Below are 243,793 nucleotides of genomic sequence, written 5' to 3'. Positions count from 1 at the left end.
AGCCTCATCCCCCTGAGTGTGAACATCCTGGAAATTGGCCGTTTTGGGATCATCCAAAATAAAGTAGTATTTAAAATACACATTGCTTCACAATGGAGATTTTGTGTGGAAGCATATCAGTGAATAACATAATTTCAGTCTGTTTTTCACACCAGGGTTATTATAGTTAACTAAAAGTTAATGCTAAAAAGCTAAAATTTCGATGCGTTTTTCACGTACAGACAACAACATTGTCAAAACAATCCCCGTTCATCCGCGAACTTTGTTTACTTTGCAAAGAAACGCTTATAGACTGAACACGTAACACGCATGCGCATGACGTCACCTTTTCACGTATTCAAGTTTTTGTAGTTGTAGTCTAGTTCTTGTTTTGTCTAGGCGTGTCCATGATGTGCACATAACATAACGGGAAGAAATTACACAAATGCAGTCTTACACATTTTTTCAAAAACTTGCACTTTTCAAAAGTTTGCATTTTCAGGCCCCAAAACGCTGTTTTCATGCAAATGAACGACCAAAACGCAAAAAAAGTTTTCCGTTTTTAGTTGAAAATGGTGTCGTGTAAAACGGCCCCTAAAACTGTAAAAAAAAAAAAAAAAAATTACTTTTTTACATTTAGTATAACTTGATGTAGGCTACTAATATAACTAAAACTAAAATTGAAATAAAAATGAATAAAAACTGTTTAGACATATTTAAGAACTAATAATAATGACAAAAATGCACAACAAAATTACTAAAACTTTAAAAATAAAACAGAACATATAAAATTAAAAATGAATTCAAAGTATTAATAAAAACGATAATATGATACTAAAATAATTCAGTTTCAGAGTTATGGCTTCAGATCATTTGGAATATAGTGGATCGACATACAACACTATCAGATATTATCCTTAAATTGTGATTTTATCCTTATGATTTGAAATATAGTGGATCAAAATACAAACTATCAAATAAGCTTATAGTGTAATATCATCCTTATGACCTGGAATAGTGAATCAACTTACAAAATATTATCCTCATATTGTAATATTATCCCTAGGACTTGGAATATAGTGGTTTGACATACAAAAAGATCAAATATTATCCTTATATTGTAATATTATCCTTATGATTTGGAATATGGAGACTTGACATAAAAAATTATCAGATATTTTCCTTTTATTGTATTACTATCCTTATGATTTTGGAACATTTGATAAAAAAATATGGACAACTTTGACATATTCATCTCTGAATAGTAACAGAATACTGCCTAAATCGTTGAATCATTGAAACAAGCATTTCCTGTAAAGCTGCTTTGAAACTATATGTATTGTGAAAAGCGCTATACAAATGAACTGAATTGAATTGAATATAGTGCACAAGTCATATAAACTACTTTTATGGTGCTTTATTTGCTCTTTTTGAAACTCAGCAATATAAAAAGCAGCTGGGACATTATGCTTAACATAAAACGTTTTCGTTTTTGGCTGATCTATTCCTTGAAAACCCATTCCTAATACTCTCAGCAGCATCAAATGTAATCTCTCAGCCCCAATGTAATCTGGTTTGCCACCAACTGCGAGATCTGTGCCACTCCTGTTCTCTCCGAGAGACCTCCACACCTCTGACCTTATCAGCAATGAGGGCAACTGGCAAGCACGGCTTCCCAGCACCTCGATGCTTGATAGCAGGTCAATCAGAGGCAATGCATGGTCTCATGCAAAGGTCCTCTGGGCCTCTGGGAATGTAGTCCACCCATTTAGGACCTCATATCAGCGTGATAATCGGCCCCACTCATTTTCTTTCATTATGAGGGAGCATGTGCTTTCAAAGCTGGGCACTGGGAGATGAAAAGGAGTTGATGGCCATCTTTTTTTCAATCCTTCTCTTGTGCATTTTAGGTCTTTATAATGTCTCTTCGATCAGAACAGGATCCCATTGAAGCTCGGAAGATGTGCAGTACATGTCCTAAGCGTTTGCCAAATCTCCAGAGTAAAGGAGCTTCCCTTTTAAGAACCTCAAAACAATGAGCCAACACCCACCGGTTTAGGGATGCCACACGACGCCAGCTCCCAGAAGTGTAGACCAGCATCTGTTCCCGTCTTTGTCCTTCTCTCAGCCTAGTAAACAAACAATAGTTGCAGAGACAATGGGGTGTTAGTCTGGAGCCAGTAGCGTAGTGCTGACATATAATAAAAACACGCTAGTAAGAGCAAGCAACATGCAAACACGCACGCAAGGCGCTCAGGTTATTGTCTGAGACAGCTTTGCTGGGCGTGAACAGATGCTTCAGGAAGAGCGGACAGATGTCAGGCAAACTCCTGCGATATCTGGACAGACGGCCTAAAATTACACGTGCAGACTTGCTGATTCCATAAAGACAGTGGGTATGTCAGATGTCATAAAAGGGATGATATTGATTATTTAATTATGTTGGATTGACAACATCCCTAACTTGAAATCAAATTTTCTAAATGTAATTCATCCTCGGCTTGTCAAGCTGTTCTACCTTAGTGTATTATATAATTTCCAATTGACTGAACTTACAGGTTTCTTATAGACAATCATTTCCTAAAAATCCCATAGGTTTCTATGGGAAACCGTATAGTTCAGAAATGTAGGCTTTATTATTTTATCTGATCAACATTTTTAAATATTAAACAAACTAAAGTCCAAAATATTAAATAAATGTACAAATCTATCCATCAGCTCCTAAAAGTCATTTCTTCAATACTCAATGAGAGCAGCTTTGACATTCTTCAAATTTTCTCCTTGACATGAGGGTGAGTAAATGATGGCAAAAAGTAAACTACCCTTTTAAACAATGCACTGATGACATTAACAGTATCCTAAAGATTCAAACATATGCACAGTACTCCATTTGTTTGATGTTAATTTTTTTTTGCATCTAAAATATAAAGAATATGAAGAATACACTTTGTAACTGAAAATAGACAAGGCGGCTATATATAGATTCCTAGTACGTGCCATTTGTGTATTAGAGGAAGGAAGGTGTCCTCTCTTTTGCAACAGTGTACTACTGACGTCCAGCAGACAGTCAAGGACAAATATCTGGCTTGAAGCTGGGAGCACAAAAGTTCACTGTAAACTTTAACTTGCACTATGATAGAAATAGTTTTACTGTAAAAAGAATATTTTATTTTATGCTTTGTTTTGCCATTTATTGACTGACAGCTCTTCTGTCCTCATGTTGAAAGAATAAGTTACTTTTTGGGGGAGTAACGCAATATTGTAATGCATTACTTTTAAAAGTAACTTTCCCCAACACTGTTACAGCTTTTTGTTGATTGCACGTCATCCAAACAGCATTTGTAAGAATAGTAAAGTTTAAAGGGATGGGTCACCCAAAAATGGGGGGGGGGGGGGTTAATAAAGGCCTTCTGAAGTGAACTTACACAAAGTGAAGTTCGTGTAAGAAAAATATCCATATTTAACACTTTATCGACTAAAATAACTAGCTTCTGGCAGACGGCCATACAACGTAATGACGGCAATTGACGTCTCTCATGGTTCAAACAAACAGCCAACCGTGTTCGTCATTTCATTGTGTGTCAAGTTCAAGGGTTACTCTTTTGGCGCAAGTCGATGCGTATGGCCGTCTGCTGGAAGCTAGTTATTTTAGTCGATAAAGTATTAAATATGGATATTTTTCTTACACAAACACACCGCTTCACTTCAGAAGGCCTTTATTAACCCCCAGAGCTGTGTGGAGCACTTTAATCATGAATAGATGCACTTTGATGGACTTCCAAAGACATACAGCCATTCACTCCCATTATCAAGCTTGGAAGAGCCAGGACATTTTTTTATATAACTCCGACTGTATTCATCTGAAAGAATGTCATATACACCTAGGATGGCTTCAGGGTGAGTAAATCATGGGCTAATTTTCTTTAAGTTTTTAGAATAAAGCTTTTGTTCCTCTGACGTCAGTGTCACTGCAGCTGCTCCTGCAATACTGTATGAGCATTAGTGTGTACTGTGTAGTCAAAACAAAGGTGGGCTGTCCACACAGAGCATATGATTTAATGTAAAGACTCATCTTATCACTCAGGTGAAGATAATCATTCAGACAATAGCAGGAAGCCGACAGCATTTCAGCACCAGTAAATAAATAGGCCAAATGATTGCTGCAGAAGTGTAAATACAGAGCTAACAATAAGACGTGGCAGACTGGTTGTGATGTTGCTAATAATAGTTCAGCGCCTTTATTATTAATGGTTTGCTGGCAGAAATTGAATTGTGTTCAATTCAATTCACTGTGTTTTTCTCACAGTTTTCCACTGTGTGGTTTTCCTCACAGTTTTCCACTGTGTGGAAAAAATACCCGTTTTTTATCTTTCTACTATAAACAGTGTGATTTTGTTGGTTTTATTGGCAAACAGAATTTGTTTTTTCTGGCTTTCTCTTTTGGTCACTTGCATACATGACGAACATGAGGTCATCCAAAAAACTAAGGGTAATCTCACTACATTACTTTAATAATATAACAATAGATTTTTGTAAATAACCAATTTTAACTATTCATTTGTAATGCAATACATTTTTTAAATAAATCTCCCATCGAATCAAAATATACCTACACAGCAAAAATTGGAGTGTTAAAATTTAGGTGTTAAACATTTCCGAGTTGATTTCAACACCCTAAGAGTAATTTTAACTCATTTAGAGTAAAATGGTGTTCGGAGTTGGAGTTATTTGCCAGAGTTGATCATCGGTGTTAAACCAACTCCTTAGAGGTGTAATGACACTCCGCCCAGTGGCGCCGCCGCATGCGCATTTCACTTCTTCGTTCGTTGGAGAAAGCGTCGTCGTCAATGTCCTCGTGTAGGTTTGAACGGTAAGCCAAATTAAATTAAACTACTTAAACATTTATGATTGATGCTATGAATACAACCGCAACATGTGCAATTTTGCATATAGTACGCAGCTCTATACAGAACATGCGGACAAGTTCATATTTTAATCAAAACGAGGACATGAATTTTAGGCCTACCTCGTGGGTCACGATTTGCGTTAGCCTAACGCTGCCATTTACTAAAAGGAGGGAACGAATTATTCATCTCTCTCTATCTCTCTCTATTTATATAACGTTATATGTAAGAAAATTAACACGATATATTCATTTATGGTCATGCATAACGTATGTAAATCGCGGTCATGTCGTACTAAACTAATACGTTCCCTCGTTTTGATTTAAGTAACAAGGGATCAAATTATTACAAGCCAAAATGTAATTAAGTGACTTGTGCGCATCCTCACATCGAGCTATTGATGTTTAAATGATATGTCATGCAGCCGTACAGTGTTCTTCCTTTACACTGATGTACATTGTCAAACGCATTGCAGTTATAATAAAAATGCTGGTCCAGGTCAAGTACAGCGAACAGCAGAAGTATGTGAAGCTGGATTGTATTGAAGGACGGTTTGACTTCATGCTATTTCATCTAAAAGGTATGTTTTATTTTACTTGATTAAAATATGGTAGTCTATATTTTATACAAATGTTGTATACAGATTTCTTTACATGTGAAGTACATTCAGTTTTATCTTCTCATCTTTTTCAGTCATCGAGAGATTTTGCTTGCCTCCAGATGCAAAAGTTATATACAAGGATGCAACGGGGACAGAAGTCGATGCTGAAATTTTCAGTGACCTCGTTGGACAAGGCAATGTGGTGCTGACTGTTTTCTCAAATGATGGTAAGTTTATTGAATTTGAAAGGAAGGTATCATCAAGCACTCATAATAAATAAATAAATATATGATAAATGAGCTATTTCATGTTTCTGATCCTTGTGCTGGTCATCAAAATATTTTAATATTTTCTAATTCTTCAGAATTTTCAGACTACTCTTCCATATCTGAGACATCTGAATCAAGCAGCTCAAGTGCATCAACTGTAATCTTAGATGAGGTCCCTAACAAAAGACAAAGAAATGAGTATACATCTGCACTGTCTGCTAAACAGGTTAGCACAAAGCTTAGTAATTAGTGGCAGAATTTTCATTTCTGTGTGAACTATCCCTCTTAACACTTTCTCCCCTATGAGTTTCTAAAAAATTGTGAATCACCATTCTCTTGTTTTTTATTAGTTGGTTGAAGATGTGCTAAAATTCAAGTCTGGTGGTGAGGCAGTACTGCAGGAGTATCTAGAAACAGAAACTCTTACAGATGCCACAAGAAGACACATGATTAATATTCTGGTGTCTCACATGATTGATACACACGGGTATTTGTTTTAGCATATTTTTCTTTTTTTGACAATGACTGCATTGTCATTGTGTAAATTACGATAACTAATTTGATACTTTCTCTTAGACAACTCCCTACTAAATCAGTCAGAGAACAGTATGCCCATGGCATCGTGATGCTGTTCCCTTCCCTCAGAGATCCATATTCTAAGAAAGGCTACGTAAGTCATTGTTATTGTTTGCATGGCACTTTAATTCATACTTGTAATATTATTACACAGGCTGTTTCTATGACATTAAAATGTAAATGTTTGATATTTTAGTCTGTACATGATAAAGGATTAAAAAGTCTATTTCAGGAACACTTCTATGATGCTGCAAGCAACACAGGATACATCGCCTGGCGTATGAAAACAGTCCACAGGAAGATTCGTCGAGGATCTGTGCTACCAGACAGCCCTCTTGATGTTTCTCCAGGAGGCCCTAAATGCCAAAGGGTTACTAATTTTGAAGATCAACTTGATGGGGATGCTTGCAAAGAGGCCATGTCTTTGCTCAACCATGCCACAGACAAGTCACAAATTTTCCAGAAGATGAGACAGACCTTTCAGCATCGCCAGAAGCTTGTTAAAGATCCAGGCTCTAGTGTTGATATTCTCTCCACCTTCCCAAGATTCCTGGATACAAAGGGGCTGGTAAGTTTGGTAACAGGCTGGTAACATGTTTTCAGTGGCATGCAATTTGAGAGTATTGTTTATAGTTTAATGTCTTCTTTCTTAAAGGTGGATCAGGACTTCACTCTCCTATTTGATGCCGAGATATCCACCAGGCTGCTTCAGAAGTGGGACACGTTCTTCAGGCCAAATGTCATAAAAGAAGCCAAGCGTCTATCATCGACAGCAGAGTTGAGTCAGTTGTTGCTGTCAGCAGAAGGTGATCTTGACGAGGCAAGAGGTAAGTTGTATTTGATTTAATTGTTTTGGAGCATTTGCTAAATTTGCATTTATAGTTAAAAATATGAGCAACATCACAACCTATAAGACGGGTGTTTTCCAGATTAATTTTTTTTAATCTGGAAAACAAATTTCAGGCTAAACATGAACAAAACAGATGAATGTTTAATATGCTCTCTGTTCTTAATCAAACTTAAAGTATTACATTATAAGTTTTCAGTTAATTAATTCATGTTAATCTTTGTCTTCAGTCTATGACCAGGAAATGGCATCCCTTCTGTTACTGATACATCTTCTTCCACCACCACCAGGAGGACTGAAGTCTCCAAAAATCAGTGCATGTGATGCTGTTGAAAGACTTGTAATCTTTCATAAGGTAGTGGCATTTTAAAGTGTTGTTGGTTGTTCAAAACATTAATGAGATTAAAAATCAAGTCTTGTAGGCATTCACATATTTCTGAGTCAACGTTTGAGCAATTATTTTATAATGTTGTTTTCTCTGTGATTGCACATTATGTTTGTCTAATGTTCTGTGTTCATTCTAACCCTAGTCATGCTGCAGTTTGGAGGAGCACCTCAGAAACAACCAGCATCAGCACCCGTACCTCCTTGCCGTTGGACGTCAGAGAAGCAAGATTGACAGCTTCTACATCACCTTGGATAAGCATCTCATCCCATGCCAGGCAAACCGCTCCCTTGGGGCTTTTGATGAACTTTTCAAGGCACATTTCGTGTTCAATTTGTCCTATGATAGTGCACTTGTGAGCTTTTACACTTTCCTGCAGACAACAGTGTATAACATTGATGTAGGGAAAATGAAGGAGTCACCCAGAGTCAAAGACTTGAGAGCCAGACTGCTTAACCAGACAGTAACCTTATCTTAAAGTCTGATTATTGTTGAGAGAATGCTGATCTGTTTTATTTGTCAGACACAGCACCACAGCAGTCAACAGTTGATTTCACATTTAAGAGGTGAACATAGTTACTATCCTGGATCTAAGTTCAAATTGATTTGTTCGCAGCAAGGTTGTAGGCATCAGTTCCAAACATATGCAGGTTTTCGTAAGCACCTTAATAATGTTCATAGCAATGTTCAGAGAATTGCTCAAACTTCAACTGTTGGATGTTCGAGTGAGCCAGTTGCAAGTTCTTCACGAGTAGATGCTTTAGAGAACCAAATAAATCCCCAGCATGAATCTCCTTGTTCCAGTGTTTCCTCTGAGAACAATGATTCTGAGTTTACTAAAGATTCAACTAAAGAAATGTGTGAATCCATTGTGGCAAAATTACAAGGAAGTGGAATTTCAAACAGTTTAGTGACCTCAATTGTAGGAGATTTAGAGGAACTTACAGATGCACTTCACACACAAGCAAAGCTTAACATGCTTTCTGCTTTACCTACAAGTGACCCTTACAAATCTGTGATAAACGAATCTTTTGAAAAATTAGAAAATCCATTCACAAATCTGAATACCGAATGGAAACGAAATGAGTACTTTAAAGAAAAATGGGGAGTGGTTGAACCAGTTGAGATAACACTTGGACTGAGATATGATAGCAGACTGAATCAGAAATCTGGTACTTATGACCAAGTACCAGTTAAAGATACTTTCATTTATGTGCCAATTTTAGAAAGTTTGAAATTCATGTGCAGAAATCCAGACATTTGTGATCTCCTAAGGAAAGACTGTAGATTAGAGACTGACACTTTTAAAGATTTTAGCGATGGTAGTTATTTTAAAACTCACCCTTTGTTTACAACCAAGAAACATGCATTACAAATCCAAATATACTATGACGATTTTGAAACTGCCAATCCCCTTGGCTCCAAACGTGTAATTCACAAAATTGGCTGTCTTTATTTTATTGTAAGAAACTTGCCCCCCAAATTTAACTCCGTTCTAATGAACATTCATTTGTTATCACTTTTTCACACACAGGATATAAGTAAGTACGGTTTTAATGTTATTCTAGAACCGTTGATAAATGATATAAAGATACTGGAAAGCCAAGGATTAAGTCTTCCATTTTCAGATGAGCAGATTTATGGCACCGTTGCACAGATCACTGGCGATAATCTAGGAATGCACTCAATTCTTGGTTTTAATGAGTCATTTAGTAGCCGTCATTTCTGTCGCCTTTGTTTAATTGAAAAGCAGGATACTCAAACAGTATACAGTGAGGATGATCCTAAGGTGGTCCTTCGTGGAAAAGAAATCTTTGAAATGCATTGCCAGTCTCTCCAGGAAAACCCACAATTGAGGTCACTGTATGGTTTGAAAAAAAATTCTACACTTAATACACTGAAGTATTTTCATGTTTGCAATAACTACTCATTCGATATAATGCATGATCTTCTAGAGGGTGTGGCTCAGTACGAAACTAAATTGCTTTTAGGATATCTCACACAAAACTTTATCTCTGAAGAGGACTTGCTTTCGAGGATTTATTCTTTTGATTACGGATTTTTAGAACGTAAAAACCGCCCCACAAAGGTTATTTTGGATAGTGCTGGTAATGGTGTTGGTTTAAATTCCATTCAGACATTATGTCTTGTGAAAAACCTGCCTCTTTTGTTTGGTGACATTGTTCCTCCAGGTCACAAACACTGGAGTTTGTTGTTATTGTTACTCCAAATAATGAACATTGTGTTTTCACCTTGTCTCACTTTAGGCATGACAGTTTATTTGAAGCACTTGATTGCTGACCACCACAAACTATTTAAGTACTTGTACCCACATAAAAATTTAATACCCAAGCATCATTTTATGATACATTACCCCTCTTCAATAAGGAAAATTGGCCCTTTATTATATATGTGGTCTATGAGGTTTGAGGCCAAACACAAGATGTTCAAAGATTTTTTTAAAAATTTCAAAAACATAACAAAATCGTTGGCTAAAAAGCATCAAATGGCCATTGCTTATCATTGGGAATCCTTGACCCTCAAACATAATGAGTTTGGTCCAATTAAATCATTTTCCCTACGAGATGAGAATGTGGTCAGCAATCATATCCTTGAAATGATCTTGTCAAAAGATGTCTTCTCAACCAGTTGGGTTAAAGTTGATGGTGTCGAATATAGAGCTGGACTTGTTGTTTGCAGTGCAATGGAAGATGAAATGCCAGTCTTTTGTCAAATAAGTGATGTACTTTTGGTTGACAACCTCATTTATCTATTGGTAAACAAACTATTTACAGAGAATTTTGATGAGCATCTTCATGCATTCAGAGTACTACGAAGTGAGGAAAGGTGTGTTATAAAAATGTCAGAGATTACATTTTGTAAGCCATTTGATATTCAAAACTCATACAGTGTTGCAGATGAACATTTGTATATCATACCTTCTTTTGTAATGTTTTAAATCGACTTAAAATTGCACTGCAAAAGAGAATTAAAAATAAACAAGTTGATGGAAATTATTTTGTCTGCTTGAGTTTATTTAACTATGTTTTGTAGATATTTTTTAACACTACAGATTGAAACTAACTAATAATTAATAAAACATGTAACTCTGAACAGTGTTGTTTTTCTGTATCCATTTGAGTGTTATTTTAACACTTTATAGAGTCAAAGAAGGAACTCTGGTATAGTGTTAAATGTTTAACTATTGTAAAAGTGTTAATTTAACTCTGGAAAGTGTGGAGCTATATAAACTCTCAAAAAGTGTTGAAATCAACTCTGTGAGAGTTAATTCAACACTGGACTTTTTGCTGTGTACCAGTTGAGGGCAAAATATATTCAAACTGTGTCTTTTCACACACCCTATGTTCCCAAACATTTATTTTGGTAAGTTAATTAGGGAATCTAAATTCTAAATCAGAAATCATCTTTAAACAATAGTTAGAGGCATATTTAATTTACTGTATTAGAAATGGGTCAAAAATTGACTGGCATGTTGTCATATTTAGGAGTTATATACAGTATATATGGATGGATGATGAGATAGATGGATGGATGACAAGTGTATGTAAACCTTTGACCCACTGATAGTCTATAAATAACAGCTGAAATAAAGTTTCTTAGCTAACTATGAAACGTTTGACCTCAGGGAGTACACGTATAACATCATGAAATGTGCTGAGTTGTGAAATGCCATGTCACTTAGCTATGAGAGGATGTTTCCTCAACTTTATAAACATGACCTTCACAGCTGTCTTTTACATAAGAGACTGCTGTCACTGAGTGGACTGGCTATTGATCACGAGGTCTGTGTTGGTCTTCGATAGTCTGTGATGTTTTTGCCCTTCCCAGGAGTCAATCTGAATTCACTGCATGATTATGCAACCTTCTAATAAACCAAATGCAATACATCTGCATCATTACTGATAGCGCAGAGCAGTGCCCACTTATCCCTAAATTGTCCGAGACATAGACATTTTGCATTGTCAGTCGAAGTGAATATGTGCACAAAGCACCAACTTATTGTGCCTCTGCAGTTAAAAGTCTGGAGCTAAAATGGCTTACAAATGCTGGCAAATACCTGTGACCTGGTGAGTCCTCTGTGCTGGTACTGTGGACTCGCATAAGCATTTATTTAAAGGACGAGCATAATGGAAAAAACAAGGGCCAATTACATACCCACAATGCAATGTATTGGTTTCTTCAAAAGGCCACCCACAAGTCCAGGGAGAAAGATCTCGGAATAGCAAAGAAAAATAAACTTAAATGGCTTGATCAGGAAATACAGCATGACACATGCTGACCCAGATAACAACACTCAAACAACAACCCTGAAATAACACTTCAGTTTAAAGTGCTTCAAAGCTGCTCAGTGCTTTGTTGTAAAATTTATAACTGCGGCATTTTTTTGTTATCATTATTATTATTTACAAAAATAAAAAAGACCTAAAAGTTTGTGTAGGTTTGTTAAGCCTAAAAAATCATTGTTTTGGTTTAACTTTAACCCTTTGATGCACGCACGAATAAAACAATTTCACTAGTAGACAAATATAAATTGTACTTAGCCTACCTATAAAATTATAAATAAAAATTAAAAAAAGCTAAGTTTTAATTAGTGATAATAATAAAAAGAAGACAAAGAAGAAGAATTTTAGAATTCGACTTGCACCACAAGGGTAACCCGTGGCGCATGTATGGTTTAAACAAATAGGTCTATGCAACAAACTGAAGCTCCTCTTTTATTATACGAAATCCTCTGACATTTCTCTTCAAAATTGCTAATTCGCGACCAGGGTTTTGTTTAGCTCATTCCTCTGAGCTTCCACGTTCGTCATATTACGTTGTGCGTCGGGTCAGGGGTTAGTCTTCCACCCTAAATCGATGCGTACGGCCATCAGGCGGAAGCTTTATAGTTTATAAAGTTTTAAATATGGGTATTTTCCTTACACAAATGCATGGATTTTATTAACCTCCTGGAGTAAAAGTGGAGCACTTTTATCATGGATGGATGCACTTTTTTTGGCTTCAAATTTTCTCCAGCCATTCACTGCCATTATAAAGCTTAAAGAGCCAGGACATTTTTTGGTAACACTTTAAAATAATGGTCCGTCATTAATAAGTAACTATGCAGGAAGTAATGCAGGACTAATGAGTAGTTCTACATTAACACTTCAGCTACTACTATTAACTAATATGGAAACAAACTAATCAGTAAGTAATATCGAATTTAGGACTAAGATAGTTCCTTATTAGGTAATCAATAATTACCTAATGATATTGGCATCATTAAGAACTAATAGGCAATTATGACAAATTATAAAGAATTGCTAATTAATTACTAATCACAACAATAACGTGTCTGAGACGTTAGCAATTGTCTTTTTTTTACTCTCAACTTGGTTATAAAATACATCACTAATTACTCAAGGGTTACCTAGTCACTATGCAGGCACTACTAGTGATCTGGACCATTATTTTAAAGTGAAAAACATATTTTTTACTTTAAAATAATGGTCCAGATCACTAGTAGTTCCTGCAGAGTAACTAGGTAACACTTGAGTAATTAGTGATGCATTTTATGACTACATTCAGAGTAAAAATTATGACTGATTACATCTCAGACACACTATATAATATTCTTAATAATTAGTCAGTTCGTTAATAGTTATTAATGAGGCTTATCTCATTAAGTAATTATTGATTACATAATAATGAACTATCTCCTAAATTTGATATTACTTACTGATTAGTTTCCAAGCGTGTTTCCATATTAGTTAATAGTAGTAGCTGAAGTGTTAATGTAGTGCTACTCATTAGTCCTGCATTACTTCCTGCATTAATGACGGACCATTATTCTAAAGTGTTACCCTTTTTTTTATATAACTCTGATTGAATTCGTCTGAAAGAAGAATGTCATGACTTGAGGGTGAGTAAATCATGAGCTAATTTTTCTTTTTGGGTGAACTATCCCTTTAAAGACATACATCATTCTTATGAAAATACCTGAGATAGCTTGATGAACACAGATAAATTATTGCTATCATCTGTTTGTCTTCATGTTTCATCAGTCAAAACGTCTCTATTTGCATGTTATTATATCCATATATGAGGCATTTCCTGAAATGTCATAAGTTTAATACTTCTATGAATCTCACTTGTGGACCTTGTGCGCGGGGGATGAATCCGTACTGGGCTTCCAGTATGAATGAAACAGATATGACATGAGAGTGTTTAGCGCTGCATATCGCTATCATCTCCCCATTTTGGGTAAAAAGAAAAATAATACTAAAGTAGTTTTTAAAGGCACAATATGTAACTTTTTTTGCTTTAAAAATAGCAAAAATCACTATATCTATGTTATATATTTTTTTTAGTTGTGTACTTACATTATCCTGACTGTTTCCAACAACTTTCAAACCAGGAGAAATTTGTAATTTAATTCGAGAAACGTCCCGTTTCTTTATTTCCATTTTGTCGCCGTCAATGGCGTCATATCCGCGTTGTCCCTGGTTTCCGCTCGTACTGGCATAACAACCAGAGCTATGAACCAGAGCCCTCTGATAGTAACCAAAGCGACTGACGCGGACAACTGTGTAGTTCGCAATGTCTATTTGCACGCTGTTGTTGTTTCGTTCAAACATTATGGACCATGGCAAGCAGACTTTGGATAAAAAAGGAGAACTAAAACGAGAATCAATATCAGCGCGGTGTTTTCGAGATGCCGAGAGCTCCCATAGACAGTATATAAACGAGAGCTCCACGTCCGAGACTTCGACCGCTCCTACATGTACTTTATTAAACAGGTGAGCACATTTACATAAAACTAATCAATGTTATATAGTTCAACAATGATAAAATGTTAGAATATGATCTGTATGTTATTCTAATGTTGATCTAGCTTACTGCTAGTCTCATACAGACAAACTAACACATACATTTCAACACATTCAAATGCAGTTTAGTGTGATAGTGTAATAATGTTAGACCAAGTGAAACAGCGCTGCGTTACCTCACAAGTTTAATTTGTCTAATAAACTGATCTGTGAGTAGTAATTCTGCGTGTAGTTCGGTAGAATGAAATGTCCATATTCCTTTTATATCCGCGGGACTCGCGTCGCGTGTGGAGCTGATAACAGTCTCTTAGCAATCCCGAACTGCTTTATATCACAGTCACGATAAAAACATTGATGTATTCAGTCATCCATAAACATTATTAGATCGGTTGGCTTGACGTTGACGACAAGATCCATAGTTCTTAGCAAATGTTGCGTCATCAATCTACGCCTTTGTTATTGTAAATAGGTTAGCGACCCCTAGTGAAAAAAAAATTCCATACTGTCCGTTTAAGCAAACTACTTATTTACTCTTACTTGAGTCATATTATTTTTCAGTACTTCTACTTGTATTCAAGTAAATTATTACTTAAGTAGCAAAACCTTTACTTAAGTACAATTTACTCTTTCCACCACTGAATATATTTCTGGTCACTATATAATTTCCATTCTTACATTTGTGTTATTTGACAGTTCTGATGACTTCACTCTTAATCTAAAATGTGGGAAATAGCAATAAATACATTATAATGGGTAAGAAAAAACAGGACTGGATGTAAATGTTCTAAAGGAGACTGTTTCAAGTAAATAATCAGCCATGGATGAGAACAGAATGACAGAATCAAAGGAAATAAATTCCTTTGCAAGACTTAAAGATTTAAAGAGCACTGCTTATGTCAGACAGCCCTGCCTTTCTTTATCTCTCTACATCCCTGGAGTGTCGACACTAGTCCAAATAAAAGCTGACCCTTTGTTCTTGAGAGAGTCGAGAGAGTCGCTGTCATCCACGCCCATGGACACCCACCATGCCATGTAGGGCTTTCCAGGGACAATCTGAGAGGAGACACTTTGATATCCGTCTGTTCCAGTGTCCATCCTGTCCTAATGATGTCAGCTGATCGTTTATCTGTGTTCGATGCACATGCGCACTGCAGCGGCCGTCAATACGCCAGCTGTCTAGCGCAGACAATACGTGAGGATATATGGTTCCTCTGCCCAATCAGGAAGCAACAATGTCACTGTGATTGCCTATATGCCTGAAAAATGCCCTCGACACGCCTGGACGATGCCTACGCTCACACGTGTGTCCCGCCCAAAGTGCCTCAATTACAGGAAATCACAGGAAGTTCATTAGCGTTATCGGTAAAGAGGGAGTCTGCAGCGGACCCCAGCGCAGTCACGTACGGCACCGGCCCTGGGGTGAAATGCCCTCAGAGGAGAAGAACACTAGTCTATACACTAGTACATACACTAGTCAGCACGTAGGCCTACACAACAACGCAAGTGCAAACTGAGCGCATTCACATTATGTCAATGCCAGTTTACGTGCGGCGAATCTGACAACCAATCACAGTACGTCATAAGCTTCATTTGAATATTCTGGAACTGAATTAAATGAATGTGTTTGTTTACAATGAGTCCTTTTCTTTGAAAGTGAAACTATTCTGGCACAAAGCAGCTCAATCTCTGGAGGTGGTGATTGAAGAATAAAGCAATAAGCCAGGTTGCAATAAAATGATAACTGGTAAACACGGCCTTGAGTGGATAATTGCTTTATTAGTTGTCAGTTGCGCTGAAAAATAGCCTCCATTTTCTTTCTGTTTAATTTCACTGCTGTCCAAGAGAAACACTGTTAACAGATATCTTGTTTGTATTTTTTTTCTGTCCTACGGGTAAATGCAGATATTTAAAGGATTAGTTCATTTCAAAATGAAAATTCTGTCATCATTTACTCACCCTCAAGTTGTTTCAAACCTGTATGGATTTTTGCAAGGGCGTAGATTTGGTTTGAACATTGGGGGGGTTGAAGTTTGGGTATGCCTCCTTTTCATGTGATCATGGTATAAATATTGGGGGGGTTGTAATGCATAGATTTAAATATTGGGGGGGGGGGGGGGGGGGGTGTTATCTCCCCCCCACAAATTACGCCCCTGGATTTCTGTTGGAACACAAAAGAATATATTTTTATATATTAACAGTTGATGTACCCCATGACTTTTGAATGGTAGTGTATAATGTTACAAAAGCTTTCTATTTCAGATAAATGCTGTTCTATTGAACTTTCGTTTCATCAAATAGTTTTTTTGACTGTTTTCAGCATTTTCAACATTGTCACCGCCATCAACGACCCCTTCATTGACCTGCAGTACATGGTGAGATTCGCTGAAGCACAAATGATCGGCATTGTGTAAAGCATCAGCCAAGTTAAACAAACACATAAACCTGCATGTAGTGTTTTTAGAGTGAGATTTTAGATGCTTTCAAACATGCAGCTTTTGCTGTGAATTTAATGGGATTTTTCAGCATCTACCATGAAATTGGACTTTTTTAAAGAATATTCCTGACCTTAAGCACAATTTATTGGTGCACAACATTACTTTAAAACAAAAAGTAACATAAAAATATCATGAATATATAAAAATTCTAATATATTGATAAAATAATGTCTGCCTCTGAAAGATAAATTCGATCAAAATAAGTGATAGTAAAGACATTTATAATGTTGCCAAAGATTTCTATTTCAAATAAATGCTGTTCTTTTTAACTGTGTTAATCAAAGAATCATGAATATTATATATATATATATATATATATATATATATATATATATATATATATATATATATATATATATATGAAGAGTTCAGATGCAAAAGCCTTTAAATGGCATCTGAAATTTTCTTCTAGAATGATTTTTTTTCATTCATTTTTATCAAGTTCGTATATTTCACTTAAATGGCAATTAATAGGTAATTTTAAATGAAGTGAAATTAGTGAACTTAAATATACAAGCTTGATAAAAATTATCATTCTAGAAGAAAATTTCAGATGCCACTTAAAGGCTTTTGCATCTTAACTCTTCATATATATATATATATATATCCACAAATATTAAGCAGCACAACTGTTTTCAACATTGATAATAATAACAATAATAATAGGGCTGTCAATCGATTAAAATTTTTAATCAATTAATCACATGATTGTCGTGAGTTAACTCGTGATTAATCGCATTTAATCGCACATTTTTTTATTTGTTCTAAATATACCTTAAATTAATACTTTTCAAGTTTGTAATACTCTAATCAACGTGGGCATGGATAAATATAGATGCTTTATGCAAATGTATGTTTATTATTGAAACCATAGTCAATATAGAGCATGAAGACGAGACATGTTTTAAAGGTCATAGATGTTTTTTCAAAGAACTTGTTCATGTCTATTAGACACATGTAGAAAGAACAAAGAAATACCATGTTCCCATTACTTCTCTTTCTTTGCACTGAGCAATTTACTAACAAAAAAAATGTTTAGATTTTTGCATGACAGGGCAGCTCTTCTGAAAATGCTAAATGTACATTTATTATTTATTATTACATTATAGTTTGTCTCTCTCTGTGCCCATTTTGATGAAGCTAAATTCTCAATAAAACTGTTTTCATTGGTATATTTTACTGTTTCTATTGTCAAACAACGCAATGAATTTGAAATGGTGACTGAAACGCGACCCAATAAACATAACCAGCTCTCCCTTCCAAGACGTTAAACTGCACAAAAATTCTGATAATCGAGCCGTCGTCTGGTGAAATCAAATACACATAAGCTAAAGACAATATCCGTGTATATTTGTAAAATTAGAGAAGCAACATAATATCTGTTTAACTGAATTAAAGCGCTGCTCCTCCGCGCGAGACGCAGAGAGAGAGAGAGAGAGAGGCGCGCGCGCGCGCGTGCTGAGAGAGCCGGTAGATTCTCAGAAACTAAATAAGGTTTGGGCGCTTTGTTGAAGGAAAAAAAAATCGCTAAAGGGGTCTGCAATGTCGCTAAGTTGCCAACACGGTGTATCTCCATTTCTCCAACTAGGGTTGGGCCACGGGTCAAACAGAAAATATGCGCTGCGTTAATCGCCCGTTAAAAAAATTAGTGCCGTTAATATGATTTTTCGTTAACGCGTGATTAACGCGCTAACTTTGACAGCCCTAAATAATAATAAATGTTTCTTTAGCAGCAAATCATCATACTAGAATGATTTCTGAAGGATCATGTGGCACTGAAGACTGGAGTAATGATGCTGAAAATTCAGCTTTGCATACACATAAATTGTATTTTTTCCCCCCACATTACTGTTTTTGCTGTATTTTGGCTCAAATAACTGCAGCCTTGGTGAGCAGAAGATACTTCTTTTAAAAACTTTAAAAATCTTACCAATTTAAAACTTTTTAATGGTAGTGTATATATATACTTTTTGATTGTGAATAATTATATTAAAGTATATGGAAAATGTATTATGCTTGGTGCAAATCCAACAGGAAATAGATCCAAGTGATATTTCACTGTAAAAAAAAAACAAAAACAAAAAACACAGTCCTTCTCAAAGATAAATCTCATTATTTTGCAGCAATACATGAATTAAATGTAAATGCATCTAACTAAATAACTAACTTTCATGCTGTGCTGCCTGATGGGGAATGAAACCTTAAACTCGAATAAACAACATAGAAACCAAGTCAAGTAAACCATCACACATTGCAACTATGACTGTTTATTTTGATGTGCACTGGGATGACATTACAAGAGATTCGCTCATTTCTCATCCCATGGGAATCTGATGTTACTTCCTTTCATTTCCTCCTGAATTACAGCTGTGAATTTGGCATCAAGTTCAGGGCTGAAGTGATTCTTCCAGTCTCCAGCGATACCTTTAAATAAACAGAATGGTTTCAGTCAAAAACATAAATGGGATGAACCAACTGAGCATGTATGTTTATTATTAATGGAGCCCAGTGCTAAAAAGCATTTAAGTTATCTAAGTGCTAAATAATTTAGATTAATTAAGGTTCATAATTATACGTTAGAACTAAAGAAATTATCTTAAAGATATACAAAAATTAGAATTTAGAAGTAAGCTCAAGAAAAACATTTATTGTAGTTCATCTCCATTCTATTCATTTTGGGTAAGTGAAAAGGATTATGGGAGTTGTAGTTTGTTATACAATTGTTTGTTTCAAGTATGTGTTTAAATTTATTCTCAGGGTTTTTGTTTAAAGAATTTCATTGGTAAAGTGAAATGTATAATGTAAAATGTAATATTTTGATGTTTGGTGGTAAAACAACCGCGGGAAGAGAGAGACTGAATAGCTGAGCAGAAGTTGCGTCGAGGACTCGCTCCGTGCTTTAGTGATTAAACTGTAAAATAGAACGTGACAAACGTTGTATATTTGCCAGCTGGACTTTGTTTAAGTTTTGTGCACACAATCGGACTGATTTGTGAACTTGGAAACCGAAGACTTTGTAGTTATTGACGTTTTGCCAAAGCTAACATTTCGCCGCCGAGAGGATGCCTGTCGAGTGAGTGATTTCCAGTCCATGGACATCGCGTGTGAGAGACTGCCTATCTGTGACGGTGTGGTAATCGACGGAAGAACTGTCATTCGGGATTAAGGTATCTTTAATTGTTTTGTTTTTCTTGCTCCAAAGGGAGTGAAAGGGTCATTTTGTTTATTGGCCACGCCGAACAAAAGCGACGCTCCAGGCCTGCAACGGTTAACTGTTATGTTTTAGCTCCTTTGCCGGCTAGGACGAGTATGAAGCTGCAGACTCGGAGCCTGCATCTACAGTCCCGCACCCAGAGTCCCGCATTCTCAGACCCCTCGTTTTTCGAGACAGCGCCTCCTATCAATCGGATAAACATTTGAAGAACTTAAGCAGAAACGTAAGTATCGTCAATTTTATTTAGCGAATCATACTCATTCGATTTCTTTTTTAATCAAACTACTTTATAGATCGATACACCAACATATGAATAGTCCATTTAATATTTGTAAAGATAGTTTGTAACAAAATTTGAGCCGTTAATGTATGTTTTTTCACCTTTTTTCCCCGAAAATATTTTGATAGCTAACGTTAGCCTTTAACCTTGGACTTTTTGTAGACAAGCCATTGTAAAAATTGTATTAAAATTAGTTGACATTAAAGTAGACCAATTAAATACATTAAGTGTGTTAATATCAAAGAATGTCATCATTAATTATTTAATCAGATTTACCCTTTGACCTTTTTTTAATTACCGGACCTTTTCTCCTAAAACTATAAATTGAATTAATTAATGCCGGAGTAATTATTTTACTTTATATAATTTATGTAGACTACTTAAATTAGTTCTTATAAAACGTAAGTATTAAAATTAATCAATATTAATTTAACTGTGATATGAAGTTGTTGCCAGCCATTTACAACTCATACAATTGCCTATCAAATTTACTATGCCTTCACTATGTATTAACCAGTCTATGGTATTAACATGTGAGCTAGAATGTGTCATTTGGCCTTTTGTTTGGGTTCCTTCTTTTAATTTGTATTGACTGAAATGTTTTATATATTAATTTATTTATTTTAATGGACAGGCCATCATTCATGGCCTATGTGAGATGCAGGCATTATCCTGGCAGGAGGCTGAGGAGGTGTTCCTCCGTGGCCCTATCACCCTAGGTATGCTTGTAATTTGCATTTGCAAAAAAAAAAAATATATATATTTATTTTTACACAATATTTTTGACAATGGCATTCATCTTTAATTTTAGTGAAGTCGAGGAATTTGACAGAGCGATTGCAAAAAGAATGAAAAAAGAAGAAACATTCGTCTACCAGAAAGTAATTATTTTACCTTATGCATTTACATTACATTTTACATTTATTCATTTAGCAGACGCTTTTATCCAAAGCGACTTATAAATGAGGAGGTTTTTTTTATGCAATTGAAGATGAAAAGTAAAGTCACTAACACAATTCTTTCTTCCTTTTTTCTTTGCTTTGTCCTGTTTACAGCAAGATGATGTTTAGGTGTTCGTTAAATAAAGTACAGAATTGTTTATTATTGGTGTTTTGTCTATTCTTATTTGAGTTTTGCTTTGCATTCAAAATATCAAAAAACAGGTTTTGTAATGTTAGCATGGTATAATGTTAATTAGACCATTTGAACTGAAAGAAAAATTGGAATTTGAATTAAAAAAAACATTGTAGCAATATTATATCACAATATTTTTCAGAAGATAGTTCAATCTGTAATTGTATCCCTTCCATCAGTAATTTTCTTTCAATTACACCCACGCTCCAAAAATAACTACTGGGTAATTTGTTAGTCAGAGAACACAATGAGTTTTTCTGGCACATGCATTAAGCAGGGAACGCAAATATTTACGTTCTTTAAATAAAACGAGACCGTAATATTGCATCCTATTGTTTTCAATGGCATTTGGATAAGGATGTTATACGATCTTCGAAAGAGTAGGAGGCGCTGTCTCGAAAAACGAGGGGTCTGAGAATGCGGGACTCTGGGTGCGGGACTGTAGATGCAGGCTCCGAGTCTGCAGCTTCATAATGTTGGCTAGGACTGGGGTGGGTGAATCACGTGTGAGTGTGTGTGTGTGTGTGCGCGCGTGGGCCCGCGTGTGTGTTTCATGCTGATGCGTTATGTACTGTATTTTAACCTACTGTTGAATGTTAGATAAAGTGAGGCTAATGTAGCCTACAAGTTTCTAAGCTCTTACATTTTGAGGCTATTGAGGTACGTGTAACCTTTTGATTTCTTTTACATTTTGAGGTTAATTCAAACTTGAGGTTTGAGGTGATTTAATTTTATTCAATAAGCTAAGTAAGTATTTGTTGAATACTTTTCTTCATTGATACATTTTGTATTTTTTTTTTTTTTTTTGTTTATAGTGAGAATTCATTCTTTTGGTGAATTTAATATTTTATTTATTCAGTAAACCCTATTTTTATTTAACATTTTAATAACTGAGTCCTGAGTATTCATTTAGTGTAAGATATCGTTGAGTAATAGATTGAATAGGTAAATGATATTTCATGTGAAAATGGTTTAAGTCAGTTACACAAAAGTACGTACACAGGGTTGTGGTTTAAAAGTTTATTAGTTATTCAAAGCACATGTAAAGTTAGCCTATACAAACCGACATTTAAACAGGAGGTCAGCAAGAATTCCATATATTATATACAGTTAACTAGGATTAATTTAAGAACCCAGGAACGCCCTTTAGTACCAGGAGATAGGCCTAGGGGGCGCTACACAAAATGGAGGCACCGCTGGGATCCTTTTTGCTGTAATTTCCTTCCTGTTAACGTTGATGATGCTCCAGAAAGCGCTAAGTTGAATTTACATTGATGTCTTTGATCTGGAGTGTGAAGAAAAAAAAATGGAGTTAGGAAACAGTTCTGCTTTGCAACAAGAGCTGCTGGATTGGTGTAATGATGCTTGGTTCAGCCCGATCATGCATTGCTGTTGTTGGATGTTCCAGCTGATGCTGGCATAGCCTTTATTGAGAGCACAATTGAAGCTGTGAAAATATTTGGCAGAGTACGTGTTCGTTCTTCAAAAGAAGGTCCGTCTAAAACAAGTTTGCTGGTGCTGTGTGAATGTCGCGAAAAGATTGATTCTTCTCGTGTCCCTGCTGAAGTATTACCTAAGGATGGTGATCCTCCATGGAAGATTGTGGTTGTCAGAGACAAAGAGCCTGACCCTGATGATTTTTCAGCCAAACTCAGAAAACTTCTACAAGATGAAGGCAAATCTATGACTGATGTTCAAGCTTTGTTTTCCCCTCTTCCTACTAGTTCTCCTGAAGCAGTAATTCGTGCAGTTGGTGAGCTCTTGGAAAAGACAACAAAGCGTTCTGGTGATTCCACTGCTTACAAGGGACTGCGTGTTTTCTCAGGTGTGGTGCCTACCCCGGCGGGAGAAGAAACCATGGAGAATTGGATAGAGCAAGCTAAGTTGATGATAGCAGAAAGTGTTTGCGCTGAAAAAGAGAAGCGTAAGCGCATTGTGGAAAGCTTAAAGGGTCCTGCCCTTGAGATTATCAAGGCAGTTAGATTGTCTAATGGTGATGCTAGTGCATCTGAGTACCTTGTTGCGCTTGAAAGTGCGTTTGGGACTTCAGAGTCCGGTGAAGATTTGTATTTTGCGTTCAGACTTCTTCGCCAGAACTCCGGTGAAGCACTGTCTGAGTTTCTCCGTCGAATGGAAGTCATTGACCAAAGTAGTTCAGAGAGGTGGACTACAACCTGCACAAGTTGACCGGGTGAGAATTGAGCAACTTCTTCGTGGCGCTGTAGAGTCCGACTTGATGTTGCTGAAGTTACGGCTGAGAGAGAGAAAAGAGTCCCCGCCTACTTTCTTGAAACTACTGAACGAGAATCGGGAGGAGGAGGAAAATGAAGCCGCCCGGTGTAAGCTTGATGCAACGGTGAAACCTGTGATCCCTAAAGCGTCGCCACCACCAAAACCCACTGAGATTCAAGCATTGAAAGCTGAGGTCAAGGAGCTGCGTGCCAAGCTGGAAGAGTCATGCAAGGCCCCGGCATCACCTGAAGCCCCAGAACAGAAAGCAAAGAAGACTTCTGAGAGTGCTGAAGCACGAATAGACCCTGAAGTACAGAGCTTGAAGACTCAAGTCCAGCAACTGCAAAAACAGCTGACTGTAATGAAAGTAGAGAGCAGTGCAACCCCAAGAAGAACGACATTTCAGCGGCAAGCTGTGAGCTCTTATGAGAGAAACAGGCCCTCAGTCAGCCGTGATGATTTCTTTTGTTACCGATGTGGTGGCGATGGGCACATTGCCAGCCAGTGCCAAGAGTCAGAAACCCCCCCGGAAGTGATCAGAAAGCTACTCCGTGCACTAAAGAGAGCCAAGGGTGGGAAGAGTGAGCCGATTCCACATCCGACTGTGAGCAGAGATGCCCACTGCAAGAAGAGCCATGTTCGCAAACCTGCTCAAAGCAACCTTCCTAGTGGTTTGGTAGGTCCTGCCTCCACTATTTGCGTTAAGATCAATGGCCATTCATGTAATGCCTTATTGGACAGTGGATCTCAAGTCACAATAATATTCGACAAGTGGCAAAAGAAATACTTGCCCAATGTTCCCATCCACCCCATCACTGGTCTTTCGATATGGGGTTTGAGCTCCTCCAGCTACCCATATCAAGGCTACATAGTAGTAGATGTGGAGTTTCCAGCCACACTTACAGGAGTGAGTGAGTCTATCTCCGTGTTAGCATTAGTTTGTCCCGAGCCAAGTGGCCCAGACCATATTCCTGTCATCATTGGGACGAATGCCAACTTATTCCATCGTTTAGCTGCTCTGTGCAAAGATGCTGACATTCCAGACTCACAGGCTCGCGCTTTCAGAATTTTGCCACAGACAAAACAAGTGAAACTCTCCCATAGCCAAGAGATGGATGTGGAAGAGCCGAAGGGGGAAGTAAAATGGATGGGTCCCGGTCCTCTATCTGTTCCTGCCAGAGGTGAACGATATGTCGTCTGCAAAGTTGGATGCAAGGAACCCTTAGAAAAAGACATTGTCATGGTTGAAACACCTCTTTCTGTGACACTACCTGCTGGAGTGCTCATTCAGCCGGTGGTGCTAACGTCATCTGAACTAAATGTCAACAGTTTCGAAGTACTGCTGAGAAATGAGACATTGAGAGAAGTCACTATGTTGCCTGGAACCGTTCTTGCTCATGTGTATCCCACTGACACAGTTATGATGGCCCAGAGACCTAAATCTACATCCAAGGTTCTTGATGAGACGTTGTTTGATTTTGGTGAATCTCCGATTCCAGAGGTCTGGAGAAAAAGGCTGCGTCAGAAGCTGTCTAAAAGAGGTAATGCATTCTCTCTTGATGAGTGGGATGTGGGTCTCGCCAAGGGTGTGGAGCACCACATAAGACTCAGTGACCCCAGACCATTTAGAGAAAGATCCAGACGCATAGCCCCAGCGGATATAGATGACATACGCCGCCACCTGAAAGACCTGCTGGCAGCAGGCATCATCAAAGAATCCAGAAGTCCATATGCGTCGCCAATAGTAATTGTCCGAAAGAAGAACGGAAGTGTTCGCATGTGCATTGATTATCGCACATTGAACAACAGAACAATCCCTGACCAGTACACCACTCCGCGGATTGACGATGCCTTGGATTGCCTGTCCGGCAGTCGTTGGTTTTCTGTGCTAGACCTCCGGAGTGGGTACTATCAGATACCCATGTCTGAAGAAGACAGGGAAAAAACAGCCTTCATATGTCCCCTAGGGTTCTACGAATTTCAACGGATGCCCCAAGGCATAACTGGAGCCCCGGCAACCTTTCAACGGTTGATGGAGAGAGCTGTGGGTGACATGCATCTGCTTCAGGTGATTGTCTATTTAGATGACATCATAGTATTCGGACGAACCTTAGAGGAGCATGAAGAACGACTACTGAAAGTGCTTGACAGACTTGAAGAGTGTGGTCTGAAGATATCACTTGACAAGTGCCAGTTTTGTCAGCCACAAGTAAGGTATGTTGGACACATAGTTTCTGCACTAGGAATAGCCACCGATCCTGAGAAAGTGAGTGCTGTCAAGAACTGGAAGTTGCCTACAGATCTGAGATCTTTAAGATCGTTTCTCGGATTCTGCGGATATTACCGACGGTTTGTTAAGAACTACTCAGCCATAGTTCGACCACTCACTGAGCTCACAAAGGGCTACCCTCCTAAGAACAGGCACAAGGCTGCCCAAGAGAAGAAGCATTATTTCAAAGAGGGAGAGCCTTTTGGGGAGCGCTGGGACGAAGAGTGCACCAAGGCATTTCATAACATCATTCACTGCCTCACTCATGCCCCAGTGTTAGCATTTGCTGACGCCACAAAACCATATGTACTCCATGTAGATGCAAGTCTGAATGGTTTAGGCGCCGTCCTTAATCAAGAATATTCTGATGGTCTGAGGCCTGTTGCTTTTGCAAGCCGCAAACTCAGTGCCCCTGAGCAGCGCTATCCCATTCATCAATTGGAATTTCTCGCATTGAAATGGGCGATCGTGGACAAGTTTCATGATTATCTTTATGGGGCTAAGTTCACAGTGAGAACAGATAATAACCCACTCACATACGTCCTAACAACGGCCAAGCTCAATGCAACTGGACATAGGTGGTTGTCAGCTCTTGCCACCTACGATTTCAAAGTCCAATACAGACCAGGTCGACACAACATTGATGCTGATCTGCTTTCCCGTCAGTTACCATCCACTGAAGTGTCACCTGACTGGGATGAGATATCTTCCCCTGGGGTTAAAGCCATCTGCCAAATAACCACTCCATACCTGAAAACTGAGTCAAACAGACTTATAGATCAATTAGGAGCCAATTCCAAGAGTGTTCCTAGCGTCTATGCCTGTCCGACACAGTTGGAGATAAGCGACTTGGAACAATTGAGCCACCATGAGTTGAGAAGAGCTCAAGAACAAGATTCAATCATAGGTGCAGTAAAGAAAGCAGTCGAGACTGGCCAGCTTCAGTCTATGGCCAAGAATCAAGATCCAAGCATAGTGCTCCTGCAAAGACAAAGTCCCAAGCTGATTGTGAAGAATCACCTTCTCTTCAGAGTGGTGAACAAACAGTCTGGAGACAAAAGAAAACAGTTAGTCTTACCTGAGAAATACCGTCGGATGGTCCTGCGCTCCCTACACGATGACACTGGACACCTTGGAGTTGAACGGACGACTGAACTTCTGAAGGAACGATTTTACTGGCCGAGAATGACCACTGAAATTGAGAGTTACGTCAAGAACTGTGGGAGATGCATCGCAAGGAAGTCAATTCCACAACGAGCTGCTCCATTGAGTCAAATCACAAGTACAGGTCCACTTGACCTAGTTTGTATAGACTTCTTGTCTATTGAGCCAGACTCCCGAGGGATCGCAAATGTGTTGGTCGTAACAGATCATTTCACCCGCTACGCCCAAGCTTTCCCGTGCAAAGATCAAAAAGCTATGACTGTTGCCAAGACCCTGTTTGAGAAATTCTTTGTGCATTATGGATTACCTTCACGAATCCATTCCGATCAGGGACGAGACTTCGAAAGTCGCCTTATCAAAGACCTTTGTGTGATGTTGGGCATCTGTAAGTCTCGAACCTCACCTTACCATCCGCAAGGTGATGCACAACCAGAAAGGTTTAACAGGACGCTACTGTCAATGCTAGGAACTTTGGATCCTGCTAAAAGGTCACAATGGAGTCAGAGCATCAGTCAACTAGTCCACGCGTACAACTGTACGAAGAATGAGGCTACTGGCTATTCGCCATACTTACTCATGTTTGGAAGAGAAGCCCGCTTGCCCATTGACGTATGCTTTAACACTTCTACTGATGGGAAGGATGCAGTGAAGTACCAGCAGTATGTGGAGAGCATGAAAAAAGAACTGCAGAATGCGTACAAGCTTGCATCCGACGCTTCACAAAAGAACCATGATAGAAACAAGAAAAACTTTGACAGAAGAGTGAGACATCATACTCTGGAGCAAGGAGACAGAGTGTTGATAAAGAATCTGGGATTGACAGGAAAACACAAGTTACAGGATAAGTGGAATTCATTGCCATACATTGTTGTGAAGAAATTGACAGACTTACCTGTTTACAGATTGAAACCTGAAAGAGGAATGGGAGGTATACGGACACTTCATAGAGACCACCTGTTACCCATAGGAGAGTCTGTGAGGTTGCCGACCCCCAAAGAGAGCAAACAGACTGCTCATCGCCCTGTGACCAGAACCCAAACAGATCAGAAGCGGGTAAGAAAGGAAACAAGGAAGGAGGAAGTTAGAGAAATGAATGCTGAAGATGGATTTGAAGAGTCCTCATCTGATGAGGAACATGATGTGTCATATTTCCCTCTGAGAGATGATGTGAGCGAACTGTTCAGACCAATACCTTCTGTTGTTCCTGAGAGAGAAATCTTACCTGAGAGTACCCCAGTGTCTGATGACTTGGAGCAAAGCCATGCTCAAGAAGTTGGAGAAGCTGGAGAAACCCTTGTGGATGATAAAGCAGGAAGTAGTCTACAATCACAACCAGACCTTGTGGACGCCTCAGAGTCTGAAGGGGGAGAACATCCTGCTGAGTGTGAAGTGGTTGGAGATGAAGTGCCTGTGGAAGAACTTACCTGTGAAAAATGTCCCAAAAGACAGGTAAAACCTGTGACACGCTTTACGTATGATGAGCCTGGGAAGCCAGTCTATAAGCCCCTTACTGTGGTTCATATAAGTCAAGAGCCTGAGAAGAGGAAGTGCAAAACACTTTGGTGTCATCCCATGGCCCAATGTTTTAGATGCTCTCTTGCTAATCCTTGCCCTGAAAGAAGAGAATTTATTAATGTCTAAATGATAGCGCATGAGGACATGCTAGCCTTCAGAAGGGGGAGGGTGTAGCCCAGTGCTAAAAAGCATTTAAGTTATCTAAGTGCTAAATAATTTAGATTATTTATCATAATTATACGTTAGAACTAAAGAAATTATCTTAAAGATATACAAAAATTAGAATTTAGAAGTAAGCTCAAGAAAAACATTTATTGTAGTTCATCTCCATTCTATTCATTTTGGGTAAGGGAAAAGGATTATGGGAGTTGTAGTTTGTTATACAATTGTTTGTTTCAAGTATGTGTTTAAATTTATTCTCAGGGGTTTTTTTTAAAGAATTTCATTGGTAAAGTGAAATGTATAATGTAAAATGTAATATTTTGATGTTTGGTGCAAAAAAAATAAAAATAATTTATTATATGACTTTTGTATGCATGGAATGACATGTGAGGTGAAAGGTCGACAACCGCGGGAAGAGAAAGACTGAATAGCTGAGCAGAAGTTGCGTCGAGGACTCGCTCCGTGCTTTAGTGATTAAACTGTAAAATAGAACGTGACAAACGTTGTATATTTGCCAGCTGGACTTTGTTTAAGTTTTGTGCACACAATCGGACTGATTTGTGAACTTGGAAACCGAAGACTTTGTAGTTATTGACGTTTTGCCAAAGCTAACATTTCGCCGCCGAGAGGATGCCTGTCGAGTGAGTGATTTCCAGTCCATGGACATCGCGTGTGAGAGACTGCCTATCTGTGACGGTGTGGTAATCGACGGAAGAACTGTCATTCGGGATTAAGGTATCTTTAATTGTTTTGTTTTTCTTGCTCCAAAGGGAGTGAAGGGGTCATTTTGTTTATTGGCCACGCCGAACACAAGCGACACTCCAGGCCTGCAACGGTTAACTGTTATGTTTTAGCTCCTTTGCCGGCTAGGACTGGGGTGGGTGAATCACGTGTGAGTGTGTGTGTGCGCGCGCGTGGGCCCGCGTGTGTGTTTCATGCTGATGCGTTATGTACTGTATTTTAGCCTACTGTTGAATGTTAGATAAAGTGAGGCTAATGTAGCCTACAAGTTTCTAAGCTTTTACTACATTTTGAGGCTATTGAGGTACGTGTAACCTTTTGATTTATTTTACATTTTGAGGTTAATTCAAACTTGAGGTTTGAGGTGATTTAATTTTATTCAATAAGCTAAGTAAGTATTTGTTGAATACTTTTCTTCATTGATACATTTTGTATTTTATTTTTTTTGTTTATAGTGAGAATTCATTCTTTTGGTGAATTTAATATTTTATTTATTCAGTAAACCCTATTTTTATTTAACATTTTAATAACTGAGTCCTGAGTATTCATTTAGTGTAAGATATCGTTGAGTAATAGATTGAATAGGTAAATGATATTTCATGTGAAAATGGTTTAAGTCAGTTACACAAAAGTACGTACACAGGGTTGTGGTTTAAAAGTTTATTAGTTATTCAAAGCACATGTAAAGTTAGCCTATACAAACCGACATTTAAACAGGAGGTCAGCAAGAATTCCATATATTATATACAGTTAACTAGGATTAATTTAAGAACCCAGGAACGCCCTTTAGTACCAGGAGATAGGCCTAGGGGGCGCTACATTAAAACTGTACATCTTTTAAAAGCTTTCAGTGTTTTAAAATGTGTCAGTACTGTTTAAATGCTTGTACCTTTTCTGAGGAAGTTTGACTTCTTCTGGTCCAAAACGACATCTGGCACCAGAGAGTAGTTTGACATGTTGTTTGTTTTCATATTTTTGAAAGTGCCGTTATTGACCACACGATCCAGAGCTTCTGCGCTGAGCTCCCGACCGAGGAAGTTTAAAATCCGCTCCACAATTTCACAGAGGTCCTTTAATTACAAAAAGAAAGAACTGCAAGTCACTCATTCTCTCTGATACCTGAAGGAGTATTACTTTCCCTTCACTTTACCTGAAGCATTTCTTCATAGGTGATGTACAGAATTCTGTCCCCAAGCTCAGGGTTTCGCCAACTTTTCACATGGTCAGTCCACTTCCCGAAAAGAACTGTGCAAGCAATTGCAAATGAATTATTGCAATATTTATGACACACTCCATTCATTCATAAGCGGCAACATCAATATATCAAAACACACCAATGTACAAGAACTAGTCAATAATAATCAGGATAGAACTGTTTTCAACATTGAAATAATCAGAAATGTTTCTTGAGCAGCAAATCAGCATTTTAGAATGATTATTTCTGAAGGATCATGTGACACTGAAGACTGGACTAATGATGCTAAAAAAATTCAGCTTTGCATCACAGGAATAAATTACATTTTAAAATAGATTAAAATAGAAAACAGTCATTTAAAAATAGTAAAATTATTTCACAATATTACTGTTTTTACTGTGTTTTTAATCAAATAAATGCAGCATTGGTGAGCGACTTCTTCATAAGAGACTGCTTTTTTTATTTTATTTTTAACGAGTTCAAACTTTTGAATGTTAGTGTATATTTGAATCCCTCACCTTTTCCTGACAGGAATTTGTCTGTGAATTCTTCAAATGTTCCAGGGTCTTCAAGGAAAGTTGCCATTTTATGAAAGTGAAAAGATGAGACTAGAACATCTTTAGGATTCCGAGCAACGTAGATTACCTGAAGAGGAAAGAAAGATATCACGATTAGAGACATGCAACCTGACTGACTGGCCGGACATGTTTCTGGATATGAAATCACCCAAAACACACACTGTGCTTTTGTGCTTATGTAAGGATATTGCCACTGATTCCTTATGATGCCATAATGTACTGAGAATTATATAGTGAAACCAATGCAGACAAGGTCATTTTGCGTCATAACACACGCAACTGCTGTCAAGGATAACACTAATAAAACACTCTGTGATAATAGATTTGATAATAGGTTTAACTGTTGTGTTATTCATTTCAAATCACAATTATGGGGATTGTTTAGGTTTATAAACTCAGCTTAGGGGTTGACTCTTAGGTCTAATCATAATTTTTAGTTTACACTATATGTGACAACAATGCACATTATAGCACAGAAATAATATATGATGTTTATAAACACTATTGTGGTGAGCAGTGTAGTGATTATCTTTGATGAATGCTAAATATCACATCCATGCATGCACAGATATTACCTTTTATTTTCATCTCAAAATTCACGAATGGTCACAAAAACAAACAAAAAGACTAGTATCATCAGAAAGCAACAACAAAAAAAACAGACTCTATAAAAAAAAAAAAATCTATAGAGTGACTTAGATGTGGCTGTCCTGCTGTTTTCTATACCTTGGCCTTGGAGTTGAAAAAGGAGGGAGGCATCAAATGACAAGGCATGTGGGAGACGATGGCTCGCGGTGAAGGGAATTTATCGAGGACCAGTGGAGCTCGGTTTTCCTCCAGCCATGGAACCCTCTCCCAGTTGGGGATGGTTTGCACTGAGGTCAGGTCTCCTCCATTCAGGAGTGGGGGAAGAATTTCCTGCATCCATGTTGTACCTGAAAAAAACAGGCAGGGGTTAATGAGGATGCACTGATCGCCTTCATGCATGTTTCATTTATACTTGCATTTGATTTAGGAAACACACATCATCATGCATTACGCTGAATTTCTCAAAATACACTGCTCAAAAAAATTAAAGGAACACTTTGAAAACACATCAGATCTCAATGGGGAAAAATATCATGCTGGATATCTATACTAATATGAACTGGGTAATGTGTTATGAACAAAAGGATGCCACATCGTTTGATGGAAATGAAAATAATCAACCTACAGATGATTGAATTCAAAGACACCCCGGAAATCTAAGTGGAAAAAATGATGCAGCAGGCTTGTCAATTTTGCTGAAATTTTATTGCAGCAACTCAAAATGGTTCTCAGTAGTTTGTATGGCCCCCACGTGCTTGTATGCATGCCTGACAACGTCGGGACATGCTCCTACTGAGACGACGGATGGTGTCCTGGGGTATTTCCTCCCAGATCTGGACCAGCGCATCACTGAGCTCCTGGACAGTCTGAGGTGCAACCAGGTGATGTCAGATGGACCGAAACACAATGTCCCAGAGGTGTTCTATTGGATGTAGGTCAGGTGAGCGTGGTGGCCCTTCAATGGTATCATTCCTTCATCCTCCAGGAACTGCCTGCATGCTCTCGCCACATGAGGCCGGGCATTGTTGTGCACCAGGAGGAACCCAGGACCCACTGCACCAGCATAGGGTCTGACAATGGATCCAAGGATTTCATCCCAATACCTAATGGCAGTCAGGGTGCCATTGTCTAGCCTGCAGAGGTCTGTGCGTCCCTCCATGGATATGCCTCCCCAGACCCTCACTGACCCACCACCAAACCGGTCATGCTGAACGATGTTACAGGCAGCATAACATTCTCCACGGCTTCTCCAGACCCTTTCCTGTCTGTCACGTGCTCAGGGTGAACCTGCTCTCATTTGTGAAAACCACAGGGCACCAGTGGCGGACCTGCCAATTCTGGTGTTCAATGGGAAATGCCAATCGAGCTCCCTGGTGCTGGGCAGTGAGCACAGGGCCCACTAGAAGACGTCGGGCCCTCAGGCCACCCTCATGAAGTCTGTTTCTGATTGTTTGGTCAGAGACATTCACACCAGTGGCCTGCTGGTGGTCATTTTGTAGGGTTCTGGCAGTGCTCATCATGTTTCTCCTCGCACAAAGGAGCAGATACCGGTCCTGCTGATGGGTTAAGGACCTTCTACCGCCCTGTCCAGCTCTCCTAGAGTAGCTGTCTGTCTTCCTGGAATCTCCTCCATGCTCTTGAGACTGTGCTGGGAGACACAGTAAACCTTCTGGCAATGGCACGTATTGATGAGCCATCCTGAAGGAGCTGGGCTGCCTGCGCAACCTCTGTAGGGTCCAGGTATCGCCTCATGCTACCAGTAGTGACACTGACCCTAGCCAAATGCAAAACTGGTGAAAAACAGTCTGAAAAGATGAGTAGGGAAAAAATGTCAGTGGCCTCCACCTGTAAAACCATTCCTGTTTTGGGGGTTGTCTCACTGTTGCCCATCTAGTGCACCTGCTGTTAATTTCATTAACACTAAAGCAGCTGAAACTGATTACCAACCCCCTCTGTTACTTAACTGACCAGATCAATATCCCAGGAGTTTAACTGACTTGATGCTATTCTCTGATTAAAAAGTGTTCCCTTTATTTTTTTGAGCAGTGTATATCTCCATAACATTTGCACAAGAGATTGCATTAGCCTGATGTTCAGTATTTAAATCTGAATGCTTATAATAGAGTTAGTGGAGTGATTTGCAGTCTGAGGAGGATCAGAATGCAGACACTGTCATCCAAAGCAAATTACATTGCATTCAATGGGAATATTAATTTATGGCCATTTTACCCACATATTGCATAAAGTAAAATGGTGTATCAATTAATTCCGTTATTTCTTTCATAACATAGTTGAGAATCATCTTTATACAAATTCTGGTTAAAAAAAATCCTGAAACCCCAAAATTTATTGGTGATTGAAAAAAAAATCCCATTGTTTTTGCCTATACATATAATTTCATGCCATTTTATTTTTTAAACAACTTAGTCCTGGCGTCCACTACAGAGGACATAGCATAACGTATGAATAAAATATTATTTTTCAAAAATGTTTTTTTTTTACCATTTGTTTCTTGTGCTCTAAACAATGTGATGACATGGAAAAAAACTACATTCAAAAAACTTTTTTTTTCTGGGTCTCAGGAGGCTATGCATTAAACTGCATATAAACTTAGATCATATAAGCTCTTTTTATTGGGAATGATTATATGAAGGTATATTGAAACAAAACCAGCAGGAAACAGATGTTGGGACACTGATAAACTCAAGTGATAAAAACAGTCCTTCTCAAAGATAGCAAGCTTCAAAAGAAAGCTTTTCTAACATTATACATTTATAAAATTATACATTTAAGTCTTTACTGTCACTTTTGATCAATTTAATGCATCCTTTCTGAATAATTAAAACAATTCTTACTGACCCCAAACTTTTGAATGGTAGTGTATAATGTTACAAAAGCTTTCTATTTCAGATAAATGCTGTTCTATTGAACTTTCGTTTCATCAAATAGTTTTCTTGACTGTTTTAAGCATTTTCAACATTGTCACCGCCATCAACGACCCCTTCATTGACCTGCAGTACATGGTGAGATTCGCTGAAGCACAAATAATCGGCATTGTGTAAAGCATCAGCCAAGTTAAACAAACATATAAACCTGCATGTAGTGTTTTTAGAGTGAGATTTTAGATGCTTTCAAACATGCAGCTTTTGCTGTGAATTTAATGGGATTTTTCAGCATCTACCATGAAATTGGACTTTTTTAAAGAATATTCCTGACCTTAAGCACAATTTATTGGTGCACAACATTACTTTAAAACAAAAAGTAACATAAAAATATCATGAATATATAAAAATTCTAATATATTGATAAAATAATGTCTGCCTCTGAAAGATAAATTAAATTCGATCAAAAGTGATAGTAAAGACATTTATAATGTTGCCAAAGATTTCTATTTCAAATAAATGCTGTTCTTTTTAACTGTGTTAATCAAAGAATCATGAATATTATATTATATATATATATAAAAAATAAAATAAAACTTGCCTTGCCTTGCCTATATATATATATATATATATATGAAGAGTTCAGATGCAAAAGCCTTTAAGTGGCATCTGAAATTTTCTTCTAGAATGATTTTTTTCATTCATTTTTATCAAGCTCGTATATTTCACTTAAATGGCAATTAATAGGTAATTTTAAATGAAGTGAAATTAGTGAACTTAAATATACAAGCTTGATAAAAATTATCATTCTAGAAGAAAATAAGAGTAATGATTAGGAGTAATGATGCTGAAAATTCAGCTTTGCATACACATAAATTGTATTTTTTTCCCCCACATTACTATTTTTGCTGTATTTTGGCTCAAATAACTGCAGCCTTGGTGAGCAGAAGATACTTCTTTTAAAAACTTTAAAAATCTTACCAATTTAAAACTTTTTAATGGTAGTGTATATATATACTTTTTGATTGTGAATAATTATATTAAAGTATATGGAAAATGTATTATGCTTGGTGCAAAACCAACAGGAAATAGATCCAAGTGATATTTCACTGTAAAAAAAAAAAAAAAAAAAACTGTCCTTCTCAAAGATAAATCTCATTATTTTGCAGCAATACATGAATTAAATGTAAATGCATCTAACTACATTTCACTGCGTTAGTGCTTGCAACTTCACCCAGTGACACAAAGCAATGCAAACAGACGTCAGGATGTTGCATCCTCGCCGCCGTTATGTTGTAAAAACCAACACTGGTTTAACTGTCATAGACTTTAACATCTTATCATCTTAAGCAATCCCAGCAGATCTTCAGGACACCAGAGGACGTTGCAGCAATAACTCTTTCACGCTGTGCTGCCTGATGGGGAATGAAACCTTAAACTCGAATAAACAACATAGAAACCAAGTCAAGTAAACCATCACACATTGCAACTATGACTCTTTATTTTGATGTGCACTGGGATGACATTACAAGAGATTCGCTCATTTCTCATCCCATGGGAATCTGATGTTACTTCCTTTCATTTCCTCCTGAATTACAGCTGTGAATTTGGCATCAAGTTCAGGGCTGAAGTGATTCTTCCAGTCTCCAGCGATACCTTTAAATAAACAGAATGGTTTCAGTCAAAAACATAAATGGGATGAACCAACTGAGCATGTATGTTTATTATTAAAACTGTACATCTTTTAAAAGCTTTCAGTGTTTTAAAATGTGTCAGTACTGTTTAAATGCTTGTACCTTTTCTGAGGAAGTTTGACTTCTTCTGGTCCAAAACGACATCTGGCACCAGAGAGTAGTTTGACATGTTGTTTGTTTTCATATTTTTGAAAGTGCCGTTATTGACCACACGATCCAGAGCTTCTACGCTGAGCTCCCGACCGAGGAAGTTTAAAATCCGCTCCACGATTTCACGGAGGTCCTTTAATTACAAAAAGAAAGAACTGCAAGTCACTCATTCTCTCTGATACCTGAAGGAGTATTACTTTCCCTTCACTTTACCTGAAGCATTTCTTCATAGGTGATGTACAGAATTCTGTCCCCAAGCTCAGGGTTTCGCCAACTTTTCACATGGTCAGTCCACTTCCCGAAAAGAACTGTGCAAGCAATTGCAAATCAATTATTGCAATATTTATGACACACTCCATTCATTCATAAGCGGCAACATCAATATATCAAAACACACCAATGTACAAGAACTAGTCAATAATAATCAGGATAGAACTGTTTTCAACATTGAAATAATCAGAAATGTTTCTTGAGCAGCAAATCAGCATTTTAGAATGATTATTTCTGAAGGATCATGTGACACTGAAGACTGGACTAATGATGCTAAAAAAATTCAGCTTTGCATCACAGGAATAAATTACATTTTAAAATAGATTAAAATAGAAAACAGTCATTTAAAAATAGTAAAATTATTTCACAATATTACTGTTTTTACTGTGTTTTTAATCAAATAAATGCAGCATTGGTGAGCGACTTCTTCATAAGAGACTGCTTTTTTTTTAAAATTTTTAACGAGTTCAAACTTTTGAATGTTAGTGTATATTTGAATACCTCACCTTTTCCTGACAGGAATTTGTCTGTGAATTTTTCAAATGTTCCAGGGTCTTCAAGGAAAGTTGCCATTTTATGAAAGTGAAAAGATGAGACTAGAACATCTTTAGGATTCCGAGCAACGTAGATTACCTGAAGAGGAAAGAAAGATATCACGATTAGAGACATGCAACCTGACTGACTGGCCGGACATGTTTCTGGATATGAAATCACCCAAAACACACACTGTGCTTTTGTGCTTATGTAAGGATATTGCCACTGATTCCTTATGATGCCATAATGTACTGAGAATTATACAGTGAAACCAATGCAGACAAGGTCATTTTGCGTCATAACACACGCAATTGCTGTCAAGGATAACAATAATAAAACACTCTGTGATAATAGATTTGATAATAGGTTTAACTGTTGTGTTATTCATTTCAAATCACAATTATGGGGATTGTTTAGGTTTATAAGCTCAGCTCTTGACTCTTAGGTCTGATCATAATTTTTAGTTTACACTATATGTGACAACAATGCACATTATAGCACAGAAATAATATATGATGTTTATAAACACTATTGTGGTGAGCAGTGTAGTGATTATCTTTGATGAATGCTAAATATCACATCCATGCATGCACAGATATTACCTTTTATTTTCATCTCAAAATTCACGAATGGTCACAAAAACAAACAAAAAGACTAGTATCATCAGAAAGCAACAACAAAAAAAACAGACTCTATAAAAAAAAAAAATCTATAGAGTGACTTAGATGTGGCTGTCCTGCTGTTTTCTATACCTTGGCCTTGGAGTTGAAAAAGGAGGGAGGCATCAAATGACAAGGCATGTGGGAGACGATGGCTCGCGGTGAAGGGAATTTATCGAGGACCAGTGGAGCTCGGTTTTCCTCCAGCCATGGAACCCTCTCCCAGTTGGGGATGGTTTGCACTGAGGTCAGGTCTCCTCCATTCAGGAGTGGGGGAAGAATTTCCTGCATCCATGTTGTACCTGAAAAAAACAGGCAGGGGTTAATGAGGATGCACTGATCGCCTTCATGCATGTTTCATTTATACTTGCATTTGATTTAGGAAACACACATCATCATGCATTACGCTGAATTTCTCAAAATACACTGCTCAAAAAAATTAAAGGAACACTTTGAAAACACATCAGATCTCAATGGGGAAAAATATCATGCTGGATATCTATACTAATATGAACTGGGTAATGTGTTATGAACAAAAGGATGCCACATCGTTTGATGGAAATGAAAATAATCAACCTACAGAGGATTGAATTCAAAGACACCCCGGAAATCTAAGTGAAAAAATGATGCAGCAGGCTTGTCAATTTTGCTGAAATTTTATTGCAGCAACTCAAAATGGTTCTCAGTAGTTTGTATGGCCCCCACGTGCTTGTATGCATGCCTGACAACGTCGGGACATGCTCCTACTGAGACGACGGATGGTGTCCTGGGGTATTTCCTCCCAGATCTGGACCAGCGCATCACTGAGCTCCTGGACAGTCTGAGGTGCAACCAGGTGATGTCAGATGGACCGAAACACAATGTCCCAGAGGTGTTCTATTGGATGTAGGTCAGGTGAGCGTGGTGGCCCTTCAATGGTATCATTCCTTCATCCTCCAGGAACTGCCTGCATGCTCTCGCCACATGAGGCCGGGCATTGTTGTGCACCAGGAGGAACCCAGGACCCACTGCACCAGCATAGGGTCTGACAATGGATCCAAGGATTTCATCCCAATACCTAATGGCAGTCAGGGTGCCATTGTCTAGCCTGCAGAGGTCTGTGCGTCCCTCCATGGATATGCCTCCCCAGACCCTCACTGACCCACCACCAAACCGGTCATGCTGAACGATGTTACAGGCAGCATAACATTCTCCACGGCTTCTCCAGACCCTTTCCTGTCTGTCACGTGCTCAGGGTGAACCTGCTCTCATTTGTGAAAACCACAGGGCACCAGTGGCGGACCTGCCAATTCTGGTGTTCAATGGGAAATGCCAATCGAGCTCCCTGGTGCTGGGCAGTGAGCACAGGGCCCACTAGAAGACGTCGGGCCCTCAGGCCACCCTCATGAAGTCTGTTTCTGATTGTTTGGTCAGAGACATTCACACCAGTGGCCTGCTGGTGGTCATTTTGTAGGGTTCTGGCAGTGCTCATCATGTTTCTCCTCGCACAAAGGAGCAGATACCGGTCCTGCTGATGGGTTAAGGACCTTCTACCGCCCTGTCCAGCTCTCCTAGAGTAGCTGTCTGTCTTCCTGGAATCTCCTCCATGCTCTTGAGACTGTGCTGGGAGACACAGTAAACCTTCTGGCAATGGCACGTATTGATGAGCCATCCTGAAGGAGCTGGGCTGCCTGCGCAACCTCTGTAGGGTCCAGGTATCGCCTCATGCTACCAGTAGTGACACTGACCCTAGCCAAATGCAAAACTGGTGAAAAACAGTCTGAAAAGATGAGTAGGGAAAAAATGTCAGTGGCCTCCACCTGTAAAACCATTCCTGTTTTGGGGGTTGTCTCACTGTTGCCCATCTAGTGCACCTGCTGTTAATTTCATTAACACTAAAGCAGCTGAAACTGATTACCAACCCCCTCTGTTACTTAACTGACCAGATCAATATCCCAGGAGTTTAACTGACTTGATGCTATTCTCTGATTAAAAAGTGTTCCCTTTATTTTTTTGAGCAGTGTATATCTCCATAACATTTGCACAAGAGATTGCATTAGCCTGATGTTCAGTATTTAAATCTGAATGCTTATAATAGAGTTAGTGGAGTGATTTGCAGTCTGAGGAGGATCAGAATGCAGACACTGTCATCCAAAGCAAATTACATTGCATTCAATGGGAATATTAATTTATGGCCATTTTACCCACATATTGCATAAAGTAAAATGGTGTATCAATTAATTCCTGAAACCCCAAAATTTATTGGTGATTGAAAAAAAAATCCCATTGTTTTTGCCTATACATATAATTTCATGCCATTTTATTTTTTAAACAACTTAGTCCTGGCGTCCACTACAGAGGACATAGCATAACGTATGAATAAAATATTATTTTTCAAAAATGTTTTTTTTTACCATTTGTTTCTTGTGCTCTAAACAATGTGATGACATGGAAAAAAACTACATTCAAAAAACTTTTTTTTTCTGGGTCTCAGGAGGCTATGCATTAAACTGCATATAAACGTAGATCATATAAGCTCTTTTTATTGGGAATGATTATATGAAGGTATATTGAAACAAAACCAGCAGGAAACAGATGTTGGGACACTGATAAACTCAAGTGATAAAAACAGTCCTTCTCAAAGATAGCAAGCTTCAAAAGAAAGCTTTTCTAACATTATACATTTATAAAATTATACATTTAAGTCTTTACTGTCACTTTTGATCAATTTAATGCATCCTTTCTGAATAATTAAAACAATTCTTACTGACCCCAAACTTTTGAATGGTAGTGTATAATGTTACAAAAGCTTTCTATTTCAGATAAATGCTGTTCTATTGAACTTTCGTTTCATCAAATAGTTTTCTTGACTGTTTTCAGCATTTTCAACATTGTCACCGCCATCAACGACCCCTTCATTGACCTGCAGTACATGGTGAGATTCGCTGAAGCACAAATAATCGGCATTGTGTAAAGCATCAGCCAAGTTAAACAAACATATAAACCTGCATGTAGTGTTTTTAGAGTGAGATTTTAGATGCTTTCAAACATGCAGCTTTTGCTGTGAATTTAATGGGATTTTTCAGCATCTACCATGAAATTGGACTTTTTTAAAGAATATTCCTGACCTTAAGCACAATTTATTGGTGCACAACATTACTTTAAAACAAAAAGTAACATAAAAATATCATGAATATATAAAAATTCTAATATATTGATAAAATAATGTCTGCCTCTGAAAGATAAATTAAATTCGATCAAAAGTGATAGTAAAGACATTTATAATGTTGCCAAAGATTTCTATTTCAAATAAATGCTGTTCTTTTTAACTGTGTTAATCAAAGAATCATGAATATTATATTATATATATATATATATATATATATATATATATATATATATATATATATATATATATATATATATATATATATATAAAAAATAAAATAAAACTTGCCTTGCCTTGCCTATATATATATATATATATATATATGAAGAGTTCAGATGCAAAAGCCTTTAAGTGGCATCTGAAATTTTCTTCTAGAATGATTTTTTTCATTCATTTTTATCAAGCTCGTATATTTCACTTAAATGGCAATTAATAGGTAATTTTAAATGAAGTGAAATTAGTGAACTTAAATATACAAGCTTGATAAAAATTATCATTCTAGAAGAAAATAAGAGTAATGATTAGGAGTAATGATGCTGAAAATTCAGCTTTGCATACACATAAATTGTACTTTTTCCCCCCACATTACTGTTTTTGCTGTATTTTGGCTCAAATAACTGCAGCCTTGGTGAGCAGAAGATACTTCTTTTAAAAACTTTAAAAATCTTACCAATTTAAAACTTTTTAATGGTAGTGTATATATATACTTTTTGATTGTGAATAATTATATTAAAGTATATGGAAAATGTATTATGCTTGGTGCAAAACCAACAGGAAATAGATCCAAGTGATATTTCACTGTAAAAAAAAAAAAAAAAAAAAAACTGTCCTTCTCAAAGATAAATCTCATTATTTTGCAGCAATACATGAATTAAATGTAAATGCATCTAACTACATTTCACTGCGTTAGTGCTTGCAACTTCACCCAGTGACACAAAGCAATGCAAACAGACGTCAGGATGTTGCATCCTCGCCGCCGTTATGTTGTAAAAACCAACACTGGTTTAACTGTCATAGACTTTAACATCTTATCATCTTAAGCAATCCCAGCAGATCTTCAGGACACCAGAGGACGTTGCAGCAATAACTCTTTCACGCTGTGCTGCCTGATGGGGAATGAAACCTTAAACTCGAATAAACAACATAGAAACCAAGTCAAGTAAACCATCACACATTGCAACTATGACTGTTTATTTTGATGTGCACTGGGATGACATTACAAGAGATTCGCTCATTTCTCATCCCATGGGAATCTGATGTTACTTCCTTTCATTTCCTCCTGAATTACAGCTGTGAATTTGGCATCAAGTTCAGGGCTGAAGTGATTCTTCCAGTCTCCAGCGATACCTTTAAATAAACAGAATGGTTTCAGTCAAAAACATAAATGGGATGAACCAACTGAGCATGTATGTTTATTATTAAAACTGTACATCTTTTAAAAGTTTTCAGTGTTTTAAAATGTGTCAGTACTGTTTAAATGCTTGTACCTTTTCTGAGGAAGTTTGACTTCTTCTGGTCCAAAACGACATCTGGCACCAGAGAGTAGTTTGACATGTTGTTTGTTTTCATATTTTTGAAAGTGCCGTTATTGACCACACGATCCAGAGCTTCTACGCTGAGCTCCCGACCGAGGAAGTTTAAAATCCGCTCCACGATTTCACGGAGGTCCTTTAATTACAAAAAGAAAGAACTGCAAGTCACTCATTCTCTCTGATACCTGAAGGAGTATTACTTTCCCTTCACTTTACCTGAAGCATTTCTTCATAGGTGATGTACAGAATTCTGTCCCCAAGCTCAGGGTTTCGCCAACTTTTCACATGGTCAGTCCACTTCCCGAAAAGAACTGTGCAAGCAATTGCAAATCAATTATTGCAATATTTATGACACACTCCATTCATAAGCGGCAACATCAATATATCAAAACACACCAATGTACAAGAACTAGTCAATAATAATCAGGATAGAACTGTTTTCAACATTGAAATAATCAGAAATGTTTCTTGAGCAGCAAATCAGCATTTTAGAATGATTATTTCTGAAGGATCATGTGACACTGAAGACTGGACTAATGATGCTAAAAAAATTCAGCTTTGCATCACAGGAATAAATTACATTTTAAAATAGATTAAAATAGAAAACAGTCATTTAAAAATAGTACAATTATTTCACAATATTACTGTTTTTACTGTGTTTTTAATCAAATAAATGCAGCATTGGTGAGCGACTTCTTCATAAGAAACTGCTTTTTTTTATTTTTTTATTAACGAGTTCAAACTTTTGAATGTTAGTGTATATTTGAATCCCTCACCTTTTCCTGACAGGAATTTGTCTGTGAATTCTTCAAATGTTCCAGGGTCTTCAAGGAAAGTTGCCATTTTATGAAAGTGAAAAGATGAGACTAGAACATCTTTAGGATTCCGAGCAACGTAGATTACCTGAAGAGGAAAGAAAGATATCACGATTAGAGACATGCAACCTGACTGACTGGCCGGACATGTTTCTGGATATGAAATCACCCAAAACACACACTGTGCTTTTGTGCTTATGTAAGGATATTGCCACTGATTCCTTATGATGCCATAATGTACTGAGAATTATACAGTGAAACCAATGCAGACAAGGTCATTTTGCGTCATAACACACGCAATTGCTGTCAAGGATAACACTAATAAAACACTCTGTGATAATAGATTTGATAATAGGTTTAACTGTTGTGTTATTCATTTCAATTCACAATTATGGGGATTGTTTAGGTTTATAAGCTCAGCTCTTGACTCTTAGGTCTGATCATAATTTTTAGTTTACACTATATGTGACAACAATGCACATTATAGCACAGAAATAATATATGATGTTTATAAACACTATTGTGGTGAGCAGTGTAGTGATTATCTTTGATGAATGCTAAATATCACATCCATGCATGCACAGATATTACCTTTTATTTTCATCTCAAAATTCACGAATGGTCACAAAAACAAACAAAAAGACTAGTATCATCAGAAAGCAACAAAAAAAAAACAGACTATAAAAAAAAAAAATCTATAGAGTGACTTAGATGTGGCTGTCCTGCTGTTTTCTATACCTTGGCCTTGGAGTTGAAAAAGGAGGGAGGCATCAAATGACAAGGCATGTGGGAGACGATGGCTCGCGGTGAAGGGAATTTATCGAGGACCAGTGGAGCTCGGTTTTCCTCCAGCCATGGAACCCTCTCCCAGTTGGGGATGGTTTGCACTGAGGTCAGGTCTCCTCCATTCAGGAGTGGGGGAAGAATTTCCTGCATCCATGTTGTACCTGAAAAAAACAGGCAGGGGTTAATGAGGATGCACTGATCGCCTTCATGCATGTTTCATTTATACTTGCATTTGATTTAGGAAACACACATCATCATGCATTACGCTGAATTTCTCAAAATATATCTCCATAACATTTGCACAAGAGATTGCATTAGCCTGATGTTCAGTATTTAAATCTGAATGCTTATAATAGAGTTAGTGGAGTGATTTGCAGTCTGAGGAGGATCAGAATGCAGACAGTCATCCAAAGCAAATTACATTGCATTCAATGGAAACATTTTATCAGTTCACAAGGAATCGAACTCATGATTGCTCTTTGTGGTTTCTGCATCGTTTAACTGCTGCACAATTTTAAGATGTTGATTTGTTTAGCAAACTGTGCAAGTAGATTAAGACGTGTTGCTGAATGCATAAGACGAGAAATAAACATTATGCATTGAAAACAGAGTTGAACTTACCAGATTTTGGATAGGTTACAGCAAAGATATCGTCATCTTTAACTTGAAAATTCTGGAGGTAGTTGAGACTCTCATCTGTGTGAGCAATCGTAGGCAGCATGAGACCATGGTAAAGCCGATACAAATCGCTGTCCGCCATCCTCTGCTGACCGGACTTTGCAAAACAAGGATGTTTTGTTCACCGTGTTCTCTGTGAATTCAAATTCACTTGTGCTTGGAAGGGAGGAGAGAGAGTGAACAAGAGAGAGAGAGAGAGAGAAAGAGAGTGAGAGTGTGAGAGAGAGAGTTAGAGAGAGAGAGAGAGAGAGAGTGTGAGATTGACGGTGAGAGCATTCATTAACTCAACAGGGAGCTGTAGATTTGCTGCTGACATTCACAGGAGCGTTTGGGGGAAAGGTTACTTGGGTCCAAGTACACATACAAAGGAGGATTTTACGTGCACAATACTGAAAGGAAAAAAGATAGCTGCAAAGTCTTTTATAAGGACAGAAAGAACAAGCAAACAAACAAAATTGTTAGATATACTTTATGATTCCTATGCATAGGTATTTGTGTGATAGGCTACTTCAGGGAAATACATTGCATTTTTAAAAAATATTATAAAACACCATGAGATTTTTTTATTATTTATTTTTTTTTTTAAATGGAGAAAGTATAAAACATTAGAAGAGAGTAAGAAAGAACATTTGAGAAATAAAGTTCAAAAGAAAAAATGAAAGAGTCCAAAAGAGTTCAAAAGGAAGACGGAAAACATTTGAAAGAAAACATAGTAGCATATGTAACTAATCGTCAAAGGACAAATCAAAAGAATCAAAGAATGTTTCAAAGAGTTTGAAGGACGAAAACTTTAAAAGACAGTTTGAAAAAAGTTCAATAAAAACATTGTTTGAAAGAAAGATCATAAGAAGATTTAGAAGTAAGCTGAAAACCTGCCCTGCTAGATGAACGCATGTGAGACTAGAGAGAGTTTGATTGTTTATCAGCAGCATTGAGTCATCAGTCTGATCAAGAGCCTCTACTGTACAGGTAATGTAATACATGTGAGACAGTGTCCCGTAATCCAAGAGTGAAACTCCAGCGGGTTTCGCTCTTTATTCAATTCTTTTCACAAATCGACCTCAGGTGTGCATATGGAGAATAAAAACACTGCTCCTTGATTTTAAACCGAAGAACTGGTTTGTTGGTACGTGATTGTTATTGTTGCGGGTAGACTAACTTGCTAGAAAGTCGATAAGAAGGCTCCGCCCACCTCTGGGGGACAACAAGTTCAAGTTACCAAAGTACACTTTCTATGAGGACAAAATGAAGAGAATGCACAGGTTTAAATCCACTTGATTGCATGCATCCACTATAGTCTTTTTTTTAAAGGATTTTTTAATCAATTAGGAGGCAGTTCTGGAGATTGAAAAATACAAAAACTTAAAATCTGAAAATAGCCAAATCTATTGGATATTTCACTTCATTTCCCCAATAGAACTGAATGTGTAATTATGGTAAATAAGTGTAGCAAACTAGTATATAAAATCCTGACTGTATCTATAATGTGTTACAACCTAAAACCAGCATGCACGTGTCCAAAATGCACCTTATACTGGTCAAGAAGTCAGTTCTATCTATAGCTATGAACATCATCAGTAGTGTTTTTCAGCAGAGATAAATCAAAAACTGTGTACTAAGCCACTCCCTGTTCATTATGATTTGGATTTTTTTCTTTTCTTATGATTCATCAAAACCCATAGTTAAACCCGAGGAAATGTTGATATTGACGAAGATTAATAAATGCTGTAGAAGTATTGTTCATTGTAGTTATTTAAAGTTAACAAATCATACTTCATTGTCAAATGTACCAATTAACATTTTTGTAGTCAATGCTTTAACATATTTAGTTCTTACATATACATACACTCACCTAAAGGATTATTAGGAACACCATACTAATACTGTGTTTGACCCCCTTTCGCCTTCAGAACTGCCTTAATTCTACGTGGCATTGATTCAACAAGGTGCTGAAAGCATTCTTTAGAAATGTTGGCCCATATTGATAGGATAGCATCTTGCAGTTGATGGAGATTTGTGGGATGCACATCCAGGGCACGAAGCTCCCGTTCCACCACATCCCAAAGATGCTCTATTGGGTTGAGATCTGGTGACTGTGGGGGCCATTTTAGTACAGTGAACTCATTGTCATGTTCAAGAAACCAATTTGAAATGATTCGAGCTTTGTGACATGGTGCATTATCCTGCTGGAAGTAGCCATCAGAGGATGGGTACATGGTGGTCATAAAGGGATGGACATGGTCAGAAACAAAGCTCAGGTAGGCCGTGGCATTTAAACGACTCAGAATCAGACCAGGCAACATTTTTCCAGTCTTCAACTGTCCAATTTTGGTGAGCTCGTGCAAATTGTAGCCTCTTTTTCCTATTTGTAGTGGAGATGAGTGGTACCCGGTGGGGTCTTCTGCTGTTGTAGCCCATCCGCCTCAAGGTTGTGCGTGTTGTGGCTTCACAAATGCTTTGCTGCATACTTCGGTTGTAACGAGTGGTTATTTCAGTCAAAGTTGCTCTTCTATCAGCTTGAATGAGTCGGCCCATTCTCCTCTGACCTCTAGCATCAACTAGGCATTTTCGCCCACAGGACTGCCGCATACTGGATGTTTTTCCATTTTCACACCATTCTTTGTAAACCCTAGAAATGGTTGTGCATGAAAATCCCAGTAACTGAGCAGATTGTGAAATACTCAGACTGGCCCGTCTGGCACCAACAACCATGCCACGCTCAAAATTGCTTAAATCACCTTTCTTTCCCATTCTGACATTCAGTTTGGAGTTCAGGAGATTGTCTTGATCAGAACCACACCCCTAAATGCATTGAAGCAACTGCCATGTGATTGGTTGATTAGATAATTGCATTAATGAGAAATTGAGCAGGTGTTCCTAATAATCCTTTAGGTGAGTGTATATACGTATACATATAGATACATATTTAGTTCTTTATCAATGCTGGGTTTGGTTTGCTCAGAGAATATTTCATACTTGATATTTTATGATAAATAAATTCAATCATACAAAAACTGCAAAGGTTTTTTGTCCCACCTGGTCTTTATTTATAAATTAGTTTGTGATTAAGAAGGTAAGTTTCACCATAACAGGTTTCTTGCCCAAAATCGTCCAAGCATTCCTTCGTATTGAAAGCATATGTTTATTTGGTTAATTGAGTTATGTAAAAACATGTTCACTAATAAAAGTTATACTATCACAGTCTCTTTGAGGCAGATACAAAAGTTCAATGTAGGAATGTGGAGTTGCTCTTTAAATACTTGAAATGCCCTGTGTGTGTAGTGGCACTGTACAGTACACAAAGCGATCAGTTGCTGTGAACGAGTGTGACGAACAGGAAGAGTGAACAGAGGGAGATGGCACCGGTGAGCAAGGCCTTCACGAGGAGAGCCGTCCAGCTGCCCAGGAGGAAGACGTGTACGAACAGCCTGGAGGAGAGACACAAACGTGGAGTAAAGCCTCACAACAGAGTATAACAAGAATTTTTTTAAGTGTCCCTATGATGCCATTTTAAAAGTTGCTCATGTTGTTTTGGAGGTTTCCTACAATACGTTTACATGCATCTGAGGTTAAAAACACTTTAATTTTCTTTAAAATATACATTGCAAATCACCTCTTTTCTCACAGTGTCTGAAACGGTTCAATGAAGGATTCGGTCTCTCTAAACCCCTCCTTTAGGAGAGCCTACTCTGCTCTGATTGGTCAGATGGTCCAGTCTGTTGTGAATGGTCTAGCGTTTACAGCCCATGTCAGAAATGAAACACCCATTACCATGTCTGAATTTCTGCTCTGGAGTCTTCCTCGGCACTTGATACACAGTGATACAAACAGTAACAACGGTGTCGGTTTTACCATATCAATTTGAGCCCAAGTCTTCACTTTTTTTGAAGCGCATGTAAAGTGGATTTGCTTTCTCAGCACAGAAAACAACGTCTTCTCAACGTTTCGACAACATGAACCAAACTCTTCCAGTCTCAGCTACAACTACAGTGTTTGAGGGTGGGTCAAAGTCAGAGCCGGACAGTAACGGAGTACATTTACTTGAGTACAGTACTTAAGTACAATTTTGAGGGATCTGTACTTTACTCGAGTATCATTTTTGGGGAGTACTCATGACTTTACTCAAGTACATTTGAGAGGCAAATATTGTACTCTTTACTCCACTGCATTTCTATCCATAACCGCGAGTACCCGTTACTACTTCTAAAAAAAAAAAAAAATCTTGGAAACCCTCAATTTGTTTTTTCCCTCTCAAACGTGATTGGATTGTGCCACTGATTGTGCCAGCCTATCAGCAATCACCTTCAGCTTTCCGCCAAAGTCAACTCCATGGTCAAATTTAGATAAGAGACGAAACCATGGACGAATCAATGGATGAAGACGCAGCAGGTCCATCCCGGGAATGTGCCAACCCGTGGCCCCACCTCGCCAGACTATTTCAATTTTCTGAACAAGTTAATGATAGTTTTCGCTTCAAGTGTTTGCTGTGTTTAACAACGTAAGCACTGTGGCAGTAGTAATGCAATATTTAGAAAATGTACTCTTGTACTCTTGATACTCAAGTACTTTTAAAAACAAGTACTTCAATACTTTTACTTAAGTAGACGTCTGACTGTAGTACTTTTACTTGTACTTGAGTAAAATTTAGCAAGGGGTATCTGTACTTTTACTAATGAAGCTGTGTACTCTGTCCGCCTCTGGTCAAAGTAGACGTTGTTCGCGAGTAGCCAATGAAGACCATAGGCTGGCATTATGCAAATTTGTTACAAACCTACGTAGGTTTGTGCAGGAAGTGAGACTGAAGTTACTGACGACTCGTTTCAGGCAATTCAGAATCGGTTCTTTCTTTTGGGAGACAATAACTCATTATCAGGCACTTTGATCTTTGATATTTTTCAGACATTTTACATTCACAAACAGCTATATTACACACTACATGTAATATAAACGAAAAATTTATTTTCCAAAAAGGTAATATGAAAATACCGGTACTACACTAATACTGTATCCCAAAATGCAGATCACTCTACTTGACATTTTTAATGTCATAAACATAACCACTTTTATATTTTCAAACAAAACTGAAAATGTGAAATAACTGCATGATGCTCACATGCAAAATGAGAAAGTCATATTACAATAATACAGCATACTATTGTTATGCTGTGTAATGTGTTCTGTTTCAGACACTATTTTTAGAAAATAGTAGGCAGTGTACATGGCATACTGTGCAGTAGCTAGTATTTAATTCCAAACAGCCAGTAACTAAAGCAAATTAAATAAAAAATATATGGCAACAGTGCCATCTGGAGGAAGAACAAACAAGTGCAACAGCACTGTTGTCTTAAGCAACAGCAGAAACTCTATAATATAAAATAAGCACCTTTTAAGATAAATTAACATTAAATACAAACACAAAATAAAAAACTATTATTAAATAATATCAACTTGACTCAGCTTTGGTCTTTGTAGATTAATGTAGGTTTTAAATAGGGATTTGCGAGACTGGCTGATTATTTCTTTTGGCGCATTTAATGTTTTGCTCTATAAATTTACAAAAGCTACGTTTAAATTACAGTCATGTTAATGTTACATTTTAAAATTAATATATTATTTTGAAATGTTTATATCTGGAGCGGAAAACAAAATCATTTCATTTTTCCTCAGATTTTGCATGTGTTCATTTGTGCAAATCCATAATTTTAAAAATAGACTTACTTGAGAAATGCTGTCCAACAGTGAAAATTACCGAGAATCACTTTATATGCTATGACCAAAAATGGATATTATAACTGATATTGTGAATCTGTATTGTTTGGAACTATTCATTATGAAATTAAGCATTGTAAAATTCTAATGTACAGTAGATAGAATGAACAACTATTTAGCACTTTTATAATCTGCCAAAGTAAAGCAGCACACTGATTAAATTTGGAAAAATAAGCACTAATATTATCCACTTAAAATATTTATCTAAACCCGGTTTACTAGAAACTTGCCACATTAAAAATACTCAGTACAAACTAAGAAGTACTGATGAAATGCTGATGTATGACAGCTCTGTTATAATACCTTAGTTTAAAAACTGTGGCAAAAATAAATGTATGACTGCGATACTCACTCCATTAGAAATCCCTTATAAACACACAATCCCAGCAGGACGGTGACAGGGAGACGGAAGCTTTTGGGAAGGTCGTATCGAGTGAACATCCATACTACTGCCGCCATGGCAATATAATGTACCTGATATGATTAAAACAAATAAGTTCAGGGATAGGATAAAGTAACATGAGCGAGTAAAACTGACAAGAAACTGTCCCACTGACAAAAATAAAATCACATTTAATGTTACAATATTACAGAACAATAAGAAGAGAATCTGTTACAATAAAAAAAAAAAAGTGCGATGCAGACTTTGTGATGCAAGCAAACAAAAACAAAGTAAGCACATATCTTACCAGACTGATGTTTGAATCAAAGCTCATCTGGATGTATTTCCAGTCAAACTCGATGCCACGAGCTCCCACCCATAACGGTATACATCTGTTTAGAACAGCCAGACAAAAGCAGTTTTTTACAGTACTGATCATTTCTATAACCTGGGATTACAAGCTCATGTATTATAACTAAACAAAAATGCACAACTAAAGCATATACATTAATTTCTATTGGTTTGTGCAGGTGAAAAATTGTCAAGATCTCTGTCAGGATGATCAGAATACCTTGACATGATGAGCTCCGCCGTGGCCCAGCCCATAGCTGCCACCATGATCTTATACTCGCCCTTCCCAGCATTCTTAGACATAACCAGATGAAGACCTAGAAGATCGGCCATGTCCACTGTGGCCTTCATGAACTCCTGGGGTTAACAGCACAAAATGAATGGAGTTAAATGAGTCTTATGACTATATGATAAACATGGATTATTTGTACTGTCAGCAGGGCTGAAACAACAACACATGAACAAATTGCGAAAGCAAAGCCTTAAAGCAGAGGTCTTCAACACTGCTCCTGGAGAACCACTGTCCTGCAAGGTTTATTTCCAACCTGCTTCATAACACCTACATGTGATTTTCAAGCGATCCTGAAAAGCTTGATTTGCTTGATTTTTGATCAGGGTTGGACCTAAACTTTGCACGACAGTGGGTCCTTAGGAGAAGGGTTGAAGACCTCTGCCTTACAGGGATAGTTCACCCAAAAATGAACATTTTCTCATTTACTCAACCTCAATAGCTATGTTTCCATCCAACGTTGCAAATTTAACCTATGCACAAAATTGGCATATTGCACAAAACATTTGCGAATAAAGCACCTTTTCCATCTAGTGAGTCGAAGAGAACAAAATCCTCACTTCCTGATAAACTGGCGATACGTTGATGCAGTAGCAGAAGCCACTGTATATAATAATGTTTGTATATATTACTCATCCGAGTGCACAGACGAGACGCAATAAACACGGTCATGTTATCCTGCTTTCTCAGGTGGATACCTGCTGTTTGGTAACGCAGTCATATAAGACAGTTACTTTGCTCAGGCATTTCAGAATGACCAAATCAACATTTCAGACACCGTGCAAGAGATCGTTCTGCTGGTTGTTCCAGTTATATATGTATTTTTTGATACACATCAAAGAATGTGTTTCTATCGTAGATTACGTGCATGTTTTCTTTAACGGATAAAAAATGTATCCGACTCAAATGAGTGCATAAATGTGCATTTTGAAAATTTAAACGCATCTTGGTGTTTCCATCCAGCATTTTTTTATGCGATTTCCCAAAATGTGCATAAAAATAGGTGGATGGAAACATAGCTATTGTCATTCCCGATGCATATGGCTTTCTTTCTTCAGATAAACACAAACAAACATTTTTAGGAAAATAATCAATCTCTACGTATCCATATACCTAATGCCATTGAATGGCTGCCACTCGGAAGACACTTAAAAAAAAAACACACACACAGCGATTGTGACGGTAATCCATACGACCCCAGTGGATGAATCAAATGCTTGTGAATTGAAACAATAGGTGTGAGAAAAATACTATTATTTTTTAACAATAAATCATTGCTTCCGATGTACTCATACGAGCGGCACAAGGGTCGGTCCTCTGTGCTTCTGCGTAACTTCTCGCTCGTACTTCACGTGTCACAAAATCCCTCTCCTGAACACTCGTATGACAGTAGACCTGAAGCAATGATTTTTAGTTAAAGTTAAAAATATGAGTTATTTTCTTGCACACACCTATCGTTTCGCAACATTGATTTACCACACTTTTTTTTACGAACTATCTCTATAATTTTGGATATTTCGATTCAAAGCCCTGTTTATACTAATAATTGTCTGTAGAAAAATGCATAATGAAAATCTTCAAAATGAATGGTGGGAAATTCAGCTCAGAGACAGCTTACCCCAACAAAATCATACACGCCAGCTCCTCCCTCCCAGGTGGGGAAAAATGTGGCAAGAAACATCATCTGAAAGCGATATCACAGATTTACAGATGACATTCTCTTTTACGAAACATCTTTGAGAGGACCAATAGACTCAGTCACCTTGCACAGCTGCACGAAGAGGTATGTAGCACCTGCTTGGACACATCTCCAAAATGCATTATACTCCGATCTTCAAAAACAAAAAACAAAAACAAAGTGTGAAGATTAGAACAGTGATCACAGCTAGAAAGATATTTTTTTGGTCTTTGTAGCATCCATCATCAACAGCTGAAAACAGTTGGATGATTGTACAGTAAGAAGAATCACAATGTTACATTTGCAAACATGTGGAAGGAACAAGGAATTCTCATATTGAACCTATTGAACACATTAGTTTGGCATATGGCACATGACATAAGAAGATTACACTGTACACTTACTTCAGCATATAAAACAAACATCACGTCTTAAATAATACATACTGTAGCACCAATATTGAGGCGATAATTTCTATACAGTTCCATCAACATATATAAATTTTACTCCACAAACGAAAAAAAAAAAAAAAAACCTTTTAAATACTTACAATCCACTGCATTTGTAAGTAATGAAATATGGAAAATAGGCCAAGGAAAAACAGTTTCCGAAATGAAAGAGCGTCATGGTAGAGATTTTCCTCCTCAGATCCTGTTAATATAGAAAAAAAGCCATCAGATTTATTCCAAATCAGGACTAAATAACGTAAACGTTTATGAAATGTTTTAATAAGGCGAATATTCCTGGTGTGACAAGTTTATAATTGTATCTACACAAATTACAGTATATATAAAGTTATAGATATATTACATCGATTTATATGTTGATATTAAATGGTGTATTAAAACGTCAACATATTAAAGCTCCACATCTAACGTTACTATGTATCGTCATCAGACAGCGTGCTCATATCGTGAGAAAATACTCGAAATATAATTACTGTAAAACTTTTTATGAAACTATTTGTTTCTAGAACTGATTTAATACTTCTGCCATTAATCAGTTTAAATATTATTAGATTTTCTTACCAACAAAATCGCGTTTTTAGAATGACAGGCGCAGGTCAAATAATCCTCCTGTGCATCACTGTTAAATGTCCGAGCGGATGCGCTCTCTGTCTTACTGTAGTTCCGCTGCTCATTCTACAGCAAATTAAACAAAATAGCAACTAGCGTGACACAGAACTATTAAAATGGCCAGGTTTCATTCAGTATCCACGTGGGACCCAGGAATAAACCTTTGTCCACTGTAGTAGACATTATATTTCAGTGAATTTCTCTGACACCATACATGTCACAGTTTAAATTCTGGATATCATGTAGCACACTCAGGGCTTTCAAGAAATACCAAATGTTTTGGAGGTTTCACCAAAACAAAAGACTCGTAAAGGTTTTGAAGCTTTATGAAGCAGTGTTTCGAAATCGCCCATCACTACAATGAACACGAACAGTGTTCATTCAGACGTACACATTTCCTATGCGTTCAGATCGTGAAACAATCTCGTTCACATGAAGAGAAAAAGGACGGGATATAATCACGAATAAATGTTAACATGACTGAACACCATAAACGATTAAATAACTAAAATTCACAATTTATTTAGGCTATTGTTGTTGTCTTGATTCTCCCAAATCAGCTTTTTTATATTTGTGGAGGAGTAAAAGGGAACGCCTATTTAATTTTATATTTTAGGCTTTATTCGATATCCCATGTTGTTTAGTTACATTTGTAGTCTACAGAGATTCATCTCTCTGAGACGTCATGCACTGGAGGACGATTTCACAGAAAACAGTTATGGCGTTTTTATTTTTAAAATATTTAAAATATTTAAAATAAATTGCGTAAAAAAGTGTTTCATGCTTTATATAATATGTATCAGTTTTTTTAAGGCTCATATAGTATGATATAGTGAGAATATGGGACTCATAATTGAGGGACACCTTTCATTTAGAACTCCAAACTGAGTACAAATATGCAATTTGGCGCAGTTGCTATATGGCAAAACAATAAGAAGAAATTCAGATAGCTTGTAATGTAAATCAATGAGATATAGTATAACAGACAACTTAACATGCACTGTATATCATTTGTATACAGGGCTTGACATTAGGCTAGTGAGCAAAAAAGTTAATGACAAGCCCTGTATACAAGTGATATATATATATATACACAGTGCATTTTAAGTAAGTCGTCTGTTACAGTATACTGTCTATATCTCAATGATTTACATTACAAATCTCCCCAATAATGTCTAATTAAGTTGATATTTAAATGTTTTATGATAAAAGCTCTGCAGTTTTGATTGTGGAAGGCAAAGCATATAATTCAATAAAATACAATGATTGAGAGATGAACAAATTAATCAAAAGCATGCTGTATCATTTTTGACTTGATTTTAATATATAAATGGATAATTGGATATATAAATGGATAATTAAGTACTGCTAATTTGCTTCAGTCCAGTAAGTGTTCATCTTGCCATATTACTAACAATATAAAAGTTATTGTTACATTTAATTAATAGTAAGATTTCACAGCAAAATAACACGTACCACATCCTCCAGGGTGACGTTTTTAGAATTATACAAAAAGGACTTTTACTTACTAAAAAGTATGAACTATCAATCAGATGTAGAAGATTGTGTGCAACAGGTTTTCAATATGTTGATAAATTAGAGGCCTTAGAAATTCATGCATTAATTATGATACAGTAAACTATTACCATGATGGAAAATAAGTACAGCGTATAAGAGACAAAATGACTGGAACACATTTGTTTTTTCAAACAGTTTAATTAGTTTCTTTTTAAACTGCATTACAGTAGCCTCATGTAACATTTTTATCAGTTATTCTCTTTACACCAACACAACGTGATTACACCCAAAATGGCAACAACTACAGCAATGCCTGTGGAGCGACACTGACACAAATACTGTCAAAAGAAACTAACACGCACACACAGACGTCTACAGAGACAAAAGCCTCTCGTAGGTGGGAACAGGAATGCTAAGGCGTGTCAACTATGGCTTCAGCTATGAATCGAATGTGTTGAGAAGAAGGAATGGTAGGGCCTTTCTGCTGTCGCAAAACTTGGTGAGTTACTCTTTGGAGTGCATGTACACTAACAGGTCAGCAACACGGTGGCTGTAGCCATATTCATTGTCATACCTGTGAGAAAGAAAGACAAAAGAATATTAGAGCACTGCTTTTTCTGCTGACTGGAATATAACATAGCTATACCCAAGTTATAACTTCATAGAAACAGCAATCTTAAAAAAATCTCATTATGTTTCTGCCATTTGACAATAAGTTTACCTCAGTATTTTTAATACTGTGTTTTCTCTGAAACAACTTAAAATAATAATAATAAAAATAATAATGATAATTTAGACCTAGCAGTCATTTTAGTGAAATACATAGAACATGTTTAATGCAAAAAATTTAATACAGCAAAATAGTCAAGGTCTTTCACAGATTGAATAAAATGAATGAATAAAAAGTAATTATTTTTTTATTTAATGTATCAGTAAAAACACTGTAAAAGTATTATTCAATATATAGCTTATGCCCAACCCTAGCTACATCTATTTTAAGCTATATTGTTTTTGAGCTTACCAGGAGATAAGTTTGACAAAGTTGTCATTGAGGGAGATGCCGGCACCAGCATCAAAGATTGAAGAGTGAGTGTCACCAATGAAGTCGGCAGAAACAACCTAAAAGAAAACAAAAATGAATGAACAAAACACCCATTTCTGTCCATTATATGTGAAAATATGCATGCAAGTTGTGGTATTCTAAAATATTTTTTCTGTTAACACTTACTGAATCCTCTGTGTATCCCAGAATTCCCTTCATTGGTCCATGAGCGGCCTTCTTGACAGACTCCTTGATGGCAGCGTAGCTGGCGGGCCTTGTGAGGCGGCAGGTGAGGTCAACAACGGACACATCGGCGACTGGCACACGGAACGCCATACCGGTCAGTTTGCTACAAAATAAAGAGAGAAGGTAAACTTCTCCAATCGATATCAAACTCAATCAATTGATCTTTCTTGTACTACTGACCCGTTAAGCTCAGGAATGACTTTGCCCACAGCCTTGGCAGCGCCAGTAGAAGCAGGGATGATGTTCTGGTGGGCACCACGTCCATCACGCCAGGCCTTGGCAGAGGGCCCATCCACAGTCTTCTGTGTGGCGGTGTAGGCATGGACTGTGGTCTGTGAAGAGGTAAAGAAAAGAAACAATGAAAAAGACGCATACACTACTGTTCAAAAGTTTGGGGTCATTTTTCTTTGAAAGAAGTCTCTTATGCTCACCAAGGCTTCATTTATTTGATCAAAAACACAGTAAAAACAGTAATATTGTAAAATAATATTTCAATTTAAAATAAATGTTTTTCTATTCTAATATATTTTAAAATGTAAATTATTCCTGTGACGGCATGGAAGTAAAGAGTAAATACACTAACGCTGAACAATTAAGCAAAATAAAATCCTGATATGTCCTAGTGCGATTATTAAACCACAAATGGCTAAGTTTTAAGTACATTTAAAGTGAATAGGTCAAAATAAGTCAAAATGTGAATTTTACACATTATGTTGTCCGTAAGCACTGATGTCATGCTTTTTAGCCTTTATTTCTAAGCAGCAGCAAAGTGTCATAATAGAAATCAATGTCATAATATATGCAAAATGAGTTTTTGACAATTTTTCATGCAGCCCATTTTTATATATATTTTAAAATCACCATGAACTCAAAAGGGACAGTTCTTGTCTTTTTTGGAATATTGCAGTATTTATTATAAATGTTTTGTCCATGCACATTTTTATTTGATTGTTTTCATATCCCCTCATAATCTTTAATCAGAATAAACTCCCCTCCCTCTTGCAGCAACATCTCTTCTCAGGGACAACCTGTCACTCACATGAGATCAACCAATAGCAAACCACAACCATCCAATGATCCATCCATTCCAGATGGACAAAATCAAGATCAAATTCAAAATGCCGTTTCACTCGATTATAGAAGTCACAAAAGGGAAGAAAAGACTATCACAACTTCTGTTTCTTGTCAACTCAAATAAGGACTCGCGTCACGCCAGGCATCAACTTACCATGAGGGCCTCCTCAATACCAAAGTTGTCATTAATAACTTTAGCCAGGGGAGCCAAGCAGTTAGTGGTGCAGGATGCATTGCTGTGATGTTTTCAACAAAAAAAAAACACACTTGTTACTTTTGTTATTTGCTAATGTTGCACCAAAATAGAAATGAGGTCATTAACTTAAACATGCATGCATTAAATAACTAATTTACATGCATAGTACTTAGTTTGCTCACCTGACAATGGTCATACTGGAGGGGTCATACTTGTCTTGGTTGACTCCCATCACAAACATGGGAGCATCAGGTGATGGGGCGGACACAACCACGCGTTTGGCGCCGCCCTGGATGTGAAGCTATGGGGAACGAATTTTAGAATATATCAGTATTATAACATTTGATGCTATATATTATCATTCCAGATCTTGCAGAAAGGCAGACTTACTGAGGCCTTCTCAATGCTGAGGAAGACTCCGGTAGACTCAACTACATACAGGGCACCAGCATCACCCCATGGGATCTCAGCAGGCTTCATGCTAAGTGCAAATAAGACAGAGAATTAGCACAACACTAAAGGATATGTTTGAAATAGCATACTATCATGCTCCTTGTACTATTTTTTTTGTATGCCTAAAATAAGCACGAGTTACGAGTTGCCGAAACAGTACTATATCCCACAATGCACTACTTCCAGTGTGATGAATACCATATTAACTGCAAATTTTGTTTAAAATTGGATTATAAATGCAAAATAATTGCAATGAATTAAACATGCAATGTTTGAAACTTTTATTGGTGCATTACTCCATACTGTTAATAATATTGTTTTAATAGTATCCAGTATGCAGTATATACTGTGGGCAGGATGATGTACATTGCCTAAGTTTCCTAATATGACAGTATTTACTCTGAACTTCAACATATTTGCTGTCTATGTGTCAAGGTTGTAGTTATATCCTTACATTCCTGAAGGGCGACTATGATATATAAGACTAATAAAACTTACCACTGGAACACAGAGATGGAGTGACCATCAACGATCAGTTTTCCATCCTCATGGTGCACTTCTCCCTTGTAACGGCCGTGAGTGGAGTCATACTTGAACATGTAGACCTGTAGGGAAAGATTTATTAATTTTCTTGACTTTTGAAGTCGTTGAAGATATTATAGTCGTATAATATATTATGATTCATTTCATTCAAATTTATTTTTGAGCTAAGCATAACCTAAAATGTATATTCACTTAAGAAAATTAGTAATATTTACATATTTTTGCTAATACACTCTAGTGTTTAATACACTCTAGTGTTTTCAGCATCATTACTCCAGTCTTCAGTGTCACATGATCCTTCAGAAATCATTCTTATGCGATGATTTGCTGTTCAAGAAACATTTCTTATTATTATTATCAATGTTGAAAACAGTTGCTGTTTAATATTTATGGAAACCATGATTTTTTTTTTTTTCAGGATTCTTTGATGAACAGAAAGTTGAAAAGAACAGCATTTATTTTAAATATAAATCTTTTGCAACATTATAAATGTCTCTACTGTCACTTTTGATCAATTTAATGCATCCTTGCTGAATAAAAGTATGAAATTCTTTAAAGATAATCTTACTGACCCCAAACATTTGAACGGTGTACATTGTAATCTGAAGTATTTCCATGTTTAACCGGATATACAACAGGAAAAATGCATTTTGGGAATTCATTTTGTCTACTGGGAATTGACTGGATCATGAAAATGGGTAGAAAAATAAGAGGGGTTTGTGACATCTTCCAAAAGTCATTTCAGAGGTAGAAATTATTTGATCAGTTATGATATTTTTATACATTACATATTTTTTCTTTGAAGTGTTGTGCACCAATAAAATGTGCACAATAAGACCAGGTATATTCTTCAAAAAATTGACACAAGTCCAATTTCATGGTAGCTTTAAGAATAGATGCTGAAAAATCCCATTAAATTCACAGCAAAAGCTGCATGTTTGAAAGCATCTAAAATCTCACTCTAAAAACACTACATGCAGGTTTATATGTTTGTTTAACTTGGCTGATGCTTTACACAATGCCGATCATTTGTGCTTCAGGGAATCTCACCATGTACTGCAGGTCAATGAAGGGGTCGTTGATGGCGGTGACTTTAATTCCCTTCTGCAGACAGGCCCTGAGGACCAGACGGCCAATGCGGCCAAATCTACACAAACAGAGAGCAGAGTTAGTTAAGATGTTTCATAATCATACAGTCTTGTATCTGTTATTTTCACAGATTCTTCTGCATCTGTCTGTCCGCAGGAAACATGATGGAACATTCCACTGAAGGACTGTGCAATTCATTAGAAGAAGCAAGGGAATATCTACATGGCTCTATTTAAATATATCAGCATATGAAAGGTAAGAGGAATAATTCATGTTTGTCAGTTGCCAGCATGACTATACAGCAGATGTGTGTGTGTGTGTGCTTGATGAGTGGATGGAGACTTTAAGCTCATCCTGGGTAATCCTGTCCTAGTAATCATTCTGAATCAGGCCATTTGCTCTCTCGCTATCTCTCTCTCTCTGTCTATTTGCATTTTTACAATCTCTATTTATGAAATTATTAGCTCTGTTCCAAAACCTAGTGATCTTCCTCGCTGTCTCCGGCCTTAAAGCAGTGTCCCAAGTGAAGTGCCAATGAGGTTCGTAAAAGTTGTGAAAGTAGTTTTTTCATACAACAGAAAAATTCCCAATAGTATGACTTTTATGAATACTTTATTGTATTAAGAAAATTCCAAGTATTTTTATTATAATGCAATAAAAATTTAGCATTTATTGCTTAATATTTTGTCATGTTAAATGTCATATGTTAAAGCCTTCAAATGTCACGACAGATCAGATCAGTGAACTTACCCATTGATTCCAACGCAAAGCTCAGACATTATTGCAAGAGTGTGGATTGTGGTCTTGAACCTGAAATGAGAGAAGACAAAAACAAAGGAGGCTTTTAGAACAACAGCATCAACTTTGCACTTATCTGTCAGGCTGTTTTGGTACTGAATTTTCATTCGTTTTGAATAGTCTCATCTTGTGATTTGTGCCCATCAACTTCCACAGCTAAAGAGAAAATAATCAAATAAGATGGAGTACATTTAATTTGTAAATACAGTATTTTAATAAAATAATAACTTGAACTAATTTAACTATTTCATGATTTACAGCATTACTCTGATATTGATTTACTTGGAATTTTTATTTTATTTCCTTAATATAAGATTTGAATCATATATTGTAGAACTTTGTACCTTATGACTAAAATATGCATATTAGTGCCTTAAAAGTAGTAGGGGTAAAAAAGGTACAAAGATGACCTTTTTAGGGTACTGTCCCCGTGACAAACTGTTTGCATATTGTATCTTCATTTTAGGAGTGTACCGCCCACCCTTACAAGCAGCTTAGTGGTCTGTCTAAACACGCTTGTGGGATTCGAGAACTTTCTCTGAGCCAGTGTGGTGTTCTGGATGGTGGGTGGAGGCTTGAACTGTTCTCAAGTTTGTATTGTTTTCGGGTCCATTGGCATTCTGTCTGGGAAATTTCCAAACCTCGTGCTCACTGGACCTGCATACTTTATTAGCCTGCTGGAGCAGAAGGTCCATTGTGTTTTGACATGTCTTTTATTCTCCTTTTTCCATGCAGAACAAGGGGTGGCAAGTCATGCACTCTACAATTTGTCCTTAAAGGATAACTGTCACCAAAATGCAACCTAGGGTCTTTTTGTTAATCTACCCGAGGCAAACTTTTGTTTAAAAGCATAATTAGAATGGAATGGAACTGCCGGCATTTTGACAGTCAAAAATAGTCGATCTCCGAATGCAACGTAACAGGGAGGAGAGTAAAGATGGAAAGCTCCTAAAGCTTAGTTCCATATAAATTCACAGATAATTTGTTGTTTTGTCGTTAGTGAAAATCAATATTGACCTTGTATTTGAAAAAGGATCCTCATATAAGAAGCAATACTAAAATTCAGAGTCAGTTCATTCACATTCAGAGATCGACTATTTTTGACTGTCAAATAGACACAGCTACAGTGAGTTGTTCAAAATCTTTCTTTTTAGTAAACTCTGTGTACACAAACAATGTTCTCAATGCTCGAGTTCATGTGTAGAGCCCCTGGTGATACTTCGAGCACAGTTTCATGTTGTGTCAAGCCTTCTTAGTGTTTTAAAAAAATAGTGATTTGTGATGCTATCATAGAAGTGCCCCATGCACTCCCATTCAAAAGGCAATTTGACCGAAAACGAAAATACGGTCAAACTTAAAATTGGTGTTTCCATTCTAATTATGCTTTTAAACGAAAGTTTGCCTCGGGTAGATTAACAAAAAGACCCTAGGTTGCATTTTGGTGACAGTTATCTTTTAAACTTCCTCATATGCACACAGGAAGTTCAGAAATCTGCTGAAATATTGGCAGTGCGGTGGAAGGGGGAAGGTACATGCATTGCCAAACAATCTTCACTGTGGGTTTCAAAATGCAGCAAGTTGTCACATGCCTGGCATCCTTTGCAGTTTTCTCTATTATTAGAGTGAAAAGCATGACATGGTGTGTGAGGACGTATCTTATGTAATCTGAGCCTGACAATTGGACCAGAATCAAATATTTTTACATCATGCCATATATGGATAATGACTGTTAAGCAAAAAGGGATGAGGAGGAGTTAAACGCAACAGGGAATGGATATATTTGCATTTCATGTGACTCACTCATTTAAAATACAATGAAAAAGAAAAAAAGTTAACACATTTAAATGCAGATAAAAATATAAGTGACTTTCAGTTTATTTAGTTGTGCCTTTTCACACAAACTGGAAATCTAAATCTGTAACATCTTTACTTTAGAAATGTTTAGAATAAGTTGATTTCTGCCGTCACTGTTTTTACCGCTAGACGTAAAGTAACACCCTAATGACTTACTTTATTGCTGTATTTTAAACACTATATGCCTGTTTACAAAATAACTCCAGAGAAATGCATTTGGCATTACACTTTGTTTGACATTTTAAGATTCATGTCTACTGTATACGAGTACTCACGACAAAATATAGCTCTCTAAAAGCGCATAGATGTGGATAGTTGATGTAAAATGTCTGATCTGTTGGGTTTTAGTGAGCTATGGTTTGTTTTGAGTCCACATGTTTATACTTTCATCAAGACAAGTGGTGCACAACCATGCACACTGTCATTAATGAGACAAATTAACAGGTTTTCCATAGACACCATTGATTTGACCTCATCTACCCTTCTGATTTCTGTCTCTGTGCACTATTGAAATGGACACAAATGACCTTCACGGTCTGCTTGAAAAGACAGTCTGGGATATGGTTCACATGAACTCTGTTATGGTTTGCAATGGATATAAAATCAATCCTTCCTAAATTGTATGAATGCGGAAGAATAATACAAATGCTGTTCCGTGCATGTAAAGTTTCATTGCTAAATCCAAAGGGACAAATGTCCATGAGATTATGAGCTTGAGATGGACACTACAGCAGCAGCTTTTATAGAGAAGAACTGCATGGAAAAGTCATTCACTATCGAGCACGCAGCAATTAATTTCCCAACGGCAATGGCATTTTCCATGAAAACTGAAAAATCCCCCTCAGGCTCAGAATACAGCAACCAATCAAAGTGACACCTTGATCGATCAACCCAAAGTGAACATCTGGCCAACTGCCCGAAACCATCTCACTCAGATGGATCAAACTCAGTTCAGTTAGTGTAAAACACCCTTTGAATTAGGAATCAGTTGCTTTTTGATTTGTCCTTGTTTGTGTAATGCTGGCTGTACAAGATGAGCACTGACCCTAAACTCAAATGTGAGCTAATGCACCACAACCAACGCCCCACATCGCCAGACTGGATGAAATCAGGTCATTTATCTCAAACAACTCAAGGGCACTGTGAAATGAGACAAGGGCTGATGTCTATCTAGAAATAGGGTGACTTATTTTGATGCCAATGTCCTTGTAAATGTCAGTCTTAAAGGCTTGCATAAAATTCTGTTTAAAATATATATATATATATATATACAATTATTATTCAAACTATTTTAGTATTTATTTAATTTTTCAGTGTATTATAGTCACATCTAGATTAGGTCTCTACCTACAGCAGTAAAAATAGGAAAAGTACTAGCTATAATACAATGGCAATGTTACATATTCAGGAAATGTGCTGATGTTAGTGATGATGAAAGAAGGAAGCTCAGTCAGTCTATCATTTCATGCATAAAGACAGAGCGTCCTTGCATCTGGCTGTGCGAAACTGAAGACATCCCTGTAATCTCCTAATCTGCCCATGTGTGTGTGAACCATGCACTGCACCTGACCGGCCTGAGTAATCCTAATCCAAGTCCCCTATTCAATGCGGTTAAGGACTCCCAGAATGCACTGCACTAAAAACGACAGACCGACTAGCAGATTCAGCCTCAAGTTAAAATGGTGCATTTAGTATGCAAGTGCTGCTGGTGCAGAAATTCTTTATTTTTTTGCAAATACTTTTTGACAAAGTGGCCTTTGCTTAGTTTAGAAATGAATCTTTTAGACCCAAGCATCAAGCAAATAAATCATCAATAAATTAATCAAAGTCAAATGATCTGATGAAATTCCAGAGACTGATCACATGACGTTGACAAGGTCATTCAGTGCCTGAAAACAATGTCCATGTCGGCATCTTTGGTTTCCCTTCCTCTTCTCTGACTTCTTTTCTTTGGATTTTTGATTTTAGTGATTGATTTTGGTGATTGGTTGTGTGATTAATTTGATTCACAGCAAATTGTGTCACTATGCATTTTTGTCAATAGATGAGTATAACCCTCTTTTGTCTTCTTAGAAAACTTGAATGACAAAAAGAACAGTGGAACAGTCAATGATGGAAACTGGTTTCCTGCCAAAAGCCTGCTGTCTCCAATTAGACCTGGATCAAATGACACACCCACCTCTGAACTGACCCTAAATTCAATTCCCCCACTGTTCTGTTTAGAGTCTCTCAGTCTTACCAACGCTGTCACGTGCATATCAAGTGTAACATGATGCTAAACATTAAATGCGAATTTTCTAATTATTATTCATTCTGGCTCCATAATGTGATTGGATAAATACCCTATGCAAACACCTGTGATCACACATCATCACCAGACTGCAACAGTCAAGTAAATATCCCATTAATTTTCAACATAGAAAAATGTATAAATCTATTAGACAGACCTTCTATAAGTTCGAGATATAAGTTGGCATGAAATGGAAATCTCTTTTATAAATGGATGTTATTGATCTAACGGTGCATTTGCACAGAGCGTCTGCGTTAACGTTTCTTATTTACTTTGAATGGGCGACGTCGTGAGTTAGAGAAACTGAATTGTGGGTTCAGTAGCGTCGCATCACCAGCGTTGCTTGCAGCAGAATCGCCAATACAGGCGTCAGCCAATTAGAACGCCTATGCAAATACCTTAGTGCAGACGCTAGCCAATTGCGTTCATGCAACACCGGAAAAGTAATGTCATTGGCTGTTGTCACTATGACAGTTGCGTCAGCACCACGCCCTCCATCAAGTGTCGACGCCCCCGTGTAAATGACCTTTATTGGGAATGATTTATCATGTTTAAATTTAAATAAAAATAATAATAATTTTAATCAAAATGTCACAACTCGATCTTTCGGTGAAACAAACTTTCTGGTAATGTATGCTGGACTTCTCAAATCATTTAGTCCACTTAAACCCCACCCCTTTCTTGCAATCGACTGCAAACCCGCCCTACATTTTTTTCTCTTTCGATAATTTCTTTCACTGTCACAATATGGAGGAAAAGATCTGTCCCTACTTCTGTAACATTACGACTTTAAGCAAAGGCATTAGCTTTTGTAGAAGCCGTAAATCAGTTAAAACATTTTTGTTTAAAAATGTGTTTAATTGCTGAATTCATGGTGTAGAACTAAAGTACCCATAATGCTCTTGCCTACCATAAAAGGCCTACAATAAACTGTTATTTGACTGAATAATTGTTTATAGTCATTACTGTGATTATATTACAATATTAAATGTATCGTTTATTCATTTTGCTCTATTTGACAGGATTTCTCAATCTCCGGATGCAGTATGAAGCATGTTTTGACTAACCACACTGCCACACCATCTCTTTTAGAAACAAGAGGACAGCATTTCCTCTGACCAAAAACACCCTGAGTGACAGAACAAGGACACGGGGACGAGTGTAACCAGGACAGTCTTTCTAGGACACACATACAGTCATTTAAGTGGAAAATTCTAATGCTGTGTGGCACATAATGAAACAGGAACTTCAAAATGTCACTTCAGAAAAAATAGCAAGCAACTAATGACAAAAGAAAAGGGTTTTGGACCCTCGTTTTTATTATTAAAATGACCCATATTAAGATATTGCGTAGAGCAGTACTGAATTCCTGGTGGTGTACCTATAAGGCATCCTGAGGAAGTGCTGTGTCATTCCAGACAGACAATAGCAGCAGAGGAAAACATGTTTTCAGAGAACAGATAAGTACTTTAACTAGTCTAGTACATAAATGTCTAACATTAGGGCCATTATTTGTGTGCCAATTGTCACATTTGGCTTTAGTAGCAATTGGTATGATGTAAGAAAATTAAATTACCCCACACTGCAACCCACTGTTCCCCTTCTTGGCTCTGTTTTAGGACATGTTTGAGAAGGGAATGGTATTTTTACAGTAAACTCCAAAAGTGCTAATTAGAGCCTGTAAAACCCTCGAGGAAAAAAACAACCAATGCACAGTCTGCATGACTGTACTGTAGCGCATTCTTGTAATATTAAACATTTTCTAAAACTATTTTAGACTATTCATTGTATGACAATGCACAAATCAAGATTTTATTGTTAAATCATTGCTCTTTGTACATTTGTCTGACCTGTGCGCCATCTGGACAATTTTGATGAGGCAGACACAAGTGTCAAACCAGTGAACATCAATGCCACTTGTGATGTCATGATGAATAAATCAGCGCAATGGGCCATCAAATGCCCAGTTAAATTTATATAGGCTTCTTTTTCACATCATAGTATGAACACCCAAATTTGCCTGGTAAATTGCCAGCTGAAGGCCCTTCTTGTTGCCAATGGCAACTGCAGAGTCAGACTGCAGAAGGTCAATAAGGAGGGATGGAGACTCCGTCTGCATGTCACTGTCACTTCCTTGCATACACATAATATATTTAATCCTACAGTCTTTAAATTGCATGAGCATTATGAGTAACATAATTTATGATAAATTATCACAGCATAATAGTGAATAAAATGCATAACTTACTGAAACACATCTTAAACCAGTCTAAACCTAGTCAGATGGGTCTATTGGTTGGTTTAACAGCTGGGAAATCATCTTAAACCAGCTAAAACTAGCAAACCACCGTAGGCTGGTTTAATGTGCTTTATTCATCAGAGCATGTGCAGGAAATGACTATAAAAGCCAATAGTGAAGTTCAGTTTTACTCATGATAGGTTTTCCGATCTGAGTCATGTTCGCCACTGCAGCATCGAAACACGACTCCAGTCACGTACATGAGGGAGACAATCTCCCATGATTCTCACCGTGCCAACTGTGTCCTGTGCAAATTTACATTAAAATACTGCTAAAAGCCCTGGCATATTTATATTCTCGTATAAAGCATTCACAACGCCACTGTTATGAGAAAGACATGTTGATTAATCGCAAGGCGTTATATCATATTTGACCTTGACGGCTCATGTAACCTTCATGATGCGAGTGATGTCCTTTGGGTCGGACATCATTTCTGTTTATCTGCTTTTATATGCATTAGAGCGCAAACAGTTACTTCTATGTTAAGAAAAAAGGGGGAGTGAGTTTCCATCTTCATTCATTATTTGTCAAAATCAGTATGTTGAATAAATATAACTAACTCTTGACTCAAATAAGACGTCCAAAAATGCGCTTGAACGACACAGTCGCGTTTCGAGAAGAAAAAAACGAGTTAAATTATTTCCTCCCCCTATTTCGCAGCATCTTTAGCAGATGGTACATTCTGGAACGATATGACGCAATGAGACCATCGCGAGCGCAAGGCACGTCATTCTTAAACATTTATTTGCTACAAAAGATCCGAAAACTTATTATGAATTAAATTTATTTTTTATATTTTGTAATACAATTCTGGAATATGTGCATAATGTGGGATGAAATGTATGAATGCACCACGCCTAAGGCCTCCCTATATTCGTGCATCACGCAGAAACTGAAGGATTATGTAACCGCTTTCCCAAACGCAGTAAACAATATCCTGAAAATCTAAACGTCATCTTGAAAAAGTTTAATAAGTTTAAGACATTTCACAATCAAATAATTCGACTTAATAATGGTGTAGACCTATGAGGAAGAACTCACCTCCTTCAGTGATGCTGCTGCGGCTTCTGCTCAGTTTCCGCGTAATGCCGCACCATTTTATACCAGACACGTGCCACCGGGGGTGGTTGCCATGGCAACCTGACGTCACGTCGTGTTCGTATAATAATTTTAAAGAAGATGCTATGGAAATGCTAATGGGAAACTGGGTAAGACGATACTATACAAGGACATAGAGCGGATACTTATAGCATGCCTGAAACATGCGCAATTCGGATATGTATAAATCTGATAGACTTCCAAAATGCGAAATAAAACGGTAAAAAATGCATACGCTCCATGCAGAATTGTATTATCTGACCATCACACGATGTTACTTTAATTGACGTTTTCCCCTCTAAAAGCTGAATTCTGAAAGCTTAATAAAAGGAAGGACAACGCGTCATGATACAGATGCAGTATTAAAGACCATAGGCTACATTATGCTCAGTAATAATAATAACAACTTGTGTAATAACTTGTTGATTCATACTTCCAAAGCATTGCTAAATTAAATGTACGTTTATGTTTGGTTAAATCATTTTTATATCTTTTGAAATGACTGGCCAACAGCAATTTGGCCAACCAAGGTTTTTTTAAATGTGCTATAGAAATAAATGTGAACTTGATCTTTTAGATACTAAGGATAGATAGATAGATAGATAGATAGATAGATAGATAGATAGATAGATAGATAGATAGATAGATAGATACTGTGGAAATTCTGTAAAATTCTGTTTCACTCTGCTTACAGTCGTGACCAGGAAAAAAATCACATACTTTTACTAAGCTGACAAAAAAATGACATGCCGTTTGTTTTCATTTAATTAACTATCAAAAAATTAAAAAACGTCCTCACATGGCATGCATTTGGGATTAATTTGTTCAACATAATCCTCATTGCCTCCTATTGGAAATCAGAAATGAGCGTTCATGAATAACGCCAGGATGAGGAAAGTGTGGAATTCCGCACGCACGCCACGCAGTAACACGTGACCTTGACAATGGTGGCGAGCGGATGCAGATACGTGAGAGTCGGCGCGTGCAGCAGAGAGAGGGACGGTGGGCGGGGTGTCCATACAACTGAAAAATATCAAATTAAACATACAAACTAAACAAAAATTGGTGCTCCATATTTGCTTATTTACGCGTTTGGTCTTTTTATGGTTGAAAGAGAACGCAATTTGCGTTATTTTTCAAATTAGAACGAACGTCATGGCGACCTCGTGTGGTGAACATGTGAACTTGTTACAAAAGGAAATATAGTTGGATTGATTATTACAGGTTTTAATCACTTAGTAGTGATGATGACTATGTTGTTTTAATCGGAAAAATCGCGCACTTCACTAATCCATGGTGGATGAGTTGAGTGCACTATCAGCATGGAGTGAACTGGACTTGGTGAAACTACAAAAACAGAAGTTTAGAATATGGTGAAGTAATGTTGATTAAAATGGTGTTTTGTATTAAAACATGGCACATTTGGGATATGTTTTGTTAGTGTTGTGTGTATCATCAAGGCTGAGCTTGTCAATAATTCCAATAAATCAGCATGAGCTTTATTCTAATCAATAGATTAAGTTAACATGTAAACAAACGCTTATATTTAATGGTCATGGTAACGTAGTATTTGAAGTTAATGATAGCCCCTCACAAACCAGGACCACACGGTGCACAAGCTGCATTTCTACAAATGATTAAATTAACCAATTCAACTTTAGTCACAGATACACTGTCTCTAACATAAAAGTTAATATCCAATTTACAGAGCAACAATTATTTATTAATCTGATTAGTATACGAACTTACCGAGCCAAATACCGCCGCCATTACTGAAGATTCGCCTAATATTACTGAATATTTGTGTCCATTGCAGAGTCACACCTCCATTTTAATCATCCTCGTCATCCTCCAGATCCTCTGTCTCTTCCAGGGCCTCCGTCTCCTCCAGGGCTGCTTGCAAAGCCTGCTCTTCCTCCACACTGGGGTACTGGGCCTCAGTGATTTCGGGTCCGCTGGGGTGTTCGCTGTGTGACGGTGGAAGCATTATTGGGGTGTAGGCCTCTCCGATATAGTTCAACCCCCAACCAATGTATATGTTTCCAAACTTCTTGCCACTTTCAGAAGCATAAGCATAAGCTCCAGGCCAGAGGTTGGAGCGCAGCACAGCGATGGAAAACTGAGGAATGAGGTTAGAGGAGATCATGTAGCTCCAAGGTGGGGTGATTTCTTAAGTATGTTGTATGCATGTCTTGATGGGTCATATTTTGCAGTGTTAACAATGCACTTAAGATTGCACCCCTGTGCCCTTTATGCTTTTTTAGAGCAATTCAGGAGAAAATGGGTCTGGGGAAGGTAACTGCCATACAGGCAAAAAAAATAAAAAATTGGTAGCCTACAGCTTAAAAAAATAAATAAAATAAATAATAATAATAATAATAATAATAATATATATATATATATATATATATATAAAATATATAAGAAAATAAATACACACGTCTTAGCTGAAATGTAGTGCTGTTGTTGTTAACAAGCCATGGTTCATTTGCTCTGCCCTTAGGATTGCAAATGTCCTGGGACAGGTGAGGGTGTGAGTGGGAAACCCACTACTGAAACTTGGCCCTGGTTTATCCTCATGGATGAGGTGTTGGGACAGAGGCATTGCACCAACCCCCCTGTCGTCATTGCCTTAATCCCTGAGGACACACCAGGGCAGAGTTCAGCAGTGGGTGCCCACGGTGAGGAGCCAGGGGCAGCAGCACCAGCAGGAGCAGCACCAGCACCACCAGCACGAAGGTGGTGAAACAGAGGATGAGTTTTTGGACTTGATCAGAGAAGACATGCAACTAGAGAGGGAGGCAGAGGGGAGGAGAGCACAGGAAAGAAGGGAGAGGATGGACAGACTGTTTTCTCTTCTTGAGAGAATGATTGAAAAATATATATTTTGTTTAACTTTTTTCACTTTTACTTTTTAAAAGGAAAGAAATTACCCTTGTGAAAAAAAATGCACTTTAGTGTACTTTTATAAAGTGTACTTATTATACAAATAATATACTTTAAATGTATACACTTAAGTGTAACTCAAATGCAATGTTTTCACCGGTCTGAATGCACATTAAGTATAATTGATTTGAAATATATCACATATTAATTTGAAATAAAATGCAATAAGTTGTCATTAAGAGTGATTTTTTGGTACAACTTAAGTGGGACTTTAATACAACTTTATATTTACTTTCATAATTGCTTCTAGTGTCTTTAAAATTGATTTAAAGTGCACTTCTCAATGCACTGACAAGCAATTAATGTGAACTAAAATGTACTTTAATGTCAGTTAACAATACACTTAAATGTGAATTAAGTGTAATGTTTTCGACAAACGTATTGCATGTAATTGATTTCAAATGTATCAGATTAAGTTCAAATTAAATGCAATTAGTTGAAATTAAGAGTTCTTTTTTGGAACAACTTAAGTGGGACTTTAATACATTTTTATTTGAACTTTGAAATATGATAAGAGTGTACTTCCAAATATACTGACAAGCAATTAATGTGGACTAAAATATACTTTAATGTAATATACATGTACAGTATTATATAATTAAATACATTTGTAATTAAACAAATAATAAAGTTGCAATTTATTTCAAATTTGAATACAAAATCTTAACCTAGTTACAATCAACACAAATTCAATTTAAAACCCTCAACGTACATTTACTGACAAAATCTCTAAAATAAATACATAAAAACCTTTCTGTTGATGCACAACGCCCCCCCCCCCCCCCCCCCCCCCCCCCCCCCAAAGAAACACTATACATAAACAGTTACAACACCTTAAAGGGATAGTTCACTTTAAAATGAAAATTCTGTCATCATACTCGCCCTCAAGTTGTTTCAAACCTGTATGAATTTATTTCTTCTGCCGTACACAAAAGATTATATTTCGAAGAATGTCTGTAACCAACCAGTTAACTGGTCCCATTAACTTCCATAGTAGGAAAAAAAAAAAAACTAAGGAAGTCAATGGGACCAGTTAACTGTTTGGTTATAGACATTTTTTTAAATATCTTCCTTTGTGTTCATCAGAAGAAATAAATTCATACAGGTTTGAAACAACTTTTGAGGGCGAGTATGATGACAGAATTTTCATTTTAAAGTGAACTATCCCTTTAACTCATTTATAAAGAGTCTGGAGGACAATGATGCTTATTATGCACAATCATTTTCTCCCTCATACAAAGGTACCTAAACCTATCCATCACAGAAAACATTTAGCATTTTTACATTTTCAGAAAACATCATTCTGTATGGATTTATAAGATTGTTTCCATGTAATTTACTGGTATTACTATACTTTTGAGGTAATTTGGTCCCCATAACCTAGGGCAGGGATAGGCAACTCCGGTTCTGGAGGGCCACTGTCCTGCAGAGTTTAGCTCCAACCCTAATTAAACACACCTGAACAAGGCAATCAATGTTTTCAGGATTACTAGATAGATACAGGCAGGTGAGTTTTTATCAGGGCTGAAGCTAAACTCTGCAGGACAGTGGCCCTCCAGGACTGAAGTTGCCTATCCCTGACCTAGGGATTACCAGTACACACATAATTTTAGAAGCAAACACACAGTACCTCAAACACACAACCCATGAATTAATACAAACAAAATGTGAAGAAAAGTATCATTCCATGTACAACACTAAGATTCAAACGGGTAATGCTTTACAAAAAGGTATTATTAGTTAACTACTTCAGTTAACATGAACTAAGAATGAATAATACTTTAAGCATTTATTAGTCTTAGTTAATGTTAATTTCAACATTTAATAATGCATTATTATATTCAAAAGTTGTGTATTAAAATTAGTTAATTCACTGTGAACTCACATGAACAATGACTATAAATTGTATTAACTAACTTAAACTATATTTTAATTAACTAATATTAACAAAGATTAATAAATACTGTAAAAAAAAATTGTTAGATCATGTTGGCTAATACATAAACTAATATTAACATAGCACACTTTACATAGCACCAACATTAAACAGGACAAAATGCTTACTCCAGCATTATAGTGAATATAAGTTTGTCTAAAAACAAAACAAAAACTGAAGAAATCCAAAGGCACAAAAACAAGAAAACCAAAATCATGTCACCAATTTTTTTGAAGTTGTTGGAAAGTGCTGTTTATGCCAATGTCCCAGAGGCTCTCCAGAGTAAATGTGAATGGAAATGTTCCAAAGAGGCAGAAAAAATACCTTGAGGAAAAAGGAAAAAAAACAGAAGGAAAACATTTGTTTATAAAACAGATCCAGTCCATTATTATATTTGGCTCAAATGAATGAAATTGATAGATATACAGTTGTGCTTTAAAGTTTATATACACCTTGCAGTATCTGCAAAATGTTAATAATTTTAGCAATAAGAGGGATCATAAAAATGTATGTTCTCTTTTTATTTAGTACTACCCTGATGAAGCAGTTTACATTGTTCTGGACATTGTTTATTTTTGTAATGACAGTCATAATTTCTACATGAAACAAATTCTTCTATACCTTTTTTTTTTTTTTTTTAAATAAAATTGGTAAATGAAAATCATTTGTTCTATAGGCTACATTAAAGTATTTTTTCAACTATTTACAACATACGTTAAACATAACAAAATCAACATAAACATTTAAATTTACAGTACATAAAATTAGAAAAAAAAAAGACTTTTATTGAGCTGAGCAGGGAGACCCTGGTGGAGCTGCTGGACCTGGACCGGGATGGGCTGGTGGGACATCATCTGGGATGGTCTACAGAGTGTTTAAGTGCATATTTCCACTATCCACTAATGCCGCTTTTCCACTGCATGGTTCGGTTCGGCTCGGCGCGGAACGGTTTGGCTCGCTTCGCTTTTCCACTGCGTGGTACGACTCGGCTCGGTACGGCACGGTTCGGTTCGCTTTAGCTCGGTTGCTTTTCCACTGCAGTTAGTACCGCTTCAAAGTGGGTGGGACTGATCGTTATAGTTACCGTCTCTACTGCCATTACATCATCATATTAAATGCGATTTTTTCATTCCGTGTTTCCCCATCCACTCCTCGAGAGGAACGACTGCACCTCGTCCACTGACCACGGTTCAGCCATTTCTTTTTTGAAGTTTATGCTCTTTTTTTTTTTAAAGCAAATACTTTTAAAACAGGTGCTATAGCGTTGGCTGTTGTCTACTGGCTATTTAAATCTAGCGGGTTGTGTCTCGTGTCGTAAATACAATGACGCTGGTAGTGATGATTCTGTCTGACCAATCAGTGATCTGCAGTGTTTTCACGTCACATTTTAGTATCGGTACGGTACGCTTGGAACCTCAACAGAGGTGGTACCATTTAAAGGAGAACTCCGGTCAATTTTAACATTGAGCTAATTTTTTTGTAAATTTGGAGTGCTGTCAATACAGAGAACAACGACAAAAATCGGTGTTGTCTACACCATGTTATCCTCTTTTTAAAATTCGCACCCTGTTGACCTCAATGGGGCATGTTTTAAACCTGCTTTTAGCCTCTTAACATCCTTGATGTGTCATTACAAGTGCCCAGCCAATGTGAGTGATTCCTTCAGAGTGAAAACGGGTGAATCTGACTGCAGTAGATGTGAAAGATATTAATAAAAATGATGTTATTTCAGTCAGCGCACATACCTGTATTTACATCCTGTTTTCGGTCGAAGTCCATAGTAATCGATTGTCGAGTTCACGCGCATAGGTTTAGTTACCTATGATCACGTGCGTGAACTCGACAATTTTAAAGTGCGAATTTTAAAAAGAGGATAACATGGTGTAGGCAACACCGATTTTTGTCGTTGTTCTCTGTACTGACAGCACTCCAAATTTACAAAAAAATTAGCTCAATGTTAAAATTGACCGGAGTTCTCCTTTAAAGCGAGCCGTACCGAACCGAGCCGTACTGTACCATGCAGTGGAAATGCGCCATAAGTGAGCTGTACCGAACCGAGCCGTACCGTACCATGCAGTGGAAAAGCGCCATTAGTTGTCTACCAACAGGTTTGCAGGGCTGATTCAATCGATGGCTTTCTGAAAAAAAGTACTTTTAATAACCACTAATACTGCATTGGGGAAAAACTACTAAAACCTTAGTTAAGCAAAATTATCTTGCATACTAATGTACTTGTATCAAGAGTAAAACTAAAGGTATGTATTCTGCAAGGGGAAAAACTCCTTGTCAGGGTTTTTATGATGGTTTTGTATTTATATTAGGCTACTACTGCATTGCTGCGTATGTTGCATTTTACTTCTGTATATTTTGTTACATTGAAACTATATACTTTTGTGTAGTTTAATGTAAAAACGTATTGTGATGTGAGGGGAAAAAAGTACTTAAGTAGGTTACTTCACATTTGTACGTGAATACTTAACGAAGTATGCAGTTCTGAAAATTAAAGTAACAAAATGTAGGCCTATTGTCACAATATTAACAAATTGTTGCTAACTACAGCTGCGTCCCATATCAAAGGGCGCATCTGAAGCGCTCGGACCGGTCTAGCCTACGGAGGATTGTTCTTGTCGCCTGGCAACTGTGACAGCTGCCGATGACGAGCGCGAGAAATACTGGACTTTTTTTATATTCAATTGGGTTTTATATTCAAACAGGGCTAAACCGAAAATACATGACCTGGCAGCGCCGGGGCTGAAACATCATCACCATGTCCTCCAGTAAAATATAAAACATAAAAATGACAATAGCCAATTCTGGCTCCATAGCTGTTTACTCAACTATATCAAATGAATTATCAGGATGGCAGCGGCTGTCCTCTCGCACCGTTGCTTGGCGCCAGGAGAGGTGATCGGGAACACCTGGTTGCACAATTAGGAAATCCTACGAAGGCTACATGGTGCGACCTTCGAGATCTGCGTCCTTCTAAGGATGCAGCCTTCACATTGGGACACAGCTAGTTGGGTGCCGTCCTCAGGGAAGGAGGACAGCAGCACATCCAGCTCCTCTACAAAGTTTCCCAGCTGACCTGGGGGGCAATAAATGACTACAATATGGATTTTATTGGGAGTTGTAAGTGTAATAGCATGATATTCAAACGAGTTGTTATTGCATAGAGAAGAGAGCACTGAGTATTTCCAATTGTTAGAAACGAGAAGCCCTGTACCCCCACCCCTCCCAGACTGGCGAGGGGAGTGAGAGAAAGAGAAACTGTTAGAGAGGGCAGCGGGGGTTGCTGAGTCTTCTGGACGAATCCAGGTCTCAGTCAAGCCCAAGATACTAAGAGTAGAATGAGATGCAAAGGCTGGAATAAAGTCAGCTTTATTGACTGCTGACTGACAATTCCATAGACCCATAGAAAGAGAGAGAGGTGTGTGTGAGGATGAGAGAATGGGACGCAGATTAGCAGTATTGCGCTGCCTTCTGCACGTGATGAAAGAGCGTTGTCGAGAGACAACAGGAATGTATTGAAAGCACATGTTGAGTAAGGCAAATTAGATAAAAGTGTGAAAGGAAAGGGAGAAGAAGATAATTAAGTGTCTTACTGGTGTCCTTGCTCGGTGGAGTCGCACAGGTAGAGTCGATGTTCTTTACCTGAGTCGGTCTTCACACGAGGAGGCTGAACACGAGAGCTGAACACTTCCGCTGACGCTTCCGCGACAGCGCACAAACTACATAGATATAATGCTTTCACTGCTAAGTGAGGACAGCTGTCTCGGTCCAGCAATTAGCACAGCAAAAGCAAATAATTCGCAAATGGGAGGAATCGAAACTACTGTTGGACTTAAGTGTAATAAAATTCAAACTGCAATTCTTTCCAGACGCGGCTGTTATTTAAAGTGCAAACGCGTATACATAAAATACAGATTTATGTGAAGATAGAGACACCAGCCACCATAGTCACATGTTTGCCCGGGAGCCAGAGCGCCTGACATCAAAGCAAATTTAAAAGTGCTGGCTAATGCTAATCGTAAATTCTCTAAGATCATTATTCACGTCGGCACTAATGATGTTCGACTCCGCCAGTCGGAGATCACCAAAATTAACATTAAAGAGGTGTGTTAACTCGCGTCACCAAGGTCAGATAAATCCCATCACATAGAGCCTCTTTCACCTAGATATCATCATATAGAGACTGTGTCTGTTCCCCGCATTTGGAAATCCAAAAAAACGTCCAAACCCATCTAAGGTTAAAAATTTAATTGATGTTCAACAAATAAAAAACAGTTATAATACAGATGAACAAATGCTAAAGCTTGGATTGCTGAATATTCAATCTCTTACTCCAAAAACACTCATTGTTAATGATATGATTACAGATTATAACCTAGATGTGCTGTGTTTGACAGAAACCTGGCTAAAACCAAACGATTACATTACTTTAAATGAGTCCACCCCGCAAGATTACTGTTATAAACATGAACCTCGTCTGAAACGCAAAGGAGGAGGTGTTGCTGTAATTTATAGTAATATTTTCAAAACCACTAAGCAATCAAGTTTTAAATATACTTCTTTTGAAGTGTTGGTGCCTAATGTAAAAATATATAGTGTAAACGATAAATCACGTTTGAGATTTGTGCTGGCTACTGAATACAGGCCACCAGGGCATCATAAAGATTTTATCAAAGAATTTGCGGACTTTCTATCAGAATCAATATTGACTGCAGAAAAAGTACTAATTGTTGGTGATTTTAATATACACATAGATAATGAAAAAGATGTATTCGGATTGGCATTTAAAGACATTCTGAACTCTACTGGAGTTAGACAACACGTGTCAGGACCTACTCATTGTCGTAATCATACTCTAGATCTAATATTATTATCACATGGAATAGATGTTGATGCCGTTGAAATTCTGCAGCAGAGCGATGACATCTCAGATCATTATCTAGTCTCATGTAGCCAAGGCTGCAAAGCTGACGCCGTGTTATAAATATGTTAGACCTATCACTTCTGCCACTAAAGATTGCTTTATTAATAATCTTCCTAATCAGTTTCATCATCTCAGCATCCCAGATAGCTTTGAAAAACTTGATATTGCGACAGAAACTTTTAACTCTCTCTTTTCCAGCACTTTAGACACAGTTGCTGTGTTGCGCTTAAAGAAGATTAAAGAAAATAGTCCAACGCCATGGTACAATGAGCACACTCAGGCCCTTAAGAGAGCAGCCAGAAAAATGGAGCGCAACTGGAAGAAAACAAAACTAGAGGTATTTCAGATTTTATGGAAAGAGAGCTCAATTGCATACGGAGAGGCCTTAAAAGCTGCGGCTTATTTTTCAACCCTATCCACCTTTTTCTGCTCTAAACAATGCGCGCTGCCATAACGACGACTCCGGTTGCCTACTTCCGGTTCGTAGTGCTTGACCTGTACTAGCAGCGAGAGAATGAGTTCAAGCTCCTCATGTGCTGTTGTTGGTTGTTTTAACAATTCAAAGAAGATTTCAAACTTTTTAGAAACTGAGTGTTTCGAGCATAAGATAAGAAGGAGATAATGCCCATGTCCGTTTCCGTATCAGATACATTCAATAAAGTAAACGTTTGGTTAACGTTAAAACTGAAGCATAAGAAAAAAAGTCGGAAAACTTTGCCCATTAATTAGATGTGCAAGGCAAGCAGGCAAGTTTTCGGGTTGTTATGGACAAGTAAAAATTACATTATTGTATATTATATGAAATACAATTATAATAAAATTCTAAGTTATGACTACTGTATACTGTACTGTTTTTATTTTTAAAACGATGTGATGTGAAAAGTAAACATTTCGGCTCGTTTGACTCAGCTCACTGAAAAGAGCCGGTTCTTTTGACTCACGGCTCTTTAAAAAATAAATTCTTATCTCCTTCTTATTATGCTCGAAACACTCAGTTTCTAAAAAGTTTGAAATCTTCTTTGAATTGTTAAAACAACCAACAACAGCACACGAGGAGCTTGAACTCATTTTCTCGCTGCTAGTACAGGTCAAGCGCTACGAACCGGAAGTAGGCAACCGGAGTCGTCGTCATGGCAGCGCGCATTGTTTAGACTGAGCAGAATAAGGTGGATTAGAAGAAAATAAACATAATCCTAGGTATTTATTTGAAACAGTGGCTAAACTAATGAAAAAGAAAGCTTCGAGCCCAGAAGTTTCCAAGCAGCACAGCAGTAATGACTTTATGAACTTCTTCACTTATAAGATTGATAATATCAGGGAGAAAATTATAACTATGCAACCATCTACTACAGTATCGCATCAGGCAGTGCATTGTAGTCTCCCTGAGGAAAAATTTGATTCATTCATTGCTATTGGAGAGGAAGAATTTACTAAACTCGTTAAATCATCTTAATCGACAACATGTATGTTAGACCCTATACCGACTAAGCTACTGAAAGAGATGCTCCCAGAGGTCATAGATCCTCTTCGTTCTTACTATCATAAATTCGTCTTTGTCTCTAGGATACGTACCAAAAACCTTTAAGCTGGCTATGGTTAAACCGCTTGTTAAAAAAACCCAACTTGATCCTACAGAACTAGTCAATTACTGTGTTCCTTTCTTGAAAAAAATTATATCTGCGAGGATTTTCAGTCAGGATTTAGACAGTACCATAGTACCAAGACAGCTCTCATTAGAGTCACAAATGATTTGCTCTTATCATCCGATCGTGGCTGTATCTCTCTATTAGTGTTACTCGATCTTAGTGCTGCATTTGACACTATCGACCACAACATTCTTTTAAATAGACTCGAAAATTATGTTGGCATTAGTGGAATTGCACTAGCATGGTTTAAATCATACTTATCTGACCGTCATCAGTTTGTAGCAGTAAATGAAGAGATGTCTCATCGATCACAAGTTCAGTATGGCGTAGCACAAGGCTCAGTACTAGGACCGTTGCTGTTCACTCTGTACATGTTACCCTTGGGCGATATCATTAGGAAACATGGAATTAGCTTTCACTGTTATGCTGACGATACTCAGCTGTATATTTCTTCAAAACCTAACGAAACTTACCAATTCACAAAATTAACAGAATGCATAGCTGATATAAAAAACTGGATGACTAGTAATTTCCTACTTCTAAATTCTGAAAAAACAGAGATTCTAATTATTGGACAAAAAACGTCCTCACGTAATAACCTAGAATACTGTCTAAAACTTGATGGCTGCTCTGTTAAGTCTTCGTCGTCGGTTAGGAACCTGGGTGTGCTCTTTGATACCAATCTTTCATTTGAAAGTCACATGTCTAGTATCTGTAAAACCGCATTTTTCCATCTTAAAAATATATCTTAATTACGCCATATGCTCTCAATGACAAATGCGGAACAATTAGTTCATGCGTTCATGACCTCAAGGCTAGATTATTGTAATGCTCTACTGGGTGGTTGCCCTGCACGCTTAATAAACAAACTACAGCTAGTCCAAAACGCAGCAGCTCGAGTTCTTACCAGAACCAGAAGTATGACCATATTAGCCCGGTTCTGTCAACACTGCACTGGCTCCCTATTAAACATCGCATAAATTTTAAAATATTGCTGATTACTTACAAAGCACTAAATGGTTTAGCTCCGCAGTACTTGAGCGAGCTCTTAACGCATTATAGTCCTTCACGTCTATTGCGATCTCAAAATTCCAGCCAGTTAATAATACCTAGAATATCAAAATCAACTGCTGGCGGTAGATCCTTCGCCTATTTAGCACCAAAACTTTGGAACAGTCTTCCTAACATTGTCCGGGAAGCAGACACACTCTTTCAGTTCAAAGCTAGATTAAAGACACATCTCTTTGACCTAGCATTCACATAATACATTATAGACTTCTTTTTTTCAATCTTAGGGTGCATAGATTAGGTCAGCCGGAACCGGGAACACTTCCCATAAATCCTGATGTACTCGTTACGTCATAAGTAGAATGGCATCTACGCGAATTTTACTGTCTTTGTTTATCCCTAGGTTTTCCCGCAGCCTGCTGGATCCAGGCCGTATCCAGATCTGACGAAGGACCTTCGCCTGGACCCGATGACAACGCAGTGCTGAAGTGCCAACTAGTCTCTCCCTATGGAGCATCCCTTTACCACTCTACAGATAAAGCGTTGTCAGGAAAATTCGTTTCGCGTACTTGCCCCGAAGTGATAAAATTAAATTAAATTCTGTATCAAAATTTATAAGGAAAGACCAGTGCTTTGTTTAGGCTTGGTTTGTAGGGAATTACAAACCTGCGCACATATATTCAAACGCACATAACTATAGAACCAATTCTTAATGCGCATGTGAACGCCATCAGCGTTTCTCCCAGGTTCGCGTTTAAAGTCTGTGTAGAGAGAATGGTGTTGTCTTAGCGGCCCTTAATTTAATAACAAATGATCGTTGCGACGGAAGCGAATCAAATCAAAACTAACTTTAGCTGGAAAATAACTTTTTAAAGAACCGCTATAAAGCCAAAACAATCTCTGTTACCTTAAATTATACGTTTATCTCTGTAAAGCTGCTTTGAAAAAAATCTACATTGTTAAAAGCGCTATATAAATGAAGATGACTTGACTTACCTTGACTTAAATGGTACACTGAAACAACAGCAGAACTGGATGTTTAAGAAAGACCACCAGCGGGCTCTGACGGTCTCACAGACTGACCGCTTGTCTTGGCTCTGGCCTCGGTCTAACCTGGTTTATAACCCTTAATTCACAGTTTCTGTCTCGGTCCAGCAATTAGCACAGCAAAAGCAAATAATTCGCAAATGGGAGGAATCGAAACTACTGTTGGACTTAAGTGTAATAAAATTCAAACTGCAATTCTTTCCAGACGTGCCTGTTATTTAAAGTGCGAACGCGTATGCATAAAATACAGATTTATGTGAAGATAGAGACACCAGCCACCATAGTCACATGTTTGCCGGGAGCCAGAGCGCCTGACATCAAAGACATTCTGAACTCTACTGGAGTTAGACAACACGTGTCAGGACCTACTCATTGTCGTAATCATACTCTAGATCTAATATTATTATCACATGGAATAGATGTTGATGCCGTTGAAATTCTGCAGCAGAGCGATGACATCTCAGATCATTATCTAGTCTCAAGTAAATTACATTTAGCCAAGGCTGCAAAGAGAGAGCAGCCAGAAAAATGGAGCGCGACTGGAAGAAAACAAAACTAGAGGTATTTCGCATTTCATGGAAAGAGAGCTCAATTGCATACAGAGAGGCCTTAAAAGCTGCTAGATCTGCTTATTTTTCAACCCTATTAGAAGAAAATAAACATAATCCTAGGTATTTATTTGAAACAAGGGCTAAACTAACGAAAAAGAACGCTTCAAGCCCAGAAGTTAAGCAACACAGCAGTAATGACTTTATGAACTTCTTCACTTATAAGATTGATAATATCAGGGACAAAATTATAACTATGCAACCGTCTACTACAGTATCGCATCAGGCAGTGCATTGTAGTCTCCCTGAGGAAAAATTCGATTCATTCATTGCTATAGGAGAGAAAGAATTTTGCAAACTCGTTAATTCGTCTAAATCGACAACATGTATGTTAGACCCTATACCGACTAAGCTACTGAAAGAGATGCTCCCAGAGGTCATAGATCCTCTTCTCAATATCATTAATTCGTCTTTATCTCTAGGATACGTACCAAAAACCTTTAAGCTGGCTATGGTTAAACCGCTTGTTAAAAAAACCCAACTTGATCCTACAGAACTAGTCAATTACAGGCCGATCTCGAATCTGCCTTTTTTGTCAAAGGTATTAGAAAAAACAGTATCCTCACAACTATGTTCCTTTCTTGAAAGAAATGATATCTGCGAGGATTTTCAGTCAGGATTTAGACCGTACCATAGTACTGAGACAGCGCTCAGAGTCACAAATGATTTGCTCTTATCATCCGATCGTGGCTGTATCTCTCTATTGGTGCTACGGATCTCAAAATTCCGGCCAGTTAATAATACCTAGAACATCAAAATCAACTGCTGGCGGTAGATCCTTTTCCTATTTAGCACCAAAACTTTGGAACAGTCTTCCTAACATTGTCCGGGAAGCAGACACACTCTGTCAGTTCAAAGCTAGATTAAAGACACATCTCTTTGACCTAGCATTCACATAATACATTATAGACTTCTATTTTTCAATCTTAGGCTGCATAGATTAGGTCAGCCGGAACCGGGAACACTTCCCATAAATCCTGATGTACTCGTTACGTCATAAGTAGAATGGCATCTACGCTAATCTACGCATACACTGCTCAAAAAAATAAAGGGAACACTTAAACAACACAATGTAACTCCAAGTCAATCACACTTCTGTGAAATCAAACTGTCCACTTAGGAAGCAACACTGATTGGCAATCAATTTCACATGCTGTTGTGCAAATGGAATAGACAACAGGTGGAAATTATAGGCAATTAGCAAGACACCCCCAATAAAGTAGTGGTTCTGCAGGTGGTGACCACAGACCACTTTTCAGTTCCTATGCTTCCTGGCTGATGTCTTGGTCACTTTTGAATGCTGGCGGTGCTTTCACTCTAGTGGTAGCATGAGACGGAGTCTACAACCCACACAAGTGGCTCAGGTAGTGCAGCTCAGCCAGGATGGCACATCAATGCGAGCTGTGGCAAGAAGGTTTGCTGTGTCTGTCAGCGTAGTGTCCAGAGCATGGAGGCGCTACCAGGAGACAGGCCAGTACATCAGGAGATGTGGAGGAGGCCGTAGGAGGGCAACAACCCAGCAGCAGGACCGCTACCTCCGCCTTTGTGCAAGGAGGAGCAGGAGGAGCACTGCCAGAGCCCTGCAAAATGACCTCCAGCAGGCCACAAATGTGCATGTGTCTGCTCAAACGGTCAGAAACAGACTCCATGAGGGTGGTATGAGGGCCCGACGTCCACAGGTGGGGGTTGTGCTTACAGCCCAACACTGTGCAGGACATTTGGCATTTGCCAGAGAACACCAAGATTGGCAAATTCGCCACTGGCGCCCTGTGCTCTTCACAGATGAAAGCAGGTTCACACTGAGCACATGTGACAGACGTGACAGAGTCTGGAGACGCCGTGGAGAACGTTCTGCTGCCTGCAACATCTGTGAAGAGCACAGGGCGCCAGTGGCGAATTTGCCAATCTTGGTGTTCTCTGGCAAATGCCAAATAGGGGTGTGACGGTTAGTATATAACCGTGAGACCGACGGTTATAGTTGAACACCAACATCAGAACTCTATAACCGCCAAAACCGTGTTATTAAAATATTTTTTACAAACATTTATCGTAGAGAATGTTTAAATACTAATTAAAAAGTGTTATTAAGGGTCTATGTCGTTTCCAACTGTATTTGATTCTTTGCCAAGTACCCCCTGACCGACCGCCAATCATTTGAGATAGAAATAAAAGCTATGACTATGATATAGTGATGTGCCATCATTATGAGGTTTATTAAACAAATGAAAAACATTTGCAATAATAAACATTAGCAATAAACATTTGCAATAATAAACAACGTATCATTACCGATAACTGATCGTGCAGTTTAATTACCCCTTGACTGGACCCAAACATGTTTGATAAAAGAAACATATACAGTGTGTATATAGCCTATATGATGTGTATTACATTTTAGCTAAAAAACAATTGTAATAAAAGATAGGATCATAAGATGCGCAATATATCGGGAGAAGTGAAGTGAAGTGAATGAAGTTTTGTTTTGTAAATCGTCAGACATGATTTTTACCACTTCATTAAGTTTTGCTTGTAGAAAGCCTTTCTTTAAAGCGAATTTCGTTTTGTACAAATTGTATCTTAATTAGGGATGCTCATTTCGATTAATTTTCCCGACCGATAACCGTCACTCGTTAATCGATTATTAACCGTTAACTGATAAAATTATAATATTGAATTGGCATTAAATACAAATAAAATTGACGCGTATCTGTGACCCTTTAAAAAAAATACAATTTTTTTTTTTTAATCAAAGGGTTTATTTTAACGTGCAAAGTGCAAACAGCAGCATTAACAGATCAACAACAGAACCTGGATTCAGTTCAAATTCACGCACCTGCAGCATTTCTGACAGTGAGAGAAAAACAGAATAAAATAATACAAATAAAAAACAAAATAGGCCTACACTAAATATATTTTTTAAACTTAATTAACAAATTACGATGACAAAACCCCCCCCCCCCACTGAATCCGTTTGAACGAAGCTTTCAAAAACCGGCAATTTTTTTCCGTTAGACTAAGATTTTTCGTTAAATAAAAATAGCAGCCCTACCTCAACACCTTGTCTAATTTTTATTTTAAAAAAGCAACATATCAGCGTGATGTGGGGTCAGTCTGGAGCGCAGCCTGTTGACAGTTAGACCCGCGGCAGAAAACACCCTCTCCGATGGGACAGATAATTTACAGGTAACTTCGTCACCCTTTCTGTTAAAATGATCCCACACAGTGCTTCTTTTCGCTCGCTTCATTTTGCTTGCCTTGCCTTGCTCGGAAAAAAATGTCTGCAGGCACGTGTCACGCGTGTGGTTGCACGTCGACGCGCTCCGTGAGTTAATAAATTTAAGCTATATAGTATTTTATTTTTAAACCATGCAGCAAAAAAAAATAAAAGCTTAAAAAAAACGTTTTAAACCGTTTAACTGATAGTATTAATCGGTCAAAATTTTTACTTTCGGTTAACGGTTAAACGGTCAATATGAGCATCCCTAATCTTAATTTTATTCATTTTAATTTTATTGCATGTATTTAATAAATAAAAAGCAGACAATATAATAACCGTGACATGGAGGCGCCGGTGCGCCACGTTCACTCACGGTAACCGTCACACCCCTATTTGGCATTTGCCAGAGAACACCAAGATTGGAAAATTCGCCACTGGCGCCCTGTGCTCTTCACAGATGTTGCAGGCAGCAGAACGTTCTCCACGGCGTCTCCAGACTCTGTCACGTCTGTCACATGTGCTCAGTGTGAACCTGCTTTCATCTGTGAAGAGCACAGGGCGCCAGTGGCGAATTTGCCAATCTTGGTGTTCTCTGGCAAATGCCAAATGTCCTGCACGGTGTTGGGCTGTAAGCACAACCCCCACCTGTGGACGTCGGGCCCTCAAACCACCCTCATGGAGTCTGTTTCTGACCGTTTGAGCAGACACATGCACATTTGTGGCCTGCTGGAGGTCATTCTGCAGGGCTCTGGCAGTGCTCCTCCTGCTCCTCCTTGCACAAAGGCGGAGGTAGCGGTCCTGCTGCTGGGTTGTTGCCCTCCTACGGCCTCCTCCACGTCTCCTGATGTACTGGCCTGTCTCCTGGTAGCGCCTCCATGCTCTGGACACTACGCTGACAGACACAGCAAACCTTCTTGCCACAGCTCGCATTGATGTGCCATCCTGGCTGAGCTGCACTACCTGAGCCACTTGTGTGGGTTGTAGACTCCGTCTCATGCTACCACTAGAGTGAAAGCACTGCCAGCATTCAAAAGTGACCAAGACATCAGCCAGGAAGCATAGGAACTGAGAAGTGGTCTGTGGTCACCACCTGCAGAACCACTCCTTTATTGGGGGTGTCTTGCTAATTGCCTATAATTTCCACCTGTTGTCTATTCCATTTGCACAACAGCATGTGAAATTGATTGCCAATCAGTGTTGCTTCCTAAGTGGACAGTTTGATTTCACAGAAGTGTGATTGACTTGGAGTTACATTGTGTTGTTTAAGTGTTCCCTTTATTTTTTTGAGCAGTGTATATTCAAACGCACATAACTACAGAACCAATTCTTAATGCGCATGTGAACGCCATCAGGGTTTCTCCCAGGTTCGTGTTTAGAGTCTGTGTAGAGAGAATGGTGTCGTCTTAGCGGCCCCTAATTTAATAACAAATGATCGTTGCGACGGAAGCGAATCAAATCAAAACTAACTTTAGCTGGAAAATAACTTTTTAAAGAACCGCTATAAAGCCAAAACAATCTCTGTTACCTTAAAGGAACACTCCACCGTTTTTTCATATTAAACTATGTTATTCCCATAATAACAATAACATCTCAGTGTGTGCACTCAATCGCTCTGGCGCGCGGCGACACTTTGATAGCACTTAGCTTAGCCTAGTTCATTCATTAGGTATCAATTTGATACCTAATGAATGAACTAGGCTAAGCTAAGTGCTATCAAAGTGTCGCCGCGCGCCAGAGCGATTGAGTGCACGCACTGAGACGAGAGAGGTATGTATCAAATCGTCTTAGTTAAGGGAATAACATAGTTTAATATGAAAAAACGGTGGAGTATTCCTTTAAATTATACGTTTATCTCTGTAAAGCTGCTTTGAAACAATCTACATTGTTAAAAGCGCTATATATATATATGAAGATGACTTGCCTTGACTTGAAGATAAAAATTCAAAATTATTACAGAATCGAAAATAGCCTTACCTTGACTTAAATGGTACACTGAAACAACAGCAGAACTGGATATTTAAGAAAGCCCACCAGCGCGCTCTGACCGTCTCACAGACTGACCGCTTGTCCTGCTTTTGAGAATTTGTATAAAAAATAAATAAAAACAGTATGCCTTTTGCCTGCTTTGATCAAGACAGGATATAATACATTTGAACATTATGTTCCTTATGTGAAAACATACCAGTGGCCTGGGTTGGTTTTGCAACTGGAAATCTGGGTTTCCTTCCTGGCACGTATGTTTGTCCGTCCCCAGCAATCTGTGAAACTACAAAAAACAGAAGTTTAGAATATGGTGAAGTAATGTTAATTAAAATGGTGTTTTGTATTAAAACATGGCACATTTGGGATATGTTTTGTTAGTGTTGTGTGTATCATCAAGGCTGAGCTTGTCAATAATTCCAATAAATCAGCATGAGCTTTATTCTAATCAATAGATTAAGTTAACATGTAAACAAACGCTTATATTTAATGGTAATGGTAACGTAGTATTTGAAGTTAATGATAGCCCCTCACAAACCAGGACCACACGGTGCACAAGCTGCATTTCTACAAATGATTAAATTAACCAATTCAACTTAAGTAGTCACAGATACACGGTCTCTAACATAAAAGTTAAAATCCAACTTACAGAGCAACAATTATTTATTAATCTGATTAGTATACGAACTTACCGAGCCAAATACCGCCGCCATTACTGAAGATTCGCCGAATATTACTGAATATTTGTGTCCATTGCAGAGTCACACCTCCATTTTAATCATCCTCATCATCCTCCAGATCCTCTGTCTCTTCCAGGGCCTCCGTCTCCTCCAGGGCTGCTTGCAAAGCCTGCTCTTCCTCCACACTGGGGTCCTGGGCCTCAGTGATTTCGGGTCCGCTGCGGTGTTCGCTGTGTGACGGTGGAAGCATTATTGGGGTGTAGGCCTCTCCGATATAGTTCAACCCCCAACCAATGTATATGTTTCCAAACTTCTTGCCACTTTCAGAAGCATAAGCATAAGCTCCAGGCCAGAGGTTGGAGCGCAGCACAGCGATGGAAAACTGAGGAATGAGGTTAGAGGAGATCATGGAGCTCCAAGATGGGGTGTCATGAATCTTTGCATCCTCAGACAGAGGCGTCAGAAGAGGAGGCCCAATCTCAGACTCCAGCTCATCAGGTTCTTCCTCCTCCTCGGCATCTTCGTCAACGTCATCCACTGACTTCGGAGTTATGTTTACCCACACACATCGGCCCTGTGTAAGTATGTGCTGTACATGATGGGCCCATAGGTTCAGAGACTCAGCCATCTCGTGTATATGATTTCCCTCAAAGTTAGGATTCTCCTCAAAGGTGTCTCGCAGTCCTTCATCATCTCCTTCATCATCTCCTTCATCCTCCCCAAACTGGTAGAATCCCACAGGGCTGACGTGCGTGGCGGCTGAGATCCGTGCGATCTGGGCACGCAGGTAGTTGGCCTCATTGCCAGGAAAGAGAGGGAAACTTACAACAGGAGCATCAAGCCTGCCTGAGAAGAGCCTGCGGATCTGCCGCGCTGCTGTGATCTGAGCGGGGGTGACCACCGGCAGTCTGACCCACGGCATGCCGGGCTCTTGACACACAAAATAAGTGAATTTATTGACGCCAGTGTGATTTTCTTCCTTTGGCACTGGCGGAGGTGGCATGTAAGTTGATTTAGGGAGTGGATCAGCAGCTTCTACAAGCTCTGCTTCATCCTTGTCCTTCTGTGACTCTTTCTCCTCATTTGATGGTTCTGTGCTCTCCTGCTCCTCCTCCCCTTCACCTTCTCTGAATTCCCCCTCAGCCACCAGGTAGTTGCTCTGTGTGCCGAGGATCTTGCCCCAGAATCGACAGCGCTGGAGACACTGTGTGTCCACCAGTTGTTTCAAAGCCAGAAAGATTCTCTGCATCTCCTCTTTCCCCAGACCCACACCAGCTTGCTCAAAGAAGAACGCCAGTTCTGCAACATTCGGTAGAGGAGAATCCACCAGCTCTTCCTCGGGATCACCGTCCCTGCCTGCTGCACGTTTGAAGAGTGTCTTCTGCTGCTCAGCCAGCAACTGAGCTGAGGATGAGGATGGATTGTCACGCAAGGTGTCCTGTTTCACCTGAAGGATACTTCCTTTCAGCTCGCGACTTATGTCCTCGATCACATCGACTGCATTCTCTGGACGCTCATCCATAACTTTGGTTAACAGTCGTACAAGATTGTCATAGAGATTGAGGTTTGTTTTAGTGCTGTTCTTCATCACGAAAGCCTTAAAACGAGCTGCCGCCTCTAGTCGCTCGTTGTTCAACGCTTTGTCGGTCATCTCCATTTTAGTAAAACTTAACTTTATAACTTTAACTGTAAAACTTTAGTAAACACTGGCGCCGACTGTAAAACTTTAGTAAAAACTGTTGCCGACTAATTAAAAACAAACGGGGTATATATATATATATTTTCCAATCCGTATTTCACAGATATTCACTTTAGGCAATTCTCCTCTCACACAAACTGCAGCGAATGACAAGCAAACAAGACTGCATCTTTTGAAGGCCGATTACGTCACCGCCAAATGCGTCATCGCCGATTGCGTCATCCAACGAAGGCCCGTATTCGAAGGCCGGTTGCGTCATCGCGGCGCGACGAAGGCTAAAAGCAACACCAAATGCACCCTTCTTTCCCATGTTCTTTCCCCGTGAAAGGAAGGATACAAAACGGATCCTTAGTGGCTTATTCTACCCCATAAGTCATTGTGCGCCGGTGACGACTGCATCGTCAATAATTTATTAATTTTTTTTTTGAGGCAAACCGTGTGCTAATATTGTAATATTGCACTAGTCTATCTCACTTGTGTATTATAAGAAATATCACTCAGCCTATAAAGCCCACAACAATAAGAAAAGCATTAGATAAGGCAATGGGGTTTCACTTTTGTGTTTTTGTAGTGCTGTCATGCAAGCTATGTGGTTTTAACCAAATTTGAGTATCCAGAAATATGATTTCTTAAGTATGTTGAATGCATGTCTTGATGGGTCATATTTTGCAGTGTTAACAATGTACTTAAGATTGCACCCCTGTGCCCTTTATGCTTTTTTAGAGCAATTCAGGAGAAAATGGGTCTGGGGAAGGTAACTGCCATACAGGCAAAAAAAAAAAAAAAAAAAAAATTGGTAGCCTACAGCTTAAAATATATATATATATATATATATATATATATATATATAAAGTAAAATATATAAGAAAATAAATACACACGTCTTAGCTGAAATGTAGTGCTGTTGTTGTTAACAAGCCATGGTTCATTTGCTCTGCCCTTAGGATTGCAAATGTCCTGGGACAGGTGAGGGTGTGAGTGGGAAACCCACTACTGAAACTTGGCCCTGGTTTACCGAACGCTTCAGTATCAGTATCGATCTCACTGCTCAAGATAAGAGGCTGCAGGGAACACTTATGACTAACCTACTACACGAGTGTTCAATCATGTGAGTAGATTGACTGTCTACCATAATAGTTGTGAGCCATGATACACTGTCAGTGTCATGCAACGGTGTGTGTGTTTGTATCAGAGTGGAGATCGGGTCGCTGTTAGGGGATATTGGGTCGTCTCCGGTCCATATCTGTCCTTCGGCATAGAGACCGAGAACAAAGACCTCCTGAAGAAACAGAACAACCAACATGTAAAGGTGACAGGAACTTAATACCCCCTAATACCCCCCAAAATTAAGTTACAAACAAAAACCTGATGAAAAATAAAATCATTATATTGCATTACTTCTTTTCTCTTTCCAAGACCACATGTATGACTTATCTTAGCAGCTTGTCATTGCATGATATACTGTATATTATATTGCAATAACATTTCCATCATGATTTACCTTTCTCTGGCCATCTTTCTCTCTCAGACTGCTCAGGATATTTCAGAAGTGAACGTCCTGGCGTTGTTTGAATGTCTTGCCACTAGAGAGAGCTCTTTACTGAATGAAGATGTACCAAACCCGTCAAGTTCCTGCTGTCAATCCACAGACAGTCTCACAACAGAAGAGAAGATACAGAATGATCCACCTTCCTCTCAAACTCACACAGAACCTGAACAACAGACACAAGTGCTTGGTAATATCCTATTATGTCAAAACAATGTACATCTATTGCCAGTGAAGTGCTGTAAACAAATCAAACAGTGCTGCTTTTAATAGTTTTGAGAGAGTTTTCCACACATTTACTTTGGGTTCTTGTGTTTTTGCAGATTTGCTGAACCTGAATGGAGTGAAAGTGTCATTTCTGTCTCCAGATTCACTCAACAAACTTCCCCTCAAAAACAAATACAGTAACTTGTTCAACAGCATCTTCTGTTCAGCCAGGTGAAGCCTGTTCATACGCAGCTCACAGAAACAGTACTTGAGTTTGTGTGTGAGTGACCAGCATAAACTGTCTGATGATAACACAAACTTTGTCTGTTTTCTCAGTATGGTTCATCAGCTCGATCAGCTCTGAGAGAGATCGCAGCACCTGATGCTGCTCTGGTGATAGAGTTAGCGAAGTGAGTCCATCACACACACACACACACACACACACACACACACACACACACACACACACACACACACACACACACACACACACACACACACACACACACACACACACACACACACACACACAAATCAAACTTACATTCATGCTCATGCTAATGTTTTAATGCATAGCTTGCAAGCAAAACTCCTGAATGCTCATTATCACTGTTTTTCTTGTTCAGCTTCTTGTTGGACCTTTCAAAAGAGCAAGTGTCAGGTTTTGCTGACAGAGTGAAGGAGATTGCTGAAGAATCAGGATTCACTGCAACACACGACCAGAGCAGCGACATATATGCAGAATTCACACGGAAAAAAGACTGAAGGACTCGCACAGTTTCAGATACACACTCTACAAACATACACTGCACTACATCAGTCATATTCATTTGATGTAAAAAAAAAAGAAAAAAAAAGACAGATTAGAAATTGAAATTTGTCTTAATTGGAGATTTAATTAACCAAGACTTCATAACTTGAACAAACATTTAAATATGGATATGAAAATGTATAAAATTATATAGTTTCTAGCTGCTTGAATGTACATGAACTAATGATTTTAAGCATTATAAAAATGTATTCATGTTTGGTAACTTTTAAATGAATGTTATTATGAAGTGTTGCCAAAATCAGCTTTGAAACTAATAAATAACCACGTCATTTAACGTTCCTACTCATCACAGGAGACTTTGTCTTAGCTTGAGAGCAAAACACAGACTTAATCATGTCATTCTTAAAGGAACACTCCACCGTTTTTTTCATATTAAACTATGTTATTCCCTTAACTAAGACGAGTTGATGCATACCTCTCTCGTCTCAAGCTGGGAAAACAAACGATTGTTGCTGTTAACAGAAGGAAGGTAAGTACATTCATTTATTTTGGCAGATAATTGATACGTATTTTAAGATATAATTGGATCATATGTTGAAGTAGCTATAACCACATTGCTCTTCAGAATGGGACATGGCATCAGAAATTAAAATGTTTAAAATACATTTATTGTTTTGAAAAAAAGTTATATATAACACTGGACCTCGTTCAGAAATATAATAGGTGCATATTTGTTTCAGTAGTACAAAAATTGGGTATGTAAAAAAATATATTTATATTTAACGTCACAATTTCATTATCATTAAAACTAGCAAACGGCAGCGTTTATGTATGTATCTAGGCCTATTATTATTATTTACAAAAGACATATACGGATTTCGTGTACACTTATCTGTTGTTTTTTTGTTTTTATCATATCTAAAGCATTGTCTGTTCTGCCAGTAGGGGGCAGTATCATGCCTAATATATTTTCATGCATTTGTACAAGTTAGGCTATTTTTTCTAAATTTACTGTAAATATAATAATAATTTATGTATAGTAATTATGTTAAGAATCATATTATGTTAAGTTTTATAATAATAATAATGTTTTAAAAAGCTTGATATTCACAGACAGTTTCATATTAGCGTGTTTTCTAGGCTTACAGTGAATTTTCTGTCAGTGTCTCAGGTGTGCAGAAATGTTAAAAACAGCTGAAGCTAATATATGTCAGAAACTGCAAGGCAAGTCAAAACAAACATCTATAAAACTCTAATGCTTCGGCTGAGTCTCACTGAACATAAAACACTATTATGACATGTCTGACAGGTATATTTTTTCTTTATTAATTGTTCTTTTCTCTCTCTCTCTTCTTCAGAGTTGTCGCTTGTTTTCCAGTCTGACATTGCATATTTTAATCCTGGAGATGATGTCGTTCTGTCATGTCATCTTGAGTCAGCCATCAGCGCTGATGGAAATCATGTGGAAAAAGGAGGATCTGGTCTTCCATTGTAAGGATGGACAGATGATAGAGAGCTATGAGGGTCGAGTGAGTCTCTCACTGCAGGATCTAATGTCTTTGACTCTCAGAGATGTCAGGAGATTACAGAAAGGCCTCTGTATTTGTGAAGTTATATATGAATGTCAAACATTACAAAATACAATTCTGACTGAGTCTGTCCGTCCAGGAGCTGGAGAGAGGAACTTTTTCTCTGACTTCGAGAAATGATCAGCAGTCAGATAGGAAAATACACATGTAAAGTTTTCAGGAGTTATCTTCATGACGGATATCTGCAGACTGGAATAGTTCACTTGCAAGTGAAAGGTAAGATGCTGTTTTAATACATATACATTATTGAACTTTTCTTCTCCAGCTCATTTCTGTTCTTTGTTCATGGAAAAACACATCAGTACTGTTTCATGTTTCATGTCTGTTGTTGTATATTTACTGAATATAGCAGGTTAACATTGACATTTTAAAATTTTGTTCTAGTTAAAATATATAAAAAGGCAAAGCATGTAACATTTTTACTTTAAACGTACAGTGGCTCCAACATTTTTTGGATACTTAAGTCATGCTTGAAAATGTCAATGAAATCCATAGGATTAGAAACAAAATATCAAACCAAGTGGCATCTGCAAACAAATGATGCTTCAGCTTTTCTCAGAACCGGCTTCACTTTTCTGAACCACTTTTTCAATTATTTTTAATCGGCTGCTCTCATGATTGTGTTTCATGGATGTGTTTCTCAAATTTATTTAAATTCTCTACAACTGAAGAATGTTGGTAACCAAACAGTTTTGGAACTCATTGACTTCCATTGTATGAACAGAAAAAAATAACTTGACATTTCTCAAAATGTCTTATTTTATGTTACACAGAAGAAAGAAATTGTACAGGTTTGGAACGTAAATAATAATGATTGAATTTTCATTTTTAGGTCAACTATCCCTTTAACATGTTCCACAAAATGTAACAACCAGCAACGTTATGTCTTTATTTTTAACAATCTATCTATTTCCTCATATTTTGTATCCTATAAAACATTTTTTTTATTTTTTTTATTGAAAAGTGTGTTTGTGCTATTTTTCTTTCTAAATTGCCACTCTTTTTGATATTTTGAATTGATATATAATGCAAAGACATGTAAACATTTTAAATTGTGTCTCAGGTTTCCAAATACTTTTTGGGGCCATCATTGCTGTGCTGTGACTCATTAAGAAATCACCTTGATATTTGGTTTGTTTTAGGGATTCAGAAGTGTGATGAAGCTAGATTGAGACACTGAGACTCACTAAGACAAGTACAAGATGCCATTCTGATACTGAAAGTACAACTATTAACAAGAACCTTAGGTTTGCTTTAAGAAACACTCGATCCAGATGACTTTGGTAAGTCTGAGAGACAATGAGAAGAAAATAAATTCTCCAGATCATTACAAAAGTGAACTATACATGAAGTAAATTGCTTTTTTGTTGTTTAATACTACAATCAGTAAGATATCACTTGTTTTTCTAATCTGAAAGTGTGAGGATGATCAGAGAATATTACAATGTTACTGTAACTAATGAAATGGTAGTTACTGTATCTTTAATGGGAAGAGCTTGAGATGTTCATTTCATTTTTGTTGTATTTAAATTCGCAATCCAATCAGCAATGTCATTTTTGTATTTTAAATCATATTTTATCAATCGATATCTTGTGATTGTCTGCAGTGGAAGACGATGGCATACTCGAATCACGCGCAGTGGCAGGAGAGACATTGAGACGTGTGTTTGGGCAAAATATCATATACATTACAGACAGAATATGTTGTATAAGTGTACCAAATTGTAAGTGTCATGTGGGTATATACTGTAAGGTGGATGCACTTGCCGTCATATACTGATGCTTTTCTTCACCTACTTTTTCCCTCATTAAAATGCTTTTTATTTTAATCTGTGCGCTAGCAAGCAGTTTCAGTGCATTTTGTTAGTTTCTCATTGTCCACAGAAAGGACAAGTATTGCCTGTTGGTAGCAGATACACCAATCCTTGGTGTATTTGTTTGGTTAGATTTTTCTGTCCGTTGTAGGTGGAGGACTGACTTACAGCATCATTGCAGCTGTATTTGTTTTGTGATTTGGTTAGTTCAATATTAAGCATGTCCTGTTTCTTTGCTTGTGTGTCAATATTGCAGTGGATAGACACCATCATGATCAAAACACAGGACGAACAAGAAGAGGGAATACTGGCACTCCGCGGGAGTTGTTCAACCCACTGACACCGAATCAGCAAAGTGAAATAACATCAGAATTTGACATTTTACCTACAATGGCTAGGACACATGCACAAGAGAACCCTGGAGCAACAATGCAAATGGATCAGGAAAGGAGAGTGAATCCACAGATATACAGTCACAGGTACAAGAAAGAGAAACATCACAATCAGTCTCAACACTACCAGGAGATCCAACACAAACACAAGAGAGATCTAGAGACAGAATGCCCAGGAAGTACAAATACGAATAAACATAAAAAAGTAGGAGATATACTTATTACTGGTCTATTAGGGTTAAGCATGTTAATAGAACAATCTTAAAATCCGTGTGTAGTTAATTTACCTTACTTGATGGATGTGTCATGTTGGAGTCTGGAATCAATCACATTTTTGTGTAATCATAAAAACCACACCCTCCCTCCAAAAACAAACCTCTAAAATAAATGTATATTGATCCACAGATGTGAATAACCACTGTAAACCGCTGTAATTCCTTGGCTGAGGAGTCGCACCATTACTCTTGATACAGACCCATATAGGTCTGCGCTAAAACAATTGAATGTTTTATAATCGAGTTTTGAATTTATAAAATAACTCCGTGGTTAACATTGGCTACTTGAAGATGCCTTTGTTTTACAGTTTTACAACTTTATACCTCAAATGTGAACTTTGAAGCTGCAATTTGTAAAGCATTTAGACTGACATTCTTGTGGTAGTTGTAGATCTTACTTAGCAACTTGATAGCAGCTTGTTTTTTAAAGTCAGCATGAAACTGATGTTGTGATAATCTTTTCTTCCTTATTGTGACGAACAAGAAATAAATGTAGGGCGGGACTTGATTTTGTCCGTGGGGAATTGATTGGATGGTTGAATTGTTGTTTGCAATTGCTGTCATCTCATGTGAGTGACAGCAGGTTGTCCCGCCCCCACGCCAGTAAACACACTATCCGGTTTTAATTAAACACACTGTGTAATTTTTTTAAGTTGATTCTTAGCAAAAAACACTTTGTTCTTTCAAAATGATATGTGCTCATTAATGTGTAATTACAAGTTTTCTTGTAAGCGTAGAATCTGCCATTTAGAATACATACGAGCGAGTCGCTCGAATGGCGGAAGCCATGTTGCGCCTCCATCTTGAAAATACATTAGCCAAAGAGGGACATACTGTACCTGGAAATTCAAGCTTCGCCTTTCGCGTTTTTACACTCAGTGGCACCGTGACGAATGCGAGGGGGAGATTACTCGCGACTGCCGGCAGTTTTGAAATAATACGGCCACTGTAGGAGTTAAAACGCCCTCGGAATGGGAGGGGCTAGAAAGTAATATTCAGTTGGTAGTCATAAACAATTTCACCGCTAGATGGGAGAAAATCCTACACAGTGTACCTTTAGAGATCATGAGGGAGGACACATAGCCTGGAAATCCAGACCTAAATTTAATAAGATTAAAGGTTGTATCAGCGATTTCAGGCCCAAACATAAATTATCACATTCATCTAAAATTTCCTAACAATCCGCTAGCTGCCCGCCCCATAAGCAAGCCGTCAAAAAAACGCATCTCTGTAGGCAGCCTAGGCTCTGAGATCTGCACAAAAAAACAGTTGGTATCAACTGACAGGGGTGGGTGTTGTGAGGTTTTCGCGTGCAGCCGTCATAGGCAGCCGTGCACGAGCGCAAAACCTCACAACACCCACCCCTGTCGGTGATTGGTTGGAACACTATTTATTTTGGTTTTGAGTGATGTTGATACCAACTGTTTTTGTGTGCAGATCTCAGAGCCTAGGCTGCCTACAGAGACGTGTTTTTTTGACGGCTTGCTTATGGGGCGGGCAGCTAGCGAATCGTTAGGAAATTTTAGATGAATGTGATCATTTATGTTTGGGCCTGAAATCACTGATACAACCTTTAATGGTCTGGTGTCGACTAATGAAAATCGCCCAGCTCGAGGGGCGGCACCAGGCATGCATTTGAAAATCTCACTGCACGCAACTGGATAACACTACGACCAATCACAACAATAAACCCCATACGCTTAGCTACCAGCGGAGCTAACTGGTAGATTATACTCTTACTGTATCCGGTCGGCAAAACAGTAAAAACGTCCTTCTTGCAAAGGAACGATTCGAGCGGCGTCTTCTGTTCCTGTTTTAGATAAAAAGCCAAGTCTAACTCGTTCATTGTAGCGGCCAAAGCCGTTTCAAACAATGGTGTTCATCCATAGCCATCTTGCAATGTTTACTAATGACTTCGACGTCACAGCGCTGTCGTCATCTGTTTAGCTCGCCTCTGGCCCGGTAACCCGATGTGATTGGTGCAGCTCAGATCGAGGGGCATATTTAATGAGCATCATTACTCGACACCAGAGTAACTCGCTGAGCAAATTCAACTTGTGCTCTCACAAGAACTCTGGATTACCAGGGATATAGGACACGTGTATTAAAAAAAATATGTGCACTGGTTATTTTTAATATTAAAGGGATCATGGTCACTATGTAAACATAAAACTATGTCTGCATTTGTGATTGTAGAAATGACTAACAAGCGCGACTATACTGCTCAAAACTTTTGAATAGTCAGTAGCAAATTCTTAAAATATGAAAATAATCTTAAAGGCTGTGTCTGTGAATCAGAAGCGCCAGATTGTACTTGCAAAGATGGAATTGCCCCACTTTTTAGAATCAGCCTTTGTGCACAGCCGGCCTTGTAACATATACTCTCCCAGGTTCTGGAGACAGTCCTCTGAAAAATGTGCAGCACACAGTCAAATATTTTAGTTGTACTATTCTGGAACAGTGTTGTACATAAAGTTTAACCGCGTGTTCTACCGCCCATTTTGATTTCATGGTGACTTTAAAAGCGGCTTTAAAATTCACACCCAATACTAGACCCTAATTCACACATTTTAAATCATATTGATATGAAGATTTTTTATTTATTATTATTATTATTATTATTATATATAAAAGTAGAGTAAAATAGATGCATTTTCCTAGAATCATGACTTCTGGTCTCAGTCATTTGTACACACAAATATTTCACATTTACAGTCTGTGAACGTCGGTGTCTTTCTAATCTTTAAAAATTTTTTGGACGAATCTCCACGCGTGATCTCGGTTCCCTTCGCGCGCGCCACGTCACAGTCACCTACCGAACTCGCGTATGGCAAGCCCTTTTAACATTTAAAAGTTAATTTTGACTATCCGGAATTAACATTGTAGATATCAACAATGTCTTTCTGACTAGTCGTAATTACATTTTGGATAGTTGGATTTGTCATTCAAGATATCTGTAACGTAATTGTAACTAGTTGAAATGACAGATAGAGATATCTGTAATTCAGTTTTGACTAGGCAAAACTGAATTACAGATATCTGCAATGACGTCATTTGAAAATGACATTCAACTCGTCACATCTTAAATGACAATTGCAGATATCTGTAATTCAGTTTTGACTAGGCAGAATGAAAGTTAAAGATATCTCAAACGTCATTATGACTAGTGCAAATTATTGTGCATGACGTTGCTCTATTTTAGATATCCATTTCCCTTCCCCGCCATAATCAAAGAAGAAGTGGGTTCATTTCCTTATTTCTATGAATGGAAGAAGAAAGAAGCAGTCATGGCATTGGCTGTAATCGAAAAAAAACACCAGAAAATGTTTTTTATAAACAAACAAACAAACAAAAAATTTTGCAATGCTATTTTTATGATCATGTTTTAAAGGTTATTGTTGCCGTAAGATTTATGCGTGAAAGAGATTCACACTAATTCACTTTAATAAAGATGCTGACATGCATGCTATTCTTGCCATGGAAGTACAATAACATTAACTTCCTTAGATGAGAAAAAAGTTCTTATTTTTTATTTTATTTTTTCAGTTTGAAACCGTATCTAACAGCATTAAAAAGACGATTAAAAACTCTGGTTGCTCCGACATGGTGCTAATCAGTGCTAATTAAAGTTAACAGTTAACAGGTGCTATGTGATTTGATGATTTGAACAACACGCTCTGCTCCCGCCTAAAGTGTGATGCATACAGACATCTGCAACGTCATTTGGCCTAGTCAAAACTCTAATTCAAGATATCTGTAATTACATTTTGACTAGGAAGAATGAAAGTTACAGATATCTCAAATTTCAGATATCTCTAATCAAAATTAATTTCAAGATATCTATAACTTGATAATAGATATCTACAATTAAATTATGACTATCCCTAACTCCAGTTTGAGATATCTACAACGTCATTTTGACTAGTCATAACTCCAGTTACAGATATCTACAACGTCATTTCGCCAAGTCAAAACTTAATTTAAGATATCTGAAAAGGAACATGTAGATATCTTGAATTGAGGTGAATTAAAGATATCTTGAACTGGAGTTATGACTAGTCAGAATCAAATCGAAGATATCTCAAACTAGAATTACAGATTATCTACAATTCAGTTGCAGATATCCGTAATTCACATAGTGGACATCTGCAACTGAATTGTAGATATCTGTAATGATAAACCCCATACAAATGAATGGCAAAAGTGATGTCATTTGTCCTAGGAAGAATGTCTTTGTGGATATCTGAAATGACAATTATGGATAGGAAGAATGTAGTTTCGGATATCTGAAATGTTTGACTAGGCAAAACTGAATTACAGATATCTGCAACACATATCCAGTCTAGCTGTTAAATGTTAAAATGGCTTGCCATAACTCGCGTGAGTCCTCCCACCGCCCACGCGTGACATCTGAAAGAAAGAAAAAATGAATTAAATAAATAAAGAGTAAGGTGCAGTTCCGCCAGGAGCCGTGAGTGTGTGTGCGCGTGAGTGTGTGTGTGTGTCGTCTGTCTGAAACATGAACCGCTTGCATTAGACATCAGGAGGGCGATTTAAAACGGGGCAAAATCACCACCAACATCATCATCATCATCATCATCCTTCTCTTCCACGGGGAAAACCTGTTTGCACGCGCCAGGGAGCAGGAAGATCAAATTAGGGTGGTGAAATTATTTGTGCAAGCAGCCTATGAAGGGGAGGAAGGTGTAACATACACTATAATAGAGTGTGTGTTGTTTCCATTAGTGTTAATGATCTTATTTACTACTCTCTTAATTATCAGCACTAAAAACATTCGAGGAAAACTGGAGCATACATGTCGTGATCTGAGAAAAGCATCGGGTTATGCTTATGGATTAACATATGATCTGAACTCAACCCAGGTCGAGTGAGTATGCTGTTTAGTATAGATGTCTACACTGTGTCTGTAGTGCACTAAATGTCTGTATATTGTGTCTGATGTTGCATGCAATTTTCTGTTATGGGATTAAATAAACTCTATTTCTGTCTATTTATCATATGTTTATATGATAGTGTTTAATGGTTCAGGGTGTTTTATGGTGAGCATTACTTTCACAACATTCAACAAGTATTGTTTTGTGTTGCTTTAATGTCGGTGCGTTCATGGTAAATGCATTGATGCTGAAACCGGCCACACCAGCATTGATGTGGAATAGCATTAACAGCATTTGTGTGGGATATCATGGAAATGAGATGCGGGACACACTACATACATGTCCACATGTTTTGCACAGTCTGTTTGAGCATATGTCCTCACACAGCCAGATTTATGAGGATTAAAAGGTGGAATAGTATTGCTCGGGATAATTTTCACCTATTGGCCCAGTGTAAGGCAGAACCGTGGATAACCAGTGTCATGTCTTTTCTGCAGGGATGAGTAATCAGGGAGAGACTGAGAGAGAGAAACGGACAACAGAGCAGAGCTTGTGTGAACTTGTGAAATAAAAGCATGGAAGAGGGCAGAAATGGGAGGCATCAGGTTTTATTTATATACGGTGTGAATAATTAAAGAGCTGTTCGTGGATGTTGAACTCGGTGACCAGTGGTTTGGTATGATTGCTGCAAAAACTGAAAAGCCGGTTGATAATTGAAAGATCTGATACAGTACATGCATTATATCCTTATAAGTTAAACAAAGGCATTTGCTCTTAAATAAAATCACACACCGAGCTAATGGAATCAAATGTACTGGAACATCTGCTATACAGTTCTACTTATGACTTTTGAGTGAAATACAGTTTTAGAATTACACTTGATTGAATTAAAATAAGTTGTGAATGATATAGCTTAAGTATTTCAATATTATTCCCAATTCTTTCCCACTTTTATCTGTTCTTCTGTAAGTAAGCAGTCAAAAAATAGTTAGGCTTTTATGAATTGAATTGATATAATGGTCAGTAATTTTTTTGTTTTTGAAAGAAGTCTCTTCTGCTCACAGAGGCTTATCTTTTTTGGATCTAAAATACAATAAAAACAGTAATATGAAATATTATTATAATTTAAAATAACTGGTTTCTATGTGAATCTATTTTTAACATGTAATTTATTCCTGTGATCAAAGCTGAATTTTCAGCATCATTACTCCAGTCTTCAGTGTCACATGATCCTTCACAAATCAGAAATCATTCTAATATGATGATTTGATACTCAAGAAACATTTCTGATTATTATCAAGGTCGAAGACAGCGACGTATCAAAACTGTAGACCTCTTGAAGTATACGCTCTGTTTATATTGGCATCTGTAAAATATTGTCTGCTATTATCCCGATTTAAGGGTCGATCGATCCGTGGACAGTGTAAAAAGTTATACTGCAGATGGCAGTGGATTACATGCTGAGATGATGTGGTCATATTTATTCATTATTATTGTTCTTTATTAGAAAGTATGATCTTATATAATTGTTAAACCTAAGTTACAGAAATATATCAGTTATTAGCAACAAAACTGTAACATTTCAATAGTTGGTTGTTGGATTCAGAACACATACTGATCCAGTAAAACCCAACAAGTTGTATTATCCTTTCAGTTTACATATTTTAAAGAACCTTGTCTCCTATACTGCTAAGTTGTATTTCAGTCAAGACAGTCCTTGTGAAGTTCTGACGGGTCCGTTGACATTTACGTGATGATGTCACTGTGCCCCATCTCTGCTAGTCCGCTAATAGATTCTGTCTCTCTCTCTTCAGACACTTTGCTGTAATTGCTGTTAAACTTGAGAAAGAGCTGAGCTCTCAGACGCAGAGGTGAGGAAGGGGTTACACTGCTGTAAGATGATACACTTTCCTCATTTAGCAACTTTGACCTCTAACTCATTTCATATTTCTCGTAATCCCTTATATTTCTAAGTCTCTGGTTATGAAGGCTTACATTTCTGTTTTATACACACTGTAAAAAAAATTCCGTAGTTTTTACGGAAAAAAACTGGCAGCTGGGGTTACCAGAACAATTCCGTAAAATATACAACAAAACAGTAATTGCTTTTACCGAATAACATGTACATTTTACAGTTTAAACCAGCATATAACACACTGGAGTTCTGTTATATTTACTGGTTTAAACTGTAAAATGTACGTGCTATTCTGAACAACATGTCAATTTTACAGTATAATCCAGTAAATATAACAGTAAATTTCAGTAATATGATATAAAGTTAATTTACCGTCCTATTGAAGTATTAATATCTGTTTTGTACACTGATAACCACCAATCACAGCAGTGATGAGAGTCACATGATCAATCAAAGCTCATCACAAGCAGTTCTTCCACAAGAAAGTTAATACTAATATATATAGAAGCTGCACAGTGTCATTCACACAAACATTAAACACCATCATGGTAACACATGAAATTTTAAAAATGCAATAAACATTAATTTAACAACATTAAATGTAACATAAACCCCTAATGTACATAACTGATTAGAAAAAACGAAGAAAACTATGAAGAAACAAACATAGTTATTTCAACAAAAATACATCAAATGTGAAGTGTCACAGGGAATTGTGGGAATGTCAATTTACGGTTTTTCACTGTAAATTATACAATGAGTTGTTTTTTCACTTTCAAAAACTGTAAATTTAACGGTATGTTACAGTAAAATTACATTAAATGTACCGTTAGATCTATCACAGTTATTTACCGTATATAGTACAGAAACTTTCTGTTAACCAATTAACAGTTTTTCACTGTAGCATTTTTACAGTCTTTTACCGTTAAAATTACGATCATTTTTTACAGTGCACAACTTATGTTCGCCATTGACAGTCAAAGGTAGCTACACTGGGGGAAAAAAAGTTGCTGCAAGTGCCAACTTGAATCTTTAAGTCATTTTAACTTAAATTACATTAAACTGATTTTTTTAAATGAGCTGAATCTTGTATAACATAAAAAAAAGTTGAAAAGTTAAAGCAATGTAAAAACATGTTGTCATCTTAACTTATTGATCATATCATTTTGTATATGAAACCTAAAATACTTCTGTTGGAGTTGCTGTAGCATTTGTTAGTTATGTATATTATTCTGTTTTCAACTTTAAAATTTTGTTCAAGTATTATTATTCATCCTCTCTCAACCACACAAAATATCTTAATTCACTTTTTATGATTACCTATGGAAGCCCGTTTCCGCCACATTGAGTAAAAACATAAAGATTCTTTAAGTCATAATAATGAGAAACTTTCTCATAATTATGACTTAACATCTCGTAATAATGAGAAACTTTCTCGTAATAATGACTTAACATCTCGTAATAATCAGAAACTTTCTCATAATAATGACTTAACATCTCGTAATAATGAGAAACTTTCTCATAATTATGACTTAACATCTCGTAATAATGAGAAACTTTCTCATAATAATGACTTAACATCTCATAATAATGAGAAACTTTCTCGTAATAATGACTTATTTTCTCGCACTTCTACGCATGCGCAAAGCAGCGGAGCAGAAGGGCGTGCCACACTAGCGACATATCCCCTGGTCAAAGCCGTGTAAATGCATCACAGCAAACATGGCACGCTCTGCAATGAATAACATTAATGATAAATGATCGGTATATGAGACAGGCTTCCATACTAGATAGTCTTTTATTCATTTGTAATATTCATTTGTATTTTTGTGTATGAACAAGCAGCAACACAAGGGTGATCCATGGATTTCAAATAGATGGAGGAATGATAAGACAGCACACCTTTCCAAATCTGTTTAAGAACACTTCATCTGGGAATCCGTGTAAGGGTCCGTTCATACAGAACGCGCTTTTTCATTGCTTTTCTAGGCAAACGCGCACTAGACGGACGTTGCGCTCGCTCTTCTGCAGCGTCTCGCGCATGACACGGCGTTCTAAAAACGAGGCGCTCAATTGAAAAGAAGGTCAGCTTTTAAAAACACGTCTCGACCTTGCATTTTCCCCCATTCCACTGCCCACTTATGTTTAAATGTCCCCAAAGTCATAAACATCTTAAATGTGATTTCTGTAGGCCGATATCTTCCAGATGAACCTGCACATCAAATATCCTAGAAGCATCTGCAAAATACGTGTTATATTAACACGCATATGTGTTACACTTAAACTTGACGAATAAATGTAATATCTGATAGTTTTGTAAACTTTAATCTGATAGTTTTGTAAATTCATGTAACAATTTCCATCGGTGTGCACAAGCAGGCGTCCTTCGTTACCATGGTAACCGTCCTGCTTCTGCATTCCACTTTCACACCTTATCGTGCGCATGGAAAAGTATGGAAGATATAGGCCTACTGATGATGTTATTTAATGATACTACAGATTGCACTTAGTAGATCAAACTGACTTTAATGAAAACAACTGTTTTGCAGAGCGTGCCATGTTTGCTGTGATGCATTTACACGGTGTGTATGAAGGTGTAGAGAAGCCTTTTGGCAGGTTTTGTGAAGTTTTTTTTTATTTTGTATGTTCACAAATTCAGTTTTTCTTTTTGTTGCCTCAGGGCAACGTTGTGCGATAAGGGGTACTTTTCAAGGATGTCTTGGACAATACCTCACAATGGCAAATAATGTGTTACAAGTAGGGAAGATGTAGGGTTCCTGGGTGCACAGGAACACCCAAAGTCACCAAAGTGACACCAATGTGCAGCATCCACCTGGATGATGCGAAGGCAGCCATATTGCACCAGAACGCCCACCACACACCAGCTTATTGGTGGAGAGGAGACAGAGTGATAGATGGCTCGCAGTCTCTGCTCTAATTCATCCCAAAGGTGTTCTATCAGGTTGAGGTCAGGACTGGTGCGCAGTCATGTTAGAACAGAAAGGGGCCATCTACAAACTGTTCCCACAAAGTTGGGAGCATGAAATTGTACAAATTGTCTTGGTATGCTAAGGCATTAGGAGTTCCTTTCACTGGACCTAAGAGGCAAAGCCCAACCCCTGAAAAACAACCCCACACCATAATCCCCCCTCCACCAAACAACCCCATACCATAATCCTCCCTCTACAAAACTTTACACTTGGCACAATGCAGTCAGGCAAGTACCGTTTTCCTGGCAACCGCCAAACCCAGACTCGTCCATTGGATTGCCAGTCAGAGAAGCGTGATTGGTCACTCCAGAGTCCAGTGGCAGCGTGCTTTACACCACTGCATCCCACGCTTTGCATTGCACTTGGTGATGTAAGGCTTGGAAGCAGCTACTCAGCCATAGAAATCCATTCCATGAAGCTCTCTACAAAGTTTGGAGGTCTGTAGCTATTGACTTTGCAGAAGGTTGGTGACTTCTGTGCGCCTAAGCATGTACTGACCCCACTCTGTGGCCTAGTTGCTGTTGTTCCCAATTGCTTCCACTTTGTTATAATACCACTAACAGTTGACCATGGAATATTTTGTAGTGAGGAAATTTCACGAATGGACTTATTGCACAGGTGGCAACCTATCACCACGCTTGAATTCACTGAGCTCCTGAGAGTGTTTGTTGAAGCATCTGTATGCCTAGGTTCTTCATTTTATACAACTGTGCCCATGGAAGTGATTGGAACACCTGAATTCAATGATTTGGAGGGGTGTCCCAATACTTTTGTCAATATACAGTAGTGTATATGGGGATGATTAGGATACATGAAGTACATGATATGACATGACGCACTACATGATACAAACCTATGTCTGTATCAAATCAAATATATTGATGTGTTTCAAGTGTTTTTCCCTTTTTACTTAAATGATTTTTAGTTAAAAAAAAATCATTTAAGTAAAAGGTTTCAACAGTTTTCAGAACTGCATACTTCGTTAAGTATTCACGTACAAATGTGAAGTAACCTACTTAAGTACTTTTCCCCCTCACATCACAATACGTTTTTACATTAAACTACACAAAAGTATATAGTTTAAATGTAACAAAATATACAGAAGTAAAATGCAACATACGCAGTAATGCAGTAGTAGCCTAATATAAATGCAAAACCATCATAAAAACCCTGACAAGGAGTTTTTTCCCTTGCAGGATACATACCTTTAGTTTTACTCTTGATACAAGTACATTAGAGTATGCAAGATAATTTTGCTTAACTAAGGTTTTAGTAGTTTTTCCCCAATGCAGTATTAGTGGTTATTAAAAGTATTTTTTTTTTTTCAGAAAGCCATCGATTGAATCAGCCCTGCAAACCTGTTGGTAGACAACTTAGTGGATAGTGTAAATATGCACTTAAACACTCTGGAGACCATACCAGATGATGTCCCACCAGCAGAAGGCATTACCAGGGGCAGCCCATCCCGGTCCAGGTCCAGCAGCTCCACCAGGGTCTCCCTGCTCAGCTCAATAGAAGTCTACATTTTTTTCTTATTTTATGTACTGTAAATTTAAATGTTTATGTTGATTTTGTTATGTTTAACGTATGTTGTAAATAGTTGGAAAAAGTACTTTAATGTAGCCTATAGAACAAATGATTTTCATCTATACCTTTTTTTTTTCAAATAAAATTGGTAAAAGAATTTGTTTCATGTAGAAATTATGACTGTCATTACAAAAATAAACAATGTCCAGAACAATTCATTCTTTTATTTACACATTTAAAGTTGCATAAAAATAATGTACAGAATTTCTTTCCTTTTAAAAAATAAAAGTGAAAAAAAGTTAAACAAGAATATGTAGAAAAAATATATATTTTTCAATCATTCTCTCAAGAAGAGAAAACAGCCTGTCCATCCTCTCCCTTCTTTCCTGTGCTCTCCTCCCCTCTGCCTCCCTCTCTAGTTGCATGTCTTCTCTGATCAAGTCCAAAAACTCATCCTTTTTATTAAGGCAATGACGACAGGGGGGTTGGTGCAATGCCTCTGTCCCAACACCTCATCCATGAGGATAAACCAGGGCCAAGTATCAGTAGTGGGTTTCCCACTCACACCCTCACCTGTCCCAGGACATTTGCAATCCTAAGGGCAGAGCAAATGAACCATGGCTTGTTAACAACAACAGCACTACATTTCAGCTAAGACGTGTGTATTTATTTTCTTATATATTTTACTTTATATATATATATATATATATATATATATATATATATATATATATATACACAGTATATATATATTTTTTAAGCTGTAGGCTACCAATTTTTTTTTTGTTGCCTGTATGGCAGTTACCTTCCCCAGACCCATTTTCTCCTGAATTGCTCTAAAAAAGCATAAAGGGCACAGGGGGTGCAATCTTAAGTACATTGTTAACACTGCAAAATATGACCCATCAAGACATGCATAAAACATACTTAAGAAATCATATTTCTGGATACTCAAATTTGGTTAAAACCACATAGCTTGCATGACAGCACTACAAAAACACAAAAGTGAAACCCCATTGCCTTATCTAATGCTTTTCTTATTGTTGTGGGCTTTATAGGCTGAGTGATATTTCTTATAATACACAAGTGAGATAGACTAGTGCAATATTACAATATTAGCACACGGTTTGCCTCAAACTACCTGACAAATGAAGCCACGCAATGGTGACGAAGGAGTTAAGATGAAGTTTATAAAAAACTTTAACTGTGGTTTCGCTAGCTATTTGAGTAAATGAAAACATAATACTTAAAGGGACACTCCACCCATTAGCATTAAGCTTTGCATTGTTAGAAACCCAGTCATACTGTTGAATGGTCGTGCAACACTCTCTCATTTTCACCTGAGACGGGAGAAATCCGTTATTTACCTCTTACACTTCCTCCTACAATGACGGGGGATTTCTGTTGAGACTACAGACACTCGTTCCTCATCTTTCCCAGGGGGCGGGACCTGCTCACGCTACAGACCTATTACAGATCAGTGGGTGGGACTTTACTCTCTGAAACTAATGGTGCGTTCAAGTCCTCCTGGGAAGTTCGTACGTACGAGGTGGGAAGTCGTGCTTATAACGGCATGTGCGTTCAAGTCACTTTCGTCGGAGCAAGATGGCGGAGTACTTTCTCTTAATTAATTACACAAAAATACAGTAAGGTTTTTAAACTCTTGTTCTAGAAAATGAAGAACAAAGAAATGTGCATCAAGTGTACTTTGTATTTTTATGTTTTTAATTAATTTATGAAGCCACTGCCAGCTCATCGTTACATGTTGCATTGTTATATTATAATACAATCATATTCTGTGTTGGCGATTAGCTAACTGCGCTGTAAATAGAAAAGCCTGACAATATCACAGCTAAATACCTTTACGTATTGTGTATTCCGCCATGTTAATCACTGACACGCCCCCAACTCGTAAAGATCGGAGCTTAGAGAAAATCCCGAGCTCCCCACTGGTATTTACGACATTGTGGTGGCGTTCAACTCGTAAATACGATCTATACGAGATGACTTGAACGCACCATGAAAGCAATATCCTCCATCTTGTTTGAAGCTAAGCTAACAGGCGCTGTGGAGACAGATGTAAAGTTATGACAATAGCGGAGGAGAGTGCTCAATATGATATAGAAGAAGAGGATTTCAGAAGTCTGATGCTTGAATCAGGTGTTTGTGGCTACCTTTACAAGCCGCATTATAGCGAAGAGCAGCCGAGGCAGAAGACCTGCCTGCCGCGGACGAGGAGCCCGGACTGGCTCGAGTTAGGGCGGACTGGTGGCGCCGGTGATCTCACTATGCAACTACGAACCGCTACGAACACAGAAATAGAGTCCGTCTGTGGCAAAGAATTTCAACGATGACAATTTCTCCTGGACGAAATCTCTGAATCAGACGAGGACACGGACGTTTGTGTTGTGAACTATCCTAGTTTCGCACCGCATATGTTCTGACTGAACATCCAGGTACCATGCAATAATTCACCTTTTCGAAAGAAATACAAACGAGGAGTAATGCACTAATGAGTTCGCCAACTAACTAGACATTTTGTGTGAAATCAATTTCAAGCTCTGGTGGTAGCTAGCTGATTTCTCTTATAGGCAGATATGCGCTTTCTGGATTTCTGCGTAGCTGTGCAATGTGGTGCATTGTGGGAGTTGTTGTCTTTCATACAAATGCGTCCTGAAGTTATTTTTTGTCTTTCCTCGGTCACGAAGGCACCAAATTCAAAATTTATTTTACATTTCGACTACATATATGACCCACTTTAAATAAAAAACAATGTTCAAATGGGTGGAATGCCCCTTTAACGTTACATTTAAATCTGAATTTGCTGTCCATCACCGAACTCTAATCTCGGCCGCCTTTAAAAAATTAAATAAATTATTGACGATGCAGTCGTCACCGGCGCACAATGACTTATGGGGTAGAATAAGCCACTAAGGATCCGTTTTGTATCCTTCCTTTCACGGGGAAAGAACATGGGAAAGAAGGGTGCATTTGGTGTCGCTTTTAGCCTTCGTCGCGCCGCGATGACGCAACCGGCCTTCGAATACGGGCCTTCGTTGGATGACGCAATCGGCGATGACGCATTTGGCGGTGACGTAATCGGCCTTCAAAAGATGCCGTCTTGTTTGCTTGTCATTCGCTGCAGTTTGTGTGAGAGGAGAATTGCCTAAAGTGAATATCTGTGAAATACGGATTGGAATATATATATATATATATATACCCCGTTTGTTTTTAATTAGTCGGCAACAGTTTTTACTAAAGTTTTACAGTCGGCGCCAGTGTTTACTAAAGTTTTACAGTTAAAGTTATAAAGTTAAGTTTTACTAAAATGGAGATGACCGACAAAGCGTTGAACAACGAGCGACTAGAGGCGGCAGCTCGTTTTAAGGCTTTCGTGATGAAGAACAGCACTAAAACAAACCTCAATCTCTATGACAACCTTGTACGACTGTTAACCAAAGTTATGGATGAGCGTCCAGAGAATGCAGTCGATGTGATCGAGGACATAAGTCGCGAGCTGAAAGGAAGTATCCTTCAGGTGAAACAGGACACCTTGCGTGACAATCCATCCTCATCCTCAGCTCAGTTGCTGGCTGAGCAGCAGAAGACACTCTTCAAACGTGCGGCAGGCAGGGACGGTGATCCCGAGGAAGAGCTGGTGGATTCTCCTCTACCGAATGTTGCAGAACTGGCGTTCTTCTTTGAGCAAGCTGGTGTGGGTCTGGGGAAAGAGGAGATGCAGAGAATCTTTCTGGCTTTGAAACAACTGGTGGACACACAGTGTCTCCAGCGCTGTCGATTCTGGGGCAAGATCCTCGGCACACAGAGCAACTACCTGGTGGCTGAGGGGGAATTCAGAGAAGGTGAAGGGGAGGAGGAGCAGGAGAGCACAGAACCATCAAATGAGGAGAAAGAGTCACAGAAGGACAAGGATGAAGCAGAGCTTGTAGAAGCTGCTGATCCACTCCCTAAATCAACTTACATGCCACCTCCGCCAGTGCCAAAGGAAGAAAATCACACTGGCGTCAATAAATTCACTTATTTTGTGTGTCAAGAGCCCGGCATGCCGTGGGTCAGACTGCCGGTGGTCACCCCCGCTCAGATCACAGCAGCGCGGCAGATCCGCAGGCTCTTCTCAGGCAGGCTTGATGCTCCTGTTGTAAGTTTCCCTCTCTTTCCTGGCAATGAGGCCAACTACCTGCGTGCCCAGATCGCACGGATCTCAGCCGCCACGCACGTCAGCCCTGTGGGATTCTACCAGTTTGGGGAGGATGAAGGAGATGATGAAGGAGATGATGAAGGACTGCGAGACACCTTTGAGGAGAATCCTAACTTTGAGGGAAATCATATACACGAGATGGCTGAGTCTCTGAACCTATGGGCCCATCATGTACAGCACATACTTACACAGGGCCGATGTGTGTGGGTAAACATAACTCCGAAGTCAGTGGATGACGTTGACGAAGATGCCGAGGAGGAGGAAGAACCTGATGAGCTGGAGTCTGAGATTGGGCCTCCTCTTCTGACGCCTCTGTCTGAGGATGCAAAGATTCATGACACCCCATCTTGGAGCTCCATGATCTCCTCTAACCTCATTCCTCAGTTTTCCATCGCTGTGCTGCGCTCCAACCTCTGGCCTGGAGCTTATGCTTATGCTTCTGAAAGTGGCAAGAAGTTTGGAAACATATACATTGGTTGGGGGTTGAACTATATCGGAGAGGCCTACACCCCAATAATGCTTCCACCGTCACACAGCGAACACCGCAGCGGACCCGAAATCACTGAGGCCCAGGACCCCAGTGTGGAGGAAGAGCAGGCTTTGCAAGCAGCCCTGCAGGAGACGGAGGCCCTGGAAGAGACAGAGGATCTGGAGGATGATGAGGATGATTAAAATGGAGGTGTGACTCTGCAATGGACACAAATATTCAGTAATATTCGGCGAATCTTCAGTAATGGCGGCGGTATTTGGCTCGGTAAGTTCGTATACTAATCAGATTAATAAATAATTGTTGCTCTGTAAGTTGGATTTTAACTTTTATGTTAGAGACAGTGTATCTGTGACTACTTAAGTTGAATTGGTTAATTTAATCATTTGTAGAAATGCAGCTTGTGCACCGTGTGGTCCTGGTTTGTGAGGGGCTATCATTAACTTCAAATACTACGTTACCATTACCATTAAATATAAGCGTTTGTTTACATGTTAACTTAATCTATTGATTAGAATAAAGCTCATGCTGATTTATTGGAATTATTGACAAGCTCAGCCTTGATGATACACACAACACTAACAAAACATATCCCAAATGTGCCATGTTTTAATACAAAACACCATTTTAATTAACATTACTTCACCATATTCTAAACTTCTGTTTTTTGTAGTTTCACAGATTGCTGGGGACGGACAAACATACGTGCCAGGAAGGAAACCCAGATTTCCAGTTGCAAAACCAACCCAGGCCACTGGTATGTTTTCACATAAGGAACATAATGTTCAAATGTATTATATCCTGTCTTGATCAAAGCAGGCAAAAGGCATACTGTTTTTATTTATTTTTTATACAAATTCTCAAAAGCAGGACAAGCGGTCAGTCTGTGAGACGGTCAGAGCGCGCTGGTGGGCTTTCTTAAATATCCAGTTCTGCTGTTGTTTCAGTGTACCATTTAAGTCAAGGTAAGGCTATTTTCGATTCTGTAATAATTTTGAATTTTTATCTTCAAGTCAAGGCAAGTCATCTTCATATATATATATATATATATATATATATATATATATATATATATATATATATAGCGCTTTTAACAATGTAGATTGTTTCAAAGCAGCTTTACAGAGATAAACGTATAATTTAAAGGAATACTCCACCGTTTTTTCATATTAAACTGTTATTCCCTTAACTAAGACGAGTTGATACATACCTCTCTCGTCTCAGTGCGTGCACTCAATCGCTCTGGCGCGCGGCGACACTTTGATAGCACTTAGCTTAGCCTAGTTCATTCAGTAGGTATCAAATTGGTACCTAATGAATGAACTAGGCTAAGCTAAGTGCTATCAAAGTGTCGCCGCGCGCCAGAGCGATTGAGTGCACACACTGAGATGTTATTGTTATTATGGGAATAACATAGTTTAATGTGAAAAAACGGTGGAGTGTTCCTTTAAGGTAACAGAGATTGTTTTGGCTTTATAGCGGTTCTTTAAAAAGTTATTTTCCAGCTAAAGTTAGTTTTGATTTGATTCGCTTCCGTCGCAATGATCATTTGTTATTAAATTAGGGGCCACTAAGACGACACCATTCTCTCTACACAGACTCTAAACGCGAACCTGGGAGAAACCCTGATGGCGTTCACATGCGCATTAAGAATTGGTTCTGTAGTTATGTGCGTTTGAATATACACTGCTCAAAAAAATAAAGGGAACACTTAAACAACACAATGTAACTCCAAGTCAATCACACTTCTGTGAAATCAAACTGTCCACTTAGGAAGCAACACTGATTGGCAATCAATTTCACATGCTGTTGTGCAAATGGAATAGACAACAGGTGGAAATTATAGGCAATTAGCAAGACACCCCCAATAAAGGAGTGGTTCTGCAGGTGGTGACCACAGACCACTTCTCAGTTCCTATGCTTCCTGGCTGATGTCTTGGTCACTTTTGAATGCTGGCGGTGCTTTCACTCTAGTGGTAGCATGAGACGGAGTCTACAACCCACACAAGTGGCTCAGGTAGTGCAGCTCAGCCAGGATGGCACATCAGTGCGAGCTGTGGCAAGAAGGTTTGCTGTGTCTGTCAGCGTAGTGTCCAGAGCATGGAGGCGCTACCAGGAGACAGACCAGTACATCAGGAGACGTGGAGGAGGCCGTAGGAGGGCAACAACCCAGCAGCAGGACCGCTACCTCCGCCTTTGTGCAAGGAGGAGCAGGAGGAGCACTGCCAGAGCCCTGCAGAATGACCTCCAGCAGGCCACAAATGTGCATGTGTCTGCTCAAACGGTCAGAAACAGACTCCATGAGGGTGGTTTGAGGGCCCGACGTCCACAGGTGGGGGTTGTGCTTACAGCCCAACACCGTGCAGGACATTTGGCATTTGCCAGAGAACACCAAGATTGGCAAATTCGCCACTGGCGCCCTGTGCTCTTCACAGATGAAAGCAGGTTCACACTGAGCACATGTGACATACGTGACAGAGTCTGGAGACGCCGTGGAGAACGTTCTGCTGCCTGCAACATCTGTGAAGAGCACAGGGCGCCAGTGGCGAATTTGCCAATCTTGGTGTTCTCTGGCAAATGCCAAATAGGGGTGTGACGGTTAGTATATAACCGTGAGTGAACGTGGCGCACCGGCGCCTCCATGTCACGGTTATTATATTGTCTGCTTTTTATTTATTAAATACATGCAATAAAATTAAAATTAATAAAATTAAGATACAATTTGTACAAAACGAAATTCGCTTTAAAGAAAAGCTTTCTACAAGCAAAACTTAATGAAGTGGTAAAAATCATGTCTGACGATTTACAAAACAAACTTCATTCACTTCACTTCTCCCGATATATTGCGCATCTTATGATCCTATCTTTTATTACAATTGTTTTTTAGCTAAAATGTAATACACATCATATAGGCTATATACACACTGTATATTTTTCTTTTATCAAACATGTTTGGGGCCAGTCAAGGGGTAATTAAACTGCACGATCAGTTATCGGTAATGATACGTTGTTTATTATTGCAAATGTTTATTGCTAATGTTTATTATTGCAAATGTTTTTCATTTGTTTAATAAACCTCATAATGATGGCACATCACTATATCATAGTCATAGCTTTTATTTCTATCTCAAATGATTGGCGGTCGGTCAGGGGGTACTTGGCAAAGAATCAAATACAGTTGGAAACGACATAGACCATTAATAACACTTTTTAATTAGTATTTAAACATTCTCTACGATAAAAAATGTTTGTAAAAAATATTTTAATAACACGGTTTTGGCGGTTATAGAGTTCTGATGACGGTGTTCAACTATAACCGTCGGTCTCACGGTTATATACTAACCGTCACACCCCTATTTGGCATTTGCCAGAGAACACCAAGATTGGCAAATTCGCCACTGGCGCCCTGTGCTCTTCACAGATGTTGCAGGCAGCAGAACGTTCTCCACGGCGTCTCCAGACTCTGTCACGTCTGTCACATGTGCTCAGTGTGAACCTGCTTTCATCTGTGAAGAGCACAGGGCGCCAGTGGCGAATTTGCCAATCTTGGTGTTCTCTGGCAAATGCCAAATGTCCTGCACGGTGTTGGGCTGTAAGCACAACCCCCACCTGTGGACGTTGGGCCCTCATACCACCCTCATGGAGTCTGTTTCTGACCGTTTGAGCAGACACATGCACATTTGTGGCCTGCTGGAGGTCATTTTGCAGGGCTCTGGCAGTGCTCCTCCTGCTCCTCCTTGCACAAAGGCGGAGGTAGCGGTCCTGCTGCTGGGTTGTTGCCCTCCTATGGCCTCCTCCACATCTCCTGATGTACTGGCCTGTCTCCTGGTAGCGCCTCCATGCTCTGGACACTACGCTGACAGACACAGCAAACCTTCTTGCAACAGCTCGCATTGATGTGCCATCCTGGCTGAGCTGCACTACCTGAGCCACTTGTGTGGGTTGTAGACTCCGTCTCATGCTACCACTAGAGTGAAAGCACCGCCAGCATTCAAAAGTGACCAAGACATCAGCCAGGAAGTATAGGAACTGAGAAGTGGTCTGTGGTCACCACCTGCAGAACCACTCCTTTATTGGGGGTGTCTTGCTAATTGCCTATAATTTCCACCTGTTGTCTATTCCATTTGCACAACAGCATGTGAAATTGATTGCCAATCAGTGTTGCTTCCTAAGTGGACAGTTTGATTTCACAGAAGTGTGATTGACTTGGAGTTACATTGTGTTGTTTAAGTGTTCCCTTTATTTTTTTGAGCAGTGTATGCGTAGATTAGCGTAGATGCCATTCTACTTATGACGTAACGAGTACATCAGGATTTATGGGAAGTGTTCCCGGTTCCGGCTGACCTAATCTATGCAGCCTAAGATTGAAAAATAGAAGTCTATAATGTATTATGTGAAGGCTAGGTCAAAGAGATGTGTCTTTAATCTAGCTTTGAACTGACAGAGTATGTCTGCTTCCCGGACAATGTTAGGAAGACTGTTCCAAAGTTTTGGTGCTAAATAGGAAAAGGATCTACCGCCAGCAGTTGATTTTGATGTTCTAGGTATTATTAACTGGCCGGAATTTTGAGATCCGTAGCACCAATAGAGAGATACAGCCACGATCGGATGATAAGAGCAAATCATTTGTGACTCTGAGCGCTGTCTCAGTACTATGGTACGGTCTAAATCCTGACTGAAAATCCTCGCAGATATCATTTCTTTCAAGAAAGAAACACAGTTGTGAGGATACTGTTTTTTTCTAATACCTTTGACAAAAAAGGCAGATTCGAGATCGGCCTGTAATTGACTAGTTTTGTAGGATCAAGTTGGGTTTTTTTAACAAGCGGTTTAACCATAGCCAGCTTAAAGGTTTTTGGTACGTATCCTAGAGATAAAGACGAATTAATGATTTTAAGAAGAGGATCTATGACCTCTGGGAGCATCTCTTTCAGTAGCTTAGTCGGTATAGCTAAATAGGAGAAGGATCTACCGCCAGCAGTTGATTTTGATATTCTAGGTATTATTAACTGGCTGGAATTTTGAGATCGCAATAGACGTGAAGGACTATAATGCGTTAAGAGCTCGCTCAAGTACTGCGGAGCTAAACCATTTAGTGTTTTGTAAGTAATCAGCAATATTTTAAAATTTATGCGATGTTTAATAGGGAGCCAGTGCAGTGTTGACAGAACCGGGCTAATATGGTCATACTTCTGGTTCTGGTAAGAACTCGAGCTGCTGCGTTTTGGACTAGCTGTAGTTTGTTTATTAAGCGTGCAGGGCAACCACCCAGTAGAGCATTACAATAATCTAGCCTTGAGGTCATGAACGCATTAACTAATTGTTCCGCATTTGTCATTGAGAGCATATGGCGTAATTAAGATATATTTTTAAGATGGAAAAATGCGGTTTTACAGATACTAGACATGTGACTTTCAAATGAAAGATTGGTATCAAAGAGCACACCCAGGTTCCTAACCGATGACGAAGACTTAACAGAGCAGCCATCAAGTTTTAGACAGTATTCTAGGTTATTACGTGAGGACGTTTTTTGTCCAATAATTAGAATCTCTGTTTTTTCAGAATTTAGAAGTAGGAAATTACTAGTCATCCAGTTTTTTATATCAGCTATGCATTCTGTTAATTTTGTGAATTGATAAGTTTCGTTAGGTTTTGAAGAAATATACAGCTGAGTATCGTCAGCATAACAGTGAAAGCTAATTCCATGTTTCCTAATGATATCGCCCAAGGGTAACATGTACAGAGTGAACAGCAACGGTCCTAGTACTGAGCCTTGTGGTACGCCATACTGAACTTGTGATCGACAAGACATTTCTTCATTCACTGATACAAACTAATAACGGTCAGATAAGTATGATTTAAACCATGCTAGCGCAATTCCACAAATGCCAACATAGTTTTCTAGTCTATTTAAAAGAATGTTGTGGTCAATAGTGTCAAATGCAGCACTAAGATCAAGTAACACCAATAGAGAGATACAGCCACGATCGGATGATAAGAGCAAATCATTTGTGACTCTGAGCGCTGTCTCAGTACTATGGTACGGTCTAAATCCTGACTGAAAATCCTCGCAGATATCATTTCTTTCAAGAAAGGGACACAGTTGTGAGGATACTGTTTTTTCTAATACCTTTGACAAAAAAGCAGATTCGAGATCGGCCTGTAATTGACTAGTTCTGTAGGATCAAGTTGGGTTTTTTTAACAAGCGGTTTAACCATAGCCAGCTTAAAGGTTTTTGGTACGTATCCTAGAGATAAAGACGAATTAATGATATTAAGAAGAGGATCTATGACCTCTGGGAGCATCTCTTTCAGTAGCTTAGTAGGTATAGGGTCTAACATACATGTTGTCGATTTAGACGAATTAACGAGTTTGCAAAATTCTTTCTCTCCTATAGCAATGAATGAATCTAATTTTTCCTCAGGGAGACTACAATGCACTGCCTGATGCGATACTGTAGTAGACGGTTGCATAGTTATAATTTTGTCCCTGATATTATCAATCTTATAAGTGAAGAAGTTCATAAAGTCATTACTGCTGTGTTGCTTAACTTCTGGGCTTGAAGCTTTCTTTTTCGTTAGTTTAGCCACTGTTTCAAATAAATACCTAGGATTATGTTTATTTTCTTCTAATAGGGCAGCTTTTAAGGCCTCTCTGTATGCAATTGAGCTCTCTTTCCATGAAATGCGAAATACCTCTAGTTTTGTTTTCTTCCAGTTGCGCTTCATTTTTCTGGCTGCTCTCTTAAGGGCCTGAGTGTGCTCATTGTACCACGGCGTTGGACTATTTTCTTTAATCTTCTTTAAGCGCAACGGAGCAACTGTGTCTAAAGTGCTGGAAAAGAGAGAGTTAAAAGTTTCTGTCGCAATATCAAGTTCTTCAAAGCTATCTGGGATGCTGAGATGATGAAACTGATTAGGAAGATTAATAATAAAGCAATCTTTAGTGGCAGAAGTGATAGGTCTAACATATTTATAACACGGCGTCAGCTTTGCAGCCTTGGCTAAATGTAATTTACATGAGACTAGATAATGATCTGAGATGTCATCGCTCTGCTGCAGAATTTCAACGGCATCAACATCTATTCCATGTGATAATAATATTAGATCTAGAGTATGATTACGACAATGAGTAGGTCCTGACACGTGTTGTCTAACTCCAGTAGAGTTCAGAATGTCTTTGATGTCAGGCGCTCTGGCTCCCGGCAAACGTGACTATGGTGGCTGGTGTCTCTATCTTCACATAAATCTGTATTTTATGCATTCGCGTTCGCACTTTAAATAACAGGCGCGTCTGGAAAGAATTGCAGTTTGAATTTTATTACACTTAAGTCCAACAGTAGTTTCAATTCCTCCCATTTGCGAATTATTTGCTTTTGCTGTGCTAATTGCTGGACCGAGACAGCAACTGTGAATTAAGGGTTATAAACCAGGTTAGACCGAGGCCTGAGCCAGGACAAGCGGTCAGTCTGTGAGACCGTCAGAGCCCGCTGGTGGTCTTTCTTAAACATCCAGTTCTGCTGTTGTTTCATTGTACCATTTAAGTCATGGTAAGGCTATTTTCCATTCTGTAATAATTTTGAATTTTTATCTTTAAGTCAAGTCAAGTCATCTTCATTTATATAGCGCTTTTAACAATGTAGATTGTTTCAAAGCAGCTTTACAGAGATAAACGTATAATTTTAGGTAACAGAGATTGTTTTGGCTTTATAGCGGTTCTTTAAAAAGTTATTTTCCAGCTAAAGTTAGTTTTGATTTGATTCGCTTCCGTCGCAACGATCATTTGTTATTAAATTAAGGGCCGCTAAGACGACACCATTCTCTCTACACAGACTTTAAACGCGAACCTGGGAGAAACGCTGATGGCGTTCACATGCGCATTAAGAATTGGTTCTATAGTTATGTGTGTTTGAATATATGTGCGCAGGTTTGTAATTCCCTACAAACCAAGCCTAAACAAAGCACTGGTCTTTCCTTATAAATTTCGATACAGAATTTTATTTTATCACTTCGGGGCAAGTACGCAAAATGAATTTTCCTGACATTGACAATATCTGTATCAATATATCAATATCAATATCTGACCATATCTGTAGAGTGGTAAAGGGATCCTCCATAGGGAGAGACTAGTTGGCACTTCAGCACTGCGTTGTCATCGGGTCCAGGCGAAGGTCCTTCGTCAGATCTGGATACGGCCTGGATCCAGCAGGCTGTGGGAAAACCTCGGGATAAACAAAGACAGTAAAATTAGCGTAGATGCCATTCTACTTATGACATAACGAGTACATCAGGATTAATGGGAAGTGTTCCCGGTTCCGGCTGACCTAATCTATGCACCCTAAGATTGAAAAAAAGAAGTCTATAATGTATTATGTGAATGCTAGGTCAAAGAGATGTGTCTTTAATCTAGCTTTGAACTGAAAGAGTGTGTCTGCTTCCCGGACAATGTTAGGAAGACTGTTCCAAAGTTTTGGTGCTAAATAGGAGAAGGATCTACCGCCAGCAGTTGATTTTGATATTCTAGGTATTATTAACTGGCTGGAATTTTGAGATCGCAATAGATGTGAAGGACTATAATGCGTTAAGAGCTCGCTCAAGTACTGCGGAGCTAAACCATTTAGTGCTTTGTAAGTAATCAGCAATATTTTAAAATTTATGCGATGTTTAATAGGGAGCTAGTGCAGTGTTGACAGAACCGGGCTAATATGGTCATACTTCTGGTTCTGGTAAGAACTCGAGCTGCTGCGTTTTGGACTAGCTGTAGTTTGTTTATTAAGCGTGCAGGGCAACCACCCAGTAGAGCATTACAATAATCTAGCCTTGAGGTCATGAACGCATTAACTAATTGTTCCGCATTTGTCATTGAGAGCATATGGCGTAATTTAGATATATTTTTAAGATGGAAAAATGCGGTTTTACAGATACAAGACATGTGACTTTCAAATGAAAGATTGGTATCAAAGAGCACACCCAGGTTCCTAACTGACGACGAAGACTTAACAGAGCAGCCATCAAGTTTTAGACAGTATTCTAGGTTATTACGTGTGGGAGTTTTTTGTCCAATAATTAGAATCTCTGTTTTTTCAGAATTTAGAAGTAGGAAATTACTAGTCATCCAGTTTTTTATATCAGCTATGCATTCTGTTAATTTTGTGAATTGATAAGTTTCGTTAGGTTTTGAAGAAATATACAGCTGAGTATCGTCAGCATAACAGTGAAAGCTAATTCCATGTTTCCTAATGATATCGCCCAAGGGTAACATGTACAGAGTGAACAGCAACGGTCCTAGTACTGAGCCTTGTGGTACGCCATACTGAACTTGTGATCGATGAGACATCTCTTCATTTACTGCTACAAACTGATGACGGTCAGATAAGTATGATTTAAACCATGCTAGTGCAATTCCACTAATGCCAACATAATTTTCGAGTCTATTTAAAAGAATGTTGTGGTCGATACTGTCAAATGCAGCACTAAGATCGAGTAACACTAATAGAGAGATACAGCCACGATCGGATAATAAGAGCAAATCATTTGTGACTCTAATGAGAGCTGTCTTGGTATTATGGTACTGTCTAAATCCTGACTGAAAATCCTCGCAGATATAATTTTTTTCAAGAAAGGAACACAGTTGTGAAGATACTGCTTTTTCTAATATCTTTGACAGAAAAGGCAGATTCGTGATCGGCCTGTAATTGACTAGTTCTGTAGGATCAAGATGTGTTTTTTTAACAAGTGGTTTAATCATGGCCAGCTTAAAGGTTTTTGGTACGTATCTTAGAGACAAAGACGAATTTATGATAGTAAGAACGAAGAGGATCTATGACCTCTGGGAGCATCTCTTTCAGTAGCTTAGTCGGTATAGGGTCTAACATACATGTTGTCGATTAAGATGATTTAACGAGTTTAGTAAATTCTTCCTCTCCAATAGCAATGAATGAATCAAATTTTTCCTCAGGGAGACTACAATGCACTGCCTGATGCGATACTGTAGTAGATGGTTGCATAGTTATAATTTTCTCCCTGATATTATCAATCTTATAAGTGAAGAAGTTCATAAAGTCATTACTGCTGTGCTGCTTGGAAACTTCTGGGCTCGAAGCTTTCTTTTTCGTTAGTTTAGCCACTGTTTCAAATAAATACCTAGGATTATGTTTATTTTCTTCTAATCCACCTTATTCTGCTCAGTCTAAACAATGCGCGCTGCCATGACGACGACTCCGGTTGCCTACTTCCGGTTCGTAGCGCTTGACCTGTACTAGCAGCGAGAGAATGAGTTCAAGCTCCTCGTGTGCTGTTGTTGGTTGTTTTAACAATTCAAAGAAGATTTCAAACTTTTTAGAAACTGAGTGTTTCGAGCATAATAAGAAGGAGATAAGAATTTATTTTTTAAAGAGCCGTGAGTCAAAAGAACCGGCTCTTTTCAGTGAGCTGAGTCAAACGAGCCGAAATGTTTACTTTTCACATCACATCGTTTTAAAAATAAAAACAGTACAGTATACAGTAGTCATAACTTAGAATTTTATTATAATTGTATTTCATATAATATACAATAATGTAATTTTTACTTGTCCATAACAACCCGAAAACTTGCCTGCTTGCCTTGCACATCTAATTAATGGGCAAAGTTTTCCGACTTTTTTTCTTATGCTTCAGTTTTAACGTTAACCAAACGTTTACTTTATTGAATGTATCTGATACGGAAACGGACATGGGCATTATCTCCTTCTTATCTTATGCTCGAAACACTGGTTTCACTAACCCAGATTAATAATAAAGCAATCTTTAGTGGCAGAAGTGATAGGTCTAACATATTTATAACGCGGCGTCAGCTTTGCAGCCTTGGCTAAATGTAATTTACATGAGACTAGATAATGATCTGAGATGTCATCGCTCTGCTGCAGAATTTCAACGGCATCAACATCTATTCCATGTGATAATATTAGATCTAGAGTATGATTACGACAATGAGTAGGTCCTGACACGTGTTGTCTAACTCCAGTAGAGTTCAGAATGTCTTTAAATGCCAATCCCAATGCATCTTTTTCATTATCTATGTGTATATTAAAATCACCAACAATTAGTACTTTATCTGCAGTCAATATTGATTCTGATATAAAGTCCGCAAATTCTTTGATAAAATCTTTATGATGCCCTGGTGGCCTGTATTCAGTAGCCAGCACAAATCTCAAACGTGATTTATCGTTTACACTATATATTTTTACATTAGGCACCAACACTTCAAAAGAAGTATATTTAAAACTTGATTTCTTAGTGGTTTTGAAAATATTACTATAAATTACAGCAACACCTCCTCCTTTGCGTTTCAGACGAGGTTCATGTTTATAACAGTAATCTTGCGGGGTGGACTCATTTAAAGTAATGTAATCGTTTGGTTTTAGCCAGGTTTCTGTCAAACACAGCACATCTAGGTTATAATCTGTAATCATATCATTAACAATGAGTGTTTTTGGAGTAAGAGATCGAATATTCAGCAATCCAAGCTTTAGCATTTGTTCATCTGTATTATAAGTGTTTTTTATTTGTTGAACATCAATTAAATTTTTAACCTTAGATGGGTTTGGACGTTTTTTTGGATTTCCAAATGCGGGGAACAGACACAGTCTCTATATGATGATATCTAGGTAAAATAGGCTCTATGTGATGGGATTTATCTGACCTTGGTGACGCGAGTTCACACACCTCTTTAATATTAATTTTGGTGATCTCCGACTGGCGGAGTCGAACATCATTAGTGCCGACGTGAATAATGATCTTAGAGAATTTACGATTAGCATTAGCCAGCACTTTTAAATTTGCTTTGATGTCAGGCGCTCTGGCTCCCGGGCAAACATGTGACTATGGTGGCTGGTGTCTCTATCTTCACATAAATCTGTATTTTATGTATACGCGTTCGCACTTTAAATAACAGCCGCGTCTGGAAAAAATTGTAGTTTGAATTTTATTACACTTAAGTCCAACAGTAGTTTCGATTCCTACCATTTGCGAATTATTTGCTTTTGCTGTGCTAATTGCTGGACCGAGACAGCTGTCCTCACTTAGCAGTGAAAGCATTATATCTATGTAGTTTGTGCGCTGTCGCGGAAGCATCAGCAGAAGCGTTCAGCTCTCGTGTTCAGCCTCCTCGTGTGAAGACCGACTCAGGTAAAGAACATCGACTCTACCTGTGCGACTCCACCGAGCAAGGACACCAGTAAGACACTTAATTATCTTCTTCTCCCTTTCCTTTCACACTTTTATCTAATTTGCCTTACTCAACATGTGCTTTCAATACATTCCTGTTGTCTCTCGACAACGCTCTTTCATCACGTGCAGAAGGCAGCGCAATACTGCTCATCTGCGTCCCATTCTCTCATCCTCACACACACCTCTCTCTCTTTCTATGGGTCTATGGAATTGTCAGTCAGCAGTCAATAAAGCTGACTTTATTCCAGCCTTTGCATCTCATTCTACTCTTAGTATCTTGGGCTTGACTGAGACCTGGATTCGTCCAGAAGACTCAGCAACCCCCGCTGCCCTCTCTAACAGTTTCTCTTTCTCTCACTCCCCTCGCCAGTCTGGGAGGGGTGGGGGTACAGGGCTTCTCGTTTCTAACAATTGGAAATACTCAGTGCTCTCTTCTCTATGCAATAACAACTCGTTTGAATATCATGCTATTACACTTACAACTCCCAATAAAATCCATATTGTAGTCACTTATTGCCCCCCAGGTCAGCTGGGAAACTTTGTAGAGGAGCTGGATGTGCTGCTGTCCTCCTTCCCTGAGGATGGCACCCAACTAGCTGTGTCCCAATGTGAAGGCTGCATCCTTAGAAGGACGCAGATCTTGAAGGTCGCACCATGTAGCCTTCGTAGGATTTCCTAATTGTGCAACCAGGTGTTCCCGATCACCTCTCCTGGCGCCAAGCAACGGTGCGAGAGGACAGCCGCTGCCATCCTGATAATTCATAGTTGAGTAAACAGCTATGGAGCCAGAATTGGCTATTGTCATTTTTATGTTTTATATTTTACTGGAGGACATGGTGATGATGTTTCAGCCCCGGCGCTGCCAGGTCATGTATTTTCGGTTTAGCCCTGTTTGAATATAAAACCCAATTGAATATAAAAAAAGTCCAGTATTTCTCGCACTCGTCATCGGCAGCTGTCACAGTTGCCAGGCGACAAGAACAATCCTCCGTAGGCTAGACCGGTCCGAGCGCTTCAGATGCGCCCTTTGATATGGGACGCAGCTGTAGTTAGCAACAATTTGTTAATATTGTGACAATAGGCCTACATTTTGTTACTTTAATTTTCAGAACTGCATACTTCGTTAAGTATTCACGTACAAATGTGAAGTAACCTACTTAAGTACTTTTTTCCCCTCACATCACAATACGTTTTTACATTAAACTACACAAAAGTATATAGTTTCAATGTAACAAAATATACAGAAGTAAAATGCAACATACGCAGTAATGCAGTAGTAGCCTAATATAAATGCAAAACCATCATAAAAACCCTGACAAGGAGTTTTTCCCCTTGCAGAATACATACCTTTAGTTTTACTCTTGATACAAGTACATTAGTATGCAAGATAATTTTGCTTAACTAAGGTTTTAGTAGTTTTTCCCCAATGCAGTATTAGTGATTATTAAAAGTACTTTTTTTCAGAAAGCCATCGATTGAATCAGCCCTGCAAACCGGTTGGTAGACAACTAATGGCGCTTTTCCACTGCATGGTACGGTACGGCTCGGTTCGGTACAGCTCACTTATGGCGCATTTCCACTGCATGGTACAGTACGGCTCGGTTCGGTACGGCTCACTTATGGCGCATTTCCACTGCATGGTACAGTACGGTACAGCTCGCTTTAAAGGAGAACTCCGGTCAATTTTAACATTGAGCTAATTTTTTTGTAAATTTGGAGTGCTGTCAGTACAGAGAACAACGACAAAAATCGGTGTTGCCTACACCATGTTATCCTCTTTTTAAAATTCGCACTTTAAAATTGTCGAGTTCACGCACGTGATCATAGGTAACTAAACCTATGCGCGTGAACTCGACAATCGATTACTATGGACTTCGACCGAAAACAGGATGTAAATACAGGTATGTGCGCTGACTGAAATAACATCATTTTTATTAATATCTTTCACATCTACTACAGTCAGATTCACCCGTTTTCACTCTGAAGGAATCACTCACAATGGCTGTGCACTTGTAATGACACATCAAGGATGTTAAGAGGCTAAAAGCAGGTTTAAAACTTGCCCCATTGAGGTCAACAGGGTGCGAATTTTAAAAAGAGGATAACATGGTGTAGGCAACACCGATTTTTGTCGTTGTTCTCTGTATTGACAGCACTCCAAATTTACAAAAAAATGAGCTCAATGTTAAAATTGACCGGAGTTCTCCTTTAAATGGTACCACCTCTGTTGAGGTTCCAAGCGTACCGTACCGATACTAAAATGTGACGTGAAAACACTGCAGATCACTGATTGGTCAGACAGAATCATCACTACCAGCGTCATTGTATTTACGACACGAGACACAACCCGCTAGATTTAAATAGCCAGTAGACAACAGCCAACGCTATAGCACCTGTTTTAAAAGTATTTGCTTAAAAAAAAAAAAGAGTATAAACTTCAAAAAAGAAATGGCTGAATCGTGGTCAGTGGACGAGGTGCAGTCGTTCCTCTCGAGGAGTGGATGGGGAAACACGGAATGAAAAAATCGCATTTAATATGATGATGTAATGGCAGTAGAGACGGTAACTATAACGATCAGTCCCACCCACTTTGAAGCGGTACTAACTGCAGTGGAAAAGCAACCGAGCTAAAGCGAACCGAACCGTGCCGTACCGAGCCGAGTCGTACCACGCAGTGGAAAAGCGAAGCGAGCCGAACCGTTCCGCGCCGAGCCGAACCGTACCATGCAGTGGAAAAGCGCCATTAGTGGATAGTGGAAATATGCACTTAAACACTCTGTAGACCATCCCAGATGATGTCCCACCAGCCCATCCCGGTCCAGGTCCAGCAGCTCCACCAGGGTCTCCCTGCTCAGCTCAATAAAAGTCTTTCTTTTTTTTCTTCTAATTTTATGTACTGTAAATTTAAATGTTTATGTTGATTTTGTTATGTTTAACGCATGTTGTAAATAGTTGAAAAAGTACTTTAATGTAGCCTATAGAACAAATGATTTTCATTTACCAATTTTATTTAAAAAAAAAAAAAAAGGTATAGAAGAATTTGTTTCATGTAGAAATTATGACTGTCATTACAAAAATAAATATCTATTGATTAGAATAAAGCTCATGCTGATTTATTGGAATTATTGACAAGCTCAGCCTTGATGATACACACAACACTAACAAAACATATCCCAAATGTGCCATGTTTTAATACAAAACACCATTTTAATCAACATTACTTCACCATATTCTAAAATTCTGTGCTACTGGGAATAGTAGCCTACACCGTGCATCAGAGAGCTTGCCTGAAGCTGTCGCAGAAATAACGTCATAGGCTATTTTACCCTAATTGTAGCTTACTTTAGAAAAAAGTAATAGCTGTATTATTTTTAAATTGTAGGCCTAATTATAGCCTTCATAACCTTACCTCCATGCCAGCTTTGCTGTTTCATAGACGTTTTATTAATACAATAAATATTAATTTGGTGGGGTAAAACGCCCCAAGGTGGGGTAAAATGCCCCCTTTCTTGCCAACCAGTTTGCTTCATAGATCAACAGCAAAATGAACAGACTATAGTTTTTAATCTCTAAAAGTAAAAGGCAAGTAATGTATCAACATGTATTAATATTTATTTCAGGAATATCCCAAATTTAACTACCATCAGTGAGTAACTGTGCTAGCAAGCTAGCTAGCTAATGCTCACTTGAGGTAATTTTTTAATGTTTTGTTCAAATATTTTGATTTTACCACCTCGTTATACTGCATAAAGTGTAAAACAAAGGATTTGATAGACAGAAATATGTTATTATAGTAATTATGATAGAGAGAAACTATGCCCCCTGGGAGGCGTTTTACCCCTCAGCGTAGGGGGCGTTTTACCCCACAAGCTATGACTTTTTAAAAAAATGTTTAATTTTTAAAATATAATTATATTCCTTATAAATAACATATGATCTCAAACTACAGACTTCACTATTCATCTATCATACATCACTGTGATATCTTGCAGAACAATATTCTCTTAAACACTTGTTTACTAATATCTGAAAATTATAGCATTTACCATGTAATCCTCTTCTCTTCAAATATGTCGCTGGTGTCAGCTTCTCCATGGAGATTTGTAGGCTATATCCCCGTTTTCAACGTAGTGCACAGCAACAGTAAAAATGTATCTTGACTACCTCTAGTGGTTATTTTGGGGAAAACAGGTGGGGGGCGTTTTACCCAAGGGGGTAAACTTTCGGAAAAAACTGAAGCTTCCCCGGGGGCCGCCATTGATTAGCAGATCATCACCTTAGCATTCCATTGACTTCCATTCATTTTGGCGTCACTTTGACAGCGAATAACTTTACATCTGAGGCGTTTAAAGACTCCATTTGTCCATTATTTATTTCTAAAAAAACACGAAAATGTATAAAAGGCTCCATTACCTTGTATCTTACGTTATGGCCCCGTAGAAACAGTTTTTGTAAAAATAGGCTAACGGTTGCGTCATAACCACGCGACTCTCTGTCGCACAGTAGAGAAATTACCGTATGGACAGGAGGAGAAGCTCGCGGGCAATCGGGGGGACGTGGAGGCAAAATGACAAAATAATTAATCAGAATACTTAGCAAAAGTTGCTCCTAGCTCATGGACACCTCATCTCCGTCTCTGCAAGTTTCGGAAGGGAATGATTCAGATTTCTCTTGGCACAGCTACTAGAAGACAGACAGGTTGCTCACGTCACATCTACGTCGTCAAGCTCAGTTTGAGTCTGCGCAGTACGCTCAGCCATCAGGAAGTGAGTGCTTCTAATTGACTTCACTTTTCTCCGTTGAATCCAATGGGGTCGCTGTGTCCATTTCTTTTACTGTCTATGGTTTTACCCCGGGGGGGGGGTTCCCCCACTCTACCCTATACATTATGTACAACCCCATTTCCAGAAAAGTTGGTACATTTTGTAAAACAAAATAAAATCAAGAATCTGTGATTTGTCACTTTAACCTTTATTTAACTGACAAAAGAATATAAGAATATTTCCAATGTTTTCACCGACCAGCTTAATTGTATTTTTGTATAAAAAAATTACAACAATATTAATAAATGTGTAGGCTATACATTCCTTTTTTCTTTTTTTACAACTACTAAGGGTGGACACAAACATGAACAGTCATAACCCTCAGTGAGATTTAGAAGACTTCCAGTGCAATACAATTCGACTGGAATTCTTAGTCGAGCCTGCCACTTATCAGCCAATCAAAAAAAAGAAAGATGAGCTCGGGTCCAGAGAACTCGGCAGCATCTCTGCATTGAACAGATGTATAGCTTTCTCCTTGTGTAACAGAGATTCAAGTTGCATTTCTTGATGCAGCGTCAGACAGTGTTAAGTGAAAACGTACTCCAAAGTACTCCTGAGCCCATGTGGCTGTATTTAACATAGCCGACTTTGTTGGCCAAAACTATTGTTTGAAATTTTGGTACCTTAACTTGTACATTCTGCTTTTTGTGAACAAATATTTGGTTAATATTAAAGTATTTTATACTTACAGACAGTCTGAGAGACAGACGGATTCACTTTTATTGTAAAGACTGCCACCCTTGGATTAAAAAAGGTTATAATTGTAATAAGAGCAAGAAGTGGAAGAAGAATATAAAACTGAACTAAAGACAGTAGAACATGTAAGTGTGGAAAACTTACTGATTATCTTTGCACTTTCAGATACTTTTAAAAGTTTGATAAAATACGACATCAGACTCATAATGTTACATTTATTATTGATTACCAAAGTTTTATGATATAACAAAGATGTTAATGTTAACAAATGTTTTATCTGATGATACATTTACAGTCAAAGCTAAATACAATAATAAACTTTTAAAAACCATGTGTTTCAATTATGTAAATAATAATATGGCAGATGAGTTGCATGAAATCTATGAATCATTCCTCACTGGCCCTATAGATGGAGCTCCTTACACATTTGGAGTATTACAGCTCTCATACCAATAACTTGAGCAACACTAACATTTAAAAGCAGACCACCAAATGCCTGTGTATTCAAAAAATGATGTGTTCATGATTGTATAACTTTCTTTTGTCCTACCATAATATTTCTTACACTTATGGTTTATAGTTTGAAAGGTTTGAAACTGCGATGATAGCAATAATGACATAGATGACAACGATCAACCAGAAGAGGAGGCCAATAGCAACATTGACATGGTTAAGGATGCGAGCCATTCTGGAATTTCTGCTTGCTATTGGTTGGTGTCCAAACATGTTAGCATCCCGAGTCTGTGAAAGTAAATAACAATAATATTACAAATCTTGATATAGAACCTTTCTTAAATGACATGCATCAAATCAAATCAAAGTTCTCCACAGGTCAGAATATAAACACAATAAGAAAACACAAAAGCAACTCTAACAGTGAATAACTAAGAATAAAATGTGAAACCAAATATATTACTGAATATTTTATTTAAACTGGCCGTAAAAAAATAATAATCACAAAACATATCACAGATTTTTTAAACATCAGTGATTGGTGTGCTTTATAGCATTTCCACTAGATTTTGCTATCTTCAAGTCTGTTTTTAAAAGTTTCTACAACTTAACTGGCCAAAATAATAAAATAACTAAAACCAAGATAATAAATATAGCTGCAAGCAGCGATGACAGGCCCAAGCCCCAGTGCCACCGCCAACCCGGTGGCTTAGGACAACTGTGTATGGTGGGCAATGTGCATTTAAAGCAGGTAAATCTAAAATAACTATGTGAAAAACATTTGAATATCCCACATTTACTGTAGCGAGCTGGTGCAACTATGACCATGAATCACAACAACCACATCCATGAGATCATTTAAATTTAGATTAATTTCATGTCATAATTTTGAGCTGCAAATGATAACTTCACACTCATTTGAAAGTCACCAGTGACATAGGTTTCGTAATGATCAGGCAAAACCACACATCAATGAAAGGCTTCAACTCTGAACTATCAAGAGTGTAAAAGAGACAGAATGAGAGAATATCAATGGATCAGTTAGATACTGTTTCCCAGTTAGTTGAGCTAGATTCAACAACATTTTAAACAAAAAATAAATAAAACTGTTCTACTAATAGAAAGTAGATTTTGATGATGTCCAATACATATCCAAATGCAGTACCTAATAAAAGCATGTCATTATGTCTGAAAACATTGCAACATATGGTCAACATAGGTCAATTTCATTTATCATTTGCAGCTCAAAATTTTGTAAGTCCAGAAGTATTTATCTTAGATATTTTTATATTTATATTAACCTAATTATTAACCTAATTATATAAAACTATGTTGTCAGTGTACTACAAATGAACTGGATGTATGCCTTTATTTTTTCGATCAAATTGATAGAAAAAGACAAGGCTTAAGAGATTTCTCATCCATTAATGCAGGCAAGAGCACACAGAAATGACTCTAAACAATCAACAGTATAAAGTAGACTGACACACACAGAGGCAGAGTGACATCATAGGATAAATTGGAGACTGATTACCAGTTAACACTTTTCTCAATATCCAGGCTTTTCTCAACCCCGTTTAAAAATAGGCATGGGCTGCCATCAAGTGGTTATACTGCGTAAATTACATTTTATTTTATTTATTTATTTCAACTAGATGGCATGAAATCTGCATATCTTTAACTTGCACATAATACATTATTTAAAAAAAAAGAATCAAACATGTTTTTTTACTTTTTATTTTTATCATTTTATATAGGAATAAATGGTATATCATTTATTATTTAGAAGATATGAGAAACTTCCAGTTTCCCTTTTTGTCATTCCTTTAATCCCTTGCCATGTCAACACCGTTTGAGATTTCCAATACCCATTCGCAATTTAGCATCTTCAATATATTGGAATCATGTTGAGAAAGTTTGGTGTGAATCGTATGACATCTATTGGAGCAGGCAGTAGTTAAAATAGAGCCATTTTTTCGCCTTATATTCATTGCCTAGCCACGGCCAAACCATCAGAGATATCAAAAATCTGCTCGCAATTTAGCATTGAACAGAGCATGTGTTTTTCAAACATTCAAGTGTGTGGCCAGCCTAAGGAAAACAATAGGGCCCCTCGCCCCTTGGGTCTTACAAAACAGTTGTCTTACTGTGATTAATCATTTGGTGGCATTAGTGTGGTGCCTTTTATTTTGGCACAGCTGATGGGCCTACAGACAAAACCCTTTGTGATGACAGGCTGGGCATCAAATCATTCTCATACTGTCACTGTCCCTTACTTATTTTCACTGAATATCCAGTTTCACTATGAAATATAAAACATTAAATTGCATGTGTTTTTTATTGTATTTATTTTTTACTTTAACATCCACACATAGCTAAGACCTCAGTCTAACGTCTCATAATCTGAAGGACAGTGTTTTTTACAATGGCATTGCGCCCCCTGGTTGAATCCAGTAGTAACCTCAGTTTTAGTAACGGAGGCTGCAGTTTCAGGACTGCAGTCATAGGACGTCTTTTATTTTATTTTATTTTTACTTATGAGAGAGAAAGGACCTAAGGAGTAAGGACCTCCTGTACATTTACAGCGATTCCAAAGTTGCTTTTGATCCATAGCGAGCCACACCCTTTAGAAACTATAGATACTGGAAGCCGTAAAACATCATTTAATGCTATTAATAGGCCTAGATGTAAAAACGTTAACATACTAAAAATAAAACGTTGAAATTTTCAGAATTCAAGGTTCAAACAATGACTGCACACTATTCGACTTACTCAAAACGGTCTTGCAACCCACCAATTGAGAAAGATTGACTCTATATTTACTATGTGCATATCACTGTCTGATGTTCTGCTGAAGCTCATTCGGCACTTTTCCGCACTCGTTTGACTTGCGCCTGGCGCTGAGGTGAAGTTGGAGTGTGCGTCTGAAAAGTAGTGATAGGGACGAGACCGCCTATGCCGAGTCCGAGTCAAGACCGAGTCTTTGAAGGGTCGAGACCGAGTCATAGGAGTCTATAAAAACATGTCAGTTTGCATATCCATGATTTAATATCACCCCAGTTAATAATCAACCGTTAGGCCTACAGACTAAGCTAGATTGGGAATTGTTTAGAGGAGCAGTCTTAACGTCTTAATATGGATTATGCTTTTACTATCATTAAAAAAATCCATACCACATGGATCATCTTCTGCGTATTTTTCTAAACTGCTTCAAGTGCTGCTCTGTCATCAACATGTTAAGCCCACCCTTACTTTTTTAATCATAGTTAGGACATGCAGAGCAAATTAAAATTTTCTAGTGGCATGTATTCTAGTGGACTAGTGATGGGGACGAGACCGCCTATGCCGAGTCCGAGTCAAGTCCGAGACAAGTCCGAGAAAGCAGAATTGTGGTCTTAAAGAGACGGTTCAGCGTTTAAAAAACAAAACAATTTTTGTCAATAAAAAGAGAGACAGAAACAGCAGTTGTGAGAGGGGTGGCCAAGCTTAGACCAAGGGTGGCTAGCTCAATGTTGATTCGAAAGGCAAACTCGGAATGAGATTTAAACGATCATTAAAAAAGACTTTTTGAAGTATTTTAACACTGAAATATGAACCTTGGTAAATATTCTATAACAATGGCCTCATTATTTTGACTGTCTTGTCTGTTTCAGTTTCACTTTGATTTTTTTGAGTTCTACAAACATTTTAATTAAACAATATATGTACTTATATTATTTTAACAAGTATTTATTCATTTTGAAGAGTAGGCCTATCATTTGTAAATGTGCTAAGTGAGGTGAAACAGGTGTATGAACCAATACTTACTGTGATGGAGTAAACAAGAGCAGCCGATCCCAGAGGTAAGCAGCAGCACAGCAGGGTAAAGATGGAATAGCACAGGTAATCTGGCTCTGGATTGGTCAGTGGAGTGAAGGACACAGTAACTGGAGGCTGCACAGTGACCACAGTCTGCCCTGGATATGGCCCTTGTATGTACTGGCCAGATGCTGCCGGAGCTCCATAATGCTGCACAGGTTGACCTGAAGTGCTGGAATAACTCTCAGAGGGAGGGAATCCAATGGAGTATTGTGGAGGGTCCTGCTGAAGTGGAAGTAAAGGCTGCCCTACTTCCATTGGAGACTTTTTGGTATCCATGTTTCTTTTTGATATTTTTCCTGCAGCCCTGAAGGAATAAGAAAGATCTGTACGTCTGTCTCTGGTGTGTGGTCAGGTGAAGATTGATCTGTTATGTGTATCAAGTTTCTCTTCTGGTTACTGGTAGCTGGGATGTGTTGTACTGTAAGGGGAGGAGTGGCAAGAATTTTGGCACAGATTTCCTGTTTACTGGAACCAGGGCCGTTTCTAGGCATAGGCAAACTAGGCGGTCGCCTAGGGCGCAAACAGCTAGGGGGCGCCATTGAGAGCCCCCACCACACCAAGAGATTTTTGCCCAAGCGAGTGGAAGAAAAATCCTTCTTTTTTTACATTTCCGATAATGGAGCGTATATTTGCACTAAGTGCCTGTCTTTTTTTAGCAAAAATACGCTCACCACTAAATATCTACAGTGGCATAGGTCGTAAGGCGTGAGGTGCTTAAAAGTAGCTTTGGATGCGTTCGACCGGAGTTCGAATCCGCCTTTTGCCGAAATTGCTCTTCTCCCTTTTCCCAACACTTGAGATGTAAAATTGATAGCCTAACATAAAGGTCTCTAGCGTTATATTTTGTCAACGAATTAAAATCGAAATTGTGATATGGCTTTGTGCCTTTATAAAACAGCACAAGACTTTAATTAAGTAGCCTAGACATTCTGTTTGTGCTGCGTGATTTAAAGAAAAGTGCGCACTTTGCTCATGTGATCAGCATGGTGATCTGGTGTTTTTCTCCAAAATAAAAGCTCAAGGGTTTATTTCTTGCAAGTGAAGAAATTAGGAGGACAAAAGTATTGTAATTTTCCGATACTATAGTGTAATATAAAATATACTTTTGAAATATTCATTTTAATTTATAAAGTAGCCTACATATTATTGGCTATATGGATTTTACGTCATAGGAATACTTATATAAATCATAAATATTCAATAGGAATCTTGCCTAGGGTGCCAAAAAGGCTAGAAACGGCCCTGACTGGAACATCACTTGGTGGAATCAACATGAGCTTCATGAGGTCAGGAAAATGAAATACCAGGAGACATATGGAGATGAATTTAAATCTTTTTTAAATCTTTCCTTATCTTGTTTCTGGTTCCTCCTGTCAGGTTCCTGTTCATCAAATCCCGATTTGGGTATTTGACTAACATTTTTACTTATGTTGAAGTTGGTTGATCACTGGGAACTAACAATCTTTGTGGTATTTTTGGTTGTTTGCTTGTCTGATGAAATTCACTTCTCATAAATTCTCAGGTAGGTGTAGTTGTTAAACTGTCTGACACATCACTTCCTGCACAAATGTGGTAAAAACGTGTATTGCACATCTTGGTTTATAGAGTTATAGACAAACTCTTCTGCTAAAATGTAATAACTGAAGTCATATTTTCATTTATTATTTAATCCTCACATTGTTAAATTAAATGGGGGTTTCTAAAAAGATCTTTCATCTTGAAGACACATTAAACACATGCAGTAGTCTACAATTATTATTTTTTTAAATACTAATATATTTGATATAAAATGTATTACATATTATGATCTAAACATGCTAGAAGAATGTAATACATTTTATTTGTGCCTGTAAAATGTAAGTGAAACAATGCAAAATATGTAAATCTAAACAATATTTTAAGTACTGAAACATAATACAAAAAAATGGTTTAAGACAAATGTATAACAACTCCCAGTCAGATAAACATATAATGAGCCAAAATCACATTAATCTCTGCCAAACTTAAAAATGCAGAGCTGAATTGATGACATCATCAAGGACCTAATAGAATGTTCCGTTCCATTTATAACCCACAGCTTTGGCTCTAATAGCAAGAGATAATAAATAACAAACACACACATACAGAAGCCTGTGTGAGTCAGTCTCTCAGACACCAGTCGACATTTCAGCCAATCAAAAGAGTCACACAGCATCATCATTCAAAATCATCACATTTCCAGTCTAAACAGACCTTCTGGAGTCAAATGTTTTCCACAGAGAGAGAGAGAGAGAAAAGAAAGTGCTATTGTTGATTAGTTGCAATGAGAGGATTTTAGTTGGAGTGTCTTCAACATTTCAGTATGACCCTCCAGACTGACATCTGTCTTGACCTACAGTGCCAGCACCTATAATAATTTATGCATCATTAATGAAGCACAAAACCCCTTGAAGTTCTTCATCCTGAATATGCATTAGAAAACCATTAGAAGCCATTCATATAATCCTGATTTGAGCTGTCGTGTATTTCTTCTCCGTGAGGGAACACAGGCCTCTTAAACAATCAGAATCCATTATGTAGCGGTCCACAGCTAATGCTGAGATGGTTTTCAGATCAGATATCCTGGCTCCTGCTGAATGTCACATTATCTTGATTATCGGCAACAGAAACACATTCTTAGCTGCACAATCCGGCCAGGAAATTGATTTGCATCAACATTTCAGTGCCATCATCTCAAAAGCATCTCTAAAATGCTCATCTCTAAAAGCGAGAAGCTCAGGTTTAATGGCTGTTTGTCTTGACCACTTATCAGTCAGCTTCCTACTAAAAGCATTGTTGATGCATTATGGGAAATGTTTCTCTAATAGTCAACCTTCCATTTGCAAGACCCTTAATTACGGCGTTGCAGCTAATTGTTTCCTCTGATGGGCGGTGAAGGACAACACAAAGACCTCAGAGCAGTTTATCATCAGAACCACGGCTAGAAACATATTATTATCCTCCAGCAGACCTGAGTTCAGAGAGAGAGCACAGATTCAGTGGAAACGTGTCAAGGCCCATGCAAGCCCCCAATGTTTTGGAAAACATTGAAGCTTCCCCGGGCGCCGCCACTGATTAGCAGATCATCACCTGCTGTTAGCATTCCATTGACTCCCATTCATTTTGGCGTCACTTTGACAGCGAATAACTTTACATCTGAGGCGTTTAAAGTCTCCATTTGTCTATTATTTATTTCTAAAGAAACACGAAAATGTATAAAAGGCTCCATTACCTTGTATCTTACGTTATGGCCCCGTAGAAGCCGTTTTTGTAAAAATAGGCTAACGATTGCGTCATAACCACGCGACTCTCTGTTGCACAGTAGAGAGATTACCGTATGGGTTGCTCTTGTTAAAAGACTTGCATGGATTTCTTTTGGTTGTTTGTTATTGCTCATACTTAGAGTTAGTGATTTAAACAAACATGATTTCAAACATGAAAACATGATTTAAACAAACATTAAACTTCAGTGCAAAATACCGCAACATTTGTGCTACAAATACGAAACAAATAATAGCTGGATGAGTGGAGGTGAGGTGGACTGGGTTTTCATGAGGCAAACTGCTGGGGAGAAAATCAATCAAACCAACCAGAACATCATAGAAACTACCTAGTAAAAGCTTAGCAACCACCAGAATATTATACAAACTAACAAGTAGCAGTCTGGTAACCACCTAGACACCCTAGAAACCACTAAATAACCACTATATCCAATAAGCCACCTCATAATGGCATACTAATCACCAAAACACTCTAGAAAAGGCCTGACAATCACCAGAACACCATAGAAACAACTTAGCAACAGCCTAACAACCACCAGGACACCCTAGAAACCAATTAGTAATGGCCTGACAACCACCAGAACACCACAGAAACCACTTAGTAACGGCACATACATCCACCAGGACACCCTATAAACCACTTAGTAACAGCCTAACAACCACCAGGACACCCTAGAAACCACTTAGTAACGGCCTAACAACCACCAGAACACCATAGAAACTACTTAGCAACAGCCTAACAACCACCATGACACCCTAGAAACCACTTAGTAACGGCAATACATCCACCAGAACACCCTAGAAACCACTTAGTAACGGCCATACATCCACCAGGACACCCTAGAAACCACTTAGTAACAGCCTAACAACCACCAGAACACCATAGAAACAACTTAGCAACAGCCTAACAACCACCATGACACCCTAGAAACCACCTAGCAATGTGCTAAAATCACCTCAGCAGGCAAAGCTGGCCACAAAGTGAAAAAAGTGTTTCAAATATGCAGCTATAAGCTATAAGATTGTTTTGCAAGTACAAAACTCAGAAACAATAAATAGTAGGACAGGTGGGACAATAAATATCGTTAAATATCGTATCATTTACAGAATAAATCCCTCGATGCGCAACAAAAACTCATGCGACTTTGCCTCAACAGAGGATGTGATTGGGTATCTGGACTAATCAGTGGACCAATCGCATCACAGCATCTCAAATGTTGGTTTGATCTTTCTGAAATACCTGAGCCAAAGTCTGCCATTAGAATGATTTGTTTTAATTTCCTCAGAAGCGTCTCACGTGTTCACAGTGGCTTCCCCGACTCCAGCAACTTCCACTTTTGTTTTGGATATTTTGCGCCAATTTCCCAGGAAGTGACGATTTTGTTCTCTTGAACATGCACATGGGATGGAAATGGTGCTTTATTCACAAATTATTTATGTGATATTCCAATTTTGTGCATAAGTTATATATATAAGGCTGAACATCTCTACTGAAAATTAACATTTTAGCTGCGTGAGATTCTCCAGTTTTCATTTAAAGGGACACACACAAAAAAGCATGTTTTTGCTCACACCCAAATAGGGGAAAATTTGACATGCTACAATAAATTATCTGTGGGGTATTTTGAGCAGAAACTTCACAGACACACTCTGGGGACACCAGAGACTTGTGGCTCGTTTCCACTGAGCAGTACGGTACGGTACGGTACAGTACGGTACGGTTCGGGTCTGTTAACCATGATCTGGCTAGCGTTTCCACTGCCAACAGTACCCTTACTTGATAGGCGTGGTGTTTCGATCTTCGTAATTTTCGCGCGAAGAAGAACATAGTAAACTACAATGGATGACATACAGCAGATCTTGTTCTTGCTCCTCGACATGTTTGTCACAAGAAGACCGACATTAGGCTTTTCTCAATATCAAGTACGCAAAGTTTGTACTTGCCATGTGCGACTCCTACATGCAAATGGTAGGCTACAGCGCGTTCTTAAAAGCGTCACTCAGCTCGCTCTGCTACTCCGGTTATCTCTGTTACTCTGTATATGTACATTTTAAGCAACAATAAAACGAAATATGTTATAAAACACCACTCTGCCTCTTTTCGTTTTCATTTAAATAAATTAAACATTATAGGGACACCAATGTGGTTCATGCGCAACGCATATTGATTATTCACTGCACGTTATATGTTATTCTATTTATAACAAAACAAAATTTAAAACACAACCCTAACATTACCTCTTTTCGTTTAAATAAAAAAAAATTACACATATTCCAGGCAATATATGCATTTGTACAAATGTTGTAATAAACATCAGTGATAATCTTGTAATAAAAAAATGACAAGAAACCATATTTCTTTTTGTAAAATTTAAGTTTTATCAATAATAGCCAATATAAAAGTTTAAGTAAAAGGTACAAGAAGCTATACAATAAGAAATAAAGCAAACAATTCAGTCAAATATCCAAATGCAGCCCTCTAGTCTAACATTACAACAGTAAAGTTAAATACAAATAGCCTATAATATGAAACTAAACTTAGCCCTCAGCCAAAACGATTGACAGGGAACGAATTATATATTCACGAGACCAAAGATCGCCCGTTAAGTCTACACAAGACGAATTATATCTCATGTTTAACCACTACCGTCGGAGTCAGCGGCGAACGTCAGAAGAACTAGCCGAGGAAAGGCTCATCCAGCCGGGAAACATGAGCGCCGAGCGCCCGCTGATCGCATGGATCTCACAACCGGGAAAAAAAAATCATCTTTATAAATAAACCACAGATTTGAGCTTTAAACAACTACATTCTCGCCTGAAAAACTTTTAAAATTACATTTCGTGACACAGTAACAGTAGTATTATATTAAACTGTATATTAAAAAATGGCGCTTCTTATGTTGTCATTCCCCTTGTAGCACGCGCAAGTGACGATTCTCTGTCAACCAATCAACGTCCTGCAGTGAGTCTAGCTCCACCTTTTAGTACCGTACCACTGTGCTAGGTACCCTAATGGAAGGGTACCTAAAAAGTGGTACGGTTCGGCATTTTGGTACCATTCACAACTTTTGATAGTGGAAACGCAAATAAATGCGTACCGTTCTGTACCGTACCACTCAGTGGAAACGAGCCATTGTATTACATCTTGTGAAAAGGGGCATAATAGGTCCCCTTTAAATTCTGTCTATTAACAAATGAAATAAACCCAGAATATACAGTAGTCTTTGATGCTAGAGACATTCTCACTCACTAAAAAAAAAATTTTCGGCTTCAAAACGAATGACTAATAGCATTGCAAAAGAAAGGTTCCTTATTCCAGAATGGCATTTTCACTTTATAAATTGCAGGAGTTCTCAGGGTCTGGGTAGGGAACACAGAATCCTCTTAAGGTGATGATACACAGGGCAACTTTTTGAGCAATGTTGCTGGGCAATGTTGCCATCAACGGGCAACCAGATGAGACACAGGGACCACGACCGATCTAAATTATCCAGATAGAAATTTATTGCCCATTTTCAATGGGAAAGTGCCCAAACAACAATCTCTCGGCAAGATTGCCCAGCAACATTGCTCAAAAAGTTGCCCTGTGTATCATCACCTTTACAGGAGCAGATAATAGCTTGCGTTTTCTCCCACAGTGAGCTCTGTCTGACTGGCTCTGGAGGAAGTGCAATACGACGCCGCTCCTGCATTATGTTGTGGAATAATTCTCTCTCGGATCCCTGGCATGTAATAAATTCCACCTATTAAACGCAGCTGGCTCTTATTAGAAATCTCCCCACTGTACGACTGCTTCCGTCACATAATGACACAGAAGATTCTCTAGGTTTAATTCTAGAGATGGGGAGGCGTTCGAAATGCAAAGGGTGACGAGGGGAACAAGAAGCTCAAAGCAAAAAGAAATTGTGCACTTCGTTTTATTAAAGTTGGATAGCAAACTTTGAGATCAACCTGTGGATGATATCGGTTGCTATTGGAAACCTTTCGCTCGCTCACATGGAGAATAAATGTTGCAAAACAAGTCGTGCAGCTTACAGTATGAGCCAGATATGCACAAGTTCCCTTGGCCTTTGGAAAGTACCTCATGCCAATCTCTCGGTATGATAAAGGGTATGTGATGACGTGGGGCTATTTTAATTCTAAAGGCCAAGGGAACTTTATCAGGATGCATAGTATCCTGGATCCATGTAATAACTGGCCTTTAAAAATAAAAATCTGTCTGTCTCTATGGGAATTTAACATAGGGGTGTTACTTGTTACTTTTATTGTAAAGACTGCCACCCTTGGATTAAAAAAGGTTATAATTGTAATAAGAACAAGAAGTGGAAGAAGAATATAAAACTGAACTAAAGACAGTAGAACATGTAAGTGTGGAAAACTTACTGATTATCTTTGTACTTTCAGATACTTTTTAAAGTTTGATAAAATATGACATCAGACAATGTTAAATTTATTATTAATTACCAAAGTTTTATGATATAACATAAAGATGTTAATGTTAACAAATGTTTTATCTGATGATACATTTACAGTCAAAGCTTTCATTGTTTTAAAAATACAGTAATAAACTTTAAAAAACCATGTGTTTTAATTATGTAAATAATAATAAGGCAGATGAGTTGCATGAAATCTATGAATCATTCCTCACTGGCCCTATAGATGGAGCTCCTTACACATTTGGAGTATTACAGCTCTCATACCAATAACTTGAGCAACACTAACATTTAAAAGCAGACCACCAAATGCCTGTGTATTCAAAAAATGATGTGTTCATGTTTGTATAACTTTCTTTTGTCCTACCATAATATTTCTTACACTTATGGTCTATAGTTTGAAAGGTTTGAAACTGCGATGATAGCAATAATGACATAGATGACAACGATCAACCAGAAGAGGAGGCCAATAGCAACATTGACATGGTTAAGGATGCGAGCCATTCTGGAATTTCTGCTTGCTATTGGTTGGTGTCCAAATGTGTTAGCATCCCGAGTCTGTGAAAGTAAATAACAATAATATTACAAATCTTGATATAGAACCTTTCTTAAATGACATGCATCAAATCAAATTGTCAAAAGTTCTCCACAGGTCAGAATATAAACACAATAAGAAAACACAAAAGCAACTCTAACAGTGAACAACTAAGAATAAAATGTGAAACCAAATATATTACTGAATATTTGATTTAAACTGGCCGTAAAAAAATAATAATCACAAAACATATCACAGATTTTTTAAACATCAGTGATTGGTGTGCATTATAGCATTTCCACTAGATTTTGCTATCTTCAAATCTGTTTTTAAAAGTTTCTACAACTAGATTAACTGGCCAAAATAATAAAATAACTAAAACCAAGATAATAAATATAGCTGCAAGCAGCGATGACAGGCCCAAGCCCCAGTGCCACCGCCCCCCGGTGGTTTTAGTACAACTGTGTATGGTGGGCAATGTGCATTTAAAGTGGGTAAATCTAAAATAACTATGTGAAAAACATTTGAATATCCCACATTTACTGTAGCGAGCTGGTGCAACTATGACCATGAACCACAACAACCACATCCATGAGATCATTTAAATTTAGATTAATTTCATGTCATAATTTTGAGCTGCAAATGATAACTTCACACTCATTTGAAAGTCACCAATTAGTGATGGGCATTCCGGCTCTTTTTCGTGAGCCGGCTCGTTTGACTCACAAATGGCTCTTTAAAAAATATATGTTTTAACTCGCTGAAAGTCCACCGCACAACTGTGCAACGTGAATATTCACATTTTTAATTGTCCATAACAACCCAAAAACTTGTCTGCTTGCCTTGCACATCTAATTAATGGGCAAAGTTATGACTGACTATATTTCTTACTTTATTTTTATTTTATTTTTATGTGGATGTTATTGAGCTTGTAGAAGTTTAGCTCTTGCGTTCTTCTGAACATCTTGCGCTGCAATTGCCCGATGTCATTTCTGAGTCATATCAGACCATAATCTGTCTCTCTTTTAAATGCCTATTCCACGAGTGGTAGGCTAGTCTACGATTGGCTGTTTTAAAATATAGGCTAACTAATATCGAAACAAAATAACAAAATAACCCAGGCAGTCTCATCTACGAGACGTTTAGGCAGCTCCAATACTGACAGCTGGGCTCATAGCTTGCAGGTTTGCTTAGTGGTAAACTTTTTTCATTTGACTGGTTCAACCGCCACCCGCCCGAATTTAATTAAAATATTATTTTTCGTCACGTCATCCGCCCGATTCGCGGTTTATCCGCATCTCCAGTGAGTGTGTGAGTTGGCTCGGCCCTCCCTCATGCAGTTTAATTGGTTAACATCGCGTGTATGATTGACAGGAACAGAATGTGAGGCTGATCAGACAGTCAAAATAAATATGTGTGCGTTTAGGCCTATATAATTTTTTTTTTTTTTTTTGGTCTTTGAATTAGTCAATTATTTTAAATACAATTAAAATTCATTCATTATTTCATTTAATTTCTATAGGCTATATTTTTAAAAATAGAGTCGGCTCTTCAGATATGCGAGCCAGCTCCCGACGTTCACCTCATCTCATTCGCGAACGACCCATCACTATCACCAATGACATAGGTCTTGTAATGATCAGGCAAAACCACACATTAAAGGCTTAAACTCTGAACTATCAAGAGTGTACAATAGACTCTCTCTCTCTCTCTCTCTCTCTCTCTCTCTCTCGCTCTCTCTCTCGCTCTCTCTCTCTCTCTCTCTCTCTCTCTCTCTCTCTCTCTCTAACACACACACATACATGTTGATAAACTTCAACCGCAACTTGATGTCGTTAAAAAAGACATGTCCGAGTGTTCCAACAAAGTTGCTGTTATGGAGGAAACGCTTGACCACATGGAGATCAGGGTTACGGCGCTGGAGTTTGCAAACGAAAGTTAGCGTAAAGAGAACACGGACTTGAAAGAGAAAGCCGATCGTTTGGAGAATCATAGTCGGAAATATAACATCCGTATTCTCGGCTTGGTTCGAGATACCGAGAAGGGGAATCCAACCAGTTTTGTGTCCGCTTTGCTAAATGATCTGTTCAAGGATAAACTCCATCGCGCACCTGAAGTGGAAAATGCCCGCCGCGTTGGACCTGTGGCTAAATCTGGTCAGCGCGCAATGATTGCAAGGATGCACAGGTTGGATACGAGAGATGAGATTCTACGTTTAGCCAAGAAAGAAAAGCTGTTTGAGATTCGTGGAATGAAGCTGCGTATTTTTCCTGACTTCACTGCGGAGACGGCGAAGGCCAGGGCGCGTTTCCGTGAGGTGAGGAACAAGTTGTGGAGCGCAGGAGTGAAACACGGGATCATTCATCCAGCTATTTTGATTTTGACTTTTAATGAAGAGACCATTAAGTTTACTGACCACCTAGCTGCAGATATATTCTACAAGACTGTGGTTGAACCGGAGATGCAAAGTATGAATGAATACTGATGGCCAAGCACAGGAATAGACTTTAAGCATGTAACTTAGTCTACAGACATATTTAAGTCTGATTCTGAAGTTTTAATTATAATGTATATGCTCTCAGGATCTCGGTTTAAATTATATCAGCAGCCATATCACCCTGTAGCCCAAGACTGATTGCCCACTGAAGCTAAGCAGGGCTGAGCCTGGTTAGTACCAGGATGGGAGACCTCCTGAGAAAACCAGGTTGCTGCTGGAAGAGGTGTTAGTGAGGCCAGCAGGGGGTGCTCACCCTGTGGTCTGTGTGGGTCCTAACACCCCAGTGTAGTGATGGGGACACTATACTGTCAAAGAGCACCGTCCTTCGGATGAGACGTTAAACTGAGGTCCTGACTCTCTGTGGTCATTAAAAATCCCAGGATGTCCTTCGAAAAAGAGTAGGGGTGTAACCCCGGCATCCTGGCCAAATTTGCCCCTTGACCTCTGTCCATCATGGCCTCCTAATCATCCCCATATACTGATTGGCTTCATCACTGTCTCCTCTTCACCAATAAGCTGGTGTGTGGTAGGTGTTCTGGCGCAAAATGGCTGCCATCGCATCATCCAGGTGGATGCTGCACATTGATGGTGGTTGAGGAGATTCCCCCCTTCCATGTAAAGCGCTTTGAGTACCTAGAAAAGCGCTATATAAATGTAACGAATTATTATTATAGAAGTTATGTGTAAAATAGTTGGCTTGTCTGAGTTGGTGTAACATCTTATTAGTTGTTGTTGACAAATGTTGGCAAAATGGGGGTGCATCTGTGTGAATGTGTGTGTATGTGTGCCTTTGTGTGTTGTGTGTCTTTTTTGTCTATTTGTTCATTTGATAGCTCTTTACTATGTTTAATCAGAAGTTACTATGTGTGTAAAATAAAAAATGGTGATGGATAAAATACTCTCAAATAAAGGGTTAAAAATAGCTCATTTGAATATTTGTAGTTTGCGAAATAAGATGCAGGATATTATTGGGATTCTGGAAAATAATAATTTGCATATTTTGGCAATATCTGAAACGCATTTAGATGCAACTATAGAGAACTCCCTTTTGCATGTAAATGGATACCTATTATATAGATGTGACAGAAATATAAATGGAGGAGGAGTGGCTTTTTATGTTCAGGATCAAATACCAGTAAAGACTAGACAGGACCTCGGTTGTATTGGGGTTGAAGCGCTGTGGTTGGAAGTGCAGTTACCACACTTAAAGCCTTTTCTAGTTGGTTGCTGCTATAGGCCACCCAATGCACCAATAGTCTGTTTAGATCGAATCTGTTATATGTTGGATATAGTCTGTGATTTAGATATAGATTTATTTTTTAGGTGACCTAAATATTGATTGGAGTTTGAATAATTGCTCATTGAAAAATAAGTTGCAGTCTATAGCCGACACTTGCAATTTGTCACAAGTGGTCACAAAGCCAACAAGATTTTTTTATAATGCTGATGGGACAAAAACGGAAACATGCATAGATTTACTTTTTACTAATGCAACAGATTTGTGTTCAAAAGCAATCTCAATTTGTGTTGGCTTTAGTGATCATAATTTAATCGCAATTAACAGAAAAAACAAAATCCTCAAACTAGGCCAGAAGATAATAATTAAACGGATTTTTAAATATTTCAATGAGGCTAGTTATTGTGCTGATATTATAAATATTGACTGGTCACAAGTATTAAGGGAAGTAGATCCTGATTTGGAGGTTTTTACTAATTTATTAATGCCAATTGTTGATAAACATGCCCCATTAAGACGAATGACAGTAAGAAATATTGCTTCTCCATGGTAATAGATGCTGAACTTAAAGAATATATGAGGAAAAGAGATAAATTAAAGTCAGAGGCAAGCTTATCAGGGGATAATGGATTATGGGAAAGGTACAAGCAATTAAGAAATTTTGTTACAAAATTAAACAGAACAAAAAAGAGGATCTATTATGAATATAAATTTGAGGAAGTAAAATCAGACAGGAATAAATTATGGAATACATTAAACCAATTAACAGGGCGAAGAGATAAATCTGTACCAACATTTTTAGATGTAGGTGATACTTTTTTGACTAAACCTGCTGATATAGCTAATTATTTAGGAGATTACTTCACAAAGAAAGTTCAGAATTTACAAAAAGATATGATTTCACAGGAATACCCTGATTTATCTTTTAAGACAATTAAAGATACAGTCATGCTTAATAAATCATGTACATTTAAATTTGACAGAGTAAGTCTTACTATAGTAGAAAACATATGAAAGTTAATGAAATATAAACCTCCTGGTTTTGATGAACTGGATGTCAAGCTATTAAAAATGGTTGCTGATGTGATTACTATGCCTATATGTTATATTATTAATTTAAGTTTAGAAAAAATTAGTTTTTCCTGCTAACTGGAAAAAAGCTAAAATTGTGCCTCTTCCAAAAAACAAAAAGGAACATTTCTCTGGGAAAAATAGCAGACCTATAAGTATTCTGCCAATTTTGAGTAAGATTACGGAGAAAATAGTTTATGATCAAATTAATTTGTATTTCTCTAAAAATGGGTTGAATTCACTCTATCAACATGCTTATAAGAAAGGGCACTCTACAACGACAGCCTTAGTTCAGATGACGGATGATTGGTTGCATGAAATTGACGACAGAAAATTAGTTGGTACTGTAATGTTAGATCTGAGTGCAGCATTTGATTTAATTGATTATGATCTATTATTGGAAAAATTAAGTTGTTATGGATTTGAAAAGTGTGCAATCCAATGGATCTATAGCTATCTTACTAATAGGGAGTTTAATGTACTGTTTAATGGTGGTTACTCTGAGACAAAGGTTCTGCGTTGTGGGGTGCCTCAAGGGAGTTGCCTTGGGCCACTGTTATTTTCTATTTTTATTAATGATCTGTCTTTTATTTTGGGGTGTGCCACTATTGCCCTATATGCAGATGACTTGACTATTTTTGTGTCTGATTATGACTCTACCAGACTTAATACTGTATTAAATAATGAACTAAAATTAATTGAAAATTGGAACAGAGATAATAAGTTCATTATTAATGTTAATGATGTTGGGATCTAATCATCTTTTAAAAGATTCCCCTGCTCTGAACTTGTCAGTTGGTGGTTTGATCATTGAACAAGTGGCTGTGGCCAAATTGCTCGGCGTGATTGTGGACAGCAGGCTGACCTGGAACGCTCAGATCAAATTAATATTGAATAAAATGGGCAGGAGTATGGCTGTAGTTCGCCATTGCAGAAAATGCATACCGATTCGTATACGGAAAACTTTGGTGGAATCAATTGTTTTGTGTCATCTGGACTATTGTTCCATCATTTGGGCTACAATTACAGAGAATAATTTAAACAGATTACAGATTGCACAAAATAAAGCATCTCGGCTTGTTCTAAACTGTTCTTTCAGAACAAGTATTAGGGACATGCACAATCAGTTAGCATGGCTTCATGTAAGAAGCAGAATTAATTATTCTCTTATTAAATTCTTAAAAAATATAATTATTACAAAAGCACCTGAAATTATTTATAAAAGGTTGACTTTCTTCAGTGACGTTCATACTTATTCCACTCACCAATCAAGTGAAGGGCGTTTCTTGTTACCTGCCTGCCGAACAAATCAACTTCAAAGAACATCGTGTTATAGAGCAATGGTGGCATGGAACTCGCTCCCATTATTTTTGGTCTCAGAGAGTCACAATGTTAGTTTTTCTAAAAGACTGAGACTGTATTTATTTACTTTGGAGTAACTGTAATTATGTAATTAATAATGACTGTATAATGAGCTATGGCAATTGAAATGTGATTTTTATATTTTATATTATACCCAGAGAGTAGTAATATTTTGTACATAGAAGAGCTTATATTGTTATATTGTTATGTTTAGTGTATATGTGTTGTGCTGTGTTGTGAGTGTGTGTGTGTGTGTGTGTGTGTGTGTGTGTGTGTGTGTGTGTGTGTGTGTGTGTGTGTGTGTGTGTGAGAGAGTTAGACGACTTAGACGATGTTGTGTGCACTTCTGTATTTGTCTTCATTGTTGTATAGCTTTGCTGTTAATATTTTGGTAAAAATTGTAAAACCCCAGGAAGAATAGCTGCTGCTTAATGGAGTACCTTAATGGGGATCTAAACAATAAACAATAAACACACACACACACACAAAGAGACAGAATGAGATCAATGGATCAGTTAGATACTGTTTCCCAGTTAGTTGACCTAGATTCAACAACATTTTAAACAAAAAATAAATAAATCTAAACTGTGACAGACAGTAGATTTTGATGATGTCTAATACATATCCAAATGCAAAATGTAATAAAAGCAAGTCATTATCTCTGAAAACATTGCAACATGGTCAACATAGGTCCATTTCAAATGAGTTATCATTTGCAGCTCAAAATTTTGTAAGTCCAGAAGTATTTATCTTAAGGTCTTTTTATATTTATATTAATCTAATTATTACCTAATTATATTACCTAATTACAGATGAAAATTAGCTTGCAGCTATCTCTGGTCTGTGCAACACATTTGTTGTGCAATGTCCCTGTCAAATAAATAAATAAATAAATATAAAACTATGTTGTCAGTGTACTACAAATGAACTAGATCTATGCCTTTATTTTTTTTGATCAAACTGATAGAAAAAGACAAGGCTTAAGAGATTTCTCATCCATTAATGCAGGCAAGAGCACACAGAAATGACTCTAAACAATCAACAGTATAAAGTAGACTGACACACACAGAGGCAGAGTGGGGATATTTTGGGGATATTAATTTAATTTTATCAATCAATAAATTTACACTAGAAACAACCTTGTTGTGTTATTTTGGTTTAATGCTGTGAAGCTGCTTTGATGCAATCTGTATTGTGAAAAGCGCTATATAAATACACTTGACTTGACTTGACATCATAGGATAAATTGGAGACTGATTACCAGTTAACACTTTTCTCAATAACCAGGCTTTTCTCAACCCCGTTTAAAAATAGGCATGGGCTGCCATCAAGTGGTTATACTGTGTAAATTACATTTTATTTTATTTATTTATTTCAACTAGATAGCATGAAATCTGCATATCTTTAACTTGCACATAATACATTATTAAAAAAAAGAATCAAAGGTGTTTTTTTACTTTTTATTTTTATCATTTTATATAGGAATAAATGGTAGGCTATATCATTTATTATTTAGAAGATATGAGAAACTTCCAGTTTCCCTTTTTGTCATTCCTTTAATCCCTTGCCATGTCAACACCGTTTGAGATTTCCAATACCCATTCGCAATTTAGCATCTTCAATATATTGGAATCATGTTGAGAAAGTTTGGTGTGAATCGTATGACATCTATTGGAGCAGGCAGTAGTTAAAATAGAGCCATTTTTTCGCCTTATATTCATTGCCTAGCCACGGCCAAACCATCAGAGATATCAAAAATCTGCTCGCAATTTAGCATTGAACAGAGCATGTGTTTTTCAAACATTCAAGTGTGTGGCCAGCCTAAGGAAAACAATAGGGCCCCTCGCCCCTTGGGGCTTGGGCCCTAAATATACTATTGAGTGAACAATAGCAGATGAGACATTTAAATTAAATCTCCTTAAGGCATTCTGAATCATGAATCATGGAAAATAAAAAACTGGCTTTAATTAATGTTCATGTATCTGTTCTAATGCAAACTAGTGGATATTTAAAGCGTCATTTGAAACTTTCTGAAAACAGTTGTCTTACTGTGATTAATCAGTTGGTGGCATTTGTACCCCTATTCACGTGTGGTGCCTTCACTGCCTTGCCTTAAGTGGGGAATTTACAAAAACACATTTATTTTGGCACAGCTGATGGGCCTACAGACAAAACCCTTTGTGATGACAGGCTGGGCATCAAATCATTATCATACTGTCACTGTCCCTTACTTATTTTCACTGAATATCCAGTTTCACTATGAAATATAAAACATTAAATTGCATGTGTTTTTTATTGTATTTATTTTTTACTTTAACATCCACACATAGCTAAGACCTCAGTCTAACGTCTCATAATCTGAAGGACAGTGTTTTTTACAATGGCATTGCGCCCCCTGGTTGAATCCAGTAGTAACCTCAGTTTTAGTAACGGAGGCTGCAGTTTCAGGACTGCAGTCATAGGACGTCTTTTATTTTATTTTATTTTTACTTATGAGAGAGAAAGGACCTAAGGAGTAAGGACCTCCTGTACATTTACAGCGATTCCAAAGTTGCTTTTGATCCATAGCGAGCCACACCCTTCCTTTAGAAACGATAGTTACTGGAAGCCGTAAAACATCATTTAATGCTATGAATAGGCCTAGATGTAAAAACGTTAACAACATACTAAAAATACAACGTTGAAATTTTAAGCAGAGGTTCAAACAATGTCAGTGGCGGAGACAGGATTTTTTTATAGGGCTGGCCAGGCAAGGGCCAGCAACCAGTCTGGGGTGGCACAGAAATCTTAATTATTTTATCATAAAAAATAATTTGACTATAATTCAATATTTGAATATAATATTGGACTGTTTTAGGGCCTACACAACTGAATACAGTTCATTTGTACTCAATTGTAATTGAGATAGTAGTGAATTAGGAATCATGGAATACTGAGTGAATTTTATATTTTTTATTATTACCCACCACCTCATATTAAAATTAATTAAATAGTAATAAAAGGGCACACACTATAGCTAAAGTTCAACTTGCTCAGTTAGTTCTGGTTCTCAGAATCTCCAATAGCTTGTTCTACATTGTTGCATCTTCATGGATGAGATAACATGCAGATAACTACTAGTCCAAAGATTATTCAACCTTCAGTGCGTTTTATATAATCAATGAACTCTTCAACCAATTCTGAGTTTGTCAAAAAAATGTTTAACTTTCTATATTAGTTGTCAAAATAAGTAATTGCAACAGTTCTATCATACCTAAATGAAAAATGAAAACAAAAGTTCTCTTTTGAATCCCCATGTGCAAGAATGTGAACAACAAGGCGGAAGTCAACAGCACATAATTGCCAGAATGTAATTAGTTTGATTTAAAAGTTATCCATTTTGTTTGTCCTTTACAAATTAACGCAAAATGAATGCGTTATTAATATGAATTATTAATATGATGTGTACTGAGTTTGGTAATTTAATATCACTGTCTTAGTACAGTAAGCCACGTTAAGCGTTTTTCAAGTTAAGCGTTTTAGAATGTCCCCATCCAATCGCACAACAACTATCTGACATGCCGTGTACACCTCAAAACACAAACTTTTGTATATTAAAACTGGCAACGTCCTGGCAAGATCCTTGATTAGTTTACTGGTTTTCGTTGCTAGAGAATGACGTTCTTGCCCGCCAGCCAGTAGCCTACAACTGACGTCACGTGCAAAGTATCAATAGGCTTGTTTGAGATGAGCAAAATATGCGCAGAATCGATCACCGGTGATCAGCGCGAGACACAGATGAAATGTGTCCGAGTGCGGTCCGCCTTGCTCTGATGTCATGCTGACGTACCGGTATGTCAAAAATCTCTCGCAGAAACCTGTCGGATTCTGCAGTCGAGCGCAGTTGCTCTCCACTGACTGCGCTGATCAAAAGCATTATGGGAAACGACTTGCTGACGACACAGCTTGATGTCCATTGGTTTAAACAACCGTGATGTATTGTTCTCTTTTAAAATGTTTGATTTTAAAACTCTGATATCATGTTTTATGTGTATATACATTATGTGGTAATATTCCCAAACTATCTCAGTGCGATCTCTATGGGTTATATGCAATGTAATTTTTATTAAAAAAAAGAAAAAAGAAACAAAAACACATGTCTGTATTAAAGAAAAAAGACTGATAAACATGTATTTGGAATGGAATTAAATAAGTAGGCTACTTTGGGTGTCTTGTTCATTATATTTATTTTCATATAAAAGCAACAGAACTTAAATTACATCCAGTTTATTAGCAACACCATGCACGAGCGTGAATATCGTGAATCCCGCGATATCCATCTTTGATCTCACAGGTGTCATCCATTGCGAGAAGAGAGAACTGTCCGTCTTGCCTGCGCTTTTTTCACTCCTCCCCTCACTGCAGCCGCCTACTCTCGCACACATTTCAGGCGAGGCTAGGCGCATCTCAAACAAGCCTAATATGTCCCACAATGCAGTACGATTGTGACGTCACCACATATCACTCGTGCAACGTAAGCAATGACGTACATTCGAGTGAACGAGACGGAGGGAAGTTAGCGAGTGAAGGGCATGACATTTTTGTACTGGAACGCAGCGTGGCGCTGAGGTGAAGTTGGAGTGTGCGTCTGAAAAGTCTCACGTTTTTTGTGGTCTTAAAGAGACGGTTCAGCGTTTTAAAAAACGCAATTTTTGTCAATAAAAAAGAGACAGAAACAGCAGTTGTGAGAGGGGTGGCCAAGCTTAGACTAAGGGTGGCTAGCTCAATGTTAATTCGAAAGGCAAACTCGGAATGAGATTTGAATTCATCCTTGATCCATGACGTTAAACTATCATTAAAAACACAGGATGTAAACAATAAAGACTTTTTGAAGTATTTTAACACTGAAATATGAACCTTGGTAAATATTCTATAACAATGGCCTCATTATTTTGACTGTCTTGTCTGATTCAGTTTCACTTTGATTCTTTTGAGTTCTACAAACATTTTAATTAAACAATATATGTCCTTATATTATTTTAACAAGTATTTATTTATTTTGAAGAGTAGGCCTATCATTTGTAAATGTGCTAAGCGAGGTGAGACAGGTGTATGAACCAATACTTACTGTGATGGAGTAAACAAGAGCAGCCGATCCCAGAGGTAAGCAGCAGCACAGCAGGGTAAAGATGGAATAGCACAGGTAATCTGGCTCTGGATTGGTCAGTGGAGTGAAGGACACAGTAACTGGAGGCTGCACAGTGACCACAGTCTGCCCTGGATATGGCCCTTGTATGTAGTGGCCAGATGCTGCCGGAGCTCCATAATGCTGCGCAGGTTGACCTGAAATGCTGGAATAACTCTCAGAGGGAGGGAATCCAATGGAGTATTCTGGAGGGTCCTGCTCCAGTGGAAGTAAAGGCTGCTCTGCTTCCATTGGAGACTTTTTGGGATCCATGTTTCTCTTTGATATTTTTCCTGCAGCCCTGAAGGAATAAGAAAGATCTGTACGTCTGTCTCTGGTGTGTAGTCAGGTGAAGATTGATCTGTTATGTGTATCAAGTTTCTCTTCTGGTTAGTAGCTGGGTTGTGTTGTACTGTAAGGGGAGGAGTGAGAGACTTTTGGCACAGATTTCCTGTTTACTGGAACTTTTCTAGTTTGACTGCAGACGCCACTTGGTGGAAAAAACATGTAGCTTCATGAGTTCAGGAAAATGAAATACCAGGAGACACATGGAGATGGTTTAATTATTCCTGAGCATGTTTTTTAAAATTGTTTTTTAAATCTTTCCTTATGTTGTTTCTGGTTCCTCCTGTCAGGTTCCTGTTCATCAAATCCCGATTTGGGTATTTGACTAAAATTTTTACTTATGTTGAAGTTGGTTGATCACTGGGAACTAACAATCTTAGTGGTATTTTTGGTTGTTTGCTTGTCTGACGAAATTCACTTCTCATACATTCTCAGGTAGGTGTAGTTGTTAAACTGTCTGACACATCACTTCCTGCACAAATGTGGTAAAACGTGTTTTGCACATCTTGGTTTATTGGGTTATAGACAAACTCTTCTGCTAAAAATTCAATGGGGGTTTCTAAAAAGATCTTTCATCTTGAAGACACATTAAACACATGCAGTATATGTGGGTAGTACAATTCGAAGAACAGCGTCCTCTCCTGTGACCTTTCCCCATTCGTTCTCAATTACGTTTGGATAGATGGTGACTTACAATATGGACGTATTGACAAAAGTTGAATGTAAACATTAGGTATTTACAGCAACAACAACAAAAAAGTAAAATAAATCAAAATAAATACATTTTAGATCCCTTAACCCTACCCCCAAACATAACCATTTTATAGAGGATATAAAAATAATATGAAATGTAATGGACAGAAATGTCTAAGTAAAATTAAAATTTTAGTAACATTATAAAATTAAAAAATATATTTTGTTTGTTAAAAAATATGCACAGTAATAAAGAAAAACATAACAGACAAGTGTATAAAAACTGTTTTTCATGATCAAATTTAATTGGCCAATCAAAGCTTACATTGTTTTAAACATACCATAATCGGCGTATGTTTTAATGATTCATTGAGCAAATAACATTTCAAATGCAGAGAACCAAATCTATTTGTAATCTGCATCCAAACATGACAGCTCTAATAGCTGTTATATTCCTAATAACCATAACCTGTAAGACAATGAACAAAACAGTGAAAACAAGCCCAATAGCAACGGTGACATGATTCAGGGTGCGTGCCGTTTTGGAGTTCTTCTCTGCTGATGCTTGTTGTCCTGAGATGTTGGCATCTCGAGCCTGTGAAAACAATAGTAAAACATAATGTTAACCTCTTTTCTCATTCTGAATTTCTTTGAGCCAATGGCACAGGGGGGAATTCTCAAATGAGGGAGCAAACTCCACTTTGTGGATGGGTTTTCTTATAGTTCAACATACTGTATAAAGTTTCATCTCAAAGGTGAAATACTATCTACTTTAACAAGCAAACAAAATTATGTTTATTTATTAAAACCAAGTCACAACAACATGATGTCATCAAATGTATACATTTTAAACATTTCATTTTTTTTTATTGGTAATAATGTAATTTAATGTTAATGTCGATGCAAATCCTAAAAGTTGCCAGAAACCTTTCATTTAACTGATCTGAGTGCTCAAAGAAATTGGTTAAGAAATTTTAATTATCCAATAATTTACTCACCCTCAAGCCATCATATGACTTTCTCCTTTCAGCCAAACATAATCAGAGTTTGCATGTTCTTCCTGTGTCTGTGTTGGTTTTCTCCAGGTGATCTGGGTTCCTAAATTAATGCGAAATTGTCTGTGCCTGTGGCCCAAGATGCTGGGATAGGCTCCAGCCTCCCACGGCCCTAATAAGGATAAAGTGGTTTGGATAATGGATGGAGGATTTCTCACTTTCTCATTTTCATTTAGTTAAACTTGATGTAGCCTACTAAAATTGAATAATAACAGCTACATAGGCCTAGACATATTTAAAAACAAACTAATGGGGGAGGTCACGTGATGCGAAGCAGGTAGGAGCGCCTGAACAGGGCTACCCAAATTGATGACATTTTGTGAAATATAAAGACAGCTAACTGCGACTAAACACATGAACCAAAGAGGGTAATATCTCTGCGGCTGCCGGACATCTGGGCAAAGAAGAAGCCGGAAAAATCTCGAGTTTTGCGCCAGAAATCTAAAAAATCTCAGCCGGCTGTGGAGACCGAGGCCTCGGGTAAGAAAAAGATGGCTGACACTGACAGAGACGACAAGCTGGAAAGTTTAGTTGCTAAGATAAGTGATAGTCTGTACGATAAGCTCAGCGCCAGTATGGATACGAAACTTGACAAGATTGTCCAATCTGTCAACACGGCATGCGAGCAAATAACAAATCTGGAGAAAAGAATGGATAATTCTGAACAAACAATCTCCGACACGGAAGATAACAACGCCGAGTTATTAGCAAGATTAGAGAACGTTGAGACCCGCCTGGAAGACGCCATGAGTCAGTTGGAGGATCAGGAGAACCGATGCGCGCGCATATGGGCAGATCCTGTGTGGCAAAAGGGTGGTTGCCATGGTTGCGAGAGAGTGACAGTCGCCTAAGCCAATCCTTTGTTTCGTCCTGAATGGAAATAATGAGCTGTGTTTAATACAGATTAAACGGTCTAGAGTCACTCGATTTTTATACTCTTTTTTTATCAGAGTACTTACATTTTAATTATGCATTGATATATATAAAAAGTTTAAACAAATTTGGAAAAAAGTTTTTTATAACAATCCTACCTACACTACCTTTAACAAAGTGTAGACACGATGTAAGAGATGTGACAGCTACGTATAAATTCTGGATTCACTCTGCACAGGACCGAATATTACATGTTAAAATAGTAAGGCATTTAAAGCAATGTAAAGTGTTGTGGAAATAATTCTATTCGAAAAGTGAGGAGGAAGGAGACAAGTGGAACCTTTGAAAAGTCAAAGTATCAAAATGTTTATTTCTTGCAAGAAATTGGCATTCACATACAGAGAGCATCTGATATGAGAAGGCAAAGGGTCAGTTCCCTCTGCCAAGGTTATATAACGTTACCCCTAACACATCCTGGGTAGGCTGCATCTCGGAGGCTGCATCTGTCTCAAAAGATCGCCTTGTTTACCTTAAAAGGAAACGTCTTTGTTCAAGATCTCTTGTCTAACATAAATTCTATCTAGACAGAACAATACCATGTCTGCTAAAAGTTCCTGTTCTTAGCTGCTGCTCGAATTCACACATTTTGCCTATCTTTAGTTCGATCAAAGCTGCGCACATATTTTTCTCACTTGAAGTACACAAAAGGTCTCAAGGTCACTTGGAGTACACAATGGCTGTTTCTCAATTCCAAGAACGCAGAGAACGGACTTGTGTTCTCGTGGAGACCGGTCTTGCCAAGCTTCCTTGGAAGAACGAACTCGGAACCGGCCGCAATGACTTCTGGGACACCAGGCGAGTACTAGCTCAAGTCTGCATTCGATGCATCCTCAGTATCAAGAACACATCCGGGTTCTTTCATGCGTCCTCTGTACTTGCGTTCTTGAGAATTGGGTCTGAACTTCGACGGTTAATGATGACGTAAAACGAGAACACAAGGACGCAAGATCGCTGAAGAACGCATATTGAGAAACACCCATTGTCTCTTTGCTACTTAGTCTTCTATACATAGTTCCCACATGACGTCACAACATACGGGCATTTGCCGACCCGGCGCCATTTCTGTGGGCATGCTGTGGGCAGAACATTAGACGAAGAAGCTGAAACGAGTTAATTTCGTGATAAAAAGTGAAAATGGTCATCTCCTGCTGGGTCAATGGATGTTCAAATCGTGCCGGAGGTTCAGTTAAATTTGGATTTTACAGTATACCCGTCATTAGACTTCATGAATGTGAGAAGACGAAGCTTTTGTCAGAACAACGATGGAGGTTATGGCTGGCGAGGATAAACAGGAAAGAAACTCCCTCAAAACACGCAATAATTTGTTGTTTTTTATTGCGAGTGTACACAAATATAAGTTAACACTTTGCAGTTTGAATGATGTCCTGTATGTACAAAATGACGAGGTATTAAAAACATACAAAAACAACATTGTTTCCACTGTTTGATCGCGCCCGCGACTCTCTCTCTCTCTCACTCACACACACAGACAGAGACTGACGCACACACACACACATTCCAGCCTTGCAATCTCAGATTATGTCCCTAAAGAACCCGCGTATAAAGTAGTTCCGCATTAACTGTTACATTAATTTGCACGCGAGTTTTATTTATTTTCATACCGTGTATATTCATATTCATGCACATATTTCCAGGCTCGGAATTGCTTACATGTGTTAAAACTCCTAGCCAATACCAGATGGTACACATGGATAATACAGTATCTGAGCCAAAGCTGCAAAATCAGTGCTCAGTTTAGCGCATACGGATCAACACCATTTATGACTGAAATTTTCGCATTGTACCTCTCTCTGTCTTGTGTTAATAGAGTGTCTTTATAATCTCTGTCACTTTGTCTCTTCATGATTTTCGTAACATTATAAATAGGAAGAAATCTTCGAAATTTGCTTGTAAAACCTTGTAAACACAGCAGCTTATGCCCTCAAAGATGGCGTCTCCGGGGAGGTCACGTGACATTAATTGGCCTGTGGGAACTATGTATAACCCAGAACATTTTGTTCCTGCAAGCTTATCTTAACTTATACATTTCTAAAACTTGGTAACATATCTATAATAATGTGCTTTAGCTTATATGATTATATTTCTTTAAATGGTTATGAGTAAATAAATAAATTGTTCTTTTAAAAAAAATAAATGTTCAACATTAATACAAGTTGTTCACACCCAGAAGTAAAAACACATCTAAAAGTAAAAGAACACATCTAAAAGTAAAAGAACACATCTAAATGTAAAATTTCCATTACAAAAGGCAGACTAATTGAAAAATATTCATTGCAAAATATATTTGTTTTTAATTCTATGCCAATTATTGGTAAAACTGTCATCTGATTTTGTAATTGATAAATCTTGCAGTCATCCTAGATCTGTCATTTATCATGTTCATAACATTTAGGCTAGTCATTTGCTGAAAAATAATGTTTCTTCTATTTCTCTCTTTTCCTTGTGTCAACAGGAGCTAACTACAGCCCAAAGGCTCTTTTAAGAGCCTCAGCACTGAGTATCTTTGGCTTTGTAAGTATGTTTTGACTAAGTTAACTATCAGATGCATTATGTGATTAACATATTGTAATGCAGTACTTGCAGCATAACTTTTTTTAGGAGCACTTGTGTGAATCAAGAAACATTTCTGATTATTTTCAGTTGTACACTTCTTTTTCAGGATTCTTTGAATAGAAAGTTCAAAAGAACAGCATTTATCTGAAATAGAAAGCACTACTGTTCAGTCAGTATTTTTTATTTAATTTTTTTTGGTTGTTGAATGAAATTAATACTTTAATTCGGCAAGGATGCATTAAATTGACCTAAAGTGACAGTAAAAACATTTGTAATGTTACAAAAGCTTTCTATTTCAGATTTAAGTTTGAAGGGTCATAATGTTACTCAGTGTACCTTTAACGTAATTGTACAGTCAGGCAATTAATAGAGTTCCCTAACAAGAGATGTGCAATAAAGCTATACTATTTAAACTAACTCGACTGGTAATAACTGCTGTTGCACAAGTTGATTCCTCGTCTGTCTATGAACAAATTTAGATTAAATAAACTCATGACCATTTCTCACACATTTTCTCTGTTTTGTTTTTTTTTCTGTTTTTTTTTTTTTCAGATCAGCCATCAGTGGTTTACCGGTATGGAGGCCAGTCAAGACCAACTGGGATGCTTTTTCATGCTTCATGCTTTTTTTGCGTATTGTCATGATCCCTGCTTTGATTTGTTATGAATTCAGTTCTCTTTTTGCATCCTCCTTTTGATTCTAAACTGAACTCAAATGGCACTGCGAATTGGGTAAGAGACAAACATAAATTACTTAATTGGGGAAATTGAGAGATGAAACCATGCTGATGACCTCTGTCTGTGGTGAAGTAGTGATTTTGACATGTAATTAAATTCGAGGTTCTGTGGGGTGCGGACTGAATCGATTCCATTCCTAGAGCTTCCGGACAAATCTTTGGGGTGCGGACTGATGGGGCAGTGAACCCGAGGTTACCCCGTGAGTCAGTCCTAGAGCTTCTCATGGCCGATTTTAGGGAATCGGTTTTTTTTTTCTTAGGCATGCCGCAAGAACACCAAAGACACAGTGTAATCACCATGGGAAAATCTCAGAGTAAAACTGGGAGTTGTGAAAAATATGATACACCGGTGTATTGCCAGATGAGAAGTTTATCTATGTATTATCTTTTTACTCTTTTAATTCATTTTATAACTGTACTGTACATCTTTTTTAATTGTTTTTATAACTGTTTTAAAGTGCCCCTATTATGCTATTTACTACACCAGGGGTTCCCAAACTTTTCCATGCCAAGGCCCCCCAAATACCACTAGGTTCTGGCCAAGGCCCCCCGTATTGAACCCATCGACAATACTACGGCACGGCACATGTAGAAATAAATAAATAAAACATCTAGGTGAACATCAGATTATGTGATGGTGTTTGATACCAGCCAATCAGAAAGATGAGATGCACCGATTACAATTTTCAAGGCAGATTACGATTTTTCATTGAGTTTGACCTGCCGATACAGATTTAAGCCGATTCTGATTTCATTTTTTCTAACCACTTTACAGCACACACAAATATGTATTTTCTATATATATATATATATACATATAATAAAACACCACTTTTACCCAAACTGGTTAATAAAAACAAGTTTAAATGGATACATTCTCTATAAATATTTTTGTCTTCATTTTCTTTTCTGACATAGCCTACTCCTTGTTAAAACACACTATACATGCAAATTATGTGCATTTTTTTGAGTGAAATCATATTTATTTTGTCCATCAAATGTGTGCTTTCACTTTAACTGAGCGTGAGCAGCGCTACAAAAATAGACTCGGCGTCGAAACCCTCCGCTTCACTGCTGCTCATGCGACGCTCCTGCTTGACGCTCACGCCGGTTTCACACCGCAAGCGTCAGCGGCGCGTGAGCAGCACGTATTTTTTTCGGCGTCCATGTTATTCAATGAGTGCATTCACATCGCACGCAGAAGCGGCGCGGCAGCGCGTAGCAGGAGCAGAGCAGGAACAGCAGTGCAGCGATAGTTTCGGCGCCCAGTCTATTTTTAACGCGCCGCTTACGCTGAATTAAAGTGACACGCATTGATCATGGGCAAAATACACCGCAGTGTTATCCAAAAAGCGCATTGATGATATCTATTGTGTTTTAAACAGTCACTCAAATGACCAACAGCAATTTAAAAAGAAAACAAATGTCCAAAAACAAACTTGTTGCCCGAACAATAAAAACAAAGACGAATCAAAAGTTACATAAATGAAATGATTAATAAAATAAGCTTCTTGACAAGTCTTTTCTCTTAAATGTATTTGAAAACGAAATAAAGCAATGCCAACTTATCCATTATAGAGTACTCTGTCTGTACACAAGCCGCGGTTCAGCCGCGCGTGACAAACGCTGCCAGTGTGAAAGCAAAACGCGCGTGTCCTGCTCCTGCTCACCATACGCACTGCTCCTGCTCTGCTCACGCTCTGCTATCGCGTGCAGTGTGAAACCGGCGTCACGCGCTGCTCCAGCTCGCGGTGTGAATGCACTCACTGAACATGCACGCCGAAAAAAATTCGCGCTGCTCACGCGCCGCTCGCGATCTGAAACGGCCGTAATTCACAAGGTTTCCTACATGTGCGTTCTGTGTGCATGTGTGATGTTGATGTTGAACGATGTTATTCATGCGGCGCCCGAGTGCATTTGAATCGGCATATGTCAGACTGAAAATCACGTGAAAATCGGCCAATTCTTGTCACTAGCCGATCAATCAGATATCAGATAGGCTATGCAACAAATTATTATAATGTTTTTTCATAACAATACTCATATTAGCAAATATTTATTTTTTTAACTTTTTTTAACTTTTTTTTTTTCAACTTGCTGCGGCCCCCCGGCGCCCCCTGGCGGCCCCCACTTTGAAAACCCCTGTACTACACCACTTACCTACAACAGGTTTACGTGCATCAAAGGTAAAAAAAAAAAAAACTTTAATTTTCTCATAACATACATTTGCACATCACCACATTTTTTCAAAGATTCTTAAACGGCTCGTCAGATGAATCAATCTCTCTAAATCACTTCTTTCCACATGCTACTGGCCAGATAGCTCAGTCTGTTGTGATTGGTTTACTGCGTACAGTGTGTGCATATGCTTCAGTTATTGTGTGCGAGAGAGATCTCAGGACTGGTAGGAGCATATTGTGGCGAGCTTTAACGAGAAGCAGTGGGTCCGAAATTTTAGGATGAGCAAGCCAACCTTTGATGTGTCAATGTTTGTCCACATTCCTCTCCTACTACGACACAACGTTTCGACAGGCCATCCGTCCCTTTGCGGATGCGCATCGGGGTTGCTCTTGTCGGAGAATTAGGAGAAGTAGCCTAATGCCTCAGAAAATCCGATCAGCCTGTTTACATGACAGTCGCATTGGCACATATCCGATTTATATCCGATTTATTTCCACATATGAATGAGGCCTGAAACCAATCTCGAAATATCTGAATGCATGTGTTTTTTTTGTTTGTTTCCTGTTTACACTATCATAGAACACATCCGATCCGTGTCACATATGAGCAAAAAATCAGAATTGGGTTTCATTTCACTTGTAAACGAGGCCTTAGAGCTGTTACACACTACATGAAAGGTCATTTTCAAAAATCCATAATAGGGCACTTTAATTTTCCTTGCTTTTATTTTGTGATTATTTCAATTCCTTACTGTGTAAAGCACTTTTAATTGCCAAAGTGTATCACATGCTATATAAATAAAACTGCCTTGCCTAATGTTGCATCACAATAAATAAAATGGATGTAATTGATTGTGAGAGTGAATAAAGAATATGCTGATGTACATGGACTCAAGTCGCTTTTTTGGAATTGATTAAATTCAATAGCATTCATGTAAAATATAAATAATAAAATAGTGTAAAATGGGCATAATACCGTAAAATGAAATTGCGGTAAGGGCATCATACTGTAAAATGAAATTGCGGTAAGGACATCTTACTGTAAAATTAAATTGCGGTAAGGGCATCTTACTGTAAAATTAAATTGCGGTAAGGGCATCTTACTGTAAAGTTAAATTGCAGTAAGGGCATCATACCGTAAAACATTTACAGTAAGCTACTGTAAAGGGGAACTTACGGTAACTTACTGGCAATAGTGCTGCCAGTAAGTTACCGCAAAAATACGATCAAATGTCTAACAGTATGGTTTAAAGACAACCTTAGTTGGGAAGTGTTGTAGAACCAATGTGTCACATGAGCCTTATCAGGGAGGCTTGGTTACAGCAGAGATGTTTCCTTTTTTGTGTTAACGGTTCAGGGTTTTCAAGTTGTTTTTTTTGTTTTTTTGTTGTTGTTTTGTTTTGTTTTGTCTCGTTTTTATATTGCATCACCACCACCAAGGGAAGTATCATTTAACATATGCCACACACTGGTCCGAATATATGACAAACTAATTATATGTTGGCTATGAATGCTGTTAAATTTTGTACATTTAATGTAAAGGGCATCCACCACCCTATAAGGCGCAAGAAAATATTAAGCACTTTAAAAAAAGAAAGAGTACACATTGCATTCTTACAGGAAACGCATCTGGTGGATAAAGAGCATGTCAAGCTAAAAAGGGATTGGGTGGGTCAAGCTCACTACTCATCATTTTCGTCCAACAGTAGAGGGGTAGCTATTCTTATACACAAATCTATTCCATTCGTACTGGGCACTTGCAAAAAAGATTCTGAGGGTAGATATATTTTGCTACACGGTACCATTCATGGTACCCCACTAACTATGATGAATATTTATGCACCCACTCCACCGCTATCGTCATTTTGGACTAGAATTGGATCTGAATTTGCAGTTTAAATGCGGTTAAATTGGACAAGTTATTGGATAGATCACCAACATCCAGCATCATTCAGCATAATTCTGGGGCTATATTACACATGAAGTAAACATATAGGATCTATCTATTTAAGTGACCATGCTCCGGTCTATTTAGATTTTAACATATGTGATACAACAACCAAAGCAACAAAATGGCGGTTTCCATCCTATATTCTAAATGATAAGGAATTTAAGAAAAAGATGGAGGAGGAGCTTGATTTGTATTTTGATAAAAATGACAATGAGGACACAAATCCTGAGTTTTTGTGGGAAGCTGCCAAGGCCTATATTCGGGGATTCACGATTTGTCGCACGATATGTCGCACAAGAAGAAAGAGCTATTGAGGAAACAGACCCAACTGGAAAAGGATTTAAAGACAGCAGAGACAGCTCACAAATCTAATGCTACAAGAGCTAATCTTATTAATGTGCAATCAATAAGAGCAGCTCTCAATTCAGTTATTAATGAAAAAGCCTCCAGGTCATTGTTTTATCAAAAACAACGGTTATATGAATATGGCAACAAACCCAGTAAATATTTGGCTCGTTTGCTTAGCCAGAGGGAAACTAACAATACCATAGGGTCAATTAGAGATTCTAAAGGGATAAGACATTTTGATAGAAACCGTATTAGCTCTGTTTTTGTCTCCTTTTATGTATCTCTATATAAGTCTGAAAATATTAGTCCCAAGGAAGATCTTGAAAAGTACTTCTCACAGATTAAATTACCCACATTAACAGAAGAACAACAGGAGATCCTAGGCAGGCCCATTGATGAAAAGGAAATTTTGAAAGCACTGTCCTTGATGAACAATGGAAAAGCCCCCGGCCCTGATGGGCTCCCTGTAGAATGGTTTAAAGCATTTAAAGAAAAAGATTGTTCCCTATTTATTAAGAACATTTAACTATAGTTTTACCACAACTCAACATTTACCAGAAACAATGACACATGCAAATTTCTGTCTTATCTTAAAAAAGGATAAGGATCCAGAGGACCCAGCGTCCTATAGACCAATCTCACTAATTAATGTTGATGCCAAAATACTAGCAAAAATTTTAAGCCTAAGACTAGAATCTTTGATAAGATTATTAATCAAACGCGATCAATCAGGGTTTATAAAAGGGAGGAACTCGTTTCATAACATACGCAGACTCCTAAACATCATACAATGTGCTAACAATAAAAACATCAAGGGCTTGATAGTGTCCTTTGACTCATTAAAAGCATTGACAGAGTCGAATGGACATATTTATTTTATGCGATGGATAGATTTCAACTGGGCAATAAATTTAAAGATTGGGTAAAACTGTTGTATTCATCCCCTAAAGCAGCTGTGATTACCAACTCTCATTGCTCAAATATCTTTCCTCTGGAGCGTGGTACGCGACAGGGATGCCCTCTGAGTCCTCTCTTGTTCGCGTTAGCCATTGAACCCTTCGCAGAGCTTATCAGAACTTAAAAACAGAAGCAATGCCAATGACAGGCTCGGATCCACCCATGGGATTTCCTTTTCGGTGGGCACCCAAAGAAATAACTTATCTTGGTATAAAAGTGAGCCCTTGTCTAAAAAAATTGTTTAAATTGAATTTAGACCCAGTGCTGGTGCGTATAGGAGAGGACTTAGATAGGTGGAAAACATTACCTGTATCCTGGTTGGGACGTATAAGCATACTCAACATGAATATACTCCCTAGTCTCATGTATCCCTTACAAATGTTACCAAACTCGGTTCCAAACTCTTGGTTTTCAAGGCTGGAAAAACTATTTACTCAGTATATCTGGCAGGGGAAAAAAGTAAGAATGAAAATGAGTAAATTACAGAGAAATAGAGATCAGGCAGGTTTAGCTGTTCCAAATATTCATCTCTACTATTGGGCCGTACAATTGCGGTATATATATGAATGGGTGAATCCTGATGCTTCAAATACATGGATTGATATAGAATCCAGTTGTTGTGGTCTTGTATCATTAAAATACTGTCCTTTTATATCCTATAAAAAGACTAAATTAGAATTGCAGAACAACTTCATTGTGTCGAACACCATTAACACACGGCACAAAATGTTGTTGTTTTTTAAACTGAAAGATCATTTTTCGTTATTGGCCGCAACATATCAAAATCCAGACTTTATTCCATCATGTCAAGACTCTGTGATGTTTAAACTTTGGTATGAGAGAGGTTTGGACCAGCTTGTCAAACTGTATGAAGGAGAGTCATTGGAGTCATTTGAGGCTTTAAAGAACAGGTACTCTTTACACTCGTCTCATTTCTTCCGTTACTTACAAATTAGACATTATATCCCAAAATCAATACAACCCCCAAATCTGACATTCTTGGAGCGCATTCTTACAGATAATAAACCAAAGAGATTTATTTCCCATGTATATAAAACATTTTCATCAAATATTACATTTACAACAGATCATCTTAAAAGGCAATGGCAAACTGATTTAGGGATAGAAATAAATGAAGAGAAATGGACTTTGCTGATAAAAAACACACTCAAGATTTTGAGGTGTAACTCTGACCGAGAAACACAATTTAAAATATTACACAGACTCCACTTTACACTTTTGTTAAGAGGCAAGCTGGGCCTTAGTTCACCATACTGCTGTAAATGCAATATTGAAATAGGGACATATGCACATATGTTTTGGAAGTGTGTTAAAATTCAAAAATATTGGACCGATGTTAAAAATGAAGTGAGCACGCTATTGGGATATAATTTAGAACTTTCACCGTTTCATTGTGTTCTCGCTGCTAAATTGGAAAAATGCAAGGGACAAGCATAACGCGAAACTGACGGAAATTCTTCTTTATGTGGCAAGAAAGACTATTTTGAAATTTTGGATTTCCAGTGACTGTCCTACAATTGAGGACTGGTACACAGAGGTCTTGAGGATATTCCCTCTGGAGAGACTTACATATTTTCTACATGATAACAATGACGGATTTCTGGACATCTGGCGACCGGTTCTTCATAAAACTAACCTTGCATGACCACATAATTGCTTACAATGTACCTGTGATTGTGTGGATCGTTTTGAAAATGGAACTCCAATACTTCAATGGATCTAGTGGTGATGACACTTGTATGTGAGACATGATTTTTTGCATCGCTGTTGATTACTTGTTTTATCTTATTTTATTTGTTCTTTGTTAATGTAAGGAAAAAAGGGGGTTAAAACGTATTCTACTTGAATGTAATTTGCTCTATGATATAAAAAAAAACTACAATAGTATCTCAATGATCCTAGAATAACACCGCGATTAATGCCTTGTCACCCATATGCATACATTTAAAGGGGTGGTTGATCATGATTTCACTTTTCTAACTTTAGTTAGTGTGTAATGTTGCTGTTTGAGCATAAACAACATCTGCAAAGTTACGACGCGAAGTTCAAAGCAAAGGGAGATATTTTCTTTTAAAAAATTGCTTTTTAAGCACTACAACAAACGGCTGGTAGGGACTATACAACATTCCTCCCGGGTTAGTGACATCACCAACCCCAATATTTACATTAACTCCGCCCCCGGAACACGATTTATAGATTATCAAGATAGAATATGCTAATCAGTGGCTAGACGATAACTACACATAAGCTACATAAATTCATCAACTTACCATTCAGAAATGTTGTCTACATGTTTTCACTTCTTGAGTCTCTCTATCTTTCTGACTCCGGTTTGAACATAAAAGACTAAAAGTTTTTGAAATTTTCAGTCTCTTTTCAAGGACAAGAGCTCTTGAAGCGCTGTCCCCTGTGCTGGGAGCAGCAGCTCATTTGCATTTAAAGGGACAGACACAAAACGAGGCGTTTTTGCTCACCCTCAAAAAGTGACAACTTTAACATGCTATATAAAAATATATGCAGGGTATTTTGAGCTAAAGCTTCACATACACACGCTGGGGACATCAGATATTTATTTTTACATCTTGTGAAAAGGGCATTATATCACCCCTGTAAATAATGATTGTGTGAGTATTTGCAGTGTGTTTCTGTATGTTTGCACTGTGAGCATTTGCAGCACACGTGTTGTCAAACAGATGATTTTTTTTCTAGCCGTTGTATTTCATGTCACATTTTTATTAACCTTGAAAACTTGTGCTTTTCTGGGTGATTTAGACTGAACTGCGGCGCTAATAGAGTCACATGAACGTGCACGTCGCGCAGCTGTGCACAGAAGACCAATGGCCAAGGTCAGGATTTTCTTTAAATTTGAATACATTCAATTTTTTTATTTTTTTATATTTTTTTATTTTCCCCCAGAACACGTGGAATATATAACACGTCACATGGGACCATTCTGTGATATTTTTGCTTCTTTTTTTAAAAAGCTTGATGTTGGTCGCTCGCTAGCACGCAGGTGCACACAACAAAAATGACGGTGTGGGTGGTCGTCCTCATTTAGTGCGTGAGACCCTTTTTAGCATCCCGGTGTGCACAACATTTTCTTGTTTGCATGTGGCTCAATTTTCAAAGATGCATGTGTAAACACTCCAGTTCTACTCTTAGAGCAGGATTTCAACTGCTGTTTCAGGCATGTGTGTTGGGCGGCAAACAAGGACTCTAAAGACTGCATCCACTAGTATCAGTCGCCGCATTGCGCCTCCTGTGGCCAGAGGAGTGAGGTTTACTCGCACAGCTCTTACTAGCTGGCCTCCGTTATACTTACCCTACACCTCACTCCCATCTGGGTCACTACACCAATTGACCTATGGCTAAGCCACGCCCCCAAACGCGTTGAGCCAATCACAGTGCGCATAGCTAACCCATACACTCGGACATTCTCTGCTTCCACGTCCATTGAAATGCATTGCAGTTAGTCAGTTTTCATTCGTTTTTATATGTTTTTTCTTGTCATTTTAAGTTTAAAATGGTCAAACGGTGTGCATGGGGTACATTCAACTCCAACAAGGTATCCTGAGAGGCTGGGCGACGGTGTGTATTTTTTACCCTTTCCCAAGCCACATTTCAACCGAGATAAGTGTCTCTGGATTAAGTTATGCGGTAGACCACAACACCAACTAAACGCAATTAAACAAGGATGTCTACATCTGTTCTAAGGTAAGTAAACAACGTGTTTGAACGTTATCTTTAACATCTCTAACATAACGTTAGCCTAGCTTCTAGCTGCGTTGTAGCTGCGTAGCCAGACACAATGTTGTGTTTTACACAAATATAAGTAGGCTAAACACTTTGCAGTTGTAATGATGTCCTGTATGAACAAAATGGAGTATGTTTTTATGTTTCCACTGTTCGATCGCGCCCGCGCCTCTCTCTCTCTCTGATACACACTCATCCAGCATTGCAATCTTGACATCGCAGCCTGTTCATTATGCTGCGTTCACACCAAACGCAAATAGAGCGTCAAATTCGCGCGTATCGCGTCTAGTTCGACGCTTGAACATTTTTAATCCATTCACGCGTCCAAAGCGAATAGGACGCGCGTATAAAGCGAGCGTTTGAAGCGAAATAGCACCAAACTATAACGTGTAAGTTTACACTGTGACCTGTAAATCTTTGTCTGGAGCTGAAGCTTTTCATCGACCTTCTCAACAATGAAATTATTAATATAACCCTCCAATGTATATGTAATGAGTATCTAGTGTGATGAGTACTGATTTAAGCCTGCAGGTGGCAGTAATGTGGTGTATAAGATGAAGTGCATTCCCTAGAGGAAGAGGTTGTAATGGAGACATGCTTGGTGTGCCACATGGAATAAAGAAGCCAGTACCACCTATTCTTTTTATCTTTATTTGTTGTCTCTGGAACAATACATGGTACCAGGAGTGGGGTCCGAAAAACCCAATGGATGCCATTAAACCACCGGGATCGCTGAAGTTGTGTGGAAATGTTGATGCACATTGGAGGACTTTCAAACAGCAGTTTGAGTTGTATGTTGTTGCTGTTGGACAACAAGCAGCTGTGGATGAAAGAAAAATCGCCCTGTTACTTACCATTGCTGGAGCTGATGCCGTGGAGGTCTATAACACCTTTAATTTTGATGAAGAGGCAGACAAGAAGAAACTGGATAAGGTACTGGAAAAATTTGATGCTCATTGTTTGTCAAGGAAGAACGAGACATATGAACGATATGTATTCAGAACACGTGTGCAGCATGAAGGAGAGGCTTTTGATTACTTTCTGACTGATCTCAAGATAAAGGCAAAGACTTGTAACTTTAGTGAATTGAGAGATTCAATGATTCGTGATCAGATTGTTTTTGGTATCTATGAGAAGAAACTGAGAGAAAGATTGTTACGAGAATCAGAACTCACCTTGGAGTATGCTGTCAAATTGTGCCAATCCAGTGAAGTAGCGAGACAGCAAGTGAAGCAGTTTGATGGGACTAATACAGCCGCTATGTCATTTCAGAGTGTAGAAGTTGACGCCATTTCCTTCAGAGACAAGAGAAGAGGTAACACACGAGGTTTCAGAGACAATGATACAAGAGGTTTCAGAGATAATGACAATGAAACATTCTCATGCAAGCGCTGTGGGACCAAACATAAGTTCAGACAGTGCCCAGCTTTCGGAAAAAGATGTTCTAAGTGTAATGGCCCCAACCACTTTGCAAAAATGTGTTTTTCAAAAGACATGAAGAAGGAAAATAAAGTGCATTTAGTGGAGGAGGCAGATGACAGTGATTTGAGCGACTCATTTTATGTGAACATGGTTTCTGAAAAGAAAGTAAATCTGGATGCTGAAACGTGTGTATCAAGTGATGATTCAGTCAAGTCTTCGATGTGGATTGTTCCTCTTGTGGTGAATGGGACTGTAGTACCCTTTAAATTAGATACGGGTGCAAAAGTTAATTTAATTAACATCAGAGATGTGAAAGCACTGAAAGAAAAACCTCTAATTAAAAAACGTACAGTTCCCCTCAAAGCCTATAATGGACAACCAATTGAAACACGAGGAATATGCAGACTAAACATACAAGTAAAAGGAAAGATGAAGAGTTTGATGTTTGTTGTAGTTCCCAATGGTCATGAATCTCTTTTAGGAGATAAAGCGTGTGAAGACCTTCATTTGGTTAAAAGAGTGTATCAAGTCAATAAGGAAACGGTAGTCTTACAGCCTGTCTGTGACAATATAACTGACATTGTCAAACAATTTCCAGATGTTTTTGAAGGTCAAGGCACACTGCCATTTACCTATAAAATACAACTGAAAGATGATGCTTCTCCAGTCATACATGCTCCTCGGAGGGTCCCTGCACCTCTGCGTGAGGCCTTGAAAAAGGAATTGGATCGCATGACCCAATCAGGAGTAATCCAACGGATTGATCAACCTACAGACTGGGTAAACTCCATAACATGTGTGAAGAAGCCTAATGGTGATTTAAGAGTGTGCTTAGATCCTAAAGACCTAAATGATAGCATCAAACGAGAACATTACCAGATACCCACCCGTGAAGAGATCATTAGTGACATGTCAGGAGCTAAGTTTTTTAGCAAATTAGATGCATCTCAAGGATTCTGGCAGATCCGATTGGATTCTGAGAGTAGCCAGTATTGTACATTTAATACTCCCTTTGGGCGATATTGTTTTCTTCGACTTCCTTTTGGAATCAAATCAGCTCCTGAGATTTTTCATCGAGCCATGGAAACCCTTATTGAAGGTCTAGAAGGTGTTCGAGTATATATTGATGATATTGTGGTGTGGGGATCCACCATTCAACAACATAATCAGCGATTAGTAAAAGTGATGGAAAGAGTTCGAGCACATGATTTAAAGCTCAATCAGAAAAAGTGCCAATTTGGAGTTACAGAGATCACGTTCTTAGGGGACAAGCTGTCTGCAAAAGGTGTGGAGCCACATCCAGCAAAAGTGCAAGCCCTCCTTGATATGCCTCCACCTACAGATAAGAAAGGAATTCTGCGTGCTTTGGGAATGGTGAACTTCCTGGGAAAATTTCTGCCAAATTTGTCAGCTAAAACTACCCATATGAGAAAGTTGTTACAGAATGATCAGGAGTTTGTCTGGACTTCAGTACATGATCAAGAATGGAAGCAGTTAAAAGAGACTCTTACTACTGAACCTGTCCTTGTTTTTTTTGATCACACACGACCAACTAAGATCTCTACAGATGCCTCCCAGGATGGATTGGGGGCGGTGCTTCTTCAGGCCTTTGAGGATTCCTGGAGACCTGTGGCCTATGCTTCTCGATCTATGACAGAGACTGAAAGACGATATTCACAAATAGAGAAGGAGACTTTGGGTTTAGTATTTGGCTGTGAAAAATTTCATGGATATGTCTATGGATTACCTACTTTTACAGTAGAGACAGATCATAAACCATTAATCTCCATCATTCAAAAGAACTTAAATGATATGTCACCTCGAATTCAACGCATGATGATGAAATTACAGAGATATGATCTGAATCTAGTCTATACACCGGGAAAGTATATCATTGTGGCTGATGCACTGTCTCGAGCACCAGTAGCTTCGGAGATCAGCAAAATGGACGAAGTTGAGAGACATGTGAGTATGGTGTATTCAGCATTACCAGTTTCAGATGAGATGTTAAAGCTGATCGCAGAGGAAACTGCAAAGGACGCTGAATTGCAGAGGGTTATTGCACACCTTCAACATGGATGGATCAAAGGCAAGTGTCCACAGTACTTTCCTTTAAGGGCAGAACTGAGTGTGGTTGAGGGCATGCTGTTGAGAAAAAACAGAATTGTCATTCCAGTATCAATGCGCCACGACATGCTTCGTAGAATTCACGAGGGACATCTTGGTATCGAAAAATGTAAGAGAAGAGCTAGACAAGCTGTTTTCTGGCCTGGAATTAATGTGCACATTGAGAAATACATCAATCAGTGTGACGTCTGTCTGAGTCATCATTATAAACTGGCCAAAGAACCTATGATGATAGCTGCTCATCCTACTGAACCGTGGCAAAAAGTAGGAACTGATCTTTTCCAGTTGAATGGTAAGGATTATCTGGTGGTTATCGATTATTATTCCAATTATCCTGAAGTTGAACAGCTCCATCATACAACATCGAATGATCTGATTCAACGCATGAAAAGCATCTTTGCAAGGCATGGAATTCCTCATATTGTGCAAAGTGACAATGGTCCTCAGTACACTAGTTGTGAATTCAAACTGTTTGCGGAACAGTATGGTTTTAAACATACTACTTCAAGCCCATTTTATCCAAAGGCAAATGGTAAAGCAGAAAAAGGGGTCCAAATTGTAAAAAGACTTATGAAAAAAGCCGCAGCAAGCAGGTCTGATATAAATCTGTCTCTTCTGAGTTACCGTTCTTCTCCACTCAGTTGTGGATTGTCTCCTGGTGAGTTATTGATGAACCGAAAACTGCGTGATACACTGCCAAAAGTATCCCTGAAAACAGAAAACAACAGTCTATCACTGAAAGAGATGCAACATCTTAAAAAGAAGCAGAAAGAATATTATGACAAGGGAGCTCGACATCTGAAACCTCTTTCTGAACGAGATACAGTTAGAATTGCGGAGCCTACTGGATGGAAGAAGAAAGCTACAGTCCTAAAAGAGGTAAACCCAAGATCATATCTGGTTCAAACAGAAGATGGACAAACATTGCGGAGAAATCGACAGAGCTTGCTTAAGACTGCAGAGAAATGTCCTATTGTTGATGAGCCAACCCTGTCTGCAGAACTGCAGTCTTGTGAAATGCCCCCTGTTGATCTGCAATGTCATGAAATGCTATCTCCAGGTATGTTTAATTCTGCAGAACAAATTCCTGAACTCGAATTATCTGTACCAAAGACTGACATGCCTCTCTTGCGGAGAACTAATCGAGTTCGAAAAGCTCCTGTTCGAATGGACTTATGAGAAAAAAAAAAAAAAAAAAAGATTGTGTAAAAAAAAAAAAAGAAAAAAAAAAAAAAAAAGGAAAAAGATGTAATGAGTATCTAGTGTGATGAGTACTGATTTAAGCCTGCAGGTGGCAGTAATGTGGTGTATAAGATGAAGTGCATTCCCTAGAGGAAGAGGTTGTAATGGAGACATGCTTGGTGTGCCACATGGAATAAAGAAGCCAGTACCACCTATTCTTTTTATCTTTATTTGTTGTCTCTGGAACAATACAGTATAGTTAAGGCCCTTTTGGTGACTTCGAGATGATATATAATCTTTCTGTCTCCAAAAATCATCAATTGCCTCCTGTGAAATGTCTCCTACTGTGACAGCTGCCGCTATAGTGCCTGTTACCGAATGTTGACTGTTTGTCCGAGTGAGTGGAGGGGGCGTGGCTTAGCCATAGGTCAATTGTAAGGAGCGGGATTCGAACCCGTCTTTCCGGCATGGGAGGCCAAACATTAGAAAATGTAAGTATGGAAAACGTACTCGGTTACTAACGTAACCTCGGTTCTCTCTAGAAGAGGGAACGAGTACTGCGTTTGAAAAACGCTGTGGGAAAAGTCTCTTTTCACGAAACACTGAAGCAAAAATTATCCTTTAATTTTCATATATGTAAAACGCGTTGCGGCAGCAGCAGTCAGCTGAAGCAAGACGGCTTGTCCGCTCATTGGCTGCTCTGCGGCAACTGCATAAGCCTATCGAGCGAGGCCTGAGGTGACGTCAGGCCAATGAGGGCGCTTCGCGCCCTCCTCGCCGCTTCCCGCCGAGACGGGCGTGGCTTACCTCTATAAAAGGAGCTCGAGAAGGCTGATTCACTTGATTTTGATCGCCGAAGCGAACCAGAGTGAACCAAACGCACGGCAAGGGAACGCAGTACTCGTTCCCTCTTCTAGAGAGAACCGAGGTTACGTTAGTAACCGAGTACGTTCTCTTACGAGAGTTCTCTCGTACTGCGTTTGAAAAACGCTGCGGGAACCCCTTGCAAAACGCCGTGCGTGCTGGGATAAAAACACTGATCACCGGAAGCTATTTCAGGCATACAGTGCATAATCCGGAGAAGTGCGCTCACCGGGGAGGAAGCTACCATCAAGCAGGGTGCGAGAGGGGGGCTCCGGTGCAGACCACTCGAGGCCGAGGCTCGCCGCGGCCAGCGCGAGTACTCGCATGAGCTCCGTCTCAATGTTGGCTCTCGCTGAGGGCTTTCGGGCAGGAGGCGCGAGATCCTCAGAGCTCGCCCAATCCTCGCTGCCTGAAGCCAGGAGAGAACAGGAATCCTTTTCCCCCGACGCGGCCTCTGAAACAACTTCCTCTGATGAAGCGGCGGCAGACTGCGGGCGCTGAGCATCAGGAAGTGATTCGGGCGAGGCCGGTGAAGCTGGCGGGCGAACCGGCGAGCTTGGTCGGGCTGGAGCGGGTTCCGGGACCCGCTGCGAGCGGCGCTTCTTACGGCGCGGCATCGCGGCGGTGAATGCAGGCTTCGAAAAGGATGCCAGGCGGGTCCTCAGAGCCACCATAGGCAAAAGCTCGCAGTGAGGGCAGCCGCCGTCAGCGAGCGCGAGCACTGCATGGTCCTCACCGAGGCAGGAAACACAGATGACGTGGTTGTCTCCCTCGGCGAGTGGGGCTCTGCACGAGCCGCAGGATTTAGGCATCTTTAGAAAGACGCCGCTCTTTTAGGGGGTGAGTGCTGCGAGAACACTCACACACACACACAAAACAGAGCAACAGTAAAGGATATCGGCGTCGGAAAGCGCAGCAGGTACGGCTGTAGAAGGCGGCGTTGGCCAGCGGCTTCGAGGGCTCGTCCCGCTGAAGTGCTTGCTTCGAACGACGCTGCTTCCGTGATCCAGCGATGCGTGCGCTTCGCTGAAGAGATTAAAAATCAAGTGAATCAGCCTTCTCGAGCTCCTTTTATAGAGGTAAGCCACGCCCGTCTCGGCGGGAAGCGGCGAGGAGGGCGCGAAGCGCCCTCATTGGCCTGACGTCACCTCAGGCCTCGCTCGATAGGCTTATGCAGTTGCCGCAGAGCAGCCAATGAGCGGACAAGCCGTCTTGCTTCAGCTGACTGCTGCTGCCGCAACGCGTTTTACATATATGAAAATTAAAGGATAATTTTTGCTTCAGTGTTTCGTGAAAAGAGACTTTTCCCACAGCGTTTTTCAAACGCAGTACGAGAGAACTCTCGTAAGAGAACAGACAATTGTCTTTGTGTTTTCAGATACTTTTTAAAAGTTTGATCAAATAAAACATCAGACTCATAATGTTAAATACATTTCTTATTGATTACCAAAGTTTAATGATATAACATAAAGATAAGAAGAAAAATAAATGTTTTAATTGATGATACATGTACAGTCAAAGCTTTCATTGTTTTAAAAATACAATAATGAACTTTAAAAAAACATGTGTTTTAATTAGGCTATGTAAATAATAATAAGGCAGATGAGTTGCATGAAATTAATACATTTGGAGTATTACAGCTCTCATACCAATAACTTGAGCAACACCAACATTTAAAAGCAGACCACCAAATGCCTGTGTATTCAAAAAAAGTTCATGTTCCCTCACCATCTATAGCTTTCTGGTGTCCTACCTATTTCTTACACTTATGGTCTATAATATGGTCTATATTTATTGTTATTGTCATAGTCATAGCCAATGTTTGTAACTGCAATGACAGCAAGAATGATATAGATGACAGTGATCAACCAGAAGAGGAGGCCAACAGCAACACTGACATGGTTAAGGATGCGAGACATTCTGGAGTTTCTGCTTGCTATTGGTTGGTGTCCAAACATGTTAGCATCCCGAGTCTGTGAAAGTAAATTACAATAATATCACAAATATTGGTATAAAAACTTTCTTAAGTGACATGTATAAAATCAAATCAAAGGTCTTCACAGGTCAGAATATAAACACAATAAGAAAACACAAAATGCAACTAAACTAAGAAGAAAATTAGAAATAACATAGGCTTGTTGTATATTTGATTTATGGTAGCTGTAAAAAAAAAAAAAAATCAGAGTTTTTAAACATCAGTGCTTGGAGTGCATTAGGCTATATTTGCAGTTTTGCAATATTTACACATATACACAATATACACAATATTTGCAGAAAGTGTCCGACATCACGTCTCCATTTTCAGCTCCTCCCCTCCTGCACGCGACAACACTCGCCGATCGGTTACATCCAGCCGCAGCCGATTTCGAACACACCTTAAATTTTAATAAAGCTGACTAGATTTAAAAAAAATAATAATAATTAACTAGCAGTTTCATACTATTTTAAAGCACGTGGCCTATACTATTTAATTCTGTATTATGAATTTTTCAACACGGAAGCAATATTTTCTGTATAGGATAGAGGCTTCCTTTTCATTAACCGCAGCTAAGCATGGCGCTTCTCTTCTGTGTGACTGACTTAAAACTGTTTGTGCTACAAACTAGTGTGCTTATTAGTAGGCTACGTTAATAAATTAAAATAATATGTAAAGAAATACCTGTTTACAACGTCATTCACCATAATAAACTGTTTTTGCACAGCTAACTGGAGAAGATAATTAACACCGAAAGCCTTGAACATTCAAAATTAAAATGACTCCTAAGTTAAGAATAAGGTGAATACAGGCCTAAAGTATTGGAGAAAACAAGCGATAGCAGTGTGATAGCTAGATGACTTCTGTAATTTAAACTTCTGTAGCCTAATGCATAGTTTATTGTTTTATGTTTTACTCAAAAGAGAGAAAGGATCTACTGTAAATTGACAGCAATTCACAAAGTTGTTTTTGAACAATGAACTCCTAAAAATAATTAGGAGTTCATCTTAGGAGTTTTTTTATCGACACCAATGGTTCAGTGAAGAACCTTTAACATCCATGGAATCTTTCCATTGCACTAAAGGTTCTTTATAGTGAAAAAGTTTCTTTTGATTTTTTCAAACTAATAAAAAAATATATTTTTAGAACTTTTCACAAAAAATTTTTTTTGGGGGGGGGGACCAAAAGTGGTTCTTCTATGGCATCACTGCGAAAACACCCTTTTGTAATCTTTATTTTTTAGCGAGCCACACCCTTTCTTTAAAAACGAAAGTTACTGGAAGCCACAAAACAGCATTTAATGCTATAAATAGACCTAGACGTAAAAAGGTTAACAACATGCTAAAAATACAATGCTTAAATTTTAAACAGAGGTTCAAACAACGTCACAATATCAATGTTGATTCGAATAGCAAACTCTTTTTGATTTAAATTCAACCTTGATCCATGACGTTAAATAGGCCTAATCATTAAAAATGCAGGCTGTAAACAATAAAGACTTTATTAAGATTTAAGTAATTCTAATATGAACCTTGGTTAATATTCTAGTACAACTATGACCTCATTATTTTGACTGTCTCTATTGTCTGTTTCAGTTCCACATTGATTCCTTCATACTGGCATGAATCATGACCCTGAAGTCTTGTTTAGCCCTTAATATAAAGTAATTTAACGGTACTCTATAAACAATTTCAAAACAATATTTATGTCCTATATTATTTTACAAATAAAGGTTAAATTATTTATTTATTTATTTTGAAGAGTAGGCCGATCATTTGTAAATGTGCTAAGCGAGGTGAGACAGGTGTATGAACCAATACTTACTGTGATGGAGTAAACAAGAGCAGCCGATCCCAGAGGTAAGCAGCAGCACAGCAGGGTAAAGATGGAATAGCACAGGTAATCTGGCTCTGGATTGGTCAGTGGAGTGAAGGACACATTAACTGGAGGCTGCACAGTGACCACAGTCTGCCCTGGATATGGCCCTTGTATGTACTGGCCAGATGCTGCCGGAGCTCCATAATGCTGCGCAGGTTGACCTGAAGTGCTGGGATAACTCTCAGAGGGAGGGAATCCAATGGAGTATTCTGGAGGGTCCTGCTCCAGTGGAAGTAAAGGCTGCTCTGCTTCCATTGGATACTTTTTGGGATCCATGTTTGTCTTTGATATTTTTCCTGCAGCCCTGAAGGAATAAGAAAGATCTGTACGTCTGTCTCTGGTGTGTAGTCAGGTGAAGATTGATCTGTTATGTGTGTCAAGTTTCTCTTCTGGTTACTGGTTGTGTTGTACTGTAAGGGGAGGAGTGAGAGAATTTTGCACAGATTTCCTGTTTACTGGAACTTTTTTTGTTTGACTGCAGACGTGACTTGGTGGAATCAACATCAGGAAAATGAAATACCAGGAGACATATGATTTAATGATTCCTGAGCATGTTTTTTTTCTTTCTTTCTTTTATTCCATTTAACTGAGTTTTTTCAAACTTCTTTTTTCTTTTTCTTCCTTTTTAAAAAATCAGGTTACTGTTCATCAAATCCTATTTGACAAACACTTTTACTGTTGATGTTGTTTGAAGGGAACTAACAGTCTTTGTGGTATTTTTGGTTGTTTGATTGTCTGACAAAATTCCCTTCTCATAAATTCTCAGGAAGGTGTAGTTGTTAAACTGTCAGACACATCACTTCCTGCACAGTTGAAACTTGTGTTGCACATCTTGGTTTATAGAGTTATAGACAAACTCTTCTGCTAAAATGTAATAACTTAAGTCATATTTAAAAAATGTATATATCCTCACATTGTTCAATTCAATGGGGGTTTCTTAAAAGATCTTCCATCTTGAAGACATATTAAACAAAGTATATGTACAGTATGTGGGTAGTACAATCTGATGAACAGCGTCAGAGACAGCGTCCTCTCATGTGACTTTTACCCATTCATTCTCAATTATCCCCCAGACCTCAAACTCATTGCACTCAGGGAGGCAAGAGAGACCCACAACCCGCTGTAACTTTAACCGCAGGTGTCGCTGTCAAACAGTGTACACATTTTTTAATTGCATATTTTTTCCATTGTTTTATTTTTGTACCTTGGATTCTTTTATCATCCAATTCATTCGAGGAAGCACTGCCTACCTTGCCTCCTCAGACGAAAGGCCCCAGATAGATAGATAGATAGATAGATAGATAGATAGATAGATAGATAGACCACAGACCACCACTGAAATGTTTCAATTGGACCCCAATAATTGTATAATAATCAATTGACAAACCTGGCTGAGACATGCTTCTTGTTGACATCTCATATGCACTAAGAATATATTTATGTTATTAATAACTGAAAATGTAATTCAATAATTAAGAAAAAACAAGAAAAAAATTTTCATTATAAAATTGAATTAGCCAAACAAAGCTTTCATTGTTTTAAACATACCATAATCGGCGTATTTTTTAAGTACAATGAGCAAATAACATTTCAAATGCTGAGAACCAAATCTGTTTCTAATCTGCATCTAAACATGACAGCTCTAATAGCTGTTATTCATTCATAATAAATCTCTAAGACAATGAACAAAACAGTGCAAACAAGCCCAAGAGCAACGGCGACATGATTCAGGATGCGTGCCGTTTTGGAGTTCTTCTCTGCTAATGCTTGTTGTCCAGAGTAGTTGGCATTTCGAGTCTGTGAAAACAATAGTGAAACATAATGTTAACCTCTGTTCTCATTCTGAATTTCTGAAGGCATAAAAGAGTAGCAAAACTCGAGAGCACGTAGATGTGAATTTGAGAACTTGTACAATAAATATTCGTACTTGTACGTGAACATTTACACTCACAGCTCCAATGTGAAAACCTGTAAAATAAAAATCTGAAGTTGAATGTTGAAATTTGCACTCGCAGACAATAGTCACAAACCTGTATTCTGAATTTGAAGCTGCAGACAAGTAGGCTAGTCACAAATGTGTAAAATGCCATTCTCAGAAATTACTTGTCTGCAGCTTCAAATTCTGAATACAGGTTTGTGACTATTGTCTGCCAGTGCACATTTCAACATTCAACTTCAGATTTTTATTTTTCAGGTTTTCACATTGGAGCTGTGAGTGTACAAGTATGAATATTTATTGTACAAGTTCTAAAATTCACATCTACGTGCTCTCGAGTTTTGCTACTCTTTAACCTTCATAATATTTCTTTGAGCCAGGGGGGAATTCTCAAATGAGGGAACAAACTCCACTTTGTGGATGGGTTGTCATATAGTTCAACATATAAAGTTTTATTTCCATTTGATTGAAGATTCAGGTCAAAGGTGTTTGAAACACTACTTTGACAAGCAATCAAAATTATATATTTTTGTTTATTTATTTAAACCAAGTCACACCAACATGTCATCAAATGTATACGTTTTAAACATTTCATTTACTTTTTATTGGTAATAATGCAAATTAATGTTAATCCTAATGCAAATCCTATAGGTTGCAGGAAACCTTTCATTTAAATGAGTGCTCAAAAAAATTTGCTTGCTCATGGATCTTTATTCTGAGTTGTTTACTTTGTAATTAGACATTTCTATCAGTTTGACTGGTTTGGGCTGCTTTGCCAAAGCTTTGACAGACAGAGTGTCAGAGACATAAAACATCTGCTGTTTGCATGGCTTTAACCCATTCAAACACACCTGACCAACTAATCAAGCTTCTCAGATAAACTTGAAAATTCAACACATTTTAGATGACCAGCCGTTCCCTAACTGTACTGTGTCTATGAAAACTATATTGTAAGTATGTCCCAGGGGTAATCAAAATACTGGAAACAGGCTGTAAACAAGTGGTGACAGGCCTGGAATTTCCCCCACGATTTAGGAGATTTCCCGTAAGGAAGGAGATTAAACTAAGACTGGATTTATGTGTTCAATCAGGTTTTTGGACAACATTTGCTAATGTACTCTTATTATGCATATTGAAAACCAAGTTAATAATTTAGCAGATGCTTTTATGCCTGTCACCACTTGTTTACAGCCTGTTTCCAGTATTTTGATTACCCCTGGGACATAGGCTACTTACAATATAGTTTTCATAGACACAGTACAGTTAGGGAACGGCTGGTAATAGACAGAATAATAGACAAACCAACAATACAAGTGATGTGAAGTCCAGTTAGTCTAGTACAGTACATGTAGCATTTAACAACATAGCAGTTGTTAGCAAACTACATCTGTGATGAAAAAAAATAGCTTGTAAATATAGTTTTTCACATATTAACATAATTTAGGCAGATGTTTAATGTAAAGTAAGTTCATTTAACTTTGCAGTATTATAGCCTACATGTGATTAGCTTATCTAACCTCGTTCTTTTGCTTTTGTAGTAAAAGAGAATTGTGGAAAGAAGATTATTTTTATTTTTACCTTTTGGTTTTATCTTTTAATAAATTGTTAATAAATGTATAATTCAAATATTGAATAAAAATGATTCAAATATTCATTAAAATATATTTTTTACACACATGATTATTAATGCTTCACAAATGAATTGATGTTTAAAAAAATTAAGTAAACATTACTCAGAAATTTAAAAATGATCAATATTAGCATGAAAAATATTTTTATAAGCATTACTTAAGAAAATGTTATAAAGGGTGAATTTACTTAGAGAAAGTATAAACTTTACTTTATAATTTCTAAGAATTTGTTGGTAACACTTTACAATAAGGTTCATTAGTTAACTACATTAGTTAACATTAACTAATAATGAACTGCACTTATACAGCATTTGTTCATCTTTGTTAATGTTAATTTCAACATTTACTAATACTTTATTAAAATCTTGTTAACATTAGGTAATGCACTGTGAACTAACATGAACAAACAATGAACAGCTTTATTTTCATTAACTAACATTAACAAAGATTAACAAAAACAGTAGTAAATGTATTGCTCATTGTTAGTTCATGTTAGTTAATACATTTACTAATGTTTAATAAAGGAACCTTATTGTAAAGTGTTACCAATTTGTTTAGCTGTTACTTGAAAACATGCTGTTACATTAACTTTCAGTTTCTGAGTGAACACTGTTTCTTAGCTTTTGTTTTCAGTCAAATTATGTAGCCTATACTGGATTACAACAGTATTAACTAAACTACTATAATAGTTTTCTCTTAAAAATGTGTTGCTGTTGAGGGGGTCTCCAGTGCCACACCTCTTTCTCACGAACTGAAAGTCATTTAAACTGGACCAACGCCCATCCGTGTTTATCAGTGGAACATGGCAGCTATCTGCTGGAAGAAGGAACTTTATAATGCTTTCATATCCCACAAGCTCAAGTTGTAACAGGCCCCTGACCTGTTTAGTTGTCAGGTGCATCTCTTTTTTAGTTATGAAATTATTTAAGTGAACTCAACCTGACAGAGACATATTTACTATTTAAATAACACAGTCTCACCCCAAAACGTCACATACTGACGTGTCTTGACCAAACGGCAACATACGACGAAAAGGGTACCCCTAAAACGTCCATATGTGACTATTCGGGTTATGGGTAGGTTTAGGTATGCGTTAGGGTACCGCTAGCAGGCGCTGCTGGTGCGATTATGTCTTCGTCTCATATGGACGTTTTAGGGGTACCCTATTCGTCGTATGTTGCCGTTTGGTCAAGACACGTCAGTACATGACGTTTTGGGGTGAGACCGGGCTGATTTAAACGCTGAATGTCAAGAACAAAACATTTATTAGTTATCACTGCAGTATTAAAAATAGTTTTTGCTTACAAGTTTAATCTTGCAGATTCAACAACAGTAATTTTTGAAAAACTTCCTCAGATAGTTCTGCATATGATTTCCACAGAAATATTATGTATACATTATTTATACATACATTTATACATTATACATACAATACAAATTTTCTATAGTTTTTTCTTTGCGTGCCTTAAAGGGTAATGATAAATAAATAATTAATCCCTGTAATTATGAACTTGATGATTATCAAGCTCCTTGCTCTTTATATTTTTTATATTTTACATTACTTAACACTAAAATGTAAACCATGGTAAATACATGCCTACATATTTTGACTTCTCTATCGCATGAAATGCTTTTTTTATTTGATTTATAATGAGATGTCATGTTTAATTATGCTTATATAAAGACTAAAGAAATAATAAAAGGAAATAAATAAATAAATAAAAGGAAAGTACTAATACTTACGGAGCAGGAGAAAACCAGTGCAGCGATACCCAGAGGTAAGCAGCAGCACAGCATGGTAAAGATGGAATAACACAGGTAATCTGGCTCTGGATTGGCCAGTGGAGCGGCGGTCACAAAAACTGTAGGCTGCACGGCGACCACAGATTGCCCTGGATATGGCCCTTGGGCATAGGGGCCCTGGGGCACTGGCTGGCTTGGAAAGGATGAAGGGTATCCAGCAGGATTGTCCTGGTATGCTGGTGGTGGTGCTGTAGGCTGCAGCATTCCTGATTTCTCAGATGAATTCCAGGCACCTTGAGGCTGATTTCTGGGATCCATTTTTCGAATGATTTAGTTTTGAATTTGATTGCAATTTCCTTTACGTTGTCCTCTGCAGGGATGAATCTATTGCTGTATAGGCTCCTCCGGTTCATACTCTTACTGTATATACAGGTAGCAACAAATGGGAGGAGAGTTGTAGTTGTAGGGGTGTGACAATAACTTTTGGCACTGTTCCCATCTTGGTCTCACAATGACCCCGAAGAGACATTAAATATGAGGAGGATCAGTTGGATTACACTCAAAAATATATATACTTTAACTCAATTCAATTATGGACAGTGGTTCCACACAACCAACTAGTTTTTATTGACATTAATGTTTGTTTTTAATCTCTGCAAAATCATTGTGTTATGACAAAACAACTGAATTTGAATTCTTGTTAGCAGGTCCTCAACCCAAGCACAAGCTCAACACTTTACAATGGTAACCGCCCAAAACACTAACATAACAGAAACTTTTAAATACCAACATAATAGAAAAGTAAACATTAAAAAGTCTCCCCAATTGAAAAAAATAGTATACTTAAGTACAATTTATTAAGTAGCCTATAACTAAGTGTATTTATGCCACACTATAAATTGGTATACTTAAAATTAGCTAAATTGGAACAACTAATTTTGTACTAAATGCATTTTAGTTGTCCAAAAGTAGTGCTAAAGTGCAACTAAAGTTGTATTTAATATACTTGTTTGTGCTAAAGTGGAACTATTCCAAGTATTCTTAAAGGGCCCCTATTATGCTATTTTAAAGTCCCCTAATGTTTTTGTGGAGTCTCCTACAAAATGTTTACATGCATCAAAGGTAAAAAAAAAACTGTTTAATTTCCTCATAATATACATTTGCACATCATCACATTCTCTCTAAATCCCGCCTTTCCGCGAGCTACTCTGCTCTGATTGGCCAGACAGCTCTCTCTGTTGTGATTGGCCTACGTGTACAGCGCATTTGAAAACAAAAACGCCCACTGCCAGCTGTCCTGAGGCTTCCTACACTGTAAACTAAAAACTCGCTTTACCTTCACATTATAGAGCACAGCGCCGTCTTCTCGACATGATGCTATCCAGTATCCACAGGAATCAGCTGCCGGTTTGAGGTTCAAGTTTTCCCTGGTGTCTGCGTGCAATAAGTGGGCGGGCAATATGCGAATGTTTCGTCTTGACGTCACAACGAAATGGCTTATGACTCGTTTGAAAAACAATTCATTTCATTGACTCAGAGTCGACTCTTACTTTTGAAAGTCAATAACTTTATATACGGTGCACTTTCAGATTTAAAACTTTGCATGATGTTTTCATTCATTGTTACACACTACATGAAAGGTCATTTTCAAAAATCCATAATAGGGGCCCTTTAAGTATACTCTTGTATTTAAGCTTTGAAATGCAGAATTCACTCAGCAAAAACTTCAAATGTATTTTGGTAACACTACAATTGCAATTCAATTACACTGTAAGAGTGTTGAACATACATTAATATTATACTGATAACATACTTTTAGTGAAATTGCAATGGGATTCCAAGTAAACTTGAAGTGTGCTAATGGCATCATTATAGTGTGCTTCAAATAGGCTACAATAAAGTAATCTTTATAAATAATGGCACTGCTTGAGAATTTGCCTCAGACAAACTCCAGCATACCAGTACTTACCCAGAGAACATCAGTGAGACAATGAGAACAGGTGTATGTACATTGAATGTAGGAACCACGACTGACTGGAAGCGAACCCGGGTCGCCCGAGTTGCTTGCTCACAAATATCGTTTTACCAGTTTTGCCAGTTTACCAGATAAGAATCAGGCAAAACTGGGGTTGCTTTGTGTTCTTTCTTTACTGTTACAAGTTCAGCTATAAACAAATAGATTTTTCCTTCAATAGCAGTACCATTTAAATGGAGATCAAAAAAGCTAATCACTGAGAAAAGTCTCAATATATGCGCAGTAAGCGGTGTGTGAAAATAAACGTGAAAAGGCCTGTACGAAAGTGTGTTAAACTTGAAGCTGTTGAAGAAATAAAGCCAGCAGACACAACATTAAATGTCATCTGCAGCTTATTTAGCATATTTTGCTTCCCTCCTGACTCCTCTTTCATTAACGCAGCAGGAAGCCGTTATAATATTAGTTTTATTCTTGTGCACGCACTAAAACAAAGACAGTTCATTCGTTGGAGGAAGAATGTGAACGTGCGGAACTGCTTGTGTTTCAGTGCACGCTTTAACTCTCAATGTACTGCACAACTGCTCCTGATGTACAACACAATGAAATGATTTGGCGATTTGACGGCCTCATTATGCGGCGGATTTAAATGTGACACATGGATTGAAATTATTTTAATACATTTTATGTTGTTAATTTTTATGTAGGCTATTTCACGTTTCTGAATTTATTTGATACTTTTTTGTTTTTGTCATTTTTGAGGACTGGTTTAATTAATATTTTGACAGCCCAAAGGGCTTTTCAAAGTTGAATGGGTACAGGTACATTAATTTCTTACACCATTTCAATTGAATTAAACAATATCTGATATTCAAGGTTAAACTATTGACAAGGTAAAGGTCATAATTATTAAGCTTACTTCATGATTGTGAATTATTTTTTTTATTTTTTTTGCAATTCAAAACACCTTTCCTATAAACCTTTATCTATACTGTTTTTATACTCAAGTAGAACTCAAATACAGCTCATTGTGTTGTAGTCTACATTTAATCATAACAGGTCAACAGAGCAAAATCAAAAATACATTTCTGAAATAGTTACTTAAATATTTTACAAATTATTATTTTTTGCAAATTGCTCATTGTTACATTTACACATAGGCAAAAGTTGTCTTTGGAAATTCTGCCCTTAGCATCTGTTCCCTAAAAAAAACTATACCAAAATGTATTTAAAATACACTTATTGTTTTGCAATGTGTACTTTGATCTTAACACCATTAACCTTTTTTATTATTCTCAGGTTAGATAAAGTAAGTTGAGTCTGGCCTAAATTACAAGCATTTTAAATGGCTTACAATTCGGTCAGGAGACTTGTCTAATATATGTTCTTGTATAAAGTCTTTGGGCAGTTATTGTAATCGGTTAAACATTTTAATTGGTTACTTTTTTTTTTCTCAAAAATATGAAGGCAAATAATCACACTTTGAGTCAAAGGCGTAGGCAGCTCTGGGCTTGTTGTGGTTTCCCATTCATCGCTGAATGGTGTTCAGCTCATGAATTGGACCTGCTAGATTGTGAGGTAACGGTGGTGCTTTCTTTCTTGCAAGAGCTGTTGGACAGCGGGAGAACCCCGTCCGCGCTCAAGGTGTATGTGGCGGCCATAGCAGCATTTACGAAGCCTGTAAATGGCCAGTCGCTGGGAAAGAATGACCTCATAATCCGTTTCCTCAGGGGAGCTAGGAGGCTGAACCCTCCTCGGTTCCAGTTTGGGACCTTTCTACGGTCCTAGAGGCCATGAAAGGCGGCCCATTTGAACCATTACATGCGGTGGAGCTGAAATACCTTTCCTTCAAAACCGCTTTTCTGCTGGCATTGGCCTCAGTAAAACGGGTGGGCGACCTACACGCGCTGTCGGTGAGTGCTACGTGTCTGGAATTTGGGCCTAATGACTCTAAGGTCATCCTCAAACCAAGGCATGGCTACGTCCCGAAGGTGCTTGCGACTCCCTTTAGAGCGCAAGTTATTTCCCTGTCAGCCCTCCCTGCATCCGACAGTGAGGTTGGGGTTAATTTCCTTTGCCCACACTGTAAAAATAAAAGGTGCCTGGAGGAACCTTTTGGGGTTCTTCACTTTGCCACACCAGCAGAACCGTCTGTAGATCCTCTAGGCACCCTTTAAAAAGGGGTGGTTCTCTGAGGAACCACACAGGTTTCCTGAGGAACTCTTATATAAGGCACTGTGTGGAACCACTTTGGGTGCCTCCAGGAACCAAATTTCATTTTTTTTTATATTTAATTTCATGTTGTTACTATGGTTACCTTTGACTTCTATTATAATAAACAAATTGAACCAAATACAAAATTGTTTATTACATATTTTATATTCATTTTTATACATACACTTCCATTACCATGGGAAAAAAGCTAGTAATAGATTAATATCAATGAATACACACACAAAAAAATTGTATAATACACAAGTAACATGAATAATCAACCATATGTATACAATAGGCTACACAAAGAAAGGACATCTCAACAAAATGCATGGAAAACACATGTTCCATGTAATAAATCAATGTAATTTTTTTAAAAATTTTGACTAATTAAAAATGTCCATCTTCACTTAATTTTAAAACGTGTTTCAGTCCGCTTAAGTCTGACGCCACTGTTTCCAAGTCCAAAAGCTCTATAAGATGCCAAAAACAAACAACAAACAGTGCTAATATACACTCATTGTGCTGTAATATTCCTGAAAATTATGATCTTAACCTTTATCTCTATTCCAAAATCTCAGATGGTTAGTTATTCAGCTATTTTGAATCATAAAATGTTGAAGTCTGGGCTTTTGAAAAGCTTAAATGTGTGACTTGAATCAACAGTGTTCATAAATGGTTGTTGAGTATTCTCAATATCTAGAAACAAGATAGAGGAAGTAGAAGTAGAGGCTTTGACCCGGAAACAGTATTCCTTATGTCACAACAAGCAAAAAACATTTTCCATTTTAACAGAGTTAAGGTGCAGTAAAATTATCTGTTGTTCTGTGAATGTTCACTGGTGAATTCAGTCATTTCAATAAGAATCCACACGATCAGCAATTTTGTGTGGTGCTTCATACATTACATCGCTACACTGCTGACAATAGTCAATGGACCTTTTTGCCAGTGTAATTTCACAAAATTCACAAATGTGACGCACCTTTACTCGCTGCAACATAAAATGCAATCAATTATAAAATCTTCACAAGGGACATGTGAGGTACTTAAAGAGTTAGAAAAGTGAAAAGGTGCATCAGGTTCATTTTCTGTTTGTTTTTCCTCTTTTCTGGTGGATGGTCCAGGCACTTCAGTGATTTTCAGTGCCCGGTTGCATAAAGCACCTTAAGTGTAATTTTCCCTTAAGTTCGCCCTTATGTTTCCCTTAAACCTAAGGTTGTTGCAGAAAAAAACCCTTAAAGGACAAATCCAGTGAAAAATGAACCTAGGGGTAATTAACACATGGTTACCGAGTCGATCGTTCCCTGCGATGCGTTTTCATGAAAATCGAATGTATAGAGTTTTATCTTTAAAAACAGATTAGCTCATAACACTAGTAGTAAGATGGATCCTGTCTGTAAATGCGTAATGTACTGTCTTTATAAAGTATCTTCTTATTAACCCTCTGGGGACCACAAACGCGCCCGCGCGTTTTGCTCGTTTTTTTTTTTTTAGAAATGAAAATAAACACTAAATGCTCTGTTAATTTTGATCTTTCATTTTCGTGTAATACATCAATACAATACATTCTGTATACTCACAATAAAAATAAAGTGTTTTGCTTTTTGACAAATAAAGAAAAATTAACATGATGCGATTTCTGCCTTCTCTCTGTCAGTAAACTCCCATTTGAAACGCGTTCGAAAATGATCTATAACTCCGCGAAAATTCAGTCAAACAGGCAAACAGACCCACGGGCATAAAGCTTGAGATCGCATCTTTTAAATGAAGTCATTTATATAAAAAACAAATATTCTCAGCTTCTGTAATCTGTATAAAAAGAGAGCGACTCCTGTCGAGCTCATTACGACCTAATTCACAGTAATGTGACCACTCCCCGGAGAGCGCGTGCTATTCAAACGCAAATTCTGAGAACTATTTCATAGCTGTGAAACGCCCACATCAGCTGTAAACAAAGCGCGTCGCGACTCCTCGCGAGTGAGACATTATAGCCTACCTTATGGAGAAAATATTCCTCAGAACAGTGCTGATGAGGAGCAATATCTCCTGAAATGAGGAGCAGATTCCGCTGAGGAGTGAGGTAGGCTGTTTTCTTTTCTCACGTGTGGAATAACGTTATGGAATAACGTTAGTGTAGGCCTATGTAAACCGCAAAAAGATGAATCGCATTTCTATAATATGACTCGCCTTTCTGTGAGATGAATGAAGGGGACATATTTGTAAAGACTGTTTAGCCTAAATATGAATCGCGCGTCTGTGTGTGAAAGAATAAACTGCTTTGCTATAGCCTACTGAGATGAGTAAAAATCGACTGGAATATGTTGAAATAAAATGTATTTGTATAAGCAACGTATTAAACTGCAAAAAAAATACTATTTTTGTCAAAAATAAATTCATAGACTAAGATGTTAGATGTTCCAATGTTGGCTATATTCAAACTAATGAATACATATGATAAAATGTAGGCCTATAATCTTTTTTTTTTTTTTTTTTACAAAGAAAGAGTACACTTGAAATATTGTTGAAATTGTAATTATTGTTGTAATTGTAACATTTTTAATAAAATAGCAAAACATATTTACAAGAGAGATGTAAGCGAAATCTTAAATGGTCAATATAAGTCTTCTTCTAAATACATCTTTTGTCCTTGCATTGTGGCTCAGTCAGTTTCACACCTGAGTGAATGGCTCATTATGCAGAGTGGGTGGGACATTCATAATCTAAGGTGTAAACTACTCCTCCCCCTCGCATATTGGCTTTCCAAGCAAAACCTGTTTTACACCATTTAAATCAATGTATTTTTTTTTTGTGAACGATAAAGCAAGACTATTTTTACATTATTTTGAAGCTAGAACTCAAAGGGACAACATCCATTAGTCAAAAGTCTTGTGGACACATATTTAATATGTGTTTTGTGGTCTTAATTCAGCAACTTTCATTTTAATTTTTTCCAATAACCACGCATAAACATTATTCTCTTAAAAATACAAACATCTACATACACGTTGCTCGCATATTATGGTAGCCCTGTTTGTGCTATATAGAGTGAATTTACACCTTTGCCATTAACATGTTTATAAATAACTGAAAAAAGCACAAATGTCAGGGCATGTCAGAACATCTCAAGGACCCCAAAAACAGCTTGGTCCCCAGAGGGTTAAACTGTCTGTACACTTACAAAGTTCTCAATGCTTCGGTTTGCATGTAGGGACCCTCATTATGCTACCGTGTTAGTGTGAGGCTATTTTGAGCCTTGTTAGTGGTATTAACTAGCGATTTACTTTTACTTACTCTGTGCCCCATATACTAGTGTTATGAGCTAATCTGTTTTTAAAGATAAAACTCGATACATTCGATTTTCATGAAAACGCATCGCAGGGAACGATCGACTCGGTAACCATGTGTTAATTACCCCTAGGTTCATTTTTCACTGGATTTGTCCTTTAAGTGTTACTTAAGGGTTTCTTTAAGTGAAACGTCATAAACACTTAGAATTTCCCTTAAATGCTGTTTTTTTCACTTAAGTAATCCCTTAAAAAGCATTAAGTGTTGCATAAAACCCCTTAACGGTCATTTCCCTAAGTATAATGTAAGGTTTGGAAATCGTAACCTTAAGAGTAACGCGGACAAAAATAAGACGACATGGCTGAATTTATGGAACCAGCTGAAGATCATTATGTGCCAAGAAAAATTTTTAGGGATAGAGAGAACCCTTTGGACCATCTTAGCAATGAAAAATTGTTGCAAGAATAGCTACCGATTTGATCGACGCGCAATATTTGACATCGCTAACAAACTAGACAGCGACCTTGACCATGTCACACATCGCAACCACTCTTTACCTGCAGTGTTACAACTGCTTATAGCACTCCGTTTTTTAGCAACTGGGAGTTTTCAGATGGTAGTGGGAGATGTTTTCCACGTGCATAAATCGGCTACCATTCAATAAATGTACAATTAGTGTGTATCGGATCTTCAGGTGATATTCTCAATTCATTCAGTTAACGGACACTCTGAGGTAAAGTGACTGCAGACTTAGCAACTATTATATTTAATTGTACAGTACAGTCATAACATAACTTACAGACATTATCTTAATTCCATAATGTCCTTAAACATAACAATATTGCTGTGTCCATAAACTGAGAAAGTGCGCGTCCGGTGTGCGATACCTCGAGTTGTCCTAGACGCGACGCGGCATGTTAGTGTTTTGCGTATCTATGGCAACAACAGACTTTTATAACGTGAATCCAGGATCGCTGTTGTGAAACACTTAAATGTTTCCCTTACCTAAGAGAACCGTTTAAGAGATTATATGCAACACCCTTAAGTTATTCTCTTAGGTAAGGGGAAATCGCCCCTTAAGTATCATACTTAAGGGAAAAACTTAAGGTGCTTTATGCAACCGGGCACAGGTCTACAGGAGGTTTTTATTCTTGATCAAACTTACAGCTTATCGAGATCCCTGCAAAGTACAAAATTTACTGTTAGTAATGTTATTAAAGTGATAGTTGTGAAAATTAAATAATTTCCTCGGCCTTGTGACGTTCCAAACCTGTTTGACTTTCTGTCTGTGGAACCCAAAAGCAGATCTCAGGCATAATGCAGCCCCAGTCACCGATCGCTTACCGATCACTGCATGAAACAAGCAGAAAAAATGGTGTAATTCATTCATGAAACCATTATTATGTACACTTGTCTAGCTCAATTCAATGCAACAATTTATGTAAAAATGGTTAAGCTCCAAAAATGTCCCAGAAAAGATCCTAAAAATAATTAATGAGTTCACAACTCATGTGTTATGGGTTGTGTTGTAAGTCTTATGAAGCCATATAATAGCTTTTTCCTTTTTTTTTTTTTTTTGTAGAAAAATAACTTGAAGTTATAATTCAGGGTTCAAATGTCTTATATTCAAATTCATATGATTAAGGTATGGGCTATAAAAAATGCATAGCATTATTGGCTCCAAACCTGTGATATTATTTTTCTGAGTAACATGAATGAGATTTGAGAGCATGAGGGAAGATTTTCAGAGAATAACTGATTAAAAAACACAAGTACACAGTCAAACAATACAATTTCACATAGAGAAAGTTCATAGTAATAAAGTAGCCTACTTGCATGTGGTGCAGGTAACTTACTGTAATTCAATGTTGCCACTGAAATGTTCAGATTATTTTAGAAATTTAAGTTACTGGTTATTCTGGGAACAAAGCTGATTATTCACAACATAATATTTATTGACCAGTAAATGGCTTTAAAATTGTATTTGAGAGAATGAGGGCACCTGTTAAAGTTAGGCTAAACAAAAACAGACCAAACTATATTAACTTGCTTTTGTTATTCATAACAAACGCCAATGCTAAATTAGTTATCAGCAATTTGAAGACACTGTTGTACAGAATATGTTGAATTGAATGACTAAATCAATCTAAGACAATAAGTCAATAATTTCCATTTCTTCGTTAGTTAGCATCGCGGCTAAAACCTTCATACCAGATACTGTGCAATAAACGAGTGGTAAACACTGTAAAAACGTAGTAATGTATAATAAATTTAGCTTATATATGTGTGTTTGAATATATAGTAAGTAGACTCTGTATTTATATTTATTTGGCGAGTTTACAAACCTTGTAATGGAGAGACGAACAAACGGCGGAAGCTGCGGCAGGCTTTGATGTGGGGAGCCGTTACTTTCAAACAGGATGACGATCAGCTGAGCTTTGTTGCGCGCGAGCAGCCCGAGCATCACTGAAGCGACGACAGCAGTTTCGTGACACAATAAAACCTTTCTCCTCCGGGTTCTTCTTCTTCAAATAATAATTTATGAAGAAGTAGGTAAAATTATTATTTTATTACTATTATTTATTCAATAATAATGAATGAATTCTTATTATTAATATTATTATTATTTAGTGTTGTTTTTTAAGGTTTAAATTAATCAATAAAATAGGCCTATACTAAATAAATGTAAGCTACCCAGGTGAAAAAGACGTAGGCCACTGTTAAATGTATTAAAAATGCATTAAAGTAGGCTATATTTGTATTGTAGGCCTACTAGAAAACACTCAAGTACATTTTTAATAGGACGTCTTTTTCACCTGGGTATGTATAGGCTACTGAATCAAACTTAAGTAGCCTATAATAATAATAATAGGATAATAATAATCTCATTCTGGCCTCACTGAACCATTGGGTTCCTCCAGATGCTGGCTTTAACATAAGAGATCTTCCAGGAACCACTTAAATGTTAAAAGATCTTCCAATAACCCTTTTATCGCATTACAGTTCCTCTATTTTCCCCCAAAGCACTTCGAGGTCTCATAGTAATGAAAAGGTGACTCCAGAACCTCTGAACTAAATATAAAGTGCTTAAAGGATCCCATAAGTTCCAGCAAGAACCTCAAAGATTGTCAATGCTCCTCCAGTAACTCTACTATAGGAGAAAGAGCTTTGAGGCACTTAAATTACATTTTGAAGTTCCTTGAGTATCCAACAGGATATTTGAGGCTCCTTTAGTTTTTACAGTGCAGTAAGGGCCTTGAGGATTTATGTGGAACGTTCTGCTGTCTTCAGGCAGACAGAGCAGCTTTTCGTTTCTTTCGGTGGCCGCGTTAAAGGGCTAGCCATCTCGAAACAGACCCTGTCCAGATGGATAGTAGACGCTATTGCGTCGGCTTATGCATCCAAGGGCTTGGACTGCCCCTTGGGTGTTAGTGCCCACTTAACTAGAAGCATGGCCTCGTCGTGGGCCTGGACATGTGGGGTTTCACTTCAAGACATTTGTATAGCAGCAGGCTGGGCCTCCCTGTCTACATTTGTATGGTTCTATAAGCTAGAAGTGCCTGCCCTACAGGCTAGGCTGTTCTCAGTCTGATTATGCTATATTAACACGTCTACCCAACTCAGTTCGCTTAGACTGTTGATATGTTTGCAATGTCCTGTGGGCCTATGCAGTTTCAAGGTTGATACATTTCCTTAACTGTATATACGTGTAAGCACCTATCTTTCATAATACCGAGTTGTCCCGCCCTGTTCTGCCGCTTATGCAACTATTCCACTTATACATGAGCCCCGGGCAAACTGCCCTTGGGACATTAGTGATTGGAATCTTAGCATGCACAGCGTTTTACATGGGGTTCCCGTAGTGTAAGCTAAACTTACGCGACACGAGAGTACTCTCGTAAGAGAACGACACTCGGTTACTAACGTAACCTCGGTTCTCTCTAGAGAGGGAACGAGTGTTGCGTAACCTGCCGTGCTTGTGCTGCGTTATGGTTTCACTTCCAGTCTACTGAAATCATAGTGCAACCTGGGCAATGGGTATTTATAGGCCTAGGCCACACCCATATTGGCGGGCCATGACATAGCGCAGGGAAGGCTTCCCATTGGTGCTGAAATCATGGCAGATGCACTGATAGGTTGCAGCAGTTGCCGCAGAGCAGCCAATAGGAGCGCGAGCTGCCTCGCCTACATTAGAGTCCTGCACGGGTTCGGGTACCCGCAAATTTTGATCAAACGGGTGAAAAATATCCAACTGTGTCGGGTGTCGGTTCTATTTTAAGCGGGTCGGGTCGGGTGCGGATTTTAATTAGTGCTGTTGACGGATAACGGGTCGGATGCGATTTGAAGCACTGCGGGTACGGGCGGGTGCGGATTAAAAAAATCGGACCCGTGCAGGACTCTGGCCTACGTTTGCTTGCTGCAGCAAATGCGTTTTAAATTATTAAAAATTAAGGATAATTTTTTGTTTCAATAATCTCGAGAAAAGGAGTTTTCCCGTAGCGTAAGCTAAACTTACGCAACACTCGTTCCCTCTCTAGAGAGAACCGAGGTTACGTTAGTACCCGAGTGTCGTATTTCAACCAGAGTCTCGACTGTGAACACAGGAAATCTCGCAAAATCTCGCGAGACTTCAGAATAAGCATGGCGGATCTCGAGGCATCGACAACACAGCTGACACAGGTAAATACACGCGCTAGAAGAGTTTTTGTTTTGTTTGTTTCTGGTCCCGCTACGGATGCCACGATGCCATCAAGCGGTATCTCTGGTCGTAATCAGTCCTTCACTGACCAATTAGCGTTCATTAGCAGAATGCTAGCGTGTTATGGGCAACAACAACTCAACCTGTAAGAAATCGAAAGGACATAAGTAATCGTTCATTCAATTTTCGACCTATAACCCATGTTGAACTTGCAAAACCTACAATAAAATCTGAGATTTCTCAACGGCAATCGGGTGAAAGAGACACATTTAGCCGTCTAGCCCCATAGACTCCCATTCAGTCTGCACTCGCCCGCGATCACCTCCAGTGGAATTCTAATGGAACTGCAACCAAGATCGATACAATGCGGCTAATAGGAAGTGCCAAGGCTCTCCGTAGACGGGCTCTGATGATATGCAGGAAGAAATTGCAATGATAGTGTTTGGAATGATTTTCACAGAAAATTCACGTGAAAAAAAACATTGTACCCACCATTATATATAACCTTTTATACAGAAATATATTCATTCTTTATTATCTTTATTTATTATTTATTGGATTTATTGTCTCTTTAGAAAAAGTTATTTAATCCCTCTATAGAACCTCACTGAACCCTTAACACTCAACTTCCTGCAAGTGTGTGTGTGTGAGAATAACCGTGTCTTCCATCATCTCGCTTTCTGATTGGATATTGTTTTATTTTACGTGATAATCTCTAGAACGTGCGCACGTTTGTCCTCGGAGTTCCCCCACACATCAGGATTTCTGATCGTAAATATTAAACATGGTAAATATTTACGATTCGCGTTCGGGGCGGCTCCGACGTTCTTCCGAGCAGGTTCGGACACTCTTAACACACTTCACACCAAGGGAAAATCTGATAAAATAATCTGTTGAACCATCAAGATAATCGGAACATAGCTAGGATTGTCGGAAGGGGGGAAATCGGCCCAAAATGAGCCCGATTATCTTTTGGTGTGTACCCAGCATTACCCCCAGAACACGTGGAATATATAACGCCACATGGGACCATTCTGTGATACTTTTGCTTCTTTTTTTAAAAAGCTTGATGCTGGTCGCTCGCTAGCGAGCGTTTCAGGCATGGATGTTGGGCACGCTAATAAGGACTCTAAAGACTGCATCCACTAGTATCAGTCGCCACAGTGCACCTCCTGTGGCCAGAGGAGTGAGGTTTACTCGCACAGCTCTTACTAGCTGGCCTCCGTATAACTTACCTTAAACCTCACTCCCATCCGGGTCACGACACCAGATGTAACGAGTGGGATTCGAACCCGTCTTTCCAGCATGGGAGGCCAAACATCATGCAAAATAAACGTTTTATATGCATAGTGCGGCCTCTTTACTTTGTTTCATATGTGTTATATAAGGCCAGCACTCTGAAAATCTAAAAAAACATAGAGTGAAGCCTGCTCCCAACCCTATCAGGCCAAACATTAGAAAATGTAAGTATGGAAAACAGACAATTGTCTTTGTGCTTTCAGATACTTTTTAAAGGTTTGATAAAATAAAACATAAGACTCATAATGTTAAATACATTTCTTATTGATTACCAAAGTTTTATGATATAACATCAAGATAAGAAGAAAAATAAATGTTTTAATTGATGATACATGTACAGTCAAAGCTTTGATTGTTTTAAAAATACAATAATGAACTTTAAAAAAACATGTTTTAATTATGTAAATAATAATAAGGCAGATGAGTTGCATGAAATTAATGCATTTGGAGTATTACAGCTCTCATACGAATAACTGGAGCAACACTAACATTTAAAAGCAGACCACCAAATGCCTGTGTATTGTGGTGAGATCTGGTATTTATCTACTCCTCCTGAATAACCCCTAGTATCAAAGTTGCTAGGTAGTCTTTTGCTGTCAGGTCAGAGTAGGATTATATCCTCACTAGCTTGTTTAATTTATACCAGCAAATCTAGGTGTAGTCCCTACACTCTCGTGAAACAATAATAATCATTGGCAACTAGACATGGATCAAATTCATGCTTACCCTCCAGCAGAATCATTCCTGGAATCTTTGTTGTCCTTGCCCAGCTGAAAAATAAATGTGCTTAAGTGTATTAAAATTTAGCATACTTTTGTGTATTTGAAGCCACACTAATCATCATTATACTTCAAGTGTGTTCATGATTAGTTAACTTAAAGAATGCTATTTTGGAACAACTAATTTTGTACTAAATATATTTTAATTGTAAATAAATTGTACAAGTACATTACAAATTCATTATGAGTGTCTTCGAAACATATTTGTACTATATTTATAGCATTAAAAGTGAATTAGCGTTACACTAATAGTTTATTATAAAGCTGTTGTATTCAGTATTTAAAATGGTATATTAAAAGTGCAAAAATAATAATATATAAATGTTAAGACATACAGACTTTGAACTCAAGAAAACTTTAATATTATCTTTTTGTGTACATTACAAAATAAATACATAAGAGTACATAAAAAAATAAATAAAAAGATCAGTGAAATTTTAAGGCAGAGCTATTTTTTTTATAGAACATTTCAGTTATACATGCATTACTGAAAAGTACACTATGAATTTTACATCACTAAATAAGCATCACAATGCAATTTTCTGAAAAAATAAAAATAAGTTTCAGAAAAACAATGTGCAGAAGTGAATAATGCATTATGTACAAACTTAGGCCTACAAATGGCTTAACCAAAGGAACATAAGAGTTTTAATTTCACATCTTCCTCTTCAAGTGGACAATCACTTCTTTGAGTACGCCTCACTTTTTTCTGCAACTGGAGCTTGTGGTTCAGACACTGTAGTATTTGAGGACTGATGCTTTATCACAGGATCTGTGAAAGGGAAGAAGAATTTATATAAAATGATCCAATGATTAACATTTTTGTATCCATGTTTGAATATGTGTATAATAATTTGCATAGAAATGCATTTTCAAAGCAAAATTTAAAAGCTTTGACTATATCCTCCTCATCAAGCTTTATCCTCTTGTCTGTCATTTCTATACAGCACTCTATGAGTTAGATTGAACATGAGATTAGAAGAAGCCCAACACAATTTACAGTGTTGTGCAAGTTGTGCAAAATATTGTATGTCAGGACAACTAGGACAAGTGACTTTAAGCTTTACTAAAAAACAAAACAATTAAATAAACAGATTTTTACATGAATGACTCAAATTAGACACCTGAAATGAACACGTTGCTAACATTTTTCTAACTGTCGATCACCGTTCAATAGGCCTGATTCAAAAATCTCTACAACAGAGGTGATATGAGATTAAACCATACTTACAACACTCTTCGCTTGTCTCTGCACTCAGATTTCAGTTTTTCTTCTATAGCAGCTGGTCTGAAAAACAACAAATATTAATATGAAAAAAAGAGAGATTATATATACATACATTCAGCAATAAGGTTGTCAAGCTTGAACAACTATAAACACAAATCATCAACACACACTACCATAATTGGCTGGTCAATTCAAGACAAAGTAACTTTGGTCATCATAACATGTTTTTCCCCCAAACTTTTCAAAGATCATTTACATCAGGGTTCACCAATCTCGGTCCTGGAGGGCCGCTGTCCTGCAGAGTTTAGCTCCAACCCCAATTAAACACACCTGAACCAGCTAATCAAGGTCTCACTAGGCATACTAGAAACTTTCAAACAGGTGTGTTGGAGCTGGTTGGAGCTAAACTCTGCAGGGACAGCGGCCCTCCAGGACCGAGATTGGTGAACCCTGATTTACATCATAATGAAGCCAAATTGTTCAGGAAAACAGAAATAAATACACAGCTTCATTTTGCAAATAAAAATAATGTTAATGCAATGTTCTCAATATATATGCTGCCACTTGGAAATATTATAAGGAAACATGGAATTAGTTTCCATTGTTATGCTGATGACACTCAAATATATATTTCATCACGGCCGGATGAAAACGCTAAATTATCCAAATTGACAGAGTGTGTTAAAGATATAAAAGATTGGATGACGCGTAATTTTCTATTATTAAATCCAGACAAGACAGAGGTAATACTTATCGGTTCAAAAAACCGCCCAGAGAACCTCTCACAATACAACTTTGACATCGTAGGATGTCCTGTTACTTTATCCTCTACAGTAAAAGACCTGGGTGTTATACTCGATTGTAACCTGTCTTTTGAAAATCATATTTCGTATGTTACAAAAACAGCCTTTTTCCACCTTAGAAACATTGCTAAGCTACGTAATATGCTATCAGTTTCTGATGCAGAAAAGTTAGTTCATGCATTCATGACCTCGAGACTAGATTACTGTAATGCTTTATTAGCCGGTTGTCCTGCATCCTCAATAAACAAGCTACAGTTAGTCCAAAATGCAGCCGCTAGAGTTCTTACTAGATCAAGAAAATATGATCATATAACACCGATTTTATCATCACTACATTGGCTACCTATAAAGTTCCGTATTAATTACAGGGTATTGCTACTGACTTATAAAGCCCTAAACGGCTTAGCTCCAGTCTATTTAACGGATCTTCTATCGCCCTATAATCCATCACGCTCTTTAAGATCAATAAATTCAAGGCTTTTGGTCATACCTAGGATATCCAGATCAACCAAAGGAGGGAGAGCATTTTCACATTTGGCTCCAAAACTCTGGAATAGCCTTCCTGATACTGTTCGTTGCTCGGACTCACTCTCCCAGTTTAAAACTAGATTAAAGACGCATCTTTTCAGCCAGGCATTCATATAATATTGTTAATCTCACAGTTTCAAACTACAATCCGGCCTCTAGTTCATAAATGCCAGAGGAGAACTGGCCCCCGACTGAGCCTGGGTTCTCCCAAGGTTTTTTTTTTCTCCATTAGGTCACCTGATGGAGTTTTAGGACACCATTAGGCCGCTTGATGGAGTTTTTTCGGTTCCTTGCCACTGTTGCCTTTGGCTTGCTCAGTTGGGGATATTTTGGGGATATTTAATTTTATTCTATCAATCAATAAATTCCACTAGAAACAAACTTTGTTGTATTATTTTATTTTAATACTGTGAAGCTGCTTTGATACAATCTGTATTGTGAAAAGCGCTATACAAATATACTTGATTTGATACTTGATTTGAATGTTGTACATGTTATAATGACTAATTATGTTTTTTGAGGATGCATTGGACAATGTTTTATAGTTGTTTTAAGACAGACAAATGTCTCCACATAGATTTTAAAAAGATTTATTAAGATTAAAAAACTCAACATAAACTTTTTATTTATTAACAGCAACTAAAACTTACCAGTAACTTCTGAGGGCAGATCTTTATCTCTTCGAGTCTTGAATGTAGATGAACTGAAAAAGATATTCAGGTCCGAATCTTCAAGATTGTGTAACCCTGTAGGCATTTTTGAGGAAAAGTTGTTATTCCTGAATAAGGATCCACCGTATACCATTGAAATAAGGGTCCCATTTTCTTGTAATTGTTATCGAAACAATAGGTGCATTATTCACAGCCGAAACACTACAGGTGGATAGGTGTAATGGACAACAGCCTTTTAAGTAGCCTTTTACAAGTAGCCTACAAATAAGTAAAAGTGAACAACATTAATTTTAGGTATGCTTATTGCAATGCTTAATAATAGTTGACAAATGTTTCTAATACATTATAAGTTGGTACTGCATTGTAAAGGTATTTTTTATATTAAAATGATATATACATAAATATTTAAAATATATTGCAGTAGGAGGTGTTTATAAAGTTAATATATTTTAAACGCACTAAAAGCTTAATCATTTTGCTATGTTCTTACACAAAGTACTCATAAAACTTATTTTAAGTAAGAGGAACATTAAGAGAAATAATTCAGTTGTACAGTTAAATGATGGAACATTCTGCAAAGTTATGACCCTTTTACATCTGATGATGGGGCCTCATCCACATCCACCAACTTCTGTATTTTAGTAAAAGAGCTTGCCAAGAGTGGAGGAAAGGAGAGATGCTTAGTTAAATATATTTTCCACATTCATAAATGAGGTGTCTCACACCCATAATGTATTTGCCGTGCATCCCCAATCACTCGAGCGTATGTGTAATGGTTAAGTAAGGACAAAATGTGTGTCATTCCACTTCCCAACAATGTTGAAAGAGACTAAAATTCTTGGGGAGCTTACAGACATCAACGCCAAACCGACCATCAGTCCTACAGTATACGCATGAATACTGTCAGCGACTTTTTGTTTGCAGTAGCCCCGCTTTTTCTCCATTAAACAATACCAATGAAATGTTCTTTTTTAAACACTTGTGACAATGCTAACACAGTGTGAGTGAACTTCATTTTTTTGCTTAATTTAGACAGTATTATCTTGTCTGTTGCAATATGGGTGATGCTATCTGTTAAATCATAATGTAGCACTGCACCAACTTTAAACCACTTGCTTTTCAGCATAACACACATTTTTTGTGCACCTGTACTTTTGAAGTGTGCATTTAATGTTTTGTTTAATGTCATTTTGTGTGTAAGACGTATCATATTTTTTTTGTAAAACTGATTAAACATTACAGAACAGCTGCAATAACTGCTATCTGTGTACTTTACACGCATCACAAAATTTCATAAATGGGGTTAAGGGCATTTTCATAGTAATACTATTGAACACTATCTAAAAGAATGTCCTGACTAGAGTGAATAACTTCACTTCATAATTAGACTAAAATCTAACTTAAAATACACTCAAACTTAATATTACAGTTTTTATTTTAAAATGTTATTTTAAAGTATGCTTTCAGTCTATGTTACAATGACAATTTTGAGCATACAATTTTAAATATATCAAAAATTATGTTAATTTTTTTCCAAATAAGTACACTTTAGAAAGTACACATAACTTTCACTTCAAGTATATTTTAGTATAATATATTTCTAAAAAGTGTAATATAGTTTAATTATTTCAAAGTGTGTTAAAAGTGTTAGCATGAAAGCGTGATGCCAGTATACATTTTATATATTTACAAAAAGTACAATTTGTGTAAGTACATTTTCAACATACTATCGGAAATATAAATATACTTGAAATACAATCAAGTACATTTTTTTTTTCACTTGGGTGGTCTTGCAAAGATTATTGTAATGATCTGTCTATCACTAATAGAACTGTCTTTGTAAGCTGAAGTAAAACTTAACAGTGTTTGTCTTTATGAAATAAAATTTTATTTAAACAAAAGATAAAATACTGGTTACACAAGGATATTTGTAGCAAATCATCAAAAAGTTACAGGTTATAAAACTTCAGCTTATCCAATCTCAACAGGGCAGTGCTGTATGAGTGAATATTACACAGGCTAATTACCTTGTAAGCAGTTCAAGCAATAGAAGTAAAAAATAACTTGTTCTCATCCGAGGTTTCTCAAGTTATAATAATACAGCAGAGCAATTTAAGCAAAAATAATTTCAGTTGAAAACTGAGCTAGAAGAGAACTAATTTCTCCCCAGGGATGCAAACAACATCAAAATCAAAAATGCAACGAACAACAGTCAAAAATGCAGTCATATTTATATGGAACTGGGTTACATTGTTCCTATGCAATTTCTTGGTTTTTTTCCAGAGGAAATAAATCTTGCCACATCAACCTCAGTCGAGTGGGTTTTTGGTGACAACATTGTTTCCCATATATGGGCTGGGTTCCTGGATCAGTCCAAAGGAATTGTGAAATGGCTAGACTTTGGAATCGACTTATTAAATTACCTGAAAATAGAGTAGCAAAAAAAGTTTTTCTGTGGAGTAAGAATAAGTCCCCCTGGGCTGCAGAGCTCCAGACTGTTTTTGCTGATGTACAACTACAGTACGTATTCTGTAATTATTTGCCCTGTAGCGTCAATAACATCAGATCCATTTTGATGTCAAATTTTAAACATAAATGGCTGATTGGGATTATGGCTAAGCCAAAGCTAAGGACTTACTTACAAATTAAAGATGTATATGAAACAGAGTTGTATGTAAAGGCAAATTTGACAAGGAACCAACGATCTTTGGTGGCTCAGCTGCGAACTGGCATCCTTCCCCTGGCCTTAGGTTCACTCAAACTCCTGAAGAGGACAGACTCTGTAGACTGTGTGAGTTAGGAGAGGTTGAAAATGAAACTCATTTTGTGTTATATTGCCCACGGTACGATGATTTTAGAAATGTATTATTTGGTGAATTGTTTGTTAAAAAGCCTGAAATGTTCTGGATTAGTGATGACGACAAGATGAAATGGTTGTTTAATTTGAATGTGTTTAAATTGGCTACTTTTGTTTGTAAAGCCTGGATGAGGCGGCAGGCTTGTTTATTCAAATAAGTTCATGTATGTTGTGCCTACTGTCTGACAACTGGTCTTTTGTTGGTGGTATTGGTGTCTTACAAGCCCATTAGGGCTGGGCATACAGTAGTATGCAAGACACAATAATAAAAACTATTCATTCATTCATTCATTCATATTCATTCATTCATATATGGGCATTCTTGCGTCCTTTCCGTCCTCTGCGCTTTGGGCTTCTGTGTAGGTGTGTGCGTGCGTATGTATCTGGAAGTGTGTTTGTAGGTCCAACATGCCTATCAAAATTCAAATAGTTTACTACAGTATTCAAAAAATGTTCATGTTCCCTCACCATCTATAGCTTTCTGGTGTCCTACCATGATATTTCTTACACTTATGGTCTATAATATGGTCCATATTTATAGTTATTGTCAATGGCATTGCTAATTTTTGTAACTGCGATGATAGCAAGAATGATATAGATGACAGTGATCAACCAGATGAGGAGGCCAAAAGCAACACTGACATGGTTAAGGATGCGAGACATTCTGGAGTTTCTGCTTGCAATTGGTTGGTGTCCAAACATGTTAGCATCCCGAGTCTGTGAAAGTAAATTACAATAATATTACAAATATTGGTATAAAACCTTTCTTAAGTGACATGTATAAAATTAAATCAAAGGTCTTCACAGGTCAGAATATAAACACAATAAGAAAACACAAAATGCTACTCTATAAACTAAGAAGAAAATGAGAAATAACATATTATTATATACTTGATTTATAGTAGCTGAAAAGTTTTTAAACATCAGTGCTTGGAGTGCATTAGGCTATATTTGCAGTTTTGCAATATTTACACATATACACAATATTTGCGGAAAGTGTCCGAATTCACGTCTCCGGTTTCAGCTCCTCCCCTCCTGCACGCGACAACTCTCGCCCGATCGGTTACATCCACCCACAGCCGATTTCGAACACACCTTAAATTTTAATAAAACTGACTAGGTTTTTTATTTATTTTTTAACTAGCAGTTTATACTATTTTAAAGCACGTGGTCTATATTATTTAATTCTGTATTATTAATTTTTAAACATTATAGAGGCTTCCTTTTCATCAACCGCAGCTAAGCATGGCGCTTCTCGTCTGTGTGACTGACTTAAAACTGTTTGTGCTACAAACTAGTGTGCTTAGTAGGCTACGTTAATAAATTAAAATAATATTGAAAGAAATACCTGTTTACAACGTCAATCACCATAATAAACTGTTTTTGCACAGCTAAAATAGCCTAACTGAGAAAATAATTAACACCTAAAGCCTTGAACATTCACAATTATAATGGCTCTTAAGTTAAGAATAAGGAGAATACAGGCCTAAAGTATTGGAGAAAACAAGCGATAGCAGTGTGATAGCTAGATGACTTCTGTAATTTAAACTTCCGTAATGCATAGTTTATTATTTTGTTATGTTTTTTACTCAAAAGAGAGAAAGGATCTACTGTAAATTGACAGCAATTCACAAAGTTGTTTTTGAACGATGAACTCCTAAAAATAAGAGTTTTTTATCGACACCAATGGTTCAGTGAAGAACCTTTAACATCCATGGAATCTTTCCATTGCACTAAAGGTTCTTTATAGTGAAAAAGTTTCTTTAGATTTTTTAAATGTTCTTCAAACTAATAAAAATGTGTTATTTTAAGAACTATTCACTAAAATATATTCTTTGGGGAACCAAAAGTGGTTCTTATATGGCATCACTGCGAAAACACCCTTTTGTAACCTTTATTTTTTAGCGAGCCACACCCTTTCTTTAAAAACGAAAGTTACTGGAAGCCACAAAACAGCAAACTCAAATAGCAAACTCTTTTTGATTTAAATTCAACCTTGATCCATGACATTAAATAGGCCTAATCATTAAAAATGCAGGCTGTAAACAATAAAGACTTTCTGAAGATTTAAGTAATTCTTTACATATTTAAACTCTGAAATATGAACCATGGTTAATATAGTACAACTATGACCTCATTATTTTGACTGTCTCTATTGTCTGTTTCAGTTCCACATTACTTCATACTGACATGAATCATGACCCTGACGTCTTGTTTAGCCCTTAATTTAAAGTAATTTTAACGGTGCTCTATAAACAATTTCAAAACAATATTTATGCCCTATATTATTTTAAAAATAAAGGTTAAATTATTTATTCATTTTGAAGAGTAGGCCAATCATTTGTAAATGTGCTAAGCGAGGTGAAACAGGTGTATGAACCAATACTTACTGTGATGGAGTAAACAAGAGCAGCCGATCCCAGAGGTAAGCAGCAGCACAGCAGGGTAAAGATGGAATAGCACAGGTAATCTGGCTCTGGATTGGTCAGTGGAGTGAAGGACACATTAACTGGAGGCTGCACAGTGACCACAGTCTGCCCTGGATGTGGCCCTTGCATGTACTGGCCAGATGCTGCCGGAGCTCCATAATGCTGCGCAGGTTGACCTGAAGTGCTGGAATAACTCTCAGAGGGAGGGAATCCAATGGAGTATTGTGGAGGGTCCTGCTGAACTGGAAGTAAAGACTGCCCTACTTCCATTGGAGACTTTTTGGGATCCATGTTTCTCTTTGATATTTTTCCTGCAGCCCTGAAGGAATAAGAAAGATCTGTACGTCTGTCTCTGGTGTGTGGTCAGGTGAAGATTGATCTGTTATGTGTATCAAGTTCTTCGTCTGGTTACTGGTAGCTGGGTTGTGTTGTACTGTAAGGGGAGGAGTGAGAGAATTTTGGCACAGATTTCCTGTTTACTTGAATTTTCTAGTTTGACTGCAAACATAACTTGGTGGAATCAACATGTAGCTTCATGAGTTCAGGAAAATGAAATACCAGGAGACATATGATTTAATGATTCCTGAGCATGTTTTTATAAATTCTTTTTTAAATCTTCCTTCTCTTGTTTCTGGTTCCTCCTGTCAGGTTCCTGTTCATACAATTTTTACTTATGTTGAAGTTGGTTGATCACTGGGAACTAACAATCTTTGTGCTATTTTTGGTTGTTTGCTTGTCTGACGAAATTCACCTCTCATAAATTCTCAGGAAGGTGTAGTTGTTAAACTGTCTGACACATCACTTCCTGCACAAATGTGGTGAAACGTGTTTTGCACATCTTGGTTTATAGAGTTATAGACAAACTCTTCTGCTAAAATGTAATAACTGAAGTCATATTTTCATTTATTATTTTATCCTCACATTGTTAAATTCAATGGGGGTTTCTAAAAAGATCTTTCATCTTGAAGACACATTAAACACATGCAGTATATGTGGGTAGTACAATCTGATGAACAGCGTCCTCTCCTGTGACCTTTCCCCATTCGTTCTCAATTACCCCCCACCGATCCCACACTTTCAAACTCAATGGGCTCAGGGAGGCAAAAGAGACGCCGCAATCCGCTGTAACTTTAACCCCTGGTGTCGCTGTCAAACAGTGTCACTTTAGAAAATGTACATTTTTGTACGTTTGGATAGATGGTGAAACTTACAATATGGACGTATTTACAAAAGTTTAATGTAAACATTAGGTATTTACAGCAACAACAACAAAAAAGTAAAATAAATCAAAATAAATACATTTTAGATCCCTTAACCCTACCCCCAAACATAACCATTTTATAGAGGATATAAAAATAATATGAAATGTAATGGACAGAAATGTGTAAGTAAAATTAAAATTTTAGTAACATTATAAAATTAAAAAATATATATTTTGAGCCGCTAATCCCACTCTTACTTCTAAATCTACCCATAACAGTTTCTTAAAAAATATGCACAGTAATAAAGAAAAACATAACAGACAAGTGTATAAAAACTGTTTTTCATGATCAAATTTAATTGGCCAATCAAAGCTTACATTGTTTTAAACATACCATAATCGGCTTATGTTTTAATGATTCATTGAGCAAATAACATTTCAAATGGAGAGAACCAAATCTATTTGTAATCTGCATCCAAACATGACAGCTCTAAAAGTTGTTATTCTTAAAAAAAAATAACCTGGTAGACAATCACAAATACAGTGACAACAAGCCCAATAGCAAGGGCGACATGATTCAGGGTGCATGCCGTTTTGGAGTTCTTCTCTGCTAATGCTTGTTGTCCTGAGATGTTGGCATCTCGAGCCTGTGAAAACAATAGTAAAACATAATGTTAACCTCTTTTCTCATTCTGAATTTCTTTGAGCCAATGGCACAGGGGGGAATTCTCAAATGAGGGAGCAAACTCCACTTTGTGGATGGGTTTTCTTATAGTTCAACAAACTGTATAAAGTTTCCTCTCAAAGGTGAAACACTATCTACTTTAACAAGCAAACAAAATTATGTTTATTTATTAAAACCAAGTCACAACAACATGATGTCATCAAATGTATACATTTTAAACATTTAATTTTTTTATTGGTAATAATGTAATTTAATGTTAATGTCGATGCAAATCCTAAAGGTTGCCAGAAACCTTTCATTTAACTGATCTGAGTGCTCAAAAAATTGGTTTGCTTATGGATCTTCATCCTAAGTTGTAATGTAGCCCAACCAAGTGGTTGGGACTAGAGGTCTGCACTCCCGATGCAAAACAGTGCGGCGCAGGACAAATTTTGAAAGGTCATTGCGGGCGCGGGCGGGATGATGGAGGTGCACTTGCGGGTGCGGGCGGGAGGGATGATACGCTGCACTCCCGCAAATTAAATATGAGTGTAAAGTAAAATATATAAATGGTTAAAGTATAGCGTACATAATTTGTAGTTGTGAGGGAGATTCTGTCATTTTCATTTAGACATGCTGGTAGCGACCTGCTGAGTTTTTATTTTTATTATTATTATTAAATGGTAGGCCCAGGCTATTTTCAGTTTAACACCTGCACTGAGGCTAAAAGCCCAAATAGTTTTTTAGTCTCAATGTTTTACGAATGTTCATGGCTAGCCTATAATGTGACCAGAACATTATCTAGCCTAATATATAAATATATATATTAGATAGATAATAATATTAGCCTACCTAATCGAACAGATTTTATATTTTTGTTTTTGGTTACTGTAAGCCTACTATTGTGAATATTATGCTGTTCGTAATATGGGACCGTTTCGTGTTTTGTGATCACATTTTAAATGTTTAAATGGCCTGTGATATAGTCTATAGTCTAGGCTAGATAAGAATGATCCGTTTATCAAATGTTCCTATGTGTAGGCCATGCCTAAGGCTGTTTTTATGTTACACGATAATTAAGCCTATTGGAAATTGGGCCAATTAATGTTTATCTTTGTTGGCGTTAGTTACTGAGGCCAATTTAATGTTTTGTATGGTTGAACATATGCAGGCTTACCAATAAATATGTTACCAAGTATTGGTAAGGAATTATGTGCGCACACATGTTTTTTACAAGACCTTTCGTGAGACAGAAAGTGAACCTGCCTGCCGTATTGCGGGCATTTGCGGGCGGGAGCGGGACATAATATCACAGATGCGGGCGGGAGCGGGACTAAAAATGACAAATCTTTGCGGGAGCGGTACTGAACACTGCGGGAGCGGGCGGGAGCGGGACTGATCATTGTGTCCCGCGCAGGTCTCTATAGTTGTGACAGGCATGATTTAGGAGATTTCACTTAAAGGCATTGTTCACCCAGAAATTGTAATTATCCACTAATTTACTCACCCTCAAGCCATCCATGTAGCCTATATGACTTTCTCCTTTCAGTCAAACATAATCAGTCATACTAAAAAATATCCAGGATTTTCCAAGCTTTATGATGGGAGTGCGCGGTACCATTTTTGAAGCCCCAAAAAGTGCATCCATCCATCATAAAAGTAATCCATATGGCTTCAGGAGGTTAATAAAGGCATTCTGAAGCCAATCACAACACACTGGGCCAGCTAAACAATCACAGCACATTTTGTATTTCGGAAGGAAGGGGTTCATCGAAATCGGCGTGTTTGAGCCAGACTGGGGAGAGAGGGGCTGTAATAATGTAAAATATGTGGAAAATAATGTGTTTTTGAACAATCAAGCATGAAAACATATTCTAGTACACGTACACCCCAAAAACTAAATCAAGACTTCGTAACCACCTGGAGCCGTACGGATTACTTTTATGATGGAGATTCAGATTGTGTTTGGCTGAAAGAAGAAAGTCATTTCATTTGCACCTATGGCTTGTGGGTAAGTAAATTATGGGATAATTTTCAGTTTTGGGTGAACTAAAACTTTAAGGAAGGAGATTAAACTAAGGTAAGTGATACAATAGCCTATTCAATTATTAAGCCATTTAGTTGCAATCAATTGAATGGATCAAGACTGGTTTCATGTGTTTCTGCCCTTCAAAAACTTCATACACTTCATAAAGTTAATTTAACAAGTTTCCACTTGATTTATATTATTTATAGCTCTCCTGAATTCAGGTTTTTGGATTTGTATTATGCACATTGATAACCAAGTTAATCATTTAGCAGACACTTTAATCCAAATAGAGTAGAATAGAATAGTAAGTGTTAGTATTAATGGGTTAAGTGTTGACAAAAAAAGTCAAGAAAAGTAGTTTCTTGAAAATGGCAGGTCATTCAAGTTAAGCTTAAATATTTAAGTTTAGCTGATGCAGTCATCCAAAATCGCAGTTGTTAGAGAACTACATCTGTGTTGAAAAAGATTGGCTTGTACGTTTTTCACATATTAACATAGGCATGTTTAATGTAAAGCAAATTAATTTGACTTTCCAGTAGCCTACTACATGTGTGATGGCAATGTTGCCTTATCTAACCCCGTTCTTTTGCTTTTGCAGAGTAAGAGAACTGTGGACAGAAGATTATTAGTATAGGAAAAAAAAGTCTCATCTCTCAAATTCTGTCCATTTGTTCACGAAATTCCAACAACAATATGCCGTTTTTACAGCCTTTAATGTGGCGTGACAGATTGCTGTATAGGCGCCTCAGTTGAAGTGGCAGCGCAGAGCGCAAGTGAATTCGATTATCTCTTCCTCTTTAATGCTGTAAAAACCTTTGAAATAACTGAAATCATTTGCCGAAGTGATATGGAAAGGACTCAAAACCTGCCTGTTTAACCCAGGTCACTAATGAAATCCTAGCCTGGGAAAACCCAGACAAACTTCCGGCAAATTTAGATTTGCTCTGCAAGTAGTCTGACAAAGAGCCGATTTCTAATCCGTCCAAATCGAGGCACCAATCAGAAACGTTGAGGCGGGCTTTACACGATGACGATCGCTTTGATTGGTTTTAGGTCTATCCAATTGCGCCCAGAGGCATTTGAGCGACGTCCGTTGGTGAAGCACCAACTTTTAAATGCATTATTATATTCAAATTGCAAACACATGAGGACATGAAAGACCCACTGGCAGATGAACGTGCTACTACATTTCTCTCCGAAATTAAATTAGATTTAATAGAGGATTTTAACTGTGACAAGATGATTGACAGGGCAGTTTAAGTGACAGGATGCACGCGACAGATCCGTCCGATAAAGATGACGAAGTAGTATGTCCCAAAGCTTGCCTACTTTTTTGCTACACATTCAAAAGTAAATACCTTTTCTTCACAAAAAGAGTACATACTTTTATGGCGTAGTGTAACTTAGGTGAATTGGGACGCAGCATATGGCTTTACACGATGACGATCGCTCTGATTGGTTTTAGGTCTATCCAATTGCGCCCAGAGGCATTTGAGCGACGTCCGTTGGTGACGCCCCTTTGAAATGAGTTATTAATGAAGCTTTGCCAGACCATAACTCAGTTACTACTGAGAATGGTCTGGTTTTAACCAGGCTAAAGAAATCCTGTTGATGTAAGAAAAAGGGAAAAAAGACTAACACTCATGAATATGTAATTATTATTTTATATTATTAAAATCTGTGAACAGAAAATAAGAAAATACATAAATTAAAAACATAAAACTCATTTAGAAAAGTTATTTAATTTAATAAGATGAAGATTGGTCCAATTAGACGAGTGGGAAGTTAGCCCCGCCTTAATGGGAGGAGCCAGGAGGACACAGAAGATGCCACACTCCTTGCGAAAGAGAGAAGCGTCTGGCGCGATCCTAAAAAGAAGAGAAGAAAAAATAGAATTAGAACGAACAAACTAACAGTTGTATCAGAGAATTGACAGAGAGACTTTAAAATAAAAGTTGAATTTCATCAGTCAATGATTACGGGTGAATGTGTGATTGATTACGCGAATGCTACAGGGAAAATACAGGCCTAAAGTTGGAGTTTTGCCTTTCTGAAAACTTCATAATTGAAAAATTGAGCTCTCTTGGTAAGTGAAATTACCAAATTCTCTATTACTGAGGTTCTTTTTTGTATAAATGTTTGACAAATGGTGTTCAAATATTAAATGCTGATGTGTTATATGCAGTTGTATGAGAGTTAATCTTCTGTTTTAAAATGGGAAGAATATTGCGTGAATGTGTTAAATAACAAATGTTTCAGAGTTAAATACAGCCTAATTTAACTCTGGCCTAAGCGCGTCATTTGAAAATTGCTCTTAGCACATCTATGTAAATTCACTGTGTTGAAGTTAGATGAAAATGAAGTAAAAAATGTTGAATGTTGTTTGTATGCAGATTAACTGCTGTAAGGATGTATATTTTTTTAAAAAGGAATGTCTAATTGTATTTTTGGCCTCGTCTTTTGCAAGGTTGGGTCTTTTCTTTTTTCCCATTTTCTTTTTTTTATATCATAAGTAACCTGCTCTGTCTAGTCTGTCGGTCTCTTTGCTTCACGATTTTTCTGTGCGTGAGAAAAGGATGTGGGGCGTGAGAGCGTGTGAAAAGTGTCAATCACGTGAGTCTCACACCGGTTTGAGAGTTGGCAGCTCTGACTGTGTTGCTCAGAACTCAATTGCGGAAGAAGGATCTTGTGCAAGCAGCATTGAACTAGAACTGAGATTTAGTGAAATCCTAATTCATATTGAGACTGTTATTGTGAGCAGTAAAATTGATTAGTGATTTTATTGTCCCTACTGTTTTCCCTACTGTTATTTTCTACTTTCAAATTTTACTGTATTTTATTTTATTTCATTTAATTATTTGGTTTTATTTATTTTCTTCTGGAGAACAAGAGTAAAAAGGGTATTTCAAAGGGTTATCATTTGGAAGAATTGTATTCAAATTTAAAATTATTCTCTACATTAAATAAGCCAATTAGAAACAATTTGAATAAATAGGTACAAATAAATTTACACATATTAATAGAGAAAGGGTCAATTAACTTTATTAGCTTGAATCTAAGTAGGTCACTAAAAAGAGAGAAACATACAAACTAAATAGGAAATATAAATCTATATAAATAAGCGTTACAAGAAGGTAACATTTTAATTGGTTTGAAACAAGTCTTTATTGCCATACTGGTCATTATTTTCCTTTGTGTTATGTGGTGATGATGTTTTGAATTTGATTGCTTTATTTTACTTTTTTTAATTTATCATTTTCCTAAATACACCTTACCTGTTTCTAACGCAGCCAGTGTTGTAATTTCCTTCTCCCCTTGTTGACGCCGTCTCTTGAGCGAGTCTAATCTTCTGGTCACTGGTCCAAATCTAGAAACGGTGCGCTCCCCTCACGCTCATTTCCGTATTTCACTGTTTGAGAGTGAGGGTTGCACTCTTGCCGTGACGCGCATTACACCTGGAACTACTTTAGCAAGGTACGTACACCCCCTTACTAACATGTAAACATGGTAAAGACATGCCTAATATATTTTGACTTCTCTATCACATGAACATCATTTTTTGTGGATTTTTGTATGTGTTGTAATCTTTGATTATGCTTATATAAAGACTCAAGTAATTAAATAAATAGTTCATAATTAAAGGAAATAACATGGACTAATACTTACAGACCAGGAGTAAACTAGTGCAGCGAAGCCCAGAGGTAAGCAGCAGCACAGCATGGTAAAGATGGAATAACACAGGTAATCTGGCACTGGATTGGCCAGTGGAGCGGCGGTCACAAAAACTGTAGGCTGCATGGCGACCACAGATTGCCCTGGATATGGCCCTTGGGCATAGGGGCCCTGGTGCACTGGCTGGCTTGGAAAGGATGGAGGGTATCCAGCAGGATTGTCATGGTATTCTGGTGGTGGTGTTTTAGGCTGCAGCATTCCTGATTTCTCAGATGAATTCCAGGCACTTTGGGGTTGATTGCTGGGATCCATTTTTCTGATTATTGGCTTTTGATTTTAATTCCTTCGCCTTGTGCTCTGCAGAGACATATGTATTGCTGTACTCCGGTTCAGACTCATATACCTCGGCGATGAACAGCAGCAGCAAATGGGTGGAGAGTTGTAGGTTATTGGCTGTAGGGGAGTGTCAAGAACTTTGGCACTGTTCCCATCATACTGTGTGACCGCAGGATCCATGGTCTCACAATGACCCTGATGAGAGACATAAAATATGAGGAGGATCAGCTGGATTATTTCATCACAACTGAGCATATTTTTTGGACCTAGTGACAGTGAATCTGTCAGTAGTCCGTCTAGATTCAAAACAGGGTTATAAACTCAACCTTCCACTGTTTTAGAAGAAAAAGCACTTTTAATAAATTGAGAAACACCTTTTAAATGAATAAAACACTTAAAATAAAAAGCGTTGAAAAACCTTATGAATAAAACGCAAATTTACCTGAACATTTTTTTGTTTTATACAAAATGTATATTTTACAAATAATTTTGTACACTAAAATTGCTAGAAAAAAATCTAAGCCATGTGTCTAACCAAGTTGTGTTCTAAATTTAAAGTTGATATCACAAAATTTAAATCTACAAAAATGATTTAAATCAACTTTCAAGGTTGAGGCAATAATCGATTTCATAATTGTTTTCACTGGATGAATTTTGATTGTTTAAAGTGTTTGTTCACCCAAAAATTTAAATTCTGTCATTAATTACTCACCCTCATGTCGTTCCAAACCCGTAAGACCTTCGTTCATCTTTGGAACACACATTGATATTTTTGATGAAATCCGAGAGCTTTCTGAACCAGCCATAGGCAGCAACGTCATTGCAACTTTCAAGGCCCAGAAAGGTAGTAAAGACATCGTTAAAATAGTCCATGTGACTACTGTGGTAGCCACCAAATCTGAACGGTAACAACTGTGACCACGACAGAAGCCACTGAACATAGACACACTGTGGCATTCCCCTTGCGACAGTGTCTAAACATTAGTATATCAATTTTCAGTTGTCCAATGCAGTCGCCATGTGTTTGAGTTTACCACAGTGAACGTAAACCTAACTTTTCAAAATCAAACAGATTTAAACACTTTAAAATATTAATCGTATACACTGTAAAAATAAAAGGTGCCTGGAGGAACCTTTTGGGGTTCTTCACTTCACACCAGCGGAACCGTCTGTAGATCCTCTAGGCACCATTTAAAAAGGGGTGGTTCTCTGAGGAACCACACAGGTTTCCTGAGGAACTCTTATATAAGGCACTGTGTGGAACCACTTTGGGTGCCTCCAGGAACCAAATTTCATTTTTTTAAATATTTAATTTCATGTTGTTTCTATGGTTACCTTTGACTTCTATTATAATAAACAAATTGAACCAAATACAAAATTGTTTATTACATATTTTATATTCATTTTTATACATACACTTCCATTACCATGGGAAAAAAGCTAGTAATAGATTAATATCAATGAATACACACACAAAAAAATTGTATAATACACAAGTAACATGAATAATCAACCATATGTATACAATAGGCTACACAAAGAAAGGACATCTCAACAAAATGCATGGAAAACACATGTTCCATGTAATAAATCAATGTAATTTTATTTAAAATTTTGACTAATTAAAAATGTCCATCTTCACTTAATTTTAAAACGTGTTTCAGTCCGCTTAAGTCTGACGCCACTGTTTCCAAGTCCAAAAGCTCTATAAGATGCCAAAAACAAACAACAAACAGTGCTAATATACACTCATTGTGCTGTAATATTCCTGAAAATTATGATCTTAACCTTTATCTCTATTCCAAAATCTCAGATGGTTAGTTATTCAGCTATTTTGAATCATAAAATGTTGAAGTCTGGGATGCCGTGAGACTGGAGACTGTAATGTACACTATGGCTTTTGAAAAGCTTAAATGTGTGACTCGAATCAACAGTTCCCATAAATGGTTGTTGAGTATTCTCAATATCTAGAAACAAGATGGTAGTACAAGTAGAAGTAGAGGCTTTGACCCGGAAACAGTATTCCTTATGTCACAACAAGCAAAAAACATTTTCCATTTTAACAGAGTTAAGGTGCAGTAAAATTATCTGTTGTTCTGTGAATGTTCACTGGTGAATTCAGTCATTTCAATAAGAATCCACACGATCAGCAATTTTGTGTGGTGCTTCATACATTACATCGCTACACTGCTGACAATAGTCAATGGACCTTTTTGCCAGTGTAATTTCACAAAATTCACAAATGTGACGCACCTTTACTCGCTGCAACATAAAATGCAATCAATTATAAGATCTTCACAAGGGACATGTGAGGTACTTAAAGAGTTAGAAAAGTGAAAAGGTGCATCAGGTTCATTTTCTGTTTGTTTTTCCTCTTTTCTGGTGGATGGTCCAGGCACTTCAGTGATTTTCAGTGCCCGGTTGCATAAAGCACCTTAAGTGTAATTTTCCCTTAAGTTCGCCCTTATGTTTCCCTTAAACCTAAGGTTGTTGCAGAAAAAAACCCTTAAAGGACAAATCCAGTGAAAAATGAACCTAGGGGTAATTAACACATGGTTACCGAGTCGATCGTTCCCTGCGATGCGTTTTCATGAAAATCGAATGTATAGAGTTTTATCTTTAAAAACAGATTAGCTCATAACACTAGTAGTAAGATGGATCCTGTCTGTAAACGCGTAATGTACTGTCTTTATAAAGTATCTTCTTATTAAACTGTCTGTACACTTACAAAGTTCTCAATGCTTCGGTTTGCATGTAGGGACCCTCATTATGCTACCGTGTTAGTGTGAGGCTATTTTGAGCCTTGTTAGTGGTATTAACTAGCGATTTACTTTTACTTACTCTGTGCCCCATATACTAGTGTTATGAGCTAATCTGTTTTGAGTTTTCAGATGGTAGTGGGAGATGTTTTCCACGTGCATAAATCGGCTACCATTCAATAAATGTACAATTAGTGTGTATCGGATCTTCAGGTGATATTCTCAATTCATTCAGTTAAAGGACACTCTGAGGTAAAGTGACTGCAGACTTAGCAACGATTATATTTAATTGTACAGTACAGTCATAACATAACGTACAGACATTATCTTAATTCCATAATGTCCTTAAACATAACAATATTGCTGTGTCCATAAACTGAGAAAGTGCGCGTCCGGTGTGCGATACCTCGAGTTGTCCTAGACGCGACGCGGCATGTTAGTGTTTTGCGTATCTATGGCAACAACAGACTTTTATAACGTGAATCCAGGATCGCTGTTGTGAAACACTTAAATGTTTCCCTTACCTAAGAGAACCGTTTAAGAGATTATATGCAACACCCTTAAGTTATTCTCTTAGGTAAGGGGAAATCGCCCCTTAAGTATCATACTTAAGGGAAAAACTTAAGGTGCTTTATGCAACCGGGCACAGGTCTACAGGAGGATTTTTATTCTTGATCAAACTTACAGCTTATCGAGATCCCTGCAAAGTACAAAATTTACTGTTAGTAATGTTATTAAAGTGATAGTTGTGAAAATTAAATAATTTCCTCGGCCTTGTGACGTTCCAAACCTGTTTGACTTTCTGTCTGTGGAACCCAAAAGCAGATCTCAGGCATAATGCAGCCCCAGTCACCGATCGCTTTCACTGCATGAAACACAAGCAGAAAAAAATGGTGTAATTCATTCATGAAACCATTCTTATGTACACTTGTCTAGCTCAATTCAATGCAACAATTTATGTAAAAATGGTTAAGCTCCAAAAATGTCCCAGAAAAGATCCTAAAAATAATTAATGAGTTCACAACTCATGTGTTATGGGTTGTGTTGTAAGTCTTATGAAGCCATATAATAGCTTTTTCCTTTTTTTTTTTTTTTGTAGAAAAAGAACTTGAAGTTATAATTCAGGGTTCAAATGTCTTATATTCAAATTCATATGATTAAGGTATGGCCTATAAAAAATGCATAGCATTATTGGCTCCAAACCTGTGATATTATTTTTCTGAGTAACATGAATGAGATTTGAGAGCATGAGGGAAGATTTTCAGAGAATAACTGATTAAAAAACACAAGTACACAGTCAAACAATACAATTTCACATAGAGAAAGTTCATAGTAATAAAGTAGCCTACTTGCATGTGGTGCAGGTAACTTACTGTAATTCAATGTTGCCACTGAAATGTTCAGATTATTTTAGAAATTTAAGTTACTGGTTATTCTGGGAACAAAGCTGATTATTCACAACATAATATTTATTGACCAGTAAATGGCTTTAAAATTGTATTTGAGAGAATGAGGGCACCTGTTAAAGTTAGGCTAAACAAAAACAGACCAAACTATATTAACTTGCTTTTGTTATTCATAACAAACGCCAATGCTAAATTAGTTATCAGCAATTTGAAGACACTGTTGTACAGAATATGTTGAATTGAATGACTAAATCAATCTAAGACAATAAGTCAATAATTTCCATTTCTTCGTTAGTTAGCATCGCGGCTAAAACCTTCATACCAGATACTGTGCAATAAACGAGTGGTAAACACTGTAAAAACGTAGTAATGTATAATAAATTTAGCTTATATATGTGTGTTTGAATATATAGTAAGTAGACTCTGTATTTATATTTATTTGGCGAGTTTACAAACCTTGTAATGGAGAGACGAACAAACGGCGGAAGCTGCGGCAGGCTTTGATGTGGGGAGCCGTTACTTTCAAACAGGATGACGATCAGCTGAGCTTTGTTGCGCGCGAGCAGCGCGAGCATCACTGAAGCGACGACAGCAGTTTCGTGACACAATAAAACCTTTCTCCTCCGGGTTCTTCTTCTTCAAATAATAATTTATGAAGAAGTAGGTAAAATTATTATTTTATTACTATTATTTATTCAATAATAATTAATGAATTCTTATTATTAATATTATTATTATTTAGTGTTGTTTTTTAAGGTTTAAATTAATCAATAAAATAGGCCTATACTAAATAAATGTAAGCTACCCAGGTGAAAAAGACGTAGGCCACTGTTAAATGTATTAAAAATGCATTAAAGTAGGCTATATTTGTATTGTAGGCCTACTAGAAAACACTCAAGTACATTTTTTAATAGGACTTCTTTTTCACCTGGGTATGTATAGGCTACTGAATCAAACTTAAGTAGCCTATAATAATAATAATAGGATAATAATAATCTCATTCTGGCCTCACTGAACCATTGGGTTCCTCCAGATGCTGGCTTTAACATAAGAGATCTTCCAGGAACCACTTAAATGTTAAAAGATCTTCCAATAACCCTTTTATCGCATTACAGTTCCTCTATTTTCCCCCAAAGCACTTCGAGGTCTCATAGTAATGAAAAGGTGACTCCAGAACCTCTGAACTAAATATAAAGTGCTTAAAGGATCCCATAAGTTCCAGCAAGAACCTCAAAGATTGTCAATGCTCCTCCAGTAACTCTACTATAGGAGAAAGAGCTTTGAAGCACTTAAATTACATTTTGAAGTTCCTTGAGTATCCAACAGGATATTTGAGGCTCCTTTAGTTTTTACAGTGCAGTAAGGGCCTTGAGGATTTATGTGGAACGTTCTGCTGTCTTCAGGCAGACAGAGCAGCTTTTCATTTCTTTCGGTGGCCGCGTTAAAGGGCTAGCCATCTCGAAACAGACCCTGTCCAGATGGATAGTAGACGCTATTGCGTCGGCTTATGCATCCAAGGGCTCGGATTGCCCCTTGGGTGTTAGGGCCCACTTAACTAGAAGCATGGCCTCGTCGTGGGCCTGGACAAGTGGGGTTTCACTTCAAGACATTTGTATAGCAGCAGGCTGGGCCTCCCTGTCTACATTTGTATGGTTCTATAACCTAGAAGTGCCTGCCCTACAGGCTAGGCTGTTCTCAGTCTGATTATGCTATATTAACACGTCTACCCAACTCAGTTCGCTTAGACTGTTGATATGTTTGCAATGTCCTGTGGGCCTATGCAGTTTCAAGGTTGATATATTTCCTTAACTGTATAGAGCTGGTAAGTCCCGCCCCTTCTGCAAAACCCCGCTGGACCTCAAAGTTGAAAAACCGTCAATGCAAGTGAATGGGAGAAAATAATTATTTTCTGGTCCCGTTTGAATTGTGCCATGAATGTGAACATATGTTGTCTGTGAATTTTTTATATAACTTTTCATGTTACGAGTTTGACAGTATATGGTATGATTCTTCAGCTAGCAGTTGTGGAAAAGACATAACGAGAAAGACTACATGTCGCCTATGTGACGTCACCCCATAAAGTTGACTTACCCGTGGTTTTCACCAACTTCAACGATTTTGTCCTCTCCCTGAAAGAAGGCGGTGAAGTGCACCAAAGACACAGCCATGTTTAGCGGGATCCGTGAGCTAGTCCGTGTGCTAGTGGTGTAATGGAGATCTACTGGTTAAGGAAATTTGTCAACAATATGGGGTGTCTAGTCAGGACACGGAAGGCAGGGATAGTCGTTGAATGGTTTTAATAAATATACTTCTAAAATACAGATGCACAGGCACTATTTCTCATAAACTTTACAGTGTAGGTGTGGTTCTAAATGAAAGGAAATAAACATCAATATTACTTACATAAACACAATTTAGTTAACTGAATAACTATCTCTAGTCACTTAAATAAACAGTGCTAAACATGTCCCGAAACGTAACCACAATGAGAATAACATATAAGTTACACATACAACAGATATAAAGGCTGTCACTGACTATAAACCTTAACATAAATTACTAATATAAACTTAGCTATATGATATAGTTTCAACTTACTTGTGGTCACTGACGCACACGAACACAATGCGAAGATTAGCTTAACTGAAACTGAAACTAAACTGACAGCCGTTCTCTACAAGCCAGGGCATGTCGCAACATGTCAGAAAGGGGCGTGGTCTGAACGAACACTCGCTGTACATGCTCTGTCCATGTTCACATCACTTGAGCCTTTTGCACAGCCGCCCCATAATTCACGGTGTGAATTATCTCCTGGAAAGGCTCAACTATCCACAGGAGCTGCTGTCGAGGCATTATCCGGTATGGCTGGCAGCTCAATGAGCTTGGCCACTGGTCTGGTGTAGGTCCTCCCGTCTACCTGCACCTCAGCAGTCCTCACTTTCCCATCGACACTCCTAATGGTCTTTGTGACTCGTCCCACGGGCCACAATGCACGAGGTAACCTTTGGTCAATTACCATCACCACTGTACCCACAGTGAGGTTCTTTGTGTCCTTTACCCATTTCTGCCTTGATTGCAAGAAAGGCAAGTAGTTCCGTATGAAATGCGTCCAAAACTGGTCAGCTAACACCTGACTGTGCCGCCATCTTCTTCGACTGAGAATCTCAGACTCAGGGTACACCACTTGAGGAAGCGAAGAGTCGGGCCGCCCCATGAGGAGGTAGTTGGGGGTTACGGGATCCACATCGGCTACATCTGTCAACACATAGCCCAGTGGCTTGGAGTTGAGGATTCCCTCTACCTCAATCAGGACTGTCTGCAAGACTTCTTCGGTCACTGTCTGTGCTCCCAGAGTAATATAGAGTGCAGCCTTAATGGATCTGACTTCCCGCTCCCAGGCTCCACCAAAGTGAGGTGCATTTGGTGGGTTGAACTGGAAACGGATCTGGTGCTTAGCCAACTTGGTCTGCAGCTCTTCACACATGGCCTCAAAACTTGCCTTGAGCTCGTGCTCCCCTCCGCGGAAGTTGGTCCCACAGTCAGAGAGAAGCTCGAAGGGAGTTCCCCGTCTAGCCACGAACCTTCTGAGTGACATAAGGAACGAGTCAGTATCCATGTTGGGCAGCACATCTAGGTGAATGCACCTGGTGGTCATACACTTAAAAACAATTCCCCATCTCTTTTCCATACTCCGACCTCGCTTGACCTGGAACGGGCCAAAGCAATCTACTCCTGTTGAATAAAATGGAGGCTTCAGGAGGCGGAGACGACAAGGGGGCAGATCTGCCATCTTAGGAATAGCAGGCTTTGCTCTCCATTTCTGGCACTCCGGGCAGGATCTCTGATGACGACGCACAGCTTCTCGGCCTTGGAGGATCCAAAACTTGCGCCGGAGCTCTGCGAAGACCCTCTCCGATCCAGAATGGAGTAACTTGTTGTCAAACTGTCGTATGATAAGTTTGGTAATATGGTGCTTGGGTTCCAGCACAATTGGGTGTACGATACCTTCTTCCAGACTAGTAGAACGTCACAATCTACCACCTACTCGGATAAGACCCCTAGAGATGTCGTACTCTGGAGCAAGTGACAAGAGCCGACTGCTGGATGAAAGTGCTTTCCCTGTTTTCAGACACTTGACTTCCTCTGGAAAGCTATCATATTGCGCTCTCTGAAGGATTCGGAGTTCTGCTTCTGCGTAGTCATCTGCACTGAGGGCGCTTGACTGGGAGGCCGCCCCATGCAGTGACCTACTCGTTGCCTCAAGGAGATCTTCGAAGGTAGAGTGGTCTTCAGCGGCTGGGATCTCTGGAGCAGTAATGGCTGACATAATGCCACAGAACGCAGACCTCTTCATCTCTGACTCATCTGGGACCTCCACGAAAGAAGTTGTGGATGGCCAACTCTCACGTGGTAGCCAAAGGAAGGCAGGACCTTGGCTGAATTGGTTTGGCTTGGCTAGGTTGGATAGTGTCATCCCTCTGGTGATAGCATCCGCGGGGTTATTCTGTGTGTCCACATACCTCCATGACCGGTGATCCGTCAGCTCCTGAATCTCAGATACACGAGTCCCTACAAACACCTTGTATCTGCAGGACTCTGACTGTATCCAGGCAAGTACTGTGGTGGAGTCAGACCACAGCACTGTGTCTCTCAACTGAAGGGTGAGCTCTCTCTGGATCATCTGGGCAAGCTGAGCTCCGGTAAGGGCGGCACAGAGCTCAAGGCGTGGCATTGACTGTTGTTTCTTCGGTGCCACTCTTGAACGTGCCAGCACAAAGGCTACATGGACTTGGCCATGAGGATCCTCACCACGTAGGTAAGCAACTGACCCGTAGGCGGACTCTGATGCATCACAGAATACGTGAAGCTCGAGGGTGATGGCACTTACATCCACGTCCAGTGGGAAGTAGCTCCGGGAGAGACTAACTGTTGGGAGCTGAGGGAGCTCTTCTTCCCATGAAGTCCAGGCTTGCAGGAGGTCGACCGGTAAGTTTGGGTCGTCCCAGTCGCGGTCTTTGGCCCACAGTCTCTGGACCAAAACTTTGGCCCTTGTCGTGAAAGGCAGGATATGACCTAGGGGATCATACTGGCTTGCTAGTATCTTATAGATATTTCGCATGGTCGTCTGGCTTGGGGAAACCGGGCGATGCCTGTAATGGAGTGTATCCTCCATGAAGTGCCAACTGAGGCCTAGCGTCATTTCTTGAGCTTCACCATGCGTCTGAGAAACCCATCTTTCGCTGCTGTCAGACTTGGCTTCCTTAGGCAAGTTACGAATCACCTCTGGCTGGTTACTGGCCCATTGACGAATATCGAAGCCACCTGCAGCTAGAATGGTTCTAAGCTTCGTCACAAGGTTACTGGCTTCTACTACGGTGGGTAGACTCTGCAGGCAGTTGTCGACGTAGAAACACTGTTCTACACTGTGGCGGACATTTTCTCCTGGTTGACTTGACTCATTGATGTGTTTCTGAAGAGCAAAGATCGCGCAGCAGGGACTGCACGTCGTCCCGAACGGCAGAACCTCCCACTGGTACACTGATGGTTGTTTGTCCGTTTTTAGATCCCTCCAAAGGAACCTCAGCAAGGGCTTGTCTCTGTCCAGCAGGCGGACCTGGTGAAACATCCCTTTAATGTCTCCACTTACTGCGACTCGATGCTCCCTGAAGCGCAGAAGGACTCCAAGGAGTGAGGGTCCTAAGGCTGGACCAGGAAGGAGGTAGTTATTCAAACTTTGTCTGCCAAGCTGGAAGCTGCAGTTGAAAACAATCCGCTCCTTGCCATTGTGTCTGACCATGTGGTGGGGCAGAAACCACGACTCCTCGGATGAGTCCACCTCGCAGGAGTCAATCTTGGTGGCGTACCCAGCATTCTCCAGTTTCTTGATCTCCTCCTGGTAGGTAGATGCACGCAGTGGGTCTTGTACTAACCTCTTCTCTGTGTTTCGCAGGTTCTTCATCACAACTTCCTTTGAAACTTGCAGCTTGGACATGTTTGGGACTCGTAGAAGGGGTGTAGCGTACCGATGCACTCCGTTTACTTCTACACGGATGGTCTCGGCCTCTAATAGGTCCACTGAGTACTTGTCCTGTCTGGATCTGGTCACCAATCTCTCACTTTTGAAAGGCAGTGTATCTAACTGCCACAACCGTTCAACTTGACTGAACAGCTCAACAGAAGGGGAGGAAACTGTGAACAAGCACTGTGTGGTGGGAAGCTGGTGCTGCAGGTATTTCGCTGGACCCTGGAGTGTCCAACCGAGCTTAGTCTTGACTGCTGCAGGACCACCAGGGGGACCAAGATGCACTGGCTCAATCGGAACGATCAGATCAGCATTATCCGATCCAATCAGGAGGGTTGGCTGAACACCATCGATGGGTGGGATTGCCAGACCTTGTAGATGGCGATATCTTCTCTGGAGCTGGGTAACCGGGTAACTGTACTGAGAGAGGCCTAGGTGTTCACCTGTGAATGCGCCTTGAATGGAGAACCTCTTTGTTGGTTGGGAAGTTGGAGTGATCGTAAAGGACACACGTGAGCCTGACAGTATCTTGATGTCTTGGCGGATAGTACGGAGTGTGAGGTCTTCTACTTGACCCTGTACTCCTAGGTGGCGTGCTGCAGATGAAAGCAGAATGGTTCTCTCAGAGCCATCATCCAGCACTGCATACGTGTCAAGCACTTTATCCTGGTATTGCAAATTGACTCTGACAATCTTTAACAGCACCTGGCTATATCTATTTGGCTGATCCAGGTAGTGAGTCTCTGCTGTCGATGTGATGGTGGGCTCGTTCCCACTCCTCTGGTTGACCTCGTAAAGGACGGAGAGGTGTTTCGACTTACAAAGGCGACACGGCTTCTTGAGGTCACAAGCAGAAGCTAGGTGAGAACGTCCGCATCTCCAGCACCTCCTCTTGACTTTAATCCAGTCCACCATCTCTGCTTTGGTAAGTTTAGCGAAGCTCTCACATTGGCTGAGGTAGTGTTCTGCCTCACAGTAAGGGCAGGATATCTTACCCTTCCCTTGGGTTCGCATAGAATGAGCTGCTTGAGAGGGCGTGTCGGATGGATGGTTACTGGAACTGTCTGTCCCATGCATAACCGTAGTAATCTTAACCTTGGACTTCTGCTGCTTAAATTCTCTCTTATCCTTCTCACTGTGAGCTTGAAGTGAGGGCTCAATGTCCAGGCATCTGACTTCTGCCTTCAGCCACTCTGAAAATTCAATGAGCGTTAGCTTCAGTTTATCCGGGTCCTTCCTATACTGTTGACGACGAAATCTCTCTTGCTGGTGCTTGGGGAGCCTGCTTAGAAGGCGCTTCACATTGGAGCCGCAGTGGAGTTCCTCATGGCCTTCACCTTGGAGAGCTTTCAGCATCCCTACCAGCGACTGCACTCTGATGGAGAACTCGTCGAGAGCCCTATCTTCTCGGATGGGGGGTAGGCGTTCCATGTCCTCTATCTCCTTCAGCACAAACTGATATGGACGTCCATAACGTTCATCCAGTGCTTTCAGAGCTTCAGAGTAGGGCATACTAGACTCTGCATGAGCTAGCACTAGGCGATGTGCATGTGGCACCTTGACATGCTTCAGCAAGATGGCATACTTGTAATGCTCGGACTGAGAAGGATGGAGGAGTGTGCTAAGGGAAAGGCGTAGCTCCACATATTGAGCTCTGTCCTCCTTGGTAAAGTCAGGAAATGTTGGGCCTTCTATATTGGGGGGTGTATGCTGATACCCGGTGGATGGATAATGGGCCAGCATGGCTGGATTCCCTTGGTAGAAAGGTTGGGGTACATAAGGAGGCTGATGTATTGACTGGTGCACAGGTAGAGGCATCATCTGATCGAAAGCTGGATTTACATGTAGCGATCTGGGAGGAGCCACATGTGGGAGATGTGATGTATGAGGCTCAGGTGGCACCAGATGTGGATTTCCCAACTGAGGCTCCCTACCTTTCTCGTGTTGGCTGCCGGGTGCAGCTGCATTGGGCTTACAATTACCCGATATAGGGTAGGACGAGAGTGAGCTATATGATGTGGCATTTCTTAACAAGCCTACTGATGGCTGTAGACCCTGGGTTGACTCTCTGGGATGGCTGGGCTGAAGGTGAGCTGGTGGATCATGTTCAGAATCCTGCTTGATAGCTTGAACGTCATAGCGTGGAACGAGCGTATGCTGAGGGGGTTGAGTGACTCGGCTGAGAGACGGAGGAAGTGTCATTTGTTCTAGCTGATGGGTTAGTTCTGCAGCTACGCTTGGGTTATCCTCAGTTCTGTGGTGGTGAGGAACGAGGGCTGGCGAAGGCTGTGGTTCACCTCCTCTGTCTGGGTAGAGTTGGCCTACTGGGGTCTGATGCCGTGATGACCTCCTTGACGACTGAGCTGAGGTCCGAGGGGAATGATGCTGCAGGAAAAACTCCAAAAGCTCTGTTTGTTTCTTAGCCGTTTCACTCTGTTGCCGCGCTGTCTCCAAAGCTTGATGAACAATGGCTTCATTTGCATTATGCATTGGTGGCATTGAGGATATGCTTCTAGCAGGACTGCGTAGCTCCCTCTCCTCTTCGTGCCTGTGCATCTGCGCTAAGCTATGCTGATCTGGATATTCGACTAAAAAATCATCCAGATATCTTGGGCGTTGCAGTGAGCGTTTGGGGCGCACCGGTGAAACAGGGAGGCTGATTCCTTCTTTACTGGTTGCCATATCGTTGACACTCAATCCGGCTCGAAGGACCATAAATTGTAATGGAGATCTACTGGTTAAGGAAATTTGTCAACAATATGGGGTGTCTAGTCAGGACACAGAAGGCAGGGATAGTCGTTGAATGGTTTTAATAAATATACTTCTAAAATACAGATGCACAGGCACTATTTCTCATAAACTTTACAGTGTAGGTGTGGTTCTAAATGAAAGGAAATAAACATCAATATTACTTACATAAACACAATTTAGTTAACTGAATAACTATCTCTAGTCACTTAAATAAACAGTGCTAAACATGTCCCGAAACGTAACCACAATGAGAATAACATATAAGTTACACATACAACAGATATAAAGGCTGTCACTGACTATAAACCTTAACATAAATTACTAATATAAACTTATCTATATGATATAGTTTCAACTTACTTGTGGTCACTGACGCACACGAACACAATGCGAAGATTAGCTTAACTGAAACTGAAACTAAACTGACAGTCGTTCTCTACAAGCCAGGGCATGTCGCAACATGTCAGAAAAGGGGCGTGGTCTGAACGAACACTCGCTGTACATGCTCTGTCCATGTTCACATCACTTGAGCCTTTTGCACAAGTGGTGTTGACGTTTCAAACGCGTCGAGAGTTGTAGTCCACAAAGTGCTCTCACACAAAGTCTAACCGTATCAAACTTCTACCCGCTAAATTGTATCATTCTTTACACGAAAAGTTATATAAAAAATTCACAGACAACATATGTTCACATTCATGGCAAAATTCAAACGGGACCAGAAAATAATTATTTTCTCCCATTCACTTGCATTGACGGTTTTTCAACTTTGAGGTCCAGCGGGGTTTTGCGGAAGGGGCAGGACTTACCAGCTCTATATACGTGTAAGCACCTATCTTTCATAATACCGAGTTGTCCCGCCCTGTTCTGCCGCTTATGCAACTATTCCACTTATACATGAGCCCCGGGCAAACTGCCCTTGGGACATTAGTGATTGGAATCTTAGCATGCACAGCGTTTTACATGGGGTTCCCGTAGTGTAAGCTAAACTTACGCGACACGAGAGTACTCTCGTAAGAGAACGACACTCGGTTACTAACGTAACCTCAGTTCTCTCTAGAGAGGGAACGAGTGTTGCGTAACCTGCCGTGCTTGTGCTGTGTTATGGTTTCACTTCCAGTCTACTGAAATCATAGTGCAACCTGGGCAATGGGTATTTATAGGCCTAGGCCACACCCATATTGGCGGGCCATGACATAGCGCAGGGAAGGCTTCCCATTGGTGCTGAAATCATGGCAGATGCACTGATAGGTTGCAGCAGTTGCCGCAGAGCAGCCAATAGGCGCGCGAGCTGCCTCGCCTACGTTAGAGTCCTGCACGGGTTCGGGTACCCGCAAATTTTGATCAAACGGGTGAAAAATATCCAACTGTGTCGGGTGTCTGTTCTATTTTAAGCGGGTCGGGTCGGGTGCGGATTTTAATTAGTGCTGTTGACGGATAACGGGTCGGATGCGATTTGAAGCACTGCGGGTACGGGCGGGTGCGGATTTACAAAATCGGACCCGTGCAGGACTCTGGCCTACGTTTGCTTGCTGCAGCAAATGCGTTTTAAATTATTAAAAATTAAGGATAATTTTTTGTTTCAATATTCTCGAGAAAAGGAGTTTTCCCGTAGCGTAAGCTAAACTTACGCAACACTCGTTCCCTCTCTAGAGAGAACCGAGGTTACGTTAGTAACCGAGTGTCGTATTTCAACCAGAGTCTCGACTGTGAACACAGGAAATCTCGCAAAATCTCGCGAGACTTCAGAATAAGCATGGCGGATCTCGAGGCATCGACAACACAGCTGACACAGGTAAATACACGCGCTAGAAGAGTTTTTGTTTTGTTTGTTTCTGGTCCCGCTACGGATGCCACGATGCCATCAAGCGGTATCTCTGGTCGTAATCAGTCCTTCACTGACCAATTAGCGTTCATTAGCAGAATGCTAGCGTGTTATGGGCAACAACAACTCAACCTGTAAGAAATCGAAAGGACATAAGTACTCGTTCATTCAATTTTCGACCTATAACCCATGTTGAACTTGCAAAACCTACAATAAAATCTGAGATTTCTCAACGGCAATCGGGTGAAAGAGACACATTTAGCCGTCTAGCCCCATAGACTCCCATTCAGTCTGCACTCGCCCGCGATCACCTCCAGTGGAATTCTAATGGAACTGCAACCAAGATCGATACAATGGGGCTAATAGGAAGTGAAAAAAAACATTGTACCCACCATTATATATAACCTTTTATACAGAAATATATTCATTCTTTTTTGTCTTTATTTATTATTTATTGGATTTATTGTCTCTTTAGAAAAAGTTATTTAATCCCTCTATAGAACCTCACTGAACCCTTAACACTCAACTTCCTGCAAGTGTGTGTGTGTGAGAATAACCGTGTCTTCCATCATCTCGCTTTCTGATTGGATATTGTTTTATTTTACGTGATAATCTCTAGAACGTGTGCGCGTTTGTCCTCGGAGTTCCCCCCACACATCAGGATTTCTGATCGTAAATATTAAACATGTTAAATATTTACGATTCGCGTTCGGGGCGGCTCCGACGTTCTTCCGAGCAGGTTCGGACACTCTTAACACACTTCACACCAAGGGAAAATCTGATAAAATAATCTGTTGAACCATCAAGATAATCGGACTCTAAAGACTGCATCCACTAGTATCAGTCGCCACAGTGCACCTCCTGTGGCCAGAGGAGTGAGGTTTACTCGCACAGCTCTTACTAGCTGGCCTCCGTATAACTTACCTTAAACCTCACTCCCATCCGGGTCACGACACCAGATGTAACGAGTGGGATTCGAACCCGTCTTTCCGGCATGGGAGGCCAAACATCATGCAAAATAAACGTTTTATATGCATAGTGCGGCCTCTTTACTTTTTTTCATATGTGTTATATAAGGCCAGCACTCTGAAAATCTAAAAAAACATAGAGTGAAGCCTGCTCCCAACCATATCAGGCCAAACATTAGAAAATGTAAGTATGGAAAACAGACAATTGTCTTTGTGCTTTCAGATACTTTTTAAAGGTTTGATAAAATAAAACATAAGACTCATAATGTTAAATACATTTCTTATTGATTACCAAAGTTTTATGATATAACATCAAGATAAGAAGAAAAATAAATGTTTTAATTGATGATACATGTACAGTCAAAGCTTTGATTGTTTTAAAAATACAATAATGAACTTTAAAAAAACATGTTTTAATTATGTAAATAATAATAAGGCAGATGAGTTGCATGAAATTAATGCATTTGGAGTATTACAGCTCTCATACGAATAACTGGAGCAACACTAACATTTAAAAGCAGACCACCAAATGCCTGTGTATTGTGGTGAGATCTGGTATTTATCTCCTCCTCCTGAATAACCCCTAGTATCAAAGTTGCTAGGTAGTCTTTTGCTGTCAGGTCAGAGTAGGATTATATCCTCACTAGCTTGTTTAATTTATACCAGCAAATCTAGGTGTAGTCCCTACACTCTCGTGAAACAATAATAATCATTGGCAACTAGACATGGATCAAATTCATGCTTACCCTCCAGCAGAATCGTTCCTGGAATCTTTGTTGTCCTTGCCCAGCTGAAAAATAAATGTGCTTAAGTGTATTAAAATTTAGCATACTTTTGTGTATTTGAAGCCACACTAATCATCATTATACTTCAAGTGTGTTCATGATTAGTTAACTTAAAGAATGCTATTTTGGAACAACTAATTTTGTACTAAATATATTTTAATTGTAAATAAATTGTACAAGTACATTACAAATTCATTATGAGTGTCTTCGAAACATATTTGTACTATATTTATAGCATTAAAAGTGAATTAGCGTTACACTAATAGTTTATTATAAAGCTGTTGTATTCAGTATTTAAAATGGTATATTAAAAGTGCAAAAATAATAATATATAAATGTTAAGACATACAGACTTTGAACTCAAGAAAACTTTAATATTATCTTTTTGTGTACATTACAAAATAAATACATAAGAGTACATAAAAAAATAAATAAAAAGATCAGTGAAATTTTAAGGCAGAGCTATTTTTTTTATAGAACATTTCAGTTATACATGCATTACTGAAAAGTACACTATGAATTTTACATCACTAAATAAGCATCACAATGCAATTTTCTGAAAAAATAAAAATAAGTTTCAGAAAAACAATGTGCAGAAGTGAATAATGCATTATGTACAAACTTAGGCCTACAAATGGCTTAACCAAAGAAACATAAGAGTTTTAATTTCACATCTTCCTCTTCAAGTGGACAATCACTTTTTTGAGTACGCCTCACTTTTTTCTGCAACTGGAGCTTGTGGTTCAGACACTGTAGTATTTGAGGACTGATGCTTTATCACAGGATCTGTGAAAGGGAAGAAGAATTTATATAAAATGATCCAATGATTAACATTTTTGTATCCATGTTTGAATATGTGTATAATAATTTGCATAGAAATGCATTAGAATTTCCGTTGGCTTCTCAGTTTACCTTTAAAAGCTTTGACTATATCCTCCTCATCAAGCTTTATCCTCTTGTCTGTCATTTCTATACAGCACTCTATGAGTTAGATTGAACATGAGATTAGAAGAAGCCCAACACAATTTACAGTGTTGTGCAAGTTGTGCAAAATATTGTATGTCAGGACAACTAGGACAAGTGACTTTAAGCTTTACTAAAAAACAAAACAATTAAATAAACAGATTTTTACATGAATGACTCAAATTAGACACCTGAAATGAACACGTTGCTAACATTTTTCGAACTGTCGATCACCGTTCAATAGGCCTGATTCAAAAATCTCTACAACAGAGGTGATATGAGATTAAACCATACTTACACTGTAAAAAAATTGCTGTAGTTTTGCAGCTGCTTGCCAGTAACTTACTGTAGATTTAAACTGATGTTATTTACTGGCAACAGTTTGTTCAAAGTTAAATGAACATTAAACATTAACAAGTCTTTGTCTTTACAGAATAAAACTATAAAATAACAACCTAATGCAAAGCATTCTGGGAACCAGAAATCTTCATCAACCTTTTTCTGTTTTTTTTTCCTTCAGATTTTGGTTCCCAGAATGCTTTGCATGAGGCTGTTATTTTAGTTTTATTCTCTAAAGATAAAGACTTGTTAATGTTTAGTGTTCATTTAACTTTGAACAAACTGTTGCCAGTAAATAACATCAATTTAAATCTACAGTAAGTTACTGGCAAGCAGCTGCCAGTAATACTGTAATTTCTACAGATTTTTTTTACAGTGTACAACACTCTTCGCTTGTCTCTGCACTCAGATTTCAGTTTTTCTTCTATAGCAGCTGGTCTGAAAAACAACAAATATTAATATGAAAAAAAGAGAGATTATATATACATACATTCAGCAATAAGGTTGTCAAGCTTGAACAACTATAAACACAAATCATCAACACACACTACCATAATTGGCTGGTCAACTCAAGACAAAGTAACTTTGGTCATCATAACATGTTTTTCCCCCAAACTTTTCAAAGATCATTTACATCAGGGTTCACCAATCTCGGTCCTGGAGGGCCGCTGTCCTGCAGAGTTTAGCTCCAACCCCAATTAAACACACCTGAACCAGCTAATCAAGGTCTCACTAGGCATACTAGAAACTTTCAAACAGGTGTGTTGGAGCTGGTTGGAGCTAAACTCTGCAGGGACAGCGGCCCTCCAGGACCGAGATTGGTGAACCCTGATTTACATCATAATGAAGCCAAATTGTTCAGGAAAACAGAAATAAATACACAGCTTCATTTTGCAAATAAAAATAATGTTAATGCAATGTTGTACATGTTATAATGACTAATTATGTTTTTTGAGGATGCATTGGACAATGTTTTATAGTTGTTTTAAGACAGACAAATGTCTCCACATAGATTTTAAAAAGATTTATTAAGATTAAAAAACTCAACATAAACTTTTTATTTATTCAAACAGCAACTAAAACTTACCAGTAACTTCTGAGGGCAGATCTTTATCTCTTCGAGTCTTGAATGTAGATGAACTGAAAAAGATAGTCAGGTCCGAATCTTCAAGATTGTGTAACCCTGTAGGCATTTTTGAGGAAAAGTTGTTATTCCTGAATAAGGATCCACCGTATACCATTGAAATAAGGGTCCCATTTTCTTGTAATTGTTATCGAAACAATAGGTGCATTATTCACAGCCGAAACACTACAGGTGGATAGGTGTAATGGACAACAGCCTTTTAAGTAGCCTTTTACAAGTAGCCTACAAATAAGTAAAAGTGAACAACATTGCAACAACATTGCAATGCTTAATAATAGTTGACAAATGTTTCTAATACATTATAAGTTGGTACTGCATTGTAAAGGTATTTTTTATATTAAAATGATATATACATAAATATTTAAAATATATTGCAGTAGGAGGTGTTTATAAAGTTAATATATTTTAAACACACTAAAAGCTTAATCATTTTGCTATGTTCTTACACAAAGTACTCATAAAACTTATTTTAAGTAAGAGGAACATTAAGAGAAATAATTCAGTTGTACAGTTAAATGATGGAACATTCTGCAAAGTTATGACCCTTTTACATCTGATGATGGGGCCTCATCCACATCCACCAACTTCTGTATTTTAGTAAAAGAGCTTGCCAAGAGTGGAGGAAAGGAGAGATGCTTAGTTAAATATATTTTCCACATTCATAAATGAGGTGTCTCACACCCATAATGTATTTGCCGTGCATCCCCAATCACTCGAGCGTATGTGTAATGGTTAAGTAAGGACAAAATGTGTGTCATTCCACTTCCCAACAATGTTGAAAGAGACTAAAATTCTTGGGGAGCTTACAGACATCAACGCCAAACCGACCATCAGTCCTACAGTATACGCATGAATACTGTCAGCGACTTTTTGTTTGCAGTAGCCCCGCTTTTTCTCCATTAAACAATACCAATGAAATGTTCTTTTTTAAACGCTTGTGACAATGCTAACACAGTGTGAGTGAACTTCATTTTTTTGCTTAATTTAGACAGTATTATCTTGTCTGTTGCAATATGGGTGATGCTATCTGTTAAATCATAATGTAGCACTGCACCAACTTTAAACCACTTGCTTTTCAGCATAACACACATTTTTTGTGCACCTGTACTTTTGAAGTGTGCATTTAATGTTTTGTTTAATGTCATTTTGTGTGTAAGACGTATCATATTTTTTTTGTAAAACTGATTAAACTTTACAGAACAGCTGCAATAACTGCTATCTGTGTACTTTACACGCATCACAAAATTTCATAAATGGGGTTAAGGGCATTTTCATAGTAATACTATTGAACACTATCTAAAAGAATGTCCTGACTAGAGTGAATAACTTCACTTCATAATTAGACTAAAATCTAACTTAAAATACACTCAAACTTAATATTACAGTTTTTATTTTAAAATGTGTTATTTTAAAGTATGCTTTCAGTCTATGTTACAATGACAATTTTGAGCATACAATTTTAAATATATCAAAAATTATGTTAATTTTTTTCCAAATAAGTACACTTTAGAAAGTACACATAACTTTCACTTCAAGTATATTTTAGTGTAATATATTTCTAAAAAGTGTAATATAGTTTAATTATTTCAAAGTGTGTTAAAAGTGTTAGCATGAAAGCGTGATGCCAGTATACTTTTTATATATTTACAAAAAGTACAATTTGTGTAAGTACATTTTCAACATACTATCGGAAATATAAATATACTTGAAATACAATCAAGTACATTTTTTTTTCCACTTGGGTGGTCTTGCAAAGATTATTGTAATGATCTGTCTATCACTAATAGAACTGTCTTTGTAAGCTGAAGTAAAACTTAACAGTGTTTGTCTTTATGAAATAAAATTTTATTTAAACAAAAGATAAAATACTGGTTACACAAGGATATTTGTAGCAAATCATCAAAAAGTTACAGGTTATAAAACTTCAGCTTATCCAATCTCAACAGGGCAGTGCTGTATGAGTGAATATTACACAGGCTAATTACCTTGTAAGCAGTTCAAGCAATAGAAGTAAAAAATAACTTGTTCTCATCCGAGGTTTCTCAAGTTATAATAATACAGCAGAGCAATTTAAGCAAAAATAATTTCAGTTGAAAACTGAGCTAGAAGAGAACTAATTTCTCCCCAGGGATGCAAACAACATCAAAATCAAAAATGCAACGAACAACAGTCAAAAATGCAGTCATATTTATATGGAACTGGGTTACATTGTTCCTATGCAATTTCTTGTTTTTTTTCCAGAGGAAATAAATCTTGCCACATCAACCTCAGTCGAGTGGGTTTTTGGTAACAACATTGTTTCCCATATATGGGCTGGGTTCCTGGATCAGTCCAAAGGAATTGTGAAATGGCTAGACTTTGGAATCGACTTATTAAATTACCTGAAAATAGAGTAACAAAAAAAGTTTTTCTGTGGAGTAAGAATAAGTCCCCCTGGGCTGCAGAGCTCCAGACTGTTTTTGCTGATGTACAACTACAGTACGTATTCTGTAATTATTTGCCCTGTAGCGTCAATAACATCAGATCCATTTTGATGTCAAATTTTAAACATAAATGGCTGATTGGGATTATTGCTAAGCCAAAGCTAAGGACTTACTTACAAATTAAAGATGTATATGAAACAGAGTTGTATGTAAAGGCAAATTTGACAAGGAACCAACGATCTTTGGTGGCTCAGCTGCGAACTGGCATCCTTCCCCTGGCCTTAGGTTCACTCAAACTCCTGAAGAGGACAGACTCTGTAGACTGTGTGAGTTAGGAGAGGTTGAAAATGAAACTCATTTTGTGTTATATTGCCCACGGTACGATGATTTTAGAAATGTATTATTTGGTGAATTGTTTGTTAAAAAGCCTGAAATGTTCTGGATTAGTGATGACGACAAGATGAAATGGTTGTTTAATTTGAATGTGTTTAAATTGGCTACTTTTGTTTGTAAAGCCTGGATGAGGCGGCAGGCTTGTTTATTCAAATAAGTTCATGTATGTTGTGCCTACTGTCTGACAACTGGTCTTTTGTTGGTGGTATTGGTGTCTTACAAGCCCATTAGGGCTGGGCATACAGTAGTATGCAAGACACCATAATAAAAACTATTCATTCATTCATTCATTCATTCATATTCATTCATTCATATATGGGCATTCTTGCGTCCTTTCCGTCCTCTGCGCTTTGGGCTTCTGTGTAGGTGTGTGCGTGCGTATGTATCTGGAAGTGTGTTTGTAGGTCCAACATGCCTATCAAAATTCAAATAGTTTACTACAGTATTCAAAAAATGTTCATGTTCCCTCACCATCTATAGCTTTCTGGTGTCCTACCATGATATTTCTTACACTTATGGTCTATAATATGGTCCATATTTATAGTTATTGTCAATGGCATTGCTAATTTTTGTAACTGCGATGATAGCAAGAATGATATAGATGACAACGATTAACCAGATGAGGAGGCCAAAAGCAACACTGACATGGTTAAGGATGCGAGACATTCTGGAGTTTTTGCTTGCTATTGGTTGGTGTCCAAACATGTTTGCATCCCGAGTCTGTGAAAGTAAATAACAATAATATTACAAATATTGGTACAAAACCTTTCTTAAGTGACATGTATAAAATCAAATCAAAGGTCTTCACAGGTCAGAATATAAACACAATAAGAAAACACAAAATGCTACTCTAAACTAAGAAGAAAATGAGAAATAGCATATTATTATATACTTGATTTATAGTAGCTGAAAAGTTTTAAACATCAGTGCTTGGAGTGTATTAGGCTATATTTGCAGTTTTGCAATATTTACACATATACACAATATACACAATATTTGCGGAAAGTGTCTGAATTCACGTCTCCGGTTTCAGCTCCTCCCCTCCTGCACGCGACAACTCTCGCCCGATCGGTTACATCCACCCACAGCCGATTTCTAACACACCTTAAATTTTAATAAAACTGACTAGTTTTTTTATTTATTTTTTAACTAGCAGTTTATACTATTTTAAAGCACGTGGTCTATATTATTTAATTCTGTATTATTAATTTTTAAACATTATAGAGGCTTCCTTTTCATCAACCGCAGCTAAGCATGGCGCTTCTCGTCTGTGTGACTGACTTAAAACTGTTTGTGCTACAAACTAGTGTGCTTTGTAGGCTACGTTAATAAATTAAAATAATATGGAAAGAAATACCTGTTTATTTTTTAGCGAGTCACACCCTTTCTTTAAAAACGAAAGTTACTGGAAGCCACAAAACAGCATTTAATGCTATAAATAGACCTAGATGTAAAAAGGTTAACAACATGCTAAAAATACAATGCTGAAATTTTAAACAGAGGTTCAAACAACGTCAAAATATCAATGTTGATTCGAATAGCAAACTCTTTTTTATTTAAATTCAACCTTGATCCATGACATTAAATAGGCCTAATCATTGAAAATGCAGGCTGTAAACAATAAAGACTTTCTGAAGATTTAAGTAATTCTTTACATATTTAAACTCTGAAATATGAACCATGGTTAATATAGTACAACTATGACCTCATTATTTTGACTGTCTCTATTGTCTGTTTCAGTTCCACATTTATACTTTATACTGACATGAATCATGACCCTGAAGTCTTGTTTAGCCCTTAATTTAAAGTAATTTTAACGGTGCTCTATAAACAATTTCAAAACAATATTTATGCCCTATATTATTTTAAAAATTATTTATTCATTTTGAAGAGTAGCCCAATCATTTGTAAATGTGCTAAGCGAGGTGAGACAGGTGTATGAACCAATACTTACTGTGATGGAGTAAACAAGAGCAGCCGATCCCAGAGGTAAGCAGCAGCACAGCAGGGTAAAGATGGAATAGCACAGGTAATCTGGCTCTGGATTGGTCAGTGGAGTGAAGGACACAGTAACTGGAGGCTGCACAGTGACCACAGTCTGCCCTGGATATGGCCCTTGTATGTACTGGCCAGATGCTGCCGGAGCTCCATAATGCTGCGCAGGTTGACCTGAAATGCTGGGATAACTCTGAGAGGGAGGGAATCCAATGGAGTATTGTGGAGGGTCCTGCTGAACTGGAAGTAAAGGCTGCCCTACTTCCATTGGAGACTTTTTGGGATCCATGTTTGTCTTTGATATTTTTCCTGCAGCCCTGAAGGAATAAGAAAGATCTGTACGTCTGTCTCTGGTGTGTGGTCAGGTGAAGATTGATCTGTTATGTGTATCAAGTTCTTCGTCTGGTTACTGGTAGCTGGGTTGTGTTGTACTGTAAGGGGAGGAGTGACAAGAATTTCGACACAGATTTCCTGTTTACTTGAATTTTCTAGTTTGACTGCAAACATAACTTGGTGGAATCAACATGTAGCTTCATGAGTTCAGGAAAATGAAATACCAGGAGACATATGATTTAATGATTCCTGAGCATGTTTTTATAAATTCTTTTTTAAATCTTTCCTTCTCTTGTTTCTGGTTCCTCCTGTCAGGTTCCTGTTCATACAATTTTTTCTTATGTTGAAGTTGGTTGATCACTGGGAACTAACAATCTTTGTGGTATTTTTGGTTTGCTTGTCTGACGAAATTCACTTCTCATAAATTTTTAGGAAGGTTAGTTAAACTGTCTGACACATCACTTCCTGCACAAATGTGGTGAAACGTGTTTTGCACATCTTGGTTTATAGAGTTATAGACAAACTCTTCTGCTAGTGCTAAAATGTAATAACTGAAGTCATATTTTCATTTATTATTTTATCCTCACATTGTTAAATTCAATGGATTCAAAGATTCAAAGATCTTTCATCTTGAAGACACATTAAACACATGCAGTATATGTGGGTAGTACAATCTGATGAACAGCGTCCTCTCCTGTGACCTTTCCCCATTCGTTCTCAATTACCCCCCACCGATCCCACACTTTCAAACTCAATGGGCTCAGGGAGGCAAAAGAGACGCCGCAATCCGCTGTAACTTTAACCCCTGGTGTCGCTGTCAAACAGTGTCACTTTAGAAAACGTAAATTGTTGTACGTTTGGATAGATGGTGAAACTTACAATATGGGCGTATTTACAAAAGTTTAATGTAAACATTAGGTATTTACAGCAACAACAACAAAAAAGTAAAATAAATCAAAATAAATACATTTTAGATCCCTTAACCCTACCCCCAAACATAACCATTTTATAGAGGATATAAAAATAATATGAAATGTAATGGACAGAAATGTGTAAGTAAAATTAAAATTTTAGTAACATTATAAAATTAAAAAATATATATTTTGAGCCGCTAATCCCACTCTTACTTCTAAATCTACCCATAACAGTTTCTTAAAAAATATGCACAGTAATAAAGAAAAACATAACAGACAAGTGTATAAAAACTGTTTTTCATGATCAAATTTAATTGGCCAATCAAAGCTTACATTGTTTTAAACATACCATAATCGGCTTATGTTTTAATGATTCATTGAGCAAATAACATTTCAAATGGAGAGAACCAAATCTATTTGTAATCTGCATCCAAACATGACAGCTCTAATAGCTGTTATTCTTAAAAAAAAATAACCTGGTAGACAATCACAAATACAGTGACAACAAGCCCAATAGCAAGGGCGACATGATTCAGGGTGCGTGCCGTTTTGGAGTTCTTCTCTGCTAATGCTTGTTGTCCTGAGATGTTGGCATCTCGAGCCTGTGAAAACAATTGTAAAACATAATGTTAACCTCTGTTCTCATTCTGAATTTCTTTGAGCCAATGGCACAGGGGGGAATTCTCAAATGAGGGAGCAAACTCCACTTTGTGGATGGGTTTTCTTATAGTTCAACAAACTGTATAAAGTTTCCTCTCAAAACACTATCTACTTTAACAAGCAAACAAAATTATGTTTATTTATTAAAACCAAGTCACAACAACATAATGTCATCAAATGTATACATTTTAAACATTTAATTTTTTTATTGGTAATAATGTAATTTAATGTTAATGTCGATGCAAATCCTAAAGGTTGCCAGAAACCTTTCATTTAACTGATCTGAGTGCTCAAAAAATTGGTTTGCTTATGGATCTTCATCCTAAGTTGTAATGTAGCCCAACCAAGTGGTTGGGACTAGAGGTCTGCACTCCCGATGCAAAACAGTGCGGCGCAGGACAAATTTTGAAAGGTCATTGCGGGCGCGGGCGGGATGATGGAGGTGCACTTGCGGGTGCGGGCGGGAGGGATGATACGCTGCACTCCCGCAAATTAAATATGAGTGTAAAGTAAAATATATAAATGGTTAAAGTATAGCGTACATAATTTGTAGTTGTGAGGGAGATTCTGTCATTTTCATTTAGACATGCTGGTAGCGACCTGCTGAGTTTTTATTTTTATTTTTATTATTATTATTAAATGGTAGGCCCAGGCTATTTTCAGTTTAACACCTGCACTGAGGCTCAAAGCCCAAATAGTTTTTTAGTCTCAATGTTTTACGAATGTTCATGGCTAGCCTATAATGTGACCAGAACATTATCTAGCCTAATATATAAATATATATATTAGATAGATAATAATATTAGCCTACCTAATCGAACAGATTTTATATTTTTGTTTTTGGTTACTGTAAGCCTACTATTGTGAATATTATGCTGTTCGTAATATGGGACCGTTTCGTGTTTTGTGATCACATTTTAAATGTTTAAATGGCCTGTGATATAGTCTATAGTCTAGGCTAGATAAGAATGATCCGTTTTTCAAATGTTCCTATGTGTAGGCCATGCCTAAGGCTGTTTTTATGTTACACGATAATTAAGCCTATTGGAAATTGGGCCAATTAATGTTTATCTTTGTTGGCGTTAGTTACTGAGGCCAATTTAATGTTTTGTATGGTTGAACATATGCAGGCTTACCAATAAATATGTTACCAAGTATTGGTAAGGAATTATGTGCGCACACATGTTTTTTACAAGACCTTTCGTGAGACAGAAAGTGAACCTGCCTGCCGTATTGCGGGCATTTGCGGGCGGGAGCGGGACATAATATCACAGATGCGGGCGGGAGCGGGACTAAAAATGACAAATCTTTGCGGGAGCGGTACTGAACACTGCGGGAGCGGGCGGGAGCGGGACTGATCATTGTGTCCCGCGCAGGTCTCTATAGTTGTGACAGGCATGATTTAGGAGATTTCACTTAAAGGCATTGTTCACCCAGAAATTGTAATTATCCACTAATTTACTCACCCTCAAGCCATCCATGTAGCCTATATGACTTTCTCCTTTCAGTCAAACATAATCAGTCATACTAAAAAATATCCAGGATTTTCCAAGCTTTATGATGGGAGTGCGCGGTACCATTTTTGAAGCCCCAAAAAGTGCATCCATCCATCATAAAAGTAATCCATATGGCTTCAGGAGGTTAATAAAGGCATTCTGAAGCCAATCACAACACACTGGGCCAGCTAAACAATCATAGCACATTTTGTATTTCGGAAGGAAGGGGTTCATCGAAATCGGCGTGTTTGAGCCAGACTGGGGAGAGAGGGGCTGTAATAATGTAAAATATGTGGAAAATAATGTGTTTTTGAACAATCAAGCATGAAAACATATTCTAGTACACGTACACCCCAAAAACTAAATCAAGACTTCGTAACCACCTGGAGCCGTACGGATTACTTTTATGATGGAGATTCAGATTGTGTTTGGCTGAAAGAAGAAAGTCATTTCATTTGCACCTATGGCTTGTGGGTAAGTAAATTATGGGATAATTTTCAGTTTTGGGTGAACTAAAACTTTAAGGAAGGAGA

General features: G+C 38.1%; 11 protein-coding genes and 8 long non-coding RNA genes across 39 annotated transcripts; 4 read left to right on the top strand and 15 right to left on the bottom strand.

Annotated features, from left to right (window-relative positions):
* Nucleotides 1-5,369: 5,369 nt before the first annotated feature.
* LOC311067868 (uncharacterized protein) lies at nt 5,370-8,039 on the top strand (the record flags this gene model as incomplete). The annotated part of the gene is made up of 9 exons (XM_084090016.1): nt 5,370-5,463; nt 5,577-5,711; nt 5,849-5,979; nt 6,104-6,240; nt 6,330-6,423; nt 6,562-6,897; nt 6,985-7,156; nt 7,407-7,531; nt 7,707-8,039. 9 exons carry the CDS (start codon nt 5,370-5,372, stop codon nt 8,037-8,039), a joined length of 1,557 nt encoding a protein of 518 aa, XP_083946142.1.
* Nucleotides 8,040-19,137: 11,098 nt separating this feature from the next.
* LOC311067533 (sulfotransferase 2B1-like) lies at nt 19,138-32,372 on the bottom strand. The gene is made up of 5 exons (XM_084089449.1): nt 32,097-32,372; nt 31,311-31,437; nt 30,748-30,842; nt 30,487-30,667; nt 19,138-19,310 (listed from the first exon to the last, which is right to left on the bottom strand). Exons 1-5 carry the CDS (start codon nt 32,355-32,357, stop codon nt 19,195-19,197), a joined length of 780 nt encoding a protein of 259 aa, XP_083945575.1. The 5' UTR covers nt 32,358-32,372; the 3' UTR covers nt 19,138-19,194.
* LOC311067534 lies at nt 19,680-21,099 on the top strand. Its single transcript, XR_014603232.1, has 3 exons — nt 19,680-20,053; nt 20,173-20,323; nt 21,015-21,099. It is a non-coding gene; the product is annotated as an uncharacterized lncRNA (long non-coding RNA).
* A 3,951-nt stretch (nt 32,373-36,323) lies between the features above and the next one.
* LOC311067443 (sulfotransferase 2B1-like) lies at nt 36,324-38,760 on the bottom strand. Its single transcript, XM_084089300.1, has 5 exons — nt 38,241-38,760; nt 37,461-37,587; nt 36,898-36,992; nt 36,637-36,817; nt 36,324-36,496 (listed from the first exon to the last, which is right to left on the bottom strand). Exons 1-5 carry the CDS (start codon nt 38,499-38,501, stop codon nt 36,381-36,383), a joined length of 780 nt encoding a protein of 259 aa, XP_083945426.1. The 5' UTR covers nt 38,502-38,760; the 3' UTR covers nt 36,324-36,380.
* Nucleotides 38,761-42,465: 3,705 nt separating this feature from the next.
* Nucleotides 42,466-45,703, bottom strand: LOC311067180 (sulfotransferase 2B1-like). Its single transcript, XM_084088852.1, has 6 exons — nt 45,050-45,703; nt 44,381-44,589; nt 43,604-43,730; nt 43,044-43,138; nt 42,783-42,963; nt 42,466-42,642 (listed from the first exon to the last, which is right to left on the bottom strand). Exons 1-6 carry the CDS (start codon nt 45,186-45,188, stop codon nt 42,527-42,529), a joined length of 867 nt encoding a protein of 288 aa, XP_083944978.1. The 5' UTR covers nt 45,189-45,703; the 3' UTR covers nt 42,466-42,526.
* Nucleotides 45,704-48,125: 2,422 nt separating this feature from the next.
* tmem147 (transmembrane protein 147) lies at nt 48,126-54,708 on the bottom strand. The gene is made up of 8 exons (XM_084088853.1): nt 54,604-54,708; nt 54,126-54,226; nt 53,660-53,729; nt 53,516-53,581; nt 51,829-51,965; nt 51,565-51,649; nt 51,228-51,349; nt 48,126-48,534 (listed from the first exon to the last, which is right to left on the bottom strand). Exons 2-8 carry the CDS (start codon nt 54,200-54,202, stop codon nt 48,414-48,416), a joined length of 678 nt encoding a protein of 225 aa, XP_083944979.1. The 5' UTR covers nt 54,203-54,226; nt 54,604-54,708; the 3' UTR covers nt 48,126-48,413.
* Nucleotides 54,709-56,347: 1,639 nt separating this feature from the next.
* On the bottom strand, nt 56,348-70,097 carry gapdhs (glyceraldehyde-3-phosphate dehydrogenase, spermatogenic). The gene is made up of 11 exons (XM_084089020.1): nt 69,095-70,097; nt 61,563-61,622; nt 60,774-60,870; nt 59,679-59,785; nt 59,118-59,208; nt 58,910-59,028; nt 58,686-58,767; nt 57,638-57,789; nt 57,398-57,560; nt 57,191-57,288; nt 56,348-56,743 (listed from the first exon to the last, which is right to left on the bottom strand). Exons 2-11 carry the CDS (start codon nt 61,589-61,591, stop codon nt 56,674-56,676), a joined length of 1,008 nt encoding a protein of 335 aa, XP_083945146.1. The 5' UTR covers nt 61,592-61,622; nt 69,095-70,097; the 3' UTR covers nt 56,348-56,673.
* Nucleotides 70,098-73,208: 3,111 nt separating this feature from the next.
* Nucleotides 73,209-91,012, bottom strand: LOC311067064 (radial spoke head protein 4 homolog A-like). Of its 3 annotated transcripts, none has more exons than XM_084088623.1 (4): nt 89,165-91,012; nt 88,675-88,758; nt 88,467-88,564; nt 73,209-74,357 (listed from the first exon to the last, which is right to left on the bottom strand). In XM_084088623.1, exon 1 carries the CDS (start codon nt 90,807-90,809, stop codon nt 89,247-89,249), a length of 1,563 nt encoding a protein of 520 aa, XP_083944749.1. In that variant the 5' UTR covers nt 90,810-91,012; the 3' UTR covers nt 73,209-74,357; nt 88,467-88,564; nt 88,675-88,758; nt 89,165-89,246. The 3 variants fall into 3 exon arrangements, with proteins under 3 accessions (XP_083944749.1, XP_083944751.1, XP_083944750.1); XM_084088625.1 differs by having other exon boundaries at nt 88,467-88,561; XM_084088624.1 differs by lacking the exon at nt 88,467-88,564.
* LOC311067065 (uncharacterized protein) lies at nt 90,330-108,981 on the top strand. Of its 19 annotated transcripts, XM_084088626.1 has the most exons (13): nt 91,078-91,959; nt 92,044-92,160; nt 92,380-92,587; nt 92,721-92,835; nt 92,941-93,014; nt 93,231-93,905; nt 94,540-94,600; nt 94,735-94,905; nt 95,045-95,181; nt 97,036-97,258; nt 102,230-102,334; nt 104,156-104,212; nt 108,575-108,981. In XM_084088626.1, exons 9-13 carry the CDS (start codon nt 95,082-95,084, stop codon nt 108,612-108,614), a joined length of 525 nt encoding a protein of 174 aa, XP_083944752.1. In that variant the 5' UTR covers nt 91,078-91,959; nt 92,044-92,160; nt 92,380-92,587; nt 92,721-92,835; nt 92,941-93,014; nt 93,231-93,905; nt 94,540-94,600; nt 94,735-94,905; nt 95,045-95,081; the 3' UTR covers nt 108,615-108,981. The 19 variants fall into 19 exon arrangements, 8 of the variants coding, with proteins under 8 accessions (XP_083944756.1, XP_083944757.1, XP_083944759.1 ...); XM_084088630.1 differs by adding an exon at nt 90,330-90,716 and having other exon boundaries at nt 91,796-91,959; nt 93,231-94,905; XM_084088629.1 differs by having other exon boundaries at nt 91,068-91,229; nt 91,796-91,959; nt 93,231-94,905.
* Nucleotides 108,982-112,069: 3,088 nt separating this feature from the next.
* LOC311066771 (radial spoke head protein 4 homolog A-like) lies at nt 112,070-164,512 on the top strand. The gene is made up of 5 exons (XM_084088122.1): nt 112,070-113,746; nt 114,153-114,236; nt 114,347-114,444; nt 160,617-160,675; nt 161,270-164,512. The coding sequence occupies exon 1, from the start codon at nt 112,102-112,104 to the stop codon at nt 113,662-113,664; it is 1,563 nt and encodes a 520-aa protein (XP_083944248.1). The 5' UTR covers nt 112,070-112,101; the 3' UTR covers nt 113,665-113,746; nt 114,153-114,236; nt 114,347-114,444; nt 160,617-160,675; nt 161,270-164,512.
* Nucleotides 130,639-136,254, bottom strand: LOC311067120. The gene is made up of 2 exons (XR_014603181.1): nt 135,466-136,254; nt 130,639-131,946 (listed from the first exon to the last, which is right to left on the bottom strand). It is a non-coding gene; the product is annotated as an uncharacterized lncRNA (long non-coding RNA).
* On the bottom strand, nt 142,720-155,559 carry LOC311067339 (uncharacterized protein). The gene is made up of 2 exons (XM_084089125.1): nt 155,061-155,559; nt 142,720-143,809 (listed from the first exon to the last, which is right to left on the bottom strand). The coding sequence occupies exons 1-2, from the start codon at nt 155,388-155,390 to the stop codon at nt 143,636-143,638; spliced, it is 504 nt and encodes a 167-aa protein (XP_083945251.1). The 5' UTR covers nt 155,391-155,559; the 3' UTR covers nt 142,720-143,635.
* Nucleotides 164,513-177,683: 13,171 nt separating the features above from the next.
* On the bottom strand, nt 177,684-185,849 carry LOC311066661. Its single transcript, XR_014603123.1, has 3 exons — nt 185,422-185,849; nt 180,058-181,908; nt 177,684-178,231 (listed from the first exon to the last, which is right to left on the bottom strand). It is a non-coding gene; the product is annotated as an uncharacterized lncRNA (long non-coding RNA).
* An 18,915-nt stretch (nt 185,850-204,764) lies between these two features.
* On the bottom strand, nt 204,765-208,615 carry LOC311067179. The gene is made up of 2 exons (XR_014603189.1): nt 208,147-208,615; nt 204,765-206,473 (listed from the first exon to the last, which is right to left on the bottom strand). It is a non-coding gene; the product is annotated as an uncharacterized lncRNA (long non-coding RNA).
* Nucleotides 208,616-209,405: 790 nt separating this feature from the next.
* On the bottom strand, nt 209,406-216,346 carry LOC311066982. Its single transcript, XR_014603154.1, has 2 exons — nt 215,746-216,346; nt 209,406-210,033 (listed from the first exon to the last, which is right to left on the bottom strand). It is a non-coding gene; the product is annotated as an uncharacterized lncRNA (long non-coding RNA).
* On the bottom strand, nt 213,724-215,724 carry LOC311066983. The gene is made up of 2 exons (XR_014603155.1): nt 215,355-215,724; nt 213,724-213,947 (listed from the first exon to the last, which is right to left on the bottom strand). It is a non-coding gene; the product is annotated as an uncharacterized lncRNA (long non-coding RNA).
* Nucleotides 216,347-219,215: 2,869 nt separating the features above from the next.
* LOC311067654 lies at nt 219,216-220,745 on the bottom strand. The gene is made up of 3 exons (XR_014603254.1): nt 220,709-220,745; nt 219,637-219,711; nt 219,216-219,546 (listed from the first exon to the last, which is right to left on the bottom strand). It is a non-coding gene; the product is annotated as an uncharacterized lncRNA (long non-coding RNA).
* A 12,316-nt stretch (nt 220,746-233,061) lies between these two features.
* On the bottom strand, nt 233,062-235,404 carry LOC311066826 (uncharacterized protein). The gene is made up of 3 exons (XM_084088208.1): nt 234,990-235,404; nt 233,513-233,581; nt 233,062-233,386 (listed from the first exon to the last, which is right to left on the bottom strand). The coding sequence occupies exons 1-3, from the start codon at nt 235,141-235,143 to the stop codon at nt 233,295-233,297; spliced, it is 315 nt and encodes a 104-aa protein (XP_083944334.1). The 5' UTR covers nt 235,144-235,404; the 3' UTR covers nt 233,062-233,294.
* A 1,465-nt stretch (nt 235,405-236,869) lies between these two features.
* On the bottom strand, nt 236,870-240,506 carry LOC311066660. Its single transcript, XR_014603122.1, has 2 exons — nt 239,817-240,506; nt 236,870-238,582 (listed from the first exon to the last, which is right to left on the bottom strand). It is a non-coding gene; the product is annotated as an uncharacterized lncRNA (long non-coding RNA).
* Between the last annotated feature and the right edge of the window lie 3,287 nt (nt 240,507-243,793).

This window comes from Abramis brama (assembly GCF_963993115.1).
Source record: "Abramis brama genome assembly, chromosome: 17".
Classification (NCBI taxonomy): Eukaryota; Metazoa; Chordata; class Actinopteri; order Cypriniformes; family Leuciscidae; genus Abramis; species Abramis brama.
Note: the sequence above shows the minus strand (reverse complement) of the source record. Positions and strands in the feature narration are given on the sequence as shown.

What these genes read in the sequence shown, in the direction of transcription:
- LOC311067533 (XM_084089449.1), bottom strand. Translation starts at nt 32,357, where the DNA reads ATGCATGAAGGCGATCAGTGCATCCTCATTAACCCCTGCCTGTTTTTT. An exon ending in CAAATTCCTGTCAGGAAAAG is followed by an intron (nt 30,843 to 31,310) that starts GTGAGGGATTCA and finishes TTGCTTGCACAG; the next exon opens with TTCTTTTCGGGAAGTGGACT. An exon ending in CCTATGAAGAAATGCTTCAG is followed by an intron (nt 30,668 to 30,747) that starts GTAAAGTGAAGG and finishes TTGTAATTAAAG; the next exon opens with GACCTCTGTGAAATTGTGGA.
- LOC311067443 (XM_084089300.1), bottom strand. Translation starts at nt 38,501, where the DNA reads ATGCATGAAGGCGATCAGTGCATCCTCATTAACCCCTGCCTGTTTTTT. An exon ending in TTTTCAACTCCAAGGCCAAG is followed by an intron (nt 37,588 to 38,240) that starts GTATAGAAAACA and finishes TTTCCTCTTCAG; the next exon opens with GTAATCTACGTTGCTCGGAA. An exon ending in CAAATTCCTGTCAGGAAAAG is followed by an intron (nt 36,993 to 37,460) that starts GTGAGGTATTCA and finishes TTGCTTGCACAG; the next exon opens with TTCTTTTCGGGAAGTGGACT.
- LOC311067180 (XM_084088852.1), bottom strand. Translation starts at nt 45,188, where the DNA reads ATGGCGGACAGCGATTTGTATCGGCTTTACCATGGTCTCATGCTGCCT. An exon ending in CAAATTCCTGTCAGGAAAAG is followed by an intron (nt 43,139 to 43,603) that starts GTGAGGGATTCA and finishes TTGCTTGCACAG; the next exon opens with TTCTTTTCGGGAAGTGGACT. An exon ending in GTCAAACTTCCTCAGAAAAG is followed by an intron (nt 42,643 to 42,782) that starts GTACAAGCATTT and finishes GTTTATTTAAAG; the next exon opens with GTATCGCTGGAGACTGGAAG.
- tmem147 (XM_084088853.1), bottom strand. Translation starts at nt 54,202, where the DNA reads ATGACGCTCTTTCATTTCGGAAACTGTTTTTCCTTGGCCTATTTTCCA. An exon ending in GCGTGTATGATTTTGTTGGG is followed by an intron (nt 51,966 to 53,515) that starts GTAAGCTGTCTC and finishes TGTTAACCCCAG; the next exon opens with GAGTTCATGAAGGCCACAGT. An exon ending in TATAAGGGATTTCTAATGGA is followed by an intron (nt 48,535 to 51,227) that starts GTGAGTATCGCA and finishes TCTCTCCTCCAG; the next exon opens with GCTGTTCGTACACGTCTTCC.
- gapdhs (XM_084089020.1), bottom strand. Translation starts at nt 61,591, where the DNA reads ATGTCTGAGCTTTGCGTTGGAATCAATGG. An exon ending in TCAGCATTGAGAAGGCCTCA is followed by an intron (nt 59,029 to 59,117) that starts GTAAGTCTGCCT and finishes CGTTCCCCATAG; the next exon opens with CTTCACATCCAGGGCGGCGC. An exon ending in GTCATTCCTGAGCTTAACGG is followed by an intron (nt 57,561 to 57,637) that starts GTCAGTAGTACA and finishes TTTATTTTGTAG; the next exon opens with CAAACTGACCGGTATGGCGT.
- LOC311067064 (XM_084088623.1), bottom strand. Translation starts at nt 90,809, where the DNA reads ATGGAGATGACCGACAAAGCGTTGAACAACGAGCGACTAGAGGCGGCA.
- LOC311067065 (XM_084088630.1), top strand. Translation starts at nt 95,082, where the DNA reads ATGATCAGCAGTCAGATAGGAAAATACACATGTAAAGTTTTCAGGAGT. An exon ending in AGTTCACTTGCAAGTGAAAG is followed by an intron (nt 95,182 to 97,035) that starts GTAAGATGCTGT and finishes TCAATATTGCAG; the next exon opens with TGGATAGACACCATCATGAT. An exon ending in CTGAACTCAACCCAGGTCGA is followed by an intron (nt 102,335 to 104,155) that starts GTGAGTATGCTG and finishes CTCTCTCTTCAG; the next exon opens with ACACTTTGCTGTAATTGCTG.
- LOC311066771 (XM_084088122.1), top strand. Translation starts at nt 112,102, where the DNA reads ATGGAGATGACCGACAAAGCGTTGAACAACGAGCGACTAGAGGCGGCA.
- LOC311067339 (XM_084089125.1), bottom strand. Translation starts at nt 155,390, where the DNA reads ATGGATCCCAAAAAGTCTCCAATGGAAGCAGAGCAGCCTTTACTTCCA. An exon ending in CTCTTGTTTACTCCATCACA is followed by an intron (nt 143,810 to 155,060) that starts GTAAGTATTGGT and finishes TTACTTTCACAG; the next exon opens with ACTCGGGATGCTAACACATT.
- LOC311066826 (XM_084088208.1), bottom strand. Translation starts at nt 235,143, where the DNA reads ATGGTATACGGTGGATCCTTATTCAGGAATAACAACTTTTCCTCAAAA. An exon ending in TCTGCCCTCAGAAGTTACTG is followed by an intron (nt 233,582 to 234,989) that starts GTAAGTTTTAGT and finishes TCTAACTCATAG; the next exon opens with AGTGCTGTATAGAAATGACA. An exon ending in TATAGTCAAAGCTTTTAAAG is followed by an intron (nt 233,387 to 233,512) that starts GTAAACTGAGAA and finishes TCCCTTTCACAG; the next exon opens with ATCCTGTGATAAAGCATCAG.